Source organism: Vulpes vulpes, chromosome 2 (genome assembly GCF_048418805.1).
Source record: "Vulpes vulpes isolate BD-2025 chromosome 2, VulVul3, whole genome shotgun sequence".
Taxonomy (NCBI): domain Eukaryota; kingdom Metazoa; phylum Chordata; class Mammalia; order Carnivora; family Canidae; genus Vulpes; species Vulpes vulpes.
In genome coordinates, this window is record NC_132781.1 from 5,541,203 (window position 1) to 5,789,289 (window position 248,087).

The 248,087-nt window shown below is 52.7% G+C and overlaps 8 protein-coding genes and 1 pseudogene across 64 annotated transcripts; 3 read left to right on the top strand and 6 right to left on the bottom strand.

Moving 5' to 3' along the window:
• Window positions 1-9,173: 9,173 nt before the first annotated feature.
• Window positions 9,174-44,147, bottom strand: SAP30BP (SAP30 binding protein). 2 transcript variants are annotated; one of them, XM_025999749.2, is made up of 11 exons: window positions 43,884-44,147; window positions 42,104-42,213; window positions 39,846-39,893; window positions 22,013-22,055; window positions 17,579-17,667; window positions 14,955-15,046; window positions 14,163-14,223; window positions 13,635-13,686; window positions 12,689-12,747; window positions 11,191-11,275; window positions 9,174-10,914 (listed from the first exon to the last, which is right to left on the bottom strand). In XM_025999749.2, the coding sequence occupies exons 1-11, from the start codon at window positions 43,987-43,989 to the stop codon at window positions 10,733-10,735; spliced, it is 927 nt and encodes a 308-aa protein (XP_025855534.1). In that variant the 5' UTR covers window positions 43,990-44,147; the 3' UTR covers window positions 9,174-10,732. The 2 variants fall into 2 exon arrangements, with proteins under 2 accessions (XP_025855534.1, XP_025855535.1); XM_025999750.2 differs by lacking the exon at window positions 39,846-39,893 and having other exon boundaries at window positions 43,884-44,108.
• RECQL5 (RecQ like helicase 5) lies at window positions 44,146-81,809 on the top strand. 3 transcript variants are annotated; one of them, XM_025999747.2, is made up of 20 exons: window positions 44,146-44,338; window positions 44,862-44,989; window positions 46,377-46,498; window positions 47,626-48,144; window positions 48,759-48,864; window positions 49,356-49,467; window positions 50,689-50,851; window positions 59,617-59,696; window positions 77,317-77,535; window positions 77,792-77,891; window positions 78,029-78,065; window positions 78,162-78,220; window positions 78,299-78,372; window positions 78,728-78,821; window positions 79,110-79,244; window positions 79,569-80,113; window positions 80,270-80,360; window positions 80,586-80,810; window positions 80,994-81,063; window positions 81,156-81,809. In XM_025999747.2, exons 2-20 carry the CDS (start codon window positions 44,872-44,874, stop codon window positions 81,254-81,256), a joined length of 2,970 nt encoding a protein of 989 aa, XP_025855532.2. In that variant the 5' UTR covers window positions 44,146-44,338; window positions 44,862-44,871; the 3' UTR covers window positions 81,257-81,809. The 3 variants fall into 3 exon arrangements, 1 of the variants encoding a protein (XP_025855532.2); XR_011999507.1 differs by having other exon boundaries at window positions 44,155-44,338; window positions 79,569-79,686; XR_003235138.2 differs by lacking the exon at window positions 80,270-80,360 and having other exon boundaries at window positions 44,155-44,338; window positions 79,569-79,686.
• On the top strand, window positions 55,726-56,548 carry LOC112920628 (myosin regulatory light chain 2, smooth muscle minor isoform pseudogene; annotated as a pseudogene).
• SMIM5 (small integral membrane protein 5) lies at window positions 62,057-75,830 on the bottom strand. 14 transcript variants are annotated; one of them, XR_011999511.1, is made up of 8 exons: window positions 75,505-75,698; window positions 74,896-75,334; window positions 68,942-69,139; window positions 67,783-68,298; window positions 66,539-66,667; window positions 63,136-64,085; window positions 62,901-63,003; window positions 62,057-62,526 (listed from the first exon to the last, which is right to left on the bottom strand). XR_011999511.1 is itself a non-coding variant. In XM_072746603.1 (4 exons), exons 3-4 carry the CDS (start codon window positions 69,066-69,068, stop codon window positions 68,201-68,203), a joined length of 225 nt encoding a protein of 74 aa, XP_072602704.1. In that variant the 5' UTR covers window positions 69,069-69,139; window positions 74,896-75,109; window positions 75,676-75,830; the 3' UTR covers window positions 64,665-68,200. The 14 variants fall into 14 exon arrangements, 6 of the variants coding, with proteins under 6 accessions (XP_072602704.1, XP_072602703.1, XP_072602701.1 ...); XR_011999509.1 differs by lacking the exon at window positions 75,505-75,698 and having other exon boundaries at window positions 74,896-75,381; XR_011999513.1 differs by lacking the exon at window positions 75,505-75,698 and having other exon boundaries at window positions 68,942-69,093; window positions 74,896-75,377.
• Window positions 81,810-81,831: 22 nt separating the features above from the next.
• On the bottom strand, window positions 81,832-110,821 carry MYO15B (myosin XVB). Its single transcript, XM_072740978.1, is given in 65 exon segments — window positions 81,832-82,261; window positions 82,430-82,570; window positions 82,685-82,818; window positions 83,001-83,134; window positions 83,460-83,572; window positions 83,815-83,957; window positions 84,118-84,214; window positions 84,319-84,396; window positions 84,516-84,610; window positions 84,701-84,816; window positions 84,908-84,981; window positions 85,672-85,748; window positions 86,153-86,225; window positions 86,315-86,378; window positions 86,537-86,664; window positions 87,060-87,226; window positions 87,334-87,445; window positions 87,686-87,827; window positions 87,908-88,026; window positions 88,244-88,362; window positions 88,494-88,569; window positions 89,121-89,180; window positions 89,361-89,473; window positions 89,923-90,130; window positions 90,253-90,343; window positions 90,422-90,647; window positions 90,724-90,831; window positions 91,001-91,079; window positions 91,294-91,491; window positions 91,590-91,723; window positions 91,842-91,940; window positions 92,128-92,212; window positions 92,337-92,413; window positions 92,516-92,610; window positions 92,852-93,013; window positions 93,348-93,420; window positions 93,657-93,835; window positions 93,918-94,153; window positions 94,271-94,366; window positions 95,307-95,437; window positions 95,631-95,688; window positions 95,967-96,023; window positions 96,671-96,764; window positions 99,218-99,387; window positions 99,655-99,772; window positions 100,152-100,276; window positions 100,411-100,456; window positions 100,549-100,664; window positions 100,857-100,934; window positions 103,051-103,176; window positions 103,563-103,694; window positions 103,924-104,019; window positions 105,049-105,181; window positions 105,256-105,314; window positions 105,431-105,544; window positions 106,136-106,291; window positions 106,414-106,527; window positions 106,695-106,758; window positions 106,928-107,031; window positions 107,278-107,400; window positions 107,721-107,799; window positions 107,956-108,065; window positions 108,314-108,377; window positions 108,753-109,375; window positions 109,553-110,821. Coding segments are annotated over 65 exon segments (8,940 nt in total). The 3' UTR covers window positions 81,832-82,201.
• A 5,156-nt stretch (window positions 110,822-115,977) lies between these two features.
• On the bottom strand, window positions 115,978-149,125 carry LLGL2 (LLGL scribble cell polarity complex component 2). 9 transcript variants are annotated; one of them, XM_072746647.1, is made up of 26 exons: window positions 149,021-149,125; window positions 137,032-137,126; window positions 128,878-128,975; window positions 127,579-127,660; window positions 127,170-127,285; window positions 126,665-126,823; window positions 124,830-124,992; window positions 124,553-124,685; window positions 124,016-124,070; window positions 123,101-123,255; window positions 121,652-121,869; window positions 121,512-121,579; window positions 121,212-121,365; window positions 121,018-121,122; window positions 120,341-120,633; window positions 120,086-120,236; window positions 119,606-119,756; window positions 118,871-118,987; window positions 118,584-118,750; window positions 117,910-118,174; window positions 117,558-117,711; window positions 117,262-117,290; window positions 116,973-117,020; window positions 116,735-116,777; window positions 116,548-116,609; window positions 115,978-116,341 (listed from the first exon to the last, which is right to left on the bottom strand). In XM_072746647.1, the coding sequence occupies exons 2-26, from the start codon at window positions 137,104-137,106 to the stop codon at window positions 116,334-116,336; spliced, it is 3,069 nt and encodes a 1,022-aa protein (XP_072602748.1). In that variant the 5' UTR covers window positions 137,107-137,126; window positions 149,021-149,125; the 3' UTR covers window positions 115,978-116,333. The 9 variants fall into 9 exon arrangements, with proteins under 9 accessions (XP_072602748.1, XP_025855528.2, XP_072602749.1 ...); XM_025999743.2 differs by lacking the exon at window positions 149,021-149,125 and adding an exon at window positions 148,643-148,816; XM_072746648.1 differs by lacking the exon at window positions 149,021-149,125 and adding an exon at window positions 148,643-148,767 and having other exon boundaries at window positions 116,571-116,609.
• Window positions 149,126-149,342: 217 nt separating this feature from the next.
• CASKIN2 (CASK interacting protein 2) lies at window positions 149,343-171,748 on the top strand. 3 transcript variants are annotated; one of them, XM_072746644.1, is made up of 21 exons: window positions 149,343-149,631; window positions 154,571-154,634; window positions 159,227-159,771; window positions 163,789-163,840; window positions 164,368-164,465; window positions 164,862-165,007; window positions 165,109-165,204; window positions 165,300-165,430; window positions 165,615-165,723; window positions 166,015-166,123; window positions 166,358-166,452; window positions 166,934-167,195; window positions 167,315-167,436; window positions 167,527-167,587; window positions 167,668-167,759; window positions 167,941-168,051; window positions 168,130-168,231; window positions 168,344-168,482; window positions 168,647-170,122; window positions 170,210-170,432; window positions 170,871-171,748. In XM_072746644.1, exons 3-21 carry the CDS (start codon window positions 159,678-159,680, stop codon window positions 170,959-170,961), a joined length of 3,609 nt encoding a protein of 1,202 aa, XP_072602745.1. In that variant the 5' UTR covers window positions 149,343-149,631; window positions 154,571-154,634; window positions 159,227-159,677; the 3' UTR covers window positions 170,962-171,748. The 3 variants fall into 3 exon arrangements, with proteins under 3 accessions (XP_072602745.1, XP_025855526.2, XP_025855527.2); XM_025999741.2 differs by lacking the exons at window positions 149,343-149,631; window positions 154,571-154,634 and adding an exon at window positions 157,866-158,082; XM_025999742.2 differs by lacking the exons at window positions 149,343-149,631; window positions 154,571-154,634 and adding an exon at window positions 157,940-158,082 and having other exon boundaries at window positions 159,658-159,771.
• Window positions 149,850-156,980, bottom strand: TSEN54 (tRNA splicing endonuclease subunit 54). Of its 2 annotated transcripts, none has more exons than XM_072746652.1 (11): window positions 156,783-156,980; window positions 156,503-156,667; window positions 156,339-156,402; window positions 156,172-156,255; window positions 155,768-155,866; window positions 154,718-154,770; window positions 152,881-152,982; window positions 152,020-152,762; window positions 151,338-151,398; window positions 150,864-150,980; window positions 149,850-150,359 (listed from the first exon to the last, which is right to left on the bottom strand). In XM_072746652.1, exons 1-11 carry the CDS (start codon window positions 156,836-156,838, stop codon window positions 150,209-150,211), a joined length of 1,695 nt encoding a protein of 564 aa, XP_072602753.1. In that variant the 5' UTR covers window positions 156,839-156,980; the 3' UTR covers window positions 149,850-150,208. The 2 variants fall into 2 exon arrangements, with proteins under 2 accessions (XP_072602753.1, XP_072602752.1); XM_072746651.1 differs by having other exon boundaries at window positions 152,020-152,663; window positions 156,783-156,956.
• On the bottom strand, window positions 171,560-207,872 carry TMEM94 (transmembrane protein 94). Of its 30 annotated transcripts, none has more exons than XM_072746640.1 (33): window positions 207,683-207,798; window positions 206,918-207,119; window positions 195,671-195,800; window positions 185,681-185,800; window positions 185,210-185,337; window positions 184,805-184,941; window positions 183,107-183,309; window positions 182,582-182,733; window positions 182,115-182,217; window positions 181,800-181,886; window positions 181,413-181,529; window positions 181,011-181,067; window positions 180,647-180,751; window positions 180,341-180,505; window positions 179,907-180,050; window positions 179,067-179,376; window positions 178,612-178,785; window positions 178,153-178,255; window positions 177,808-178,025; window positions 176,906-177,087; window positions 176,678-176,816; window positions 176,084-176,199; window positions 175,866-175,965; window positions 175,433-175,541; window positions 175,052-175,241; window positions 174,744-174,821; window positions 174,411-174,496; window positions 174,066-174,147; window positions 173,664-173,812; window positions 173,478-173,572; window positions 173,274-173,367; window positions 172,919-173,089; window positions 171,560-172,759 (listed from the first exon to the last, which is right to left on the bottom strand). In XM_072746640.1, the coding sequence occupies exons 3-33, from the start codon at window positions 195,692-195,694 to the stop codon at window positions 172,687-172,689; spliced, it is 4,011 nt and encodes a 1,336-aa protein (XP_072602741.1). In that variant the 5' UTR covers window positions 195,695-195,800; window positions 206,918-207,119; window positions 207,683-207,798; the 3' UTR covers window positions 171,560-172,686. The 30 variants fall into 30 exon arrangements, with proteins under 30 accessions (XP_072602741.1, XP_072602744.1, XP_072602734.1 ...); XM_072746643.1 differs by having other exon boundaries at window positions 176,906-177,084; window positions 180,353-180,505; window positions 207,683-207,793; XM_072746633.1 differs by having other exon boundaries at window positions 176,906-177,084; window positions 179,907-180,116; window positions 180,353-180,505; window positions 207,683-207,793.
• Window positions 207,873-248,087: the final 40,215 nt, after the last annotated feature.

The window sequence follows — 248,087 nt, forward strand, 5'->3', positions numbered from 1 at the left end:
TTGAGTCCAATCCATTGCATTTGATTGCTTTATATCTTGATCTCACTTTAGAAGTCTCCTCCTCTTCCCCCTACCGTTGACTTTTTTTTTTCTTTTTTTTTTTTACCCTTGACCTTTTAAAGAGACAGGGCAGTGGATCTGCAGAATGTCCCAAGATTGCTCCTTAATGCTGTCATTGGAATTGATTTTGTTTGTGTGTTTTTTAGCCTCCTGTAAACTGGAAGTTATGGCTAAAAGCCTGATTAGCTTTAGGCAAAAGATTTTTGGCAAGGATAGTTCTAGATGGGGCTGGGTGTGTTTTATTGGGTGGCACACAATATCAGCTGCCTCACTGTTAGAGATTATTAAGGAAGTGACTGCCGTGTCTCTCCATTGTAAAAGTATGTTATTTACTTTGTGATTAAGAAGTAAGGTAGAGGGGGTGATTATGCTTTGTCACACTGCCCACTTCCCAGCAAACTTTCACTGAACGGTTTTCATCAGCATGTCTTGTTGATCTTTGCCTGAATTTGGGGGTTGAAGAATGGTGATTTTCTGTTTCTACATTAATAGAAAGGATCCTTCTTTAAAAAAAGTTTTTAAAATTTATTTATTCATGAAAGACATACACAGAGAGCGGCAGAGACATAGGCAGAGAGAGAAGCAGGCTCCATGCGAAAAGCCTGATGTAGGACTTGATCTTGGGACTCCGGGATCACACCCTGAGCCAAAGGCAGACAATCAACTGCTGAGCCGCTGAGCCACCCAGGCGTCCCAGAAGGCATCTTCTGATCAAACAAACAAACAAACAAACAAACAAACACAAAAGCAGGGCACCTGCAAGGCTCAGTGGTTGAGCATCTGCCTTTAGCTCCCGTAGTGGTCCTGGGGTCCTGGGATCCAGTCCCACATTGGGTTCCTTGCAGGAAGCCTGCTTCTCCCTCTGCCTCTCTCTGGGTGTCTCTCAGAAATAAATGAACAAAATCCTAAAAAAAAAAAAAAGTTCCCTTCATCAACAGAGGATGAACGATGTGCTTCCAAAAATATAGGATATGGCTGACTCATTCAGTAGAGAATGTGACTCCTGATCTTGGGGTTGAGTTCACATTCAGTAGAGAATGTGACTCCTGATCTTGGGGTTGAGTTCAAGCCCTGCATTGGGTATGGATGCAGAACCTACTTTAAAAAAACTAATTAAAATAAATAAATAAATAAATAAATAAATAAATAAATAAATAAACTAATTAAAAGAAAAACCCCAGGCCCCCGAAATATAGGATAAATGCTTCTTTCTGGGTTCTAGAGACTTTTACTTTGTTTTTTAAATTTAATTTAATTGTTTAAAAATTTATTCATGAGAGACAGAGAGAGAGAGAGAGAGAGAGAGAGACAGAGAAAGAGGCACAGGCAGAGGGAGAAGCAGGCTCCATGCAGGGAGCCCGACATGGGACTCAATCCCAGGTCTCCAGGATCACACCCTGGGCCAAAGGCAGCACCAAACCGCTGAGCCACCCGGGCTGTCCTTTACTTTGTATTTTTATTTATTTTTTAAAAGATTTTATTTATTTATTTGAGGAGAGAGAGAGAGAGAAAGGAAGAGAGCCTGGGTGGCAAGAGCTGGAGTAGGGGGGAGGGGCAGAGGGAGAGGAGAAGCAGGCACACCACAGAGTAGGGAGCCTGATGCAGGGCTCCATCCTAGGACCCCAGGACCATGACCTGAGCTAAAGGCAGATGCTTAACCAACTGAGGCACCCAGTCACTCCAATTTTACTTTTTATTTATTTTTTATTATTTTGTATTTTATTGAACAAGTCTGAAATGTAAAGCTAAAATAAGACTTTTTTTTTTTTTTTAAGTAGGCTCCATGCCCAGCATTAGGCTTGAACTCACAATCCTGAGATCAAGACCTTCGTGGAAACCAGGTCAGACACTTAGCCAAATGAATCACCCAGGCACCCCTAAAATAGGACTTTAAGGCTCAGTCCAGAAGCCTCATGTTGAGGGTAGAGATGATTTAAAAATAAAATATTTTTTTAAACTTTTTTTAAAATTTTTATTTATTTATGATAGTCACACAGAGAGAGAGAGGCAGAGACACAGGCAGAGGGAGAAGCAGGCTCCATGCACCGGGAGCCCGACATGGGATTCGATCCCAGGTCTCCAGGATTGTGCCCTGGGCGCTAAACCGCTGCGCCACCCAGGGATCCCTAAAAATAAAATCTTAAAAAAACAATAATTCAGACTCTAAGAATGCTGAATAGTAAAAGGGGCTGAAGTCTTATTCACAATTTAGTAAGTAGTAAACTAGGAAAATATGTAAAACCTGGGAATTAGGAGTCAAAACCTGTTTGAGACTTAAGGGAGGTCTTGGGTTTCTTACTACCAAGATCTCCTTTCCACTAAAGCCTATACAAATAAGAGTGTCAGTTTATGAAAATCTCTGAATTGCACAAAACCCCTTTAGGGAGGAGAAACCACCAGTTTGCAGCAGGGATGACTGGGCTGGAAGGGGAGGAGGAGGGTGTTGGAGGGCGGGGACCCCCGCTGGAGGCTGCTGCTCAGGTTGGGGACCCATTGATAAGAGGGTGGTGGAGGTTAGTGCATTCACCAAAAGCCTTTGCTTTCTAGCCTAAGTTTCTAGGATGCTAATGCTTTCCTCAAACAAAGTAGAAACTTTTTTTTTTTAAGATTTTTTTTTTTAAGATTTTATTTATTTATTTATGAGAGACATAGCTAGAGAGACAAGCAGGCTCCATGCGGGGAGCCCAATGCAGGACTTGATCCTGGGACTCCAGGATCATGCCTTGAGCCAAAGGCAGATGCTCAACTGCTGATCCAGCCAGGCGTCCCTTTTTAAAAGATTTTATTTATTTATTTATTTATTTATTTATTTATTTATTTATTTATTTAAGAGAGAGAGAGAGAGAAGGAGCACGGGTGGGGAGGGGCAGCGCCGGGGAGAAGAGACTCCCTGCTGCACTGGGAGCTGGACTCTGGGCTTGATTCCAGGATCCTGAGATCATGACCCGAGCGGAAGGTGGACACTTAACCGACTGGGCCATCTAGGCGCCGTAAGGTAGAAACTTTTAAAAGTCACTATTTTTTTTTTTTTTTTTAAGGATTTTACTTATTTATTTGAAAGAGAGAGTAATGGAGAGAGAGAGCATGCATGGGAGGGTGGTGGCAGAAGGAGAGGGAGAAGCAGACTCCCCGCTGAGCAGGGAGCCAGACACGGGACTCCATCCCAGGACCCCAGGATCATGACCCGAGCCCAAGGCAGCCACTCAACTGACTGAGCCACCCAGATGCCCCCCAAAATTTATTACAAAATGACCCAAAAGATCTTAATTGTGGTGAAAACATAAAAATTACCATTTTAATAATTTGTAAATGTACAGTTCAACAGCTGGGCAATAGGTCTCCAGAGCTTTTCATTTTGAGAACTGAAACTCGGGGATCTCTGGGTGGCTCAGCGGTTTGGTGCCTGCCTTTGGCCCGGGGCGCGATCCTGGAGTCCCGGGATCAGGATCCTGGAGTCCTGGGATCGAGTCCTGCGATCGAGTCCCGCATCAGGCTCCCTGCGTGGGGCCTGCTTCTCCCTCTGCCTGTGTTGTGTCTCTGCCTCTCTCTCTCTATCATAAATAAATAAATTAATTAATTTTTTAAAAAAAGAACTGAAACTCTACACACATTAAACAGCTCCTTATTTCTTCCTCCTCCAGCCCCTAGTTAGCTACCATTCTATTTTTTGTCTCAATAAATTTGACTACTTTAGAGACCTCATATAAGTGGTGTCATGCAGTATTTGTCTTTTTCTGATTGGCTTATTTCACTTCCCATAATGTCCATCTGTGTTGCATGTGGCAAGATTTCCTGCCGTCTTAGGGTTGAATAATATTCCTAAATATCTAAGTACTACATTTGTTTATCCATTCATCTGTTTTTTTTTTTAATCCATTCATCTGTTAATGGGCATTGGGTTGTTCCCACCTCTTAGAAGTTGTGAATAATGCTGTTACATGAACACAGTGTGCTAATAGATCTTCTCCATTCTACTTTCAGTTATTTTGGGTATATAGCCTAAAGCGGGATTGATGGATCACATGGTAGTCCTGTGTTTAATTTTTTGAGGACCACCATACTATTTTTTAGAGCAGTTGCATTATTTTATGATTCTATCAGTAGTGCCCAAAGGGTGAATTCTTTTCACTGTCGATTTTGGAGTAAGGAGTTAATATATTCCACTCCAATGGTGACGAATACATTTTTTCTTCTCTTTTTTTTCAAATACTATGCATGAATAATTTTTTATTTATTCGATAATGTACAATGGTGATGTGATATAATAAGAGATCTATATTGGGTCATTGTCCACGGTTCCTGGAGCAGCTCTGGAGCGATAAAGGTAAAAGGAGAGTCTTTTGTTATTCATAACAGGCCCCTGTCGGATCACCACAGAGTTTATGCTAATGAGGTGACTTTTGGAAAGTCTTGAAGGATGGGGGCGCTGGTTGTCAGGGGAACCAACCACGTGATTAGAGTTGCCACTTTCAGCCTCAAACGTCCCCCAACCCCTACCTCTGCCCCTACCGACCTTTGGGGAGGAGGGATGGACTGGTGATTGCGTTTCATCACCAGTGGTAAATGATTTAATCCATTACGCCTAGTAATGAAGCCACCATAAAAACCCTAACCAAAGGGGGTTCAGAGAGTTTCCATGTTGTTGAACACCTGGCCCACTGGGAGGGTGGTGTGCCCAGAGAAGGCATGGAAGCTCCAAGCCACTTACTCCATAGTGAGCCCCTATGCATCTATTTGGCTCTTACTTAGTCGTATTCTTTTATAAACCAGTGATTCAATAAATAAACTGTTATCCTGAACTCTGTGAGCCACTCTAGCAAATTATTGAATTTGAGGAAGGGGTCATGGGAACCCCCAATTTATAGCCAGTTGGGCCGAAGTAGCAGCCTTAACAATTAGCATTTGGGTGGGAGGCGGCAGTCTTGGGTTAAGCTCTCACAAACTACAGGCAGTTGGTGTCAGAATTACATGATGTGGAAAACCCACACATTTGGTTTCAGAAGTGTTTTGTGGGTGTTAGGAGTAGTAGTGTACAGGGAACAAGGGTTTTTTTCCTTTTTTGGACAATAATTTCATTCTTTCTGAATGTTCAAATTTAATCACATTTGGCCAGTGGGAGATCCCTTCAAACCAGTTCAACTGACCTTTGAAACACTCCGGTTAGTCTTCCTTGCTTTCTGTAACAAACTGTCCCAATCCCACTTAGATTTCGGGATCTAAGATTCTTTCTCTAAGGAGCCCTGGTCCTTTTAGTGGGAAATCACATTAGAGGTGAAGATCCCAGTGCTTCATGTATGTACTCACTGCCCCTGGGGGCCATTGCTTGTGGGCCCTTTCAATGGACATGGCTGGGAAATTTTTTGGGGGGGTCATGAGTTCATATTGATGTTTCCAGTTCAAATTTAACAAGTGAGAATTTTCTTAATTTCTTGGATGTTATTCTTTTATCTCTTTCTTACTTTTGTTTTGTAAAAAGTAAGACAGCATTTCTTTTCTTCACAAAGAGCATATTCCATACTGTGTTCTGCACGTTGCCCTTTTCATTTTATCTCTCCTTAAGATCACTCCAAATCTGTCCATGGAGATCTTCCTCATTCTTTTTTCTGGCTCCACAGACCTTTTTTTCTTAATTAAAAAACAATAATAATAATATAAAAAAGTAGGCTCCATACCCAACTGTGGGGTTTGAATTCATGACCCTGAGATTAAGAGTCACATGCTCTACTGACTGAGCCGCACCACCCCCCTGCACCCTTTATTCATTTATTTTATTTTATTTTTTTTAAATTTTTATTTATTTATGATAGTCACAGAGAGAGAGAGAGGCAGAGACACAGGCAGAGGGAGAAGCAGGCTCCATGCAGGGAGCCCGATGTGGGATTCGATCCCGGGTCTCCAGGATCGCGCCCTGGGCCAAAGGCAGGCGCCAAACCGCTGCGCCACCCAGGGATCCCTATTCATTTATTTTAAAGAGTGAACTCGAGGGATCCCTGGGTGGCGCAGCGGTTTGGCGCCTGCCTTTGGCCCAGGGCGCGATCCTGGAGACCCGGGATCGAATCCCACGTCGGGCTCCTGGTGCATGGAGCCTGCTTCTCCCTCCGCCTGTGTCTCTGCCTCTCTCTCTCTCTCTCTCTCTCTGTGACTATCATAAATAAATAAAATTAAAAAAAAAAAAAAAAAAAAGAGTGAACTCGAGAGGTGGGGGGAGAAGCAGAGGGAGAGGGAGAATCGGAATCTGTGCTGATGGGGAGCCTGATTCAGGGTTTGATCTCATGACCCTGAGATCATGACAAGCTGAAACCAGGAGTCAGATGTTCAACCTACTGAGCCACCCAGGTGTCCTTATTATTATTTTACTTTATTTGAGAGTGAAAGAAAGAGAGTGAGGGACACCTGGTTGGTTCAGTAGTTAAGCATCTGCCTTCAGCTCAGGGTACGATCCTGGGGTCCCAGATTGAGTTCCACATCAGGCTCCCTGCATGGAGCCTACTTCTCTCTCTGCCTATGTCCTTTCCTCTCTCTGTGTGTCTCTCGTGAATAAACAAAATATATATTTTTAAGATTTTATTTACTGGATCCCTGGGTGGCGCAGCGGTTTGGCGCCTGCCTTTGGCCCAGGGCGCGATCCTGGAGACCCGGGATCAAATCCCACATCAGGCTCCCAGTGCATGGAGCCTGCTTCTCCCTCTGCCTGTCTCTCTGCCTCTCTCTCTCTCTCTCTCTCTGTGACTATCATAAATAAATAAAAATTAAAAAAAAATATTTTATTTACTCATGAGAGACACAGAAAGAGAGAGGCAACCTGGGCTGCCCAATAAATAAAATCTTAAAAAAGAGAGAGAGAGAGAGCAAGCAGGGGAGGAGCAGAGGGAGAGGGAGAAGCAGACTCCCCACTAAGCAGGGAGCCTGATGCAGGACTCAATCCCAGGACCCTGAGATCATGATCTGAGCTGAAGGCAGAGGTTTAACTGACTGAGCCACCCAGGCTCCCTCTAATTTTTTAAAAGAGATTTTATTATTTATTTATTTTTAATTTATTTTTAATTTTTATTTATTTATGATAGTCACACAGAGAGAGAGAGAGAGAGAGAGAGAGAGAGAGAGGCAGAGACATAGGCAGAGGGAGAAACAGGCTCCATGCACCGGGAGCCCGACGTGGGATTCGATCCTGGGTCTCCAGGATCGCGCCCTAGGCCAAAGGCAGGTGCCAAACCGCTGCGCCACCCAGGGATCCCTATTTATTTATTTTTAAAGATTTTATTTATTTATTCATGAGAGACACACACACAGAAGGCAGAGACACAGGCAGAGGGAGAAGCAGGCTCCATGCAGGGAGCCCGACGTGGGACTCGATCCTGGGTCTCCAGGATCAGGCCCTGAGCCAAAGGCAGACACTCAACTGCTGAGCCACCCAGCTTCCCAAGAGATTTTATTTTATTTTGAGATTTTAAACATATACAAAATTAGAGGGGATAATAAACGTCTCTGTGCCCATCACTGAACATCAATAATTGCCAACATGCAGACAACCTACAACAGGAGGCTGTGAGGGCAGGTCATTGGAAGTCCAATCACCTGGGCACTTGGGGCCCAGCATGGTTGACTGCTTTGCCTCCACTCACAAAATGAACCAGTAGACATGCGTGGTCTCAGCCTGGCAACCCGTGTGCAGAGGTTACAAGGCCCGGAGAAGGGGGCAGTTAACACCCAGGGGAGTCCGGGAGGAAAGTCTGAGCTGCTTCTGGAAGAACCACATGTACATAGGTGGGGATGGGGACAGGGACAGTGGAAAAAAGGAGCTGGAGGCGGAGGCGGAGAGTGGCAAGACCATTTGCGGCCTTGCATTGCCACACTGAAGGGGACCATGTGAGCTGGTGAAGGGTTGTAGAGTGAGGCCAGATGGAGCTTGGATGGGAGTGGGGAGGCTGAGATGACGTAGAAGAGGTGGGAGCAGCCTGTCACATGGGAGAAGAGGGCCAGAGCTAAGCAGGAATGATGGTGACGGGGAAGGGGTTTCCCAAGGGGCCCATCTGATGTGGGGACAGCACAGGATCCCAGTTATGGAGCCATTGGCCTGGGATGGATCCCGAGGTCATTACCCAGGGTTAGAACTATAGGAAGAGGGTAGGGATGCCTGGGTGGGTGGGATAGAGTTCATTTTGTCTAGATGGGAGTTGAGGAGTTGAGAGCAGGGGCCAACCAGGCAGAAATCAGTTGGGTCCCTAGTGCCTGCAACATCCAGTGTCCACAGAGACTCCATGCCAGCCTTAGTGGGACTAAGGTGTGGGCAGGCACTAAACTAATTTTGCAGGAGAATGAAGTCAAATTCAGAGGCATTAGAGGCCTTGACCCAACTCACAAGGCTTCTAAGGGGAACAGCACGGCCCCCTTGGGGCTGCCCAATTCACTGGCTGAGCGGTGATGACTGCCCAGGCGCAGGGCAGGGGCTGCCCAGAGGACAGCAAAGGGCCATGACCCTGGCCAGTCTTAGTGGCTGTGCAGTCTGCTTCTCTCCTTGGTCTAAATCAAGAAGGAACTGGATGGGTCAAACATTTGTACTTATTTTTTATTTTTATTTTTATTTTTATTTATTTATTTATTTATTTTTTGTACTTATTTTTTATTTTTTTATTTTTTTATTTTTTTAAATTATTTTATTTTATTTTATTTATGGTAGTCACAGAGAGAGAGAGAGAGAGGCAGAGACACAGGCAGAGGGAGCAGCAGGCTCCATGCACCGGGAGCCGGATGTGGGATTCGATCCCGGTTCTCCAGGATCGTGCCCTGGGTCAAAGGCAGGCGCCAAACCGCTGCGCCACCCAGGGATCCCTGTACTTATTTTTTAAAAAAGATTTTATTTCTTCATGAGAGAGAGAGAGAGAAAGAGAGAGAGAGAGCACTCGAGCACAGGTCAGCAGGGGGAGGAGGCAGAGGGAGAAGCAGATGCCCCACTGAGCAGGGAGCCTGATGCAGGACTCAATCCCAGGACCCTGGGGGTCGTGACCTGAGCCAAAGGCAGATGCTTCCCCGAGTGAACCCCCCAGGGGCCCCAACACCTTTAACTTTACAGTTTATACAGCTCTTGCACAAATCATCTCACGGACTTCTCACAATTGCCCTAACTGTAATTAGAAAGCTTTATTACAGGAATTGACAGAGAAGACTCACAGAGATAAGGGCCCAAGACACACAACTTGAAAACACAACTTGTTTAAACCAGGATCCAGAGCAGAGGGGCAGAGTCCACGTCTCCTGCCATGCCCACTGTGCTGCACCGCCTCCCACACAACCCCGGTGCCCCTGCACCACGGAGGGGCCTCCGCTGGAGGCTGCAGGGTAGGAAGCTTTCAGAGACCCTCTTGGGACTGAAGGGGCAGCAGCTCCTCTCCAGGGTTGCAAAGTCCCATCAAAGGAGGGGAGGATGACACTGACCTCTCTTAGCGTCCAAGTGTGTGGAGGGGGGCAAGGGTGGGGACAAATGTGAGTCAATTTTTATTTTGGGGATGGTGGGGCAGGATCATCGTACTCCTCTGGTTATGCGACAGTTACCAGGTGCAATTTTAGGAGTACTTTTCTAACCCTCTGCCCATGCCACAGAAGCAACACGGCTCTTCACAGCCCGGCTTCCCTCTCCGACACGTAGCCCTTCCGCTGGGCTGGACAGCTGCCAAGGGCCAAGAAAGGCAAGAGAATTCCCTCCAGACTTCTGGGCTGACAGCGGCTGGGAAATCTGTTTTGGCCTCAAGAGGAGCCCGGCGGCCACTGGCGCTGCCCAGGCGCTGCTGTGGGGCAGAGATAACAGGCACAGGAAAGGTGGGGTGGCAGGATCCTCCCAAGAGCCTGGCTTTCACGTAAACAATGAGCTGCCGCCGCCAGGGCAGGAGGTGATTCATGTCCCACGGCGTGGAGCCCGCTGGCTGTGCTCGGCGGGCACTGAGGGACCGGGGCAGCCTTGGCCAGGCACGGATGCCTCTCGGGCTCCCTGTGCAGCCTGGGGATCAAATCCAGGCCTTCTGGTAACAGGCCGGACTTCTAAAGCCTGGGTGTGTCTGAAGAGGCTGGGAGGGCTCAATCTCCCCCAAGGGAGCAGAGACCTCGGCTCTTGTCTGAGAACTGGCTGGCTTTCAGGATCAGGGCAGCGGCCAGCGGGACCATGGGGCCTCCCCCACTCTCTGGACGCCCACCTGCCCGTGCCAAGAGGCACATGCCGGGAATGACCACAGCCACTTCCTGGGCTGCCCCCACTGACTAGTGCCACAGGCTTCGGCCACTCCACTACCAACCCTGAGGTAGTAAACCCGACAAGAGGAGATGGAGAGGGCACTTGGAACTTCCGCATCTGCCTGAAAACAGACCACAGAAGAGGCCAGTGCAGCCAAGATGCCGACAGAAGAATACGGCACTTTTAATAGGGCACCGGACCTCAAGTGGTGTGTGGACACCGTCCACAGCACCCAACTCCTCTGTAGCTATGTCCTTTTCCTGGCTGGAACGCCACAAAGAGGCTCCTCTTGGGGTGGCATCTGGGGAGCAGATCCCAGTCCTGAAATAAACAAGGCGGCACCTCTGTGCCAATGTCGGTCTCCAGGCTGCACAGTCTCCCCAAGTCCTGAAGTGGCTCCTCCCCTCGATGGAAAGAAATGTCCGAGCCACCCCAAGCTGGTCCCTCAGGTCACTGCTTGGCCTTTTTCACGATGGTGCCCACGGCAGAGATCACAGTGGTCTTGGAGCCACTGGCACTGGTGGTCACCGTGACGACAGCTGGCAGGGTGGCTGTGGTGGTGAGGATGGTTGGCTGCGCTATCGTCGTCACCGGAATGGCGGAGTCCCACTTGCTCTTTCTCTTCTGGGCATCTGGAGTGAGGCAAGGGATGAGTGTCAGGACAATAAACTGAAAAGCAACATTCTCTTTTCTAGGTCAGGGTTTAGGGGCCCCTACAGAAGGGGTAGCCAGTGAAGTGGAGACCCCACCCCAAGTTCCCATGATGCCTTGCAAACTCTGGGGTCAGAAAAGAACACAGCAAGGTGGAGCCTATGCCCAGATCTCCATGGGTTCTGCTCCCCCAAACAAGGCAGGGAAACCCCGGCTCCATCTGTGGTGTGGCTAGAAGCAGACCAGCCTCCCTCTACCTGCAACTGCTGTGCTGGCTGTGGTGGTGGTGGTGGCTGTGGCGTTGGTTGTGGTACCTTTCTTGGTGCCTGTCACAAATTCGATCTGGAAAGAAAGGGAAGAGATAAGGGCTGTGCCAAGCAGTTTATCCGCATCCTCGGCCAGCGGAGCTGAGTTTGTGCTGTACAGAGGAGACAGTGAGAAGCAGCCCTGTTGTGCTAAGAGAGGGTGTCCAAGAGGTGCTTGGAGGAGACTTCTATTACATTTTTTTGTGTTCCGGAGAGGGGGGCAGAGGGAGAGAGAACTCAAGCAGGCTCCACACCCAGTGCAGAGCCCAAGGTGGGGCTCAATCTCATGACCCTGAAATCAGAACCTGAGCCAAAATCAAGAGTTGGATGCTTAATCCATGGGACCACCCAGGGGCCCCTTTGATTTTTTAATTATTTTTTTGGGGGGGAGGGGTAGAGGAAGAGGGAGAGAGAATTGAATTTTACTACTTTGAGGACAGCCTTCTAGACATTGGACTGCTCCCAGCATCACCACATTTCTGCACGTGCAGGGCAAACCAGCTTGCTGCCCTGCCTCACATTTTGGGTGGAGGTGTACCCACCCATGTGGGAGAAGCACAGCTCTGGTTCCCAGGTGCTGCAGACATGTCCCACACTAAGCCTGGGGTTTGGAATGGGGAAGGAAAGAGACAGAAGGGATACTCCATCAAGCACTAAGAATGAGAAAACCTGATCACCCCAGCACCAGCTCCTGGTGGGTGGCCACCCCTCTGCTGGGGGTTGGAGGCATCCTGAAGGCTAAGCTGCTGCAGGAGGGTCAGAGCAAAGCCAAGGTGGGCAGAGCTGGTGCCAACGCCCCTTTCTCTCAGAGACTGGTCATAAAGGGCATAGCGCCCTGAGGATGTTTAGTCTCATTGCCAAATTTCTGTTCTCCAAAGATCTAAACCACGCTGCTGGGCAGCCCAAGTGCCTCAGCAGTTTAGTGCCGCCTTCAGCCCAGGGCATGATCCTGGAGACCCAGGATTGAGTCCTACATCAGGCTCCCTGCATGGAGCCTGCTTCTCCTCTGCCTGTGCCTGTGCCTCTCTCTCTCTCTGTGTCTCTCATGATTAAATAAAATCTTTAAAAAAATAAAATGCAGAGCTTTTTTAAAAAAAGTAAATCACGCTGCTTGAGAAGAAGGGATATTCAGAGCCCTAAAATAAGGGGTCAGCTGGCCACCAGACATGGGACCTACAAGGAAGCATGGAGGCAGACTGTGCAGATCAGATCTCAGGAGGAAGACCCGCTACTCTATCAGGCCAGGGAGGACACTGATGACCATGCCCAGAGCCAGCAGGGCTCCGCAGCTGTAGCAGGCAGCAGAGGGAGGGGGGAGTGAAGCAAACCACAAGACCCCAGGAAACCAAATGGAAGCAACTGAGAGGCACCTTCAAGCTGAAAGTGGGGGGGCGAGGAACGACACTCCACATACCTGCCCCTCCCCCAAGGACATCAATCCATTACTTACTTTGGTTCGTTCCTTTTTGGCCTTTTCCAATTTGTCCATTTCAATCTTCTGGGCTTTAGCTAACAAAGACAGGAGAAGATGTTAAAAGCAGTCCCGGAACAGCTCCCACGTGAAAGGCCACCTGAGGCCGAGGGACCCCACACCAGCACTTGCTGCCTCCCCTGGGCTTTTGCTCAGTGTGTGCGCTAGCCTCTGGGCCACTGGGCTCACTGTCCTTTTGTGATGGACAAACGGAAGTGCCCGCCCCTGGCCAGCAGAGAGCAGAGGCCTCACACAGAAAGGCCCAGGCGCTGGGGCCTTGTCTGGAGGGGCCAGTTGCTCCCGAGCACTGGCTGACTGTCACCATGTGGGGATGCAGGCCCTGTGTGGATGACCTGCCCAGTGACCAAGAGAAGCCGAGATTACAGATTTGAGGTAAAATGTTGGCAACTGATTCAAGTTAGAGCAAGATAAAATGTGTGTGGGCCAAACAAAACATACCTACAGGCCAGATCTGGTCTGTGGGCTGCTGGGTTAAGGTCTGCCATCGGAGAGCTTGGACTCCTTGAAATTCCTCCCAGTTCTCCCTACGGGGACCCCTGAGAAAATGCTTTCTCGCTGGCTTCAGAATACGCAGTCCCCTTGCCTGGGACGCTATTTGCATCTGCCTGGCTGGCCTCTGGGCACCTTCGAACCTCAGCTCAAACGTGACTTCCTCAGCAAGACTGTCCCCCTCCTTCCGCAGGTTAGCTGGCCCAGCCTGCACCCCCCGCCGCAACACCCCTCACTACTAGGACTATTCCTTCTCTGCCTTCTGTGCCAGGTCATAAGCCTCCTAAGTCGCAGTGGGTCTATCTCATTCAAGACCGTATACCCACTCTCTTGGAAATGCCCTGACACAGAGGAGATCCTGATATACCTGTTGGCTGACAGCAGACAGGAGGAGAGACAGATAAGGGCCACCTACCTAAGGCCTCATAGTAGGAGTCCTCAGACCAACCGTGGGGATCAAACATATCCTGAAAAAGTAAGAGTTAATGTTGTAGCCAGCCAGGGTCGTTGAATGACAAATGGCTTAGAAACCCACATCCCTTCTCCCCAAGTCTTCCCATGGATTTTCCTGGCCTGGAGGCTCTTGCCTTAAGGGCATGAGGGCTCAGCTGTTATTCCTGGTCTCCAGCGAAGGGGGTGGCCGATTTGCTCTTGGGAGTCACAGAGGAAGTGATACCTGTCTGTGGGCTATGCTTTAGGAGCACAGTGAGTGCACACTCATGTCCTAACTAATCAGGGGCCTGGGGCCAGGTCTGTCGCTGCGATCTCTCTCCTGGACTATTTCAGAGCATTAGGGACTCAAATGAGAGAGCTGGGAACTGTGCTCTTCAGCCAGTGCTACTGTTACATGGGCCTTTCAGTGGCTCCAGGCTGAATCCAGCAGAATGAACACAGGGCCCTGGGCATCCTCCCTCAGCCCTCAGCCTCTGCATGCAGGACATACCTTTGGGTAGTTGGTGCCCAGCTCATCAATTGCACAGAACTGGATCAGCTTCTCGTAGATGCTGAAAGAACAATACCAGAAGGCACTGTGCAGGCTCTAGTCCCATGCCTTGTGTGGCAGCAGACTGAGAGAGATCAGAACCGTCTAGTTCCTAGGCTCAGAAGAACCATTTAAACCCAGCTAAACAGTTGCAAGTAAGCTTCCTAATAAAATGAGAAATGTCCACTGGCATTAAGTCATTCCAGGTCCTTGCCACTTCCAGCAAGAGGGATCGTTAGCCAGGAGCCAGGACTGGTATGGTGTTTTTTGGTCTTATCCAGACATCTGACATATGACCCACATTTGGCTGCGTGGCTGGGTCAGGGCCCTGATGCCACCAGACCAAACTGTTTACAGGTGTGGCACTTGGTCAGACCCTGGAGGGAGTAAGACCCAGACACAGCACTGTTCCTAAAACTTGTCACCTGCACGCAGAATCAGTGACAGTTTGGAGGGGAAAGAGGAACCCTCAGGGACTGCCTAGTCCAATTTCCTCACTCTAGAGATGAGATGGAGGCCTTGGGAGGGGCAGAGTGAGGAGGAGACCCCAGGAGGCCTCTTCTATCCTAGCTCTGGCCTCACGGCCTCTACTCTTCATCCCGGTTTCTGTGTCACTGTAGTTGGGGTGATGGCCCCTTTGGGCACAGGTTACATTGTAGCTGGGCCTCTCCCTGCCACCTCCATGGGGGGTATTCTAGTCCCTAGTCCAATACTGGTGACTCAACTGACCCTGCAGACTCATGGGAAACTCACCTGGGGTTCCGAAATTCTTTCTTTCTTTGAATAATATAGTTCATATCCATTCCTTCCTTTATCTTTCGTTCATAAAGCTTCTGGATCTTGTCCTGCGGAAGAGAAACGGAAGGGCACCTATGACACCACCCTACCCACTGGCAATCCCAGTCTGTGGGCACATATGCTGGGTGGATGCCTGGGCACAGGAGACCCACAGAGCCATGTGAAGCCCTACTCCAGCCATGCTGTCTTTCTCCACCCAGCCTCTGACCAGCGCCAAGCACAAATAAGATAAATGGAGACCAATCTGTTTTTTATTTTGCTTTCTCCTGACTCCCTCTGGATGGCTGGCAGCGGGGGCAGTAAAACGTCAAGGCAGAGAAACCATGGGGAAGACCATGGATGAAACTCCCCCTCAATTGGCGCCTGAATCATCCAAAGAGGATTTAGGCAAAGCTTTGAGGGGGAATGGAGGGGCTCAATACTGGTTTAAGTTTAACATGGGGTTAGGTCCTCAGTGGGAGACCTGGGAAGGGTAGGTCTTTTCAGAGAAAGGAAGAAGTAGAATTTTTTGGATTTGGCCTCACAAACTTCCTACAGGGTCCTTTGTAGGGAGGCTCATAGATGGCCAATCCCCATGACTTTATTAAGAGGCACTGTGGGGGGTCAAGAGCCCATCTCATTAAACCTCCCCCCACCCCAACCCCAGATCCCTACTCTGGCTTTTTTTTCTTTTAAAGACTTCAGGCTCCATGCCAGGAGCCAGACGCAGGACTTGATACTGGGATCCCAGGATTGCGCCCTGGGTCAAAGGCAGGCGCCAAACCGCTGAGCCACCCAGGGATCCCCTGGTCTGGCTTTTGATGGGCAAGAGGAGAATCACCTGGCAGGAGCCCAGCCAGTCCCACAGGTTTCTCAAGGCCCACAGAGATGAAACTGGCAGAAGATGGCATCCATATCACCCAGCACAGAAAGAGGCTGCAGAAACCTGAGTCTCGGGGCAGAGCCGCTTCTGAGGAGGAGCAGTCTTACCCAGCAAGGCTGGGGCTGGCCCAGGGCAAGGTTCTCTCTGCAGCCTCCTGCACTAGTGGCGGCTAAATGCACAAACTCTCCAGAAGGAAAACACTTGGGTCACTCTTCACCTGCAAGAGGAGGTGGGCAGGGCTGGAAATCCTGTGTAACGCCCTTTGAGGAACATCAGGAGGGGTGATCCACTCCCTTTGTCAGAAGGCCGAATCTTTCTGCAGAGACTGGCCAGAGGAAGCACTGAAGTACAGAGAGAGGTCTATAATACATTTACCAGGGGAGAGGCGACCAAGAGTGACAACCTTCAACATTCTCTCTTCAAGGGCAAAGCAAGGAAGCCTCACACAGAAGGCTTGGTGAAACGAGGCCGACCTATATCTTACAGATTACTTTGCTGGGTTCCCTGGGCCATCAGATGGGTTTTCCCATTTCAGGTCAACTAAAGTGTTCACTTAATGTCATGGTTTCTACCATTAGGAGGATCTAAAAATGAGAAAGACACTGAACTGAAAGGCTGAGCAAGCTGGGTATCTCTGGCAGATTGCTGGACTCCTTACAGGCTGTGGCTTGTTGCCTGGCAGGGAGGTGAGGTGCTACGCTGCCGGGTGGACAGCTCTGCCAAGGGAGGAGACTTTTGGGAAAGGAAGAGGACCTGCACTGTGCCCCCAGTCCTGCCCAGCCAGATGCATTCTGCTCCCCCAGGTTCCCTTAGTCATCCATCCGTTAGGATGATTCCCTGGGGCTGTGGTGTGGCCAGAGGTGCCAGCAGAACCTATGGGATCAAAGGCAGAGTTGGTGGACCGGGTAGTGGGCAACCTTGGGTGTCAGCCCCAGTGTCTGTCACAAGGTTCTACCCACAGGGGAACCTGCAGAAGGCTAAGGAGAAACAATGAGAGCTGCTGAAAAGGAGCCAGGACGCCTGGATGGCTCAGTGGTTGAGCATCTGCCTCTGGTTCACGTCATGATCCAGGGGTCCTGGGATGGAGCTCTGTATCGGGCTCCCCAGAGGGAGCCTGCTTCTCCCTCTGCCTATGTCTCTGCCTCTCTCTCGGTCTCTCATGAATGAATAAACAAATAAATAAATCTAAAAAAAAAAAAAAAAAAGATTAAAAAAAAAAGAGGAGGAGTTGCAAGCCCCAGGTGCCCCCTGAGGCCCTGCTCCCAAGGGAGTAACTGCATTAAATGCTCCAAATCCTTGGGATTTCAAAACCTCTGGCTAAGTCTACGCAGTTTTGTCAGGAGAGGAGGACAGGAATCTCAGGTGCATTAACACTTGTGTATTTACATTTCTATAATCTCTTTTCCATTCTAATGGTCCCTCTGTTTCTTAGAGGAGTTCCCCACTGGCTCACTGCAGAAAATTATGGTATTTTCTCTGCCTAGGCTCAGGACCCCACTGAGGATGAGCTAGGGGTCCTGTTAGAACAGCACACCAGGTAATGTGGCAGAGGCTGGCAGTGGGCTCAGAGCAACCTCCTGACAGGTAAGCCGGACATGTGAGCTCCTGCCCACCAGCCTGTTTCTTTGACAGAAGGCTTAAAGTCACACTAAATCGGACCTGACCAGGCCTTCTCCCCCACACAGGATGGGCTGTGGTGGCCAAGCTCTACACTTACTTGTAAGTGGTTCGAACACCTGCCAGGGGGTTCGGGCGGGATCTTGATTTCATCAGGTGACATGTTCCGGACTCTTTCAGAAAAGGAGGCTGTGAGAGAACAGAAGAACTCTGTTGATGTATGTTGGGTGGCACGGGCTAAACATGGATAGTTTAAAAAAGGCACATCAGATCTTTTCAGGGAGAGGGAAAGGCTATGAAACAGTAAAACGATGCTCAGAGTGGCTTCTCTGTCATCGGAGTTGAGGTCAAATGACCAGAAGGAGCCAGTGTGTGCCAAGTAGGTGGAAGAGTTGTTCAGGCAGAGGGGACAAGTGTCAAGAATGTGGTTTCCTGCATCCCAGCAGCAAACTTTTCAGGAAAGGGTCTGTTCGAGGTATGCTGGTAAATGTTTAACAACCTGCTGGAGGGGGTGGTGGTGGCAGGGAAAGAGCTATGATCTGCAGCATGTGTCAGTTTCTAGGGTACTAATGCTCTTGTTGCTGGACCCAGGCCCAGGAAAAGAAGAGCACCACCAGCTCAGAATGTGAACCAGCTCTAGCCCTCTAGCCCACCCCTCAACACCCGCCCCCCCCCCCCCCCCCCGCCCGCCTCCCGCCCCCCCACCGGCTACATTCCTATGACACCCTCCCAGGACTCTGCTGTCATCCTTCTCATCCTACCCAAGATAAGAGGAGAAAGAGTTCAGGGTTCCCCCTAGGCTCTGGGATTCAAAACATTAAAAACTGCCTTGTGCATAAATGGTATTAAAAAAATTACCTGTGTTATTAGCTATTGTCTTTCAAAAATAAACCAATTAACCATCCTTTTGGTCCACCTCATTCTTGGAAACAAAAGGTCTGATTCTGGGGTGAAGAATCACAACTCCCAAGGGGTAATCCCCTCGGAGATCTGCCACTGCCCACCCAAGATGCTGCATTCTCTGTTCTTTTTGCTGTAGCCTCTGGCCACCCTGGGCCTGTAGAGTATGCTCTGGATCACTCAGACAATGCATCGTTTGTTAAAAGGTTCTGTCCGTGCTCTTTAAAACATTCTCTCATGAAAAGGACCATACAGTGAGCAAACAGCAGGCGGAGAGGGGTGGGGCAGGATGAAGGCAAAGAATGAACAAAACAGCACCAGTAACACCCAGCAAGTATTTACTGGGTAGCCACTGTGTGCCAGGCTCCAGGCCACTATTTCTTAGCCCTGAGAGGCTACCTGGACTGTCTGGTGAGAACCTAGCACAGCCTTGCCTTCTTCTCTCCTTGTGCTGGGTTAATATTTTCTTAGCAGATAAGGTACTTTGATCTCTACTCGGAGTCTCACTACAATGATAAAGAACTCAGGGCTGAGGATATGGCTCCGGGGGCTTTGCCAATCTCTGTTGCTGCAAAACACACCTGCGTACACTGCAAAGCCCAAGGTGGGGGCAGAGTCTCCACACGCTGCCTGTGCCAACTCCCACGGTCGGCAGCAGGTTCTCACTGGGTATGCCACAACCGCAGAGCACTAGACCTGCCACTTTTGGTGAGGGCGAGGATCCTGTCCTGGACCAGTGCAGCTCAGAAGCAGTTTCCCCCAGGGGACCCCATGCTCCTCTTTGCCTGGTCCCTTCCATCTCCTGACTCCTGAAGCAATGATGGCACCCAAATCTGGCTGGAGTTCAAGTCTCATCTTGACTTCCCCAGTCTTCTCAGCCCTGGGAGAGACTGGGGTTCTCAGCCTGAGGTCCAAGCAGGCTGCAGAGGCCAGTTGAGAGTGGAACTGGCCGGGGCGAGCTGGTCCTTGTTATTTCTGGAGGGCAAAAGCAAGGAGAGCCTGGGTAGGTTCTGGGCACATGGAGGGTGAAGCTCTCCCTTGGGGTGGAGAGTAGATGTGTACATGACAGAGAGACAAAGAATGCCCTTTGGCATTTGCCAGGAAAGCCTTTTAGAAAAACAGGGTGTGATGCCGTTGCTCAGCAACCGAACCACACTAAAGCTCCAGTGGTATACAGCATGACAGCAAGGGAGAGCCCCTTTAGAGCTCCCGAGTTAGGAACAAAAGAATTCCTACAAAGTAACTGGCAAGTGAAGGGCCAGTCAGAAAATTAGGTAAAAATTTTCCCATAGCTTCCTGGAGCAATATTTCAGTGATTCTCTTTCCTAAGTCCCAGCATGATTTGAAGCAGAAGATACCAAACCCACATAAATGGTTATTTGAGCAGCCACAAAGCCTCAAACTGTTTTCCTAGGAAATTCGTGGAGAAATGTGTCCAGGTACTTGGCGCAGCTCCAGGTATCCAGGTACTTGGCGCAGCTCCAGGTACTGTAACTGCTCTTGGGTGTGCTGGGGGCATTCTAGAAGGGCAGCTGTACTCAGGATCTGAGAAGTCTATCTTGGTGATTCATCCTCTGTGCACACCCAAGCCAGGAAACAGTCATGGTATCCATAGCTGCCAGGTATGAATCTGAGCCGAGCAGCTAGTCAGCTGGGGTTACGTAATGGTGGGGAGTAAGGAGTGCCCGGGGCGGGGGGGATCGCGCAGTGAGTACTGTGGGGCTGGGAGCAGGAAGCAGTGGCATGCTTTCTGGTTCACCAGACCCATGGAGAATCCAACTGGCTTGCCACCCCAGGCCACTGTTCTAGACATGACCACGGGGCATCAGTGGGGCATCTGCAGGGCATGTGCATTCAGCTCTGTCAAGTGGCCACAGTGCTGGAGAGACCCAGGAGTCGGCTTCTCTGCTTTCATCTGCTCCATTAAACCTGCGGCTGTCTACACATATGAAAATCCTGCCCATATCTGGGGAGCAATCCAAGAGTCCTATCTCCAGAGTGATTAACAAAAGGAGCTGAGTTCAGACAGAGCTCAATCAATTATTACCTCGTCAGTGAGAAATACGTAGGAGGATACAAGAGCAGGAGGCTTTAAGACCTACTGTGGTGAATGGAGACAGAAATTATGGATGGGGGTAATCCTAGTGAAAGAATATACTGAGCAATAAAATGAAACTATGGATATGCCCAATAACATGGAAGGATCTCAAAAATATATGGTATGTGAAAGAAGCCAGACAAAAAAATAAGGTGATAATTTCAATTCTATCCATGGTTCTCAACGGGAAGGGGGGGCAATTAGGCTCCCTGGGGCCCCGAGGGGACGTTTGGCAATGTCTAGAAACATTTTTCCCCTGTTACATCTGGTAGAGGGAGGGGAGAGCTAGGAGCATCCTGAGACGGAGGATGCTAAAATTTCGTGTTAAACACAGGCCAGGCCTGCCACAAGGAATTATCCAGCTAAAAATGTCAAGGGTGCCATGGCTGAGAAATCCTGATTTTTATGAAATTCTAAAAAAAGGCAAAACGATAGTGAAGTAAGTCAAATGCTGCTTGCCTGAGGCCAAGGGAGGAATCGGTCTGCCCTGCTTGCAGGAGGCTTTGCTCTGCTTCCTCTGCAAAGCAGACCAGCGCATCCTCTGAGTGCCATTTTTCTAAGGAGTGAATGCTAAGGTCTAGGAAAATTCTGATTTTTATAGGATTTGAAAAACTCACACTTGGGGATAAAGGCAGAATCCTGCTGAGGGTCTGGGCTATTCATTGTGGTTTGTTCCTACCCAAGCCTTCCTCAGAAAACAAATGTAATGGAACAATTTTCCATTCTTTTAGTTAGGGAAACCAGAAAGGATCCTGTCCAAAAACAGGACAGGTCCAAGGGGCTGCAAGCCACAAAGCCTCCATCTGGAAGCACAGGTGTAGGTTTTGTCGTCTACCTCTGAAGCAAAGCCTGGATAAGCAGGATCCCTGCTCAGTCACTACAGGGAGGGAGGGTCATCCTCTCCGTGAGGTTGGGACAGGTGTTGGCAGAGCTGTTACAAAGTCCATGACCAAAAAAAGAGTTGAGGGACTTTCTAAAAAGGATGAGGAGGCTGGGGTTAGCACAGGACTGGTATGACATGTGTGCCATTTTTTCAAACATAACTGCCCTGCCCTCCCAAGTCACAAAAGGCCCTAGACTCTGGGGCTATGTACGAGGCATGTTCCCTCTTGGCGACAAAGTGAAGTGCCAGCAGAGGCCACATGTTTGCTCCTTGAGCATAGGAATATGCCAGCAAAACAGGGCGGGGGCGTACAAGGACAGAGGACAGGCCTAGGGCACAAGGGGAACGAGCTCCCAGCTGGAGGGGGCCCTCAATCCATCTTGACAACATTGGCAACTGACCAGAGCCCAATGAAATGCACCATGAATCCGATTTTCAAAGAAGAATTGTTCCCTGGGTGTCTTACTCAGACATCTTAGGAAATGCCAAAGGCCCTGAGAGAGCACATGAAGAGAAGGCTCTCAGCAGAACAGTGGCCTTGGCTGAAGCAGAGAGAAGCCCCAGGCAGTGGCAGGCCTGGGCATGGCTGGAAGCCAGTTCGCTCTGGGCAAGGCTCAGAGATCTGCCCCTGAGGCTCCCCCTGGGGTACTTACCGACTAATTCCTGAGGATCTCGCTTTTCTACTTCGGGATTATCCTGTAAACGAGAGACAAATACAAAGAGGTAAGCCTGGGACTCCTAACCCGCAGTTCCTCTCTTCACTGAAACCACTCAGGATTTTAAGGGAGGAGAAAAGGTGCAGGCAACACACGGAACCTAAGAGTGAGCTGGTGCTCTGGGGGCCTTCTGGGGCCCCTGAACCTCCTACGCCCCCTTCCTCATCAGAGCAGCCAAGATGGTCCAGATGCCCGCTTCAATCCCTCCTCCACAGCCCCCAACAAGGACTAGTACCTACCGATGCCAAGGAGAACAAATGCCAGCCATCTGTCACCTGTACACCTGGACCCTGCCCGCTGTCTCCATGGGGCCTGGTCAGCCACCCCTACCCAGTACTGAGGAAGCAAAATGTGGCGACTTTGTAACATAAGACTCGCAAGACTAAAGCACAAAAGACTATCTGCTCCCAAGAGATTTTTCTTACTTTCAGTTTAAGCAAAAAAAGGAGACTTTATATAAGGGGCTAGCTTCTGGAACCCTGGAGCAGGCGGGTACTGGGCCATTAATAAGGGACTGAACCAGGCCCCAGGACGGCCCTGGCACAGGGCAGCTTCTCTCCTGGCTCACCTCTTGGCGTTTTACATTGGCTTTATATCTCTCCAAAGAAAAAGCTTTCTCTGATCCTTAACGCAAACTTCCGCCCCGCAACACCCACTTCTACAGGTCCTTCAGCGACGCCGGGTGCAGAAACTTTTAAAAGCAAAGGTTTCTTATCAGACGTTTTTCTGGATTTGCTCTGTATTTCAAAGCTCAGAGTAAGTGCTTCACCTAACCAAATCCACCCGGAGAAGGCTCCGGTCCCAGCCCCTGTCGCAAGCCCAGGCAGTGGGGAGGCCTTCCCTTGCTTCCATCGTCCCAAATGTCCAAGAGCAACAACACACCTGTCTTCCCCATCTGGCGGGGGGGACATCCGGCCCCTCACACACAGTCAGATCAGGAGGTCTCAAGTGCCACGACATGCTAATGAGCAAAGTGGCAGAAGCTGTGCTCACAACAAGCTGCTGGATCTTATTTCTTTCTCCTTTGGTTGGTGGGGGAGGAGACAAGACAGTAACAATTCTGGAACAAAGTAAAATGGGCACATGGACACAGCTGCAGACCTCTGTGTACTCCACTTATATGAAGAGATGTTACATCGAGTTAACACTTCAGAAAGGAAGGTGCCAGGCAGCCACCAAAAGCCCTCCTGTGCGATGGCTCCATGCCAAGAGCAGAGTAGTAGTTCTTAGCCTGCTTCCCCAAAAAGTCCCTCCCAACTCCGGGACAGGCCCAAACCCCTCACTCTTCTGAACACTGCAGCTATTCATTCGACCTGGATGGGCCTATCCTCCAGGCCCGGCTGCTTAGCAACCTGTCTCCTCCAGTCCTCACTCCGCCCCCTGCCAGTCAGGTGGGCAGAGGGGAGGCAGGCCTGCGCTAGGGAACAGAGGGTTGGGAGCCATGCCTGGAGGAGTGCTGTGCCAAATTCAGGTTGATCATCAATCAGCTGGTCTACAGAGAGTGCCCGTCTCCAGGGGCCCCACAACAATCCCTCTGTAGCAGTGACTCCAAAGGAACCAGCGTTAAAAAGAGTGTGGCAGCAACAAAACGCGAAGACTGTAAGAGGTCCTTAAATATTCCCTCTAGGGGACAGCTTTCTGGGTGCTAATTGTAAGAAAACATCAGCACAAGATTGTGGGTACATCCTACCTCCCCTCCCCTTCCAGACCAGTTGGCTGGTATTCTGAGGACTGACCTTAACCATTCAAAGGCCCCCTAGGGGCTCCTTTCCAAAGCATGGCAGGGCACCAGCCCCTCAGCTGGCCCGAGGAAGGAGGCAAGATGGCCAAGTGGGAATCCTACCCAGCCTACCCCAGAGGGACAAGGAAACACAGTTACTAAACCTGTCTCTTCTCAAGGGAAAATACTTGTTCTCCTGAGGGTTCCTTGGGAAGGGTGAAAGAAAGGCTGTGAGCTATCCCAGGGGCCTCCAAGCAGCCTGTGCCCCCAGTGAGGCGGGGTGGGGATTCCCACATTTCACAAGGTCCTCGCCTGGCTCAGCTGAGGATGTTTAGTCACATCTCAGGGAGAAAGGCAATGTTGGGGCAAAACCACCAACAGGAAGGTGTTCTCTCTTCTTTCAGTCTTTCCTTTTTTGGCTTGGTTCCTCATTCTCTCAAAATAATCTTTCTACACAAACACAAAAAGTGATAAAGTTGATAGTTGGTTTCAATTTGCCAACTGCTCTGCTTTTTTTTTTTTATTCTTACCATGCACAGGCATGCGCACATGTACATACATGGGTGGGGCGTGTCCAGGGCGTACTCAGAGCCCCATGGAGCTATGGACTCTTACTCAACCCCAAACCCAACATCCCCAGAAACAACCCCCACTCCCCATCCCTGCAGAGGAATTCAGCTCTGTGATCCCTCCATGCAAAGCACCAACCTATGAACCATGGACCCAACTCGAAGTACAAGAAGATTCTTTTGCCTTAAGAGAATCCTAAAAACTGAATATATAAATGAGCCACCATGAACTGGAAGGACTGGAAACCACAGAGGTTTTCACAAAGGTCTCCTGGAAAAACTTTGGAATCTGTGGTTGTTCAGATCCTCCTCCTCCCTGTCACTGCCACCTACGGGACTCCTAGGTATGGACAATGAAACAATGGGAATCTGTGCCTCCTGGTGGCCACACCTTGTTAGATTTTAGAATGTAATTCTTCTGTCCTCCGACATGAATAAGCTGGGGTGTGAGCCTGTGGAACTCCTGGCCAAGATGCCCCCAAAGAAGCCAACAACTGACATTCTTTTGAATCCAAAAGCAGTTTAATCCCACCTCTTGCCCTGAGCATTACAAGTATGCTCAGTTATGCCCTACAGTGAAGGGCCTGGTGCCATACATTAGTGTTCTTCAAAGGGGAATGAGCCCAGGACTGCAAACGATGCTGAAGAAAGGTCAGCAATGAAGGAGAGTTGGTAGGTCTGCTAAGATCAGAGAGGATGACTGTCAAATACCCCAAAGATACCTTTTGGGACCATTTACCCTCAACTGTCCCTTGAGGTAAATTTCATCCAATGAAAGCAGCCTCAGTTGGGAAGACAGGCCTGGGGACAGGGGCGGTCCACACTCAATACAAAGACCTAGAGAGACACCCTTCTCCCAGTCATGCCTCAGATACCAGGAATTCAGTACAAAATGAACCAAGCACCCATGGTAGTTATTTTGGAAACCACCCATGAAAAACATCTGACAGAGCTAAGGAGAGAGATGAAAGATTCACATTATTAAACTGCCAGTGGTTCAGGACAACGGTTATACAAACCTGCCATAGATTCTCTCTATCCCCTTAAGGAGGCTGAAAGGAACAGTTAGGAGGATACAAGTAAAAAGCAACAAGAAGCCACTGTTCCTTTTCTTCCCCCGAGGTGGTGTTTTGGAACCCACAGGACCCAGGGGGTCCCTGTCTTGACTTGTAGGAATCCATCCCCCTGGCCTCCAGGTGGATATTCTCAGTTGGTCAAAGTCCTGAACCCAGCCAGGAGGCATGGAACCCAACCAGGAGGCATGTCCAGAAACCCGCACAGACCTGGAGGTGACAGTGCATGGCCTTCAGCTGTGGCAGGCTGAGGGGCTCCCCGGCAGTTCACCGGGAAGGTGAAAACAAAGCATCTCATCTAACAGGTCCTAGGAGAAAAGACCAGGTAAACCACCTCAGCTGTCTAGTTCAAGTCCAATGAAGACATAAAGAAAAAATAAAAATACACAACTCCTGAAGAAGCCAAGTGAGAACACGGGAAATGAGTGCTGAGCTGGTCAAAGACACCAATTCTGTGGCAAGGTCTCCCTGGCTGACTGTGCACTCCTCTAACCTCCCGAGGCTCCTCCTGAGCCTAAAGCCTCACCAACCAGGGCACCAGGACATGAAGTAGCCACAGCAGCCCAGAGGATGGCCATGAAGTCAAGAGATCTGAACCCGTCCAACTTTGGTTCCTTAATCAACTGTGTCTGAGACCCATAAGAAGGCATCAGCCATTACAGACACCCTGTTCTCAGGGACTGTAGAACCTGGAATGTGGTTCCCTCTGCAGAGAACACAAAAAAGTCCAGCCACTCAGAAACTGCTTCTGATCAGAGGAAGGAAGCAGACACAATATGGCTCCATGACGTGGGATAAGCGGCCATTTGAGCTGGGAGGATTTGCTCAGCAGAGAAGTACCAGATCCTGGTCGTGAGAATGGAGGTTTATTTACAGCCAACAATACTTCAATCCGTCCCAGAGGCAGCCCCACAAAGCACGCTCAAGGGCCCAGTGTCCAAATGGAGACAAAGCAATGCAGCCTCCAGCAGCTGGATTCTGTCCAACCTAAACGTGGCTTTTTCGGCCCAGCTTTGGGAGCTTAGGCTCAGAGAGAGCACTCTGAGAAGAGGGCAGAGGGCAGCCTCTCCCCACTGCTGGGGAAGAATGCTACAGACTGTACATTTTCTGATAAATGACGTAATCTTGCTTCTTAAAAGTAGGGTGGCAGCCGGGGACGCAGATTAGTAAAACAATGCCTTCCAAACCTTCAATTCTCTCAGATCTGGGACTGGCCAAGTAGTTATTAAGTCCTGGTGAAATCTCACTTAGCAATGATTCCTCTCTGGGGCGCGAGGCCCTGGGGGACTCCCTGCAGCCATGTCAGCCTCCTCCTCCCAGCACAGAGCTGCACCAGGGCCTGGGGAAAGCCCGTTCCCTGGAACACATCCTCCCTATTCTTGCTGCAAGTAAGCCTCACTGAGGCCTCAGTCCTCAGCTCCAGGAAGTCTTCTTCCGCCCCACTCCCACCCAGCTGATGAGGACATTTGCTCTATTCTGGGCTCTATCTTAGTTCCCAGCACCTGCAGGTTAGTGCCATGCCCACAACAGGTGCTTAAACATTGCTCAACATTGATGAAACACACACACATATGTAGAGACACTCTCCTTTCTAATGGGCCAGTGGTCCATTCCTCAGCCCAGTTCCCACCCCAGACTCTGGACCTATTTAAGTCCACAGTTAGTGTCAATGTGTGACTCAATGCCAGACAGGGAGGCAGCAGAGATGGACTAAGAAAGAGGCCAGCCTTGGCGATAAAAAGCTGATGAGAGACAGGCAGAAGGAAGAAGGTGGCGGGGCATCAATACTGAATTAAAAAAAAAAAATCTAGCTTGTCACTCCTAATCCCAAAACAAAAATAATTATTATATAGTTAACTCATTTACTTATCCATAGATCATTTATTGAGCATTTATTGTATACCAGGCAGTGGGCCAAACAACGGGCAACTCAATCTCAGGGAATTAATTGTAAGTGTTATGCTAAGCACTTCAAGGAGATCATCTGATTCTCAGACAGTGCCATGAAGTGTGGGCGGACAGCACTGCAGTTTCCGAAATGATGAGTATGCCTAGGAAGCCCCTTGAAGGCATCAAGATGAGATGAATGTGTGAGCCACTTCGGGTTGCCAAGAAGCAGCAATTCTGGAACTTCTGTCAAAATACCTCCAAGCTCCCGAAAAAAATTACTGTGGTTTAACGGGCAAGGATAAGGCATAGTGAGGACTATCAGGAACCCCAAGGCTCAGCAGAAGTCACTGATCCCCATGCTGCACAGGACAGCCCTCCATGTCATAGACGCCCAGTGTCTATGCCCTGTTTTATCCTAACACACACACAGGGGAGCCTTGGAGAAAGCCCGTCACCAGCACATTTCCTTCAGTTGTATCCTGTTGGCCAGGACTGGGTCACTGCCATGGCACACTGCCGGCCTGGGGATGGAAACAGTCAACTTATCAGAAAAATGGGCGGAAGTTGGTGGGGCCACTTTGGATCCAAAGGACTCACCTATACTCCCAGCTTACTGACGGGAAGGCTCAGTTCCCCAAGCAGAGGTTTCTATAGGGAAGGGTTAAACAGGCATCCGCTAAGACAAATTAAGCTAGGTCTCAACCTGGCCTTGCAGACTGAAGAGGAAAAGACTTTTTTTCCCCTATCTGAAAAATTTAGCTCAACAAAGCCAATATTGCTCAACATGGTGCTGATGTTCTGTCACATGGAACCAACCAGACTTCAACGTAAATGCAAGGCTCTGGCCAGGAGCCATTCCAAAGGAGAGACTTTGTTATCTGACTATTCCAAGTATAATCTCATATTTGATTCAAGACATCTGAAGACTTTGAGCTTCTTGAAAGTTGTACAAAATGTTTGAAGAGGGCCATTCCATTCCTCCCTCTTATACCTGGGGTGTGTGTTTGGGTATAGAGATCATCTTACATAAAAAATTTGAGTTAAGGGGTGCCTGGGTGGCTCAGTTGGTTAAGCATCTGTCTTCAGCTCAGGTTATGATCCAGGTGTTCTGAGATCAAGCCCCATATTGGGCTCCCTGCTCAGCAGGGAGTCTGCTTCTTCCTCTCTTTCTGCCCCCTGACCTCTCTCAATGAATAAATTAAAAAAATCTTAAAAAAAAAAAAAAAAGAATTTGAATTAAGCCTTCAGTAGTGGGTCAGGTTGTATTTTTTTCTTAAAGGTTTTCCAATAAAAAGTGTTTCTATACCTCAAGTTGTTATTTGGGGCAGGGTGGAAGGGCTTGGAGCCAGACAAAGACACAGGAAACAGCTTTGTGAGTCTGAGGGTAGAAAAGTGAAGTCTTTCTGACACAACTCAACATGGTCACCAAATTACAATAGCATTATCCCATCTGAGAGGTCAGCCACCAAACTGAGGTGTTAAGATTAACATGTAGGACAAAAGTAACGGATGCCAGAAAGCCAGGAGACTGGAAAGGTGAACTGGCTGCCATCTACATACTGGCAGGAAGAAGAATTAACAATTTACAGGTCCAGAAGCAAAGCCAGTACCTTTAAAGCACGGTTTAGAAAACATTTACCTAACTCCAAAGTTAGGAATGCAAATGAACAAAATCTTAGCACAGCATCATTTCAAGGGACAAGGATTAGAACACAGAATGAGGGTGGGAAGTGCTGGATCCCCAAGGACAGGCAGCTTGCTTTCTGCATCACAGAGTTTCAAAAAGATAAATCCTGACTAGGGAAGGAGGCACCCAGCCACACCTTGGTTAGTAATCTGTGGCATCTGGGCCTGAAGGGGAGAAATATGTTGGGGCTTGCACTGCTGAAGGCGGGCCGACTGGGCATGCAGGGGCTCCTTCTGGCTGAAGAACCACAAAGGAACAGGGTGAGGCTTCTGGGAGTCTGAGCTTCAGTTGACTTGGTGCAAGTGCAGTCAAGAAGGCCCTGCTGGCAGGTCAGTGGAGCCAAGGGGGGGGGGGGGGGGGTCAGAGGGAGAATAATGGTTGTTCTCCTCTGCACGAGATCACAACTTCCAGCAATTACATTTCTACCAGCAGTGTTCAGCTTAAGATGTAGCCAGGCCTTCTTTGGAAGGTGGCTAGACAAAGGACCTAGGTTGGAATTCAATCTGGACAACAAAAGAGCTACTTCCCTCTAAAAAAGAGCTACAGCCTACACCCTCCCCCTCTCCCAATCTCCGTCTTGTCTGTTACTCAGATCAGATCACCACTTAAAATGATCGGATCACCACTTAGAACTACAGATCCCAGCCTGGGGTGGGATGGATTCTCCCCAGCATGGAAATTCCATGACCATTTCATTTCCGTGAAATTCCATGGAAATTCCATGCCCATTTCTGCAAGGGCACCCCTTGCCTTGTTAAAGAATGAGGACTGAAGAACGCCATCCGGCTGTTCATTGTGGTGAGAGCAAGGAAACTCGAATGTTAAGTCGGCCTGGGCATTCTCAACAGTTCAAAGGCCACGTTACAACTTCCAACAAGAAGTTCAGAGTGGATGGCTCCCAATCCAGCAATGGTCAAGGGCCATTTCCTTCTCTGGTCCTAGGTGAGTCATGCTCTAAGTTTTTTTTTTTTTTTTCTTTTCCCTAATCAGCACTCAAAGGATCATGAGGTATAGGAGGCAGAACATGGAGGAAGGTAAAATGACAAAACCAAGATGGAGGGACCAAGTACATTCTCCCTCCCACGCTCTGAACAACACACTAGAAGCTGACACATACCATCCAACCTCCCAGTAACCCCGTTAGGCAGACAAAATTATTCCTATTTCATAGAGGACTAAACCGAGGCAAAATCCAATGAAGTGGCTTCTGGCCCAGAAGTAGCAATGCTGCAACCCGAGGCTATCTGACCCAAAGCCTAGTAACACTGCTTCCCAATATCCTCCCTCTAGACTATGAAGTGGCAGATAATAACGGTTTCTATGAAGCCTTTGGTTCAACCACTGGGGAAAGCCAGCATCAACGACTAATGAGGAAAAATACCTTTCCAGGAATGACTCCATAGTAGGTCACAGAATAAAGAAGTTAAGCTCTCAACTTAAGGAGAGGACAGCCAGAAGTGTTACCTTTTAACTATAACGATTAGGGGAAAGAGCTCAAGGGTCCCCAGTGCTCCAGCGAGTAATGTCTGAGTTGACCTGAGTGGAATGGCTGGTACTGAAGACTTAATCATATTAACAGCAGGTGCCGCCACCCTGGCCTTGAGTCTAGAGACTTCCTGGGAGCTTACAGAAGGAATGCTACCAAATTCTGACTGCTACTAAGCCCTCCTCCCTTAACGGGTGAACAATCATGAGGACTGTGAGGAGAACTCAAGTTTTAAAAAATGAGTCATAAAATAAATAAATAAATAAATAAATAAATAAATAAATAAATAACGAGTTATTTCTTCTGACCCACATAAAGAGTACAGTATGTGTTCTGTCCACCAGAGAGTCTAATCAAAAAGAAATTGCTTACATGCAATCTTACTCAGTAACAACTTTAAACATAAAATAGTTTTTGCTACTACAGTGTACTAATTCTGGTTTCTATTCTAGCTGGCTCATTTGAGAAGAGCTATAGGAACTGATGTGAAAAGTGTGCTAATGACTGGTCTCACCCCTAAAATAAAAGCTGGATCTCAACCTTTTATCATTCCCCTTTGATAGTATTTAAACAATGACAAAAATTTTTTTTCTTAGAGCGGTTTCATTGAGATATAACTCAAGTCCCATTCGATTCTTAAGTGTTTAGCTTTTAAATTTTCACTTGTGTCCCATTATTAGTTCTGAAAATGTTCATTACTCAGTTGGAAACAAAACTAGATGCAAACTATGTATGCTGTTATATAGGCAAACACAAAATACAGAAGAATGTAAATGAACGCACTGTCAGGACTGTGGAATATTTTAACTAAATATTAAATTCCTGCTACTGTAATAATTTGGCAATAAAATAAAAACAAAAACAAACCTTGATAGGATAAACACCAGAAAAACCGTACCATATAACCCCATCAGGTGTCAGACTTCTAAGAAAAAGTCTACATTATGCTCTAATAGATAACCTCTGCTGTACTATCCTGAAAAATAATTCTCAGAACATTCCACAAGCATGGGTTGTCCGGAAGCTCACAATGCAAAGGCACACAATAACCACTGTGAAGGCTGGAAAGAGACTCATGGTTCCTATGCCACACCATACAACCTGCCTTCCCACCTTAAAATTTATTTATTTGAGGTAGAGAGGGAGAGGAAGAGAAAATGAACGTGGGAGAGAGGGGCAGAGAGAGCGAATCTCAAGCAGCCTCGGCACTGAGCATGGAGTCCGATGTGGGGCTCGATCACAATCTGAGCCGAAACCAGGAGTCATACACTTAACCAACTGTGCCACCCAGGAGCCCCAGAGCCCGTCCCTCTTAAGTATCCTTTACAATTTACAGCCAGAACACATTCTGGAGTCTCTTTCCTTAAACGGTCGATGAAAAGAATGAAGGATTTCAACTGGAAGTGCTGCCCACGTACAATTGCTGGTAGGCTCCTGAAAGTTCTTCCTAAAAATCAGTAGTCAGTAACAAATTCCTCGGAAACAAGCTCCATAGGCAGTTTCCAGGCTCCAGATCAATGAAGCCTGAAAAGATCAATAATAATGCTGGGTCCAGGGAGAGGCTGGAGAGGACAGGAAAGGAAGTAGGAGATTACTGAGTCAGCTCTACCCATCGCAAATCCCTCCTCTAGACTTCAAGCCAATTCATAACACATGGTGACTGAGACACTTGACCTTCTTAAGGGAATTCAAGTGTGTGAGGTACAGTCACTGTACTGCTCACTACGCTGAGCCAGGCCTCCAGGGAGGTGAGAACCTTACCCAGTCCCAGTGTTCTGGAACTCAGAGACAATCTACCAACGCAGTTCCTAAACTGCCAGTTTGGGAACTGTTAGGAACTGTAGCAAACTCACAAAGGTACAAATGACATTTAAAAATTTCAAGGCAAAAAACAAAACAAAAAACAAAACAAAAAAAAAATTTTCAAGGCAGGGGTGCCTGGCTCAGTTGAGAGTCTGGCTCTTAATTTCGGCTCAGGTCATGATCTCAGGGTCCTGGGATCGAGTCCCATGATGGGCAGCTCTGCACTAGATGTGGAGCCTGTTTGGGACTCTCTTTCTCCTTCTGCCCCCACCCTCTTCCACTCTCTTCCTCTCAAAATAAATAAATAAAGTAATTAATTTTTTAAAAAGCCCTTATCATTTTCACTTTTTTTTTTTTTAAAGATTTTATTTATTCATGAGAGACACACACACGGAGAGAGAGAGGCAGAGACAAAGGCAGAGGGAGAAGCAGACTCCATGCAGGGAGCCTGATGTGGGACTCGATCCCGCGTCTCTAGGATCATACCCCAGGCTGAAGGAGGCGCCAAACCACTAGGCCATCAGGACTGCCCTAAAGTAATTAATTTCAAGGGAAAAACAGCATTACTCAACATCTATCAGATACCACACAAATTCACGTGTTACCTTTTCAAGTGGCTACCAAATTGTGAGAAGAGTAATGTTGATTGTTTGCAGCTAATTGTGAGGTATTTCTTTTGGCCTATGAGAGTTCTGTGAAAAATTCCTGAGACACCAAGGGTGCCATGAACCGAGAAAATGTGGTAACTTCTGACCTACAGGATGAGGGCATCCAACCAGACCCAGTTTTGTTAAAACTGGCTGCCAACAACTGCATTTTAGACCATGGGCTGGACGTCTACACACGTCACATCACCTGGTAAAGGAGGCATTACAGATGAACCGAGGCAGCTGTAGCCATGAGCCAGTAGTCCCACAGCTGGAGGGGAGCCAAGCCAGTGCTCAATCTAGGTCTCCTGACTCCAAGTCCACTAACCTGGATCAAAGGAATGACCCCACAATTCCTCACTATTTTTAGGGTCAAAGAGTCTCAAAAATGTTTTTTTGGGGGGGCACCTGGGTGGCTCAGGTGGTGAAGAGTCTACTTTCGACTCAGGTCCTGATCCCAGGGTCCTGGGATGGAGTCCCACGTTGGGCTCCCTGCTCTTCAGGGAGTCTGTTTCTCCCTCCATTTGCCTCCCAACCCTGACTCATGTTCTTTCTCTCTCAAATAAAATAAAATCTTAAAAAAAAAAAGAAATAATTTATGTAATTAGGGTTATACACACCTTTAAAAAAATGCCGGAACTGTGCTTTCTCCCACCCGATGCCACCTCCTCGACCCAGAGATGCTATTTTGTTTTGACAGATGTTTGCTTTTTGGGCCAAGAGGATTCTTTCCCTGGGTCAAAGCTGGGACTGCAGCACCTCAGGGAGGCCGGCAATCCCACCCCAAAAAGTGAAGCCAGCCCTCCCAGTTAGCTGGCAGCAGGCCGCTCCAGCTTTTCCATGCCAGGTCATCAATGCCCGTGTTTGTTTTCAACGGAAGGGTGGGTCAGAGACAGTAAGCCAGTGGAAATACCTCCATCCACAGGAACTGTGGGAGCAGGGGAAAAAAAACAAGGGAAAACGTTCCAGCGTAGCCGACACAGAACACGGACAAAGGAGAGTGGGAAAAGGAAACCCATATGCCAAGGGCAAACAGATGGAGGAAACACTTAAGCCATCTGGCACCCCTGTCCCCACACAGTAAAGAGCTGAGCAGAGGCCTGCCACTTCCGGTCTGTTTTTTTCTAGGACAGCAGTGCCACCTTCTGTTGAGTAATCAGATCTGAGTCAGGCCGCTGACTGCGGAGGTGAGACCAGAAAATTGGAAGTTAGAGGAAAAAAGATGCGATGGAACACAAGTGCTGAGGCATTCTGCTTCCCGTGGAATGCTCAGCCACCTCCTTTTCTCTAGTTAGGGGCAAACTCAGCACCCCAGAGCTCCATCCTAGCTCCCCAGGGTGATGGGTCAGGACCAAGGGCTCCCCCCAGAGGTGGATCTGGAGTTACCATTTCTTACTCCAACCCCCAAATGGGGAACTTTGTGCTCAGAGGTAACCCCAAACATCAGACTGATAAAAACTAGGGCAATTCCCAGTCTTTGTAGTCTACACTTTTACTTTCCAAAGTCAGCAGGTAATAAGTGAGGTTAGAGAAGGATACTCAACTTTGATTATCCATAATGCCCAAGCCCCTTCCCAGGACACCACTTGGGGGGTTAGTCCAAATCCATGTTTCTCTAGAACATTCTTGACAAATGCTTTCTTAAAACTTGTCTGAAAAAGGTCCAGAAGCAGGGAGCTCACTACCTTGTGAAGCAAATGTGTCCCCTGTAACTCTTGTGTGTTGCTTCAAGTTCTGCACGTGGCTCTCACTTCCCCTCCTGGACCAGACCTTCACACAGCAGACACAACTGCAGGCTCTTTCCCGGTTGCTTCTCTTAGCTCCCTAGCTTCTCATGGCATGTGGTTTCTAGGTTCTTCAACATTTAGGACTGCTCTCCTCTGAATGCTCTCCAGTTTCAACGTGTGGAATTCGCTATTCCCAGACAGGCCCAACGACAGAGTGACCAGCCTAGGAGGTGAGCCATGGGACGTACTGGTGGTGGCAACTAACGTCACTAAACACCGACATGCCAGACACCATTAAGCTAATTGTCTGTTCACGTTTACTCAGTTAATCTACATTAAGTAAATGAGGCATATTTTATTATGATGCTTGTTTCCTGGGTGACGAGCCCTGAGGTTAAGAGACTTCCCCAAGGAAGGTGGCATTCCAACACAGAGCTCTGGCTCCAGAGCCTTAACTTCCTACCCTGGGGCTGTCTCGTCTTACTCTGGATATTCTACCCCTCAATGCAGCTCAAGGCCCCCCTATGGCTGACAGCTCACTGGACACTTCCAGAGCAATGCAAACAGTCACCAAACACCTATTTAGTATTCCCAACCCAAGGGTCTAGTTTCTGAAAAATAGGGGTTCTCAAAGTTGATCTGTGGACCCCAGGGGGTCTGTAAGGTCAAAACTATTGCCCTAATATTAAGGTATCCCTTGTCTTTTCACTGTGCTTACATTGACAGGGGCAAGGGTGGACAAAGCTGGCCCTTTGGAGCAAATCAAGGCAGCTACAGTGAGTTTTAGCAGTAGGCATTCTCTCTCTCTCTCTCTCTCTCTTTTTTTTTTTTTAAGATTTTATTTATTTATTCATGAGAGACACACACAGAGAGAGAGGCAGAGACACAGGCAGAGGGAGAAGCAGGCTCCATGCAGGGAGACTGACATGGGACTTGATCCTGGGTCTCCAGGATCAGGCCCTGGTTAAAGGCGGCACTAAATCGCTGAGCCACTGGGCTGCCCACGTAGGCATACTCTCAGTCACAAAAAAATCCAATTTCATTTAAGAATATCCTTCTTAAAATGATTAATCTTACTGAGTCTTGACCCTTGGGTACACATTTTTTTTTTTTTTTTTTTGCATTTTGTTTGATATGAGATGTCACATCAACACCTCTGCACACCTCAAAGAAAAGCACTTAGGTGAGGGAATTACAGGTTGATCTAGGTGCTTTCTCCATAGAGCATCATTTTTACTTGAAAGAATGACCAACTAAGGTTGGTCAGATTTGGGTAGCTGGCACACATTTTCTAAAAAATGAAGCCTGTCACATCAAGGAAAACTCTATTTTATTTATTGGTAATGATAAAATTCAAGATCAGGTAAGAATAAGCATCTTGGAAAATGTGTATTCCCCACAGTGGGCAGTTTCCCAAAACTTAATGGCTTGTCTGATGAGATTAGTAAGGTCATTAACAAATGTAATTAACAAACACTAGATCTGCACAACTCAGTGAACCAACTTTGCCTGAGTTGGAATGGAATATCATGACTAGGTGAGAGAGCCATTCAGAGGGCCAGGCATACCGACGGGACTCGAATAAAGCAGAATATAAAGAGTTCACATTCCATGGTGAGAGTAACTTTTTAGGAAATCACCGCTTGGATCCACATCAATCACCTAGAGGGCTATTAAAATATTTCTCCTTGGGATGCCTGGGTGGCTCAGCTGCCTTCACCTCAGGGTGTGATCCCGGGATTCCCTGTGGGGAGCCTGCTTCTTCCTCTGCCTCTCTCTCTCTCATGAATAAATAAATAAAATCTTAAAAAAAAAAAAAAAAATTCTCCTCTTTCCAATGACCTGTGTCTAAAGCCAGATTGTTTTTCAACCACTTCAACCAAAATAAAACATCACAACACACTGAACGAAGAGGCAGTTGTGAGAACCTAGCTGTCCACCAAAGTGGACGTTAGACGTTAAAGAGACCCGTAAAATGGCAAAACAATGCCAGGTTTTGCACGACGTTTTTGGGTTTCAGAAATAGTTACTTTTTGCTAATATAGTTACTTATGTTAATATATAATTGGTTTATTCATTTTTTTAAAAAAAGATTTATTTATTTATTTATTTATGAGAGAGAGAGAGAGAGAGAGAGAGAGAGGCAGAGACACAGGAAGAGGGAGAAGCAGGCTCCATGCCGGGAGCCCGACGTGGGACTTGATCCCGGGACTCCAGGATTGCGTCCTGGGCCAATGGCGGTCGCTAAACCGCTGAGCCATCCAGGGATCCCATATATAATGGGTTTAATGGATATTTCAAAAATGCCAAATATTTCAAATTTTTGTTTTAACTTCTATGATAGTAAACAGTAATAGATAAAACCAAAATGAAGTGAAGCTCTTTGGGATCCTCGGTTTTTAACTGTGTTAAACACACCAAAATGTTTTGAGAACTGCTGTGGTAAAAAAATCAAAAGCAGATTTTAAAAAGCCAAGGAGGCTGCACCTGGGTGGCTTAGTCAATTGAGTGTATGACTTCAGCTCAAGATTAGTGATCTCAGGGTTGGGGTTGTGGGACTGTTTGGGGAGTTGCTTGTCTTTTTCCCTCTGCCTCTCCCCCGCTTGTGCTCTGTCTCTCTAATAAGGAAATAAAATCTTTTAAAATAATAATAATAATAATAATAATAATAATAATAATAATAATATAAAAACCCAAAGTAGGAAGGAATGCCATCTGGTGGAAAAGACAGTTTATGATACCAATCTCTTTGCTAATAAAGTAAATGACACCTCTGGTCCATTTGGTAACATATCCTATTTTAGAAACTTCACATACTTAAGGCAAAAATATTAAAAACTCAAGGTTTGGAACTCAAAAATATCATTAATAGTCGGGGCACCTGGGAGGCGCAATTGGTTAAGCGTCCAACTCTTGGTTTCAGCTCAGGTCGTGATCTTGGGGTCACGAGACAGGGCCTCAGGTTGAGTCTGTTGACTCTCTGTCTCCCTCCCTCTGTCTTCCCCGTGCATGCAGGAGGTTTCTCTCTCTCTCAAATAAATCTTTAAAAAAATGTAAAATATTAAAAATCAATTAAGTATTCCAGAAGAGTTCAGGAATAGAGGGAGAGTTGGGAGGGGTCTGAGGCTGCTGCCTGAAGACAGTCTGATGACAGCTCAGACAGGAGAGGAAGCCAGCACCAGGGTTAAGGCATGGGGAGCCCAGAAGACTGTTTACAGACCTTGGAGATACCTCGGACATTCATGATTTTTGGACCTAAGGACATCTGAGCCAGAGAGTTCTGGCTCGCCCCTTCCACATTCATCTGCCAAAAGAACTACAAGTCACCTTGAGGGCAGATTCTGTGTTCTGTCCCAAGAACAGAAACTTTCAGAACACTGCTCATTCCACAACCAGACCTGAAGTTCCAATGACTGAATGAAATACAGTAAAGCACACCACTCAAAGCCTAAGTATAAATGACCCGTCTTTGCCACATTCACGTGGTACTGAGAAAACCTGGGCACAAGACACATTAACAATCTTCCCAATTCTGCCCCCACGCCCCTAAACCCTGCTGTCCTTCCTTGTTCTCAGGGGATTTGTTGTTTAGCTTGCTGTATTCCAGAAGGGGTGACAGCGAAGTACCTCACTTCTCTAGCCAACTTCCCCAGGAGGCCTTCCAGCTTTAGGCAAAGGCCAGCTACTGTACACACAAAGGCTCTGGGGGCCCACACACCCTCCTCTCCCTCCACACTGAAGCTCCAGCACTTGGCAGCTCCTCAGGTTTATCTTGTGCATGGGCCCTAAGGCCCCCACACCCCAAATATGAAGACAGAAGACCACTACTGGCCATCTTCATTCCGCCAGCCCAAGCAGAGGTATGGTCACGCTTGACCTAAGCCACAGGTCTGCCCTTCAGCTTTGGATGCTTGGATGAGTGAAGCCTGGGCTCCTTACTTGACATAGAAGGGAGTGGCATTTGCAGTACCTAGGGCTCAAGCTTGTTCTCTCTTTTGCATGTTGGTGCCCAAACTTTCTTCCTTGGTAAATGTGTTATTTGTATCATCCCACAGCCTATCATGGGCTTATTTCAATGGTTGCACACAATTCGATCCAATTTCAGAATCAGCTCAAATTTGGAACAGCTCATGCTATATTTTTGGATATACTACTGTTTTGATTATAATTTGGTACAATTTTCCGAAGTTCTACTATGTTGCCTTGAAGGCTTCAGTTAGTTTCAAAGCAACTTTTAATTACAAAACTTGGCCTGTATTCCCCAGGCCTGGAGTGATGGAATTAGACTTTCTCTTTGAAAAAGAAATGTTTGTGGGGCACCTGAGTGGCCCAGCGGTTGAGCGTCTGCCTTTGGCTCAGGTCATGATTGTGGGATCCTGGGATTGAGTCCCACAGGGAGCCTGCTTCTCCCTCTGCCTATGTCCCTGCCCCTCTTTCTGTGTCTCTCATGAATTAAAAAAAAAAAAAAAGGTTGTTCCCTAAAGAATGTTTCCTCAACAGGCACAGTTGTACTGATGCTCAGTATACAGTATAGCAAACCTACCTCACACAAGGGGGTAGGTGTCTCAACCATCATCACAATAGGTCAAGGAGCAGACAGGAAATGCTAATCATTCCCGGTTGCTACCGGGAGGGAAATATCAGAAATGGTGATGTTGTTTCAGAAAGACCAACTGTTTACCTAAAAGTGGATGGGCACAAGCCTGGGGATACAAGGATTAGGAGGAGCTTCTCCAACAGTTGGGGAGAGGCCTCACTCTGTCAGACCCTCTCTCATAGCCCTTCCTCACTTCTAGAGGACTAAATAGTACAAAAGGCACTCCCTGATTCGAGAAACATTCCCACATCTAAGTCACCTGAGGTGCAGTGATCCCACCAAGCTCACCTCGCTGCAGAGCACAGGTAGGCTGCTATGCTCAGCCAAGGCTTCTCGCCTTTCTAGTCTGAAGATATGGCACTAGCTGCAAGGCTGGAAATCCAAGCTGCCTGAGGGCTGACTCCCTCCATGGTAACCTCCTTTCTTTAGCAACCTGCTTTCATCCCGGATAATGTACAGGTTTGTACAGTGCATTAGCTGGACCAACATAGGTCCAGACATAGGAACCGAGCCACAGTGTTACAACGCCTCATTTGCTTCCGGCCACCCCACCACAGCCAACACCAAATACCTTTGGGTCATCAGCCTCAGGTTTTTCAGTCTCTGAATCGTCATCTTCCTACAAGACAAAGAATTTAGAGGATTAAGCTTAAAGGAGCGGGCCTGAGAGTTCTCACATGCATAATTAGGGGCTGGAGCAATGTACCCAGCCTGGGCCATCCCACCAAGAACCCCTCCCCTCCCCTATGACCCAGAACTAGAGAAAGAGAAGGGGGAAAGGAGATGTTCTGGGAGGTGGGGGAGGGGGTGGGGGTGGAGAAAAGACCACCAGCAGCTCAAAGTCGTTACTCCAGCAGTGTCATAGTCTACAGCAATGGAAATGCCTGAGATTAAAAATCACACACACAAAAATGGAAAAAGGCTGCAATGTTTCAGAAAAGAGTAAGAGCAAGCCCCATAAGATAAAGCAGGCATAGGGTTTCCAACGAAATATCAATTATTTAAAACCTGGAACATGAACCTCTTTTTTTCCTCCTTTCCTTTGCCTTTCATACACACAAGTACATCAGACTCAGACCTACCATGACATTGTTCACGGTCAGACTAGCATGACCCCCATACAACCACACCCGGGAACTTCCGCCCAGGAGCATTCACAGCTATACCAACAACAGGTCACATGACCAGGGCAAGTGACCCAGGGAAGGACTACATAGCCACACCTGGCCTTTCCTGGGTCTCATAGAACTGTCACTGACCTGTTCTATCCAGTCTTGTTCCTGATTCAAATGGCCTGCCTGACACAAAGCACCATATGAGCAAGGCATTTTCCAAAGTGTGTGCTGGCCTCACACGAGCCAGCCTACCATTTCACTGAATGAAGGTCAAAAATCAGCTACCCTATTAGGTAGCTATATCCACATCTGTTCCCAGAACACCCCAATGCACAAGAGCCTTTAACTTAACACCCAGGAAAAAATTAAGTTTCATTTGAAATTGCTTTTTTTCAATCGAGCTACACTCTAACCCAAACCTTAAATAGCACCCCAGATGCTAATATAAACATTATCTGTGAGACCTGAACAAGGTATACTGATGGCTTTGAGATTTCACTGTCCCTCTAGGTGCCAGTGAGCCCAAAGGTTTAAATCCAATCTCCATGATTCCCTTAAAATGTAATCAATCATGCCAGAAAGTCAGTGATATAGCTTAGCCAAATACGATTACATTTTTAAAATGTCTATATTGGGATCTGATGAGAGGATTTTACTAGAATATGATACAAAACTTAAATAGAATGAAAATTCTAAGCAAAGCAACATGGAGCAACACTTTAGAAACACATCACGCAAACTTATCAAGAAAATACAGTGTTAGGCTAGCATGTGTGCACTTTAGAAAATTTGCAAAGCTTTTCTAAACAATTTTAGTCAATTCTAAATTCTTGGCATTAATGGTGGGGCTAATGATGTGAGAATATCTTCCAAAAGAGCATCAAATACAAAACGCTTTTTGGTTTAATCAGAAACTATTTTAACGCTAATATTTAAATATCAATGCATAAAAAAGTTTCAAACAAATAATAAAGTACATTGAGTGCTTCAGTTAAAAGTATTGCTGAATAGCCAGATTTCACTTTAGATGACTGTGCTAAGCACCTGCTTGAATCCTTGCTTTCTCTCCAAACTTAAATTCTGGCTCCTGAGGCTCACTCAGGTCATAGTGTATCCAAAGGCTTTCTGGTTAATTAAGACACAGTTCTCTTTTCTTTGTTGCCAGTACATACTGAATGTCAGGCCAGATTTGTGCTCAAGAACTGAGGGCACTCTGATAAAAAGTGCCAAGTAAAATGTCAAGAAAGAAGTTAAGAAGGATCAAATCACAAATAAGAAACTAAATAATTTTCCTCCCTAATCTTTTTAATGAGCTGAAAGATTTTAATAAACCCCAACTAAGATTAAAAATACCGAGTTGACTGCAGATATCAATGTTAGGACAAATGCATTGTCACAAACGGAATAAACTCCCTTAATGGGGAACGACACGAAACACTCATTGATATCGGAGTTAAATAAAATAGTCCACTATCTTTTCCCCCAAATTTCAATTCAAAAGTTAATTCAAAATGGTCCAGATGAAAACAAGTTTCGTTTTCAAACAGAACTACCGATAACCAACCCAGTTTCCTCAACTGATACCAAACAAAAAGTGGGGGAAGGGTGGGGAATGACGTTAGCCATGGAATGGAACATTGTTGGTACAGTTCGAAGGTTTCTGGCAAATGAAATGGCGCTTGGAGCAACTCTGGATTAGAACAGATTTACTTACCGACTGCTTGCTGTTCTCATCCTCCTCTTCTTCATAACCATCTTCATCACCTCCGAGGCGAGAAAAGTCATCCTCTCCATAGGCTTCAGATACTAATCCACCTTTCTCCTCTGAAACAGAGGGGGAAAAAAAAAAAAAAAGAAAAATGAATGAATGCGTACAAAAATGCAAGACGATATTTCCGTGATTTGAGCAGCCAGAACTACCTTTGAATGTCTTAAGTCTCATGTAAGCGACTATAGGTTCAGAATCTACCTTTGGAAAGACCAGAATTCAGTGGATAAAATCATCAAAAAGAACATGGGAAAAAAAAAAAAAAAAAAAAAAAAGAACATGGGAGAAAACCAAATGCTAAATTCTTTCTTTCATGCTTTCCATTCACCTAGTATGCTGAGGACCTCTACTATTTCTATTACTACTGTTGCATGTTTTTAGAAAACCTTTTTAAAAGATTTTCTTTATTTATTCATGAGAGACACAGAGAGAAGCAGAGATACAGGCAGAGGGAGAAGCAGGCTCCATTCAGGGAGGCCGATGCGGGACTTGATCCTGGGACTCCAGGATCACGCCCTGAGTCAAAGGCAGGCAGCCGCTTAACCGCTGAGCCACCCAGGCGTCCCAGAAAACCTCTTTTGATATGCGTATCTACCCTCTATCAGAGGCAGTAAAACTTGTCTTCTCATACAAGACCAGGCCTCTGTTGCCCTCATTTTTGTGTGTCCTCCCCTAGGAACAGGAGCTTTAGCTGGGGGCACTCGGAGGGGCTACCAATCATACCTACTTGAGAAGCAAAAATCTTTTCCGTTTAAACCAAAACAAACAACAAAAAATATGAAATGCTACAAATTACTGGGAAACACCAGAGAACCTCCTGACTGGAACACACCACACAAAACTGAGAGTAGCTAACCCCCGAATGAGGAAAGGAAGGCCCAGATATGTTAGTTAACTTGCTGCCCTCTGATCCCAACGAAATCTGTTCCCATTTTCTAACACTGTGATTCTCAACCTGAGTAGCGTTAACAGTATCACTGATGGGTCTTTAACAGTTCACAAAATAAGGGAATCACCGAGGAGCATTAAAAAGCTCACAAGGGGATCCTTGGATGGCTCAGCGGTTTGGCGCCTGCCTTTGACCCAGGGCGTGATTCTGGAGTGCTGGGATCGAGTCCCCACATCAGGCTCCCTGCATGGAGCCTGCTTCTCCCTCTGCCTGTGTCTCTGCCTCTCTCTCTCTCTCATGAATAAATAAATAAAATCTTAAAAAAAAAAAAAAAAAGCTCACAAAATGCCCAGATCCTACCACAAACCAATGAATTACTCCCTCGCCAGCGAGACCAGGTATACAGATTTTTAAAACCTCCTAGATGGCGTGTAGGGCACATTCCCAACGCGAAGTCATAAATGCAAAGACACAACCTTTATCACCCTCCACGTACGTTCTACTCATCGCTCTCCCCGTTATACAATGAACCCGGAGGGAATAGGTAGCTTTGGATCCTCTCCATCCTTCGTCCATCCCTATGCCCCACGAGGCCCGGCACGGAGAAGTCTTTCCATAGTGTCGGCAGAGCAATCTAATCAACGGAAGGAGATGATCCACTCTTACTCTAAAGCGTCTACTCTGTCCCAACCAGGGCCTCGATCGCGCTTCGCGGCTCCGGGACCCGGGACTGGGGGCACAATGACCGTCTCTTTCTTTCCCTTCCGCCCTGCTAGGGGACCAGCACTCCAAGCAGCCACCTGACCCTCCCCTTCCAGTTCCCTACTCGCGCCTCACCAGCCGCGCCGCCCGCCGTTTCGACTCCAGCCTCGCCATCGGACTCGGGCTCTGAATCTTCCGCGTAAACTGCCAGAGACGACAGAACATTCCTCTTCCCCGCCATCTTACTCCCGCAACCCCGGCGAGCTTCACTCCTATGACTTAAAAAAGCCGACTTCCGTGCGTGAAGGCGACTTTTCCTATCCCAGGAGAACTCGCGCCGGTTCCTGTCCGGCAGCCAATCAAAACGGCCGTTTCTGCGCCTGGCCCCGCCCCTCGCACCGGAGGTGCCGAAACGTCATCACTGCGCGACAGATGTAAAGTTGTGTGGGTTTTGCCTGACACTGATTTCCCAGCAATTTGGCTCCTCAGGATCTGGGTGGCTTATGGGGGTCTTCGAGTAGTTCCCGACCAGCGGGCAGCGGCGGCCCGGCAAGAGTCCTTCGCTCCTGGGTGGCCCACGCCCAGCTCTGATATCTTGGGGGTGAAGACAGGGAGGCTTCGGCTGGGAAAGGGAGAAGCGAGCGGATCTGGGGCTTAGAGGGAGGAGGGAAGAGCTCTCCTCCGGGAGGTGGGAAGAAGAGGTCGGGGCTCTTGGGGGGGGGGGCGGAGGGGGGAGAGCGGGCGTGATAGCGGCGCTTATAAAGGGAGCCGGAGGTGGATCTTAGAAAAAACAATTCCATCTTCTCCAGATTATTCTAATGACACAGTTGTATTTCTCGTCGTGATCTGATTTCTAGCTCTGTGCTGTATCATGGGATGGGATTGTTCAGTGTTTTTGATTTTCTTGAGCATAAAAGTGGAGATGTTAAATTGCCCAGGAATTTGTTGCTTGACGCTGTTCATCTGGAGCTATGTTCGTTGCAAATAATATGTTGCTTGAGAGTGGATAAAGGAGATTTTACCTAGAGAAAAAATAAGCGGTATTTAAAAAGCAGATCAGAGGGTTTTCATCGCAACCGTATGATCATCGCCTTTACCTTAACTTTTGGCCACTGTCGCTAAGATGAGCGCTCACCCTTTTGACCGTGAACGTCGAGTCCGGAGCACGCTGAAGAAGGTCTTTGGGTTTGACTCTTTTAAGACACCTTTACAGGAGAGTGCGACCATGGCTGTAGTGAGAGGTAACATTGCCAAATTTCCTGCATTTACATTTGTCCTGGCTATACTGTAGCATTGCCAGAGGGTGCCAACACCCTCCTTTTGACCCTACCTTGGTCCATAGTTGTTGGAAATCTTGTAGATGCGTCCCTTAAAACTTGCAGTTTTATTGGCAGAATCACCCAGCTGTTCTGGTTCTTACATTTCATAGCCAGAGCTGCAGATTGAAAACAACTCATAGGGGCACCTGGGTGGCTCAGTAATTGAGCATCTGTCTTTGGCCCAGGTCATGGTCCCAGGATCGAGTCCCACATCAGGTTCCCCACAGGGACCCTGCTTCTCCCTCTTTCTCGGTGTCTCTCATGAAGAAATAAATAAAATCTTAAGAAAGAAAAAAGCCAACTCATAATTTTCAATCCATGTTTATTTGTGGTCTAGGCAGTAGTGGGAGTGACAGGAATAGCCTAATCCAGTCACTGACCTGCTAAACTCCTTGTTGAAGGTTGAGTAACCTGAGTCTGAAATAGAGAAGGAAGGAGTAATATTTTCCTTAAAAGATTTTATTTATTTATTCATGAGAGACAGAGAGAGAGAGAGGCAGAGACCCAGGCAGAGGGAGAAGCAGGCTCCATACAGGGAGCCTGACGTGGGACTCAATCCCGGGACTCCAGGATCACGCCCTGGGCCAAAGACAGGCGCTAAACTGCTGAGCCACCCAGGGATTCCCCGGAAGGAATAATGTTATAAACTGAGATGTATTGGCAAATGGAGGTTGTCCAGAGAGAAGCAGCAATGTAACATTAATTACATCATAACACTTACAAACAGAAGACCTCTAAATGATACCACTTCCATGTCTTCACAGGTATCCCCACTCATCTAGGAGTATTCAACTTTCATGGCTATTTAATTCAATTGTCCATATCCCAAAAGACTCAGACTTCTCACCCTTGTGGTTATTGCCATTACTGGAAATTGTGCCCATTTCCAAGTCTCTCTGGATCAATCCCCACCCTTTACACAGGAAGGATGGGAAGGAAATTAGCATCATATTGAGATCTTTCCATGTGCCAGACACTGCTAGGTGCTTTTCCTACACTCATTAAGTTTTCAATAGCCATGATGAAGGAAAAAGGTAAAAAGCAAGAAGCATGTATTTATTTTCTTTTAAAGACTTATCATTTGAGAGAGAGGGCACGAATGCTCATGCACGGGCATGGGGAGGGGCAGAGGGAGAGGGAGAGAATCTCAAGCAGACTCCTTGTTGAGCACAGAGCCTGAAGTGGGGCTCAACCTCACAACCCTGAAATCATGACCTGAGCCAAAATCAAGAGAGATACTTAACCACCTGAGCCACCCAGGTACCCCTAGGCAGAAAGCATTAAGTGTCATTGTCTTGTATTTTTGCAGGTGACAAGGATGTCTTTGTGTGCATGCCCACGGGGGCAGGAAAATCCCTCTGCTATCAGCTCCCTGCTCTGTTGGCCAAAGGCATCACCATCGTAGTCTCTCCACTCATTGCTTTGATTCAGGTGAGGCTTAGGGAAGTGAAGATGATAGCTTCAAAAGTTTAGGGGAAGGTTTTTAGTTTAGTTTGTTTTTTTTTTCATCTGGAAATGTCACCTCTCATTTGTTTGGTCTTTTGCCTTTTATTTTCTTTGATTTGCCTATTTCCGTTTCTATATTGGGTTTCTGAATTGCCCAAATGTGGGGTCTCCACTAGTGCATTCATAACTAGTGGTTATGAATGAATCTTCTGTGTCTTGATGGCCTGAGGCCTTTCATTGTCTTTTTTTTTTTTAAAGATTTATTTATTTATTTATGATAGACAGAGAGAGAGAGAGAGAGAGAGAGAGAGAGGCAGAGACACAGGAGGAGGGAGAAGCAGGCTCCATGCAGGGAGCCCAACGCAGGACTCGATCCCAGGACTCCAGGATCACGCCCTGGGCCAAAGGCAGGCACTAAACCGCTAAGCCACCCAGGGATCCCTTTTGTTGTCTTTTTGTTACTTTTTCACCCAGAGGAGTATGGAAATGTATCTGTATACACAGACACTCTCTGGTGTACACACATATGTACTCTTGGTAGGTTAGAGGATGCAGATGGATGGAAAGCTAAATTGATATAAACTGGTTGGAACATTGTCAGCATCTGCTCTGCACCTCTGGCTATATTTAAGGCCTGCAGGTGGGCTGACAGAATCAGAAATGAGGAAGTATGGCCATGCGGTTAAGAGCCATCCACTGTGAAGGAGAAACAGGAGGCAGTACCAGTGCATCGTGAATTTCACGAGATCTCAGGCTTTGTGCTAAATGCTTTATGTTCATTCACTTTACTTTTGCATCATAAAATTTCATATAATGCTAACAACCACCCTGTTAGGTAGTTACCGGTTTTGTAGGACGTAGAGAGGGACAGAATGAACTGAGTCTCAGAGGCAAAGAGCTAGCCAAAGAGCATGCAATGATGAAGTGAGCCAGGGCTGTCTCCCTCCAGAGTCTGTGCCCTCAAGACTGCTCCACCTCCTGTACTTCTTGTTTGTGCAGAGGAGACCTTGGAGGTTGGGAGGAGAACATTTATGACTGGGAAATGCCCAGTGAGCCAAGGTGATATTTATCATTGGGTCCTCCCTTGTGGCCTGTTTCCTTTCTTCCCTCAGGACCAGGTGGACCACTTGCTGGCCCTGAAGGTACGAGTGAGTTCCCTGAACTCCAAGCTCTCAGCACAGGAGAAAAAGGAGCTGCTTTCTGATCTAGAGCGAGAAAAGCCACAGACCAAACTTCTGTACATCACACCAGAGATGGCAGCCTCACCTTCCTTCCAGCCCACCCTGAACTCACTGGTGTCCCGCCACCTGCTCTCCTACCTGGTGGTGGATGAAGCTCATTGTGTTTCTCAGTGGGGGCACGACTTCCGTCCTGACTACTTGCGTCTAGGTACCCTCCGTTCCCGCCTAGCACATGCCCCATGTGTAGCTCTGACCGCCACAGCCACTCTCCAAGTCCAAGAGGATGTGTTTGCTGCCCTCCACCTGAAGCAACCAGTTGCCACCTTCAAGACTCCCTGCTTCCGGGCCAACCTCTTCTATGATGTGCAGTTCAAAGAACTGCTTTCTGATCCCTATGGGAACCTGAGGGACTTCTGCCTTAAGGCTCTTGGACAGAAGGCTGATAAAGGGGTGAGGGCCCTCAGGCTGGGAGGCATCTGCAACACAGAGATGGATATTGGTTTTCTAGAACCTTTGCTTTTTCTAGCTTCTTTAGAACTAGCTGAAGCTTCTTAAAACTTGTGCACAGAGAGTTGTTCCTTTGGTTTCTTGGCATTATTCCCCTTAGTGGAGTTCCCTGATGCTGGAATTCTGTGGGAGATGGGTGTCCAGCCCCTGAGTGAGGCCTTTGCAGACCTATCCAAGCAGAGGAGCTATATGGGTTAGGGTTTTGAACTGCTTTGTTACAAATGGCAGAGCCCTGCTGGTGTCCTGCCTTACAGGAACCCATGAGAAGGAGCAAGAGGTGCTTTTTTTTCTTTAAAGACTTATTTATTATTTATTTATTCAGTCAGAGAGAGCCAGAGAGGCAGAGACACAGGCAGAGGGAGAAGCAGGCTCCATGCAGGAAGCCCGATGTGGGACTCGATCCCGGGTCTCCAGGATCACACCCTGGGCTGCAGGCGGCGCTAAACCGCTGCACCACCAGGGCTGTCCGCGAGAGCTGCTTTTACAGCAGGATGAGGTATAATAGGCAGATTGTTCTGTTCTCAATGCTTACTTTCTTTCCATGTCTTCTCATTCAGTTGCTGTCTGGCTGTGGCATTGTTTACTGCAGGACCAGAGAGGCTTGTGAACAGCTGGCAACAGAGCTCAGTTACAGAGGTGTGAATGCCAAGGCTTACCACGCAGGTAAGGGGTGCCTGGGCCATCTGATCCCCTTCCATCTCAGAGACCTCTCATTGGGTCTCTTGTTCTTTAAAGATCCTGGATAATCAGCTGGTCTGTCATCTTTTTCCAGATACCCAGGCAGAGCTAAAGCAAAAAGGAGTCTAGACACAAATGAGATCTAAAATGAGAACTATGACTCCTGAATTCTTTTTCTCTCCCTATGCCCTCCCAGTAGCAGTGATGAGTTTTTAGAAGGCCAGGTATTGGTGTTGTGGAGAGAGCACAGGTTTTGGAGGCCAATAGACTTAGGTTGCAATCTGGGCTTTAACGCTTATTGGGTGCTATGTGCTCCACACAAGCTAGGGTGTTTATGAGGTTAAGTGTGTGGCCCAGGCCACACTGCTGGTAAGTGGTTAATCAGGGTATGTGTACAGCGCCCAGTACAGTGTCAAACCCAAGGTAGATTCCAAGGGAAATATGGGTTCCCTTCGTCACCGTCCCCTCCATCACAGGGCTGAAGGCTTCTGAAAGAACACTGGTGCAGAATGAGTGGATGGAGGAGAAGGTGCCTGTCATTGTTGCAACCATTAGTTTTGGGATGGGAGTGGACAAAGCCAATGTCAGGTGAGTGATGGTTCTTGCCTTACCATCCCAGGTGGGGCTTGCCTCAAGTGACTGCCTAGTGCTCTGCCTCAAGGCCCAAGTGCATATGCTCCTTCTAGGGCCAAAGGGGAAGGAGGCCCCAGGAGCGAGTCCCCAGTGCATAGCCCACATGGTGACAGGTGCTGTGCAGCCCCCTATCAGGGGACTGCACAGCAGGGTTCTATCATTCCCCAGTAGAGGGCAGCATGCAGCCGTCAGGCCCATCCATTAGCACAACCCAGTTCCCTGAGTCTAATGCATCGTCCCCGTGAGGGGGTGGAATGAACTATCTTAAACTGCTCCCTGGGGAAATCCTCAGCAATGCCTTATTCCCAGCATTCCTTGTTACTGCTTACTGATGTTCCAGAAGAGATGGGTGTGTCCCAGCTTCCTAGCCCCACCCTGGCAACCCTTGGGAAGGCTTTTCCCTCTAGCCCCACCTGACTTTCCAGAGACATTTTCAGCTACAGCCTGAAGCCCTTTGCTCTGATCAACACCAGCAGTAATGCCTTATATGATTTATAGGGCACTTTTGCATACATGATCTCCTTAAGACTCAAGTTGATCAGGAGTGGAATGAGTCTCTGTGCTTGCGTTTACGAGAACACAAGCTTTGGAATCAGTTTGGACCCTAGGTTGGCTGTGGATCTTTAGGGCCAGCTTTGAAGTCAGACACCACTAGGCCCAAATCCTAGTGCTACTGTCCCCTTGCTGTGTCACCTTGTACACATTTTTTTAATCATTTCATTGTCTATAAGATGGGGTTATCTCATCTGATAGTAACTGTAGAATTAAGTGAGACAAATAGATAACGTTATTTATTTATAGGAAGTATATAATAATGTTGTCCCTCTCTCTTCAGAGAGGTTAAAGGGACTTACTTGGATCATGCAGCTTATTAGTGGCCATATATTGTTTCTTTAAGTCCAGTGCTTTTTCTCCTGGGCCTGTGACACTGAGGGTTTTTGGTTTCTCATATGTGCTGAAATTGCTCCTCTTAACTCTGCTGTGGCCTCTGACTTGGCCACTCCGTGGCCAGGAGATCTATTGATGGGGTACAGGGGTCATGGCCACATTTCTTCTGTAACCTGCTAGCCTCCCTGCTCCTGGTGGCCACAGAAAGCCCTGCTTCCCTGGTCTGGTCGTTCCTCCCCTCAGCTCTTCTGCCACAGCTCATGCTGCTTGTCCCTTTGGATTCTACAGGTTTGTCGCCCACTGGAATATTGCCAAGTCTATGGCTGGGTACTATCAAGAGTCTGGCCGGGCAGGCAGAGACGGGAAGCCTTCCTGGTGCCGTCTCTATTACTCCAGGAATGACCGGGACCAAGTCAGTTTCCTGATCAGGAAGGAAGTAGCAAAACTCCAGGTAAGTCCTGGGCAGCAGGAGCCCTTTCTGTCCAAACTCCCTCCCACTCTCCAGTTTCCACTCTCCTGTCTTGTGTTTTAGGGTGGGGAGGGGCAGAGGGAGAGAGAGAATCTTAAATCTTAAATGGGCTCTACAGTCATGAGACCATGACCTGAGCTGAAATCAAGAGTCGGATGCTTAACCGATGGAGCCTTCCAGGCGCCCCAGTCCTGCCTTGTTTTAATTAGCATTGTTATATAAGAATTTTTCCACATTGTTGAAAGTTCTGTGTTTTGGTTTTCAGCTTGCTTGCTTGCTTGCTTTTTTCTTTCTCTCTTTCTTTCTTCTTTTAACCAAGTACCTAAGTGAACTTGATGTATGATAGGTGACATTATAAGTCAACAGAAAAGGATGCACTCTTGAATAATTGGTGCTGGAGAAAGATAAAATCAGATACCTACCTCCTCTACCATACACATATGAATTACAGGTGCAGTAAGGATCTCAAAAAGGGGTTAGGGACACCTGGGTGGCTCAGTGGTTGAGCATCTGCCTTCAGCTTGGGGCATGATCACAAGGTCCTGGGATTGGGTCCCGCACTGGGCTCCCTGCATGGAGCCTCCTTCTCCTCCCTCTGCCTATGTCTCTGTCTCTCATGAATAAATAAGTAAAATCTTTTAAAAAACCTGTAAAATTGGGGGAAAATATTTTATTTCCTTGACAAAGGGATGAGCATGTCAAGATTTTAAAAGTGGAATCCAAGGAAGACCTGGCTATTTGACTAAATCCAAACTAAAAATTTCTCTGTATTAAGAGACACCATAAACAAGGTGAAAAAATGAGCCATTGTTGGGGAAGGTATTTGCAATATGCATAATTGAGAGAATTCCTATTGGTGACTCTGTAAAAGGCAGATAACTGCAGAGCAGAAAGTATGAATTTCATAGAAGAGGGAACCAGAATATCTAATAAAGGTATGAAGAGTTGCTTAGCCTCCCTTAGAAATCAGAGACTTGTAAAAGAGATGATGAGCTGTCACTTTATACTCATCATACTGGCAAAAATGTCCAACATCTTTATAATCACTGTTGGTGAGGATGTGGGGAAAGGGGAACTCATGGTGTTGTCAGGAATATGGACTGGTATGACTGCTTTGAAGAGAGACGAGGCAGTATATGTAATGGGAGGATTATGGTGCTCTGTGATTCAGTAATTCCACTTCTAGATAAACAAGTTGTCATGACGCGTATAAGGAAGTACAGGGATGTTTGCTGCAACTCCGTCATAATGAACTCTTCCTCTATAGAGTATCGGGTAACCCACTGTTTACTGGGTTAGTCACTTGGCGGAATGATCTAAAGCAGTTAAAAATGACACCATAAATCTACATTAACCAACACGGATAAAGACCTCAGAGCATAATTTGTGAAGTTGCAAATGGAGATGTGTAGCCTTTTTTTTTTTTACCCCCACCGACATTTTAATAAGTCTTTTTTTTTTAAGATTTTATTTATTTATTTATTTATTTATTTATTTATTTATTTATTTATTTATTTATTTATGAAAGACACACAGAGAGAGAGGCAGAGACACAGTTAGAGGGAGAAGCAGGCTCCATGCAGGGAGCCTTCTGAGGTTAAAAGGACAAAAGTTTTATAAACCCACAGGGACAAGAAGAATAGAAAACAAGGTAGAAATGTCAATAAATGTCTGCCTAGAAAACCCCTGACTCTACTGGAAACCTATTAGAGTTCATAAGAAAACCTGGCAAGATGTCTATATGTAAAGGATATATTTTTTAAAGCCTAGCTTTTCTCCACATTACCATGAATGCCTAGGAACGGAAATGAAAAAATATTAAATTTGCAAGAATAAAACTTATAAAATACCTAAAAGTAGGGGTGCCTGGGTAGTTCAGTCAGTTAAGCGTCTGCCTTTGGCTCAGTTCATGATCTTAGGGTCCTGGGATCAAGCCCCACATTGGGCTCCCTGCTCCTTCCTCCCTTTCCCTCAGTCTCTCCCTCTCTCTCTGCCCCCTCCTTTGCTCATGAGTGTTCTCTCTCTCTCCAATAAAGAAAAAAAATCTTAAAAAAAACCCCAAAACTCACCATTTTGTATTTTTTGTTTTAAGCATTTTATTTATCTATTCATGAGAGACACAGAAAGAGAGGCAGAGACATAAGCAGAGGGAGAAGCAGGCTCCCTGCGAGGAGCCCAATGCAGGACTCCATCCTAGGACCCTGGGATCACGACCTGAGATGAAGGTAGATGCTCAACTACTGAGCCAGCCACCCAGGTGCCCTCCCCACTTGGGTTTAACATGCAGCCAGGGATGGAAACTGCTGATTGAGATAAAGAAAACTAATAGCTCATTGAAAGAAAACAGGCTTTGAGTAGGCATAAAAACTGAGTGGGAAGATGTAAAGCTACATACAGTTCTCCTCAAAGTTAATATAAATGAAGTTCCAGTAGAAATCCTAAAAGATTCCTTTTTTTTTTTTAACATTTTATTTTATTTTATTTTATTTTTAATTTTTATTTATTTTTGATAGTCACAGAGAGAGAGAGAGAGAGAGGCAGAGACACAGGCGGAGGGAGAAGCAGGCTCCATGCACCGGGAGCCTGATATGGGATTCGATCCCGGGTCTCCAGGATCGCGCCCTGGGCCAAAGGCAGGCTCCAAACCGCTGCGCCACCCAGGGATCCCCTAAAAGATTCCTATTGGGAAGTGGAATCTTAGAACTTATGTGAAAGAAGAGCCCAAGAACAGCCAGGAAAAGTCAGGACAGGAAGAATGGTGAAGGGGATGAATTTAACTCAGTGTCAGAATGTGCTGGGGTGTTGCTGTAACCAAATGCATTTAATACAGCAGCAAGCTGTGGTACAAAGAAATTAGAATTCAGTCCCAGAACATGTGAGAGTTTAATATGTGATGAAGCTGATAGTTCAATTTAATGGAAAATGAAAGGATTGTCTAGTAGGTGGTTTGGGCATCCCTCTGGAAAAAATAAAAGTGCCTCGTTTAACACCTTATATAAAAGACAGATTTAAGGACCTGCATGTAAAAAATAAACAATGTTTTGTAAGACACTTTATTGTATGTATAACCTAGGGCTTGAAATAGTTTTGTAATGGAAATTGGAAATTCAGAAAACTATATTTTATTTTTAAGATTTTATTTATTCATGAGAGAGAGAGAGAGAGAGAGGCAGAGACACAGGCAGAGGGAGAAGCAGGCTCCATTCAGGGAGCCCGACATGGGACTTGATTCAGGGAGCCCGACATGGGACTTGATCCCGGGTCTCCAGGATCACACCCCAGGCCAAAGGTGGCACTAAACCACTGGGCCACCGGGGCTGCCTGAAAACTATCTTTTAAAGAAAGTATTTGAATTAAAGTTCTTGAACTGGGCCGCCCCGGTGGCGTGGCGGTTTAGCGCCACCTGCGGCCCAGGGCGTGCATGGAGCCTGCATGGAGCCTGCTTCTCCCTCTGCCTATGTCTCTGTCTCTCTCTCTCTCTCTGTCTCTCATGAATAAATAAATAAAAATATTTTTTAAAAAAAAGATAAATAAATAAAGTTCTTGAACTTTTATAAATCCTTAACCTTTGGGGGGGTGGGGGACATATTCAGCAAAAGATACCATAAACAAAGCCAGCACATAAACTGGAAAACTAGTTATGTAGAGGGCAAACCAGAGGTTGATGTTGAGGATAAATGGAGAGATTTCACCAACTGACAGGAAAAAGCAAAGTGTGTAGAAGTGGGTTCCCAGAAAAGCTCATCCAAACGGTACATCCAAAGACATTCAAATTCAATAGTAATCAGATAAATGCAAATTAAAAATAAATGACACATGTGAAAGGGCTCTAACACTCATTGCTAGTGGGCATGTGCAGGAGAGGGCCTGCACTTTGCCTGGAGAAAAAAGAAGTGCTGCAGTCTTTTTAGGGGGAAGCATTCTAGCAATATCTATTACATTTTATTTTCTTATTTTTAAAAAATATTTATTTGAGAGAGAGAGAGCGTGAGCTGGGGGAGGGGCGGAGGGAGAGGGACAAGCATACTCTGTGCTGAATGTGAAGCCTGATGATTCCATGACCCCCAGATCATGATCTGAGCCAAAATCAAGAGTAGATGCTCAAATGACTGAACCACCCAGGCACCGCCTATTGCACTTTAATATGCAGTTATCCTTTGCCCCAGATACCATATTTCTGGCACCAAATTGCCTGAAATAAAAGCAGCAGTGCACAAGCTTGTGCCTGAGGGCTTGTGTGGTAGAATTGGTCATGAGGACTGAAACTGAAGAACAAACTAAATACTTGGCCACAAGCAGTGATGGAATTATAGTACATGCTCACCATGGGGCCATAGGCACAACTGAGCACCCAGGAGCGTTCTTCTCTTGGTTTTTGAAAAAGAAATCATGTTGATTACTGTGTGACATTATAGATTTGCTTATTCTCTATCTGCTCTGTCAAAGTTAAGTTCCTTGAGAGCAGGGACCTTTTGTGTCCTGTATATCTGTAATGGCCAGACCAGTGCTGGGAACATAGTAAGTGCTTAATACATTTTTTTTTTTGAATAGAGAAATGAATGAATGAATGAATGAATGAATGAATGAATGAATAGGGAGAGGAGGTGAATACAAGTTGGGATTGGGAAGGAAGGGGCCTTTTGTGTACCTGGTACTCTGCCAGGAATGAAGGGGGCATGATTAACTTGTCCCTTTTATCTAAAATTCAAATTAGACAAAGAAAAGATATTGGTAAGATGATAAGGTATAAGATATTTATTTAAAACTTACAGTGAGATATAAGAACTCATGCTAAGCTTATCAATAAGACATGTAAGACAGAGACAAGATCCGGAAAGCTTCCAGAGAGGTGATACATGGAGGACTGGTAGCCAGAACAGCACCAGTTTTCTCCATCATAATATCAGAAACAAACAATGAAACAGTGCCTTCCAATTCTAGATAAACTGTTTCCAACCTAGAATTTCCCACCCAGTCAGCCAATTAAGTATAAAGGCAAGTTAAAAAGACATTTACAGCTTCCAGTTTGATAAGCGGAGTTTGGAAGTGTTGGTCTTTACAGGCTCTGGGGATAGAAGGGTGTTGATAGCCTCAGCAAAGTGCTCACATTCTCCTGGCTGTGCAGGGATTTAACCACCACGTCAAGCAAAAAGGCAAAGACCAAGACCACCAAGAAGCACCCCCCCAATGCTCAACATCCAATGCATTCACCCTTTCTGACCAGTCACAGATTCAGAAATTCAAAGAGGCCTTCAACATGACTGATCAGAACAGAGATGGTTTCATTGACAAGATTTACCCTGATATGCTTGCCTCCCTGGGGAAAAAAATCCAACTGATGAGAATCTGGATGCCATGATAAATGGGGCTCCAGGGCCCATAAATTTCACCATGTTTGGTGAAAAGTGAAATGGCACAGATCTGGAAGATGTCCTCAGAAATACTTTTGCTTGCTTTGATGAAGCAACTGGCACCATCCGGGGAGAGCACCTGGGAGAGCTGCAGACAGCAGTGGGAGGCCACGTTACAGGCAAGGAAGTGGATGAGCTCACAGAGAAGCACCTGGACCAAAAGGGAAATCTCAATTCATGTGCATCCTTAATCAGGGGGAGCAAAAGACAAAGATGACTGAAAAGAACTGGGGTTCCAGCCAAACGTTCCTTGTGGCCACTTGGGGTATTTCTGAGACTTTGCATTCTCTTAGCTTTGCAGCTTTTGCCTTTCTTGTATTTGTTTTCAGCCATTTTGGGCACAAGCATCTCTATAATCAGACCGGAAGTGGGGGGACTTTTATGATTTTTCAGAATTGAAAATGGGGCAGTTTAATTTGCTAGCTCCCCCCCCCCCCCAAATAACTGCAGTCTACACAGTGTGGTTTTTTTTTTTTTTAGAGAAAGTTATCTCCTTAATTTTTTCTGAACCATAATTAGACTTTATGATTAAAAAAAAGAGACATTTTTGGACACAGGGTTTCAAGAAACTTCCTCCTGTGGAAAAGCTACTGAAGGATGACCCCCACCCCCCAGCCCCCAAGAGGCAGTAATTGGAGAGGGGAAGATAGAGATCTGACCCAAGCCAGGCAGAAGGAATGTCCTGGGGGTGCCACTGAAGGACCATCTCAGCTGTGCACACCAGGCCAAGGGAGAGGCAGTTCACATTGAACCTAGAAGGACAGAAGGCTCCGGTAGGGGGGGATGTTTCTAAAAATAAAAGTGAAACCTGCCATCTTTGGCCGCTGTTGACATGAATTTTTCATTATATCACAGCATTTGGGGGGTGAAAGAGTAATATACACTAAAATCTAAGTAAGTGAAAAAGTGTAACAGGTTTTTTTTTTTTTTTTTTTTTTTATGATAGTCACACACAGAGAGAGAGAGAGAGAGAGAGAGGCAGGCAGAAACATAGGCAGAGGGAGAAGCAGGCTCCATGCACCGGGAGCCTGACGTGGGATTCGATCCCAGGTCTCCAGGATCACGCCCTGGCCAAAGGCAGGCGCTAAACCGCTGCGCCACCCAGGGATCCCCAAGTGTAACAGTTATTAATTTTGGGAGGACAAAGTTGTTCAAGAAAGGGATATGTGATCATGAAAAATATAAAAATATAGTCACATGGTTTTTGCTCTGGTCTGATGTTGCTGTAGTTTTCCTCCCCATAAGGAAAATTATGATTTCAGAAGAAATTGCGATACAAACAGATTGGCAGAATGAGGGGAGAGGTAGTAGGTTTATTTATATGCGCTTGGGAAGTGGGGATGATTCATTCACCTTCCAGAAGTAGAAAGTCAATATTTAAGATTTCAGATATCAGTGTCTTATATTTTCAAAGTTCCTTTTCTGTATCTTTTTATTTTTGAAATTTTCACAATTTTTTGAAAGGAAATTTTGACAAATAGACATGTACAAAAAGGCAAATAATGCATAATCTCAGCACTCAGAAGAAATCACTGCTCACATTATAGTATATACCCTTCTCTACACACAGAGGTATATGTGCTCTTTCAAATCTAAATACATTTGTGTGTATATTTACTATTAAATTGGACATATGGGGCAGGCCAGGTGGCTCAGCAGTTTAGCGCTGCCTTTGGCCAGGGCATGATCCTGGGGTCCCGGGATCAAGTCCCGTGTCGGGCTCCCTGCATGGAGCTTGCTTCTCCCTCTGCCTGTGTCTCTCATGAATAAATAAAATCTTAAAAAAATAAATTGGACATATTTTATTGGAGAACCTGGCTGGCTTATTCAGTGGAGCATGTGACTCTTGATCTTGGGGTTATGAGTTTGAGTCCCATGTTGGGTGTAGAGATTACTTAAAATCTTAAAAAAAAAATCTGGATCTTATTATGTAGGATTCCCAAATGCCAGTTCCTGGGACCTCTGCATAAGAACCACCTGAGCAGCTTTTTCAAAATAAACTCCAAAAGTTCTGGCTCCAAAAAGTTCAATTCAGTAGTCTGGGTGTGGGCCCCAGGTCACTTTTTAAAAGTTATAGGTGGGGGACACCTGGGTGGCTCAGCGGTTGAGGGTCTGCCTTTGGCTCAGGATGTGATCCTGGAGCTCTGGGATCGAGTCCCGCATCAAGCTCCTGCATGGAGCCTGCTTTTCCTCTCTGCCTGTGTCTCTCATGAATAAATAAATATTTTTTAAAAATATAAAAAAAATTGGGATCCCTGGGTGGCGCAGCGGTTTGGCGCCTGCCTTTGGCCCAGGGCGCGATCCTGGAGACCCGGGATCAAATCCCACGTCGGGCTCCCGGTGCATGGAGCCTGCTTCTCCCTCTGCCTGTGTCTCTGCCTCTCTCTCTCTCTGTGTGTGACTATCATAAATAAATTAAAAAAAATTAAAAAATTAAAAAATATATATAAAAAATTAAAAAATAAAAATATAAAAAAATTAAAAGTTACAGATGAAGGATGCGTGGCTGGCTCAGTCAATAGAGTACGTGACTCTTGAGCTCAGGGTTGTGAGTTTGAGCCCCTAGTTGGGTGTGGACGTTGCTTGAAAATAAAATCCTTTTTTTGGGACACCTGGGTGGCTCAGTGGTTGAGCGCCTGCCTTTGGCCCAGGGTGTGATCCTGGAGTTCCAGGATTGAGTCCCACGTTGGGCTCCTGCATAGAGCCTGCTTCTCTCTGCCTATGTCTCTGCCACTCTTTCTCTCCTTGTCTCTCATAAATAAATAAAAATTAAAAGAAAAATCCTTTTTTTTTTTAAAGATTTTATTTATTTAATCATGAGAGATACACAGAGAGAGAGGCAGAGGCATAGGCAGAGAGAGAAGCAGGCTCCATGCAGGGAGCCCGATGTGGGACTCAATCCCGGGTCCCCAGGATCACGCCCTGGGCTTCAGGTGGTGCTAAACCGCTGAGCCACCCCAAAAATCCTTTTTTTTTTTTAAGATTATCTATTTATTTATTCATGAGAGACACAGGGAGAGAGAGAGAGAGAGGCAGAGGGAGAAGCAGGCTCCCTGCAGGGAGCCTGATGTGGGACTCTATTCCAGGACCCCAGGATTACGACCTGGGCCAAAGACAGATGCTCAACCACTGAACGACCCAGGTGTCCTGTTAAAATCTTAAAAAAAAAAAAAAAAAGTTATCCAGGTGATTCTGAGGTATGGTTGGATTTGGGGACACCCATTTTGCAAATGGCTTTCTTACTATCATTTGATGCTTCTTCCCTCATCATCCTTTAGGCTGCAAGGTAGTTCAGCTATGTAAGGCTTTTGCTAAGTGGTCTTTTCTTGCCTGCAGGAAAAGAGAGGGAACAAAGCATCTGATAAAGCTGCTATCTTGGCCTTTGATGCCCTGGTCACCTTCTGTGAAGAATTGGGGTGAGTGACTTATTTCATATGTGGAGTGACATTTTAGATCTTTCTTCCCCCAATGCCTACTAGTTAACCAACTAATGTAGGGCAGCTCTTAGGCGACCAATGCACTGTCGCCTGCCGAAGGCTATTGTGTGGGGTGTTTCCTGTCAGGCAGCCTGCAAGTCAGTATCCTTGCCAGGAAGGCTCCAGAAACTGGCAATGTGAAGACTCATTCAGTATTTCGGGTGGTTTTCCAGCCACCCAACTCCACTCACTTCTGGAGTGGCTGGTCCCATGAGTGAGTCATGAATCATGTGACTGGTTCTTGAGCCATTAGCATTGTGGTTGTCACTTGACACTGAACTGGACCACTGGCTTCACTTGAGTAAGAGTCATTCTTATCCTGGATTTGAGAGGAGCTACGTGACCTACCTTATCTCTTGGAGGTGGGGTGGATAATAAGCTTGGAGAAAATTCAGCTTTTTTTTTTTTGCTTTTTTTTTTTTAATTCAGCTTTTTCTATCGTAACACCATATAGCCCACTTGGAGTTCACTTCTCTATTTCATCTATGTGCTGGTGGTAGAAGTTTGAAGGAGCCTGATGGCTGCTCCATGACAGGCAGGTTGTGGCAGGACAGGTTCGAGACATGAGGGACACTCAGGATGATTCTGGAATATCTGGAAGCACTTTTTTTTTTTTTTTAATATTTCATTTATTTATTCATGAGAGACACAGAGAGAAGGCAGAGACATAGGGAGAGGGAAGCAGGTGCCTCACAGAGAACCTGGTGTGGGACCTGATCCCGGAACTCTGGGATCATGCCCTGAGCCAAAAGATGCTCAGCCACTGAGCCACCCAGGAGTCCCTAGCTAGGAGCACTTTGTATGTATGCAACCCTTTGGTCTAAGAAACTCACATGGGTCAGACCTCGTTGGACAACTCTGTAAGGTAGATGAGGCAGGAGTGATTGCTTCAGACTTAGAGATGAACAGACCGATGCCCAGAGAGGTCATGGTTACAAAGCTCCCAGGAGACAGACACCACTAAACCTGGGTCTCCTGATTTTTAGTGACATGTGCATCTCACATACATGTCCCAGCTTGGTTTTTGCAAGACTAGATTTTTGAGGCACAGAGCTGAGTAAGTACATAGACCTGGTGTCCAACAGATGTTTGAGGCTCTCCTCTGGAAACCAGAGAGGTGCTTATTTATAGGGCCACGTGTTTTGCTTCCCACCCCTTCCTACTCACTGATGATTTGGTGGCTCCTTTGAGACTGAGTCTCCCACTTGACATCCCTGGCACGGCCACGCCCAGCAGAGGTGGTTGGCACCCTTGCCCACATCCACTGCAACTAGAGCCCTTTTCAGGCTCTCATAGAGGGAGTTGTTAAACTAGGCCCTCAGGCTCCTTGAGCAAAATGCTCATAATGAAAGGGCCCAGGGTCCTTGCTAATTAACAAAGTCCCTTCTGCTGGAAATAACCCTTCTGGGTTCTTTTCTGGGATGAGTCTGAGGCTCTGTAGGGCTGAGGGGTTAGCTCTGCTGTATCTCTCTGGGCTGCAGCAGTCCACCTGGCAACAGGACGGGTCCTTCTAGGGACCTGTGTCATACTGGGGAGCTGGGGCCTCTTAGTGCGTTGAGGGTCTAGGCATTGGTGCGCCTCCTGCTGCGCCACGTGCAGCCTCATCTCCCACCTGTGTGCTACCTGCGAGGGTTCCAGGTTCCAGGACTTCCTGGGATGGAATGAACACTGCTGGTGTGGCTGGATGTGACATTGCTCTTTGAGTAAAAAGGAATGTTTCTTTATTGCATAAATGGCATATCGCCCGTTCCCCACCAGATATTTGCTCTTTTTCTAAGAATAGTCCTGGTTTGTGGGTTAAGTGAAAGCAACTGTTTGCTAAGGGAGGGCACCTGGCAGCAAGGGGCAGGCCGGCATGGTGGCTTTGGCAGAGGCAAGTATGTGCCTACAAAGGTGGTGCTGTAGGGTCTGGAATGCATGGGGACTGTGGCACCCTGTGTAGGATAACTGGGCATTTCCGGGACCAGTGGCAGAGACACTCAGGTCAGTATGAATGAGGTCGGGGGCGGCCATCCAGTGATGTTCCTGTCCTCTCTGCACACAGCTGTTTTGTCTGAGCTGTGGCCATAGAAAGCATTTGTTCACTCAGGACAGTGCTCTTCATCTTTTAGTGTGCAAAGGACCAGTCATTAGGTTGAAGCAGCTCCCAGCTTAGAGGCCTCTGGACCTTGTCTGAGATAGAAGAACAGGCTTGTGTTTGGGCCTTAACTGAAGTGGGCCCTGTCATCCGGGGACTATGGTCCAGAGGAGCCCGAGAGCCCAGCCCATTAGCCCGACAGCCCAGACCTTCTGTTTATCCATTTGTTTGGTCATTCATTCATTCATTTATTCAACCACCAAATATTGACTGAAACTGTGTCAGACACATTGGGTATGGGAGATACAGTGGTGAACAGAAAGAGACCCATCCCCTGCCTTTTTGGTGTTTGGCCCAGTGGGGAAGACAGGTACTTATCAGATAAGCACATTAGTTATGCGAACGTGGATGTGTAATTGCAGATTCTTAAAAGGTCTCTGAAGAAAAGGTACATGGTGTTTTGAGAGTTAACAGTGGGTCCCTTCCTGAGCCCCAAAAGGCCAGTCACAGCTCTTCACGCTGGTTGGTGTTCTCAGCCGGACTTAAGAAACCAAATACGATGGCAAACATAACAAGAGACAGGATCGTGACGATGAATAAGCCGATCACTGCTAGGCCTCCCTGGTCCCAGGGGTTCTCCCAGAACTCATCATTCCACATGTGCTTCTGCTTTATCAGCTTGTCTACGTAGACCTGGAAAAGCGGGGATGGAGCCCTTGAGTGCTGGGACCTCCCCAGGTGCTGTCCACCCCCGACTTCACCCTCTGGACCGGTCTCAGCACAGCTGGTGCTCCTCCACAGGGGTGGCGGGCTGAGATCTAGACTTTAAAGCACCCCGCCACAGGTCCCTGTTGTTTTCCCTGCCTCAACTGCCAAACATTTGGGAAGCATTTTGAGAGATGAGCATGGGAGTCGAAAAGCGGACCGACTCTAGCCAAGGCCTCGGTAAGCTCCCTCGGAGGCAGCTGCAAGCAGAACTAGCTAATCTTGAACAGCTAAGGTCGGCAGGCTGCGGGCCTGTAGTCCATTGAAGGGAGTAACGGCAGTGAGAAGGAAGGAATCCCTACCTGATTCTGCTGTTTCGGCTCCTGTGTCCTTAGAATGGGCCGGTAGGGTAATCCTGCAGGCCCCACGCTTTGGGTGCCCGAGCCGCACCCGGATTTGAAGCAGCTGTTGGGAGGAAAAGGTGTTGGTATTGCCAAGTGGCCCTACCAGACCCCATGTGCTGACACTGGAGCCAACAAAGGTGGGCTAGGGCCCGTTGCCTAGCAACTGCATTCCCCTGCTGCCTTTCATACTTACCCTGTCAGCTGCGTTCTGTCCTTTTTGTGATGTCTTATTGGGGGCTGCTCAGGGTACAGATGTTCAGGCGTCTTCACTGAGAGAAGTCAGGCTTGGGGTAGGATGGGGAAAGAGATTGGATCCAGGACCCTTGCCTCAAGCCCCCTATCTGCCTCACCTGTGGCTGGGTCCTGCGTCTCCTCTCTGGCTGTTAGCCTGTCAACTGGGAGGCCCTCGCCAGAGTACTGGAAGCCCAGGACTTGAGGAAGCCCTGGGTTGGAGCTGCACAGGGGCTGTTCTCTTCCTGTGGCGCTGGAGTGCTGGTGAATGTTTAACTAGCTCCAGCTGGTACCTCCTGGAAGGTGTTTCTTTGTGGGGGTGTACTATCATTGTTGAGGCTCCAGGGTCCTGCCTTTGCCGGCCTCTTGAGGTACAGCTGCAGCTGCTTCATGTGATTGGTTCCTACCAACCATACAGTTGTGATAGGGCAGCTAGGAAGCAGAAATGGAAACCTAGTGGCCACCATTTATTCCTTAGAAGTTAGGATTCAAGTGCCTGGTGTGGCCAGGAACTGCGGTAGGTACCTCGTGTCCACCGTGAACCAAAGGAGGCTGGCCCTGCCCACCCAGGTTTCCATTCTAGCTTGCTTGGTCCTCAGCCCTGCTCATTAGACTCATCTGGGCCCTGCCTGGTACCACTTAGCTCAGTCTCTGGGCAGTCAGAGCCCCGTGCTCTGCAAAGCTGGCCAGGTGATGTTAACCTGCAGCCAGGGTTGGAGGAGACAGATGATGAACGAGTTCAGTAAAGTCCTTAGCTGTCATAGGCTTACCTGATACTTTGAGTTTCCCTCCGGAAAACGTTGTGATGTGTGCCCCTGGCTGCTCAATGTTCCCAGCCCGCCGGCAGGTCTCTAGCATACCTACCTCCATCCTGTTGGATGCTTATCAGGAGTCAGCTGTTTGTTCCCAAACCTGTTTGTGGCATTTGTCCTTATTATTGTAATGATGTGATTGCACTTAATGTTACATAAAAACATGGAGCAACAGTAATAGCTGAAACCCCAGTTTTATAGCTGAGGAGCAAGCACGGAGGTTAAGCAACTTTTACCCAAAGTCCTACAACTAAGAAGTAACTGGGCAAGGGTGGGGATTGTGTGTGTGTGTGTGTGTGTGTGTGTGTGTGTGTGTGTGTTTAAACCCACCTGTTGAGCTCCACTGCAGAGACTGAGCTCTGAAGCTCCCTGTTGCACCTCAAGGGAGTGGGGGTTAGTGGGAGCTGTTGCTATAAAGCATCTATTGGACCACTTTGGAATGACTTTGGAATCACTCAGTATTTCTGTCAAGACAGATGTGGCAAGCCAACTGGAGATGTTTTGCAAAAATCCAGGATTTCACATGCCGATTTCTTTGTGGATGTCTTCTTGTTCTGCTTTACAGTAACCACAGTTAGTAAAGAGCCAACATAGGAACTCTCTGGCCTGCACATGCCACACTCAGAGGAAAGACCTTGGCCCCCCAGCAAAAAGACTGGCCAAGGAATGTGCATGTATATGTTTCTTTTTTTTTTTAATTTTTAAAAAATTTATTTATTTATGATAGTCACAGAGAGAGAGAGAGAGAGAGAGAGAGGCAGACACAGGCAGAGGGAGAAGCAGGCTCCATGCACTGGGAGCCTGATGTGGGATTCGATCCCAGGTCTCCAGGATCGCGCCCTGGGCCAAAGGCAGGCGCCAAACCGCTGCGCCACCCAGGGATCCCACCTATATGTTTCCATTTAAAATGAGGTGTGTAGGGAATGGTATGTGTCATGCACACAGAAGTGGCTTTGACCAACTCTTCCAATTAATTGCTGGCTATGATCAGAAAATTCTGCCGAAATGATCACCATGAAGGGAACGTTATAGGAAGAGGTGGAGAATCCTGTTGGTGTGTGTGGCATAGCCTGGCCTGGGGGCTGAAGGGATCCCCTGTAAGGAATGAGGTTAGGTTGAGGCAGGAAGACTATGTACAAGGTGGGGCTAGGGGACAGTGTTTCATGGCAGGCATCAGGTCCCTAGGAGGGTGAGAAACTGTTTTTGAGAACAAAATTACCTTGTCCTCAGCTTTTTGGTCTGGAAGTTGTGTTAACCACAAGCAACTCTGTCATGAAGATTTTTACTATAGGTTGCTCTCAAATGTGAATGGTTGAGAAAACAGATTTAGAAGAAAAGTGTTTTATGTGCTCTCTACCAGGTTTTGCTTGTGCAATTCTTGCACGGGTGGCTCTTCTGTGGTTTCTAATAAGGCATGAGAGCCGGTGAAATGCACAGATCTCAAATGTAGATCTTTGGAGGAAGCGAGAGGCTCCTGTAGAGTAGAGGCTAGAGTCAGAGGAGGCCTGACAAGGCTGGGAAATCTGTGCAGCAGTGCGGGTAGGCAAACCTTGGGGGTGGCTTGTTCCAGGGGGGCTGGTGGCAGGAATGGAGACCTGTGATAACCAGATGCCCTTCGGGGCTCAGACAGCCTGCTGGCCTCCCCTTCCATGGCCACCATTGCTGCTTCCCACAATGGGGGGATTGCTTTTCCTGAGAAGACCCATGGTGGGAGTGTGCCAGGCCTCTGCCCTGCTGGAGCCGATCTGGTTTGTTGAGCTGAGTGGGATTGAGTGACTGCCGTGGGGAGCCGTTAGTGGTGGGGCTCAGCGTGGGCCAGTCTGCTGCCAAGTGGGAAAGGAGTAAGCCTTCTCAGAAACGTAGGGATAGCATCTTACTTGGGCTTAGTATTTAGGAGGAGGAGAACGCCAAAGACCAGGCCTATGGTCCCTATCTCTTGGCAGCCAGACCACAGAGCCAGAATCTCCTAGCAGAGGCACAGCCTCAGCCACCCTCAACCACCCTCAGGCTTGCTTATGGGAGAGTCACATGAGAATTGGGCTGTCCCAATGTCAGAGCATCTCCTGAACTGAGGGCTGAATAGGGCAGGGTTTCCCATCGTTCCCTCCCACCTCCCCTGTTTTCCTTCAGGGAGGGAGACCTAGTTGGGCCCCACCCTAGCTCTTACTTGGGCTCCACCCAGTCACAGGGAGGTGATTTTTAGACAGCTTGGGGTGTGGGATGTAGGATTGGTTGATGGAGGATAATGGGATGCGAGCCTTATCTGCACTGCAGCTGGTAGGCCTCAGGGCCTTGGGTGTGGTCATCAGGGGCTCTGCAAGCCCCTTGGGCTGGGCCCAGAGGCTGGCTCTGCCACTTTTCAGCTGGTTGAACCTAGGAAAGTCACCTAGTGTTGCTAGGGCTCAATTTCCTCAACTCCAATGTGGGGATGGTCATGGTACCTATGGCCTTTGAGGCTGTTGTGATCAAACAAATTCACTTGCATCAGAATGCTTTAGGAGTGGCTGAGCACCCATAAACCCCTCAGGGAATTTCTGCCAACTTGATCATCACCTGCTATTTTCACTATTCTCATCCTTTCTATTGTTATTCTGAATCCTATTCTTGTGGGGTAGAGGGCACAGGCTGGTTCTTGAGTTTCTTTTCTTTTGTGTGGAAGGACTTCCTCTCTGGGTCTTCAACCTAAATCAAACCCGTCAGACAAGTCAATGGACAGCAGGAAGTGAAACTCACCAGTTTCTCCCACCTGCCTGCCAGCCCGAGATGCGGGGGGGGGGGGGGGGGGGCAGAGCCTGGCATCCCCTCTCCAGTTTTCCGGGTAGACAGGGCTCCACATCTAGGCAGCCAGAGCACGCAGACTTCTCTGTGGCTCTGGGGGGCCAGTGGGGCAAGAGGGGGAAGATACCATGGAGAGCTTTTGGACTCCCCTACCCTCATTCCTGGGTTGGTAGTTCTACCTGGAAAGTTCTCTGGAAGAGAAAGTAAACTGAAGGGAGGGAGGCAGGGTGGTGGTGTTGCATCGCAGCAGGGCCAGTCCTTAAAATGGGTCCACAATGCTCTTGTTTTAGACGGGCAGATAATGACAGTGGTTCATATCTGCAGCGCTCTCAGGATATGCCCAGCACTGTGCCAAGTGCTGTACATCATCTTAGTTTCTCCTCACCCCAGGAGGTAGCTACCAGGGTTAACTGCGTCTCAGAGGGGAGGAAATGTGGGTCAGGGAGGTTGAATCATTAACCTGCATTCACACAGCCAGTGAGTGATGCGGTGAAGATTTGCACCCAGACAGGCTGGCACACAATAGGGAAAGGACAGGGGCTGGGATGCGGCTTCTGGACGATAGTAGGGGCCTGACCTCTCTTCTCAGACTAGAAGTTTGGGAAGACCTGGTGGCCTGAGCCTGCTGGTGTGGGGCGTGCAGGCTTAAGTAAATGGCCACGGAAGCTGTGGAGTGGCATTTCTGAGCCCAGCATCCGGCAGACACCACCTGGGCACTGCGGAGGGGGCATCTGGAAACCGGAGCTCGTTAGCAGCTGGTGCTGACGGGACTTTCACCCTCACCCTTCCCCCCGGCTCCCTCTTGCATGGCATTCCTGCCTGTGTGTTTTTCCAGCTTTCGTGGGCACAGCGAGAGCAGAGGCCTGGCAAGGACAGTCACTGGCCACACCCTTGGAATTCTGGCACATTGCCCTTCAGAAGCACAGAGCCCAGGCCTGGGAGTCTGGTGCCACAGAAACACATAACAGGAAAGCTTTTACTGGGAAAGAAATGGGAAAATACTGGAGTAGAATACTGACATGCTCCCCTCCAGGGGGAAGCTTAGGCTCCAGTAGCTATTGCACAAAGCTCCTCTTTGGCATGGGAGCCCCACGGGCCAGCTCCCCACAGGTGCAGGCTGTTCTCCATCCAAGTACGGGGACTCTGCTTCTGTGTTTTGTTAAAAGGTACAGGTTGGGGAAAATCCCCAGTTTTTGTTTACTCAGTGTTTTAAACCGTTAACTCCTCCTTGGCACCCAGGATTCACCGGCAGGTCAGAGTTTGGTGGCTGTACCAGCCCTTGTTTCCTTGGTAAGGGCTGCAGGTGTCAGGTTCCTAGGCAGGGCCAGAGCTGGGGCCACGGATCGCAGTCTTGTGAGCTGAGGGCCACAAGGCCAGGTGTCACTTGGGGTCATGGCTTTGGCAGCCTCCTTTCCAATGTCTCCTCCTCTCTGTCCTTCACGGTGGGGTCATGGGCCGCACTTGGACTTTCCTGCCTCTGCGCTCAGGGCAGCAGCAACAGCTGCAAGCTATCAACAGCAACAGCAGCACAGTGGCTGGGGGCACAGGGGAGAGAAGCAGAGAGCACAGGAAGCTCAGGCAGGGGGACACAGGGAACACACACCCAACTTCTAAAGAAACCCCTCTGGGGGCACCTGGATGGCTCAGTGGTTGAGCCTCTGCCTTTGGCTCAGGTCATTAACCCCGGGGTCCTGGGATCGAGTCCTGTACTGGGCTACTGGGCTTCCCCTCGGGGAGCCTGCTTCTCTCTCTGCCTGTGTCCTGCCTCTCTCTGTGTCTCTCATGAATGAATAAATAAAGTCTTTTAAAAGAAAGAAAGAAAGAAACAAACAAACAAACCCCTCTGGGGTGTGTAGGATCTTTGCCCTGAGGTGTTGGCTGTCCCCATGCTGGCCACCAGGCCCTAATCTCCCTGCCATGCCTCCTCCACTGCCCACAGCTTTGCTCCCTTCATCGCTGGTTGGGATACAGGGCTGCCTCTGGGCCCAGCACCATCCTGTCACTTGAGCAGCTTGTTGAGGATTAGGGAAGTCCCTTGGCTTTCCCCCAGGGACATCCGCTCTCCTCCTCTATCTAGCGGACACCTAGCCAGCCCTCTGGTCAGCACCATGGTCCCACCTTTCCTCGATGCCAAGAAGAGCCAGGGGCTCTGGGGAGAATGTGAGAACCCCAGCTTACCTGTGAAAAGGAGGATGACGGAGAAGGCCACGATCTCCACAGGCTCTGCCTGGGGTAGTTTCTGTAGCTTGAGCAGCAGCTTCTCACCCATGGAGCGCATCTCCTGCACAAAGTTGGCAGCTGCCATGGTGCATCAGACTCCTGCCAGGCTCCTGCTGGGCGTGTCAAGCAGAGACAGGGCCGGGAGTCGCCACCCACCTGCAGCCCGCAGAACGAGTTCGTCAGGTCTCACCCCTGTACCTCTGGTGGCTCATGAGGGGGGAGGGAGCCATTGGGGCCCTCCACCCAGCAGTGGCCCTCAGCCCCCACCACCCATGTTGAGGGAATCTGATGACCGCAGGGAGCCTGAGGCCCTGCCGTGGGGGGTACCCAGAGCAGCCAGACACAGGGGAGATCTGCCAGCTGGCCACGGTTGGCCAAGGTTCCTGACTTTGAGGTGGGGTGACTTCACTGTTACATTCCTTTGTCTCAGGCACCACTCCTGGTTTTGCTGGGGTGCCTCGGGCTCCCCTAGTGACCTCTGGGTCCTTCAGGACTTAGGTGCCTCCCCTGGATTCCCGGTGGGGAAACTGGGCTTTAAGATTCCAGCCTGGTACTCTTGCCCCTCATCATATGTGGGCCAGAAGGATCAGGTTCTTCCTCAAGCAGGCATCTGGGGGCTTCTAGCTGGGGTCAGCTGGAGGTGAGAGCTAATGCGAAGGTAGTCTGAGCCCTGTCAGGGCCCCCACTTCCCTAACCAGTCCAATTTCTTTACTCATATGGTGTTCTTTGAGGAGGAAGAGGTGACACTGTGTCCCTGCAGTTTCTCCCATGGGGATCCTCTCAGGATGGGATTAGGTGTCCCACGGCTGGTTTACCAGCTTCTCTGCTGGCTCAAACCGAGAGTCCCCTCTGCCCCTACCCCTGTCCCAGGTACATAGCAACTCAGCCCTCCAGGCCCCATGACTGAGAACCTCTTCTGGTCTAAGAGTGCCCGACGGGCTAAAGGTGAAGATCCAGGCTGCGTCTGTGAGTTGGGGCATGCTCTACGTCACTTTTCTTTCCCCTTCAGCCTCAGCTGTGGGCACAGGGAACCAGTGCCTCTTCAGAGATGGACCTGGGACAGCCGTGTGCCAACCCAGCCTGACTTGTTCACCAAGACAGCTCTAATCCAAGGGAGGGTAACAGGTGGCCAAGGGCTGGTGCCAGACCTTAGGATCTAATTACTGCCGCCTCGTCCTGGATCTCAGCCAGGCGGGTTCTCCCGAGATGGCTGTAGTCTTGGAAGCTGGTCATTGCTGGTACTACCACCACAGTAGAGCTGTCTCCAAACTGCCTTGAAGGCTGTCTGCTTGAAGCCTCTACCTTGTATCTGGCTCTCTGCATTCCTTCTGGTGTGCAGCCTTGGCTTGAGCCCCTCTAGGTGAGGTAGGGAGTCCCAGCTGCTCTGGCAGCCTTCCTTCTTCCTTCTTGGAGCTCATCATTGGAAATTGGGACTTCCTCCTGACCTCTTTGGTCCCACCTAGGGTCACATAGGACACTTCTACTCCTCTTCGGCCTCATGGTCCTTCAGGACCTAGACGGCAACTGGCACATGCCCCCTGTGTCTCCTCTTCCACAAGGTAACTGTTCTCGTTTGGTCAGCTGCCCTCTAAAGAACATTCATTTGATGCTGCCTGCCCCTTTTGCAGTTTTGTGACATGGACGTGTCACTCTGTCTCTCTGAGTCTCTTTTCCTCATTTTACGTAAGAGGAGATGCCCATCCTTTGCAGCCATTGGGAGGGTTGACACTTGGAAGCACAGTGGCAGCCAGCACAGATCCTGGCACACATTGGTGCCCAGCACATGTGATTCCCCTCTGCCTGGGGTCTGGCCATTGTAGGAGCATCCAGAAAGCCTTTGAGGGCAGTCGTACCCCCTTGTACACTGTCAGAGATCCTCCTCAGACACCGTTGGGGAGTTTCATCTGTGTCCTTCGATCCCTGGATGTTTGTGGTGTGTGAGGTGAAGGCAGGTGGTGGGGCAGGCTGGAGATGGAGGTGTGTTTTAAGTGATATTGAGGGTAGTAGGCAGATGGTGGGTCCATCAGGATTAGAAGGTTTCCTGTCAGAAGTGGGAGGCTCCTGGAGTTAGATCCTCCTGTCTTCTCTCACGCCCCACCCCAGTGTTAGCATGTTTCTGCAAAGGAGATCAAGATCCCAGTTTCCAAGTATACTAAGAGGCACGAGATCCTAGAATGCCACGAGTCATCCATTCCTGTCTCCCTTTACATATGGAAACAGAGCCGTGAGAGTGGTTCCTCTGGAGTCACACAGCAGGACAAGGGCCTGGCCAGGCTCCCCCTGCTACCGCATGCTGTCTCTCGTGGAGGCCTGTCTTAGGCAGCCTGCTCTCTGGCTGCCAAGGTAAGTCAGCCCACAGAGCAGCCTACTGAGGGCACTGTCCATGCATTGGGCCCAGTGCAGGGACCACGGCTCCAGAGCCTTTTGGAAGCTGTTGTGCTCTGCACGATCAGCCCCATTCCACATTCATGAGTCTGGAAATGAACACTGCTTTTATTCAGGCACATCCCCCCAGGCCAGGGCCATACCTGTTCTTTGAGAACCACATGTGACTTGTCACTGAGGGAACAGATCTTGCATGTCTGTCTCAGGTTCACCAAGAGGCCCTCTCATTCTGGGGCCTCTCTGGGCATCCCCAATCCCCATGTTTCCAGTAGTACAGTAGCCTGCCTGCTGGTCTCATTCCTGCGGGAACAGAGGTGCCAGCCAAAGCCCCAGCAGAGAGTTTGCACAGGGCTCAGGAGTTGGGCACCTTTTCTCTCTGCCCCCTTCATCTACGTTTGTCTGGCTTCTTCAGCCTGGTTGGCTCTGTGCCTGCATTGCCTAATGTAGCCATCAGAGACTCCTTGAAAGAGGAAGCAGGTGGAGGCCAGCTGGGCAAAGGCAGTTTTTTCACTTGTTTCCATGTCCAAAGACCCAGGGAGGGATTGTGGAGGGGAGGCCTTTGCCTGTGAGCAAGACATGGTGTGGAGACACGGTCAGCCTGAGGCGTGTGATCTCCAGAGTGGAGGACAAAGGTTGGGCCAAGGCTGCTCTGTTGTGCCGGAAAGGTGGGCTTTGTTGGTCAGAAGCTTTGGCTCTGAAGTGGGCCATCCTCTGGGCATTGTGAAATCAAGATGCTGCAGAGTCACACCCAGATGACCTGGGCCCCACTCTGAGAGGAATGTCAGTCCACACCAGTGGCAGGCCATGGGCCCATGGATGGCATTGTGCCTTTGAGCCCAGGGCCTCTCTGGTGACCTGAATTAACAAGGTGTCCCAGCCCTGGGGTCTCACCCAGGGCTGCTCACTGATTTTGTCTGTGCTGTGATCTGCAGTGGGGCCATTGGACAACCACGGTTCTGCCCCGAAGCCTGAAGGGGAACTCCCTTTTTTTTCCTCATTAGGTGGATGACATTTTGCCATTTCCAGCTTGGGCCTGAACAGAATAAACCTTAGTGGGGACTGTGGGAGCTGGAGGGGCCTTGTTCTCCTAAGAGGGAGGAGGCACATTCCAGCAGGTCCCAGGCACTCTTCCCAGTGGGCTATTTAAAGCGAGGCCTTGGGGTGGGGGGTGCCTGACGCCTGGTGCTCAATATAACCAGCAGTCGTCAGGTGACTGTGCAGTATGTTCCTCAGCCGTTGCTCTGTAGGGAATCCCAATCTGTCAGTGTTCCCAGCTGTAGCCCAGGGAAAGTGGGTGCTCTGAGGCTGGCTGCTGCTCATCCTTTTTACTTTCCCAGGGTTGGAGGGAGGAAGACAGGGAAGCCCAGAGCAGATACTAATGATCGCATATATCTTTCTGGTCTATCCCAAGGAGATAGGAGGGTCATCCATTCTCCTTCCAAAACTGTACTTCTGCCTGTGAACCAGGGAAATCAGAGTCCCTCCCGGCCCTGTGCTCCAGAGTGCATCGGTTGGAGGCAGCCAAAGCAAGTTGCTTCCCACGGCCCAGGAAGGCAGAGCAGTCTTGACTGTCCGCCTGGCCTTTCTTGGAGCCTTTGGACGGTACACGGTGGCTGAAATGGCAGCCAGTGGAGGGGGAAAGTGAGCTGGGCAGAGATGAAGGCTGGCGGAGCTGCAGGGACCAGAAAACATTCCTTTGTGTGGCATCTCCTGGCACAGAGAACCCTGTGACAGAACATGCGGGCATCCTGCAGGCTAGGCAGCTGCTGCTTGGTACTGAAGCTACCCTGTTTCCTCCTTGCAAAACTGATACTCCAACTCCAGAGGCCCTTTGTGGAAGAGACCAGGCAGCAGGCGGGCCTGCCTATGACTGATAAGTGCCGTGCTGATGGCTCGGGGCCCCAAGGGCTTCTTGCTCTGCCTCTCATTTTGTCATGGTGGGTTGCAGCCACTCTTGCCCCATAGGGCATCGTCTTGTTTAAGAAACAGCTCTAATAAGGCAAACTGATGGTCGTGACAGGTTTACAGGGTCTGGAGGCCTGACCGGTAAGGCAGAGATTTCCACTGAGTGCTGCATCAGGCCTTCAGACTTTGCCCTTTGCTACTTGGCTCTAAGTTGCTGTGGGAAGTAGATGCTTGAACCCAGAGCTATCGTGCTTCCCTAGCCCCGTGACTTTGCAGGACTGGAGAGGGCACTTCTTGCTGCTAGTGATGGTTCCCATTCTATTCCAGCTCTGTGCCTGTCCTGGCTCAGCATCTGTGCTCACTGGGACCCCATCCTCCTATGTCCTGTGGTGCAAGCACTCTGTTGTCGCCGTCCTAGTGTCCCCCACCACCCCTGCCTAGGCTGTGTTACAGATCAGAGCCAGCAGGGGTAGCCCTGGGCTCGCCATTGTGCCCTTCCCTGCCTTCACCCAGCCCTCCCCCTGCTTCCCAACACACACCAGTGCCTGTCCCCTCTCTGCCATGCATGGCCCATTGCTGTGGGGCTTTTAGTCTCTCCAGCCACCAACCCAGGCCAAACCCCACAGCCTCTGCTGAGCCAAGAACACTTGGACTGATCCTTGGTTTCCACTTTTCCTTGGATTGTTGTTTTTCTTTCTAAGTAGATACCAGCCTGTTTGCTTTGGGGGAAACCTCTGGGGGACAGGGGAGGAAGATTTTAACCCTAGTGTGGGGATGAGGAGGCAGGAGGCATAGGCAGCCTCGGTTCATGGGGGCCTGCCCAAGGGGGCCGCTCCCAGTGCTGCCTGAAGAGACATCTTGGGCTCAGCATTCCAGGGGCAGCAGAGGGCCAAATACCAGCCTCAGCTTCACCATCATTGCCTTCTCCCCACCCCACCCTGGGTTCAGAGTCAGGCGCTCATGCTTCTGGCGCAACATTCGGGGTGGATAGGGAGTGCACAGGATTCCAAGTGGGCCCAGGGAGGAGCACCTGGGCTTAGCTCTGAGCTGAGGACACCTGGCAGTGAGTGGGCCAAGCCCCTCACCAGAGGCTGTAGCTGCTGCGCTGATGAAGGACACCGATGGGCAGAGCTGCCACGGGTCCTGCCACGTTCCTGGGGGGCATGAACTGGCGGGGCAGACCCTGCCCTCAAATGCCTCTACAGGGAGAAAGCAGGCACACAGAGGGCTCTGCGTTGATCCCAGGAAAAAGGGAGGCTCAGCGGGCAGGCAAATGCTCTCTCCCAAGCCAGGACAGCCAAATCCCTTGTTTAAGCCTCCTGAATAGAAAAAGCTTAAACTAACTTGCAGAGTAAGCAGGCACTTGGGGCCCCTCTGCCCGCTCAGCAAGCCGAAAGCACTCTGAGCACAGAGCTGCAGCCCCAGCCGGTGTCCCCCAGGGCTGGGTCCCAGTAAGAGAAGGGAGAGCCCCGGGTTAAACGAGGCTGTCTGGAGACTGTGCCCAAGTGCAGCCCCGTGAACCTCTGTGTTGGAGGTAGTTGGTGGCTCTCCACCCTTGAGGCAGGGGACCCTGGCTGCCTTCCCCTAACCCTGTCCTATCCCCTGTGGCCGGCACCACTCACCTAGGAACTCAGGTGTTGGGCTGGGGGCAAGCGCAGATGCTGGGGAGCCCAGCAGCCTCCCGTGCCTCTCCTCGGCCAGGGCACCACCTCTTCCTTCCTTCTCGGATGCCTCTTTCCTGACCCGCTTCTGGGCGCCTTCCTCAGAGCGTGTGGAGCTCCTGGCTGCTGACAGCCAGCTGCTGTCTCGGCCTCAGCTTTTTTGTTGTTGGTCGTCCTGGAGATCCAAGTGTCAAATTACACGGGGGCCGGCCACTGAAGCTGGGGAGCCTGTGCCACCGCTGCCCCTGCCCGGCAAGGGAATCCCTGCTGGGACCTTGGCGGGTGGCTTCAGACTCCTGGGAGTCTGCCCCTGGGAGGTCTCTTCGGTTCCTCCTCTTCCTCTCCTCTCCCTCCTGGCGGGTGTGTGCTAAGCCATCGTGGGCTGGGCCTGGGCTGGGAGCTGATAAAAGAGGAGGTCGGCTCTCTTGTTCCCTGGCAAAGATGCCCTCTGGGAGGCTCCACCTGAGCAGTAGAGCGGGGAGGGAGGGAGGCCAAGCAGCACTCCCAGCTCTTTGGCTCCCTCCCTACCCTCAGGAAGGCTTTGGGCCCATCCCCCCTGACCTAGCGAACCTGCCTCTCTGGAGACTGCCTCTCTGGAGACTCCCTGGATGGTCCCGCCCTTTGGTCCCTCCTAGGAAAGAAAGGGACTGGTGGGGGAGCTGCCGGACCACCCACAAGGCCAGCCTCCTAGGGAGGCATGCTGGGGGTGACTTGAGAGTACCCTGCACTTGGCTTGCTTGCCTGCGGAGTGCCTGGTGTTCCTCAGCCCCAGGAGGAGGGGGGACACTACTGATCTCATTCTTCCCAAAGGGTGTTTGCTGGGGCCGGCTCTGCACGCCTGACCCTGGCCATCAGGGACGGGCTCCAGAGCTCAGGGGCTGGCAGGGCCCTTTGACATTTGGTTGGTCGTGCCACCCCAGCAGACCAGGCTGTGCCCGGAGCAGGACAGGAGCCGACCCTAGCCCGCATCTGTGAGCTCTCAATGGAGCCCTTTGAGTGTGAGCACAAAACCCCAGTGAGTCCGGGCTTGAGGGAGGGTGGGGGAAGGAAGCCAGCCGTGTAGCCACACCACTTGGATGCCAGAGCCTCCCAGAGGCTGGACAGGCCGCCGCTCTGTGGACTCAGACTGGCAACGGAAGCAGCCACACGTTCATTTTCCGAGTGGTGGGAGCAGTGCCCTCTGCTGGCCGCCTGGGCCCCCTTGCCACCTCCTGCCCCTCAGAGCTGCATTCTCTAAACAAGGCACCCAGACCTCACTTCTTAGGGCCTGTGTAACAAGCCCTCAGGGTCTCAGCTCCTCAAAGAGTTTCTTGCAGTTCCAGGTGGTGTTCTGGTTAGAGAGTGATGCCACCTATTCTTGTCCTCGGGATGTGGCACCTGGACAGCCCTGCCTCTGCTGCCCAATCTCTTGGGCTCCCCTATCCCGTGCCACATTTCCATAGCAAGACTGGCCCTCTGCAAGGACCCTGATCTGTGGCCCCTCCAGGGGCCTCTGCAGCTGCCCCGATGACCAACTGTGTCCCCATCCTGAGAGTCTTAGGAGAGACAGCTGGAGTCTGGCACAGCAAGGGGCTGTGGCAGGGCTGAGGCACCGGGAGATGTGATGAGACTTCTGTCAGGGCTGATCTCACTGCCCTCACCAGGGACCAGCATACAATGCCAGTCCTCAGAGCTGCTGATTTCTGCTCTTGGGCGGTCCCCCAGCCCCGGGCTGTGTGTGCAGGCGGTCTTCTTGGGGACAGAGAAGGTCACCAAGAGGTAGAAGCGGGACAGGGTTCCGAGTCTGGGGTAGGGCCACCTTGTGCTGGTTCTTCCCTCCTCCGCCTCTGGGAAAGGGTGAAGAGTAATCATGAGAGCTCACTGTGTGCCAGACGCTGTGCGCGGTGCCTCAGAGCGCCGTCTCCCCCAGCCCTGCACGGCCAGAGGAGCCAGTGCTCTTCTCGCATCGTTTCACAGGCAAGAATGTATAGGCTTTGAGCCATCAAATGCTTTCCCCAAGGATGCAGCCTCAGCAGCAGAGTCAGCATCTGTACCCAGAGCCGAAGCTATTCCCAGGACACCCCACCGCCAGAGGACAGAGTAGAGAGCAGGAGGCCAGGACCTAGAACAGCAACCTGTAGCGAAACAGGACAGAATGGGGCTCATAGCCTGGCTCCTCTGGTTGTGGTGTATGACCTTGGGAAAGCTCCTTCACCTCACTGTTGTCGTCTGTAAAATGGGTGACCACGTGATGCCTTGATAGGCTCATACAGCATGAGGTGTGTGATACTGAGTGTGGTGCCCACATGTAATGCTCCTCAGCCAGAGTTTAGGGAGTGGGCAAATGAACACTAGCCTGCCCAGGTTCCTCACCTTTTGCCTCTGCTGTGCTGCCTCCGCCAGGTGCCGCCATGCTGCCATTGCCAAGTACTTTGGGGATGCGCCCCCTGCCTGCACCAAGGGCTGTGACCACTGCCGGGACCCTGCAGCCCTGCGGAAGCGACTGGATGCCTTGGAGCACAGCAGCAGCTGGAATAAGACTTGCATCGGGCCTTCCCAGGGGAATGGCTTTGACCCTGAGCTGTATGAGGGAGGCCGTCGGGGCTATGGGGGCTTCAGCAGGTGAGGGACTGTGAAGTCAGGGGTCCCCAAGCCACTGCAGATAGGCTGGTATTCTCCTCCTGGTGCCAGGGCCAGACCAGTGGCGCCCCAGGGTCATCGTTCACTCCCTGTCCCCGTGGGCTATGTCAGAGCCAGCCAGGACCTTGGTGTTGCTCCTAGCTGCCAGCCTATTGGAAACATCAGTACCCCACCAGAGAAGCATGACAGGAGGGCAGAGCCCAGGTCCGGGGCTGCTTACACCTCACCTGTCCCCTAGGTATGATGAAGGTTCTGGAGGCAGTGGGGACGAGGGCAGAGACGAGGCCCACAAGCGGGAATGGAATCTCTTCTACCAGAAACAGATGAGCCTACGCAAGGTGAAGGGGGTTGGGGGCCTGATGGGGTCCCAAGTGGCGCTCCATTCATACTCCCTCAGCCCCTGCCCTGGCACTGGACTGGGGGCTGTTCTACAGCCAAGCAGGGTGCTTCATAGGCGCTTCATGTCATCCTCCAGGGCAAAGACCCCAAGATAGAAGAATTTGTACCCCCAGGTCAGTACAGAAATGTCCCCAGGGGCCTTGGGGGGAGGGCTGGGGACTCCAGAAAGCAGAAGGTAGAGTGAAAGGACCTATCCCTCTTCCCCCCAGATGAGGACTGTCCCCTGAAAGAGGCTTCTAGCAGGAAGATCCCTAGACTCACTGTGAAGGTAAGCTACCCACACCTGCCCCCCTGACTCCTTCCCCAACCCTGAGGCCTAAGTGACCAACTTCCCTCCCCTGTGTAGGCCCGTGAGCACTGCCTGGGGCTTCTGGAGGAGGCTCTGAGCAGTAACTGCCAGGCCACAAGTACCACCCATGGGTGAGTGTCCCAGGTCACAGGGGCCAAAGAGGCCCCTGTTCCTTGTAGACCACAAGAACGAACCCCCATCCCTCCTGGCTTATTTGGTCACCCTCTCCCCGGATCATGTCTCATCCCTTCCCAGTGGCTGCAGGTCTCACAGCCCCACCAGGGGGAGGCTTTGCCAAGACTGAGGGGCTGCCAGTGCCTGCTGGACAGAAAGCCACAGGGTGCCTGGAGTCCGAGTTGGAATCCCTATGCCCAAGGCCATTCCCACCAGGCCCTGAAGCCATCTCCAGGGTCCCCAGGGAGAATCCCATAGGAGCTCAACAGAAAGGGCTCAGGCCCGCCTGATGCCTTGTGTTCATTCCCTCAGCCCTGATCTCCAGGCCAAGGCTGTGGAGCTGGAACATGAGATGTTCCGAAATGCCAAGATGGCCAACCTGTACAAGGCCAGCGTGCTGAAGAAGGTGGGCCCTGGGCAGAGTGTACTTTTGGGTTGGGGTGGAAGAGCCAGCCCCCATACCCTTCCGGGCTGTGTGGTTGCCCTGCTGGGAGGCCACTCACACAGAGGGGGCCTGACCGCCCTTCTTTGCTGGCTGGAGATGTTTCTAGCCAACTGTGTCAGGACTAGAACTTGTCCAGTGTCCACTTACTTGCAGCAGCCATGAGTCCCAGAAGCTCACTTGTGGAAAGCCTGGGTTGGGGCTCTCAGAAGCTCGTGGAGGTTATGACATCTCTGCCTTTCCCTGACTCAGGTGGCTGAGATCCACAGAGCCTCCAAGGATGGGCAGCTCTACAATGTGGAAAGCAATACCAGGAGTTGCAGTATGCATGCCCAGCCCCCAGAGCCCACTGAGTATGACATCCGGCCAGCCTCCCAGGTGTACTCGGTGAGCAGCATCCTGACATCCCCCCAAAACCTGGCTCTGGGACAGGCATTGCTTCCTTTGTCCTTACCCAGGGTGTAAGCACTTGCCCTCTCCTGGTGGTCCTGGCCCTGGGTGCCCTGCAGCAGGCCCTCCAGCTTTCCTGCCCGCGTCCCCTCCACCTCTGCAGCCCCCACAGCTCTTCTCTCCTCAATCTGACCCCCAGCAGTGTCCTGCCCAGTGTCTCCCTCCTCCATTCCCCAGAGCCCACCAACTCAGCCATTCATGGATCACAGAGAATGCCTTTGAGGGGGGGTTGGGAGTCAGAACCTTCTCTTCTCTTCACAGCTCAAACCTAAGCGGGTGGGAGCTGGTTTCCCCAGGGGCTCCTGCCCATTTCAGACAGCCACTGAGCTGATGGAGAAGACTCAGGCCGAGGAGCGAGCCCCCCAGCCTGTGCAGGGAGGTGAGCGAGAGCCCCCCAGCCAGCCTTGTGGCCTCCAGGATGAGGACTGCAGCAAGGCCCTCCCTGGGCCCAGAGCAGAGGCTCCTGGAAGCAGTGTTCATTGTGGAGGATCCTCCCCTGAGAGGATGGGGAAAAGCCCCTCCAAGGGTGGTCCCCTTGCCAAGGCCCGGGCCAGTAAGAAGCAGCAGCTCCTAGCCGCAGCGGCCCTCAAGGATTCTCAGAACATCACCCGCTTCTGCCTAAGGGCCAATAGCCCATCCCCCCTCACCTCAGCCCCAGGGGCGGAAGATGCCGGCCCTGGCCCTTCGTGTGAGGGAATGCGGGGACCCCCAGCAGCCCCAGAGAAGTGCGCAGGGGAGGAGGATGGAGCCCTGGGGTGTTTGGCTACGGACCCCCAGACCAAGGAGTGTACCAGGGAGAGGCCAAGGTAAGGGCCCTGCTAGTTCTGAAATTCTAAGGAATCCTCTTTGCTAACTGGGCCTCTGAAGCTCTGTCCCTTTCTGGGCTGCGTTGTGCTGGGCGGACAGAGTTGAGGGTGTGGCCGGTGGCTGGAGCTCTCACACCTACTCTCCCCTCTGGCCAGAGCCTGCACACTTGGAGACCAGGGGTCCCCTGAAGGCCAGCCCATCCCCACAGAGGAGACCCCCAGGGGCAAGCGGCCCAGACCCCAGCAGGTACTGACAGGGACAAGGCCACAGGGGAGGAGGCCTGCAGACCAGGCTGCTATCTGTTCTTCTCTGGACTAGGGGTTTGGGGGAAGATCATCTCTTTTTATATCCCAGGGATAGATGGCACAGGTTGGAGGTAGCCAGCGGATGCTGAGGCCCAGTCTTCTAGAATGACGGGTGGGGCCACTGACAGGGAGTCCAGGAGTGACTCTCCACTCTCGTCCGACACAGGAGAACCTAGAGAACCAGACTCAGAAGAGGCCTCGCCCCTCAGCCAATGCCTCCGTCTTAGCTGAGGCCAAGGACAGCGTCCCGGCCTGGAATCAGGACACCTTGAACCCCATGGCCCAAGGCTCCTGCCTTCTCCCAGCCCCTGGCATCTCTCTTAAGGAGGCTGCAAACGTTGTGGTCAAATGCCTGACCCCTTTCTACAAGGAGGGCAAGTTTGCATCCAAGGTAGGGTAGGTGGGTGGGTTCTGCTCTGGCCTGGGCCCTTGGGTGCAGTGGGGTCAGGGGGTGGAGCCGAGGGCGAGGCAGGGCAGAAGCAGGCTAACCTTGCCTTGGTTCATGGCCGAGGGCCATTGGCAGGGGGCAGCGCAGGGGTCCATGCCCTTGGCTCCTGTCACCTTCTGCCTCCAGGAATTGTTTAAAGCCTTCGCCCGCCACCTCTCACACTCGCTGACTCAGAAGGCCTCTCCTGGAAGGAGTGGTGAGTGCCAACCTCACCAGGCCAGGGGGTGCTCTCGGGGCTTGGTGGTGGGGAGGGTACTGGCCCTCATTTCTGCCTTCCTGAATCTGTAGTGAAGGAAGAGGCCCAGACTTTCATCAAGCAGTTTTTTCACGGTCGGGCCCGGTGCGAGAGTGAAGCTGACTGGCATGGCCTGTGTGACCCACAGAGATGACCAGCTACTGCCCACCAGGGCCAGAGTGCTCCCCGAGCCTCAGCTGTAGGAAAGCCTGCAGCTGTCGGGGCGTCATTTTCCTCAGGATCCATACCTTGCTTTGGAGATGGCGCTAGACTCTTTCCAGATCGAGGCGAGAGGCCAGCCACTCTGCCTGCAAGGTCTCGGGTCATCTTCTCCTTGCTTCCCTACCGCTCTGGGCTGGGTTTTCTGAACCAGATCACCAGTTTAGAAGGGGGTGGGGTGGGGTGGCCGCTGCCAGGGGAACAGGAGGAAGGAGTGGTTTGTGTACCGCTTGTACTTGACAAATTGTAGACCAAGCCGAGGCCCCCTGTCCAAGGCTTTGGGCTGTCTCAGGAAGAGCCCTGCTGGCCTCGGGTCCTTGACCCACGACCCCTTTCCCTGGTGATGCCAGCTTCCAGCCTGGCTCCAGGTGCAGAGCTCGGGAGGAGGGCAGCAGCCAGGCCTTGCTCTCTGCTCAGTTCCTGGGTCAGGAAAGCTGAGCCGGCCGAGGTTTAGCAGAGAAATAAAATCCTGTTGGTTTTGACACACACACCACCTTCCAAAACACAGCCTTTTTCTCTTAGGAGTTTTATTTCTGCAGAGTTTGCTTCTCTGAGGCCTGGATTCATGCTTACATTGAGCATGGGGCCAGGTGGGCATCCCTCCAGCCTGGGCAGCACTGGATGCCCAAGTGAGTTCCCTGCAGTGCCCACCTGGGCCCCCCCAGGGGGGATCCTGCTGCTCTTTCTCAGTAGACGTCATTGTAGCAGCTCCTGCCTTGTGGCCTCCACATGGGCCAGAAGCTGTGGCAGGTTCCAGAACAGCCAAGTGGGGAGTCCAAACCAACGGCTTGACAGCACCCAAGAGAGACCTTCCCAGTCAGACTTGGACCTGGGAGGGGCCCCTTCCTTGTTCCATCCCTTCCCCCACTCCTCTCGGCCTCTACTTGGAAGGAAGGCCTCTGTCCGTCAGGAAGACGATGGTGTGCATCAGTTCGTGGGCCTGCCCGGGGAACAGGCACACATGTGAGGACAGGGCTCCCCGGTGTGCCCCCACCTCTGCCCTGGCCCACACCACACCCGAGCCACAGGCCTGGGCCCAGGCTCCGGGAACACCTGGGTCAGGCACGCCTGCCTCGCCAGGGTGTTATCAGAGGCCCTGGCCACTCACCTTCAGCAGCTCAAACCAGATGGTCTGGGGGTTGTCGGCAGAGCCATAGTTGAGTTCCAGGCCAGGGGGTCCCTCACTCTCCAGGGGGCTCAGCAGGTGGAGCCGGTGCAGGTCCTTCAGGGTGATGGAGCAGCACTGTTTCTGGGGCCGTGGAGACAGCAGAGCTTGGTCTCTCTCCTCTCACCCATGGTGACCCCTCCCCTGAATATGGCGCAGGGGTGCACCGGCCAGCACTGGGGCAGGAGCCTGGCCCACCTGGCTGCAGGGGTCCATGACGATGAGATGCTGGTGGTTCAGTCCCAGGAGGCTGGGTCCAGGCAGGGCCATTTGACTCACCCGCAGCACCACATAGACAGTGTAGCCAAAGAGGGGCAGCTGGCTCACAGCCTCTGGGAAGGGAGGGGCCAGGATAGGTGTTCCAGCCATCCGGGCCTTGGGACCTGCTCAACTTGGCCCCCACGGTGGATGTGAGGGGCAGGGCAGGTAGAGAAGCTTCCTCACCCCTCCACCTTCACCCGTGCCTTCCTGGGCCTCCTGCCTCAGCCCCTGTAACTCCCAGGCCCAGACCCACCAATGAAGCTGATCTGTGCCTCCTGGGAGTTGTAGACTTGCAGCTGCCTCAGCTCCTGGTCTATCAGTTTCTTTATGATAGGTATGTTCACGTGCCCTCGCAGCGGCTTTGGCAAGTAGTTCAGCATGTCTTGCCTAAGACAGACTGGTCAGTCAAGGCTGGGTGTACAGCAGGTGCTAAATAAATGAGCAGGGGCTACTGGGGGTGAGACTGGGGATCCAAATTTATGAGTGAGGTGTGGGCCCTGCCCATGAGGAACATGGGGTGGGGAGGTCAGCCTCCTCTGCTCCAGGACTATCAGGTTAAGGCTGTGGAAGGTATAAGTTGAGTGGCCTTGACCTTGGGGGACTGGGTGGGGGGTGGGGGTGCTGAAGGAGAGGCCCTTGGGGTATGTGCTGAGGTAGACCTCCGCACCCCCAGGGACAGGGTGGATGGAGGTGGGGAGCCATGCTCACTCACTCTGAGTAGTCCTCTTGGTCCTGGCTGCGGTGCTGCAGGGCAGCCAGCCTGGCGAGTTGGGTGTCTGCCTGGGGGTTGACCAACAGCTTCCCCTGTAGGTAATCCCGCAGCACCTGAGAGGGGGCAGCAGTGAGCAGAGGCCCCCCCCCCCCCCCCCCCCCCCCCCCCCCGTTGTGCCCAAAGCTCCCACATGGTGGTGGCTCCTGGGGCCCAAGTCTGGTCCTGTCACCATCTCTCCTTGCGAGGGGGGAGACTTGGAGGTCCCCCATCCAGGCAGGGGCTCGTTTGCAAGCTGCAGCCCTGGGTCAAGCGACCTGTAGGCTGCGTGCAGCCCGGGGTGGGGGTGGCAGCTGACCTGCTTGTAGTGCGTGGTGATGTAGATGGGATTGTCGAAATGCAGTGGGGTCTCCCAGATGAGCCGCCGGCTGTGCAGGCTTGTGTCCTGCTCCACCACGCTGTTGAGGTACTCGTGGGGCAGCAGGGGCCGCACCAGCTCGCCTGTGTGGGGAGCCCAGTTCCACAGCCCACCCTGACCTCCAGGGCCAGCCCTGCCCACCCCAGCACAGGAGTTTGTCTCATTCATGGCCACACAACCAGCAGATGAGCCACCTCTTGGAATCCAGCCTGGCCCCACTCCCTCCCCAGGCAAGAGACTCACCTTCCTTTTTGATGAGGAAGAGGGCAAATTCTTGCATTTCCTGGGGGTCCGTGATGCCCATTTGCCGACACAGCTCCTCCAGCACTTCTGCCGCCACCTGGGCATATAGGTGGGGGCTGTGATGGGTGGGGGGACGGGAGGCTGGTGGGTCCCCAGAACTGGTGCCGCAGCTTTCCTGTGTCTCACTGACCCCATGCTCACCGTGAAAGTCTGGATAGTAGTTCTGTAGTCCACACCCCCTGGCAGGTGAATTAGGAGGGAGCGCATTCCTTGCCCTTTCTGTGGAAGCAGGTTAGGGGTCAGTCCATCAGTGGCCAGAGGCCCCAACTCCCTGACCACACCCAGGAGTCCTATCATGCCCAGCCTCGTGTACCCCCCGCCACCCCTGCCCCCAGTACCAGGAAGGCCTGAATTTCGCCCGGGGAGGGCAGCCGCTGGCGCCCCCCATACTTGACTGTGCGCTGCAGGTGCTCCTGGCTGTTCCGGGCCAGCTCTGCAGAGGGGAAGCAGGCTGGGGTGGGCCTCTCCACACCCCTCCCCAAAGCTGCTGAACCTCAACCTGGAAGTCCCTCCCATAAGGCACCTTGGCTTGAGCCCGAATTTTGCAGAAACTTGGTCACATAGGGCATCAGTGTGGCTGACGGGGAGAAGCAGCCCGTGAGGAGGCTGAGGAGGCTCCAGCCACGAGTACAGTGTTCCCTACAGGGTGGAAAGCTGGGCTTCAGGCTGGCCAGACCACGCCGTGGCCCCAGGCTGCCCTCCGCCATTCACCCTGGCCCTGCATACTCACGGCTGAGGGTGACAGGTGACTTGCTTGATGACTTGGCAGTAAATCTCATCCCTGAGGTTCTCCTCCCGGCATAGCTGTGGGGACAGAAGAGCAGGGGACAGGGTGGCACGGGAGCTGAAGTCAAGGAGAGATCCTGCTGCTGGCTTCGGATGGGGGCCCATCTCTGGGTCTTTGACACAGCTTGTGCCCGACTGGCCACTCTCTACGTCACTATCTTCATCTGCTTATGGGCTACGCTCACCTGCCTTCCCTGCTGGCTCCCTTTATCCTTGACCTCAGGGGGTGCAGCGCCCTTGGGATCCGTGCCTCCACGCCCCGCCCCGGTGAGCTCAGCCGCTCCCACTTGCTGAGGACTACCAGTGCCAGCAGACTTCTCGCTTGAACCCAGGCACCCCCCTTGGAAGTCCCGACTTCACATTTCATGATTCCAAAACAGATTCCTGCATCAACCCAGACCTGTTCCTCCCTTACACCTCCATATGGAAGACGATCATTGCTCTGGCCAAGGCCTCAGCGACATCCCTGGCTCCTCTCTGTCACACACCACATATAATTCACAGCAAATCCTGTTGCTCCGCATCTTCCCTCTGCTGCTACCGCTGGGCCTGGCCAGCACCATCCCTCACCTGTGATCATTGCAGTAACCTCCTCTGGCGCTTACATTCCCGGGAAGGGGTGGCAAACAGGCCCAGGTGGGAGGACAGGAACAGATCCTCAGGGCACACGGTCTCCCTGCAGCTTTCAGCACGCAAGCTCTTGCTTACCTTCAGCAGCTCATAAAGGAGCTCCAAGTCATTCTTGCCCCGGGGCTTAGGCTGGTCCCCCATAAATTGCATCAGAACTGTAGGCAGGATGAGAAGCATGGTGAGCTGGGTTGGGGGCCTGGCTGTGGCGCATGCCCTTGCTAGACAGGGCTTTCCCTGTCATCTCATGCCTGGCTTGCAAAAACGCATGTGAGCAGGTAAAGCAGTCTCCGCTTTACCAGTGAGGACACGGCTCAGAGAGGTTCCGGGGGCACCTGTGGCTGCATATCGCACATAGCCAGCTGGACGTAGCACTGCCTTCCTGCCCAGGCTCCATGCGACCCACCACCCTTGGGTGTGAGTAGAAGTAGGTGAGGGCTGTGGGGGTTTGGTAGCCACCAGTGAGCTTCCCTCAGTTGACAAACCCAAGGCAAGAAGGTGACCTGGTGCCTAGGTCCGAGGCAGCACAGACACGGGGACCCAGGATGCTGTGGTCACTCACCCCGGAAGCTTTCCACAGCCTGCTTGTTTGTGTCCTCATCACTGAGGCTGATGAGTGATTCTTGAATGGGAGCCTGTGGCCAAAGAGACTGGATTGTGGGTCCAAGGGCCCCCAGGGACCCCCAGAGGGCAGGCTCGACCCTTCCCCACCTGTCCCCCTCACCTTGGTGTACTGTACCAGGCTGGCCATGGCCATGTTCTTAGCAAGTCCATCTGTCTGGTCCAGCCTGAGGCAGGAGAAGGAAGGACAGCCCCGCTTGCTCGGCCCTCCAGCCCCCATCCCAGGTTGTGGGTTGTGCAGGGAGGGTGCAAGAGCACTGGCCCGGTGGCTGAGCTCAGGGAGACTGAGGACAGGCAGGCAGAAGGGTGGGTCCCGGGCACTCACAAGGCCTGGGGCTTCCGGAAGTGGCACAGGGCGAATTCCTGCATGGTGTAGCTGTGGGAGTCGATGGACAGGGAGGCGTAGGCGATGGAGTCCTCACTGTGTGCCTGGCTCCGGGGGCGGACATGGCGCTGGGGGCACAGGAGACCTCATGCCACCCGCGTGCCCACTGGCCTGTCCAGGGGCACTGCCCAGCCCCCAGCCCAGCCCAAGAGGCGCAGCCAGGGCAGCAGCAGTGAGCACACCACCAGAAGCCAGGGAGGTCAAGAGGCGTTTATTGAGCATCTCCTAGGACAGCAGCTCGCTCGGCGCTGCGAGCGAACACGGCGCGCGGGGCCAGCCCCTGCCCGCAAGGAGCTCACACTCTTGCTGGGGAGACAAGGCAGGAAGTCGGGAGACGCAGGGGCAGCGTCAGGCCAAGCGCTCCCGCCCGGCAGCAGGTGGTCCTGGCCGCTCAGGGGCAACTGAGCCCTTTCCTCCTCGACGCCTAGTCGAGCCGCGCTTCGGCCTCTCCCGTCTTCCTCACCTCCACGGCCCCGTCCCAGGGAGCCAGCCCCGGCTCCCTGGGCTGCAGCTGACTCTGGTGCCGGCCGCTCCTCTCAGGCGAGAAGGAAAAGTCTGGAGCCGCCGCTGGCTGAACTAGGTCGGCAGGGAAGAGTCCAGAGCGGCTGCCAGTGGAGCCAAACTGCCAGCCTGGAAGGCACCCAGGGACAGCGCCTCAGCCCCCCGGCCCCTGCCCCTGGGCGGCTCCGCCGTGCGCTGCCCTCCCCGAGCGCGGCCCCGCCTGCCCGCAGCGATACCGGGCTCCAGGGTGGCCACCGGCAGCAGCTTGATGAGGTCCCCACGGTGGAAGCTCAGGAGGCTGTGGTCGTCGGTGATGTAGCTGCGTAGGGCGACGACATAGCCGGAGTCCTGCAGGCGGGACGGTGAGCAGGCAGGGAGCCAGGGAGCCCACCTGCCCCTCCTGCTCTCCCTGGTGGCCTCATGCCCCCCACACTCCAGAGTTCCCATGGCCTGAACCCCAGCCCCCCAACTGGTGGCTTGAGGGAGCTTGGCTGACAGCCCTGAATGCAGCCAGCAGGACGCAGGGCCAAGACCCCCGACCGGGCCCCAGGCCCCCCAGCGCAGCGCCCCCTGCCCGCCCGCACTTGCCTTCCTGAGCTCACGCAGGAACAGCTCAACCATGGCCTTGATGGCGCTCGCCCGCGCCGAGTGCAGCACCAGCTGCTCGCTCTTCAGCGACAGCTCCAGGGTGGAGCTGCCCCGGCACTCGATGCCCAGCAGCTCAGCATAGCTGTGCACAGGGGGCGGTATGAGCCCCGGCTCCCCCCACCCCCCACCCTCTGACCCTGCCCCGCCACCGCCCAGGTTCACCTGTATGAGCAGAGGGTCTTCAGCTGGTTGAGGTGGAAGCTGGGGACTTTGGTCACCTTGAGCAGTCTCAGCCCCCGGTGGGACACGCCCAGCAGCTGCACATCACTGCTGCTCTCACCCTGCCCGGAAGGTGGGGGGTCACTGACAGGCTCCGGGTCCCCACCACCAACCAAGACACCCCGGGGCCGCCCAGGGTGAGCGCTGTTCTTCGTCCCCGGTGGGGCCCGCCCACCCCAGCCCCAGTTCTCATCTCTGCCTCAGGGGCCCATGTTGAGCGTGCTGGGATCCAGACTGGGGTGCTGACACTCCCACAGCCCTACGTCCAGGCCTACTGACCGAGACAGGGAAAATTCGGGAGAAGTAATTGGCCCAGTTGTCCCTAGCAGCCACCACGATGCGCTTCTTGACATTGTCCTCGGTGGTATCCAGCGAGTCCAGGCCCACCTCCAGGTCTTCTGTGGGCAGGAACAGCCCCGGACTGGCCTCAGGCTCCCTCACAGGGGGCACCCCAGAGTTTGCTCCCTCCAGACAGGCAGACCCAGTCCCAGCACTTCAGCTCCCTGATCCCAGGGTCCCTGGACCCTACCCAGCAGGTCTTTCATTTTGCTCCGCTCATCCTCGGTGATCCGGATGCAGGACTTGGCAAAGGTGTCCTTCAGGATCTGGGGGCAGAGCCAAGTGGTCACCACCAGATCCCTATGCTAGAGCTCACCATTGACGCAGCCACACCGGGAGGAAAAGCTGGAGAGCCCGGGGGCAAGGGTGGAGCACGACCGATGTGGGGCCTCTGAATCCAGGGCCACCCCGGCCCAGAGCTCCCACTCGCCTCCCTCAACCACGTGCACTAGTGGGCTGCTGTTCCTCCGTCAGCAGAGAGAGAGTCCCTGAAGGAACCTGGGGGAGGAGGGGAGATGGCTACAAAATTTGGGGGAAGAGACAGGGTCCCAGGAGCATCCAGGGGTGGCATAGGGACAAGCATCAGGGAGCATCTGCTGTGTGCCAGGGCCTGTGTTGGGGACCGTATACACTTCGTTTTGAATCCTCATTGCCCGCCAGCAGTGGTCCTTGCTCTCGGGGATGCGGTGAGGGTTAAGGAAGGAGGGCTTGACACACAGCACCTGCCCTCTGAGCGCCGGCTGCCAGCCTGGCCCTCACACGGCCCAGGTGCTGCTGCAGTCCCTCCGGCCACGCGGCAGGTGGGCGGGGCTCTCACCTGCTCACAGAGGAGCCTGAGGCAGTAGGGGTGGCTGAAGTTCTCCCGGGGGTAGAACACCTGGAGGGGCGGCGGGGGAGAGCAGATGGGAATGGTGCCCTGCCCGCCTGCCACCCAGACCCAGGAGGAAAACCGGCCCGAGGAGGTGGGTGGTGGGGAGGTGCGGGGGTGCCACCCACAGCGTGCCGCGCACCCCCCCAGCCCAGAGAGGCCCGGCTGCGGCCCTGCCCCCGTGCCCACCTCCTTGCGCAGGAACAGCTTCCAGGACGTGCTGACATAGGAGAAGCACACGCTGCCAGAGGGCGGGAGCAGCTGGGTGGACACTCCCTGGTCCTCCATGGGCCCCATCAAGCCTGGCAGACGAGGGGGCCGAAGGGTTTCAGGCGAGGAGCTGCCAGAGCCAGAAGGACAGGGACACGGGGACAGAAGACGCTCCCCTCCCTAGGGCCCAGCTCCACCTTTGCTGCCTCACTTGCCCACCTCCCATCTCCAGCCTCCATTTCCAGCTCTCAAACTCTCCCTGCCGTCCCTGACCACGTCAGCAGGGCCACTAGGTTCCCGATGGAGCCACCAGGTTGCGTTGAGGACAACACCCCGGGACAGTGCTCCGAAGCCACTCAGGCCCCAGAGGTGCCCGGAGCCCTGCCCTAGCCAAGAATGCGGAAGCTGGGGCTCATGGCTCCAAAGTCCGGAAGCCCGAGAGAGACCCGGGTGGCTGACCTCAGCCTTGAGGCCTGAGAGGCCGCTGGGACCCTACCCCGCCCCGCGCAGCCCCCTCGGCAGAGGACAGGTGGGTCCTTACCACGGGGCCCAGGGGAAAGTGTGTCCGGGGCCTCAGGCGGCGGCAGCGGGGGCGCTGGCGGAGGCGGGGGTGCCTGGGCAGAGGGTGGGGTCTGGCCAAAGGGATCCAGCTTCTCCTTGATGGAAGTGGAAGGCCCCAGCTGTGGTGGGACCTTGGGCCGAGGAGCCACAGCTGGAGGGGGGCCCTTTCCTGGGCTGGGGGACGGCATCTGGGGAAGGTCAGAGAGAGTACACCGCTGGGTCTGGGGGGAAGGCCAGCTTTACCCCAGAGACCCCAGACTCCCGAGGTGGGAAGCCACACCCTGCCGCCCTGCACGGGATGGGGCCTCACCGACGTGGGGACATGGGTGTTGCTGATCCCCAGCTTAGCCAGAGCCTCATCTTTAGGGTTGTTTTTCTTCAGGAACATTTTTGAGGGCTTCCTGAGAGAAGGAAGAGGTCCTAAGTCCACAGGATGACTCCCAGGGGTGTAGGTGGTCCTGGGCACCCCCGAGGCCCACCTGGATGGCTGCACTGGCACAGGGACAGGGCCTGGGCGGCTCTGGTACATGCGGATGATGTTCCGGATCTCCCTGCTCGGCTCTGCCCGCTGTCGGGACTCTGGCTTAGGAGCGACAGCAGGCTCCGCCTCCCAGGCCGCCGGCTTAGCCTCAGCCTCTTGTGCAGCTTTGGCCTTACTTTGCGTCACTGGCTTCTTTACTATGGGGGGAGGCGGCGGGGATGGCTCTGACCAGGAGAAGAAGAAACACATGAGACCCTGTGCAGACCCCCAGGGCCAGGCCCTCCCCCCAGGCCCCACCACCTGCTCTTGCTTCCTCCTCGTCCTGTTCCTCCTCATCCTGCTCCTCCACTTGGGGAATCTGTATCTTGGGTGGAGGCTTCACTGTCTTCACCTTGATCTGCTGCTGCCCTGTAAGTGTCCCCAGGTGGCCCGGTCACTCTCCCCTGGCCTGCCCATCGGGCTCCTAGACAGGCTGCATTAACCCAGGGGAGGAGAGTGCGCCCCCTGTGCCCCAGCCAGGCTGGGGTGGGCTGGTGGCCGGGTTTCTGCACAGGCCTGCCATCCCAAGCACCCTCACCCATCTTCTGGAAAAAGTCCTGTTTCTGCCGGAAGCTCTTGGACTGCCAGGGCTTCTCTTGGGCCTCCTGTGAGATCTCCTGTGGGCAGGAAGGGAAAGTGGAGGAGCAGCCCTGCCAGCCAAGTTACCACCCTCCCAGCACCCCTCACCCCACCCATCCCTGGAGCTGGGGCCCTGGGCATCTTTTCCTCATCTTCCTGCTCCTGTGGAAGCCCTGGAGCCTGTGGTCTCCATCCCAGATGGTGCGTGCCACCTGCTTGGCCTCCACTCCTCACCCTCAGGCAAGCACCCACCGATTCTGGTTCATGCTCTGGCTCCTCCTGCGGGGCCATGGGCTTCTTGGGCTTGGGGGCGACGGCTGGGGGTGAGTTCGGGGAAGCAGTTCCAGGGGCCTGGGCCTTGGCCTGGGCCCGGGTCTGAGCCTGGTGCCGGCGCTGCTGTGTCTGCTGCTCCAGCGACAGGGTCATGGCCTGGGTGGTCATCTGCTGGGCCTGAAGGGGGAGGGGCAGTGGGCTCAGTAAGAGCTGGTCTGGCTCTGCCCCACAGACCTGCCCCCACAAGGTGATCTGAGAGCCCTGCCCACCCTCACCAGGATGAGCGCCTGCTGGTTGATGAAGTTCTGCTGCTGGATGGCGAGCTGCCTCTGGTCCACACTGGGAAGCAGGGGCTGCGGCTGCGGCTGCGGCTGCGGCTGCGGCTGTGGCTGTGGTGGCACCACCATAGCTGCAAGTGGCACACAAGTGTCAAGCTTGCACATGGTCCTCTGCCCACTGTACCCTCTGGGCCCCTGATAGGACCTTCCTTCCTCTCCAGTTCCTTGGGACTTGCTCCCCAGCCTTACCTGGCATGGCAGGGACCGCGCCCATCGCTGGCATCATAGGCATGGGTGCAGGCATCATGGCTGGCTGGTATCCAGGCATCTGCACCATCCCTGGGTAAACTGAGGGAACAGGGCCCTGCCAGGTTGATCCTTATCTGGGCCCATAGCCCCCTCTCCCCCGCCCTCCTCCAGCCCCAGGCAACAAGAGGATGGGTCACCAGGTGCTGGCTGGAGCTCTGACCCCCACATCCCCACCTGTGCCACTGGACTAGGAAGACCCTGGACAGATGCTCAGCCCTGTACTCACCCATGGGGTAGCTGCCTTGCTGCATGGGCCCAATGGCCCCCCCTCCCTTCATGCGGCTGCTCAGAGCCCAGCCTTGCTCCAGATCCTGAAGGGACAAAGGCCATAGGCCACAGGGTCAGAACTGGAGCCCTGGGAGAGATGGGAGAGGCAGCGGAGGCCCCAGGGGGTAAGGCCATGGATGGGGTTGGCTGTGTGTACAGAACACTCACGCTGTGGCTTGGGGAGAGAACTGGCTGGAAGAGGTGGTCCAGGAAGCCATCCAGGTTCCCTGAGCCCCGAGATTCACCTGCGGGGCCAGAGGAGGGTTAGTGTCACCCTGGGGTGTGGGGCTCCCTGTACCCCTATTCCCATTGCACTGCCAACCTCATTGTGCCCATTCTGGCCTTACCTGAGTAGCTCCTGCTGGGTAGTGTGGGGGCTGGAGGTGGACCTGGAGGCAGTGAGGGGGCCTGGATGCCAGGGGCGGGGGGGATGTCCTCAGCTCTGTGGGAGACAGTGCGCTCAACTAAGGGGATGCCTTGAATGGGGGAGGCGTCCAGGCTGACGCCAGGTCTAGAATCTGCCATGGCGGATCATCCCCATGCGATAGGAGAACACTGGGGGAGGGTGCTGGGCTTGTAGCAAGTCCCGTGAACCCTAGCGTGTGATAGGCTGGCTCTGGGGGTCACCTATGACAGAACAGAGACAGGAACAGGTTGGGACAGGGGGCTGGGGTGGCACCTACAAGCCATGAGGGGCAATGGGGTAGCTGTGGGGACTGATTGGGTCCCCTGGGTCCTCGGTCTGGCCGATGAGATCCAGCACGAAGTCACAGCCAGCCAAATCCTGCCAGGAGTCCCCGGAGTGCAGTGACACGGACCAGCCACGGGGGGGCAGCTCCAGGCCTCTGGGAGGGACAAGGGCCTGATCAGCCAGGAAGGGGGGGCAGGCAGAAAGACACCTGAGTGCTCTTTTATTTCTTGACCGAGTTCATTAGAATCTGGACCACAGATCTCACCTCTACTCCCGCTCCCTACCTTGAATCTATTCTCTGGCCCCTGCCCACTTACCCCTCTACACAACCCCCACCCCACCCTCGCACACCTCCCTGGGGGAGTGGGGTGCAGGCCTCATTTGGAGGAGGCACCCAGCGGGAGAGTGGGTGGGGAGGATGAGGAGCATGCAGGAGGAGGACGGGACAGTGGTCAGTGTTGGCCACACCCCACCCCAGGCCCCCGCACCTGCTCTGCAGAATCCACCCGGCAAACTGCTCTCCTGTGGTCCAGGACTCCACCTCGGCGGAGTAGCACTCCTCTATAGGGACAAGGGGTGGGGGCCGGAGTGAGGGGCAGCAGGCCCTGACAGAGAGGGGCTATTGTCCCCAGGGGGGTTCCAGGAGAGGGACAGAGGACAGCAGGACAGGACCCTGTGATCAGGGTTACTGGGGTGCAGCCGGAGGGCTGAGGCAGGAAGGGGGTCCAGGGAGGGTGAGGAGGCGGGGCTGGCTCCCCTGTAGGCGTGGGGAGACCGGAGCAGAAGGTGAGCATCACCATTGAAGGTAAAGATGTCCAGCGCCATGCGGCCCCGCCGCCAGCCAGCCGTCCACTCGAGTTGGGTGGGTGGGTAGGCTCGTGCCATCCTGGGGGCCAGATGCGTCTGTTCCATGGCCCCCAGCAGCTTGTGCTGGCACAGTGCTGCCATGCCTCTGGGGGCCTGGTCAGACACAAATCTGCGGGGACAGCACAGGGCTGCAGCGGGGGTGGGCGCTCCACCGATCCCACTCCCTGGGCCCCACGTGGCAGGCCCCTTACTTCAGTAGTGGCTTCTGTAGGGTGGGCATGGGGGGAAAGGCGCTCAGCAGGATGGCCATGAGGGCCCAGCTGCGCTGGCTCTGCTGCTCGTCCGGGTTGTGCCAGATCTGGGCCACAAGCTGGCTGAAGATCTCGTCCCGCAGCCCTGGCCAGCGCTGCCCCTGTCGCACCAGGTATTCACCCATGGTCTGCTCCTGCCATGGGGCCAGGGACCCATCCCCCAGGAGCCGCAGCATCTGTAGACGCAGAGCAAGGTGAGGGCAGGACTTGCAGGGCTCCCCTACACTCAGCCAGCACAGCACCCAGGAGCCAGCGCCCAGCCCGCCCCGTCCCCTCCCCGACGTGTCACTCACCACCTTGTTGATGTCCAGGGCATGCTGAGGGTTCTCACCATCCAGCCGGGTCAGGGGCTTGGCCAGCGGCTGTCCAGGGCTGGGCAGCACTGGGTCCTGCAAGGAAGGAGGGAGACAGTGCCTGAGCAGGTGCTGGTCTGTGCTGACCTGGAGACGGCCTGAGTGGGGCCGCTGGGAGCACACGCCCTGGGAGAAGGTGACGGGCTGGCCAGGAAACTACCTTAAAAATGCATTTTGGTGGCTTTTTCTTTCTTTCTTTCTTTCTTTCTTTCTTTCTTTCTTTCTTTCTTTCTTTGGCTCTTTCTTTCTTTCTTTTTCTTCTTTTTCTTTTTAAGATTTTATTTATTTATTCATGAGAGAGAGAGAGGCAGAGACATAGGCAGAGGGAAAAGCAGGCTCCATGCAGGGAGCCTGACATAGTACTCGATCCTGGGTCTCCAGGATCACACCCTGGGCTGAAGGCGGCACTAAACCACTGAGCCACCCAGGCTGCCCTCTTTCTTTTTAAAGATTTTATTTATTTATTCATAAGAGACACACGGAGAGGCAGAGACACAGGTAGAGGGAGAAGCAGGCTCCCCGCGGGGAGCCCAATGCAGGACTCGATCCCAGGACCTCGGGATCATGCCCTGAGCCAAAGGCAGACACGCAGCCACTGAGCCACCCAGGCATCCCTCTATTGCTGTTTCTAACCAACTTGGGATCCTACTCAATGTGCAGTTTGGAATCCTGCTTTTGTATCCAACGCTGTAGCCTGGATGTTTACCTTACTGCACACCCTGAAATGACAGGACTTCAGTGACAGGGCAATGCCACGGGTGTTAACAAAGGTGTGGCATCACAGATCTAAGTTATTCTAGAGAGTTCAGGTTTGATGGATGTTCTCCAAGCAGGGTGGCTGCACCTATCACCCCCATGACAGGAAAGGATGGGTGGAGGGGGAAGTAGGAAAACTGGGCACAGCTGCTGCCTGGCAGGGCTAATACTTGGGGAGCCATGGAAGTCAGCCAGAAAGAGCTGAGGTCTGGCGACCTACCAGAAAGTTCGTGGAGATGAAGCTGGAGAACAGGAACTGGTTGATGTCAGGCGGGAGGGTCAGGTGGGGCCGGGCAGGAACTTCGGGGGGCATGGACTCGGTGATGCTCTCAGCCAAGGCTTGCTGCCGGCCTAGGGATAGCAGCGAGAGGCAGCCCAGGAAGGCCCAGGTAAGGAACCGGCTGTGACCCCACCTCTGGGGCAGAGGGAGCTCAGGGGAGCCCAGAGCATCCTAGGGAGGGACTGTAGGGACAGATCCACTGCACCACAGACAGACCGGAGGAGGGAGGGGTCATGCCAAGAATGACACTTAATCAAAACTCACCTTCTGCTGTCTTCAGCATGACGGCCAGCTCAGCCGGGATCTCCAAGCACCCCAGCTCCTGGCAGGGAGGAGAAATTGGCCAGCTAGTAAAGGAGGGGGCATGGGGACCCAGTGGCTCTCCTCACCCCCAGGACCATAAACTTCTCCAAAGACCATGGATTTGATCCTGGACACAAATAGGACCCCAAGAGCCTTTAGAGGGAGACCATGGGCCCAGGCCTCTTCTTGGGAGGCATAAAGGATGTTCCCCTTGGAACCCCACACTGATCCTCAAGCCGTGCCAGTTTCCAGAGGTTCACACCCCAGTGGACACCCTCCAGCTTCCAGGCCACCTACCATGCTTGGGACTTTCTTGTAGGCTTTGCGGCTACACCAGCCACGCCAATGGCCAAGCTGCGGGGGGGAGATGCAGGAGGAGCCGGTGCCCGGTGAGGAGTCTCCGCGAACCTCCTGGCAGCTCCTCCCCACCTCAGCAGTTCAGCTGCCCCCTCCCGCCCCCCAGCAGAGAAACAAGCGCAGACCCAGAGGGCCAGCTGCCTGCTGCCAGCCCTTCAGAGCCCTGCTGGCCTTTGCTGCCCGTCTGCCAGGGTGCTGGGAAGAAGACAGGAAGAGATGGTCCCGGGGACAAAGTCCAGCCAGGGAGGAGCCCCGGGGCGGGGGGGGGGGGGCACTATGTGGGCCCCGACCTTTGAGCCGCTTTATGGCCTGCACAGTGGAGTCAGCAGGCAAAAGAGGGAAGCAGACAGGCCCTGAGGAAGGTCTGGAGGGGACCGGCAGGCACCCCAGGTGGGCAGGGGAGCATCAGCCTCTGGAGGGTGGGCAGGGGTGAAGGAAGTGACCTTCCGGAGGCCCCAGCCTCCCCTGACCAGGCAGCGGGAAATGGGAAGAGTAGACCAGCAATGACTCTGAGACCTTGGTCCTGGTGCGTGGGGGCCAGGGGTGGACCAGGCTGGGGTCTGGCCAACTTGGCCAGCGAGGCGGCCTGACGTCCCTACCGTGAGCTGCTGAGGGCAGCGGCCCTGCCCGGACGTCTACCTGACCTGCAATCTCTGGCGCCTCTGGAGCAGGGGCCGGGCCACCAGCAGGACGGTGTTCAGTTGTCCCAGAGCCGCCCGTCGCCGGAGGTACCGCTTCCTGGAGGCCGGGAAGGGGGTTGGGGAGGGGTCCAAGCGTAGGCCTGGTACCCAAACCCTCTGAGCCGAGACATGAACATCAGCGTGGACCCCAGGCCGACGACCCCTGGGTGCTTAACTGAAGTCACGGGGAAAGGACAGGACACCTTGAAAGAGCAAGTAAATTAAGGTGTCCGACACAGGCGATTATAGTCTTAGGCGGCAGAGCCCACCAGCAGGTGCACCTCCCTCCTGCTCGCTCAGTGTGGTCGTGGATAAGTCACCATGCCTCTCGGCTTCATCGTCATCATCCACAAAATGAGGATTCGTGTAATCCTTGCCCCATCACAAGATTAAATGAATCAACTGACACGTTGAGAAGAGTCTGACACATTTTTAAGCAGCCGAACTTCTAAAAATAAAAAAACTGCTATTGCTAGGAGTCTAATAAGAGATCGAAGAAGAGATCAAGTCTTTGATCTTCCAGGTATAAGAAAGAGTGAAGGAGTCCAGAGCAGGATGAAAATAAGAAAATAAATGTACAGCTTTGAGGCGGCCAACTGCCTCGGTAGAGCATCTGGGGGGTCATGAGCTTAAGCCCCGTGTTGGGGGTAGAGTTTACTTAAAAAAATGATAAAAAGTGTACAGGTTTTGTACATCAAAGGACACCATCAAGAGGGTCAAAAGACAACCCACAGAATGGGAGAACATTTGCAAATCACGTATTTGATAAGAGTTTGAGGACATCTAGGATTTATAAAGAACATCCACAACTTAATAAGACAAACTAAACACACAAAAGGCAGACAGAGGACTTGACTAGACATTTCTCCAAGAGGATACACAACTGGCCAAGAAACACACGAGAAGATGCTCAACCTCGTCAGTCATTAGAGAAATGCAAATCAAAACCCCAATGAGGCACTGCTTCATGCCCACTAGGATGGCTATCATTTAAAAAGTAGAAAATAGGGTGCCTGGGTGGCTCATTGGTTGAGTGTCTGCCTTTGGCTCAGATCGTGATCCTGGGGTCCCGGAATCGAGTCCCCCATCTGGCTCTCCGCAGTGAGTCTGCTTCTCCCTCTGCCTGTGTCTCTGCCCATATCTCTGTGTCTCATGAATAAATAAGGTATTTTAAAAAAATTTTTTTAAGGTAGTAAATAAGTGTCAGCAAAGCTGTAGAGAAATTGGAACCCTGACCCAAGCTGGTGGGAGCTAACTCCTCAAAAAACAAAACACAGAATGACCATATGACCCAGCAATTCCACTCCTAGGGAAAGACCCCAAAGAACTGAAAGTAGAGATTCAAACAGACACGGGCACGCTCGTGTTTCCAGCAGCCTTATTCACAATCACCGAGAGGGGGAAAGAGTCCAAGTGACCACTGGTGGATGAGAGGAGACACTGTGTGGTCTGTGCACACAGCGCCACGTTCGTCAGCTCTAGAAGAGAAGCCAAGTCCTGCTACCTGTTACGTGGCTGAACCTCACAAATGTTCCACTTAGCGCAGTGAGCCAGATGTAGAAGGAAATACCGCATGAGTCAACTTACATGGAATATCTGGAATAGGCAAATTCATAGGGATAGAAAGTGGACTGGAGTTTACTGGGAGCTGGACGAAAGGCGAACAGGGAATTATTGCTGAGGGATGCAGAGCCTCTGTTGGTGATGACATTTTGGAAGTAGATCGTGGTGATGGGTGTCCTGTCTCGGAAGGCTCCCCTGGGCTCCACGGCACTGCCCTTATTTTGTTCTCAGCACTTTACCGCCACCTTTTGAGTGACTGGTGGCTGGTTTACTGCCTGCACCTGATCCTGCCACCACCACCAGCCCCCACCCTCCCTACCCCCCTGGGTAGGTGTCACCTCTGCCTCCATCCTGGGGTCACCAGCTCTGGGCCCAGGGTCATGAAGAAGGGCAAGCAACAGCTGTTGGATGAGTGAGCACAGACATTCACACCAAACTGTGAAGGTGAGTAGGAGCTAATTATGTGAAAAGGGGGAGGGAAGTGTTACAAGAACGAGAAGTCCAAAGAGCCTGGAGTATAAAAATCTGACCTAGCGTCTGGAGAGGTAGGCAGAGCCCCACACAACCTGATTCATGCTTTTAAAAGATCATTCTTGGGATGCCTGGGTGGTTCAGTGGTTGAGTGTCTGCCTTTGGCTCAGGTCATGATCCCGGACTCCTGGGATCAAGTCCCATATCAGGCTCCCCACAGGGAGCCTGCTTCTCCCTCTGCCTGTGTCTCTGTCTCGCTCTGTGTGTCTCTTATGAATAAATAAATAAATATTTTTAAAAAATTGAAAGACTGGAGGTTCAGATGCCCTCAGCAGATAGTGAGCTTCTTGTGAGTCAGGGTATTAGAACAGAAGTTGTATGGACACGGACCCGGGGTGCTGACCAGATGGCCCCCGGGGCAGGTAGACTTTCCTTGAGGCCCCACCACCTGGAGAAGGGTCATCCACCCCTGCAGACCTGGCCTGGAGCCCTCGCACGCGAGCCTGCATCCGTGGCAGGAGGAGGCGGCTGAGGCGCTGGCGGGAGATGCAGGTGCGGAGGCTGCGGTGCAAGGTGAGCAGGGCCTGGGAGCGTCGGCGGGTCCAGTGCTGCTCCAGCTGCTGCCAGCCGGGCTCCCGCAGCAGGACCTGGGGGCAGAGAGGAGGGGCCCCACCCTGCTCTTCTCCTGAAGCCTCCGCCTCCCCCCTTCCAGCGGGACAACCGAGTCTTGTGGGGAGCCCAGGACCCCTGCCACCCAGGCCCACTCCGTCTCCTCACCACCCAGAAGGACCACCAATTCCTGAGTTTGTCCTGGGACACTCCTCTGCCTTTCCAGCCTTTCCAGCTGTGCCTCCCTCTCTGTGTGCGTGCACGCACACACGCATACACACACACACACACACACACACACACACCTGGGTGGCTCCAAGGTGCCAGAGGGGCGACTCGGCCCCCAGCACCTGGCTCAGGATGGCGCCACACCTCTGGCGGTCAGAGGACTCTCCCTGCCCCTCTGTCTCCAGGACCCGGAACCTGCCCCGAGGATGGAGAGCTGAGGTCAGAACAAGCACAGCGAGGCACCCCCCACTTGTATGACCCCCACCTCCAGCACATATTCAGTCTCTAAGTCATTCAACATTCAACAGCGATTTGGAAGGCACCTACTATGTGCCAGGCACCCAGCAGAGCTTTGCTGAACAGAGGGGCTAGTGGAGGCACGGAGGGAAGGGGCTGATGACTAAGGAAGGGAGGAGGGACAGACGGAGTGGAGAGAGAGCAGTGAAAGGAGGGAGGCTGGAGCCAGGCCGATGTCCCTAGGAAAGGACACCCTGAAGGGGTGCTAGCCCCCCCCCTTGCGGGTTCTGGCCCTGAGGTGCGGGGGCCCTTGGCCCCCTCCACCCCGGGGTCCTACCTGGCCAGGAAGGCCTGAAAGGCCACACGGACAGGAAAGTTGGCACTTCGGGCGTACACGGCCTCCAGGACACCCGCCTGGTGCAGCTGCTCTGCCACGTGTCCCACGTCAAAAAGGCCTGGAAGCTGTGGCCATGGAACAGAGCCAACGAGAGCTGGAGTCAAGGGGCTTAGAGCTGCGGGGGAGGCCGGGGGCTTCTGAACAGGGCAGGCAGGTGGATGCGGCCAGGTGCCCTGTGGGGGGCGTGGTTGAGGCTCACCTTTCCCGGGTTGGGGTTGAGGCACTGAATGAGATAGACGTAGCTCCTGATGGGAGGAAGGGGAGTCACTTGGGCACAGACCAGCTCCCCCCCGCCATTCAAGTCCCTGGGGTCTCATGTGGGGGCCACTATTCTCACCTGCCCAGCTGGGCTATGAGGTCCTCTAGGGAATGCTGGAAGCGGGAGGCCAGTGTGGGTTTGCGTGTCCCACCCCAGGATGGGGACTCTGCTTCCTGGAACAGGCTGCCCACCAGCTGCGGGGCGAGGGGAGGCTGAGCTGGCTCGCTTCCCAGGCCTGTCCAGAGCCCAGCCTGTGCCCGCGTCCCCGGGAGCCAGGGTGGGCCAGTCCCCGGCATCCAGACCCTGGGAAGCTCAGCCCATGGTCCAAGGTGGGGGCGGGGGGCAAGTGTGGAGGGGTGGGGGCTCAGAGGGGGCTGGCAGGGCACCTGCAGCTGGCTCTGCGCAAGCATTTCTGCCACAGCAGGGTCAAGATGATCCCGGTTTCTGTTTACAAACCTGTGAACCTGCAGGAGACAGTGTGGGGTGTGGAGGAGAAGCCCAAGGGAGAGGCTGGGGTGGAGGCCTGTCCCTTTGTCACAGTCCAGCCTCTCCCACTGAGCTAAATAAAGGGCCACCTTTGTTTTTTTCAATGAATGGCTCTGAGAAAACTGGAAATCCCCGTGCACATGAATGAAGTTGGGCTCTTATCTCATACCAGATATAAAAATTAACCCAAAATGAATGGATCAAAGACCTAAATTTAAGGCCTGGAACTCTAAAACTCTTAGAAGAAAACATAGGAAGAAAGCTTTGTGACGTTGGACTTGGCAACGATTTCCTGAATAGGACACCAACAGCATAGGCAGCAAAAGAAAAAATAAATGGGATATCATCAAAATTAAAACTTTTGTGGGGTGCCCGGCTGGTGCAGTAAGTGGAAATTTGTGACTCTTGATCTCGGGGTTGTGAGTTCAAGTCCCACACTGGGTGTAGAGAGGACTTAAATACATTTTTTTTAAAAGATCTTATTTATTTATTCATGAGAGACAGAGAGAGGCAGAGACACAGGCAGAGGGAGAAGCAGGCTCCTTGCAGGGAGCCTGATGAGGGACCCGATCCCTGGACCTGGGATCATGACCTGAGCTGAAGGCAGACGCTCAACCACTGAGCCACCCAGGTGTTCCAATAAATAAAATTTTTTTCAAATTAAAACCTAAGTGCATCAAAAGACTTTAAAATTATTTTAAAAAATATTTTTAATAGATTTTATTTATTTATTCATGAGAGACACAGAGAGAGAGAGAGGCAAAGACACAGGCCGAGGGAGAAGCAGACCCCATGCAGGGAGCCCGATGTAGGACTCGATCCCAGAACTCCAGGATCACACCCTGGGCCAAAGGCAGGCACTAAATCACCGAGCCACCCATGGATCCTCCCCCCGCCCTTTTTTTTAAAGAAAATGTGAGTTCAAAAAAAAAAAAGAAAAGAAAATGTGAGTTCAAGCCACACTTTGGGTGTAGATATTACTTTAAAAAGTTTTTTAAAAAGTTTTTTTGGGGCGCCTGGGTGACTCAGTCGGCTAAGCATCTGCCTTTGGCTCAAGTCATGATCTCAGGGTCCTGGGATAGAGTCCTGCATCGGGCTTCCTGCTCAGCGGGGAGCCTGCTTCTCTCCCTCTCCCTTGCCCTCCACTTCATGCACTCTCATTCTTTCTCTCTCAAATAAATAAATAAAATCTTTTTAAAAAAGTTTTCTTTTGTGGTTTTCTTTATTCAATCTCCTTGTGTGTGTATTTAGATGTGATTGGTTTTTGGTGAGGGGGGCAGAGGTATGATTAACATATATATATATCCCCTGGGTTTCTTGGTTGGGTAATTCCTGAGAGGTTTGTGTTTTCTTCTATAACCAAAGCATGTCACCTCTTCCAGGAAGCCCTACGGGACTTGCCCTACCTCAAACTAGCCACATGATCTCACCCTTTATATGAGGCCTCCTCCCCTCAGCAGTTCTCCTCCTGGGTGGGTGTGCAGTCACTGTGAAATTTCGAAGGGGGAAGGGCAAGTCCCTTCAGGGAGCACCTAGTGTGTGCTAGGCATTTGCCTGACCACTTCCCCATTACTGCATTTAATCTTCCCAACAGTGTTATAGGACAGACTGTATTCCCATTTTAAAAATAGGAAAACGAAAGTTCAAGAGAAGCAGGCAGGCCAGAGGCCAGTCTCGTCTCCCTTTACCCCGTGGTGCTCATCCAGAACTCATTAAATTATGCTTGGAACTGTGTAGGGCCTGGGGATCCCTGGGTGGCTCAGCGGTTTGGCGCCTGTTTTGGCCCGGGGTGTGGTCCTGAGGACCTGGGATCGAGTCCCACTTCGGGCTCCCTGCATGGAGCCTGCTTCTCCCTCTGCCTGTGTCTCCGCCTCTGTGTGTGTGTGTGTGTGTGTCTCATAAATAAATAAATAAAATCTTAAAAAAAAAAAAGGAACTGTGGGCATAGGTAGAAATAACAGTCAAACCCTGGGAAGGGCCGCCCCTCACTTACTCCTCTTTCTCATCAGATGACTCAGCTCTGGGGAGGGGACACCAGGGCCACATCGCCCTCACTGATTCACCCAAGAGTCTGTCCCTGATTTACTCCGATACCTGGTAGGTGACGGTCCCCGCGTAATGCCTCACGGTGAAGATAGGAAGGGGCAGCTGGGGTTTGGCATAGCAGGTGTGATTGCCATGGTGATAGTGGCACTTCTGGAGGAAGGTGTGGTCTGTGGCCTGATAAGAGGGATGAGCTTCCCTCAGGCCTTTGCACATGATGTTCCCCTGCCCACACTGTGTGTCTCTCCAGGGTCAGCCAGTAAGTACTTGTGGAATGGGTGCACCGCGGCCCTGAGGCTTGCTTCCTACCAGCTGGAGGCCTGAGGGACCCCCCACAAGCCCTGCATGAGCCCCGTGCAGTCCCTACCACCCTGCCTGTTCAGGACTTGAGGAACCCCAGAGAGGTCAGGTATCTTGATCAAGATCACCCAGAGACAGGATTTGAACCCAAACTGTGCTGAGAGGCTATGGGCAGAGTTTCTGGACCCCATCACCTGTTGCTCCTCTCGGAGGCCCTGCTGGCCCTGACCTGGCCACCAGGGCCCCCACCGCTTGGGGCTCACCTGTGACAGCCATGTCTGGGCATCCAGGATACTCAGGAGGCTGTGAGGCTGGTCTATGAGGAGGTCCAGGCAGGTCTCCCGCACGGGCTGGGGAATGGGCACCCAGGACAGCAGCTCTCGCCGACACACCTCCTGGGAACAGCCAGCATGGGGCCAATTGTTAGAGCTCATTGGAGCCAGAGCAGGGATGGCCCTCCCATTGTCCAGATGAGTAAAATGAGGCCCAGAAGGGCTGAGATGGTTCATAGTGGGGTGGGGGCGGGGATGGGGGTTTGGGGGCAGAGTTCTTAGTTTCTCAGGGATGGCCCCTGTTCTGGAAGGCCTGGTGTTCCCAGCCACCACCAGGCCCAGGGCCTCTTACCTCCTCCTGGGCCAGAAGCATCTGGCTGGAGAAGAGCTGCAGGCGCTCGCTGGCAAGGTTATTACACAGCTGCTCCAGGCCATTCACCCTCAGGGCCTGGAGGAACAGGGGCAGTGACGTGGGCACCCACACAGGGCGGAGGCACAGGGGAGGCCTGCACGCTGACCCGCTGACCTGGTGTCCCTCATTCCCCTCCCAGAACTCAGGGAGGAGTGGTGCCCTGGGGCTGCTGCTACAGCCCACGGGGTCAAGCCCAAAGGCCCAGGCCTCAGCCCACACCCCTCCCTTTGCCTCTGTAGGACCGTGAGCCTTCAGGCCTCTGGTCACAGCCATCCTGTGGTCTTGAAGGCACCTTTTCCTATGACCTAGTGGCTCGCTGGCTATCAGAATCCTACATCCTCATAAGCAGGGCTCCAGGCCACTGCTTCCAAGAAGCCTTCCAGAAATCCTCCTGTAGAGATCACAAGTCCCTCCCTCTGTGTCCACCAGCACTTTACTCACAAGCCCAGCAGAGCCCCTCCCTCCATGTGGCTTTTTACAGAGAGCTCTGACACACACAGTGACACACACTCTGACACACTCTAACACACACACAAGAGCACGTATGTGCACATACACGCACACTTGCCACTGTCATCCCTCCCCCCAGAGAGGGCATAGTCACCAAGGGCATGCTGGAGAAAAGACAGCAGGGGCAGGTGACCAGTGCCCACCCAGGGAACAAGAGTGGAGGCCACCTTCTCTTGCTCAAGCCCCCTCCTCCCTGCCCGGAGGATGTAGGATCTTCTAGAAAGGGGTGAAGAGCTTATGAAAACTCAGGACCAATCAGGGGACTGTCCCTTTTCCTGCTTCTCTTGGTGTATGGGAAGTGAGGCTGTGGGCTGCTTCATTCTAGGGCTTCCGTCTTCTGCTGCCTTAGAGGCTCCTATGAGACTCTGCAAGGCCAAGCAGGATGGAACTCTCCAGAGGTGATGTCAGGACTGGACAGGCTACACCTGTGGAGTGTGTGCTGTCTCATGGCCAGGCAGGCAAGAGCTCACAAGTGCCCCCCTCAGGGAGCGCTGACCCCAGAAATGCTCAGGATGAGGTGGGCACCCCATAGTGGGGCCTGCCCCAAGGGGTGACCTCAAAGCCGTAGACATCCACGACAGTGATGGTGTCCATGCTCTCTCCCTCTCTGGGCGGTGCCAGCTGCGCATTGGTCCTCCTCAGAAGCCAGGTGAAAAGCCGTGAGTACAGGGCCTTGGCCAGGGCGTCCCTGTGGGCACACTGAGTGAGCCTGTGCGGTAGAGTGGCCGCCTGGCGATGGCTCCCTCCCGTCCCCAGGGCCACCTGGCATCAATGGCGCTTTCCATCGGCAGAGATCTGCAGACCCAGCCATAGGGTGTCTCCTGGAGGACAGAGGAGGTAGGGCACGTGGAACAACAGGCCAAGTCTGCGGGGGTGGGGGGGGTGGGGGTGGTTGGGGTTGGGGCTGCCTCCCGACCCCAAGGAGCCCAGGGCTCACCACGACCCTCCTGGTGACAGCCCCCTCCAGGCGCTCAGGCGGCACCAGCAGTAGCCGGGCTGCTGTGTGGATCTCGGCCCAGCTGGACACAGCAGCCACCTCCTGGGACCCCCGCTGGACAGAGAAGGGAGGAAGCAGGGAGAGCTGTGCTGGGGAATGGGCCCTCCCGCGGGGCAGGCAGGGCCTGGCTTCCTCTTCCTGGGAGCTGCCCTGCTGCCCAAAGTCAGACTGCGTGGGGAGCTGACTCTGGAGTGGAGGGGGGCCCTGAGATTGAGTCCTAATTTATCTTCTTCACTAGCTGGCCAGCTCTGGAAGTTGCCTCCCTCTCTGAACCTCCACTGTCTCACTGGGGTTTTTTTTTTTGTTTTAGATTTTATTTATTTATTCATGAGAGACACAGAGAAAGAGAGAGAGGCAGAGACACAAGCAGGCTCCACACAGGGAGCCCGATGTGGGACTCGATCCCGGGTCTCCAGGATCATGCCGTGGGCCGAAGGCAGCGCTAAACCGCTGAGCCACCCAGGGATCCCCTTTTTTGAAAAAAAAATTATTTATTTTTTTATTTAAGTAAGCTCCATGCCCAGCATGAAGCCAGGCCTTTGGAATCTACCTACAAGTGCTTGGTATCATTGCGGCCCTGATGATGCAAACATGCCACAGCTGACCCGGCGTCCACACTGGCCGCTGGCCGTGGCAGGAGCCCACCTCTGAGGAAGAGAAGCAAATGTTGCCCAGGTGCAGGATGGCGGCCAGCACGGCCCAGGTGGCAGTCACCTCCTCGGGGCATATGACCTGCAGGGCTTTGTGCAGTCCTTCAAAGTCCTGGGCGTCGTCCTTACCCTGGAGACTGCAGGCCTGGCCCTGCGGAGCACAGCAGGGGTCAGGGGACAGGGCCCAGCCGCCAAGAGCTCCACTCCACCAGGGCCACTCCTTAGACCCCTGCGCAAGCCCTGTCACCCAGCGCCAGCTGGGTCTTCCCTGACCTGGTTGAGGTAGTAGTAGGTCTCTGGCCCCTGGAGGGAGAGCTGCTCCCGTTCCACAGGGTCTAGCCCCGCCAGCATCTCATAGAATACATGGAAGCTCCGCTCAGCCTGGGCCTTTGGGGAGAAGGACTGGCTTAGGGGGAGTAGTGGTCCGGTCCTGGGCCTTAGGGGAGCAAGGACAAGTCCTGAGAAAGGCAGGGAGGGGGGCTTAGCGACTGCAGGGCCCCCCCACAGTGGGCCCTCCCTCTTTCCCATTCTGGGAGCAGCAGGGTGGCTCTTACCTGAAACACCACCCTTGAGGTCTCAAGCAGATAGTGTGACACAGAAGCTCCCACGATGACCCCACTGTGGGCACAGGACAGTGGCTGGAGGTGCCCGGGGTGCATGCAACCTAGGGGTGCTGCTCAGAATGGGACACACTAGGGGCTGGACCCAAGGGCAGCAGCCTCAGGTTCCCAGTGAAGGGAAGCGATCATGAGTGCTCCCTGCGCCCACCAGGACTCCCGGCACTCACCGCTGCAGGCAGAAGCAGAAGACCTGGCCAAAGCGGCTGGCGTTGGCATTGAGGACTGTCTTGGCGTGGCCAAAGCTGCTGAGCAGGAGCAGCACGCCATCCAGCTGTGTGGGGGAGGAGCATTCAAGCGTCCCGGGGCGTGGCAGTGGTAGCCACGGATCAGCTGAGGATACTTTGCGCCCAGGGGCTGTGCTCACCCCTGAGAGGCTCAGACCCCCCTACCCGCCCCATGGTAGGCAATGCCTGGGGCTGCCCCCAAGGAGAAGCCTGAGGCTGGAGACCATTCTCCTGGCCCAAAGGAGAAGGAAGGTCCCTCCTGGATCCCTGGGAAAAGGCCATCTGCCCCTCACCTGACATCTTCTGTCCCTTGTCTGCTCCTGTGCCAGGCTGCTGAGGAACTGCACGATCTTGCTGGCAGCCTCTGTCTTCCCGGAGCCACTGTGCCCACTGCAGGAGGGAGGGGCCAACAGGGTCTCCGGGAAGGGGCACAGAGGACACCCCACTGAGCCCAGGAAGTGGGGTATGCCCACCTGGAAGTGAACAACCCCCCCCCCCCCACACACACACCTGTAGAAATGTGGAAAGACAGACGCAGGGCATGGAGACCAAAGAGAAAGAAGTCTCCAAGATGCCACATTCAAGGGCACAGAGATGACTTAAGCCAGGAGCACAGCCCTTACCAACTCCATCGCTGCTGCCCAGCAGTGGACTAGACCAGCAGCTTCAAATGCAGACCCCACATCCCCTGCGTCCCAGCCCTGAGTGGCCTGTGGGTTTAGCGGGGCACCACCACTCACCTGAGGAGAATGCATGTGCCCTGCCCGGTGCTCTGCGACAGGCTATAGGCTGATACCACGATGGCCAAAATGTGTCTGAGGGAGGAGGATAGGGAGCCAATGAGAAGGCTACCAGAGTTGGGCCCTCCTAGGTGCAGACAGGACCCTCAGTCCCCAGGGTCTCAGGGGACATGCTGGGGCTTGGGCGCCCAGGGAGGTGAGCAGAGGGTTGGTGGGGGCAAAGTCACGTACGGGGTGGTGTTAGGGGCCTTCTTGGGGTGGTAGCTGGCCAGGACCTCAGCTGAAAAGAGAGGCAGGGGCCGACGGGGGTTCACAGAGAGCAGAAGAGGCCCCCCAAAGGTCTGGGGAGAGAAGTAGATGCTCTCATCAGAACATGGAGAAAGCACCCCTACTTCCTCTGCTACAGATGGAGTGGGACTCGGGTGCTCAGTCCCCAGCCCCCGGCTCCCACTCTGCAGGTCCCCAGTGAGGGTTCAGCACCCAGCCCTGGGAGGAAAAGGAAGGAGAAATTCTAGAAGTGCCAGAGGGCCCTCTGATCCCAGGAAACAGGGAATCCCACCCCACCCACCCTCCCCAGGTGCCCCCATACGTAGATTCGGCCCAGATGAAATCTCTTCTTGAGGCACAGCAGCACAGAGCTGCTACACACTGGTCTGTGGCGACAGCGGGATAGAGAAGCGGGGAATTGGGGGCAGAAGGAGGTCCTGGGTTAGTGCTGCCACCGGCTGCAGAGGTCCTTTGGGCAAGTCGTGCACCCTCTCTGAGCCCTGACCAGAACACAGGGGCCCGCTGCCAAGTGAGGTACCCACTTCATGGGGGCTAGGAGCACGACCAGGTCGCTGACCCCGAGGCAGGCTGTGAGCCAGAGAAGGAAGTCCCAGGCAGGGGCTCCTGATTTTCACCCCTCTCCTGCCCCTTCCAGCCAGAGGACCTCTGGTAAGGTACAATCCCTTCTACGGACACAATTTCTAAAACCGGAGGTAGGGTGGGATAGGAGGAGCTGTGGGGCCCGGGCGCGTCCCGCTCACCGCAGCAGAGCCAGGTCCTCCGTGTCTTCCAGACCTTCCCCAGGGCTCCTGCCCTCAGCGTCCAGGGCGGGCGGCAGCTCCAGGCCGGGCCCCAGGCTCAGCTCCAGGTCCCTCTCCAGCGCTTCCTCGGTCTCGTCCTCGGGCTCCCACCGCTCCCTCGGGGACCCGCAGGGCCCGGGGCTCCTCTCCCACCGCACGCGGGTCTCCAAGGTGAGTCTGGGCAGCAGCGCGTCGGCGCCAAGCCCAGGGTCCTGGCGGGGTTCTGAGCTCTGGGCCCAGTGGACCCGGGCCTCGGCCCCCAAGGTCTCGGGCTCCGCCCCGCTGCTGGAGCCGCTCTCGTCGAGTGGGGGCTCGTCGTGGGCAGGAGGGCCGAGGAGAGACCCTCGGGGGGACCCGGCCCCACTTTGTCCACTCGCCCCGCGCCCCTCACTGTCTCCCGAGGCTCCTGCACGAGGCCGGACGTGCCCCTCCGCGGGTGGGGCGTCCGCGGACGCGTCCTCTGAGCTCCGGCTGCTCGACGCCCTCCCAGTCCTGTGGATCCTGGGGAACACGACGGCGAACTTGGGATCCGGAGTCCGGTCCTCGTCCTCCGAGGCGTCCCCGGGAGCCGGGCTCTTCGCAAGCTGCGGGGAGCTCGAGCCGCCGCTAGGGGGAGCCCTGGGCCGTCCCCCCAGGCCCGCTACGCCCGCCAGGCGCAGCACGAGACGGCGCCGCGGCCCCGCCCCCCGGCCCTCGCCCGCCCGCGGCCCCGCCCCCCGGCCCCCGCCCGCCCGCGGCCCCGCCCCCCGGCCCCCGCCCGCCTGCAGCCGCCGCCGCAGCCACCGCAGGAGACCCAGGGCGCGCACGACGCGCAGGAGCCGCTCCTTGAGGCCGGTGCAGCCGGGAGCCGCGGCCGCGGCCTGGGGAGCCGGGGCCGGCGGCGCTTTTGCGCGGAGCCTGCGGAGCGCCACGAGGGCGGCCAGCGGCGCTGGGCCCCGGGGCCCGTCTTCTCCTCCAGCCGCAGATTCGCCGTCGCCGGTCGCCTCTTGCACCTTCGCCACCACCTTTCCGACCTGGCGGCGCCGAGTCGCGGCGGCCGAGGCCTCGGCCCTTCCAGCCTCGGCGCCCTGCGGCTCAGCGTCGGGCGGCGCCTCGTTGTCTGTCGCGTCCCGGGGCAGCCTGCGGCCCCGAGAAGCCCGCGAGCTCCGGGGGACGCGCGCGGGGCTGCCCTCGGGGGAGCTGGAGGCCGCGGCGTTTCCGCCCGGCTCAGTCTCTTCGGCTCCAGCGGCCCAGCTCGCCCACCTCGGGGCTGCCCGTGGGCCCCCTCCAGGCCCGGCCGCCTCCAGGCTCGACTCCGTGTCTGCCCCGGAATCCTCGCTCCGCTTCCTCCGTCCCACTCCCGACGACCCCTCCCGGCTCCGGGGCTCAGCGCTGTCCCCGTCGTCGCTGAGGAGCCCGTCGCTGCTGGCGCGCTCGCGGGGTCCCGGCGCCGGCTCCGACCCGGGTTGCGCGTCTCCCGAGCCCGAGTCCGAGTCCGCTTGCGCCGGCCCCGGCCGCAGCCCCGAGGCCCCGCTGCTCCGCCGGTCGCCGTCCCGGGCCTCGCGGGCTTCGCTGTCCGGGCAAGAGCTGCCCGCGTCTGCGCCCGACGCGCCCCCCCCGGGGCCCCGGGGCTCTCGGCCGCCCTGCCCAGCCGGGGGTCCCCGCCCTTTCCCCCTATTCCTGCGGCGGCCGAGTGCGCGGGTCCTGACTTCTCCGGGGAGACGCTCCTCCTCCCGGCGCCCGCCATGGCCGTCCGGGTGCCGGCGGCTGCCCTTGGACCCGGGCCCCCGACGCCGCGCGCTGCCGGGTCTCCGCTGGGCCTCCTGGGCCTCCGCTGGCGCCGCAGCCCCGGGCGGGCCGCCGCCGCCTCCCTCCGCGGTGGGCTCCCGGCGGCCACCGGGGGCCCCGCGGCTCCCCGGGACCGACCTGGCCCTGCGGCGTTCCCGGCTGGGCGCGCCGTCTGCGCTGGCGGACCCCGAGCCCTGCTCCCCGGAGGATGGCGCCCCGGGTCCCTCCCGGCGCTGGGGCGCTTTGCCCTTGCTGCCCCCCATGGCGGGCTTCCCGGGTCTCCGTCCTCTCGCCCAAGATCCCGCAGCCCGGGCGCCTGAGCGGAGCCTGAGCGAGCGCTGCCCACTCCGGTTCTGCTCCGGGTGGACGCGCGCAGTCCACCCCCCGGGGGCTGCAGCCTTACCCGCGAGCATTAATAATGCAGGTGGCTGCGGGTCCTGACCCCCGGGCCGACAAAGGAAGGGAGGCGGCCCAGGAAAGAGGAGCCGCTGCAGCCGCAGACAAAGGCCAAGGACAGGGCAACCGTGCAGCCCGGTGTCGCTGCCGGCCAGGTCAGCCTGGCACCCCGCCCGCTGGGGACCCACACGCTCTGCTCTTGTCTTACTGCTTGCCCAGTGGGGGGGCGGGGTGGTGAGCCCTACTTCAAAGTTCCTGTCCGGAGCCTCATCCTGGGGGCTCAACAGATACCCACTCCTTCCTTAGTCCTCTTGGACCCGATACATAGCTAGTATTTCAGGGCTTAGTGTGTGCCAGGCACTGTTCTAAACACTTCACCATGGAGTCATTTAGTTCTTGAAAGCACGCTAAGAGGTGGGTACCCTGAGAATTCCCATTTATGGCTCATATGATGAGGCTTACAGCTGAGCGTCCCAGTAGGGTGATACGGGATGCCAACCCAAGCAGTGTGGCTCCCAGAGCCCTCTGGAGCAGAGGTGTGGGGGCCTACCACCAGCAGCAAACTTGACTTTCTTTGGCCCATTGCAATGGGGCCCACAAGCCCCTGGAGTGGCCAGAGAGCTCAGTGCCCCTCTCCAATCTCTTGCCTTCTTGGGATGCTCCAATCCTCCTGGTTGATCCAGGCCAGGGCTTGTAGCTCACTCAGCTCTGTGAGTGTGGCCAGCCCCGGTCCCTTCCCCAGCAGCCTTTCTTTCTTTCTTTCTTTCTTTCTTTCTTTCTTTCTTTCTTTCTTTCTTTCTTTCTTTCTTTCTTTTTCTTTCTTTCTTTCTTTCTTTCTTTCTTTCTTTCTTTCTTTCTTTCTTTTCTTTCTTTCTTTCTTTTCTTTTCTTTCTTTCTTTCTTTCTTTCTTTCTTTCTTCTTTTTCTTCTTTCTTTTTTTTTTTTAAAGATTATTTATTTATTCATAGAGACACACAGAGAGAGGCAGAGACACAGACAGAGGGAGAAGCAGGCACCATGCAGAGAGCCTGACATGGGACTTGATACAGGGTCTCCAGGATCATGCCCTGGGCTGCAGGTGGTGCTAAACCACTGTGCCACCAGGGCTGCCCACCCTGGCAGCCTTTCATTCAGATCTCCCCAAACCCTAGGAAAGGGATAAGATCTCAGTTGTACAGATCAGGACAGCTCAGGATAAGTGGCTGAAGGCCATACAGCCGGTAACTAGGAATTGGACACCAAACCCAGCTCCTTGACCATGACTACCTGCTATTCTGCTCCTCGGAGCTTCTGCTGGGAACTGGCTTTGGAACCAGGCAGCCTTGGTCCCTCAAGCCTGCCTCCTGGCTGTGTGATCTCAGGCAGCCTCCAGGGACCTCCCCCCTACTTCTCCACCAAGCCCAGCTCTGGACTCTGGCTCCTATGTTCCCTACTCATTCCTCCACCTGCTTTTTTTTTTTTTTTTTCTTTTTAAAAGATTTTATTTATTTATTTATTCATGAGAGACACACGGAGAGAGGTAGAGACACAGACAGAGGCTCCCTGCGAGGAGCTAGATGTGGGACTCAATTCCAAGACCCTGGGATCAGGATCTGAGCCAAAGGCAGATGCTTAACCACTGAGCTACCCAGGTGCCCCTCCTTCACCTGCTTTGCTCCTCCTCTCACCATGCTCCCTCCCTCCCTCTCTCCCAGCCCTACCACTAGCCAGGGTCCCTTGCCTGGGTTAAGGTGCTGTGCGATTTTACAGACTCTTTTTTTATTTTTAAATTTTATTTATTTATGATAGTCACACACACACACACAGAGAGAGAGAGAGGCAGAGACACAGGCAGAGGGAGAAGCAGGCTCCATGCACTGGGAGCCCAACGTGGGATTCGATCCCAGGTCTCCAGGATCGCGCCCTGGGCCAAAGGCAGGCACTAAACCGCTGCGCCACTCAGGGATCCCTACAGACTCTTTTAATCCTTATTATCTGTAGGGGAGGCTCTATGATTATGCTCTGTTTTATAGATGAGTAAAACCATAGCACAAGAGTGACGTCATCTACCCAAGGTCACACTGTGGGTCACAGGCAAAATGACACAGTGTTTGGGGACTGGGTCTACCTGCCTGACTTCCAAGTCTAAGTAAGCACTAAGTGTCCCACTTGTCAGTGCCGAAGACCCTCAGATCCCAGTCTCTAGACCACGTGTCCAGCTGCCCTTGGAACACCAGCAAGGCCTTGGAGTCAGCAGTGATCTCTGTCACTCACTCACCTTCTCCATCTGGCAGAGGTCCTTGTCACCTCTACTCTTGGTACCCCCACCTGCTGCTACCATCACCCCTCCCTGGACAGAAGCTGCAAGGACCCCCAGCTTCGCTCTGTGCCAGCCCAGTTTCCATTAATCCACTTTCTAGACAGTGCCAAACCCTTCCATTTGTGCATACTCATACTGTTGATCTCATACTCCTGATAGGGGAAGGTTTTTCTAGAACTGAAATAGGTGAGCCACCGACAGTAGCTGATACTTCACAGCACAAAGTACTTAAGGCAAAGCTCAGCCTCAGTGAGCATGGATGTAAATCCATGTTCAGAGTGGATATTTTCAGGTGTGTGTGTGTGTGTGTGTGTGTGTGTGTGGCGCTGGGTGGCTTCTGTTCAGTGGAGCTGGATCATTGCTGTGGCTCTGAGGCTCTCTGTGCCATGGAAGTGTTTGGGTCTGTTGTTTTCTGACATGTTGGTGCTTGTGTTATTACCATGGTCTTCAATTCTTGGTTTCTTTGGGAGGAAACTTTGTGTCACTTGTCCACTTGTGTGAGTTAATTTAGCTAACTGGACAAAAACAAGCAGGAAGCCCTTCTAAACCAGTAGTCAGAAAAGCACATGAGTCCCCATAGACTGTGTGTGTGTGTCTGTGTGGCTGTCCAGCTCTCTGGGGTGTCATGTTCTCACTCCCTTCTTGGCACCCACTTTAGGAGCATAACCCTCTGACCTCCAGACTGAGGACCCAGTGCCAACTCTATAAGGTGTAAACAGCAGAGTTTAATTTCTTTTATGATAAAAATAAAGATCCTGTGCAGGGAAGCGGTAACATGCTCTCTCTGAGCCTGACAGAGGGTCATGAACCCGTGAACCTCGTGGACTCCCTTGAACCTCACAACAGGTCCTGAGCAGGTACTATCATCATTCCATTCCCCAGAAGAAGCTGGGACGCACAGCAGGTAGGCAATTTGCCTGAGGTCACACGAGTGGAACTCGCTGGGATTTATGCCACGGTGGTCTTGGAAGCATAAGTTTCACAAGGGAAATTCCCTGCTTAAGGGAAGCATCTGAGATGCTTCCAGAGTCTCAGAATCAAGTCCAGACTGTCTGGCTGGGTGTGTAGCAGTCCCCTCCTGTCTGTAGCTCTGTCTCTGTATCTACCCAGAATCCCTTCTCCACTACTTCTGGGACCATGGTCTGGGCCCCTCTTCCTTTTGAGGGACTGTTCCTCCTCATTCCTTGTGGCTTTTGGGACTCAGTAAGCGCCACCCCCACTTGCAAGGAGAACAGGGGGCACTGGAGTGGCCCAAGTTAAACAGCTCAGAGACTTTTGAGCTGTACATGCTTGGCTGGAGGGTGCTGGGGAGGACGTTCCTACAGCACATCTATCCTGGGACCTGGTCCTTGGCTCCTCCTCTGCCCTGTTCACCAATCCACGTCCTTTCTAACAGCCCCAGAGGTGGGCTCCTGTGCCACACAGCAGCGCCCCTGCCCTCGCCAGGCTCCAGGGTGGGGGGTCCCAATCTGGCCCCAGTCATGTGGTAGTCTTGTTTTCAGAACACTTCATGCCCACCCCCTTCAGTTTTTTTTTTTTTTTTAAGATTTTATTTATTCATGAGAGACACAGAGAGGCACAGACATAAGCAGAGGGAGAAGCAGGCTCCCTGTAAGGAGCCTGATGTAGGACTTGATCCGAGACCAGGAATCACGCCCTGAGCTTTGGGGCTCAACTGCTGAGCCACCCAGGCGTTCCCACCCCCTATCCCTGCCAGCTCTTGACCGACCAGCTCCCAAGGCAAGCTGCTGGCTCCTCTGTCTTCTGTGGAGCACCCTCTCTGGTCATGTTCCTGCCCCAGCTTACTGTCACCCCCGGACTGCCTGCATCTTAAGACTTCCTGCCCTTGTTAGGATGGTGAGCCCCACAAGGCAGGGACCCCATGTGCCTGGCATATAGTAGATGCTTACCAAAGACAGGTAAATGAAGTAGAATCAAGTAGACCAACCCCCGGGGCAGCCTGGATGGCTCAGTGGTTTAGTGCCACCTTCAGCCCAGGGTGTGATCCTGGAGATCCAGGATCGAGTCCCACATCGGGCTCCCTGCATGGAGCCTGCTTCTCCCTCTGCCTGTGTCTCTGCCTCTCTCTCTCTCTCTGTGTCTCTCATGAATAAATAAAATATATATATATATATAAAAGTAGACCAACCCCCCTGGTTTATAAGGACCAGAACAGCTATCTGATCCAGCTGTTCATCTGAGGGTAAGACCTTTCATCTCTGGGCACAGTCTCTGACCTCAGCAGCAGCTCCCAGCCCTTCCCTGAAGTCTGGAAGAAAGCAACAGGTCTGAAAATACGGTGCGTGTCTTCCCCTTCTAACAGCAAGGAAAGGCCAGTCAAACCCTTCTGCCTCGACCCAGGGATGCACAGTCATGCAGACTCGCAATGGTTAACTCTTGCCATTCATTCCCAAACACAGAAGTGTAGTGTCCAGATGTCCAGATGTAGTGTCAAGCTGTCCTGTGCCCTCAGGTGTTCACGCTGCCAGTCAAACCCTTCTGCCTCGACCAGGGATGCACAGTCATGCAGACTCGCAATGGTTAACTCTTGCCATTCATTCACCAAGCTCAGTTTGCTCTGACTCAAATGTCTTAAAAAAGAGATTCTCCGGAGTACTGGTCTGGTCCAGTAACTGTACCCCAGGGGCAGAGGCAAGGGACTGGCTAACCGTTGTTTCCGTAGAAAATTTCTGCATAATTAAAAGAATTAGTCATTGGACCAGTCTGGTGAAGAGGTAATGTGTTTATTAAAAATTATTTTTCCACCCAGAGGCAGTTAAAATTTATAATTTAAAACCCAGCCCACTACAAAAAGGGGAGGGAGTAAAAACTGTGCAACATTGACAAAAGAATCAACAGAGACAAGGCCCAGGAGGGGCAGCCCTGTGGCCCCGGGCCCCCGCCTCTCCCGAGGCCAAGAGCAGCAGCAGGAGGGTGGACATGGGGCTCCGTTCCAGCCCTGGGCATGGCCCGGTGTCCAGTCCTCCCTGGGGTGGGGGGGTGGGGTTTAGGGGAGGGCAGGGCCCCAGGGAGAGCCCTCAGTAGTGTGTGTTCACGGTGTAGCTTGGACTCACAACCTGTTCACTCCGCTGTGGAAGGAGATAGAACAATGACAACTCAGGAGTCTCTTGGGTGGGCCCAGAGGCCTCGGTCACCCACCCTGAGCCTAGACACACAGCTTTTCAGGACCCCCGGGGGCATGTGTGGGCTCTTCCTCCTCCCCCCTCTCACCCCAGTCCAGCAGGCACGCCCTCCCAGTTGCCCCCAGCCCTGTAGCAGTGCCCAGAGCCCCTACCTCCCCCATTGCTGAGGCTGTACCCCACGGTCACTCGCTGAGAACGCCAATCGCCATAGCTCCTGAAGGGCAAAGACAGGGCAGTCACCATCCATGGGGACCACTGGGAGGCCAGACGAGGCCCATCATTTCCTGAGATCTCTTGGAGCCCCCGGACCCAGCCCTGCAGGCCCCAGCAGTAACTCACCCTCGGTCTCCCTCCAGCGTGCTCTGGATTTCCTTCAGGACCCCTGCAGGGTTGGGGAACAGAGGCGCTGTGAAGCCCACAGACGCTGAGCCGGACACGAATGCTTCGCCCCCGTTTGCTGGCAGGGTGTTGGCAGGTCTGCCTCCCACAGGGTAATGGCCCTCAGTTCCACCCTGGCCTTCCAAGCCTCCCTTGGAACATCCCTCAAGCCAGCCCACCAACTCCTGCCCCAACTCACTCTCGTCATTGAGCAGGGCGTGCTCCATCACTGGACCAGGCCTTTTCTCTGAAAGGCAGAGGCTGAGTCAAGCGAGCCTTGGGGCCCCCTCGGCCCCAGCTCCCTGTTTACTGAAGTGGGAGTGCTGGAGCCCAGAGCTCAGGACTGGAGGGGATGCCGTTTCTACGCTTAGCCCGAACACATCTGCGGGCCTGGGGTTCCTTTCCTTCCCCTTCGGTCTGGGTCTGGGCCCAAGTCTCACACTGCCTCTGTCCCCCCGCACCCCTGGCCACAGGGAAGCCTGTCTTACCCTCTCCATCACTCTGGCTCCCTGAGTTCCTGTGGGGAGAGAGATGGTGAGGACTGGAGTGAGGGGGGCAGCTAGGCTCCCCCCCACCCCATTCCAGCTCAGAAAGCTCTGATCCCATGAAGAATGAGGTCAACTGACCGGGCCCACCCTGAGCCAGAACCAAGCCCTGCCGGGGGATGGCAGCTTGCATGGGAGGGGCCTATGAAGGGGGGTAGTGAGCCAGAGCCAGGAGGGTGGGGAGCTCACAGGAGAGGGGGGTCTCAGCGAGGCACCCTCAGGCCACCCTTTTTACCAACCTGGCTCGGCCCAAGGCCTTCTCTGGGCCTGATCCGTTGCGGGGGCGGCTGTGGCTCTTGGCTTCTGCTGACTCCACCAGGCAGCGGGGCTCAACCAGCCACTTGGTAGAGAGAGAGAAGCGCTCAAACTCTGAGGGTGAGATCAAGTAGAAACCTGGGGGGAGGAGAGGCCCGGCAGGTGAGGCCAGCCTGCGGCTCCTGGGCCCGGCTGCCGACAGGACTTCCCTCCCAGGAGGAATGGGGGGCCGGGGCCTCCCTCCAAGTTCTCGGCTGAGGTCAGTCCAGCCTGGCCCTGGCTGCGACAGCCCTGGCCATCATCGCTGCGGCCCCGCCACACCTGCCCGGTGCCCACCTTGGCCGTATTTGGTGAAGACGCAGGAGGCGATGCCACTGACGTCTTCCCGGCGGATGCAGCTGTACCGCACCTGGGGCTTGAGCAGGGGCAGCGAGACCACCTGCACGTCGCCCAGGTTGGTGAGGACGGCCAGGTGGTGCTCCCCGTAGTCCTCGGCTCGACAGCTGCTGAAGTGGGCCACGCTGACCCGCCGCACCCGCGAGCCCTCCAGAGCGGTCAGCTTCAGCTTCAGCTTGGCACTCACCTTGGGCAGCGTGAACACCTGAGGGCACAGGACAGCTTGAACCCTGGCCAGACCACAGCGCCCTGCTCCCAGCAGATGCCCCTGCCCTGCCCTGATTCCCAGCAAAGTCTGCTCAAGCTCTTTGCCTCTCTCTGCCCAGTGCTTGGCCACGCAGCCACTGCACCTGGACTGCGAGGAGGCCTGGGCTACTTCTTTCCATGTCTGTGTTTCTGTCCCTCCTACGAACATGGGTCCTGCTTCAGTGTCCTCCGTGCTGACCCCGGGGCCCCAGACTCTACCCCTCTCCCTTTCTGTGCCTTGGTGACATCTCACATCAACTGCAGATCCAACTTCAAGTGGACCCCAGCCACTGTCATTGTGCCCAGGATCTGAGTTCCCCAGATGTCCCCTGGACTCCCCGAGGTTCCTGCCTCTACCCAAGCAACACCTTGAATTGCTCCTCTGACACCACAAGCAGCTGGTGGCTTCCCTGCATGTCGGGGCTCTTTGACAGGTCATGCGCCACCTCCAGGGGCTCAGGAAGGGGCACGCTATGTCCGTCCAGCACCAGGATGCCCACCACGGGTGCTCGGTGCATCAGCTGGATCTCCTTGGCTACAGGGCAAGAGGCAGATGGTGGGTGATAGTCAGGCGGGGGGCAAGGCCAGAGATACGACCCCAGCCTGAGCCTCAGCAGATGAGCATCCTCTGCTCTCCCCACTGCCCAGCACTCACCCTGCTCTGCCCGCACGGGCTCATCCATTCTCCGCTCGGCGGGGGGCACGCGCAGGGCAAAGGCGTAGACAGCACCTCCATTGGTGCCAGCCCACAGAGAGGGGCAGTGGCGGGAGCCTGCCAGGAGGCAAAAGTTTATATCTAAACCAAGGCTCTGGGGGTCAGGTGGAGCCAGGTGACCTGAGCTTGCATCCTGGCCTCGCCACTCACTACCTGGGTGACTCCGAGGTCAAGCCTCTGTTTCCTCCTCTGTAAGACAGAATGGCTGTGGATCCTGCCTAACCCCCTGGGGTATAGACAGAAGCCAGGAGGGCTGACAACCAAGGGCCCCAGGCACAGATGATCTCAAACCCAGGACAGCTCAACCCTCAAGACACAGCAGTGGATATCCCCACACCACCCTTGCCCTGGTGGGAGGCCAGCAGGGGAGCTTCTGCAGGGCCCACTGGATGCCAGCAGGCATTTTGCAGGGGCAGAAGCTGAGACCCAGGATAAGGGACGTGTCTAAGGTCGCACTTCCAGAGAGTGGGGCAGCCTGAGTATGTAACTGGGGCAAGCTCCCTTAGAGACCCAGGCAGGGGAAAGAAAGAGGCAGGCGGAGGATCTGGTCTCCCCATGCTCCCAAGCGGAAACCTCTCTTATGGTCCTTTTAGCCAGGCCAGGTGGCAGCCCCCAATATGACCTCAGGCCAAGGAGTGCTCCCCTGGGGCCCCCCACCTCAGGCTGGCCACTCACTGTCCCTCAGATAAGTGTCGGCGAAGTAGAGGGTCCGGACAAAGCCCGTGAAGGAGTCCTCTGCTGAGCGAGCTTCAATTTTCCGCTGCACGGGCGCCAGCTCCATATTCTGCACACCCACCCGCTCGGCCCTGGCGCTCCCCTCCTGCACCTGCAGTGGGTCGGGTGGGGCCTGAGTGGGAGGGGTACTCTGGCCTCCCCTTCCTGGGGATATCAAATTGCCCCACACCAATCCTTCCAGGAGATGATGACAGGCCACTGCCCATGCCACCACCTGTCCGATGACATTTACTGAAAACTTAACCCTTTACATTTGGGGAAGATGAGGCACAGGTCACTTGGCTGGTGGGCAGTGAGGCAGGACACAAAGCTACTTGGTGGGGCCCAGAGCCTGTCCTGGCAGCCAAAGCAGGTGGGGGATGGAGGCCTAGTCTGGAGCCGCTGCTGGCTGCTCTGAGCTCTCCCCAGGCTCAGCCTCACCTCTCCAGGGGGACCAGCTGGTCGCCGCTTCCGGCTGGACACTCGGCTCCGACGAATCCGGCGGAAGGACTGGCGCAGGGATTTCTTTAGGGACTTCACTCGGGACAGCGGGCCCTCCAAAGCTAGCTGGTCACTAGGGTGCAGCGTGCATCTGGGGGGGCGCGCATCAGGGCATCAGTGCTGCCAGGGCCCAGGGGTCATCGCCCACTGGCAACCCTAGGTTCAGGCCTTGGCCACCCCAGGCGCGCTGCTTACTTGACAAAGACTTGCCGCCGCTGCTGGTGGTCAAAGAGGCCAAAACCATGGCTTGTGCCGAAGGCCACAAGCCGCCACTCAGAGTGCAAGGCCAAGGAGGTGACCACAGCCGGGGGCTGGCACTGCACCAACACAAAGGGCTGGAAGCCAGGCTCGAAATGCACGGGCCCTGGGCGGGCACACAGGCGCTCGTGCCCCTTCCAGCGGTAGCCCTCCTGGTCCTGCAGCAGGTCGGCCTCCACCTGCTCCACAGCATGCTCTGCTTCCTCGTCATTCAGCTCCAGCACCAGCACCTGGGGGAGACGGCAGGTGGGCTGAGCAACCCCAGCACCAAGGGACAGCACAGGGACCCTGTGCGTGGACAGTAAAGGACCTGGGACCCATGCCAAGTCCCAGGGCCCAAGGAGAGCCAGAAGGCCTCTGCCCCACCCCTGGCCCTTGATCTTGGTTTTTCGAGGAGAAACAATCACCCCACAGGTCTGTCTCAGGGGACCAGGCAACCTCTATCCATTGGGAAAAGCCCAGAGCCCACAGGAGCAGGTGATGGTCTGGTGACACCATCAGTGGGTGCTCAGGAGATGGGCCCCTGTCCTTTCTGCTCTACAACCCCGGGCCGCTACCCAGTCACCTGACTATTCCTCCTAGCAGCCCCCCCCCAGCCCAGCCCAGCCTGCTACCTGCCCCGCCGTGCCTGCCACAGCCAGGTAGCCACTGTATTTGCAGAGGAAAATCTTCTGGATGCCCAGCCTGGGATCATCACTGTAGGGGTCGAAGGAGCCCACCTGCCAACAGAGAGGAGGTCCATGGGGGGCTGTAAGTGCCAGACCCAGCCTGTCCTTGCTCACCCTAGTTTCCAGGCTCTTGGCCTTACCTTGCGGAGTGGGGGCCACTCATCCTCACCCTGGGCATTGAGGTTATCATTGGGGTCTGTGTCGGTGAGGAACACCCGGACCGTGCTCAGTTTGTACAGCAGTCGTAAGCAGACACCGGAGGCGTCCCAGAACCGCACTGTGCCATCCTCGTGCCTGTGGGCAGAGTCCACCTGCCAGTCATGAGAGATGCCAGGCCAGGGGTGCCCGAGAGGCCCCGGGCTGGCATGCACCCCTCTGGGCTCTGCTCCCACCCCGTGTATTCTACTCAGCGGAAGGAGAGTGCTGTGAGAGTCGCCTACCCTGTGAGCAGCAGGTCCCTCTGGGGAGGGTCTGGGGCCAGACTGGTGCCACCATCAATGGGCCACTCCTAAAGAATGAGACCAAGAAGTCCATGGGAGAGCTTGGCCCGAGGTGGGGCCAGGGCTGGTGCCGGACCTACCATGGTGGAGAAGTGTGTCTGCTGCTGGTTGCCCGCAGCAACGATCCGCTCCCACAGCTTCAGGGGGATGTTGGAGACGTGGTGGGAGCAGGTGATGGCGGAGCAGTGCAGGGAGGCCAGGTAGGGAGGCTGGACTGGCGGCCAACCAGTCGTCTGCAGGTCGATCACCACCAGCTCCTCCTCGGCCAGCACCACCAGGGCATAGGGGTTGTCAAAGGCTATCAAAGGGAGACAGACAGGCAGAGGGTCAGGGGCTGCAGGAGCCACAGTCTGCCCCAGCCCAGCCCTGCGGAATCTGAAGCCCTGAGGCTGCAGTCAGGGAACGTGCATCTTAAAAACAAACTCCAAATTCAGCAATAAAGAGAGAAAATTATACACCACGACCAAGCGGGATTTATCCCAGGCAGGTAAGGCTGCCTCAGCATGTGAAAAATCAGTTCATGGAAACCAGCACATCAATAGGCTAAAGAAAAGTACGTGATCATATCGATATAGGCAAAGTATTTAACAAAATCTAACACCGTTTATGATAAAGGAAAAAACCCCTCAATAAACTAGGAAGAGGAGAACTTTCTCAACTTGGTAAAGACCATGAAGAAGCCACAGCTTGTGTAACTTAACAGTGAGAAATGCGAAGCTTTCCCACTAAGATCAAGAATAAGGCAGGTGCCCCCTCTCTCTGCTTCCTTTAACAAGTCCTGGCTGATGCAGTAAGACAAGGAAATAAAAGGTTTAGATCAGGAAAGAAGAAAGAACACTGTCTTTGTTCACAGATGATGTGATCTGCTCTGCAGAAAACCTGAAAGTCGATCCTACTCCCAGCATCCTGCATCAGGTGTGAGGAGGGAAGGGGCTGAGACAGGAGGCAAAGCGGGTTTGGAGTCTCCCTCCAAGAGGCCTGTGGTGGTGAGGCTGGGAGAACATGGCCCAGCGTGTCCTGAGCAGGCCCAGCTCGTGTGGAGGGGAGGCCCGCCCTTCTGGAAATCTGCCAGGCCTCCTCTCCAGGTTTCGACATCAGCCCTTTCTGGTCTCGCCTGTCACCAATTTACGAGGCTGACTCAGGGCTTTGCTGTCCTGGCCGGGCTCCAGGAGGCTGGCTCAGAGCCACCCGCGTTGCACCCCCTGCCCCACCCCACAGATGGGAGGGCTTTCCGTGTCCAAGCCAAGACCTCCTTGCCTCAGCTGGGTGGCTGTGAAACCCAGATCAGCCCAGGTCTGCCCTCTTTGGGCGATGGCCTATCAGAGCTGGGCAAGGAAGAGAGAGCTCAGGGCTGGCGGGAGGTGTGGCCAGCAAAGAAGAAGCCACAGGCCGGCAGGGGGAGGACAAGGCACCAAGAGGGGTGCTGTGGGGCGGAGGGACTCAGGCAGTGGCAGGGCTGGGAACAGACTGGAGCATCCCCACAACTCCCCGAAGCCAGCCGTCCACACCCACTCCGGAAGCCCGCCTACCTGCCGCAGGGTCCGCCTCAGTGAGGACCGTGAAGTCGATGATGCGGGAGGTGAAGTCAAAGGCCGTTTGCTGGCCGTCGTGGACCACCGAGATGCAGTGGCGGTCCCCATAGCTGGCCCGTGGCATGCCCCCCTGGAAGATGGTGAAGGGCAACCTGGCAGGCACAGGAGAGCCGGGGGGTGGGCTGGGGCTCCCATCAGAGAACCCCGGGGCTGAGCCAGCAGCTGGGACTTTCCTGTGACCAATGTGGCAGGACCGGGGAGGGAGGCCAGGCTCAGGGTGAGCACCAACTCAAGGCCCCTGGGGGGATGGAGTGGACTGCTCTCACTTCCTAACTGCGGTAACCCAGGAGAACCTGGGGGTGAGGTAGGGGCTCGCAGGCTGCGGTTCCTCGGCCTTGGCAGCTATTCCCCTGTGGTGCCCCCACCCGCTCCCACTGCTGCTTGTGAGTTGGGTCTCCCCATATGCTTCTGTTTGAAGAAACAGGTCTCCTGCTGCAACAAAGTTTGAAACCTGCTGACCACGGGGCACCTGGGTGGCTCAGTAGGTTAAGAGTCTGCCTTGGGCTTAGGTCATGATCCCAGGGTCCTGGGATCGAGCCCCGCATCGGGCTTTTTGCTCAGCGGGGACTCTGCTTCTCCCTCTCCCTCGGCCCCTCCCTACCCCTCGTTCTTGCTCTCTCTCAAATAAATAAAATATTAAAAAAGAGAAAGTACTCTGCTAATCTGAATCATCTCTCTGGGATGGTGGAGGGAAAGATCAAGAATGGTCACTTAGGAATTAGCCGTGACAGGTATGAATAGCCCGCTCGCCCTTCACTGGTGTCTAAGACACTGATGGACGGAAAGGCACTCACTCCCCAGACACCCCGGGAAGGCTGTAGCGTGGGGATAGGACAGAGCATGGATACCTACCCCTGCCTGGTGGTCAGCCAGAAGATTTTGGTAATAGCTTTGCAAGGAAAAGGACCTACAAGAAAAGGAACCAGGTTGCAGAAGCTTTTTATAAAGAATCTGAGATTGAACTTTTTTTTTTTTTTTTTAAGTAGGCCCCAGGATGCCTGGGTGGCTCAGTGGTTGAGCATCTGCCTTCAGTTCAGGGCGTGGTCCCAGAGTCCCGGCATCGAGTCCCGTATCGGGCTCCTTGCATGAAGCCCTGCTTCTCCTGTCTCTGCCTCTCTGTGTCTCTCATGAATAAATAAATATTTTTTAAAAATAAATCAAGTAGGTCCCATACTGAAGCCCAACATGGGGCTTGAACTCACGACCCTGAGATCAAGACCTGAGCTAAGTTGTATGCATAACTGAGCCACCCAGGTGTCTCCCCAAAAAGGAAGCAGCTTGAAGGGGGCCTCCATTCCTGTGTCCACAGGGACCTTGCTTTGCAAGCGAAAAGGTGGTTCCAAGCCACAGGGCAGGGCCAGGCCCCCACAAGGCAGGTGGAGAACTGACCGTAAGGCACACAGTTGCGCAGGGGCTCCGGTTGCTGGGCGTCGCTGGACACAGGCCACTGGCAGTAACTGCCGTCGGAATGGCAGCTGACAATCAGGCGGCCGTCCCGCTGCCAGCAGACATTCTCCAGTTGCTTCAGAGGAGGAGAGGCAGAGTGTGCAGGCTGGGATCAGGGTGCTGGTCCTATCAACCGCACCCCATGTCCCAGCACAGGGCTGTATGACATGGGAGCCTGGGAGAGCCCTGTGGCACCTGCCACACTCCCGGCATGGCCTACCTGGTTGCTGAGGAAATGGCAGAGTGCGCGGCTGCCCCGCAGGTCCCAGATGACGATGAGGCCCCGGCTGTAGCCGATGAGGATCTGGTTGGGGTCACGGGGGTGCTCCTGCAGAGCTTCCACCATCTCAAACACCCGCCGGTGGCGGGCCTCCTCGGGCAACCTGGCCAAAGGAAGCACTGTGAGGCCAGGCTGCCGCCGCCACCAGAGCAGGACAGAGCACTGGGCACAGGCATGCCCGTGGGTGGGGATGTGCCAGGGTGGGAAGATCGCGGGGACACACCGCCAATGGGGGAGAGAAGCCGTGCGCAGAACAGCATAGTGATATATAGGAACCTAAGGATGCAAACACAGCTGGTGCCACTACAAGGGAAGGCAAGGAAGTGACTTCCAGAAGTTGACGTGGTGATTATCTCCGGGGAGGGAGAGGGTCGTGACTGGGGAGGGCACGTGGAGGCTCACTTTACAAGAATCCACTAAACTGTACATTTGTATTTAGTGCATTTCTGTATAGAGGTGATATTTCTTAATAAAAACGTTTTTAAAACCCACTAAACAAAGCTCTCTATGTGAGTTGGCCTGGCCCTGAGCTTTGACCCCCTCCCCCTTCTCTGGGCCTGGAATGCTGATGTGAAGTCTGGAGGTGCTGCAGCTAACAGAGAATGAGGTGGCAGGCGCAGGACCCACAGCCAGCGCCACAGGAGAGTAGGTTATGCAAACAGCCTAGACCTCAGGACACTTCTAGGCACCCAACCAAGTCAAACCTCTCTTTATTTAGAGAGAGGATTTACATAGGTAGGAGGGGGCTCCCAGGACACTCAGGCTGGGGGAGGCCCCCCAACTGGACTCCCATCGGCAGAGTGAGGTGGCACTGGCATGGCCACATGTGAGGAGCAGGTCCTCCCACTGCCCTGCCCACAGACTGGGCGCCCAGGCTGAGAAGCGGCCGAGCCTGCTGACCTACAAACAGCAAACAGTCCTGCTCTGACCATGGCCGCGCTGCCCTGACTCTATCCTGCCGAGCGGGAAAGAGGGAGGCGGTTGTGCTCAGAGGGACCCAGCCCCAAGCAGGAATCCTCTCGACCCAGCTCTGGACAGCGGGCCTGACGGAGTGAGTGCATTGGAAGGTTGGTCCTTTCAAGAACAGTGTCCCACCGGCTCGAGAAGCAGCTCCCGTCCAAGGACCCTGGCCTCCTCTCCATCCCGTGAAACCCTGGAATACCCCACCACAGCTAATTCTTCAGCGACCCCTCCCTGGGACCCTAGTACCCTCTCTCCACATCCAGACCTGACCTGACCTATTCTCTGTCACAGACTATCATGGGGCAAAGCCTCCAGAATGATCTGAAGAAGCCTAGAGGGTCGTGGCTGTCCAGGAGTTTGGGCCATGGGGCATGCATGCAAATGAAAACTCAGCAGACTCCAAAGCATAAACCTCCCCAGAAGTTTGGGGAGAGGATTGGGCCCCATGTGCCCCACTGCAGAGCCCGGGGGCTGGGAAATTTGTGGTGACAGTGCAAAGGACAGTAGACTAAGAACTGATGACAGTGCAAAATCATTTTGAGTCTCATTTTTCTCACCTTTAAATGAAATGACAAGTTACCCCCAAGACCATTTGAGTGCTATGATGTTAAGCACATCATGGGGTCAGAGTCTCTGCTTAGGGGACAGGTGCGGAGCTGAGAATCTCTCCTCCCTATAGATAGATATATAGTCCCTATAGACTCCCCAGGAGAGAAATTAGAAGCTCCTGAGGTATTACTGGGACAGACGGGAGGAGGCCAGGCCCAGCTGGAGGGGGTGGCTCCCCGACCGCCAGGGGTCTGCAGGCTCACCACTGCAGCACGGCGTCCGAGGTGATGGTCTGGTCCTCCAGCATGTGGAAGCCCGGCAGCTGCACCACGAAAACGTTGCCGCTCTCAGTGCCCAGGTAGAGGAGCTCGTGGGAGGAATGTGGCAGGACCACGGTGATCTGTGTGGCGCTGGGGGCAGCCCTGAGGATGGGAGTGGCTGCCTGTGAGCTGGCTGCCACGGGGCAGGGAGGCCCCTGGGCTAGGGGCCCCTCGCCAGCCCCAGGAAAGGCCTCGTCCAGGGAAAGCAGACCCATGAGGTCCTTTAATGGGGTCTAATGGGGTAAATACAGGGATTACTTTCTGCCAAGACAGAAGCTTGGACGGGGCAGCAAAACCCCTGCCCCCTTTCAGAGCCTCCTATGTAGACGCTGCGTGGGGATGGAAGGAGGCAGGGCCACCAAGGGTTCCACAGGACCTTCCTGATCAACACCCGGAGCTGGGTGTGCATGTCAGGCTGGCTGGGAGACGACGGGCACCAAGTCCTTACCCTGGGGGGCCACGCAGTGTGAAACTCTCATCTTCCTGCAGCTCCGACACACCGCCTTTGACTGTCAGTCTCCACAGGTGCAGGCTGTTGTCATCTAACAGGGTGACCAGCTGGCACTAGGAGGGGAATGGCACCAAAAGCAGGCGGGTGCCGTCTTATTCACTAGGGAGGGCCGGCATTCACTGTGGCCTCTCCCACTGGGGTGGCCCACCCCATGTCGTTTGATTTGGGGAGGCCCAGAAGCAAATCCTTGGCTACACTCGGGGTGGCCCATGAACCCAAAGCTGAGGGAAAGGGAGTCCCAGGCCCTCCTATCAGAACCAAACCCAGGGCCGCCAGATGCCCACCTCACCGTACGTACACCCCTTCTGGGTGGCATGAGAGCAAGAGGGTGTGGAGGGCCCCTCACCTGGCCAGGTAGGAAATGGATCTGTACCACAGCATTGTTCTCTCGGTGGAGCCCCATGAACTCCACCCCTGGCGCACCATAGCTACGGGCAGCAGGCTCAGGAAAAGCTGCAGAAGGCAGGACACTGCCTCCCGCTAAAGGGCCAGGACCTCTAGGCCCACGTGGCAAGAATATAAGTACCTCAGCGACAGGCTCACCCTCCTCCCAGATGGGGCCTGGGGTTGGGAGGAGGCAGCAGTGGCCCTGGCCCGACAGCACTTGGCCAGGGGTGATGTGACCCTGAGGGGGAGCCCACTCCAACCAGGGATAGCTTTTCCCAGCCAGGCAGGTGGGGTGATACCCTAGGAGGGTGGAGCCTTATCCTGGCAACTGTGGACTGCTTGCTGCACCCTCACCATGACCCTAGCACCTAAGCTGCAACAGACCCATGAGCTACCACAAGGTGGCACCTGAGAAGAGATAAGGGCACCGCCCCCAGCAGCTATGGCCAGGAGTCTTGGCACCATTGGTAACCAGGATATGGCCGTGGCCTGACAATGATTAACCAGCTGAGGGGGTGCTATATACCACCTCCTGCGTAGCCCAGCTTGCTGGAGGCACCCCCACCTCCCCTGCCCATGCTGCAGCAGAGGATTGGGAGGGAGTCACAGCTTCACCGGGGTGTGTGTGTGTGTGTGTCCCAGCTGGGCTCTCCATGGGTGATCTCCATTGGAACTGAGGGACCACCTTCCAATCCTCCCAGGAGCCACCCTGGCTCACTCTAGGGGCTCAGGTGGGACTTGGGGTTGGGGGAGCTTCTAGACTTATAGTCCAGGCCAGCCAGAGGACCCAAGCAGTGATCCTCCATCCTGGAACCTGTGGGCTTGCCTCTGAAATAGCCCAGAACCAATGCTCTGGATAAAGCACTGGACCATGTCGAGCCTCTGGCCAGGGAAGGCTATCCATGCCAACCAGGAGCCCATTCTACTTCTGGTGTGCCTGTGTATACATGGGGGGTATGCGTGCTGGGACAGAATCTGGAAGCTTAGCACTGCTCCTCTGACCCAAGGCCACCCTGCTTTGGATAGCAGCCTGGGACCAGTCTACTAACTGGGAGAAAGGAATTAAAAAAACAACCGCAACCTGCCTCTTCTTCCTACATTCAAGGCCAATTCCCAAGAGGATATATAGAACATCCCAGGAACAGGAGGGGTCATCTACAACTTGCCTCAGTTTGGATCCCAACCATGCCAGGGCTCCCACCCATTCCAGTCCCCCAACCCCCCACCCGGGTGGAAGCTGGGGTAATGGAAAGGATACAGCTTGACGGCTCCAGAGCGGGTGCCAATGGCCAGGATGCGCAGAGATAGGCTGTAGCCAAGGGCGCTGGGCTGGTGTGGGAAGCCATGCTCCACCGTCTGCAATGAGAACCATGTGGGCACAGACCTGCTGACATGTCCCCTCTGCCACACCACAGCTGGGGAGCAAGCGCCGGACGGAGGAGCTGCGGGACAGAGCCACCCCCAGCAGGAAGGAGCAAGTGAGTGACGTTCAGGTTCCTACCCAGATAGCTGAGTGTGGAGCCGATCCCAGACCCATTTCTGACCCAGTCCTTGGCCCTGTGGCCATCCCTGGGAGCATGTTCTCCCTTGACACTACATTGGCCACTTGACGCTCTCCTGGAACTCTACCACCCACACTATGGGTGACCGACCCAGTCCTCCTGCGAGGGTGCAGGGGCAAAGGAAGCTGTGGGGGGCTGGCACAGTGGAGGACCAGATGGCTCAGGAAGCCTGGATGTACCACAGCTCTGGGCCAGTCCCTTGAGGCTGGACAGAACCTGCAGCAGCCTCTCCTGGTTCCGAGCCGTCCAAGGTTCCTCCAGCTCTGAATATCTGTGCCTTTGTTACAGCTAGTTTTCCAGAGAAGCTTCTGGAGTTTGGTTCCAGACACACATTTCTGTTCATTTCTTTCTTATTTTATTTTTTCATTCATTCATTCATGAAAGACACACAGAGAGAGAGGTAGAGACACAGGCAGAGGGAGAAGCAGGCTCTTTGCTGGGAGCCTGATGTGGGACTCGATCCTGGATCCCGGGATCATGCCCTGAGCCGAAGGCAGATGCTCAACCGCTGAGCCACTCAGGCGAGCCTCTGCTCATTTCTTATTACAGAAGTAATACACGTTGTAGAAAACTTGGAACATATGAAAGAGTTTGAAAAACAAAAGTCACCTGGACTCCCACAACTAGCGTGATCCTTGCTAACATCTTGGTGCGTCAGTCTTTCTCGTGTTGTGATTGTGTACTTGTGTGCCTACACGTAACAGAGACCTGACTGAGGTCATGCCACACGGCTATGTGCATACACACATAGCTTTGTAGCCTGTTTGCCCACCTGCAGCCAGCCCAAGTTGTCCAAAGTACTAAAGTGACTTTAAAATGGCTAAGGAGGGGTTCCCCGGTGGCTCAGTTGGTTAAGCATAAATTGATAATTTCAGCTCAGGTCATGATCTCAGGATTGTGAGACTGAACCCCACGTCGGGCTCTGCACTCAGAGGGGAGTCAGCTTGGGATTCTCTCCCTATGCCTCTGCCCCCCAACCCCCCCATGTGTGTGAGGGTGCATGCGTGCTCTCTCTCACCCTCTCAAATCTATTTTTTTTTAAATAAATAAATCTTTTGGGGATCCCTGGGTGGCTCAGCGGTTTAGCGCTCCTGCCTTCGGCCCAGGGCATGATCCTGAAGTCCCAGGATCAAGTCCCGCATCAGGCTCCCTGTGTGGAGCCTGCTTCTCTCTCTGCCTGTGTCTCTGCTTTCTCTCTCTCTCTCTGTCTCTCATAAATAAATAAATAAAAAATCTTAAATGGATATTAAAAAATAAATAAATCTTAAAAAAAAATAAACAGCTAAGAAATGTTCTCTGTGTCAAGGCACCCAAACTTGCCAGGCTTCTGTTGGTGAACATTTTCTGTTTCTACAGGGTTTACAATTGCCAATTGCACTGATGACCTTCCTTGGACTCCTATCTTTGCCTACAACTAACTCAGTATTTCCTTAGGCAGATGTCCCAGTGGTGGAATTACAGGCTTAAAAGGTATGGAAGTAAACACTACAGACTGGAATTGATAAACCATCTCTGGGAAGGTTTTTGGTTGTTTCTTAATCAGTGCTCCCCGCCCCCTACCACCCACCCCAGGGGATACCGAACCTGTAGAGCTAGATCACAGCAGGGCAAAAGATGCCAGCCTGCTGGTTTACATTTTTTTTTTTTTTTAAAGCAATATAGACTCTCCCGGCAGAAAAAGATTGCACCAATGAAGCACCTCTCCTTAGGCTCAGGGCTCTCCTCTGGGCTTACCTTGGCTGTCCCTTTAACAAACCCAACTGCTGGCAGCTAGCCTGTCCTGTCCAGTCTAGTGGTTCACGGAAGGAGGTCCTGAGGTGGGTTCAGCCAGAGAGGAGAGCTCCAAAGAATGTTATTCTGGGGACACATAGGTATAAGCCCCCCCCCAACCCCCCAACCCAGCTCTTTGCCAGGAACTAGTCTGCCCTACAAATGGCTATACCTGGAAGGGACAGCCTGGAGAGCACAAGTGACCTGCAGGAGCCCCCCTGGCCAGACCAGGTCCCTGTTCAGCTATGTAAAAAATGCAGTGCCTGGAAAAGCCTTGGGGAGATAGCAGTGTCTGGAATGTAAACACTTCCCAGGAAAAGGAGGGCAGGACACGTGATGGTGTGTGCGGGGACCAGCTCCTCCAGGGCTCCTGGTAGGCCTCAGCCAGCCTCAGGTTGCTGGGGCCTCAGGAAGTCAGCAGCCAGGGCCGGAGAAAAGGTTCCTGGGACGGTAGCATTTTCCGATCATCCCGGTCAGCAGCAGCACAGGGCCAAAGCCTCTGGAATTTGGAGGCATCTGGGGAAAAGGTCCTGCGGGAAGGAGCCGCGTGCCCTGGGTTCCTCAGTGTGACAGCCATGAGCAGTGCAGAGATATCAAGCACTTGCAATGTAGCTGGTGCCACCAAGGAACAGAAATTTTCATTTAAATTTAAGAATGAGGGCTCTGTTCAGTCACTGGAAGACTTTCCAGGTATGCTCTTGGGTTCCAAAGGAACAGGGGGCTGGCAGGCCAGGCTATGAATATCGCTTTTCAGCTACACACCTTTCAAACTACAGATTACATAGCCCCAGAGAAAATTTTGTGTCTGAATTGAAATATGCTATAAGTGTAAAATACACTTGGGGGGGGGGGGGCGGCTCCTGGGTGGCTTAGTGTCTGCCTTTGGCTTGGGTCACGATCCCAGGGTCCTGAGATCGAGTCCCACATCAGGCTCCCTAAAGGGAGCCTGTTTCTCCCTCTGCCTGTATCTCTGCCTCTGTGTCTCTCATGAATAAACAAAATCTTAAAAAAAAAAAAATGACATGCAATGAAATGAAACGAAATGAAATAAAATAAAATGCTTTCGGACTTGGGTGAGCTCCTTTCATATCTGATCAATGGGATAATACCAAGGACGGCACTGAGCAGGGCCACCCTCAGCTTGAATGTGACCTTCCAGAAGACCACCAGACGGTGGCTGGAATGCTCAGCTCACCCCTCAGAGCACACAGGGGTGCTTGCCCTTGCAGCCTGCCTTCTCAAGTTCTCCATCATTCCCTTGGACTCCTCAGGGCATCTCTCCAGGGGACCATGGCTCCCTCAAGAATGAAATGAGGAGAGGAAATGTCATGGTGCCCTTACCCAGCCAGGGGCCCACAGAGTGGGTACAAATGTAATTAGTGTGAGAACAGGGGATCCCCCAAGTCTAGGGAAGGGTGGGAAGGGGAGGTGGACACGCAAATAACGCCCACAAATCCTCAAATGAGGTGATTATAATCCAATAGGAGGCCGCAAACCTCCCTGCAGGCTGAGGGAGGAGGTGTGGGGGCCCCAGGCCAGTTGTGAGAGGCCCGGGGGTCTGGCTGGGAACGGGAAGAAAGGGATTTGGATTTGGGAAGAGGACAGTGGTCAACAGGGCAGAGCTAGAAACCCAGAGCAGCCTGAGGAAGCGGGAAGGTTCTGCAAGGCACCTCTGTTCTGTGCTTCGGCTGTTCCCCCAACCTCAGACGCCCTCCCCATTCCTTGGCTGTCCCGTCCCACAGCTTCTAACAGCCTCTAAAGACTTGGCCTTCGACTGCAGTCCGAGGTCCATGTGGGGCACAAGAAGTGCCCCGGGGGCGCCTGCTGTGGAACTTCCCAGGCACACAGCAGCCCCGAATCATCGCTCCACCCAGGACAGGGGGTGGGACGGGGGCTCAGCCTAGGACAGCAGAGCCTCCAGCTCAGAGTCAAGCTAGGAGGTTGCCCAAGGCCTGACAACCAAGCACTGGGACCAACATCCCCTACCTCCAGAGCTCAGCATCCAGCATCCCTGTCCCTGCCCCCACCCTGTTACCTGGCCCAGGTGACCTCTGCCAAGGGAGGAGGGAACAATGAACGCTTTTGACAGGAACTGAGAAAGGAGAGATTTGTAGGAGCCGCCAAACTGCAACATTAGCCTGGTGCGGGAAAGAAAGCCCTGTCTGTCTCACGCTGGTTCCTGGACCCCATTTCAGGTTCTCGGAAGGGAGAGAGCAAAGGTTGTTTGGTCAGAGACAGTGGGGGCCCTTCATCCTGCTCTCAGGGAGGGAGGATGCCGGCCAAGATCCAGGGCTGAGGAGTCCCTAGCCTTCGTTGGGGGGCTAGAAGGCGGGCTGCCTGGGGCCAGAGGGGCCACGCCCAGCCGCTAGGGTGGCACTGCCCTATACTGGGTGTGGTCAGCTCAGATTCCTGGTGGTGGCAGCAACCTGGCCCTCACTGTGTGCCCGTCACCTGACACCAGGGGCCCAGCCACAAAAAAGCCAAGACAAAACAACCTGGTCCTGGATAGGGGTGGCCAGTCAGGAACACACTGTTTGCTCGGGGCTTGGGGGGGTGGGGAACGTGGGCAGGCCGGACAGGAAGGGCCAGGGACCTTATCAACAGGCTGGTTTCACCAGGGAGGGAGCAGCCGCAAGGGACTTCCAAGGAAGGAGCTTTACTGTGGCAGGAGTTTCTGTCCCCTTGAAATCACTCCCTCTCCACTGAGATGGCCAGTGGGTTCCACAGGCCTCTCATCTGGTTCTCACTGGCTCAAAACACTAGTTCACAGGCAAAGACACTGAGGCTCGGGGGTTGAGGTTACCACCCTCAGACGGGACCGGAAGACCCTGCTCCAGCCACCATATGCTCAGGCTGTGCAAGCCTCAGCGACCTCAGTTTTCCCACCTGCAGAATGGGAACGCCACCTGGGCGTGAGGCGCCATGGGGACAAGGTGAGGCACCAACTGTGTGTGCCAGGTGCCATTCAAATTTAATTTTGCCTAGCACACCCACCTGGACATCGATACTATTAGGATGCCCACTTCACAGATGAGGCAACTGAGGAGTGGAGAGGTTCAGTAACGTGTTTGTGGTTACTCAGTGAGAAAGCCACAGAGCTGGCATCTAGCTCCTGTGTCCCTATCCCTAACCACGGGACCATCTGGCCCCTTTGCTGTTTGGTGGGGGGTTCAGAGAATATGTCTACACACTCAGCTCCTTCCCAGGTACCACAGGTTCGGCCTGGACACCTCTTGTTCACCAACTGTGGGCACCTTTCAGAGGGCTGCCCTTCACCTCTGTGTGAATGACACCTACAGACGGGCCAGCAGAGGCTCAGAGCTCCAGCTCTGAATATCCCACAGTCTGCGAGGACCAAGGGTTCCAAGGTTCTCCAAACTCCTATTTGAGGCCCACAGAGCTGTGCTCTGAATCTGTGGCCACCAGCCATGCACTGCCTTTCAACTTAGACCTTAATTCACATGATCCTCTCACCAACTCTCTGGGGGAGCTCGTATCATCTTATGGAAATGTGTGACTTGCCCAAGGTCACCTCGCTGGTGAACCTTGGCAGTCCTGGGCTTGGCACCACTAACCAACTCCTGGGCCCAACTGCCTCTTGATAAATGATCATCACTGTTGCTGTTCTGTCCAAATCAAGTGCATCACTTTCCCTTTCACCTGCTCCTCACCTCTCCTTGGGCTTCCCTGCCTCCCAGGGCGTGGCACCATTACCTGCTCCAGATGGAGCCCCCCGCCCCCCCTCAGTCGTGCTGGACAACTATCTCCCTTCCCTGCCCCCTTACTCCTACATCCCCATCTAGCACAAGGCCATATGCCCTAAATAGTTCTTTAATCCAGTGTGGTCCTCAGCCAGGGGCCAGTGGGCAGCATTTGGAAATATTTCTAGTTGGACATGTTGGGGAGGCAGGGTCAGGGATGCTGCTAAACATTCTCACCACAGGGCCAGCTCCAAATGTCAACAGTGAAAAGATTGAGAAGCCCTGTTCTATTCAAGCCCTGCACCCCACCCTACTGCCCCGGGACAGGCCTTGTTCAATGGTTGCAATCCTCCCCTTAAAAAAAAAAAAAAAAAAAGTTCTTTTCCAAACTAAATGGGATGGCTTACTCCCCTGCTCAAAAGCCACCACAGCTATAGTGTGTCAGGCCCCAGACTCCCAGGTTCCAGGGAAGCCTGGGGTGGGGGAGGAGTTGGCAAGGGTGGGACCACCCAGGTTTCGGGCCTCATCTTTCAATCCCAACCCTGCAGGCTGCACATTCACTCAGTGTCTAGATGAGACCAAACAGGCCCACCTCCCTTCCCCTGTCCCCTTCCTCCTTTCTATTCCTAGGAAGTGGCATTTCAGACCATCAGTCCCTTCCCTCCTTCCAGGCTATAAAATGCCTGGAAGGCAAAGATCTTATCGAGATCCCACAGCCCCAGGCCCCGGTTGTCTTTGCAATAGATGCTTAATGCAGGTTTCTAGCAAGTGAAAGGAAAGAGGAAGGAATTTCAGGAGCCTCCCCTCCTCCTTTCCCCAGCCAGCCCTAGGGGTGGGGCAGCCAAGTTTGGGGGCCTCCCGTTGTGAGGCATGGTTAGGGGGGAGATAGGATTCCTCTGCCCCACCCCGCCCCACCCCACTGCACAGCTGGAACTTGGGGCAGGGGTTCCTCCCTCTGCTGAGCCTGTCTATCCGGTTTCTACTAGAATTGGTGATCTTTTTGGGGTGTGAGATATCTCGGTGTCATCAGGTGCAACGGAGGCACACGGGGTTCACCTAATTCCCCAGGTGGGTGCTGAGGCTCTGAGACTGGCACCCATGGGTCACTTCCCTTGGAACCAAGGTTGTCAGACACTCAGGGGCCTCGAGATCTCCCATTCCCAACACCTGTACCCCATTTCCTGAGGCCCAAAACCGCCCACAGCTTCCTTCTGCCAGTAGAAAGAGTTGCTCATTCAGGGAAGCCCTTGTCCCACAGGTGAGTGGCCTCAGCAAAGCTCCATCACCACACCTGCCACAGGTCAAGAAGATGGCAGGGCACCCCCACCCACCTCAGACAAGCCCCTGGAACTGTCTCTCCCTGGGAGGCAGCTCCTGAGAACAGCAGCTAGAGCTCCTGGACTACAAATCAGCTAACTCCATACAACCCTCAGAACAAGCTTATGTTGGGGGTGACGGGCACAGGGTCACCCAACTTCTAAGTGGCCAAGCTGGATTTGAAGCCTTGTCCATCAGCATGTCCCGGAGGGGGCCCCAGGCCCGAGGAGCAGAGCATCATGATGCTCCATTTCCTGCAGTCCACCTTCTGGGGCAGGAGGAAGCTAGGGCATGCAGGCCATGGGCCTAGATCAAAGCAAATGTGAGAGGCTAATTACCCCCGAAACGGCAGCAGATTGCTAGGTGGCTGCAGACCTAATAAACCACATTGTGCTTCTGTTTACAGGCCAGCTCTGGCCTTCTCGGGCACCACTGTGAGGAAGTTCTGTGGTGCTTCTGGGACCCTCTCTGTGATCTTGGGTGACAGGTTGCTCTGGCTTCAGGAGCCCGAGGAACAGGTTTGGGGCTAGGGTAGCCAAATGCCACCCTTGGCACACTGACCCACTCAGCCGGGCCTAGAGCCTGCCGCAAGGATGCCACAGGAATCAGTGCGTTCTGACTGGAGGGAAAACTGCGTTCTCCTGTAGGGGCAATGTGGGGAGCAAGGGAACAGTGGCCACTGCCCCAGGGACCTGGCATCACTGGAACGTTGCTACCCCTGGCAGGGGTCGGCCCCCTTTCACCTCTCCTGCCCCTGAGCCTCCTCCATGGCCCTGTGAGGAGGTAGGCTGTGCCAGCCTTATTTTACAAGCGGGGAAACTGAGGCTGGAAGAGGGAGTGTTGTTTGCAGGGGTCACACAGCCAGGGAGACTCGAGAGAGGGAGTCCTGACGCCTGGAGCTCCCGCTGCCCTTTCCCGAGAAAGCTCGCAGAGACCCAAATTCCAAAGTCAAGGGCCGGGAGGCAGGGCCGGCAGCGCCAAGTCGGTAGTTTAACCCAGGTGACGGCCACCGGAGAGCCCCGGCCCGCGGGGGGGTGGACGACACAGTGCGGCCCCTCTTACCTTGTTAAACTGGAAGAGGTCCCGCTTGAGCCTCTCCCGCGCAGGGTCGTGCCCTGGCCTCAGGAACCGCCGCATGGTGCTGAGTGTGGAGCCCCCTGGAGAAAGAGGAGAAGTCGCGGGCCGCCAGCGCCAGGCGGCCGTGCAGCCCCCCAGCACCCACGCTGGCTCCCAGGCACCTGTCCAGCCGCTCTCCCCGGGTCCAGCGGTGGCTGGTCCTGGCCCAGGCCCTCGGCGGCGTCCCCGCCCACCCTCCTGCGCACCCTTGCTCCATGTGCCAAGTACAGGTGAGGAACCCAGGGACTTCTGTACCTGCAGGCCCGGGGCTGGCGGAAGCTCTAAGCCTTGTTCCAGGCCCCCGTGGCCTTATAAAGCCAGCGGGAGAAGCTGGGGGAGGAAGCCATTTCACCTGGCTTTATAGGAACAGAGGCCCCGAGGTTAATGAGCTTAATTGTTAACCTGTTTTCTGAAAAACCATAAAACCCCGGCTAAACAGAAAGGGAAACTTCACAAGCCTCTTCCCCCAGAGCCGGTTGGGAGGTAGAGATACAAAGCCTCCACCCGGGAGTCCACCGGGGCTCCCAGACCAGAACCCAGACGGGGGAAGGGAGAGGCCTGGTCTCTGGGGTCAGCACACCCAGGCCCATTCTTCCTGCTGACTGCGGGGAGGGCGCTCCCACCACGGCTGTCAGGAGCCTGAGCGGGCGAGGAGCAGGGTGCAGGGCCAGGGGGTGCTGGCCCATGCCACCCCACGCCCAGGGCCTATGCTGGCACTGGGTCCACCCCATGAGGCTGCTGGGCTTTCTGGAGCTGCAGCTCTGGCCCTGGGCGGCCCCTGCCCTTCTCTGTCTATTCTGGTCCCCGCTCCCCCGGGCTCTGATGGGGTGCGCTGGAGACTCCCTTTCCCATGGGCCCAAGTGGAGCCTTATCGAGAGAAGAAATCTGCTCCCAATAAAGAAATCAGCTCAAGGCCCAAAACCTATCCTTCCAAACCATCTGAATGTAGAAAGCTTTCCCAATCCAAGGGGAACTATTTCTGGATCATCCTTGGGGGAAGGGAGGAGGATCATCTTCACTTCAGTTTCCGGCTTCCAGCAGCACAGCCTCCCACTGACCACAGGACACCAAGGCCTGCCCTCAGGAACACAGGCGCTCAGGCCTAGCCAGACACTATAAAGAGACTAAAGAGACCTGGTCCCTGCCCCGGAGGAGCTTCCTGTGGGCAAGGGCAGAGCGCCCTGCCAGGGAGGCACCAGGCCAGAGTGCGGATTTGGGGAAGCACCTGGTCCAGACGTGCTGGATGTCCGATGGGAGAAGAAGGTATCTGAGACCTGAAAGATGCCCTTCAGTTTCTGGCTTCTAGTGAAGTGACAAAAATTAACCATCAGGCCAGTGCTCTGCATATGAAAGGACTCTGTGTGGTCTAAGACTTGGGGGCTCCCTCTAAGGCATGTGGATGGTAGAAGGGGGGCCATGGTGGTGATGGTCTCTGGCAGAGCGACCAAGGGCTGGCCATGCTGGGAGGGGTGACCCCACTTGGCAGAGACACATATCCTGGGGCAATCCAGATACCATCTCTGCTAGAACAGGTGGAGACTGGCCCTCAGAGTGCCATCACCTTCTGGGGGCACTGAAAAGAACCCCCACTTGCAGGAGGGGGGGATGCAAGAGATTTGTGCCTTCACATTTTGGGGGAGCCAGAGCAGATCGGGGGGGGGGCCCACTTCCCTAAAAGGAATGGCAGGTAGTCGGGAAACTCCTGACCCGAGGTCCTGAAGCGGGTCAGGGAAGGAAACCCAGGGAAGTCCTGGAGGCTCTGGCGGACTGTGAGTGAAAACACCCCCTGGGCCTGCCGCAGTGACCTGGGGCTCCCAGACAAACAGCTGAGCCATGGCTCACATTCCAGCTGTGGGGGAGGGCAGCACAGGCCCAAGCTCATAAATCGGCAGCTCCGCTCCGGGCTCCCGGGGGCGTCCACTCTCCCTTCCTGGGCCTAGGTCACTGGGTCAGAAGTCAGAGGAAGCTGGGAGTGGTGCCCTGGAGGAGCAGAGGGGCCTGCAGACTCCCAGGAGAGGGTGATCTGGGCTCTCCCCTGTAGGACCCCCCCATAGGCCGTGGGGTGGGGACAAGCGGGCACAGGGCCATCCTTGCCAAGGACCCACACGGGCTCGAGGGTGACATGGCACAGCCCCCGGGGGAGGAGCTGCAGGCAGGCGGGAGGCAGACCGGACGTGGAGATGGGTGGGAGAAGGGAGGCACTCCATCCACCCACATGCCCCTCAGAGCATCTGCTGCATCCCAGGCACTATACCAGTCCCCTACGTGTTATGTTTACTACTTTTAAAACATTTTGCTGGAGTAATCTCTGCTCACTGTAAAAACAAAACAAAACAAAGAAAGAAAGAAAACTATCCTGAGGAGAAAATCCTCCCTAAATCCCACCACTCAGGAGTAGGCACAGCGGCATGTGGGGACACATCCTGACCCCTCCTCCTTCCCACTCCTGTACAAGGTACACCTAAACCCCGTCCCGGATGTTTGTTCACCCTCCACGAGCCTCCCTGGAAGTTGAGTGGAATATCTCCACTTGGCAGACAAGGAAATGAAGACCACAGAGGCTGGGTAACTCGTCCAAGGTCACTGAGGAGAAACCATCAGAACTTGGATTCGCCCCCGGATCTGGTGAACTCCAGATCTAAGGACTCTGGGCGGCGGGGAAGGATGGCCAGGACAGGACCGAGGGTGCCTAATCACACCCCTGCAAATAAAAGGCGCGGGCTGGGGCGCACAGGCTCCCACAGGCCTTCAGCGCAGGGTCGACCCAGCAGCTCGGGGCCTGGGGTCCGGCCTCTGTCGGCGCGGTGCTGGCAAAGTGCCACTTCCTCCACAGGAGGTGGGGACCTCACGGCCACGGGGTGAGGAAACCACAGCATTGGTTCCTCACCCCCACCAACCCCTCGGTGTTGCTCCCAACGCCAAATAACTGCCCAGGTCGAGGTGCAAAAAGTGCCACCCCTTATTGAAGGGGAACAGGTCTGGGAGTGGCTACACTCACCTCTAGGCAAACCCTTAGCTCCACTGACCCCAGGTAAGGGGGTCCTACAGAGAAGCTTCAGGAAGCCAGACGTGGAGCTTCCTGGTATGGAATAGATCCTACCTACTCAACCCACCCCTGAAGGTAGGAAATGAGGTGCGGGGGTCATAAGGGAAAGAGCCTGGGCTCAGCCACCACAGTTCAGCTCCTCCAAGCTGGGGGGCCTCCCAAGGTAGCTCCCAGAGGCCCAGCGAGCTCGTCTGTAAAGGGCGATGCCCCGGTCCGCTGGCAGGAGTGGGAGCGACGCCAGGCACCCGGCGTGGAGTAGGCGCTGTCCTAGGACCGGGGACACAACGGTGGAGAAAGACAAGATCCTTTCTTTCACCAAGCTGGCATCTTTGCAGGGGGGTGTGTGATGACTCACGAGGACACAGATCAGTCAGCGGGATGGTTTCAGAGAGACAGCAGGGCCAGCAAGGAAATGAAAGAGGGGGCCAGGGTGTGGATGGTCTTGGCGAACATTCCCGCGTCTGGGTCCGCGGGCTTGCTGGTCCTTTGCCTGGGATGCTTTTCCTCCAGGTCCCCACCTGCACTCTCTCACCCACCTCTACTCAAATGTCCCTTCTCGGACCTTCTCTTTCGGAACTACTTCCCAGCTTTGCTTCGCTCCTTAGCACTTGGTCATGTTACCCGTGCAACCCTTCCCAAGGAAGAGCCTTCTCAGTCTTACTCGGGACTGCGGCCGTCTTTCTCACTGAGGCACCCCTGCAGAATGAATGAACACGGGCAGAAATGTCTCCACCCAGACCTGAATGATAGGAAGTGGTCAGGCGCTAAGATTCAGGGGCAGGGCGTGGCAGGGGAAACGGAACAAGCTTGCGTCTTCCAGCAGGACGAAGACAAGCACAGGGGCCCAGTGCAGGCAACAGGAGAGACGGAATGGGCCAGAAAGGGAGGCCTGTCGGGCCACAGCAGACAGCTTCAGCCCGGGTCCACTGGGAGCAGCCCCCTCATACCCCCCAACAGTCCTGGGCAGGGCCTGCCTTAGTCTGCCCTCCCCACCCCCACCCCATGTCCCCTGTCTGCTTGGCCAGGTGTTGGCCGGCCCGTCTGCTTAGTCCCCACCCCAGGCCCCTTCTACTCCGGTCTCTGCACTTTTATCTGAAATAACCTTCTTGCCCTTCATGCAATACCATCAAAAATCGTCTTCTAGAAAGCAATCTCTTTCTGAACCTAGCCTGACCACTCTCCCCCTCTTCCCTCAGGGCTTGACCACACCTTATACTGAAACCACTGCAGACAACAGCACCCATCTAGCTCCTGGAATGTTCTCCCCCGCCTTGTTGTGCAGGTCACCAGGCTATCAGGGAAAATCAGAAGCAACCCAAGTGGCCAACAACAGGCAGCAGGGGAAGGGAGCTCAGTGTTGTGATCGAAGGCGTACAGTCATTAGAAAGGCAGAAGACGATGGATCCTGAAGTCAGTGACGCTCTATTAAAAATATTTACATAAGTAGACACCACACTGGCAGGGTTATGGGATTAGTAGAGATTTTTTTTCTTCTTTTGGTTTATCTGCCTCCCAGGCGGGTAGATAAGAGGATCGCATGGGAGAGGGGGTGAAGGCATAGGCAGCAGCCAGGTATGACAGTGGCCCCATGCTCAGGGGAGGCAGTCCTGGCCGTGGCATCCCTTCTCCTCTCCTGGGGACTGGGTTCCTCTCCAGCCATGTTAACCTGAACAGGAGAAAAGCCTGCCCCCTGGACACCAAAAGGGCGCAGAGGGAGGAAAGACACAGGTGGGGAGACCGGCTGCATGACCTCGGGCATCAGGGTCCCAGGACCTGGGCGTAAAGGACACTACTACTTTACAGGCCATGCCTGGGGGGATGCCAAGGAGAGTCTGAGGCAAAGTCACTGGAGAGGTCTAAGAAGCTCTGGGGGGTTCTGGCTTCCTGCACTGGGCAGGCCACCTGGCCAGAGCAAGTCACCTGGCCAGAGCATGACCCCCAAGAGGGGGCTTCCTTGGAAGAAACAGCTTCATCCCCTGAACTCCTAAAGATGGCCCGACGTCAGTCTCAAGCTCCTGCCCACCACACCCTCCATCCTTGACAGTACCAAACTCCGAGCAGCCCTCCCTCCTCTGCTCTCTCTTCCCTTGGGTGTGGGCACATGAGACTTGCTGACCAACGGCTGATCTGTGTGGATGTGTGTGGGCAGGGGCGGAGGTAGGAGCTGATTCTTACTGATCTTCCACACAGGTCTGTGCCTTGAGTGTGAAACTAGCCCGTGCGTTCCCTGGAGGCATCTGACCACCCCCACCCCTTGCTGCACCCATCACCCAACACTGCCACCAGCCACCACCCAACACTCTCATGCCACGGGCTAAGACTGGTCTCCTCACACCCTGATGCCCACCCTGGAAAAGAACAGGAGAGCTGCCTGGTTGACAAATTCATGCCCTGGCTTCCCTTCCCATCCCTCTGTGCAGATCCCACCTCGAGAGATGTGCGTAGGCCCTGCCTCCCTGCACCTTAGGACCTCAGTAAAGAGACCAGTAGAGGTGGACACCTGACTTGGCTCTCTTTCTTCTCTGAGAAGCAGATCTGATGGTGCTGTGGGGAGGACAAAGGAGGGTCCCAGCCCGGGCTGCTCATCCCACACAGATACTGTTTGTCCCTGACACAGAGGCTCGGCCATGCTGAGCCCGTCTGTCCTGGAGGTGTGTGATGGGCCAGCCACCGAGAATGCTGCTCAATAACCCAGTCAGCCCTGTTGATCTGCCCAGAGAGGCTATGCTTAGTGGCAGGGCTCTAGGCATCTTGGGCCCCACCACACAGCACCTGGCTGGAGTCCCGATCTCCAGGAGCATAAACAGTGTGAACCAGAGTCCCAAGCTGTCCTCTCCTCTCCCGTTTGTGCTCCCCACAGCCCCCTGCTGCTGCAGAGGCTGCCCTCCCTTCCCAACATCCTGTGTGAGGCCTGTGTGTGGCTGTGTCCTTCCGTCTGAGGGGTTTGAGTTCACCCCTGAACCTCCAGAGGAGGGGAGCAGTGGGGCTGGGCTCTCATGGGTAGGGGCAGCCGTGGACCCCTCTGGTATCTGTCTGTGCCAACTCATGATGCTTGAGGTTGCTTTGCAAGCGCCTGTGTGATCCCGGTGAACCCAATCTCCCAGAGGCAGGGGACAGGGCCCTGGCCAGCTGCTTAGCAACCAAACTGTGGCTAAGAGGGCGTGGAGTGGGTGGGAGGTGGGACCACAAGAAACACCCAGAGAGGGGGCAGGAACCAGAGGGTTGTCCCTGCTGTCGTTAGGTAATAAAAAGGATTGAGACCAAACTGTGACCAGATGCCACCTGAAGCACTTTCCCCACAGCATCTCATGTAGTTTTATTACTTATGAAATAACCAATTCAGAGAGCTACCAAACCCAAGCTGTTCAGAGTCTGAGCCCCAATCTGAACTCCAAGCTGATTGCAGAGCCCTCTGTCTGCCCAGTGCAGGCCTCTCCCCCAGGGCAAAGGGGCTGGCCAGCAGCGGCCTGGATGGGACAACCTGGGTCAGCAGCCAGAGGCTGACTTTACCCTCCCCGGCTGGGCCCAGACCAGAGGCCCCCATCCTAAGGAGCCACAAGCCAGCCCCACAACCCTGGGAGGACCCTACTGCAGGGTTTCCTCCCAAGGCCCCAGAGGATGGAGGGGAGGGGCAGGGAAGGGAGGAGACATGCATGCATTCCCTGAACACATCTCCATTCTGGGGGCCTCAGTCCCCTTTCTGCAGCCCAACTTCAGACTCTCTAGGCAAGTGACACACTGGATATGGCCAAGTCCAAAGAGCAAAGCCATCCTGGGGAGGAGGTTGGACAACTTGCCTGGGGTGGGAATGGTGGGTGGCCTGGCCTATCCTATCAGGCCCATTCCACAGCCTCTTACTTGGCTCAACACCTGAAAACCTGACCCAAGGAACTTCCAAAAGATGTCAGTTTGGGGGGGGGGGGGGCAGGGGAAAGGGGGAGTACCTGTCCTGTCCATGGTTGTACCCACAGCAGTTAATACCCTGACACATGAGACACACTCAAGTCCGTTGAGGAACCCCGTCACTTCCTGCATGTCTGTACTCAGATGCAGCCTTCTCCTTGAGGCCACCCTTCTCAAGCTGCAAACTCCTCCCCACCCCAGGGTCCCCAGCCCCTACTTTGTTTTTATTCTGTGCACCTCGAATCACCTTTTAACACTTTGATTTTATTACTTCCGCTTCTTTCCTGTTACTCACGCTCCCCACTCTTTAGAATGTGAGTCCTGGGGTGACAGAGCTCTGCTTCGTGTAAGGATTTTGCCTAAACCTCACTGGGCATATGGAGGCACCAGTAGATACTTATCGCACGAATGAGTGAACAGCAAGGACTGAATAGAGATCAAGGAGGTAAAGGTCTTCTCTAGTTGGGAACCACTGACCCCGAGGAGCCCCGGGTTGGGGCCACTCAGGGAACTTCCTCACCCCCCATCCTCAAGTCTCCGGCCAAGGCCAGGTCATGGAGACATCATGCCTGGCATCCTGCTGGGGATACCTTTGTGGGCCCTGCCTCAGACCAAGGCTCCTGGACACCCTGCTCCTCAGCAAGAAGGATCCAAGAATAATATTATTGACTAGAGTCAAATAAATAGTCCTGTGCCCAGGTGTCCCTCTCAACAAACCCTGGGAACACTGAGTCAGGTGTCTTGAGAGAAGACTCTAGTCCTGCTGAATTCCTTAGGGGTAGAGTCAGGTACCTAGCAGCTTCCCTGTCCCCACGCCCTGAGGAGCCTCTCCTAGCTCAAGAATTCACTGTGGTTCCTGGGAAGGGGAAGGAGCAGGGTGACTCTTTAAAGTACCAGTTTCCTCTGAGAGGCAGGGCGAGGAGGGAAGGTCACCTCAAAAGGAGCTGGGCAAGGCCCCGTGGTGCCACGGCACTGGGAGGGGAGGGTGTCCCGGGGAACCGGGAGCCAAGGCTGAAGAAGAGCCAGCAGTACCCAGGGCCCCACTGGGGGACGCCCCTCTCCTGCCCCATACCCAGCTTCTCCCTGAAAACTGCTCCTAGGTAGGGGAAAACAGCTGCCAAACAGACCTGGCATGCCTCAACCCAGGAGGAGCCCTGAGAGTGATAGCGCCTGAGTGAGATAAGAAGCCTTCTCTGAGCTGAGTACTCAGGATAAGGGAGTCCAGGCGGCCAGCGCTGCTCAAAGCAGCCAGCCCAGCAGTGGGGGCAATGGGCCCCTTGGGCCTCCACTCAGGTGTCTTGATAGCTGCCCCTGACGCTTCCAGAAAGTTGAGGAATCCTTCAGGAAACCCCACAGTGCTCCTGGAGACTCTTGCCCGGGATGTTCAATGTCTCCAGTGGATAGACAAGGGGTCACAGACTGATGGTAGAGGCTCCGGAATTTCCAGCTCCTTGTACCACTTCCCTGGGGTGGGGGGGTGGGGAGGGGACACAGGTGCCTGGGGCCAGGAAGTCCTGGCAGGGGAGGACACCTCTTCCCTAAATAAGGTTGAAAGAAAGCACTATGGAGTTCCCAGAAAAGCTCCTTAATGGTAGCAGAGCAGCACAAGAATGTGATCCCCTCCACCCCCAACAGGGTACAGAATGTATACAGCCAAGCCCTCTGCTGAGCAAAAAGCTGAGCGGATTAGATTGTACATCCCCTTCTTCCCAGAAAAGGCCCCCAGCTGGGGTCTGGCCATCAGGACCCACTCCTGGCTCCGCCAAGAACAAGGCAAGTACCAAGGGCCAAGGGAACAAAAGTGAGGCTGCAAGAGGCCACTGTCCTCTACCTCTGCCTCCCTAGTTTCAAGGAACAATATTCACATTTTAAAAGGTCTGACCTCCAGAGGCTTTCAAAAATCAGGACCTCTAGGCTAACTTCTGGACAAAGAAGCCAAATTCCCTCATGACCCAGCAAGCATGTCCAAAAGACTCAGGTGTCTGCCCACGGGCCCACAAATGACACTTTTTATGCTTTATGGAGCACGTTAGGCAGCTCACCCACCCCAATGCCTGCTCTATGCCAGGCCACGCGTGTTCATGACATTTTTTCATTCTCCTATCAACAAGGCTCGCTGAGGCTTCGGATGATTAGGTGACTGAGCCAAGGTTATGCAGCAAGAAATCAGCAAGGCATGATTGAAAACTACACCTGATATCTGGAAAGACACTAAAAAACTGAAGAACACCATGTTTGAGGAAAAAGTCTGAGGGGCAAGAGGGAGTCCTGCCTCTATACTTTCTAAAACATTTCACTTTCCCCACTATGGGCGCTTATCACTTTTAATTTTTTTTTACATTTTTATTTATTTATGATAGAGAGAGAGAGAGGCAGAGACACAGGCAGAGGGAGAAGCAGGCTCCATGCACCGGAAGCCCGACGTGGGACTCCAGGATCGCGCCCTGGGCCAAAGGCAGGCGCCAAACCGCTGCGCCACCCAGGGATCCCACCTTTTTAATTTTTTAAACCAACAAGTCAGTTGGAATTATGGGCCTTTTTCTTCTGTTTTTTTTAAGATTTTATTTATTTATTCATGAGAGACACAGAGAGAGAAGCAGAGACATAGAGGGAGAAGCAGGCTCCTCACAGGGAACCCGATGTGGACACTCAATCCCCAGACCCAGGATCAGGCCCTGAGCCAAAGGCAGAGAGATGTCCAACCGCTGAGCTACCTAGGTGTCCCCCCTCTTCTTCTTTTAACGAAACTATTTTAAAAGTTGCTAAGTGCTAAATTCTTAAGTAATTAAAATTATATTATTCAGCCACCAAAGAAGCACTCCATTGACTTAAGGAACAGTAGGGAGAGCAGACTGGCCTCAGACCCTGGAAACACTGTCCAGTGGGCCCCACAGAGATTGACCTCTAACTTTGGAGAAGAGGAGTAGTAGTGGTCAGAGCCCCCAGAGCTAGGTTTGCCTCTTGACTGCCACCAGTGAACACTGTGGGCAGACCACTTAAGAAAACCAAATCTGGGGATACCTGGGTGGATCATGGGATGCCTGGATGGCTCAGTGGTTGAGCATCTGCCTTTGGCTCAGGTCGTGATCCCGGGGTCCTGGCATCGAGTCCCACATCGGGCTCCTCGTGAGGCACCTGCTTCTCTGCCTTTCTCTGTGTGTCTCTCATGAATAAATAAATAACATTTAAAAAAAAGAAGAAGAAAACCAAATCTGGGGTGTCTGAGTGACTCAGTCGGTTGAGCGTCAGACACTTGATTTTGGCTCAGGTCATGATCTCAGGGTCCTAGGATGGAGCTCAGGGTCAGGCTCTGCACCCGGCAGTGAGTCTGCTTGAGGATTTCTCTTCCTCTGCCCCTCCCACTCCTGCTCATGCCCTCTCTCTCTCTCTCTCTCTCTCTCTCAAATCCATAAATAACCTCACCATAAAAGAAAATAAAAGAAAACCAAATCTGAGTGCTCGGTGCATAAGATAAGTAGGACCATCTCTCCCGGGACCCTTCCCATGCTTCAGACACAGACTGTCTTCCTCAAAAGCCCTTCTGACCCTGGCTTTCCCCGGGCTAGGCCACAGCTATTCCCACCGCTGCTCTGTTCTTCCCACCTGGGGCTTTTGTCTCCCTAACAGTATCATCCCTCCCAGCTCAGCTCCCAGCTGGCAATCCCCTCTGCAGCCTGACAGAGGACTTTGAGTTGTAAACTCCGCAGAGGATCCCCAGAGCCCACATTAAGACGCCCCGCATCTGGCACATGGATCCCCAGGGGAAGGGGCACGGAGTCTAAGCCCTGCCCCCTCACCCAGAGTTCACCTTGTCTCAGGTGAGAGCCCGAGGCCGCCACACCGCGGTTCTCCTGGTTACAGTCAGGTCCCCCCACAGCTAAAGCTCAGCGCACCTACAAACTGCCCGGCGAGGGCAAAGCAGGGGCAAGCGTTGCACACTTAGTTCAGCAAGACGGTATTTTCCCCTTCTCACCGAGTCCCATCGTATCACAGCGCAACCCCACCCCCGTCGTCGTGGAAAACATACCGGATCTCCTGCCTTCCCTTAAAGGTGTCCAAGGCCGCCACAGGCGGAGAAAGGCCCAGAGACCGAAGTCCCTCCCGCGGGCTTCCTGCGTCCGGGGATTAGGAGGCACAAAGGGCCGGCAGGGAGCGGGCCCAGATGGCAGGGGCAGGGTCTAAGCCGGCGAGGTAACGCGCTGCGGCCGCCGCTCGCGGAGGGCCGGCTACCTGGGCCAGGCGCCCTGCACGTGGGCCCAAGGTCCCGGGATCCCACCCCCGCCCGCGGTGACCTCCTGCCCTCGGCCAGGCCGGGCACTTGTTTCCCCGTTTCCCCGAACCAACAGTACTAGGCAAACCTGGAGCTCGAATTCCGTAAACGCGGACGGATCAGGCAGGGAAGGTTCCCAGCCGCACTTCCTACAGGTGTCTTTCGCCGGGACGAACGGAGCCCCGGGATCCAGGGCGACGCGCGCGCCGACCCGGGCACAGCCCGCCCCGCCCCGTCCGGGCAAAGCTGGGGTCCCGGCGCTCTCCCGCCTTCCCGCCCCGAGCGGAGGGCGCTCCGAGGGGGCGGACCGGCTCGGTGTTTCCGGGCCCGCGCCTCACCTGGAGCCCCAGGCCGGCCCCCGCCCGAGGCCTCGGCGTTCCACGGCCCCGCCGCTGGCTCCGCTCACTCCGCAGCCGGGCCACGGGCTGCTGGGCGGCAGCCTCCTTCCTGCTCACCTCCGGCGCGGCGAGCAGGGGGCGGAGCCGCCGCTATTTACATAAAGGGCGAGCCCCGAGCGCCGGGCCCCAGCGGCCCCGCCCCCGGGCCGGGCCCCGCCTCCCGCAGCTCGGAGCCGACGGGGCGGGCGCGCAGCGAGGGCGCCCTCGGGGGGCGGGCGGCGGCCGCTCTCGGGCCAATCCGCGGTCCCGGGGAGCGCGGGGGCGGGGCCGCGGCCGCCGGAATATGCACGAGGCGCTGAGGGCCCGCCCCTGTCTCACCTGAGCACACCTGGACTCAGGACGGCGCGCCGCGCCCAGTGTCCTGCCGCGCCCGGGAGGAAATAGTCCCTGGGACGCGCGGCAGCCTGGCCCGCCTCCCAGGCCGGACCGCGGAGGGGAGCCGTCCCTCCCCCCGCCGGCCCCGAGCGGCCGAGGGAGGGACGTAGCCGGGCTTGCTCTTCCCGAAGACGCACCACCCAATCAGAGCGGGTGACCGGCGGCCACGGGGCCCGGTTTCGGGACCCCACGGCGAGGTGGCTTGGGGACGGGGGCGTTGCCGCCAGGCGCCTCCCCTCGGGGCGGGCCCCGAGCCCGGACCTCAGTCCGCCGAGTTGCTGCGGAGTCAAGAAGGCGCCCGAGGCCCCAAAGGACAACAGTGACCAGTTTTTAGCACAACTGCGGAGCGAGGTGGAGCGACGAGAGGCGGGAGCGGAAGAGGCGCGGAGGCCAGGGGTGCGAATGGCGCGCTCCGAAGCCGCTAGCGTTCAAGCCACGCCGACACGGCGCCTCTCCGCCGCCCTTCTACCCCGAAGCGGGGGAGTTCAGGGAAGGCCCGATGGAGCGCCAGCCTCCTCCCCGTGGACGACCATTGAGAAAGCCAAGCTGATTAGGTCTGTGATTTCCTGTCCCCTGGGCGCAGGGCCTGAGGAAAGTGCGGGGTCGCGTTCTTGCCCTCGCGGGGACCTGGCTCCCGCACCAGAGAAAGTAGGGTCTGCGGGTTGGCAAAGGAGGGGTGAGGGCCTGGAGCCTGCTCCACGGACATCGGGACTTGAGGGGTGGTGGCCTGAGGCTCGGGTCGGGGAATTTTTCACCATCTCCAGTCACAGCATTAGAGCGATCTATTTTTTAATGGCTTTGGCTTTATCGCACGAAGCAGGCACCCTCTTGATTAAAGGCACAGAGTCCTCTCTTCTGCCCCACCCCGCTGGGTCTCTGAAATCTAGTCCTGAGTTCCAAAGTTATCACTGCAAGACAGCAATCTCTGGCCTGGGACTATGGAAGCCAGGTGGGGGGAGGGGAGGGGCATGGCTTCGTTCTCCTGCAAGCATCAGACACTCAGGGCCAAGGCCCAGACTAGCCCCTGAAGCTACAGGTGAGTCTGGGTATAGGAGGCAGCTGAGATGGTCCCTGAGAATAGACAGTCCAGGTCCCCCAGAGCAGGTCCCTTGCCCTGCCAGAGCGGTTTCATTAGTGTTCCAGATCTCTGGGCAGCTTGAAGTCCCTGAAGCTGTAGAAGGAGATGTCTCCATGATCCACCAGGGCAAAGATCAGAGGAACATCCCCACTCTGGTAGGACAGCCGCTTGAGGGTACAGAGGTCTGGAACTGGCTCATCAAATCTGCAGGGATAAAGTTAGACCGAGATGTAGGCACAGGCCGCCCATAAGCCTGAGACCCCAGCCCTCTCAGGCTACCAGGGAGGGGGGAATTAGACAAGAGTTGGGGGTGCAAGAACCCAAATGGCCTCTGGATTCTCCTGTCTGCAAACTGCATGGTTCTAGTAAGTTCTCCAAGAGTGACCAGAGCCTTGGTTGAGTACCAGGGCTAGGAAGAGTGAGGTTCTTACCACTCATAGCCTGTGAATCCCTCTGATTCCCAACCCTTCTGCTGGGTGAGCCCTGCAGTAAATTGGCACAGGAGAGAGACGCCAGAAATGAGGGCTTAGGACTTGGTATGCTCTGGTTCCTATAGTACTGACTGGCTGCGTGGCCTGCATCAATGACAGCTCTCTGGACCTCTGGTTCCTCTCAGATTGGCAAACTGGCTAGGGGTGGGGAGGAGAGGTCCACTTGGTTTACAAGATAACTGGCAGCAGCCTGGGGGTAGGGTCACTGGTCTCGTACCCACTAATGCACATCCGGGCGTAGGGTTTGCCGGGGTTATTCTTTCGGAATGTGGCCACGGCATCGGCCTGATAAATGTCAAAGCTGATCTCCAAGCCCCCAGACTTCTCCAGCAGCCTGTAGACAGAGGAAGAAACTTTAAGAAACAGGGATCTTTCTCCTCCTCTCCCTTTTCTTTCATGCCCTGCTCTTTCCCTCCCACAGTTCCAGGAAGCAGCCTCATCCACAGGGATGGAGGTCCTGCTGTGAGGTGCCACTAGGGCAGGGGGAGCTTTGGCTGCCTACCTCAGAATCCTCAGGCTTAGTCCACCTCTTGCCTCTCATCCCTCCCTCTCCCCTAGACACATGAGTATCAGCCAGGCTGAGGGCCCTGGAATGATCCCCCAGCTCATACCCAACTTCAGGAGTCAAGTCCCAGCTGCCAACTGCTGGCAGCCAAGGTACTATGGAGACAGGCACTACCTGGAAACTCACCGGGCACCTCCATCAGCAAGGTGTGTGGTCTGCAGCACAGAGATATGCTGAAGGGCTATGGCTGCAAGGACAGTGAAAATAAGGTGTTGGGGAGGGAAGTCAACCATCTGCAGACTCCTCTGATGTTTCTGAACCTGCCATCTAGTTTAGGGTTGCCAGACTTAGCAGATTAAAAAAAAAGTTATAGGTATGTCCCATGCAATATTTGGAATATACTTATAGTGACATCTCCCTTGTTCTCATAAGGATTATAAAGAATCCTGAATCTGTTAATACCAATCTTGCCCTATTAGTTCCATTCTTAAACACACAGGGCATACAGTAAGCCTTCCTTTGATTTGGCCAGGATGACCTCTTGCTCCCCTCTCACAGAGCTGCGAGAACAGGGGACCACAACTAGTCGGTGGCAGAGCTATCCACATGTATCTTGTTTATTATTTTAAGGATGTAGTTGTAGTTTCGTTCCCCCTCGCCTCTCCCTGGACACTGACTTGCCATTTCCACGCCTTCCCACATGGGTCCTTTTGCTGCTTTCCAGGAGAACAGACTGTCCTTATGGGTTCCACTCCCCTGGATAGCTCTCTCTGCCCCATCTTTCTTAAGCCTCAATTGATTATGGCCAATCCATGCCCCTTTCAAAGTCTTGTGATTCCTCAGCTGCCAGGAGCCTATGGGGCTTTACCTGGGGAGTCTGCCTGGCCAGGACTCAGCAAGGGTCTGACAGGTTGTTCCCACAGGTGCGGGGGGCGGCTCTGGCTCTTCTGCAGACACCTCCTCTGCAGCAGCTGCTTGTACTCCTGCCAGTTGGAGCAGCACTGCACCTCGGGATCTGAATTTACATCCTCCCGGAAGCGCTGGGCCTCTGCTTGTTGCTCCCGTTCCCGCCTCGAGAGCTTCTCCTTCCTTTGGTTCAGCTTCTGGCACCAGGATTCAGCATCTGTCTCCCGCCCAGCGACATTGGCTGGGAGCAGCTCTGGGGCTGGGGCAAGCAGAAGGGTGTGGCGGCTATCTGAAGCCATGTTGGGGAAGGAGATCTGTTCAAAGTTCCAGCGTGGCTTACAAAACCCCTTGACCCTGTTCTCTACTTTGCCACTCTCCGGGCTGCACCCCACCCCCTCGTTAGCCAGGCCAGGCCAGGGCTCCAGGGCTCCCAGAAGCTGAGATGGGCCCATTGGGCCCTTTACAGGGCTTGACTCCTGAGGTTTCTCCTCTGGGCATCGGCTGTTCTGGTTGCAGGGAGGTGGGCTGGAGGCTGTCAGGCTCTCAGGTGTCTCATCCACCCCCTGTGGGGGATTCTCCAGGGCCTTGGCCTTCTTATTAATAGACCTGAGGGACGTGAGGAGGAAATGCAGCACGTCTGCTCTTGATTGCTGAGGTGCACATGTCCCACACATATTATACTGCCTCCAGGATCCTACAAGGGAGCTGCCCAAGCCCAGCTCTTAAGCCAATGAATTCTCCAAGGTCCCCAAACCAGCACTCCCTCAACAGCTCTGCTCCCCAGAACTCCCAGGGGAGGGGGTGGCCATGTGGGGAGCATTACCGAAAGCTGGAGCTCCTTCTCTTCCTTTTGCCATTCTGATCCTCTAGGCACTGGGCACTGCCATCCAAGTTCAGCTGTCTCTCATAAGGGGACAGGATGGAGCTGTGGAGTGAGAATTGGGTGGGCAACAGACCATCTCCTCAGCCTGGAGTTCCCAGGGGGAATTTGTGAGGGACTGGCCCAGAGGATAAGTTAGGGGGCCAGAGTCAAAGCCAAACCCAAGGGCTAAGTCCCTGGGCAGACCTGCAAGCAGGGTAAATGGGGGCAACCACAGGGACCTGCCTGCTCATATGTCTCTGCCCAGGCCTCTGGGATTCACCAGTGGTCCCTTTGAACAGAGATTTACTGGAACCGGGGCTCCCACACAGCCAGCAGTAAATGATTAATCATGGGTGAGAAAAATCAAGAGAAACGGACACTTGGAAAATAAGAAAAATAAAAATACTCACTATAACACTTTTGGTTCTTATAAACACATCCTGTCTCCGTATTTTTTTTTTTTTCTATCAAAAATGGCATTGTACTGGGGCACCTGGGTGGCTCATTCGGTTAAGCATCTGCCTTCAGCTCAGGTCATGATCCCAGGGTCCTGGGATCAAACCCCACATAAGGCTCCCTGCTCAGCAGGGAGTCTGCTTCTCCTTCTCCCTCTATACCCCCTTCCAAATTCCTGTACTCCCCCCCACAAATAAATAAAATCTAAAAAAAGAAAAGACATTGTCCTAATATACTACAGTTTAATCTTTTCTTACTCTAATATATTATGGACATAGCCCCTTCTCACTATAGCATTCTTCCCTACTATGATTTTTTTATGATGCTAAGGCTGCACTGTCCAAATGGTATCCACTAAACAGAAGGGGTTATATTTAAACCCATTAAGATTAAACAAAAATTCAGTCTCACAGTTGCACAAGCCACATATATTGGGCAGCAGAGGCCTGGAACGTTTTTATCACTGCAGAAAGTTCTACAGGACAGTGCTGCTCTAAGGGATAAACTCTAATTTGTGTGACCATCCCTTCCCCATTGAACTCACAGGATGTTTTCGAGTTTGCCAATTTTGCAAAGTGATGTTTTGTGTAAGCTCCCCACTAAATACAAGTTCTATAGGGGCAGTGGTTTTGCTCTTTGCTATTCCTCAGCAATGAGCACAGTGCCTGGCACCCAGTAAGGGATCAACAAATATTACTGAATGAATGAATGAACATTCTCACAGGTGAACTTACGCACACTTCTGTGACTATTTCCTGAGTATATATCCCACTTTTAGGAACTAAAAGACATACCTGTTCTAGAGCTTTCGTGACATGCTGGGAAACAGTAAAGAGTATACCAGTTTCCACTCTTTAGCTGATGGTCTCTGTGGCTCTTAGCAATGCTGGGCTACTAAGGTGATCATCTTTAGAGGCCCCAGAAGGAAAGAACATCTAACTTAGCAAAAGGAATGTGAGACCCTACTCAACTATTAATTCCTCACTTGGCCCTTCATTCATGCATGCACTTACGAATCTGCTTACACACCTACTAAGGCATCGTTCTGGCACTACAGCTATGTGCCAGTGCACTGTCCTGAGCTGTAAGTGCTCAACTGTTATCTGCGGAGGAAATGGGCTGAAGATGGGGCTCAATTTGATAACCCAGGATGAGCTGAAATGACTGAGACTTGTCCCAATGTGTCTCTCAATAGGGCACTTCCAACAAAGGCCCCCAGCCCATGCCCAGGAAGCTGCAGCTCCAGCGAAGCATTCCAGGTAATGAGAGGCCATTTTCCAATTTGGGGCTAGTCTACCAGGTCCCAGGACTGGAATGGGAGGAAAATGGGATCGGGATTTACCTTGGTTGGAATCGTCGAACCACATAGCCCAGTCTCTTCAGGTGGCTGAAGACCTCAAAGAGAAAAAGTAAAGATCAGAGGTCTACCTTTGAAAATACCAAATAATCCCTCCAAACAGGAGCCCCTCCCCACATACGCCCCCCCAACCCCCCCGCACACCCCAATTCCACGCCCTGGGACTGGCTGGACTATATTCTGTTATAAACACCCTCTCCAAACTAAGGCCTGTTTCTGAATTCCTGTCCCTTGCCCACCTTACTATGGGCACAAATGACACTGAGCAGTTTCTTGATTTAAATGCAGTATCTCAAAAAAGCTGATACATGACAAATCAGGAAAAGAACTAGGTGCTAGATGTTATGATACCAAAGCTGTCGAGAGTGAAGCTCCTGACCACAACACGAACAAGAAAGTGGCAAAAGGTGATAGCACACCCCCTGCCCGTGCTACTCCACCCTACACCTCCAGACACAGGCAGGGTAGGAGTGGTCTTTGGTAAAGAACCTGTCCATCCTTGTGTTCTGATACCCACATCAGAGAGATGTAAGCAGGAATGCCCCCATCCTGTTTGATCTCTCAGCAGCCTTCAACACAGCTGACAACTTCCTTCTCTTGGCTCTGTGATACCACCTCTCCTGGTTTTTGTCCAGTGTTGTCAGACACTCCTTGGTCCCTGTTTCTGGCTCCTTATCTTCTCCCGTACCTCCTCACAACTGAAATGCTCCAGGTCTCAAACACAACCCTCTACTCTGCCCTGTGGTTTTAAACACCATCCATGTGCTCATGATGTCCACATTTTTATCTCTAGCCTTATGCTCCTCCCCGGCTTTGTTTTCTTCCCAGCCCTCAGTTCTGTGAAGTCAACCATTCAGTTGGTGCTCACTTATTCCCAATTGCCACCACTAGGATGCAAGCACCATGACAGCAGAGCCCTTGGCTGTCTTGTCCTGGCACATAGCTCTGCGTCCGGCACCTCACCGGTACTCACTGGTGTCTAGCACCTGATTCAATGGATGGGTGGCTCCTCTCCTGGGAGAGGGTGGCAGATACCTGGTACTGCAGAAAAGTCACAGCGTCCTCAGTCAGCAGTAGCTGGTAGGCCTCCTGAATAGACAGTGGCAGGTCTTGGTGGAAAAGTTGGATGGAGCCCTGGAAGTGAGGCCAACCACTCAGCTTGTGTTCCCTCCTGCAATGGCTCAACTAAAGGAGCAACTTCCAGGCTGGTGATATAGGGGCGCCCCCCCCCCATCTCCAGCGTCACAACAAGAATGTGGCCAACCACAAAAGGAGGGCACCACCCCCTCATTTGAAGGGAATCCCAGCTCTCTGCGCGGTATTCTTGTCTCCGGTTGTAGAATTCGGGTTACAAGCTTCTTGAATTTTTCTCCAACTAAAACACGTCCTTTCAGGTCCTTGCTCCCAACCCTTCCTCACGCTCCAGGGGCCCCACTCACACACTCCAGCAGGTACAAGGCCTCTTCGGGGTGAAGCCGCTGGCGGCCCTGTTCCGAGAAGCCCATGGTCTGCCAGAATTTACCCTGTGCAGGACCCACAGCAAATGTCACCGAGGAGCCTGCAAGGCGGAGAGGGCGGGCCCCCCTCCCTGCGCCCCGCCGCTTACCGCTGGAGACTTCAATTCCACGAAGCCGTCTTCCGGCCTCCACTCGGCAGCCACCAAACTGCCCCTGGCCAAGAGCGGGGAGAGGGTCGGTCTGGGTGTCCCCCCGCCCAGGGGCCGCGGTCCGGCCGCCCCCGCCCCCGCCCGCCCCGGCCCGGCCCGCTCACAGGCGCTCCACGCGCTCCTCCGCCAGCAGCTGCCAGAGCTCCTCGCGGCACACGCGCAGCCGCTCGGCCTGGGAGGCCGAACCGTCGGGGAGGAAGTCCTTGGGCCCATGCGAGCGCTGAGGCAGCTTCTGGGACCGCGAGCGGGCGGCGAGAAGCTCCCGGGCGCTGCGGAAGGAAGGGACGCGGGGTCAGCGCGGCGCCCTGGGGCGCGTCCGGGGTCCCCGCGCCCTCCCCCCGCGCCCTCTCCGCGGGCCCCGCGCCTCCGCGGGCCGGACCGCACCTGAGCACGCGCCCGGCGGGAACCTCCACCGCGCCGGGCTCGAGCTCGGGCTCCATCGGGCCGCCGTCTGCGGCTGCGCGCGCACCGCCCCCGGCCCGCCCACCGCCGGAACTCCGCGCGGCCCTAGCGCCCGCGGATCCTCCCGCCGCGCCACGGGCCCCCGGCTCCACCGGGGAGCTTTCCACGACTCCCCGGCCGTCCTAAGCGCCTGCCAACAAGTTTGCGCCGCGATTCCGGGGGCAGAGAGACTGCAGGTGTCTGGATTCGTAGGAGCTCGCCTCTCCTCCCAAGCCCTCCTCCGGAATCCTCTCTAGTAAAAATCGAGGAGCCCGGCGTCTCAGAGCGTAGTGTGGACACTCAAATGCGTGACCGTCCCCTCCGCAGCCCTGGGCCGCTTAGTCCTCACCACTCAGGCCGGACAAGGAGGAAAGAGGGAGGGTTTAGAGGAGGGAGAGTCATGGGTTCCCGCATTCCAGCTTCGCAGACTGGCCCCCGGGGAGTGTCAGATGCGGTCTGGGTGGATTCAGACGTCCTGTGGGGCTTCCGCTGGGTCCCTTCCTAGGGGCTCGGAAGCCAGGTTCCGCGGGCCGGGGGCGGGAGGAGCTGTCCGGCCCACGATGGTGCTGAAGCGCCACTCCAGCCAGTCACCAGCACCTCCTCGAGGCTGGGGTCCCCGCCGCCGCCACCGTGGGCCGCTCCCACCGGGTCCGCTAGGTGGCACCATTGCTCCAACCAGCGGCTGGTGTCCGCGCCTGTGGCCGCGAGCGGAGGTCAATGTGGGCGTCCCAGGAGGGGCGAAGAGGAAAGGGGGCTTCCCGAGTGGGGTCCCCAGGTCTCGGCTTCCAGACCCCTTCACATCACGTCTTCTCTCCCACTCCGTCATCAACAGGGCATCCCGCCCTTGGGTCTGAACTCCAGGGCCTCACGTCCCGGCCGCTCCGCCACTGGGATGCTGGGCGCGCACTCCCGTCCCTACCGCGCCGTTTCACCTGGGCGCATGCGCTGACCCGGCCAGCGTGCCCGGTCCGGACGGACGCAGCGGGGGCGGGGTCTGGTACGGGCAGGGGCGGGGCCGCGGGCGCTGACTGACAGCCCGACTGCGAGGCCGGGACGGTCCCTCCGCTCGCGATCCGGCGGGAGGGAGGGGGGAGGGGCGGGATTTCCTGCGGGAGGCGCCGAGCCGGCCTTGGAAAAGGAGGAGAGGGAGGAGAAAGGGGCAAGGGGGGCAGTGGGAGCCACCGTCCGGAGTGCCAGGGACCGGGCAGGGCCAGCCAGACCCCCGGCGGGGCGGCTGGGGAAGGTGAGACCGCGGGGCCTGCGCGGGGGGTCAGCACCTTTGAGGGCGGCCGCAAACTAACTTTTCTTTCGGGATCGGCGGGCGCCCTCGTCTCTCTGCTCCTTCCGTCCTTCTCGCGCCCCCGGTCCGTCCTCCCGCATCAGTCCCGCCCGCGCTGGGCTCTCCCGGTCGCTCCCGCCGCTTTGTTCCCTGGGTCGGCCTGGGTTGGGCTGGGTTGGGGGATTGCGCGGCGCTGGACGGGCATTCCGGGGGGCGGGGGAGCCAGCCCGACCCCAAGCACTGCCGGGGGCGTCCTCCTCCTGTGTTGGCTGCGGGCGAGAGCAGGAGTCCCATCGTGTCGGGCTTGGGACGTTCTGGGAGTAAGGAGACCCCAGCCAGGGCCCCAGGCCTGCATGGGTCTCATGCCACGGGGCTCGGGCAACAAATTCCTGGCCACTGAGAACTGACGTAAGCTTTTCTGCAGCGAAGTCGGGGCTCCAGGCCTCAGGTTCAGGCTTGGGGGGCCACGCAGCCCAGTCTCTCAGCAGTGCCCCCAGCTCCTGTCTCTTCTCTGCCCAGCTGCTTTCCTCTCCCGCGCAAGGGGTGAGGATGGGTCAGCAACAGGTGCTATAAAGCCTCCCTGTCCAGCAGTCAGACACCCGCCAGAAATGGGGAGCTGTAAGCTCCCCACTCCACCCTCTGAATTCGTAAAGAGCCTGGGGCTAGGGCATCCAGCTATTACAGTAAAGCTTAGATTGGGAGGAGTGTGGGGGCAGGTACTTTCCACAGGGAGTGACCGCTGTGTGTCTGCCTGTGCCTGACCCTTCCAGGCCTCACCTCCTGGCCCACCAGTTGTGTGTGGGTGTCAGAGCCCCGGGCTGTGGAGAACAGGCTGCTGGGCCCAGCCTGCCCCAGTGTGTCGTGTTGCCAGCTGCCCCTCCTGCCTCAGGTTGAGGTGCTGCCAGGTGCCCTGGGGCCTCCATGACTCAGCCTCCCTCTCCCAGAAAGTCACCGCCTCCCCCCAAATACTCCTCTCATGCCTGGCAGCTGTCTCCCTGCTTTGAGTGGCTTGGCCCTTCCTTGACTCAGAAGGGCAGCTAGGGTGGTTTGGGGGCTCCCTGGAAGCCCTGTCCTACTCTTCTGAGCCCTGCTTCTGGGACCCTTTCAGGCCTGGCCCAGCCTTCAGCAGAGGCACTGCACCTTTTCCAGACCCCTGAGACTTGTCCACTGCTGCTTCCCGAGGCCCGAGGGAATGCTGACTGCTCTCTGGGTGGGCATTGGTGCTCCTGAGCCACACTGGGAAGATTGGCGTGCCCAGTCCCAGCCCATCCCTGGGCCGTCAGACGCGGCAAGCAGCTATCTGTCCGGGTTGCCACACGGCCTCCACCCCCTCAGAGATCGGTTTTCCTGCTTGTGGTGGCTGCTCGTGAAACATTTTGAGGGAGTACCCGTCAGTGCGTAACAAGAAGCCCCCTGCTGGGACACCAGACACGCTCCCCCAGGAGACACCTGGCCCTCCAAAGGTCCAAGGCATGGCACCCTGACGCCTTGGCTTAGACCTAAAGTTTTCCTGCCTCTGCCCTGGACTCCTGATCCCAGAGCCCAGCCCCGGGACCGGAATGGGTCGTGAACAGGACCTGATCCTCGCCGTCAAGAACGGAGATGTGACTGGTGTGCAGAAACTTGTGGCTAAGGTCAAGGCCGCAAAGACAAGTGAGTGCTTGGTGGGGTGACTGTCTAGCAGAGATCCTGCCCTGAGTGCTCAGGCTGCGGAGAGAGGCTTGTGGGTCTTTGATTTGGGGTCTTGGGGTGGGAGGACTGTCCTGTTCTCTAAGGAGTGACTGTGGGAGAGCCATAGAGGGAGCTGGGTCACCCCTTGCTGTGTATCATTAGGCAAATCATGTAACCTCTGTGGACCTCAGTTTCCTCACCTATAGAGTGAATGGGTTGAAATGCATTCATTCAAGTTTGTTTGAGTGCCTACTGTGTGCCAGTTTGTTCTAGGCACTGGGCCATTATGTGGCAACAGACCAAAATTCTCGGCCTCATTGGAGTTGCCTTTAGCAGGTGGTTTTTCTGATGTCTTCTTTGGAGGCACGAGTTTTCTGGCAGTGGGCTGGGAAAGACTGACTAGCTGGAGTTCCAACCCCATCCCCCGATTCAGAAAGAGCATTTCTGCATTTATGTTGCCTTAATGGGGATGCCTGTAAGATCACTTCAGAAAAGAGGGCTCTACTGCTTAAAGCAAAGCTCATTGCTTTCTCAGCACTTGCTAAAGCCCCTTCCCCTTGACTTTGCTGCCTGTGTGCCCTGGGAGGGCTGTGGCCAAAGCTAACTTTCTAGAGGTCTCTCCAAAGCCTGGGTCTCTAGTCTTGACAGACTTGTGGGGGCTCTATGCATGGGTGGCCATACCTGAACCCCATCTCTTGGGTACCTCTGTGGTGAGACTCCTCCCCCCACCAAGGAGAGTGGATCTCTGGGCTTCAGGGCAAGCTCTCTCAGCTCTATCCCAGGAGACCCTGGACCTGTCCCCAGAGTTTCTAGACCAGCAGGGGCAGGAGGTAGCTCCTGCCACCAGACTGGGGCTAGGGAGGGAGGATTCCCTCAGAGTGCTGGGGCTCTAGCCCCAAGACATACCTTAGTCCTATGCACAGCCAGCGCCCCCCTCCCCCCGCCCCAGACAACATGAAGGCATCTAATTATCCTCACCCACACCTGGGAGTTTGGGGGTGCCAGAAGGTTGAATTTGAAGGGCCTGGGAGTTGTGCAAGTGGGTGTGCACCCACTTGCACACTAGGGCAGGAGACCCAGGGTAGGGGGAGATGGAACTGGGCCAGGGGGGCTGGGGAGCACAGGTAGTGTGATCTCTGTGCCCTGGGGAAGTGGATACCAGGTGAGCACAGTGGGAGGAAGGTGCCAAGGAGGTCCCGGAGTGCCCTGGAGGCCCAAGAGTGGGGAGCCCCTCCCCCTCCTCCCCCTCACCTCTGTGTTGTTTTTGGCGACCTGCCCAGTAGGGCTTTGGTTGAGCTGCTGTTGGCCTTACGGCCTGGGGCCTCAAAGTTAGGCCCTCAGGAGGGCAAGTGGGTGGGGTCGAGAGGCCAGTGGTGGGAACCTCACAGCCAGGCTCCTAGGCTCTGGGCACAGAGTGACAGAGTCCTGGGACTCCTTGTGAGGCCCTGGCACTGAGCCTCCCCTCCCAATCCTCTGAGAAGCTGGGAAAGCTGGTGCAAGAAGGAGACTCACAAGGCGACATTTGAGGAACCTGTAGGTTATGAAATATTCTAAGCGCTCAATTCCCTGTGAGATGGGTATTTCTATATCTTCTTTACAGATAAGAAAACTGACCCTCAGAGAGGATTAGTGATTTGCCCAAGGTCACACAGCCATTTTGTGGCAGATCAGTCAAGTCCCTGTCCTCTCCCCTCGGCTCCTGCCCCTCAGAATTACCTAGTGATTGTTCTGAGAGTGCAGGCTCCCTGTTCTCCCTCAGAATGAGAAGCATCACAGAGATCTGGAGACTGCAAATCAGAATGTTGTCCAGGTGCCTCTAAAGCAGTCTCAGAAGGGAGGCTGGGAACTCCTGCCCCATATCCCAGAAGGGTGAAGGAAACTGACAGAAAGGGAGGTGTCAGGGCTCCCCCTTTTCCTTCTGGTGGGTGGCTAGAGCCTTCTGGTTGGCCACTGGGAGATGCTGTCTCTTTGGCTTCTATTTGCTGTCTGGTCACTGGGGGGTTGGCATTCCCTGCCCACCCAGGTCCTCTTGATGGAGCAGGTGGCTGGGAGAAGAAGGTGCCCCTGCCCTGCCCTCCCTGGCTCCCCTACTCCCTTTTCTGAGCTGTCTCCTTCTCTGGCGGGAGGAAATGGAGTGGGCTGAGGGTGGCCCAATGAGCTCACATCCTCTGCCTGAGCCTAAATCAGGAGCGACCCTTCCACCTTCAGAGCCAGGCCGGGAAGAAGGTTGCACTGCAGGGGAAGTGCCTGGAGCCACTGCCAGGAACCAGGACCCTCCGCCCTCCAGCCAAGGTCCCTAGCCCAGTCACTCTGAGCCTCCCCCCACAGCCTTTCCGGCCATTGTTCTGGAAAGAACAGAGCCACCCAGCCTGGCCCTGCCCCTGTTCCTGTCTATCCCTCCTGTCACATTGTCCTGCCACTCCCCGGAGGGACTGTATCTCACTACTGGACTGCCCCATCCTGGGCTGTCCAGGCCAGCAGCAGGTGGAGGGACTTTTCTGTGTCTCCTCCCCGCCAACCTCGTCATCTTCAGTGACTGGCTGGCCAAGGTCGTGCGGCCAGTAAGGGGGAGCATTTGAACCACACACTTCCTGCTCCTAAAGCCCCTCTCCTTCGCAGTGCCCTGAGTGGCTCTCTCTGACAAGGACTTTCCAAGGAGACCAGAGGAAGGCTGGGAGGCCTCTGGTTTTTTTCCAGCGGCCTCCACCCCCTCACCCCTCCTGTCACTGCCCAGCTTTGTATTTACCTTTTCTGCATAGCGTATAGTGTGATGTGGCTTAGCCCTAAACGTGGCCGTCCCCTCTCTCCCCATCCCGTGCTCCTCACTACCATGTTGATCCCTCCCTGTTGGAATGAGGCCCTGTCTTGCTGGGGTATTCAGGGGCCCACCAGGGCCCGGAGGGCAGGCCTGGACCAGCATGCTTGGCACCCTGCCCAGCCTGGGTTGAGCCAGGCCTCCTTCCCAGCAGGGGTGGGTTCCAGCAGGAGGCAGGGGCCTGCCTGTGACAGACATTCCCCTTCCTCTCCCAACACTCATCAAAGACTGTCCCCTCCTGTGCCCTGGCCGGTGCATGGAGCACACCTGCCTGAATCCTATTGCCCTCCCCAATGGGGACCAACCAGTGTCCTGCCCATGCCCCTGGCTCCTTTGGCCACCACCCAGCAGAGAGCCCTCTGCTGGGGCGTGGACATCTCTGCTGGGAGCCTGTGGGTGCAGAATCAGCAGTTACTCCCCTGACAGGAGCCAGTGGGGGACTGTACCAGTTTTGCCAAAGGACAGCATGTGGACAGTAACAGCTAAGGCATAAGGAGCTCTGAAGGGTGACGGCCCCCCTCTGTGGTGTGCCGACAAGGGTCAGGCATAATCCTTACAACTCTGGTGAGCAGGATCTATGATTGGCCCATTTTACAGATGAGGACTCTAAGCCTGACAGGTTAAGTGACTTGCTCAGGATCACACAAGCCGGTACATGGCAGAGCCAGGCCCAGTGCAGGTCTGTCTGATGCCACCTTCTTCATTCCGCTCCACTCAGGGATGTCCCCAAGCTTGAGTCCAGCCCCAGCATCTGCCTTGCTACCTCCAGCGTCCAGTGGCCCTCTCCTTTCTCCCCCAGCCCTCTTGGCCCAGTGGGACAATGAGACTCTCCTTGGCCTGCTCAGGCAGGAATGCTAACCATGCGCTCGTGGGCCTGTCTGTTGAGGGCATGGCATGCCAGTCCCCCCCTTTCCCGCCCCCTCTGGCTCTATAAACAAGCTGGGGACCCAGGGAAGCCAGGCCCCTGGTGCGGCTACTCCCTGCACTGGGCACTCTCAAGTTGATGAGCCTGTGGGCCAGTGGGGAGCCATAGGGACAGGACAGCCGAAGGGCCATGGGGCAGGTGCTTTCTTGCACACCAAGAGGTCAGCCGGATTCAGCAGCGGAAGGGAAAAGTGGTTGGGATGCAGGTAAGGACAGATCATTCTAGGGTATCCTGATGCCTTCTGCTCTGATCCCCCCAGAGCTCCTCGGCTCCACGAAGAGACTCAACGTCAACTATCAGGATGCTGATGGGTGAGTGTGAGCCCGCATCCCTCTCCAGAGCTGTGGGGTGGGGGAGGGGTAAGGGGAAAGACCTGGGCCCTAGAGTCCCTTCCCCTGTCAAATTTGGCCCTTGAATTATGTTTGCTGAGAGCTCTGGTTCCTGCCCACCCTCCTGCCTGTGGCGCTATCCTCAAGTGAGGGGAGGGAGCCCTAATGCCTCTCTGAGGGGCCTCCTGGGTCAGATTCCTTCTAGGCCCCCTTTTCTCCCCAGAGGGTAGGAGCCCTCAGGCTCCTGCTCCCACGGCCCCCTCCCCTGGGCTGGCTGGGGGGGGAGGCCAGACAAACAGGCCTCTCAGCCCAGACACTGAGCCCTTTCATACCGTAGCCCGGCTGCTCTGCGCTCCCACGGCAGGGCTGGCAGGGTGGGGGGGGCGAGGGCACAGTGGGCAAGTCACTCAGCCCTGCCAGCCTCCAGGATGAGTCTGGTGTGGACGACCAGGATTTGGGGGGTGGGGGACTGCTCACTCAACACCCCTACTTTGTGTCCCCCACACCAGATTCTCTGCTCTCCATCATGCCGCCTTGGGGGGCAGCCTGGAGCTCATAGCCTTGCTGCTGGAGGCTCAGGCCACTGTTGACATCAAGGACAGCAATGGTGAGACCCCAGTGTGTCCCCTGGCCACACCCTGTGGTCACAGTTTGCTCCTGTGACATCCCAGCAATGCTAATATGGGTTGGTGTAGTTTCTCTGGATTGCAGATCCTTTACCTCTTTAATCTTCACAGCCTTCTGGGGTGGTGAGTGGTTCTAATACCCCGTTACCCAGATGAGGAAGCTCAGGTTACCTTCCTGTCGTGAGATCCCCCCACATGGTGGGCCAGATGGGATTCTGACTTCAGCCTCGTGAACCAGACATTTCTCTGACCAAACCAGCATTACTCCCCTTGGGTCTGTCTCCCCCTCCAGCTGGGGTGGCTCTGGACTCTGCTGAGCTCCCTCCCCTGACCCCATAGCAGCCCAGGACCTCCTCAGATCTGCTTCCCTCCTGCAGGCATGCGCCCACTGCACTACGCAGCCTGGCAGGGCCGGCTGGAGCCAGTGAGGCTGCTGCTGCGTGCCTCTGCAGCCGTCAACGCCGCCTCGCTGGATGGGCAGATCCCACTGCATCTGGCTGCCCAGTATGGACACTATGAAGTGGTACGTGAACCTGCCTACCTGCCCGCAAGGGGCTCTGGAGCAGTGGAGGGGGCGGGGAGGCTGGCCAGGCCAGACTCCTCACTCAGCTGCCTCCACCCCAGTCAGAAATGCTCCTCCAGCATCAGTCCAACCCATGCCTGGTCAACAAGGCAAAGAAGACACCCCTGGATCTGGCCTGTGAGTTTGGGCGGCTCAAGGTGAGGCCTGCAGCCCTTGGGTACTAGGTCCTGGGCACCTGTGGGGTGAGGGGGGCGTCTCAGGAGGAAGCCCTACTGGGTGCCGCTTGCTACAGGTGGCCCAGCTGCTACTGAACAGTCACTTGTGTGTGGCGCTGCTGGAGGGTGAGGCCAAGGACCCGTGTGACCCCAACTACACCACACCCCTGCACTTGGCTGCCAAGAATGGCCACAGAGAGGTCATCAGGTACCCACTGGGTGCCCCCCCGCCACTTCCTCATCCCCTTCCTGCGGAATGAGTGCTGTCCCCCTCGGCTCCCTGCCCTGCTGCCCTCTTCACCCTTGCTCTGGATCATTCTCCCAGCCCCCAGCAATCTGCTTCCTTTCCTGCCCCCACCCCCATGCCTGTGACTTGCCCCCCATGCCCACAGACAGCTACTTAGAGCGGGGATTGAGATCAACCGGCAGACCAAGACCGGCACGGCGCTCCACGAAGCCGCACTGTACGGCAAGACGGAGGTGGTACGGCTGCTCCTGGAGGTGGGTGTGGAGCCCCCCTGGGTGCCGTGGCCTAGAGCCGCTGTGGAAGCATGCCACCACATGGTGTTTGGGTGGGCGGAGAGCAGACCCACCTGGTTCAGGCCCCCAGCTCTGCCTCTCACCGGCTGAATGACCTTGAGCACCTCCACGATCCTATCTCTGAGCTTCCATTCCTTCATCTATAAAACGTAAAAAATAGTAGGAACCATTCGCCTCCTGGGCAGCCGTGAGGATTGGGGGAAGTGGCAAGCACAGTGTTTCGTGCACGCTTACACTGCACTGTGCACCCAGGGCGGGGTGGACGTGAACATTCGGAACACGTATAACCAGACAGCACTGGACATCGTGAATCAGTTCACCACCTCCCAGGCCAGCCGAGAAATCAAGCAGTTACTGCGGGGTGAGTGCATGTGAGAGAAGACCCAGCCCAGGGTGGGATCCAGAGCTTCTCTGGTGCGTACTAGGAAGGGGAGCAGGAGCAAGGTCCCAGGAGCAAGATGTCACCTTCTTGAACCCAGCGCTAGTCAGGGGACCGCTGCAACAGGATCCCGGGGGAGGGTTGTGGACGGGACAGGACAGGTGGGAAGACACCGTAAGGACCCTCAGTGGACGCCTACACTGCATCTTCTCTCAGAGGCCTCAGGGATCCTGAAGGTGCGAGCGCTCAAGGATTTCTGGAACCTCCACGATCCCACTGCTCTCAATGTCCGGGCAGGGGATGTCATCACGGTGAGGACCTGGTGCAGGCATCCCTTTGCTAGCACCAGTGATTGCTGTCACTTAACGTGGGCACCTGCTGTGGTTCAGGCTCTGTGTAAGGTCTTTAGGTGTACTGTCTCGTTGAGTTCCTCCCCATCCAGGTAAGGAAGGTGCTATTTCTATTTCCTTCCCAGAACGACAAAATTGAGTCTTAGAGAAATTAAAATGGCTTGCCTGAGATCATACGGCAAGCAGTAGCATTGGGATTTGAATCCAGGCTGATTCGGGGACCCTTGTTTGTATGCCCTGGAGGCACACAGAGAGGGTTGGGCCTGAGCCGGAAGCCGGCAAGTAAGGGCAGCGCTCTGGGTGCTCTTGGGCATCAACTTCTTGTGGGAAGAGGAGGAGCTGGACTGTGGCTGGGGGGCTGGCTGGCTGCTCTTGTTTGGTGCGGGAAGTGATTGTTCTCATTGTCACTCCCCCCCCCCCCCCACCGCCCCATCTGCCACAGGTGCTTGAGCAGCATCCCGATGGCCGCTGGAAGGGCCACATCCATGAGAGCCAGAGGGGCACGGACCGTGTGGGCTACTTCCCCCCAGGCATTGTGGAGGTGGTCAGCAAGCGGGTGGGCGTCCTCGCACCTCGCCTCCCATCTGCTCCCACCCCCCTGCGCCCAGGCTTCTCTCGGACACCACAGCCCCCTGCCGATGACCCCTTACACCCTTTAACCTATGGCCAGCTTCCTCGGGTGGGCCTCAGCCCAGACAGCCCAGGTACATCCTCCCAGAGGGCAGTGCCAGGCACCAGGGTGGGCATCTGGCCTTGGCAAGCTGCCAGTCAGCTGTTGGCAGGGCCAACTGGGGTTCTAACTTCTTTGCTTGTGCCCCTGTAGCAGGTGACAGGAATAGTGTAGGCAGTGAGGGCAGCGTGGGCAGCATCCGCAGTGCCGGCAGCGGGCAGAGTTCCGAGGGCACCAACGGCCATGGCACTGGCCTTCTTATTGAGAACGCCCAGGTAGGAGAGAGGGGGAGTTGGGACCAGGACAGAGCCCTACACCCTGCAGTCAGCCCCCCACCTGCTGAGTAGACCCTTCCCTGTCTCTAGCCTCTGCCTTCCACGGGAGAGGACCAAGTGCTGCCGGGATTGCACCCACTACCCCTGGCAGGTAGGAAGGGGGGTAAATGGTACCTGGGTGGGCATCCCTCCACCGTGCTGCTCCTGATTCCAGTTCTTTCCCTCCCAAAGACAACCTGAACCACCGCCCTCTGGTTCACTACCGCTCTGGGGAACAGCTCTTCACCCAGGACGTGAGGCCAGAGCAGCTGCTGGAGGGGAAGGTGTGACCTCCACTGGGAAGTAGGCTGTGGGTCTCGGGGAGCACAGTGGTGTGGGATGGGTGCCAGTATGGACTCAGGCCAGGCCCCTAGGGGAGGCTGGAGCAGGTGGCTGGGCCACGGCCTCAGCTCTTCCTCAGTAGACTCGGCTCTGTTAACTTCAGCCTCTACCCCTATGCCACAGGACGCTCAGGCCATTCATAACTGGCTGAGTGAGTTCCAGCTGGAAGGCTACACCGCCCACTTTTTGCAGGCTGGCTATGATGTGCCAACCATCAGCCGTATGACTCCTGAGGTAGGTGCCACAGCAGGAGGGCAGTGGAGGGCCCAGTGGGCGCCGGAGGGAGCCTGATGGCACGAGTCTGTGTGGCAGGACCTGACGGCCATCGGGGTGACCAAGCCTGGGCACAGGAAGAAAATCGCCTCAGAGATTGCTCAGCTCAGCATCGCCGAGTGGCTGCCCAACTACATCCCGGTAAGCAGGTGGCTGGCACCGGCTCCCACCCGCAGCCATGGCTGTGTGGGCCCGTCCTGGCTTGGGGGCTGCAGCGGGCCAGGGAGCCAGCTCCCATGGGGTCCTTTTCCAGGCGGACCTGCGGGAGTGGCTGTGTGCACTAGGGCTGCCGCAGTACCACAAGCAGTTAGTGAGCAGTGGCTACGACTCCATGGGGCTGGTGGCCGACCTCACCTGGGAGGAGCTGCAGGAGATCGGAGTCAACAAGCTCGGTGAGGACTGCCCTGGGGCCTCCTGGCCGGGCCCCCACGTGCCTCCAAGGGTCTCCAAAACGTCCCAGGGTTCAAGCCCAGCAGGGAGAACGGGGTCCAGGAGGGGCTAGGGTGGCCCTTTGCAGCCCCGGCTAACCCTGTGGCCTCTACCCGTCCCCTCTCAGGTCATCAGAAGAAGCTGATGCTGGGAGTGAAGCGGCTGGCCGAGCTGCGGCGGGGCCTCCTGCAGGGGGAGGTCCCGGTTGAAGGCGGCGGCCGCCGGCTAGCCAGAGGCCCGGAGCTCATGGCCATCGAGGGGCTGGAGAATGGGGATGGTCCGGCTGCCACCGGCCCACGCCTCCTCACCTTTCAGGGCAGCGAGCTAAGCCCAGAACTACAGGCAGCCATGGCTGGGGGTGGCCCCGAGCCGCTCCCCTTGCCCCCCGCCCGCTCCCCCAGCCAGGAGAGCATTGGAGCACGCTCACGAGGGTCCGGGCACTCACAGGAACAGCCTGCCCCCCAGCCCAGTGGTGGAGACTCCAGTACCCCACAGGAGAGAAACCTTCCAGAGGGCACGGAGCGACCCTCTAAGCTTTGTTCCCCACTTCCTGGCCAAGGGCCTCCCCCTTATGTTTTTATGCATCCCCAGGCCTCACCCTCTAGCCCAGCTCCGGGGCCACCTCCCGGGGCACCCCGTGCCTTCTCCTACTTGGCTGGCCCTCCTGCCACTCCTCCGGACCCACCCCGGCCCAAGCGCCGGTCACACAGCCTGAGCCGTCCGGGCCCTGCGGAGGGGGAAGCAGAGGGGGAGGCCGAGGGGCCAGCGGACAGTGCCTTGGGCAGCTATGCCACCCTCACCCGGCGACCAGGACGCAGTGCCCTAGCGCGGACCAGCCCTAGCCCGACCCCAGCTCGAGGGGCTCCCCGCAGCCAGTCCTTTGCCCTTCGTGCCCGACGCAAAGGCCCGCCACCCCCACCCCCTAAACGTCTCAGCTCAGTCTCTGGCCCCACCACAGAGGCGCCTCCACTAGATGGAAGCCCGGGGCCTAAGGAGGGGGCCTCTGGGCCCCGAAGGCGAACACTGAGTGAGCCAACCGGACCCTCGGAGCCCCCCAGCCCGCCTGTGCCAGCAGGGCCCGTGTCGGACACAGAGGAAGAGGAGCCGGGGCCTGAGGGGACGCCCCCATCTCGGGGCAGCTCAGGGGAGGGGCTCCCATTTGCAGAGGAGGGGAACCTGACCATCAAACAGCGGCCGAAGCCAGGGGGCCCCCCTCCCCGGGAGGCGCCTGTGCCCACTGGCCTGGATTTCAACCTCACAGAGTCAGACACTGTCAAGCGGAGACCCAAATGCCGGGAGAGAGAGCCGCTGCAGACGGCCCTGCTGGCCTTCGGGGTGGCCAGTGCCACGCCCAGCCCCTCTGCCCCCCTGCCCTCCCAGACCCCCAGCGAGCCCTCCTCAGCTGCTCCCAGCCCTCCCCGGCCGGACCCTAGCAGCCTTCCAACTCAGGGAGCTCCAGCACCCCTTTCTCCCAGCCCCCAAACCCAGCCCTCTGCACCCCCCTGCCCCGGGCCAGCTCTGGAAAGCTCAACAGGTGATTGGCGGCATGGGGAGACAGAGCCCCCAGCTTCCCCCGCTGCCCTCATCAAGGTGCCAGGTGCAGGTATGAGGCAGGGCCTGTGGGAGGGGGCACTGTTGCAAAGGTTGTGGCCGGCCCATCAAGTCACAGCCAACCGTTTTGTCTCTGCAGGAACGGCCCCCAAGCCTGTGTCTGTGGCCTGCACCCAGCTGGCATTTTCAGGCCCGAAGCTGGCTCCCCGGCTTGGCCCCCGCCCCGTGCCTCCTCCAAGGCCAGAGAGCACTGGGGCTGTGGGCTCTGGCCGGGCCCAGCAGAGGCTGGAACAGACCAGCTCCTCCCTGGCAGCTGCATTACGGGCCGCAGAGAAGAGCATTGGCGCTGAGGAGCGAGAGGGGTGAGGGGCGCTGGGTGCTGGGTGCAGGGAGGGAAGGGGCTACAGTGGAGGAACAGCTCTTCCTTGATCCTCTTCCCCGGGGTCCTGGGGATGTTGGCAGGGGACGGGGGCAGCGGGGAGGGTGCCCAGACAGATCCTTAGGCTGGGGTGACCCTTACTGGAATGGCCAGAGCCCAGGTTCTGAAACCATCCAGATCTGACCTGTGGGGAATCCTGGTGGCTGGCCCATAGAGGCATGTGAGCTGGAGCACATCCCTTCCTCCTGAGCCCTGTACACTCGTGAGGGCCCGCAGCTCCTGCTGCCTCGGGAGGCTGAGAAGTAAGATGCACGCAGAGTGCTTGGCATCAGCCAGGAGTTTGGGAACAGCCCCCGGCCTACCCATAGCCCATGGGTTGCAGGCCAGTTTCTGATCAGACCTGGTCCTTCCCCTGCTGCAGCCCTCCCAGCACCTCCACCAAGCACATTCTGGATGACATCAGCACCATGTTTGATGCCCTGGCTGACCAGCTGGATGCCATGCTAGATTGAGCGCTTCTGGTGGCCTTCGGCAGTGCCCATCGTGACCTGCAGTGTCTGTCGCCTTTGCCCCAGCACAGAAGCTCTTGCTGCCTGAGCGTGGGCCCTCCTGCTACTCCAAGCCTGTGGCTGTCCACGCAGCAGCTCTGGAGGGCAGTCTCCGTGGGAGGCTGAGGGGACTTGTCAGAAGCTGCTATCTCAGCAGAGCCCCCTCCCAGCGTGTAATCTGACCAGACAGCCCCTCCTCCATGGACAGGGACCCTGGTAAGAGCTTCCTTCCCAGGAAGAAAGGTGGGGGCAGGGCTCCTGCAGTGTTTCCTCTGCCCTCTCCCACCCCAAGGGCCTGTGGACACCTGCTGTGCTGTCCTGGCACATGAAGGGGCTGGTGAAGGCTGGGTGTCTCACCAGGTCTGCACAGTGTACACAGGACATGTAAATAAGTGGCCAGGGGCCTGCTCTCTGTGGTGGTGGCAGTACCCAGGCCTGCCCCCCCCCCCCCCCCCCCAGTGAGACAGAGCTGGCAGGAGTGGAGACAGTGGGATTAACAGATTCCCCAAAGTCCAAACTTTTTCAACTTGTAAATGTTATTTTTTAAGCAGAGAGAAATGCATATATTTTAAATGGAATTTATTCTATCTATAACCGCCTGAGAGGACACAGGGGAGGGGGCTTCGGACCACAGCAAGAGTGCACTGCTCGCCTGGGGCCTGGAGCCCAATCTGGTTGGCCCAGGCCCCGGCTCTGTAACCATTAACCTCTTCTCCCAACTAACCCCAATGAAAAGTGTCATTCCCCGTGACTGGGCTGTGTGTTTGGATCTGTGCCACGGACCTCTGAGCCCAGGGTTCTCACCCGAGCTGGACCCGAGGGCTCCCGCCAGTGTGGAGGGAGCAAGGCTTGGGCTCTTCCCTCTCCTCCCCCTTGGGGCTCCCTCACCAGCCGAAGCCTTGGGTGGGCCCCTCAGTGGCTGCCTCATGGACCAGCCACAGATTTTTCTTAAGCAATTTACAAGTTTTAATACAAACCAGTCTACATTCATTCCTAAAAGGCTCATTTCCAGTAAAAAATATACACCAGTAAAAACATTCTCACAGGAGAAATAGGGTGAGGGGCCAAAAGGAGCCCTGGGCCATAGCCCCAAGACTGACGCTCAAGGCCAGCGTGGAGGCAGGCACAGGACGAGGTTCCAGGGCAAGGCAGGGGGCTTCTTCATCTTCAGATTTGAGCGTGAGGCTCCCCCACAGAGGGAGGGAGGGAAGTACTTGACCACCTCCAGGCCCCTCTCCCAGGAGGACAGGTGGGGCGCAGGGAGGGTGCACTACCACTGCTGTCGTCAACAGTGGTCTGTCTGAACCCACCACGGTGGCTGCCACTGAGGCCCGGGCCCTATGGTACTTGGCTCTCCTTGGAGACCCCACAACAGAGGGCCCTGGGTTAAGAGACCCTAAAGGAGGACAGCCTGCAGGTGGAGGAGGCTAAGGTCCCCTATACTAAGTGCACTGGGTCATACATTCAAGACCAGACTGTCCTGATGCTGAGGCCATGGCTCACCAACTCCTCCATGGGAAAGCCCTCGCGGTAAGGAAAACAGCTGGGTCTGACGTGGAGCCCGGCCTCCAATGCCATGGGGCACAAGAGGACACCCAGAAACATTCATGATACCAACTCCCCAGACTCAGAAACTGGTCTGCCTGTGGCCCTGGGGCCAGGGCAAATATGACCACAGTGGCCAGTGGCTCAGAAGGGGGAGTTCATGCCCAGCTTAGTTTCAAACTGCAGTTTCTGCCGCTTCTGGTAGCGAACCCGGACCCTGGTGGGGCAGGAAATGAAAAGCACAGGTTAGAGCACAGGGCAGGACCCCGGGGATGGAGGGAAGTACAGGCCACGGCCAAGTGGGAGAACAATGCCCAGGACACTACAGGCCTCAAGAATGCACCCGACCCCAGAGGGAGGCCCGGCCGTGGCTCACCGAATCTCATGCAGCTTCACGATCTCATTGGTGACCACCACAAGGACCAAGGAGAGGCAGCCCAGGAGCCACGTCAGCAGAGGCACGTCCTCCAGGCCAAAGTGGACTTGGCTGTCCCTGTGCGTCCACAGCTGCAAGTCCACTGCTGTCTGGACCACCTGCCCCAGGAGGCTGCAGGGAGAGGCGGCGGCCCGCATGAGCCTGGGTCTTCTTGCTTCCTTCCTTGCTTTTCTCAGTTCGAGCAGCTAAAGGAAGGCAGCACTCCACCTCTGGCTTAACTCCTGGAAGCAGGACTTTGAAGCACAGTCCTGCCAAAGCCCCCACCCCTGCCCCCGCCCCATCCACAGATACTCACACCACAGGCACCGTCACGGCCCACCAGAGGTTTGTCAAGGGGCTCTTTCTCCACAGGGGCTTGGTGCGATGCACATGGGTGATAGAAATGAAGACTGGAGAAAACAGGGTCAGTGGGGGGCATCAGATGTCCTGCCACCACCGGAGGCCCTGCCCACAGGGCACCCCACCAGCCACCACTGCCCCCTCCCTGGGAGCCCCTCACCTGTGTGCAGGACGATCAGGGCGGCCGTGAGCTTCTGAGCCGTCAGCAGCCCATTGGCAAAATCATCAAACCAGGCCGGAGCTGTGTCAGCATGGCTGCCAAAGCAAGGGGTGGACTCAGCGCCCCCTGGGCCCCAGGAAAGTGGGCAGGCAGAGGTGTAGGCGGAGGGGTAGGGTCAGGACCCACCTGGGCAGCATGATGGAAGAGCAGTTGGTGAGGTTGCGGGCTCGGGAGCTGTCACAGAAGCTCTGCAGCGTGAAGCCAAAGCAGATGAGGCACGAGCTGATGGTGAGGCTGAATTTGAGCAAGAAGCAGAGGAGGAAGTAGTGCTGGGTCTGCAGAAAGAAGGGAGGCCTGTCACTCCCACGGCGGCAGCCTCTCTGGCACCGGGCTCAGCAGCCTCTTCAGGAAACGGGCAGACCCAGGGCAAGAGGATCCTTCTCAGCTCTGTACCACCACCTCCCTTTTGGTTCAGGGGAGAACTCAGGGGAGTTCTGATGGAAGCCTCTCTCTCCCCGAAGGCTCGGCCCCCTCCACACCCACAGTCCTCAGGAAAAGCCCAGGCTCACAGGACTCCCCGTTGCTTACCTTCTTAGGAATGGACTGAAGGTTCTTTCCTGTGGCCATAGACATGATGGAACTGTGGGGCGGCTTCCCCAACAGAGAGATGCTGAAAAGGAGGGACTTGGTGAAGGGTGGTGGCTGTGACCCTCTGTCCCCCGATTCCCACTTGGGAAGAAGCCTTTGGGGAATTTTAGGAATGAGGACAGGTCTGAGGGGAGATGTGACAAGACAAAGGAGAGCACCCCCACCCCGCCCCAGGGCCTCCTGTGCCAGGGGACATGAGCACTGAGCAGAACCTGGGCTCCTGAGGCTGCTCGGTGACATCCCAGCCCTGCCTGCCTGGATATGGATGGGCAGCATGACCCTCACCTGAGCAGAGGGTAGCAAAAGCAGGACAGCCACAGGATGTCGGTGGTGCTCAGCAGCGGTGGCAGCTGAACCAGGCAAGAGAGGAACTAGACCAGGAAAGCCCAGGAAGCAGGATTAGATTCTGGCAAACTTGCCCTGTGCCCAGATGGCCAGAGGAGCTAGGGCCGCAGGGGCCACTTCTGCCAATGGGGTCATCTCAAGTCCAGGGGTTCCAGAGGCTAGGGGCCCTCTAGGCTGTGCTGCATCTCCCAGCCTGCCACCTCAGACTTTCAGCCAGCCCTTGAGTGGAGAAGCAGGGAGGGATGGGCAATGCCCGTGCAGACCCCACCTCACCTGGATGACCACGAGAGTCAGCTGGCACTGCAGCAGGAAGAGGAAGCACTTGCGAATGCCGTAGGTGGCGTGCCGAGCCTAGGGACCAGGAGGGACAGATTGTGGCCGGGCCTACAGCCGACAAATCTTAGCCCAGAGCCAGATGCCCCAGATGCTCCTGCTAGGAAAGGGTGGGGGCAAATAAAACTGCCTGGAAAAGCCTCTCTTGGAGGGCAGTCAGCCCTTGGGGGCCCAGATGGATCCCGTGTCACCATTCCCCACTCTGCAGGCTCCCCATCCCTGCCCCCTCCACCTGCTTGAGCCCCTACCTGCTCAATGAGCCGGATGATGCTTATGGTCTCCTCTTGGCGAAAGGTCAGGGAGCAGGGCAGGCTGTTGAGCTGCCCTGAGAGCTGGAGGGGAGAAAGGCCATCCGAGGCCTGGGCCATGCTGGTGCTGGTGGCGTAGCCAAAGGTCTCCCAGGAGCAGCGGGATGGGTACAGAGGATCCAGGGCAATGCTGCTCAGTGCAAGGGGAAAGCACACCCATGAGCTACACTCTGTGAAGACCCCACCTCCCATGGGACTAGGCAAGCACCTGTCGCCTCTCCTCTCATCGTGCCCAGGCCCCTCATTCCCAGCCATAGCATGATCAGCCATGAAATATGCCCCAGCCTCATGCAAGCCCCCAATCTGGGGCATCACCCTGACCTGATATCACTCTGGAGGAAAAGGCAACTGTTCCTCAGGTTGGCAGAGCTGCCCAGGCAGCAGGTCACCTCCCCATATTCCTGCATGATCTTGATCATCTCACACATGGCTGAGGGGGCAGAGTCGGGGGGCACAAGAGTCAGGCAGGTGGAGCCCTGTGTGAGGCTCCGAGCAGAGACCCACAGGGCAACAGAACAGGAGACAGGGGAAGGGAGCCCCTCTTTGGGACAGTCCTCCCCTCATCCCAGAATATGAATGTCAAGTGACTGACAGTCACTTCTGAGCCCTAGAATGGGTCACCCACAGTTCCCGCCCCCTATGTTCCCTGGCTCATCCCAGCTCAGGTTTGTTCTGCTCCCAGCATGGTACATCATCTCCTGCGGAGCCCGCCAGGTGCCCGGGTCTCCTCGGTCGCCATGGCCACAGTACTCACTCTCAGGGGTACAGTCGGTGAACAGGGGTACTAGCAGGGGCACGTTGTCAATGTTCTGCAGGTGGGGGCGCACCTGGTGGATGCCGCGCGGCAGCTTGGCCTGGAGGAAGCACAGATGTCAGTAGCCTCAGGCTGGGGAGGTGGTCCCTGCCCCCCTTCTCTGGACCAGTCATTGGACTACTTCGGGAGACAAAGGGGTGCAGACCGTGCCATCATACCCGGTTGCAGTCCTCCAGGAAGCTGGGGAGGTCGCTGTCCGTAGGCTGGAAGCTAATGAGGTCTGAGTGACCCTCCTCCTCCATTAAGAGGAGTCCTTCCGCATCATCTCGGGACACTGTGGGGATGAAACCCTGTCCTTCACCTTGGAGTCAGCCTTCTTTTTTTTTGTTTTGTTTGTTTGTTTGTTTGTTTGTTTAATATTTTATTTATTCATGAGAGACACAGAGAAAGAGGCAGAGACACAGGCAGAGGGAGAAGCGGGCTCCCTATGGGGAGCCCGATGTGGGACTCAATCCCAGGACCCTGGGATCATGCCCTGAGCTGAAGTCAGATGCTCAATCACTGAGCCACCCAGGTGTCCCTGGAGTCAGCCTTCTAAGGGCTGTTCCTTGCCCGGAAGAAAGCAAAGAACCTTCTGCTTCCAGGTCTCCTCTCCTCCACTGTCAACTGTTGTTACCACAGGGAGACCAGAGCCATTTTTCAAGGGAATGTACTTATTAGGAGGGATCAATGGAGGCTCTTTCTAGCTATACCTCTAAGGAAGGGGAGCCATCCACAACCCCCTTGACCCCACCGCAAACCTGTGCCATTACCCTGATTCAGGTCATCATGCAGGGAGCCGGCATGGCTAGGGCTGGAAGGCGGGATCTCAGAGCCAGGCATGTCACCATTAGGCGTGAGGGAGATGTGACAGTTCCAGCCTGTCTCCAGGCCCATCTTTTCTGCAAACACCTGCAAAAGGCAGATGGCAATGAACAGATGGTCCCATGCACCCATGGGCGAAAGGGTCCGTGGAGGCAGAGGGGGATGTCTCTCCCCACCTTGCTTTTGAGCTCGTCCTCCAAAGAGAAGTAGACAAAGCGGATGCAGGCATTGACCAGCCCGTCGATGAGGCGCACAATGTCCAGCCGGGCCTGGTACTGAGAGGACACCATGCCCATGAAGATCTGGCCACTCAGGGCCTGCATGCAGTCTTCCTTCTCCAGCACCTCCCCGATCCCTTCTTCAGGTAGGCATGAGGCACAAAGCCCGGCCGGGACACCCAGGAACCAGCAGATTCCAGGAGGCAGCCCAGGCCACACACACAGATGCCACACCCAAGTCAATGAGCATGTGGGCCCCGGGGGACCACACACAGCCACGCGCGCACAAACACACAGCCAAGACGCACAAAGGAACCAACAGACACAGGAGAAAAGACAATGAAAGGTACTCATCAGTCAGGTGATGATGCTAAGAAGTAACAATAGAGCCCAGCCCTGGTCCAGGGCTAGCGGGCTGCCCTCACTCTCAGCAACGGCCTCAATTCATGGTCTTTTGGGCCATAAGACCCTGTGAGTCTGTCTGTTGGGTGGAATGGGGAGGGGTGGAATGGGGAGGGGTGGGGTGGTTCTGAGTCCCTCTGTCCCAGCAGGTTTGTAACCAGGCCTTTTATCTGATCAAATAAGGCTAATGTTCTATAAATACAGCTGCTTTATAACTTTCAGAGATAGCTCTTTGCTATCCCACCGGAGGGTCACGAGAAACCTGTGAGAAGGGCAGAGCAGGCACCTAGTTACCCATGAGAAGGCTAAGGGACTTGTCCACATTGCCAGACAACAGGTGCCATCTTGACGCTCCAGGGCCAGTGCTATGCCCACCGTTCCTTCTACTATGACGGATTCTGTGGCCCTCCAGAAGCCCTCCCCTGTAGGGCCCCCAACGGGACAGGCGTGCACAATACCGTCAGAGCTCCAGCTGTTGCGGCGCGTGCTCAGCTTGAGGGGGATGGTGCTGGGCAGCTCACACATGGTGAAGATGCTGCTCTGGCCAGGCGCCTGCACCAGCTCGATGCACTTGCCATTGAGCTGAGAGGACAGGGCACAGCTCATGGGCTTATAGGCGAAGGCAGAGCAGTAACCAGACAGGCAGGCTCGCTGGTAAAAATCCAGTACTTTCTTTCTACCAGAGAAGCAGGGAAGAAGTGAGGCGAGTGGTCCTGAGATGCCCCCAGGCCTGTGAGCCAGGCAGGCAGACGGCCAGGGCTGTGTGCCACCAGCACGAGGGGTGTGCTTGCTTCCTCACCCACCTGTCAGAACCGGAAAGCGGATAGATATCCGCCCCATCCCAGAAGTCTGTACAGGCCTCTAAGACCACGTCGGCTGTGCCATGAGACAGCATCTGTTCTGTGCCTGGGGTGGGGAGGGGGAGGACGAGGCCGAATGTTAGTGCCTGCCACTGCTGCCTCTCACTCCTGCCTCAGCTACCACCCTGCTGTCCTCGAGAAGGGTGCCAGGGAGCCCCTGGGGAATAGAATACCCCAGGTCTATGTGGGCTTGCCACCCTTTAGACGGTCCCCAACCCCTGCGGCCACCACCATCCCAGCACCAGTCCCCAAATCCAATCCCTGCCACATCTGAGGAAGACTAGGAAGCAGTCTAGGGCTCATCTGCCCAGGCCCCCCTAAAAAGGGACACCTAAAAGCAGCCCCGCCCTGCCAAGCTCCAGGAAAATCTGGCCTAATGCCGGCCAAGTGCGGAAGGCTCACTCGTGGTGGTGTCCTTGATGAAGAGACTAATCATATGGCTGAGGGGGGGACGCCGCTTGGTGACACAGGAGAGCCTCCCCAGTGAGGTCTCCTTCACCATCTCAGCACTGGGGAGGCGGTAGAGTGCAAGGTGGTTCTCCTGCTTGAAGAGCTCCTTGGCCCCGGGGGTGAAGCCTGCAGGGGGAGGGATGCCAACTTGGAGTGTCTGGGGGGAAGCGCACAGCACCTGGACCTCCCTCTCTTGCAGGGACAGACAACCCCAGTCAGGCTGGGCTGGTTCCCTCCCCCTATTCATCCCACCATTGGCTATGTCCCCAGACTAGGAAGCACTGTGGAACAGCGCCCAGTTAAAGGGGGTGGTCAGAAGCTGAAAGGGCTGACAGTGCGCTTCACGGGCACCAGCCTGCTTGGGGTCAGTGGCGGGCACAGCATGGCCACCCACCCTGCCAGCGTACCTATGAGTCGGGCGAGCTCGCAGAGGCCCCAGGGCACATGCACGGGCAGGACGGCGCTGTGGCTCTCCTGTAGGGCGATGTTGCACAGATGGTCCGAGAACCGGCACAGACGCTCAGTGACGCTGGCGTTACACAGGTTCAGCAGCACGTTGAGACCCAGGGGCTTCAGGGAGGTGAGGTGGAGCTGCCAGTTGGAGTCATCGAACTGGATGCAGGAGGGGTTCTGCTGGTCCTGTGACAGGCTCAGCATCTCCAAGTGGTAGTCACACACAAAGTCTTCTGCTTCATAGGGCTCGCCCTCCAGCCCGGGCTGGGTGTCAGGGAAATGTGGCAGGTGGGGAGGGGAGCCTCAGACTGGGAGGGTTCCGGGGTGGCCCCGGAAGAAGGCACCCCCTTCCCAGTGAGCAGCATGCTCATGCCCACGCTCTCCTCATCCCTCCCCAAAATCCTCTCCCTGTCCTTGCTGGACTTTGGCTTCTCCTAGGATCGATGCCCAGCAATGGTGGTACCTAAGAAAAGGATGCCCAGAGCAAGGAGGCAACAACAAAAGATCTCTTTCAGACGGGGTTGGGAGTGTATTTTAGAGGGAGCCACCAGCTTTCTGTATTTAGGTTATGATGAGAAGGAAGGGCCTTGCCCCAACCAGTTACCACCTGTAAGACCCAGAAATGGAGAAAGGGCCTACTTCTGGAAAGGCCCCAGGCCCTGGATGAGGTCTCAGGAGGCCAAGCCTGGAGGCCTGAGCATGGAGGCCACGACATCTCAGGATGGGCTGCACCCCTTGACCCCTGTGGCAGGGAGGCCAGGACACCCTGTGGCTGCTCTCCCCTTTCCTCTCACCTTGCCAGGCTCTTCTTCACCGCCCTCCGTGTCCCTGCTGAAGCTCACGTTGGAGCCAGATGGGTGTTTGTTGCGGCCGTGTGCTTTGTGGTGAGAGTAGAATTCAGGGGGCTTGGGACCGTCACCAGGCCAGTCGCCACGTTCCTGCTCATTGGAAAGGTGCAGGGTAGTGTTCAGGGAACCGGCCAGGAGGGCATCTCGCTCGTGGGGCTGAGAAGAACAAGGAACACAGGCCTCGGACCAGGGTCCCGCTGGCTGCCATGGACCGGGGAGACGGGGCAGGTATGTCCTCTCCCTGCCTGCTGTGGTGGCTCTGCCTGAACTGCCCAGAAGCAGATCCTAACGGTGCCTGAGCCTTCCTTCTCCCTCCCAGCCTTGCCCTCCCTGAGGCCACTGGCCGGGCCCAGAGCTGGGTCCCCGGGAGCCGGCCGTACCTCCTCCTCTACCTCGGGATGGCAGAAGGAGCGGGTGGACAGGTCATCTGTTAGGTCCTCATGGCTGCTGTGTGGGGGCTCCACTTTCCCACTAAAGAACAGCACAGTCTCTGGGCTGGGGTTGGGCCATGACAGGATCCCCTGTTTGTCCACACAGCACAGGACCTGGAGGGAGAGATGGGGATCAGAAAGAGGGCTTGGCATCCTCCAACCCATCAGGGTCCACTCCAGCGGCAGACAGGCACCCGGACACAGCCAGGCAGCAGGCCAGCTGAGGCGGGGGTCCTCCCTCAGGGCCCCCCTCACCGTGACGGAGCCCAAGCTGTGCAGCAGGCTGGAGCTATGGCTCAGAGTCGGTGATGTCCCTTGGATCACCCGCAGGAAGTGGCCCCAAATGCATCGTAGCATTTCCTGGTGGGAGAGACAAAGTCCATGTTATTTCCCTAGAGATAGCCTCTGGGGCCGCCAGAGGAAACTGTCCGGGGATACCAGGAAGTTGGGGTGGAGAGGCATTTGTCTAGGCAGAGCACATTGCCCACATGAGACAGGAGGCTCCAAGGCCATGGGGTAGGGGAGGAGCCCCAGGGTTCCAGAAGGGGCAGCCAGCTTGAGGGAGCTCAGGCTGGTGGCTCTGGAGGCCTGGGGCAGACGGTGTCCCAGGTGAGTGTACCTGAGAGGAGACGGCTTCTGTATAGCTGCTGAGAGTATCCTCTGAGAACTTGGCCAGCTGTGCAGAGAAGAGGGCGCCAGCTCAGGGAGGCACCCTCACATAGGCCTCCAAGATGCAAGGGTGGGTGCCCCACCCCCGCAAGGCTCCTGACGCCTTTGGTTTAAGGACACCTGGGCAGTCCCCGAACCCCCGCATCTGAATGCCAGGATGGATGCTTGCCTGCCTCCCAGGGCCTAGCCTGGGGGCCCTTCCGCATGCAGAGTTGCCCAGGGCTTGCTCGTGTACTGGGCCCAGAGTGGGGCTGGACCTCTGTACCTGTTCACTGGGGCACAGCCAACACCTTTTTGCTCCTGATTTTTGTTTTTTTTTGTACTGTCCCCAAGATGCCTTGGAAGAACCTACCAGGGAGCTGGGAGAGGCCTTGCTCATCTGGGCCAGGACTCGAGCTTCTCCACAGGCGGTTGCCAGAACCCAGAGGACTGGAAAGAGCAGGGGAAGGATGGGCAGGACGCCATTCACCTGAGAAAGCACGAACCACACTGAAGGCACCCAAAGAGCTGCTGGCCTGGGAAGAGGGAGGGACAGAAGGGCTTCCCCAGCCCTAAAGCCATCCCCTTAATAGAATGGGACAACTTTCCAGAATGGGAAGAAAAGGGAAGCAGGCATTCCTAAGCTGGAGCTGGAGGGACCCCTGGGCTACAGACAGGGAGGGACAGCCAGGGCATCATGAGGGGACCCAGCCTCTAAGGAAAGAGCAAAGCACAGCAGAGGGGGAAGGGCAGAGGTTACCTGTAGCTGGAGGAGGGTGTACTGCCAGGATGTGACGCCAGGAGCGTTCAGCATGAAGCGCAGGGCATTGGTGATAAGGAAGCCAGCCTTTTGGGAACAGCAGAAGTGCAGCCCTATTAGCTCCCCACCCAGAGAAGGACCTAGGCTCTAAGGCTCCCTTTCCTCTGCCCACTCACACCCACCCCCACAACCCCAGCACTGGCCATCTCACTCTGGACCACCCCCATCTTCCCTCACACGCTCACCTGAATCTGGCCCTGAGGCTCCCCCATTTCCTGGCCCTCTCCCCTGCCCCGCGAGGCCCGCCTCACGCACCAGGACCACAGGCACGGCGTAGTGCAACATCACCGACTGCACCGTGAACCTCTCGTTGTCCAGGGCAGTGACTGGGCGGGACAGGGCCATGTCCAGGCACCATCTGCAGAAAGGGGTGACCCTTTAGTTGGGCAAGCTCTTAGCGGGGGAGGCCAGAAACACGCACGTGCACTGGGCATCCCTGAGTCAGGCAATCTCTCCTATTCCCGGGCCCCAGCAAGTGGCCCCTGAGAGAGGGGTCTGGAGCAGCCTCCTGAGCTGTCCCCTCAGAGTTCCCACAGGGAGAGGAACAATCACCCAGTCTAGTAATTTTCATGAGATGCTAAAATGAAGAACCCACAGAGGTGCCTACCCTAAAGGGGCCTCAGTAGAAACCAGGCTATCTCCTTGTCACCCTGCCCTCGGCTCATGGAGGCACTCGGGAAGAGCACCCAGGGGCCAGAAGGAAGGCAGGGCAGCGACCCTACCTGATATTGTCAATCACTGGGGTCTCGAGGACGCGGAACAACCGGTGCTGCTGGGGATTCTGTGGCCCTTTCTTTACTTCTCCCCGGGGGGAAGGGGGTGGAGAAAAAGGAGGAAACAGGTCTCCCGGCTCTAAGACAATGTGTTCATCATCCTACCAGAGAGTAAGGGGAGGAGGGTGAGGGCAATGAACAGGTTCAATCGGAAGCCACTCTCTCTTGACAATTCCAGCCAAGTGGGGACATCTCATTGGGTTTGAGACCATCAGTTAGCACAGAGTCAGCTGGTGGGGCGTGGGGTGGGAGGCGGTTGCTGTGGAACTAGATTCCTAGCAGCTTAAAGGTCAGAGAAAAGAAAGAACAGGACAAGGAGAAGGACATTCCAGATCTTCTCCATTCTTCCAGAGCTCTTGCCAAGGAGCCTGTGTGCTGGCCAGGAAGCTTCAGGATTTAGCCCTGGGACCCTCCCCCCATTGCCTGTAGATGCTCCCACAGCATTTTCAGGGAAGGAGAAAAGCCTCGAGCTACCTTGATCCCCCTCAGAGAGGCAAATGATTCCTGGCCAGGCCTCAGGGCTATGATGTCTCCTTCTACTAACAGGCTAACTGGCAGGTTGACCAGATGTCCATCTCTGTAGGCCCAGTGTAGAGACCAGGATGGCGCAAAGGGCATGTGGAGGTCTGGGTACATAGTGTCGGGCCACTTGATCTCCTTGCCATCCCTGAGTGCATCTGAGAAGGGAAAAAAGGAAACCATCTCACCCACAGCTCCACACATCAGCCATGCAGCACACACCATGAAGCTCTGTGTGCTTTCCTTCCTTCCCCAGAAGGCTTGCAGCAACCCGCACCATTCATCCCAACACCACCCCTCTCTCAAGGTCACCTCCCCGTGAAGCCTTCCCCACCGGGCCAGCCCAGGCACCGCTACCTCCTCTGAACACCTGAAGCTCATATTCTTTGTACCCTAATTCCATTCAAACACATTTCACAAGCGCTGCTGAGGGCTTTGAGAGGGTGCAAAGGTCAAAGGTAAAGATAATACAACCCCTGCCCTCGAGGAGCCGCAACCGAAAAGAGAGATGTATGTGGGCAGATAATACACATCAAGGCAAACACATGCTCAGAGCGTTAGGAAAGAGCCCGGAGCTGCAGGAGATAGCTGATGGGATCAGAGGCGGCTTCGAGGGGAAAGGGAGCACTTAGGATGGGTCGTGAAGGATGGGCAGGATCCGTCAGCTGGAGCTGAGGGAGGGAGAAGCACGCCAGATGGGGACAGCAGGGCAAAGGCCTGACAGAAGCAGGGAAGTCTGTGCAGTGACTTTAGCACCAGGGAGGAGTTTTGGGGTGAGGATGATGGCAAGAGAACAAGCTGGAGAGGGAGGCTGGAGGCTGACTCAGAGGTTCTGGGCTGCTTTGATGAGCAAGAGGGAGCCATTGATGGTTACTGAGCAAGAGACTAGGCTCTCGGAAAGCAGGGCCCATCTTTCTTGGTCACTGTTATACTTTCCCGTGCCTGGCACGTGGCTACAACTAACTGATCGTTTCAGAATGAAGCAACCCCTTCTCACCCTAGCTGCCTGGTCGGGTTAGAGAAAGGTCTCAGACACTGAGTGTTTCTCTTATGAGACCACAGGCCCTTGGAAAGCAGGAGCCACCATCTCTCAGAAGAGCCTATTTTTCCCAATCCATAGCTGGGGCTTAATAACCACCACCTGAACCAAAGGACAAGCAGAAATCTGACTGAGCAACTCCCTTCTTCAGGAACACAGCTGCTCCGTTGGGGCTCCCGGTTCCGGGCACCCAACCCTGACTCTTGTGGGTTTTAGACTTCTCTGGCCCATCTTCCTACCTGCTAGCCCCACACCACCAGACAGGACAGCCTTGGAAGAGAAAATCTCAACTGTCCTCCTGCCAAGAGAGGGTCTTCTCTGCTAGCCTCCCATCATTAGTGAGCCTGCAAGCTGACCAGGCCTCCGTCAGCCACCCTGCATGCCACACTCGGGCCACTGGCTGCATTGGCCTAGCTGTCCCTGCTCTCACTGTCCTTGCTCAAAAGAGGGCAGGGCAGCCTCCTAATGCTCTTGGTGCCAAGAGCCCCCAGAACACTGACCATTGGCAACGCCGTTGTGCTGGGCTCCAGGCTGGGACTCAGGAGGAGAGCTTGTAGGGCTGACACATCATAGGGTACCTTTTCCCACCCACCATGCTTGGCCCTTGGCCTCACCTTGGATTTGGTCAATGATCCCTCGGAGCCTCCGCTCTACCTCCTTACGCTTCAGCCGATCTTGCCGCCCAATGAGGAGGAGGTTGAGAAGCAGCAAGAGGAACAGCGCTGAGGCATTCACCAGCTCCACCCCACGGCTGGTGGAAAGAGGTAAGGGGCTAGTAGCAGGGAGAGGGGCTCCCTGACCCAGCTGACCCAAGGCACCCCACCCCAGTCCCTTTTGAAAAGAGTGTCTTGCTTGGGTGCTGATGGCAGCCAGCAGGGAACTGAGAACCCCTCACCACTCAGTAACCCACTGTGACTGTGGGGGGGCGGGGCCAGTCCCCGTGGGGCATTCCCAGGCAGGAGGCTGAGGCAGGAGGGGTGGACCAGCACCCCCAGGATGAGAGGCGGGAGGAAGGTTACCTGCCCGCTGGCTGGCTCCCATGACAGCCGAGCAGCAGCAGCACAGCCAGCAGCATGAGTGAGGCTCCAGGCCAGTGGAAGCAGGAGCAGCGGTTACTGTGGTGCAGGAAGCTGCTTCTCCACAGCTCCTGCGGAGGGGCAGTGGGGAGTGAGGGGCCCGTGGAAGGAGCTAGGAGGCAGCATCCTGCTGGAATCTGGCCGCCTTCCTCCCACACCCGCCTGGCCTGGCCCAGGGCTGCCTCTGTCTTCTCGCTTTGCTCTCGGCTGGGGTCCAGCCGCTTGGGCTCCTGCAGCAAGTGGGGCCAGGAAATCACTCCCCAGGCAGCCCCAGCTTCCTTCTGATTTTTATAGGGAAGCTTCAGTGGGGTCACACCACACAGCATGAGCACAGCTTCCGGGCCCGCGCTTGGGCCTCCCACGTCTGTCTGCCCATCCCACCCTGGCTCTGGCTTCCCAGGGAAGAAGCTTCACCTTCCATGTGAGACATTTCTTCCGCTCCTTCAGGTGTCCCTCCAGCACCGCCTCCAGCTGCTCCTTCAGGATGCTGAGGGCCTTCCGGGTAGACAGGCCCAGGGCCAAGGGTGGCTCGCCCTGGGGGGAAGCAGGGGGCACTCAGCATCGCCCTGGAGGCCCCAGGTCACTGCACAGAGAGGCCCTCTGTTGCAGGCCAGGTCATGGCCTTGTCATCCCACCCCATGAAACCTCCCCTCCTCTTCCTCCACCAGCTCCAACCTCGACCCTCGGGGCATTTGCTTAAATCTCCACCGTGTTAAAAGTCCCCTACTCCTCAAGGCCAAGCTTAAAACAGAAACAGACACACAACCTTCTCTACTCAGTGTTTCCGAACACCTTCCAAGGCCACAGCATCTCCTGGTCCCATGCACTACTCTTGCCCCCTCACCTCTCCATCTACCTCTGCTGCCATCAGTGCATTTCACGGGCCAAAAAATAGTGGGGCTTTTTTTTTTTTTTTTAAGTGAGGAAAGGAGAACTAACAAGGAGAAAATAGTTCTTCATTATTGCTATGTAAAAACATTAAGGAAAAAACCACCAGAGGCACCTGGATGGCTCAGTGGTTTAAGTGTCTGCCTTTGGCTCAGGGCATGATCCTGGAGTCCTGGGATTAAATCCTGCACTGGGCTCCCCGCAGGAAGCCTGCTTCTCCCTCTGCCTATATCTCTGCCTCTCTGTGTCTCTCATAAATAAATAAATAAAATCTTAAAAAAAAAAAAAAAAAAACCACCAAATACTGTTTCCACCATTTCACAGAAGGGAGCACATTGTGATACTCCAGCATCAGGAAGGACACAATATCTCAGACAAGGGATAGGTGCTCCCAGGAAAGCACCTGTGACACCGTACTCTCTGGTCACCAGGGGTGGTGGAACAGGGCATGGATTGGGTGGTCCTGGGCGGCGCTGGGGACCACCCACACTGTCCTGTGCGAGCCCACCCTGGCCTCTCCTTACTGGCAGCCCCACTCCTGGGCTTTACCTCTGTCTTCTTCTGACTGGCTCTTCTTTTCCCTCTACCCTACAGACTATCCCTCAGACATCTTCCAGGACAACCTCAGCCACCACCGTGGAGTCACCCACTGCCACCAAGCTTACAACTCCTGAAGTTTACCTCCAGGCCTGACCACTGCCCTGAATTCTGACCTGTTTACTCAATGGCTGCCTTGTGGTTTCATAGGCCCCCAGGAGTGGATTCATCCAAAACCCTGGAATGTGGCCCTCCAGGCTGGACATCGTGGCTCCTGCGGTGATCACCTCCCCCTCCCACTCCTCAGTCTCTACCTCTTCCAAACCAACTGCAACATCCAGCCAGAGCAGCGTGCATGTCACATCAACTGACCCCTGCTTATCTTTCCAATCGAGCCCAGACTCCAGAGCAGGACCTGTGATCCGCCAGCTTCTCCAGCCTCCTCGCCTGCATTTCCTCCATTCCTGCTGCAAGCCGTGCTCTTCTAGCTCATGTGCAAGGACCTCTATGTGTTTTCCTGCCCAGGAACATGCTCCCGGCCCCAGACACCTCTTACTTATTACCCTTCAAGCCTCAGCTCAAACGTCATCCGCTCTGGGAAATTTTCCCAAAACCAAGGGCTGCACTTACAGGGAGAGGTTTGTATTTCAAGAGCACCCTGGGCAACCTGGCTCCCGGTCTGCATTGTGGAGAACCGTCATTATAGATTTACTTGTCTGGCTCTCCCACCAGACTGCCAGTTCCTTGAAAACAGGTACTGAATTCTTCTATCTCCACATCCCTCCGACCAGCTGCTGAGACAGTGCCTGGCACACAGCAGTGGCTCCACAACCACCGGCTGAAGGAATGAAAGAATGAGCACGCACATATCTTCCGTGGTCCCAGTGACATGTTAATCAGGAGCTGTCAACCTGGGATCTATAACAGAAACACCTGGAGTTCCCAAAGGTCCAGGTCTCACCCCAAACTGACCGAATCCAGACTTCTGTAGGTGAGGCCGATGCACACACTGAATCTGATACATAGATCCCTAGGTTGGGGGTCCTGGCAAAAAGAACATCCCCCATGCCCACCCCCCACCACCGCCCCCTGGGAAAAGAGTGCTGGCAAGCTGGGCCATCCCAAGATCTCTGAGGCGAGCTCCCACCAGAAAAGGTTCCTGAGCAAGAGGAGCAAAGCCCTAGACTTGGGGCCCCAAGAAAGGGGCTAGGGTATCTACTGAGTCCTGACTAAGGGTGGCTGAGCTGGTGGCGCCCTGGCTACTCCAGCTCATTGCCCTCCCCTACTCTCCCAGTGCTTTCCCTGGGGCCTGCCCTGGCTTTGCCTACTGACATTCCAGATTTCCTCCTCCATGCCTGTCTGCATATCCACCGCCCTCCTTGGCAACCTTGCCCCTCACAGGACACACATCTCTACAACTAGAAGGGACAGGGACAGTATCCCCTGACTGCAGATCTCCCCCGCCCCTCCGCAGTAGGATGCACCTGAGTGGAGCCCCCACCCTGGCTCATTGCCAGCTATCTCGGCCTGAAGGATGAGGATGGGCTCCAGGGTGAGCCTGGCCCCAAGACTTCCCAGATCCCATGCCTAAATCTCCCCTAATCCCTGCTCTCCATGCTGGCTTTGGGGGATTATGAAGATAAGAGCTGCTTCTTCCCAGAGGGGATAACTGGTTATTTCAGCTCAAGAAGATATGGCCCTCTGGGCAAATGGCCTATACCCCAGCATGGTTAAATACTCTACTCCAGAGCATCTACCTCCCTCTGGCAGAGACCCTGGGGCCTTCCTGAGAAGCCATGGCCCAGGACAGATGAATGTCAGGGAAGGCTAAGATCTGCACATCTGCCTCCCTGATTCCTCACATGGAAGGAAAGAAAGTCTCCTGCATGAGGGGAGGAAGAAAGGAGAAGAGGCCTTCTCACGTCTCAGGGGCTGGCCTGGGGGGTGACACCTGTTCCACCCAACCTAGGGAAGAAAAGGATTTGCAAGACACAGCCACTGCACATGGGGCCTCCCACACTGTGCCTCCCCACCGCCCCCTTCTCTCTTAGGCTCCACTTTGGGAACCCTCTTTCCACCGGGGGAGATGTGAAGGTTCCAGAGTTGGATTTGCCTGGGCCAGGCCTCCAGAAATGCTCCAGTGAGAAAACGTCCTGGAGGGAGGGAAAGGCTGGCCCGCATTGGTGGAAAGGTTGCCGGCCAAACAGACAAGAGACAGAGATTGGGCAGGAGAGAGGGAGGGCCGGATAAACCTCAGGGGCTGCAGGTCACGAGGGAAGCTGCAGCATCTGGGATGCTGACCATGTTCGAAAGACAGGCAAAGGCTGAAAGGAGCAGCCAGGGAACCAGGGTGATGCCCCCCTTCTAGTGAGGCCTTTAGACTTTGGACATTAGTGACTCCCCTCTGTGCGTCTCGTGGCCGTCCTGACATCCGCTGCCTCATTCCAGGTGCCCCCCTCTCCACAACCCAGAAATGGATTTACTCTTCCTCTCTGAACCCAGGTTCCTAGAACCTGCACACGACTGCTCTCCAGGTGTGGGAGGTATGGGCCAGAGGGTAGCAGATGCTCCTGGGGCCGGGCCAGCAGAGGCCTGCAGAGCTGACTGTGTGCGTCTGCCCACGCATGTTGTGTCTGGCCAGGAACACCAACCCCAGACCGGCGATTAAAGACAGCGAAGCAGAGGGAAAATAGCCACTCTGTAATCACACGCCTCCTGGAGAAAAATGCCTGCCCATACAGGCAGGCCCTGGGGCAAGGACACAGCCTTCTGGGCCAGCCGGCTCTCCGTGGCCCCAGGCACACTTCTTCAGCTGCCTCCGCCCCTCACGCACACCTCACCCTGTCTCTGGCAGGTAGGCAGGCAGGAGGGTACCAGTTACCGGTAAAATCACGGTTTCTCCTGTTATGCTCCCCCCCCCACACACACACCCGGTCCCCTGCAACGTGAGAGCCAAAGATGAGGAACTTGGTGGAACTTCAGCATTTTCAAAGGAAATGAAGAAAGCACCATGGGCGAGAGGGCTCTGCTGGCCTTTCTCAAAACACAAGTTAGGCTGAGCACCAATGGAGAGACCGTGCAAGGATGCGTGTGGTTGGTTTGGGAGGGACCCAACTCTTACACATGCCATCTGAAGGTCTGCTTTTCCTGTCTACAGGGCCAAGAAGGGTGAGAAAAAACTGCCCCAGCCTTAAGTACCCAGAGGGAGTGAGAGATTCTTCATGCTTCCCAGATGGTCCAAATCTCCCACCCATCCCACTGCCAGACACCTCCCAAGATGTTCCTGGGGTGAGGAGTGAGAGCTAAGTGCAAGCTCTACAGCAGAGGGGAGGCAGGAGCCTGCATCTCCACTTACACCAATGCTTTGCAGGTATAACAATGCTCAGGCTCAACTGAACCCAGCAAAGTAACTTGAGGTGCTAGGAAGCCCAGGCCCAGGAGATGCTGGCCACAAATGCCCATCATGAGCTGGGCTTCTCCTCCATCAAAGAGGGACACTGAGTGGGGGGGGCAGCGGTGCCTGGGTGGCTCGGTCAATTAAGACTCCAACTCTTGATTTCGGCTCAGGTCATGATCAGAGGGTCATGGGACTGAGCCCTGAGACAGGCTCCATGCTCAGCACGGAGTCTGCTTGTCCCTCTTTCTCTGCTTTCCCACCCCCAGCTCTTTCTCTTTCTCTCTCTCTCTCTCAAATAAATTAATTAGGGGCACCTAAGTGGCTCAGTCAGTTAAACATCTACCTTCAGATCAGGTTGTGATCCTGGGGTCCTGGGATCGAGCCCAATGTCAGGCTCCCTGCTCAGTGGGGAGCCTGCTTCTCCCTCTCCCTCTGCCTGCTGCTCCCCATGCTTGTGCTCTCTCGCTCTCTCTCTCTGTCAAATAAATAAATAAAAATCTTTAAAACAAATCTTTTTTTTTTTTTTTAAAGGGGACACTGGGAGGGCATGGGGATTGAGAGCAGCAGAAGGGTAGGGAAAGAACTCGGTCAAATCAGAACTACAAAAAATCCACTACTGAACAGGACCAGCTCTGTGGGGGCTGATGCTGTGCATCTGGGTCAGTCTAATGTGCTTTCCAGAGCCAACACCCCTAAGCTGCACCACTTTGGTCAGGTTTCCCAGGTAGCCCAGATCCAAAAGCACCTGGCCCCCCAGCCCCGGTCCTTTCAGGACCCCTCATAGGTTCTATCCCCACAGCAGTTGTTTACCTTCCCACTCCACCTGCTTGGGGAGCAACAATCAGTTCCCATAGGCTCAGGTAGATAGGTTACGAACTTAGCCCATGACCCCTAGCCCTGATAATAGCCAATAGTTAATCGGAGCTGGCTGGCCCCGGAACCAGGTCCCCACCATCCCAGCTTTCTTGGTCAGTGCAGGTGGGGAGGGGACCCAAAGCTGGACTCCACGTCATGCCTAAGTCACTGAAGCTGGGTCTTTTTTAGTAGCCATGATAAATCTCTTCTTAGCTTGGCTAGACACAAATTGAGTCTTTTTTCAGCGAGGCAAATCAAAGCCTCAAGCTTCTTCCTCTTCCGGCCTCCTGCTGACCTTGGCACTTCCACCCATCTTCTTCTTCTTGCAGCCTCCCAGACTGAGGAACAAATCAGCCGGGCCCTGGTTCCTCCCAACTCAACAACGCATGTGGTCCAGCAAAAAACAAAAACCCTTCCTAGCCCCAAGGAGGGTTGACATCCAGGCCCAGGGCTTCCTGTTACCCCCAGGTCCCAGCATAACTCAACAGGATGCCCCACTGGGACGCTCAGCTCCAGTCTTGCTCTGGGTGACTTGGGAGCCTGGATGGCAGCTCCCTAGACACACGGGCATTGGGATTCCCATTCTTAGCCTTCTTCAATCCTAGCTACCTCATAATCTGAGCTGCCTCCGGTGCAGCACCCATTTTCAAGACTTGTGGCAATTACTATGCCACAAAAGCCTTGCACACAAAGCAGAGAACAAGGCGTTTGCAACAGAAATATAAAACCAAGTTAGCATACTCACTTTGGTGCATTTGCCCTGAAGGGGCATCCATAGCTCTGTCTGCTTAAAGAGCATGTGGTAGAGCCTGAGCCACAAGGAGTCAACTACAGAACTTCCAACACCACCCTCAAGGAGAGAGGAGTAGAGGCAGGAACAGAGAGAGAGAGAAAGGGTGAGAGGAGAGAAAAAGAGGGGAGTGGGCTGGGGAGCGTGGGAGCGAGGAGCCGGAGCCTGTGCCGCAGAGGATCCGTGCAGAGTGAAGCTTCAGTCTGCTGATTAATTCAGCCTATTTCCAGTCACGCTGCAGATTTAGGGAGGGAGGAGGAGGCAGTGCAGCAATGGAGCTGTGGGAGGGAGGGAGAGGCAGAGGGAGGGAGGAGCCCGGTTGAGAGGAGAAAGTTTGTAGATGCTTTGCCAGATGCCCAGGAGCTTGGCCCAGTGATCAGAGGCCACCGAGGGGTGAGCAGGGGGGCGGCTGCAGCCAACAAGGTGTGCTTACGTACTGGTGGAGAGGCTGTGCTGAGCCGGCTGCTGGAGCCCGAGGGCTCTCTCCCCAGACCACCCCTCCTTGGCCCCAAGTCACTGGGCAAGGTGGGGGCCTGCCATCCACAAGAGCTTCCCCCAAATCACTCAGAGACTCCCAGTATGGAGCCATGCCAACAATAGCTCTTCCCACAGTTGTAGCTGCAGGAAGGAGGGGAGGGGGGACTTGCCAGTTATTAATAGCAGCACATCCAGCGTGGAAGGGGGAAAGACTGGCAACTGAGAAGCCTGGAGCAGTGACTTCTAGGAGGCAGAGCAGGGGACTGGAAGCCAGCAGAAGAATCCAGTGGAAGAGTCCAGAGAAAGAGGGAAGAGCCAGCAAACAGGAAGGGCTTCTGAGGATTCCAATACCTTCGACCTAACACCTTCCCACTAGATAGCAGGGGTTTGGGGGTACTCCCAACAGCAGAGCTCAGCCAGCAGCTGATAAACACGCAGTCACATTTAGACATACCTGCCAAAGAGCTTCTGGGACAGGAGCCCCCTGCAGACACAGGGCCTTAACTCCCACCCAGGGACCTATGATTCCAGGAGCAGCAAGCAGAGCCTGAGCATTGATCGCTCCGGGACTCTGAATTTGACACACAGGCAGCTCCCTGCACAGACCCCCAAAAGGCCCTGGGAGTAAACCGGAAACATCTCAGCCTATGTCCAGGCCACTCTTAGGAAGGGGCTGCAAAACCCCAAGGGAGAGGAAGCAGCCAACAGGTCCAATAACTAGAGAGTGCAGGCTAGACCCTGAGCACTCCTCTCCAGGGCCCTGTTTCCCAGACAACACCGACAACACCATCTCTACCATCTCCACCATTGCCAGCTGCAAGGAGGGGGAGAGAGAGAGCCTCAGCTGAGTTCAAGCCAGCCTCTCCTCTCCCCCTTCTGAAGCACAGCTCCTTGTCCTCCCACCCCACCCCTGCCAAATCCAGATCTGAACGGGAGCAGAAAAGGAGGGGCCATGACGTCCAGAAGTTAAGGGTAGGAGGTCTCCCTGAGGAGGAGTCAGCTACACATTGGGCTGCAGCCTTAGCAGACCAAGGAGAGACCAAGTGTCCCCCTGTCCCCTGCTCCCAGGACACACTTCCCTCTCACTCCCAACCAAGGCCCTGCTCTGTGAGGGCCATAGCTAAGCAAACATTCTCCCTCCTGTGTGACAGGCCCTAGAAAGAGCAGCTCACGGGGCCTAACCCAGGGCTCCGCAGGACTTCCATCCTGTCCCCTTCTTACACATGAAAAGTGGAGCACTGCACCTAAGAAACAAGTCCAGACATTCACCACTACAGCCTGTCCACCACAGGGGACTGGCGACCGAGGAAAGGAGGTTCGGATGGGACACGGAGGACTGGTAGGTCATGAAGGGGTGGGGGAGCAGAAAAGCAGCCAGCAATAGCCAAGCTGATCCTGGGCTACCGCCAGGGAATGCCAGGCCCCTCTTGATCAACTTCCGCCACCCAGCTCTCTGCATTCCCACGCCCTCCACCCTCTCAGAAGCCCTGAACGTTGGAGGTCACTGGGGTAATCTTTAGAAACCACGTATACAACTCACAAGCCACTTCCAGTAGAACCTCTGTCCAGTTCTATTTCTTCAGTGCTTATACTATTATTTCCTCAGCTGGATCACAAGCCTCTCCAAACTGGAGGGGGGTGACCCCGCCAGAGCCTAGAGCTCCACCAACCCCAAGTAGGTATTCCATGAATACGGCTGACAATGTTTCTAGTTCAGAACTCATCTCTCCAGAAAGACAAAGAGGATAAAGAAAAATCCTGTAGGCAGAACGGCCCCTGAGAGTGATCCCTCCCAAGCCCTGGAGTGTTCTTGCTCAGGCTTGAGAGAGAAGCCAGCCCGCTGGCTCACAGAACTTTGTTTCCCCGGCTTGCTAGGAAGCAGTGTTTCAGCAACAGGTTGGAACCAGAGGACAATGCTGTCAGCCTCACCCCGGCTGGCCACCACATCACACAACCGCAAAGCTTCTGGGGGCTGCCCCCCGTCACTGAACAATGCACGGCTCTTGTAATTGGATGTGGTGGCCTTGCATTCAGGCTAGGGACAAAGTAAACGTAGCTTTCCCTCTGTGCAATCGTGCATAGGATGGGACACCTACAGAGCAGCCAGGGGCATCTGTAACCAGGAGGCTGCACACAGCTGCTCCAGGTTCAGGCCCATAAGCCTGATCCACAGCTGGCCCAGAGGCATGTGAAGCCTGGAGCTGAATGAGCCAGCGGGCAGGCAGGCACCACCAGGGACCCAGCGTGTGGACCCACTGCTCCTTCTCCAAACCTTCCAAGATCTCTTTGACAGGAAAATTGCCGTCCTTAAGTTCAAACTGATAAATATTCACCAAGCCCTTGCTGCGCGCCAGGCTCTCCACTAGGAAGGAGCCAGGGACACTGGGATAGAGTGGGATGGGCAGATTGTTTCAATTCAGCGTGGTGGGCACAGTGGTGGAGGTACTACTATGAATCCTGGAAGGAGGGACTTCTGGAGGGGGAAGGAGGACTTATCAGGAGAAGGTGATGGGGCTTGAAATAAAGAAGAGTAGGAGTTTGTCAGGAAAAAAAAAGAGCCTAAATGTGGACAGCGTACCCAAACCCTAAAGCATGCAGAATGACAAGTGGTAAAGGCAAAGTAGGGGAGGCTAGGGAACCAGGGACAACGGGCAGCAGTGGGATGACGGTGAACTTTGCCCGTCACATTCAGTGTTTCAGCAGGTGGCGTGGAGCTACTGCAGACTCTTAAGCAGAGGTGACAAAAGCCAGCTCTGCATTTTGGACACCTTTCTCTTACAGCAAGTGGGGAAAGGAGATGAGAGAAAGGGGACCTATAGGATGCTGTGCCAGAAGTCCAGGCAAGAGACAGAAGGACCTCCCCTGGGGCAGTCTTCGTCACAGGGGAAGGATACTCCGATTGCCAACAAATCCACTGCCTATCGAAGGCAGTATACAGAGGCTGGGAGGTGTACCTGCATCAGGCTGGGAGGAGGGGGCCGACCTTGCCGGTGCCTGGGCCTCCTGGCTCCTTGCCTCCAGCTGGTTATGCAGCTGTGTTTGGAGTCTGACTGAGGAGCTCTTCCCTAACCACAGAGAGGGTGCCCAACAGTACTCAACATGGCTCAGCAGGTTGGGGCAGAGCCCTAGCAAAGAGCAAACAAATGAAATTACACACCCCTGGGCAAGAGGTGGAAGACTGGCTCAGAGCCAACCCAAATCAGAAACCTGCTCCCAGGCCGGCATGCTAACTGGTCCCCACCCTCTGGTCTGTGCTCCCAGCTCCCTGAGTGCTTCCCAGCCCAGTAATAGCACTGTCTCAGGGGGGACCGCCATCCCACACCCAAATCCTGAGAGCCAAAGCCCCCTCTCTCACTTTTGGTTTAAAGCCCCCAAAAGAGGAACTCCCAGGCCAATGCAAGTAGGGAGAGTCCAACAGAGACACATAGATAATACCCATCAGGTCACAAACGTGGCCTACCGTGCGCTTCTCCTTCACATCCATGGGCCCAGAGTACTGCAGGCATGCCCAGATGAATGCGGTCACCCCCAAAAGGAAGGCTCCTCCCCGGCATGTACAAGGACCAGTGACTCTGTCACTGTCACAGCATCTGGCAAGAAGGAAGGGAGAGACCCCATCAGTCCAGGGTGCTGCATGGGCAGCTAGTGAGAAACAGGATGGTATATACACAACAGAGAGGCTCGTGGAAAAGACTGGAACCCTGGACGCCCGGGCCCAGCCAGCCCTGTCCTGGCAGCACAGTTTCCCCAGGTATCTAGCTGTGGGTGGATTGCACCCTGAGGCTGGGAAGGAGAAGGCAGCACAGGGCTCGCTGGAAGTCCGAAGCTTCCCCTCTATGAACCCTCATTTTCGGACGCACGCTATATGTTGCTCCATGTGCACTCTGGCTCACTGACTTGCAGCAAGCAGGAGAAACCTTGGCTTCTCAGCTTTTTTAAAAAATAAAGACTAGGGGCACCTGGGTAACTCTGGTTGGACGTCTGTCTTTGGCTCAGGGCATAATCCCAGATCAATCGATTATTTGATTCGATCATCGAATCCCGTGTCAGGCTCCCCGCAGGGAGCCTGCTTCTCCCTCTGCCTATGTCTCTGCCTCTCTCTGTGTGTCTCTCATGAATAAATGAATAAAATATAAAGACTAGGGGTGCCCATCTGGCTCAGGTGTATATTCGAGCCCCACATTGGGTGTGGAGATGACTTAAATAAATAAAAACTTAAAAAAAAAAGTAGAGATTAGGAAAAACAATGAATTGATTAATTTTAAAAATAAAGAAAGGTTAGCATTAAGGTAAACTGGAACCCACCCACATGTACCCACAAACATGCCCACATGCACATGCCCACACACATGTGCCCGCACATGCACACCCAGACACATATGCCCACACACACACATGCCCACATGCCATACAGCTGAGCTTCTTATGTGCTTTGCTGACAGGGCAGTGCTCCACAGGCACCTGGGCAGATACCTACCGGGATGGGTGATCCAATCTGACAACCATCTGGAAAATGAAGACTAGTCCTATCTCCCCACACAACCCCTGATCCTCACCCACCCATCCTGGCAACCAACACACTTTAATAATTTCACACTGGGGAGTGTTTGGGTAGAGTGCCACTGAGTAATCTGGTTCGGTGCCCGGTGACTACTTGTGGAGAAAGCATTAACCTGCTGACTAGGGCAGTTCTTTCTGGGGCCTATAGCAAAGCCTCATGGAGTAGAGCTTGTCAGAAGCCCAGAAGAATTGATCCAGAAAAGAGCTGTCTAGAAACAATAAAAAAAGCTGCACCCAGAGAGCCCACCCAGGAGGCCTCAGCTCTGCAGCCACCAACTCCACTCCAAAACCCCGTGTGATTCCTTGCAAGGTGGCACTAGTGCTGACCTGACAGGCCTGTGCTTCCACGTCTCTCCCTACCCCTGCCCTTTGCAACCAAGGCTTTCAGAGCTGAGTGAGCTAGCCCCAGAGGGTCAGAGACAGATGGTGACACTGGAAGCAGCCTCTCAATGCAGTGACATTTGGTCTTTGGCAGCCAACTGAAATGGGATCCTGAGAGGTTGAATCCATGTCTCCCCAAGGCTGCTCTGACTCACACAGCCCAGTCCCTGTTTACAAGTACAGCTCAAGGTCCCCATGCACCCCATCCCAGCAGGGCCTGGATGAGGTAGTTGCCACACAGGGCAAGGCACCAGAAGCCAGATGGGGATTGTGCTTGGCTCCTTCTGCCAACACAACAGGAGTGAAATAACTCTGCGGCCAGCTGGAACCACAGCATTCAGAGAGGGCAGCCAGGAGCAGGACATTTTTCTAAGAGTCTCTGTTTTCCCATCACTCTATATGTGGGATTCTGGGAAAGAACAGTCCTCACTGTCTAATCTGAAACCAGCAGCTAGATCCTTAAAGGGCCAGTTCTACCTCTGGTCCGTTGTGAAAAAACGCACAGGCTTCGAAGCCACATACCCCTGGTTCAAATCCTGGCTCTAACATGTAACAAGCGCCAAGTGCCCTCGGCAAATTACTTGTCTCTCTGAGCTTCAGTATCCTCGTTCATAGAAAGATGCCTATTCTGGGATCCCTGGGTGGCGCAGCAGTTTAGCGCCTGCCTTTGGCCCGGGGCGCGATCCTGGAGACCCGGGATCGAATCCCACATCAGGCTCCCAGTGCATGGAGCCTGCTTCTCCCTCTGCCTGTGTCTCTGCCTCTCTCTGTGTGTGACTATCATAAATAAATAAAAATTAATAATAAAATAAAATTTTTAAAAAGATGCCTATTTCACAAAGAAGCAACAAGAATTACATAAAATATTATATGCAGAGGGTCTAGTACTGTATTTAGCATATAGTAAGTCTTAATAAACACTTGGACCAGGAAACAAGAAATATGAACAAAGTGCCACCTAAGTGAAGAATAAACTCAAGGGATCCCTGGGTGGCGCAGCGGTTTGGCGCCTGCCTTTGGCCCAGGGCGCGATCCTGGAGACCCGGGATCGAATCCCACATCAGGCTCCCGGTGCATGGAGCCTGCTTCTCCCTCTGCCTGTGTCTCTGCCTCTCTCTCTCTCTCTGTGACTATCATAAATAAAAAAAAAAAAAAAAAAAAGAAAAAAGAATAAACTCAAAAGTAAGAAGAGGGTAACTGGCTGGCTCAGTAGGTAGAATATGGAACTTTTTTTAAAAGATTTTATTTATTTATTCATGAGAGACACAGAAAGAGAGGCAGAGACACAAGCAGAGGGAGAAGCAGGCTCCATGCAGGTAGCCCGATGTGGAACTCGATCCTGGGTTTCCGGGATCATGCCCTGAGCTGAAGGCACACGCAAAACCACTGAGCCATCCAGGTGTCCCAGAACATGGTACTCTTGATCTCAGGGTCATGAGTTCGGCCCCGCACTGGGCCTAGAGCTTACTTTAAAAAGGGGGGGGGGGGGCAGCCCCGGTGGCCCAGTGATTTAGCGCCGCCGCCTTCAGCCCCAGGTGTGATCCTTCGAGACCAGGATGGAGTCCCACATTGGGCTCCCTGCATGGAGCCTGCTTCTCCCTCTGCCTCTCTCTCTCTCTCTCTCTCTGTGTCTCTCTTGAATAAATAAATAAAATATTTTTTTAAAAAGTAAGGGGAAGAAAAAAACGAAAGGTATAAATACTATAAAATATGTAAAACTCTTTATTTGCAAAAGACTCGATCATATAGGAAAAATTCTAAGGGATAGAACAAGTAAGTGTGTAAGTTTACAAGATACAAGGTCAAAATACAAAATGCAAATATAGATTAAATTCCTATATGTTATAAGGAAATATAGTGAATACTTAGGGATGACTTTTAAAAATATATACGTAAGGCTGCTATGCTATTGAGAGAAATTCAAGACCTAAATAAATGGAGAGATATGCCATGTTCATGAGTTAGAAGATTCAATATTAACATGTAATGTTTAAATAATTAAATTAAATGCTAACATTTATATTAATATATTCATCCCATAACCCTGAGATCATGACCTGAGCCAAAATCAAGAACCAGATGCTTAACTTACTGAGCCACCTAGGTGCCCCCAATATTAATACATACCCACTTGAATGGCTATAATGAAAAAGACTGACAATATTTAGTGTTGATGAGGATACAAGCTCATAAACTGCTGGTGGGAATGTCACGTGGTACAACCACTCTGGAAGACATTTTGGCAGTTTCTGATAAAGTTGAGTATCCAGGGCCACCTGGATACTTCTGATAAAGTTGAGTATCCAGGGCCACCAGCAGTTGAGCATCTGCCTTCACCACAAGGGCTTGATCCCAGATCCAGGGATCAAATGGGCATCAGGCTCCCTGTGGGGAGCCTGCTTCTCCCTCTGTGTCTCCATCTCTCCTCCTCTCTGTATCTCTCATGAATAAGTAAAATCTTAAAAGAAAAAAAAAAGGAAAAAAAGTTGAGTATCCACTCACCATACTTCCCAGTGATGAAAACATACTTCCTCAAAAAGAACTGTCTACAAATGTTCATAGCATCTTTATTTAAAATGGCCAAAAGCTGGAAACAATCCAAACGTCCATTCACACGTGAATGAACTGTGGTATATCCATACAATGGAATTCTGTGCAGCAACCAAAGGGAGTGAGCTACGGATACAATGCAACAATGTGGCTGAATCTCAAAAACATTTGCTGAGCGAAAGGAGCACAAGAGAGGGCATAGCATATGATCTCATTTCCATAAAATTTAGAACAGGCAAAATTAATCTATAGTGACAATTGGGCAGCCCAGGTGGCTCAGCGGTTTAGCACCACCTTCAGCCCAGGGCCTGATCCTGGAGACCCAGGATCAAGTCCCATGTCAGGCTCCCTGCATGGAGCCTGCTTCTCCCTCTGCCTGTGTCTCTGCCTCTTTGTCTGTCTGTCTCTCATGAATAAATAAATAAAATCCTTTTAAAAAATTTAAAATTTATAGTGACAATAAGCAGGTGAGGGGTTACCTGGGGTTACAGGGAGGGAAAAACTGTAAAGAGCACAGGAGCCTTTAGTTCAATATCTTGACTGTGGGTGGTGGTTACAAGGGTGTATATATTTGTCAAAACTCTTTGAACTCTATACTTAAACAGGTGCATTTTATCATATGGAAAAAATGCCTCAGTAGATACGGCTGATTTCTAAAAAGTAAGGTGGGGGGATCCCTGGGTGGCGCAGCGGTTTGGCGCCTGCCTTTGGCCCAGGGCGCGATCCTGGAGACCCGGGATCAAATCCCACGTCAGGCTCCCGGTGCATGGAGCCTGCTTCTCCCTCTGCCTGTGTCTCTGCCTCTCTCTCTCTCTCTCTCTCTCTCTCTCTCTGTGACTATCATAAATAAAAATTTAAAAAAATAAAAAATAAAAAGTAAGGTGGGATCTAAGTTCCAACTAAATTAGCTCTACCAACCTCTAAAATGTCTAGCACATGCAAGGTTTGGTGGATATGAAGGAGAAGGGTTGGGTGCCTGGGTGGCTCATTAGGTTAAGCATCTGCCTTTGGCTCAGGTCATGATCCCAGGGTCCTGAAATTGAGTCCCACATCCCCAACTGGACTATCTGCTCAGTGGGGAGCCTGCTTCTCCTTCTCCCTCTGGCATTCCCCCTGCTTGTGCTCTCTGGCTCTCTCTAGCTCTCTGTCAAATAAATAGAATCTTTAAAAATAAATAAATAAGTAAATAAATAAATAAATAAATAAATAAGTAAATAAATAAATAAGAAGGGTTGATGAAGGAAACATTTATCCAGTGCCTACTGTGTGTAATAACTGTATGTATTTACTCAATGTAAGGAATAGTCTTATTTTCACAAAAGTATAAGATATGATCCCTTCACAACAGGGATTTATAATACAGCCAGGCTTTGAATATTCTGAGAAAATATAACTGATATTTAAGTTGGCATTGAAATACCAAATGAGAATTGAAACAGGGGTGTGGGGGCCAGGAATCCCTTGCTGAAAGAAGCCAAGGCCCAGGGCACCTGCATGGCTCAGTTGGTTGAGCAGCTAGCTGACTCTTGATTTTGGTTCAGGTCATGATCTCAGGATTGTGGGATCGAGCCCAGCTTCAGGCTCCATGTTCAGCATGGAATCTGCTTTAGATTTTTTCTCCCTCTCCTTCTGCTTCCCCCCAGCTCACATTCTAAATAAATAAATAAACTCTTTAAAAAATAATAAAAAGAAGCCAAGGCTCAAGCAGTGCACTTAGGAAAGCTTAAGAATGAGAAGAGTGGGCAGCCCTGAGTGGCTCAGCAGTTTAGTGCTGCCGCCTTCAGCCCAGGGGGTGATCCTGGAGACCCGGGATCAAGTCCTGGAGACCTGGGATCAAGTCCCACATCAGGCTCCCTGCATGGAGCCTGCTTCTCCCTCTGCCTGTGTCTCTGCCTCTCTCTCTCTCTCTTTCTCTCTCTATCTCTGTGTCTCTCATGAATAAATAAATAAAATCTTAAAAAAAAAAAAAAAAAAAGAATGAGAAGAGTGAGAACAATCCAAGCAAGAACTAGAAGTCTCAACAAAGGCATCAAGGAAGAAAAGCATGGAGCCCTTTAGAAATATGGTGATCTGGGGTGCTGGGTGGCTCAGTAGTAGGTTAAGTGTCCCACTCTTGATCTCAGCTCAGATTTTGATCTCAGGGTCGTGAGTACAAGCCCTGTTGGGCTCCATGCTGGGTGTGGGACATACTAAAAAAACAGGGGAGGGGGAGAGAAAAATGGTGATCCGATCTGTTCAATTAGAGCAGAAGATCTAAGAAAGAGAGAAGAAATAAAGGACCATATTGAGCAGGGAATCAGGGGCCAAAATGCACAGGTGCATAAACGCCAAACCAAAATAACCCTGGGGAGTCACTGAAGGTTCTGAGCGGGTTCCAGTATTTTGAGAAGGTAGAGAATGGTTCAGAAAGGGAAGGAAGGCGATCCCTGGGTGGCTCAACGGTTGGGTGTCTGTCTTCGGCTCAGGACGTGATCCCAGGATCCGAGATTGAGTCCCACATCAGGCTCTCTGAGAGGAGCCTGCTTCTCCCTCTGCCTATGTCTCTGCCTCTCTCTGTGTGTATTCTCTCATGAATAAATAAATAAATCTTTAAAAAAAGGGAGGGAAGGGAAAGAAATTACAGGCAGAAGAAGTAGATGAAAATTATAATAATCTTGGTTTGCCAGGATGAGTATCTAGACAAAGGCAGCATAGTAGCCATGGAAACAAAGGGATGGATGCTTCCTGCTGCCAAGTTCAGAACCAGGTCACAAAGAGCTAAGTAGGTGCCCAAGATTCAGGTTGAGGGCAAGCTGAGGAATTGACTGTCCTTCTAATTCCTTCCAACACAACCTTCGTTAGCTGCACTTATATTCTAACCATAACCAAAACACCGAAAACACAATGGGGTGGACTGGTATTCAGTTGAGTAGCTGTGCCCAAAGGGTACTAACTGATGGACTGATGTTCAGTTGTGGGTAGTTTTTTAATAACAAGCCTCAGGGTTCTATCCTTGGTAGTGTCCTAATCAATATTTTTATCAATGACCTACTCTGAGGGGGTGTTGGGGGGGGGACTCAACATGAGTGGTATCTTTTATATAATTAGAACTGCATAAAAAATGGAACAAATAAAAAAAGAAGAAAACAAAACAAAAAATGGAACAGGAATGGCTCAGTGGTTGAGCGTCTGCCTTCAGCTCAGGTCGTGATTCCGGAGTCCTGGGAACGAGTCCCACATCGGGCTCCCTGCACAGAGCCCCTGCTTCTCCCTCTGTCTATGTCTCTGCCTCTCTCTGTGTGTCTCTCATGAATAAATAAATAAAATCTTTTTTTAAAAAAAAAAGGAACAGGCTTCCCTGAGAGACAATGAATTCCCCAGCATCAGAGGGATCCAAGCAGAGGCTGGAAAATTATGAAGATAATAATACATCAGGTAGCAAATAAAAGATAACCTTTTATGATGTCTTCTAACCCTGAGAGACAAAAGAGATCAAGAAATCCAGTAGCTTCTGCACATGAAAAGATGCTCAGTTCCACTTGTAACAAGAGACGTTCACGTTAGACCCCAAGAGAACAAAGTTTGGAAGGCTTTCACCACCAGACTTCAAGGTTTTTAAAGCCACAGTAATTAAGGCAATGTGGTATTGACCTGGTAATAGAATATCCAAAAATAGATCCAGATATATATGGTCAATTGATTTTTTGAGAAGTCTGCAAAAGTGAAGAAAGGTAGTCTTTTCAACACACTGCACTGGAAAAATTGGAACATTCAGATTAAGAGAAAAGAAGAACTTGGAAATATAGCTTGCACTATACACAAAAATGGATCTAATACCTAAATGTAAAATTATAAGATAGGAGAAAATCTTTGTGACTTTGGCTTAGATTTCGTAAGTACCAAAAGCACAGCTCACAAAAGAAAAAATTAAGTTGGAACGGAGTGGCTGTGGACAAGAGTCGGAGGGGAGGAATCTGACTGTACATATATTTATACCTTTTGATTTTCAAACCATGTGAAAATTTAGAAAATTAGCAATAATTCTGGATATATGCCCCCAAAGAAGTGAAAACAGAGACTCCAACAAGTATTTGTATACTCAAGTACCTAGCAGCATTATTCACGGTAGCCAAAAGGTAGGTGCAAGCCAAGTGTCCATCAACAGATGAATGGGTAAGTCAAATGTGATCTACACATACAATGGAATATTACTGAGCCTTAAAAAAGTAAGAATAGTCTATCATATGCTACAACATGGATAAACTCTAGTGACTTTACACTAAGGACAAATGCTATATGATGATTCCTCTTATTTGACATTCCTGGTGTAAGCAAACTCCTACAGACAGCAAGGAGAATGGTGATCGCCGGACACTGGGGGCAGGAGGGGACATGAAGAGTTAGTGCTAAGGAGGACAGAATTTTAATTTGGGCAGATGAAGAAGTTCTGGAGATGGATGGTGGGGATGTTTGCACAACAGTGTCAATGGACTTCATGCTACTGAATCGGTTCAAATGGTCAATTTTATGTTATGTATATTTTACCATGATAACCAAAAAATCACTAACTTCTGACTCTGATTTTGCAGTTAGCTCTGGCTTATGTTACAAAGCAATACTCTTCCCTTTAAGGATATATATGCTCTTTTAAACACACCTTTGATATTCTCTCTAGTGTATATCCTTTCCAAGTATTTCCCAGTATTTTTCTGTTCGCCTTTCTATGAAGGAATATTCCTATCACAAATCTCTTTCTCAAAAGGATCCTGAAATTAAGAAAACTAGGTTCATATAACTATACTGAGGTTTCTGGTTTCCCAAAGGCCACTGTAAGCCCTTGAAAGGGTCTCCATCCCTTGAGCACCCCTGGTTCCCCCACCACTTGGGTCTCTGGAACTAGGGAAGCCCAAAGCAATCAGTGTGAGATGTGCCCAGCTTGAGGCAGGCATCTTGGCGGGTCTAAATCTGGCCCTTACCCTACTTGCCATACCATGTGACCAATACTGTTTACTACCGTCTCAGCAGCCACAAGCAAAGCTTATTATTACACAAACCCCTGATCACAAAACCACACATTCTGGTTGGCGGGTCAGTTCCGGCAGAAGAACATTCCCGCTACAGCTTTGGCCTACCCTTGAGTTCACCTGTGCTACTGGACACAAATCCAGGCTTAGAAACCAGGGTTCAAACAACATTTTTTTTTCAAACAATATTTTTAAAGGAGGCTATCTTTTAGGTAAAGAAAGACACTCTCAAGGAAACAACACTGACACAATAACAAGATAAATATTGACACACATGTAGGAGTGGAGAAGTGCCAACCATGACCTAGAAACTTCTCACTTGAACATCAGGAATGGATTTAGAGTCTTTGTGTCTTTCCAACTGGGGAGGTTTATAAGAGTTCATCCTGGACTCACCAGGTAAGGTTCAATAAAGCCTCAAGTGTAGGTAGTATTTACATTAGCACTCCTCCCCCTCTCTACAGAAATTGTTTCCCAAGCTCAACATTAGGGAAAGAGCATTGAGGAAGAACCAAAGGATCGTGACCTTCACTTCTCATTAGTTGGGCAGGAGTTAAGCTTTCCAAAAGGCTGATTCTCAACACTTGGAGCTGGCACTCCCTAGCAACTTCTCAAAATAGAAATGTGAAGGGCTTTCTGTTTTCCTCCATTTCACCGCCCAACCCTGGCTCTCTCCATCTAATCTTCTGATGTCGGGTCACCACAAACAAGGGACAGGGTAAGGCTGTTGGGGGGGAGTTCAAGGGCAGTTAACTCTCAATTATTTGACGGCTGATTATCAAGGGGATGGTTTGTACTTCACCTCCCTGGCCAAGGAACTGTTCCACGGTACCCACCAGTTTCTCTATTTGAAGTTCTAACACAAAGAACCAGTGAACAAGGAAGTTAGAGCTAACACAGCAGCTAAAATAAGACTTCAGAGAATTTGTGGATTTTATTTGAACATGCTGCCCCTGTTCCAGGGTTAATAATAGGCTATGTTCTGATGTGTTCTGATCTTTAGAGTGATTTTCAAACTTTTTTACTCCATGGAACATTTTTATTTTATTCTAGATGATGAACCTTACTTGTGCCATTGCTTTTAAAAAAAAAAAAAATTAAAACTACCTGTTAGAATACTAAGATCGGCCGTTCTTTTGCCAAGATTACCATGAAGACATACCATAGTGATACTTCTTTTTTCCGTGGTTCTCAAGTGTTTTCTGCCTCTACACTGTTCTTACACAAAACACATCCCCATTAATAACACTACAATTGTTCTCCCAAAAAACAGACAGCCTACCTTGCTCTGACTCCATCCTTTCCTGCCCTCTCAGCTGAGAATCACTGAAATCATTTCACCTCAAAATATTTATAAAGAAAAAAAAATTTATAAAGACTACAATAAATATTAATACAAGAAATCAGCCAGGGAACTACCTGTTGGTTACTTACAAATAATGAATGCAAAAATGTATTATGAACTTAGTAAGTGGGTGGCCTAGTAAGTGGGTGGCTCAGCGGTTGAGCGTCTGCCTTTGGCTCAGGGCATGATCCCGGGGTCCAGGGATCGAGTCCTGCATCAGGCTCCCCACGGGAAATCTGCTTCTCTCTCTGCCTAAGTCTCTGCCTTTCTCTTTGTGTCTCTCCTGAATAAATAAATAAAATCCTTAAAAAAAAAAAAAAAAAAGAATCTAGTGCTGGTGCTCATGCCATATATACCTATAGATAGAGATCCTCCACATACTATCTCTAACGCAAGCAATTACTCTGCAAGAAGCAAGGAAAAGTTAAGGAACTTTATTTCTCAATCGCACCTAGCAGACAACTGGTCTGGTGGATAAAGAACTTCAGACTCTTACACTTCAGAGTGCCAGTCCTGGCTCCAGGTGACCCTGCCCCTGCCCCTTTGCCTCTCCCAAAAGTTACTCTCCACATTTGTAAAGTTAAAGCGTTAAAACTCTTCCCTCCCCACTTCCACCGTCCTAAAGTGTCTAAGAGTACCCAGGGAATAGCTGAAGTACGTCGCTAAAGCGGAGTGTGTTGGACAAAGCAGGAGAAAACCATCAGCTCCTCTGATGCAAAAATCACAGGCTTGCAGGAAAACAGGCTCGGTGCAAACCTCCCTCCTTTTTTTCCCCTGGAGCCACACAAAAACTCGGAAGAGAGGGTGGGATGTGGCAGCACGTGACCAAATCAAGGAACACGCCAAAGTGCAGCCCGTGGTTCCACACCAATGAAAGAAGGGCAGGGTTTCCCTGGCACTTGGCACCGGGCACCCGGCAGGGGCTCCCACCGCGCACGCGAGGGACTGCGAGCTGGACTTCAGGGCTGTGCGGCAGGGGAAGGAGGGCGCGGCGGCAAGCACAGCAGTCGGTTTGCAGGATGGCAAGTATTACGTTCCTATGGTTGCTTCTAAGGAGTCTTTAAACGCTTCTGTAAAGACGGAAAGAAAAAAGAAGAAGAAAAAAAAAAAAAAAAAGGCAGGGCACGCTCCAACTGCACGGTCACCGGGCCGCTCGGGGTCAAGGCCCTCGGGCTCCATCCACCTGGACGCGGACGTGGTCAGCACGAGGGCCCAGGTGGCAGCTGAGAGCGCGCGCAGCAGGGACAACGGTCTGAACCGGGGGCTGGGGGCGCGGGTCCCCCAGGGGCCCGTCAATACACCGCAGCCCCCTGAGCCGGGGCCCAGACACCCCCACCCTGGGGCCGGGATTCATTGTTGGCAGGAGGCTCCCATCGGACGCGGGACCCCCAAGGGGCCGAGCCAGGGCCGAGGGCAAGTGTGAGCACCCGGGGAAAGGAAGCGGCCGGGAGCTGGAGGCAAGAGCCGGTCCCCGGACTCCGCCTCCGAAGAGATCCCCCGAGGCCATTTCTTGGGTGCAGACCCCAGACTCCTCTCTCCCTGGCCAAGAATCCAGAGGGCGTGGAAGGCCGAGCCCCACGCCCCCTTGCTTCCCTGCTCCCCTTGCTCGGGCCACCGGCCTCCTGGTACTTACCGGGGCCCGGGGGGCTGTCCTCCTCGCCCGCGTCCTCTTCCCTCCCTGCCCCCTCCTCACTCCGCGTCCCCTCCTCCAGGGGCCGCGGCCATGTCCGGTGCTGGCAACTCTAAGGGGGCTTGCCTCCCTTCTCAGACAACCGGGGCGCCGCTAGCAGGCCAAAGTGCTGGACGCCGATTGGTGAAAACCCGAGACGGGCGGGGAGTCCTGGTTTCTTATTGGCTGCGGAGCGCGCTAGACTGTAGCTGAAACAGTCCCTCTGGGAGCCTGGCGGAATTAAAGGCCGAGCGCTGCCGGCGGGAGAGTAGGGACCCGCTGTCCACCTGTGGGTGTGTGGCTCTGGCGCTTTCAGGTCCAGAGGTCCTGACCAGAGGCGAGGGCACAGCTTCCACCTCAATTACTTTTCCTATGTATATATCCAAAAAAGATAGAGCCCCACCCAAGCCGCCTTTTTTTCTTTTTTAAAATCAGCCCTTTTGTAGAACGCCAGGATCTGCTATTTCTTCTAAGCTCCCCTCTTGTTGCTGTGAGCAAGTGCCTAGAGACACCTGGCTTAGAGACCTCGGAGAGAGTCCCTCGGAGACTAATACTGCAACCGAACCAAAGCTGGAGAACCTAAGGCAAGACTTCAGTTTTCCCTTCAGCTCAGCTGTACCCTAAAGGGAAAAAACAAGCTTAAAAAAAAAAATTTTTTTTTTTTTTCTGAGATAATTAGAGAAATCGCCTGGGAGAGCTCTCTTGGGAAAACAAAGCAAGCCTGTGTCAGTATTTACTTCAGTTTTCCCAGAGATGGAAGTCTGGAGACTTGTTTTTTTGTGTTTTGCTTCTCTGTCTGTTTATAAAATTAAAAGAGGGTCATGGCTGGCCTTGGGAAGTAAGAGCCCCCTTCCCCCATTAATGAATTTAATTATATAATTAAAATCTCTCTTCTCAGCTGAACAAGAAGATATTTTGGTATCTACTCTTATATGTTTCAACTGTTCTAGCCCTGGCTTAAAACATCATGTTACCTTTCTGCACACAACAATCTTCTGCAGTTTATCTTTTGCAAATAGACACCTCTCTATACAGGGAGATCTCTGTATCTCTCTTCCTGACATTCAAGGCCCCTTATAAATCAACTCAGACATATGTTTCCAGGCTAATTCCCCACAGGCCAAACTATTCCTGCAGCTGCATAGATTCGCCATCCTCTAAATGCATCTGGGACCCTCCCACCTCTGCTCTTTTTCCCAAGAGGTTCCCTACCCTTTGAAGATTCCTTCCGACCAATAAAGCCAACCTTCAAATACACGCCCATCCTGAAAATTCACCTCTAATGCTCCCTGCCCCAAAGCCGTCCCTGACTTTGAGTCATTGAAATTCTCACTCTCTAGTGCTGTTTCTGTTGCCGCCTTTACGGAAGTAATGCTTTGTAAAATATTATTTTTGTAAGAACTGGAGCTCCCAAAAGGCAGCTGGCTTATCCTGGCAGCCCCCACAGCACCTTACTCAGAACCTGCACCCAGTAAATGTTTGTTGAACCGATCTAGCCAATCGCCTGTGCCTTATGTCGTTCTATTTCATCTCAGAAGGTTTATGTGGCCAACAAATGTATCATAGTCATCCTGCCCTGCTCCACCTTGTACCTCAAGTCACCTCTGGCTGCACTTGTTTCTCTGCTCCACTGGGTTTTATGAATATCACTCAATAAACTTAAACTGTGTGTCTACCAGTTTAAGGAGCTGTGCTACAATCCTTCATCCCCCCCCCCCACCACGACCATCCCCAAAGTCATAAAACTTTGCTGAAGAAGTAAATTGAATAAAGCTAAAACGCGAGGGGGGTGGTCCTGGGTCGCTCAGTTGGCTAAGTGTCTGCCTTTGGCTTAGGTCATGATCCTGGGATGGTCCTGGGATGGAGTCCTGCATCAGGCTCCCTGCTCAACAGGGAGTCTGCTTCTCCCTCTCCCTCTGGCCCTCCCCCTGCTTGTGTGCTCTCTCTCTCTCTCTCTCTCTCTCTCTCTCTGTCACATAAAATTTTTTAAGTGATTAAAAAAAATCAAGCCAAAACATGCCAGCGTACCCAGTCTAAGTTCACCCTGGCAAGACTTTTTGCATCTCTGAGATCCCTGTGGCCATGTCTTGATGTCTATCTAGCAATACCAGGCACCTGTACCAATCCTTCATTTTTCTGAGCCTCATCTGTCTCCATATCAAAATAACCGTGATGTGAGGGGTGGCTCAGTTGGTTAAAGAGCCAACTCTTGATTTAGACTCAGGTCATGATCTCAGCATTGTGGAATCGAGCCCAAATCAGGCTCTGCTTTCAAGGGGGAGTCTGCTTGAGGTTCTCTCTCTCTCTCTCTCTCTCTCTCTCTCTCTCTCAAATCTTAAGGAAGAAAAAAAAAACCTTTATGTGGAAACCAAAGCCTTCCAGTGGATATTCCTCATCTACTATTTCTTTTTTTCAACATTCCTCCAAAAAAGAGAAATCTGGGATCCCTGGATGGCTCAGTGGTTTAGCGCCTGCCTTTGGCCCAGGGCGTGATCCTGGAGTCCCGGGATCGAGTCCCATGTCGGGCTCCCGGCATGGAGCCTGCTTCTCCCTCCTCATGTGTCTCTGCCTCTCTCTCTCTCTCTCTATCATAAATAAATAAATAAATCTTAAAAAAAAAAAAGAGAGAGAGAGAAATCCCTCTTCCTTTCCCCATCTGTATTCTTAGTCCCTTCCCAGCCTCACATGCTATATCCCATCCCTAGGACTCAGCTTATCCTGTTCCCTGGGACTGAAATGCCTCTCAACTCCTGTCTTCCTGGATAACTCTCTCTCATCCTCTCTGTTTGCCTAAGATAACTATCACTTCACTTAACACATTGTTTTCTGTCTTTGACAGGAAGATAATAATGCATTACCGTCAACTATATATTCTTCAATTTAAGGGACACCTAAGTGGTTCAGTTGATTGAGCATCCAGACTCCTGATTTCAGCTCAGGTCATGATCTCGGAGTCGTGGACTCAAGCTCCATGTCAGGCTCTGGGCTCCACACAGATTCTGCTTGAGATTTCCCTCTCTCTCTCTCTCCCTCTGCTCCTCCCTGCCTTCTCAAATAAATTAATTACTTTTTAATCTTTACAATTTTTTAGAAGATTTTATTTATTCCATGAGAGACACAGAGAAAGGCAGAGACATAGGCAGAGGGAGAAGCAGGCTTCCTGTGGGGATCTTGATGTGGGACTTGATCCCAGGACCCTGGGAAACCTGAGCCAAAAGCAGACGCTAAACCACTGAGCCATGCAGGTGTCCCAAATTATTTTTTAAAAATAAAAAGGGTGCCTGGGTGGCTCAGTCAGTTGAGCATCTGCCTTCTGCTCGGGTCATGATCTTGGGATCCTGGGATCAAGCCCTGAATCAGGCTCCCCCCTCAACAGAGAGTCTGCTTGTCTCTCTCCCTCTGCTGCTTATGCACACACTCTCTCTCAAAATCTTTTTATAAATAAATAAATAAATAAATAAATAAATAAATAAATAAATAAAATTACAATAAAATTGTAACACCTAGACACCTGGCTGGCTAAGTCGGTAGAGCATGTGACTTTTTTTTTTAAAGATTTTATTTATTCATGAAAGACATAGAGAGGCAGAGACATAGGCAGAGGGAGAAGCAGGCCTCATGCAAGGAGCCCGATGTGGAATTCAATCCCGGATTCTGGGATCATGCCCTGAGCCGAAGGCTGATGCCCAAACATTAAGCCACCCAGGCATCCTAAGCATGTGACTCTTGATCTCAGGGCTATGAGTTCGAGCCCCACACTGGGTGTAAGGATTACTTAAATACGATATATTTTTTAATTACAATAAAGAAGACCTATCATATCATAAATAATAGGAATAGTAATAATAAAAAAGGAATAGTAATAATCTGTGAATATCTAGTCTTCTCTCCTCTTACTTGTTAAGGAAGATTCTGTGCCTGTTAGGTTCCCAGATCATTGGAATAATAGGGGGAAAGTAGGCCTGACAAGGGCAGAGTCTTGAGTGATTTAGTTTACTTTGGGTAGGATGAGGAATTACCAGCTGGTGAGAACAGATGGGTTTTAAAAGAGCACAGGAGTGGGGCACCTGGGTGGGTTAGTTAAGTTCTGCCTTAAGCTAGGGTCATGATCTCAGGGTCCTGGGATGGAGCCCAGCATCGCTGCATCTGCTGCATCGGGATCCTTGCTCAGCTGGGAGTCTGCTTCTCCCTCTCCTTCTGTCCTTCCCCCCACTAATGCTTATTCATGATCTCGTTCTCAAATAAAAGAGCACAGAAGGAAGCAAGGAGAAGAGTCAAGATAGTATGGATTCAAGAAGAGGTGGAGGAAGTTTGGAGCAACAGGAGAGAGAAGCTTTAGGGCAGGGGGAGAAATTCCTTGGGTGAATAGGTGAAATACCTTTTCCCTATTATTCTGATATTGTATGATGATCAGTGATCAGGGAACCTAGCAGGTAGAGATAGAATCCTCAACAGATAGGAGAAGGGAAAGAGAAATGAACAATGGGATTTTAAGAAGGTTTCTTATAAATCATTCATGTAATTCACCCCCTTCGGCATTTTTCTTGAGACTACAAAAAGATTTGAAGTTGCTTTGGGATTATTTTTGGATGCCAACTTACATTTCCTTTTTTTTTTTTTTCTTAAGATTGTATTTATTCATGAGAGACACAAAGAGAAAGGCAGAGACATAAAGGGAGAAGCAGGCTCCCTGCGAGGATCCTGATGCGGGACTCGATCCCACGATCCCAGGATCATGACCTGAGCCAAAGGCAGGCACTCAACCACTGAGCCACCCAGGTGCCTCCCTTGTATAGGATTCTGTATAGACACTGGACATATCTATCTATAGGCGCTATATAGTTAATAGCATTACCTGTTTATGTGTCATTTCTCTTTCTGTGAGTCCCTCAGAGTCCAAGGACTGTGTCTTATTGATCTTTGTGTCACTATTGAGTAACAAAGTGCCTAGCACACCATAGATGTCTAATGTTTATTGAATAAATGAACTAGGGTCCAGTTATCCCCTTTCTGTAGCACCTTCAGTTACTTCTTTTCCATCAGTTCTTTTCCCCCAGCTTCTCATAGGTCTCTCATAGGTCTCTCATAAACACTCATAGGTCTCTCCTGAAAACAAAAGGAGAGGGATAGTAGAGGGAAAAGAGAAGAAGAAGGGGAGGCCCTCTCACACTAAATGTGATGTTCCTCTGCCAGATGACTCATGGATCTGCCATAAAGAAGCTCCCTCTCCTTCCTCAGTGTAATGTCTCTGTTATACTAGCCAGTGTATAACACCTACTGACTTCACCTTAGCTCCAGCCAACAGACAACCACTGCTTCATTTGTTTTGGGGCCCCGTGGAGTATTTGAGAGATAGAACTGAATCTGTCCATGTAGAATGACTTTAAGAAACATGTTTCAAATGTTGTAAAATCAGCCTGGAATAAATACCTCTGGAACTGACCAACAACGTCATACTATGTTGGCCTACCTGCCAATTGGTCAGCACATGTTTACTGAGCCCCTTGTATGCCCCAGGCCCAGGACTGGATGCTGGGCATACAGTGGTGAACAAAACTGACAGGATCCCCATCCTCACGCCACTAATATTCTAATGGAGGAGACAAGGCATTAAACAAATACATAATTACATCAGAAGTGTGCAAGGGGTACCTGGGTGGCCCAGTGGCTGAGCATCTGCCTTTGGCTCAGGTCGTGATCCCGAGGTTCTGGGATCAAGTCCCACACTGGGCTCCCCTCAGGGATGCTGCTACTGCCATTGCCTATATCTCTGCCTCTTTTTGTGTCTTTCATGAATAAATAAAATCTTTTTAAAAAGAAGAAGTGTGCAAACAAGCATCTTTAGTGGAATCCTGGAGTTCTTGGGTGGCTGGGGTAGGCTTTCCTGAAGAAGTAACATTTAAGCTGAAATCTGAAGAATGATTACAAGGTGGCCAGACAGGGGCATCTGGGTGGCTCAGACAGTTAAGCATATGCCTTCGGCTCAGGTCATGACCCCAGGGTCTTGGGCTCGAGTCCCACATCAGGCTCCCAGCTCACTGGGGAGTCTGCTTTTCCCTCTGCTATTCCCCCTGCTTGTGATTCCTTTGTCTCTCCCTCAAATGAATAAATAAAATCTTAAAAAAAAAAAAGTTAGCCAGACAAAGGGAATGAAAATAAGCCCTGCAAGGAGAGAGGGCATGTGTAAAGGCCCTGAGGAAGGAAGATATGAGACCAAGGAACTGAAGGAGATTCCCACATGAGTGGATCAGAGATGGGGAGAGCAGAGTGGTGGAGACAAAGCCAGAAGCAGGGTGTAGGGGGTTGGGGGTGGGACAGCTCATGAGGGGTCCTCTGCAACACCTTGCAAGTATTGAGGCTCTATTCTGAGGGCACTAAAAAGCTCTTAGAAGGTTTTTTTTTGTTTTTGTTTTTGTAAGTAACCTCTATACTCAACATGGGGCTCAAACTTATGACCCTGAGATCAAGAATCACCAGCTCTACCCACTGAGCCAGCCAGGCACCTCTCTTGGAGGGTTTTAAACAACAGAATACCAGGGTCTGTTTGGCACTTATAGAAATACTCATTTTGACTTCTGAGTTGGAAATGGATTGTAGAGAAGCAAGAGCAGCTTGCAGAAGCCCAGAGAAAAGGCTTGGCCATAATCTGCTCAACATAGCCCCTGTACTGAGATGACAGCAGCCCAAGTGGCAAGAAGTAGATGTATTCAAGGGATATTTAGCAGGTGGACTAGGCAAAAGGTAGTGATGGATGGGACGTAAGGTCCGGGGAGAAAGAGGGAGGGATGACTCCAGGTTTCTATATGCTGGACCTCATATAGGGTCAGTTCTAATGGCAAGGTACTTCTGCTCAGCAACAGTACCTCTATATGGTCAATTTAGAGCAAAACACGAACATAGCATTATCCAGAAAACTCGACTGTTATGAGATTTCATTTCTTCTGGATGCAGATCTGAGACATGAATCAGAGACCCTGAGTAACTCCACAGGACTGATGCATGTTTTGAACAAGCTCTGGCCCCTGCACTAGAGCATCCCCCTCCTAGCCCTAGCCTCTATACCTAATCATCTGTTTAAAGTCCGAAGGATGAGGAGCTCCTGGGTGGCTCAGTTGGTTGAGCATCTGATTCTTGATTTCAGCTCAGGTCTTGATCTCAGAGCCCTGAGATCGAGCCCTGCATCAGCCTACCTGCTCATTGTGGAGTCTGCTTGTCTCTCTCCCTCTGTTCCTCCCCCTTTTCCTCACCCTCTCTCAAAATCTTTTTTTTTTTTTTTAATTTTTTTTTATTTATTTATGATAGTCACAGAGAGAGAGAGAGAGGCAGAGACACAGGCGGAGGGAGAAGCAGGCTCCATGCACCGGGAGCCTGACGTGGGATTCGATCCCGGGTCTCCAGGATCGCGCCCTGGGCCAAAGGCAGGCGCCAAACCGCTGTGCCACCCAGGGATCCCAAAATCTTTTTTTTTAAAAAGATTTTATTTATTTATTTGAGAGAAAGAAAAAGAGCACAGGCAGGGGGAGGGGCAGAGAGAGAGGGAGAGGAAGAAGCAGGCTCCTTGCTGAGTAGGGAGCCCAACATAGGCCTCAATACTAGGACCTTGGGATCACCACTCAAGCCAAGCCCAAGGCAGACGCTTAACCAACTGAGCCACCCAGGTGTGCCTCAAATAAAATCTTGAAAAAGGAAAAATAGGGCAGCCCCAGTGGCCCAGCGGTTTAGCGCCACCTTCAGCCCAGGGCGTGATCCTGGAGACCTGGGATCAACTCCCATGACAGGCTCCCTGCATGGAGCCTGCTTCTCCCTCTGCCTGTGTCTCTGCCTCTCTCTGTGTGTCTGTCATGAATGAATAAATAAAATATTTAAAAAATAATAAAAAGGAAAAATAAAGGTGGCAGGATGAAATGGTGATCGTTGAAGATCCCTGAGCTGAAATTCTTTCAATTCAACTGAGCACTACAATCAGAATTAGAGTCCCTTGCCAAAAATCGGTGTTGGGATCCATATCCTGCCAATGGCTGAGTATCTCTATTGTGCCAAAGTTCCAGCACTTCCAGGCTCTTTTGAAGGATAACCAAAGAATCAAGGGACATAAGCAGACAGTTCACACACGAAGAAATTAAATATTAGGAATAAGTTTTTTGGGGGAGGGGTGCCTGGAAAGCTCAGTTGATTAAGCGTCTGCCTTTGGCTCAGGTCATGATCCCGGGGTCCTGGGATCGAGCCCCACGTGGGGCTCCCTATTCATCAGGGAGCCTGCTTCTCCCTCTGCCTGCTACTCCCCCTGCTTGTGCTCTCTTTCTGTCAAATAAATAAAACATTTTTTTAAAAAAGGTTTTTTTTTAATGGAAAGGGTTCAATCTCACTATTAAAGAATATTAAATTAAAACTTACACAGAGGGATGCCTGGGTGGCTCAGTGGTTGAGCATCTGCCTTTGGCCCAGGGTGTAATCCTGGAATTCCGGGATCAAGTCCCACATCAGGCTCCTGCAAGGAGTCTGCTTCTCCCTGTGTCTCCCATGAATAAAAAATAAAACATTTTAAAAAATAAAAAATAAAATAAAACTGACACAAAGGTGCATTTTTCACCTATTCATTAGATAAGAAAATTTAATAATGCTGAGGCTGTGGTGAAACTTGTATGTTTATACAGTATATTTTCTTATTGCAATGTGTATTGTTACAATATCTTTGCTAGTCAACCTGACCATGAAATGATCAACTCTCTGTTTTGATTCTCTCTTTCTCTGGTAATACAATTTCAGGAAATATTTCCAAAGTGGTGTGTGAGTGGGCACACCTTAAACTTACCCAATGTTATATGCCAATTATATCTCAATTTTTTTTAAGGGGAAAAAGAAAAAGAAAGGCTAGGGTGCCTGGGTGGCTCAGTGGTTGAGCATCTGCCTTCAACTTAGGTTGTGATCCCGGGCTCCTGGGTTCGAGTCCCGCATAGGGAGCCTGCTTCTCCCTCTGCCTGTGTCTCTGCCTCTCTGTGTCTCTCATGAATAAATAAAATCTTAAAAAAAAAAAAACAAAAAACAAAAGAAAGAATAGGCTAAACTATTGGGTGGGGTATCTATAGAGGGTCATGGTAGAACTTCAAACAAACTATAAGATGTGTGGTCACAGATTATGGCCAGATGGCATGCACCCCAAAAGGGAATTTTCAGGAGGAAGAAAGGGAAATGGTCTGGAAGCAGGCACAAAAGCAGGGAAAACCATGCTGCTGCTTCTCAATCCCAAGGTACTTGGGTTTGAGAGAAATACTCCCTCCGCTCAAAGGCTACAGGAGAAGTGGTCTCTTTATGGGAAAGTCACTCCTCAGGGCAAGGGAAGGGATAGTAAGAGAATCAATTTGAAGATCTTGAGGCTGTTGGAGATTTTCCTCACAAAGAAACCAGGGCTTCCAAACCAGGGTTGGAGGGAGACAGCAGGGGAAGAAGCCATGAGGAAATGGCCCAAAGGAGGGAGGGAGATAGATAAGCATTTAGGATACTAGGAACTGGAAATTGAAGATCCGTGAAATCACTTGAGCTGTTGATTCTTTCTATTTTATTTATTTTATTTATTTTTAAGATTTTTATTTATTTATTTGAGAGAGATAGAAATAGCCACAGAGATAGCAAGAGAGAGCATGAGCCAGGGAGGAAAGGGAGATGCAGGCTGTCTGCTAAGCAAGGAGCCCAACGAGGGGCTCGATCCCAGGACCCTGGGATCATGACCTGACTCAAAGGCAGACACTTAACTGACTGAGCCACCCAGGCACCCCGATTCTGTTTTTTTTTTCCGATTCTGGGTTTTTAAAATATTTTTTCTATGTTTTTTTTTTTAAAGTAGGTTCCATGCTACAACATGAGGCTTAAATTCACCACCCTGAGATCAAGGGTCTCATTCTCTACTGACAGAGCCAGCCAGGTGCCTCTAAAGTTTTATTTTTAACTTCTCTCTACACGCGATGTGAGTCTTGAAACCACAGTGTCGAGATCAAGAGTCTTGTGCTCCACTGACTGAGCCAGAGTCAGCCAGGCACCCCAGAGCTGTCCATTCTTTCCTGGGTAGTTCCTACTGCCCTCAGCCTCCTTGGTTCTCAAGAACCTTTTGCCTTTAAGTTGTGAGTGACATTTTTAGAAGAAGGTGCTCCTTTAATATCTGCAACAACTCAGAGTTATGTCTCACTGATGAGGAGGGCCTTTTCTTGAGCCCTTTGAGTCACTCAAATGGTCCAAGGGAGAACTATGTTAAAAATATGGAGAACAGGGGATCCCTGGGTGGCACAGCGGTTTGGCGCCTGCCTTTGGCCCAGGGCACGACCCTGGAGACCCGGGATCAAATCCCACGTCGGGCTCCCGGTGCATGGAGCCTGCTTCTCCCTCTGCCTGTGTCTCTGCCTCTCCCTCTCTCTCTCTCTCTCTATGTCTATCAAAAATAAATAAATCTTTTTTAAAAAATGGAGAAAAAGCAATTCTGAAACTTGTTTGTCCTGCTAAAAGATGGTCCTGAAACAAGGCGCACAACTTCACAACACAGCATGAGCATCTGGTTGCATTCCCTTTGAAATACACAAATCTTGGGGTGATAATAGCCCAACCATCAGCAGGAGAATGGGTGGACAAATGGTGGCATATCCATACAAGGGAACACCACACAACACCCCAAAAAATGAACCACTGAATACCCATCACAATATGAATGAATCCCAAAACAGTATGCTGAAGGGAAGAAGTCAGACATAAGAGATCACACACAGACTCCACTTACATGAACTTCTAGGACAGGGATGAGGGGGACGGGGGACGTGAGGACTGATTTCAAAGAGGCATGAGGAATATTTAAGGGGATGAAGGAAAGGTTCTATATCTTGATCAGAGTAAGTGATTTAATGGATTTAGAATTTATCAAAACCCATCAAACTACAGGGGCACCTGGCTGGCTCAATCAGTAGAGCATACAACTCTTGATCTTGCGGCCATTGAGTTCCAGCCCCACATTAGGTGTAGGGATTACTAAGTAAATAAATAAACTCTTTTAAAAAACCTCATCAAATTATACAGTTAAAATCTGTATGTTTTACAGTGACTTTACAGGTAACACAGTGGCACTAAATTCCTATCTTTCAATAGTTACTCTGTATGTAAAATGGGCTAAATGCCCCAATCAAAAGACACAGGGTATCAGATTGGATAAAAAACCAAGACTCATTGATATACTGTCTGCAAGAGACTCATTTTAGGCCCAAAGACAGCTCCAGATTGAAAGTGAGGAGGTGGAAAACCATTTACCATGCTAATTGACATCAAAAGAAAGCTAGGGAATAATCCTTATACCAGACATATTAGATTTTAAACTGTAATAAGGCAGCCCCGGTGGCTCAGCGGTTTAGTGCTGCTTTCAGCCCAGGGCGTGATCCTGGAGACCCAGGATAGAGTCCCACGTCAGGCTCCCTGCATGGAACCTGCTTCTCCCTCTGCCTGTGTCTCTGCCTTTCTCTCTCTCTCTCTCTCTCTCTCTCTCTGTCTCTCATGAATAAATAAATAAAGTCTTTAAAATATAAATAAATAAATAAATAAATAAATAAATAAATAAATAAATAAACAAACCGTAATAAGCCCTCTTATCTTAGTCACCTGGGTGACTCAGTGGTTGAGTGTCTGCCTTCGGCTCAGGGCATGATCCTGGGGTCCTGGGATCGCATTCACATCGGGCTCCCTTCAAGGAGCCTGCTTCTCCCTCTGCCCATGTCTCTGCCTCTCTCTGTGTGTCTCTCGTGAATAAATAAATAAAATCTTTAAAAAAATAAAGACTGGAATAAGAGATGAAAAAGGTCACTGTGTTATAATTAAAGAGTATCCAACAGGAAGACCTAACAATTGTAAATATTTAGCCCCTAACACGGGAGCAGCCAATTAATAAAAAAATTAAAGAAACACATCGATAATAATATAATAATAGTAGGGGACTTTAACACCCCACTCACTGCAATGGACAGATCATCTAAGCAGGAGATCAACAAGGAAACAAGGGCTTTGACTGACACACTGGACTAGATGGACTTCACAGATATATTCAGAGCGTTCCATCCTAAAGCAAAAGAATACACATTCTTCTTGAGTGCACATGGAACATTCTCCAGAAGAGATCACATACTGGGTCAGAAATCAGATCTCAGCCAGTACCAAAAGATTGGGATCATTCTCTGCATATTTTCAGACCACAATGCTTTGAAACTGGAACTCAATCACGAGAGGAAATTTGGAAAGAACTCAAATACATGGAGGTTAAAGAGCAACCTACTAAAGAATGAAACTAAAGAAGGAAACTAAAGAAGAATTTTTAAATGTCATGGAAACAAATGAAAATACAACTGTTTAAAACCTTTGGGAAAAATAAAAAATAAAAAAAATAAAACCTTTGGGATGCAGCAAAGGCAGTCCTAAGAGGGAAGTTTATAGCAATATAAACCTTTCTCAAGAAACAAGAAAGGTCTCAAATATACAACCTAACCTTACATTTAAAGGAACTAGAGAAAGAACAGCAAATACAGCCTAAACCCAGCAAGAGAAGAGAATTAATGAAGATTAGAGCAGAAACCAATGAAATAGAAACCAAAAGAATGGTAGAACAGATCAATGAAACTAGCAGTGTTCTTTGAAAGAATTAATAAGATCAATAAACCCCTGGGTAGACTTATCAAAAAGAAAAAAGAAAGGACCCAAATAAATAAAATCATGAATGAAAGAAGAGCGATCACAATCAACACCAAAGAAACACAAACAATTATAAAAACATATTATGAGCAGCTATATGCCAACAATCTGGAAGAAATGGATACATTCCTGGAAATGTATAAGCTACCAAAACTGAGACAGGAAGAAATAGAAAACCTGAACAGACCCATAACCAGCAAGGAAATTGAAACAGTAATTAGAAATCTCCCAACAAACAAGAATCCAGAGCCAGATGGCTTCTCAGCAGAATTCTACCAAACATTTAAAGAAGAATTAATACCTATTCTTCTGAAGCTATTTCAAAAATTAGAAATGGAAGGAAAACTTCCAAACTCTTTCTATGGGGCCAGCATTACCTTGATCCCAAAACCAGACAAAGACCCCACCAAAATGGAGAATTACAGACCAATATCTTTGATAAACATGAACGCAAAAATTCTCACCAAGATACTAGCCAATAAGATCCAACAGTACATTAAAAGGATTATTTACCACGACCAAGTGGGATTTATTCCTGGGCTGCCAGGGTTGTTCAACATCTGCAAATCAATGTGATACACTACATTAGTAAAAGAAAGGACAAGAACCATATGATCTTCTCGATAGATGCAGAAAAAACATCTGACAAAGTAGAACAAACTTTCCTGAATAAAACTCTTCCCAGTGTAGGAAAAGAGGGAACATACCTCAATATCATAAAAGCCATATACAAAAAGCCCACAACAAATATCATTCTCAATGGGGGAAAAACTGAGAGCTTTTCTTCTAAGGTCAGGAACATGGTAGGGATGTCCACTCTCACTACTGTTGTTCAACATAGTACTAGAAGTCCTAGCCTCAGCAATCAGACAACAGAGAGAAATAAAAGGCATCCGAACTGACAAAGAAGTCAAACTCTCACTCTTCACAGATGACATGATACTGTATGTGAAAAATCCAAAAGACTCCACCCCAAAATTGCTAGAACTCATACAGGAATTTGGCAAAGTGGCAGGATATAAAATCAATGCAAAGAAATCAATTGCATTTCTATACACTAACAATGAGACAGAAGAAAGAGAGTTGATCTCATTTACAATTGCACCAAAACCCATAAGATACCTAGGAATAAAATTAACCAAAGAGGCAAAGGATCTGTATTCTGAAAACTATAGAACACTCATGAAAGAAATTGAAGAAGGGGCACCTGGGGCGGTTCAATGGTTGAGTGTCTGCCTTCGGCTCAGGTGGTAATCCCGGGGTCCTGGGATCGAGTCCTGCATCAGGCTCCCTGCAAGGAGCCTGCTTCTCCCTCTGCCTATGTTTCTGCCTCTCTCTCTCTCTCTCTCTCTCTCTCTCTCTCATAAATAAATAAAATCTTTTAAAAAACAAAAAGAAAGAAAAATTGAAGAAGACACAAATAAATGGAAAAATATTCTATCCTCACGGATTGGAAGAACAAATATCATTAAAATGTCTACCCTACCTAGAGCAATCTATATATTCAATGCAATCTCTATCTAAATACCATCAACTGATTTCACGGAGCTGGAAAAAATAATCCTAAAATTTGTATGGAACCAGAAAAGACCCTGAATAGCCAAAGGAATGTTGAAAAAGAAAACCAAAGCTGATGGCATCCCAATTCTAGACTTCAAGCTATATTACAAAGCTATAATCATCAAGATAGTATGGTACTGGCACAAAAACAGACACGCATATCAACGAAACATAATAGAGAACCCAAAAATGAACCCTCAACTGTATGGTCAACTAATCTTTGACAAAATAGGAAAGAAAATGTAATGGGAAAAAAAGACAATCCCTTCAACAAATGGTGTTGGGAAAATCGGACAGCCACATGTAGATTTTATTTATTTATTTGACAGAGAGAGAGCACAAGCAGGGGGAGCAGCAAAAGGAGAAGGAGAAGCAGGTTCTCCCTACTGAGCAGGGAGCCTGATGCAGGGCTCGATCCCAGAACCCCAGGCTCATGACCTGAGCCAAAAGGCAGACACTTAACCAACTGAGCCAACCAAGCAACCCCTCTTTTTTTTTTTTTTATGATTTTATTTATTTATTTATTTGAGAGAGAGCACAAGTGAGGGTGGAGGGGGCCGGGCACGGGGAGATGGGGAGGGAGAGGGCTTCATCCCAGGACCTGGAGATCATGCCCTGAGCTGAAGGCAGCCACTAAAGCATCTGAGCCACCCAGGCGCTCAGAGCATGACTCTTGATCTGAGGGTCATGGGTTTGAGCCTCATGTCAGGTGTAGAGCTTACTTAAAATAATAAAATAAATAAAATAAATAAAACTTTTTTAAAAAGACAGTCAGGTTTGGGGAGAAGAAAGCTAAATTAATGGAAAATAAACTAGAAAGGGAGCCCATGGAGACAGGAAGCCAGCAGAGACGGGTCCAGGTGCCAGCTGGCGAGGCAGCCAGCCATCCTCACCTCCCACTCCAACCTCAGGAACCCTTCTCCAGCACTTTATTCCCCAAACACCAACTCCAGACTTCTCTGTCTGGCATCCCGTACTCATTTTCACACTTTGGGTGTAAATACCATTTCATTAACTACATTGACGCTCTCTGGGAGCAGAGACAACGCCCTCCTGCCTTTAGTTCCTCCCAGATCATCAGAGCGGTTGTTTACACACACATTTGTGTCCTAACAGTGGCACAGAAAATGACAGGAAGGACACTGTTTAGGAAAAGACTCGGTAAGTCTTTTGAAGAAAGACGAGGCCCCAAACCCCTAGGTCTGCAAGCACGAAAGCGGTAAAAGATCGCACCCAAATGCTCTACACTGGAAACTGAACCAAAAATTTGGAGCTGGGGGGCACCTGGGTGGCTCACTCAGTTGACCATCTGACTCTTGGTTTTGGATCAGGTCATCTCCGGGTCCAGGTCCCTGGGTCCTGGGATCCAGCCCCTGCATCAGGCTCCCTGCTCACGGGGGGGGGGGGGGGGGGGGGGGGAGGGGGGTTGGGGGGTTCTGCTTCTCCCTCTGCCCCTCACCTCACTTGTGCTCTCTCCCCCTCTCTCTCTCCTTCTCAAATAAATAAATAAAATCTTGAAAATAAATAAATAAATAAATTTCTTCCCAGGGAAATTTTTTTTTCCCTGAAAGTCCCCTGGTGTTTCCACGGTTCAGTCTCCATGTGCCTCACATCATTTAGCCTTCCTCTCTGCTTTTTCTTCTCTTTCTTGTCCAGCTCCAAATGATTGATTGATTGATTGATTGATTGATTGATTGATTTGCGATAAGGAGAGAGGCAGCGAGAGAGCACAAGCAGGGGGGAGGGAGAAGCAGGCTCCCCGCTGAACAGGGAGCCCAATGCCGGGCTCGAACCCTGGACTCTGAGATCCTGACCACACTGGAAGGCAGATCCTTAACTGACTGAGGCCCCCAGGCGTCCCACCCCGGTAGGAATCTGAAGTTCTTTCTACGGTGTAAATGCCTGCACCTCCCCAGCTCCTCAGTGGCGCCATCTGCAGGCATAGATGCTTGTGTGAGTGGTTGGTTTAATGAGGATTCAAGGGCAAGAGTCAGTGCGGTCCCATGAGGCACCACCCCAGTGGGACTGTGGGAGAATCCCTAACACAAACCAGTCCACCCAGAGACCAGAAGGGACCAAGAGGGGGCTACGTGGGTTGAACAGAATGGGAAGCATTGAAGAAAGCCACAAACCCCCTGCAGAGGAGTGCTCTTTGTCAGTGCGCAGTCGGGGGCCTGCGGGGTGACAGACACACTTGCTGGAACATAAACAGTACTCCTGGCCCACTCCTCACCCTCCTAGAAAGACTTGCCCTCTGTGGGCCTCTGGGTCGCCACTCTGTTCTGGTTCCTGTCCCACTCACTGCTTACCCCTTCCCTGTACCCTCCACCCCATGCTGGCTCCTCCTCTGATCAGCCCCTGGGTATCAGAGGGAGGAGGGTCTCCTCTCTTCTCCACTGCAGACTTTCTCTAGGCCCCTGGTCCTAAATACCTGATTCATTCTGACGACTCTCACATTTATATCTGTCTAAGTCTCTCCCCTAAACTCCGGAGGCCCTGAGCCAATTGCTTACTTGACACCTCCACCTGGATTGTCTAATGAGCATCTTGAACTTAAAACACCCAAAACAAACTCATGGCCTCTCCCCTGCAACAACATCCTTCTCTCACTCCTCCCCTCTGCAGTAAATGGCACTAGCAAACCCCCAGCTCCTCCAGCACAACCCATTGGGTGTGATTCCTTTCTGTTCCTCACTATCCAAATTCAACTATCCACAAGTCCTATGGGCTCTAACTCCAAATTACTGCCCTAATCTGTCCACTTCTCTCACTTCCTACTCTACCACCCCAGTGGAGACCACTACCAAACACCTGCGTCCGGCGGCCGTGGCTTACAGTCAAACCAGGCCCCTGCTTCTTCTCCAGCTCACCTCCACACAGTATCTGCATGGTAGCCACGGGGACCTTCTCATGACGTATGTGAGATCGAGTCACTCTCCTGCTAGAACTGAAATGGCCTTGTGAACAGGAAGTTGTATCTACTTTTTAAAAATATTTTATTTATTTATTCACGAGCGACACAGAGAGAGACAGAGACAGAGGGAGAAGCAGGCTCCCTGTGGGGAGCCCCATGCAGGACCCAATTCTGGGACTCCAAGACCACACCCTGGGCCGAAGGCAAGGGCCAAACCGCTGAGCCACCCAGGCTGCCCGGAAATTGTATCTATTTTGATCGTTGCTATCTTCTCAGCACCCAGCCCGCATTCATAGGACTTTGACAAATGAGTGAATGAGGGCTTTCCAAAGTCTGATGAATATCCCACAAGAATATCCACCTGCTTCTGAGTTCATGCTTTCTAAGCATCCTTCTGATTCAGCTCCTTAGTACCTCAAAACCAGCTAGGGGGTGTCCTGGGAGACATGATGTGATTAATAATAATGTCAGTAATCGTTAACTTTTATTTGGGGTTTACTATGTACTCTGCACTGTTCTAAATGCTTTGCATATAAATAAATAAATAAATAAATAAATAAATAAATAAATGCTTTGCATAACTCATAATAACCCTATGAGGATAGAAATTCTATCATTCCCACGTCAGAGATGAGAAAAATGAGGACCCTAGGGTCCAAGTAACTTGCCACGAGGTGCACAGCTAGTAAGTGGTAGAGCAAGATTCAAGCCAGGCAGTCTGGCTCCAGAGGCTGAGTTCGTTGTTTTATTTCTTTCCTTCTTTCTTTCTTTCCTTTTTTTTTTTTTTTAATTTATTCATGAGAGACTCAGAGAGAGAGAGAGAGAGGCACAGAGACACAGGCAGAGGGAGAAACAGGCTCCATGCAGGGAGCCCGATGTGGGACTCGATGTGGGACTCGATCCCGGGTCTCCAGGATCACGCCCTGGGCTGAAGGCGGCACTGAACCACTGAGCCACCCGGGCTGCCCCCTTCCTTTCTTTCTTTAAACAGCTTTATTGAGATGTAATTCACATGCCATACATTCACCCATTTATTTTTTTTAAACATTTAAAAAATTTATTCGTGAGAGACACACAGAGAGAGGCAGAGATGCAGGTAGAGGAAGAAACAGGCTCCCTGTGGGGAGTCTGATGCAGAACTTGATCCCAGACCCTGGGATCATGACCTGAGCCAAAGGCAGACAGACGCTCAACCACTGAGCCACCCAGGTGCCCACCCATTTAAAATATATCATTCAGGGGCGCCTGGGTGGCTCAGTCAGTAAACGTCTGCCTTCAGCTCAGGTCATGATCCCAGGATCCTGGGATAGAGCCCCACGTCGGGCTCCCCACTCAGTGGGGAGCCTGCTTCTCCCTCTCCCTCTGCCTGCCTGCCGCTCCCCCTGCTCCCCCTACTTGTGTTCTCTCTCTGTGTCAGAGGAATAAAAAATAAAAAATTAAAAAAAATAAAATATATCATTCAATGGCCTTTAGTATATTCACAGAGTTGTGCAACCATCACAACAACCAATTACAGAACATTTTTGGGATCCAGAAAAGAAACCCTATCCTCCCTAGCAGTCATGTGCATTTTCCCCCTACCTCTGCCCCAAGCCTCAGGCAACCACTAATCTACTTTCTATTTTATAGACTGTATATTCTGAACATTTCATATAAAAGGAATCATATAATATAGGATCTTTTGTGACTGGCTTAGTTCATTTAGCACAATGTTTTCAAGGTCATCCACATCATAACATGTATCAGTACATCATTCCTTTTCTTTTTTATTTTATTTTATTTTATTTTATTTTATTTATTTTACTTCATTTTAGGTAAACTACACACCCAGCATGGAGCCCAACACAGAGTCTCAACTCATAATCCTGAGATCAAGATCTGACCTGAGGGATCCCTGGGTGGCTCAGCGGTTTAGGGCCTGCCTTCAGCCCAGGGCATGGTCCTGGAGTCCCGGGATCAAGTCCCACATTGGGCTCCCTACATGGAGCCTGCTCCTCCCTCTGCCTGTGTCTTTGCCTCTCTCTCTCTCTCTCTCTCTCTGTCTCTCATGAATAAATAAATAAAATCTAAAAAAAAGAAAAAGATCCGAGCTGATATCAAAAGTCACAGGCTCAACCAACTGAGCCACCCACGTGCCCCTTCATTCCTTTTAATTACTATTAATATTCTATTATTTGGATAGACTGCATTTTTTAATCCATTCATCCACTGATGGGCATTTGAGTTGTTTCCACTTTCTGTGGCTGTCATAAATAATACTGCTATGATCATTTGTGCATAAGTTTCTGCATGGATGTGTGTTTTCATTTTTCTTGGGTATTACCTAGGAATGAAACTGCTGGGTCATGTGAGATACAGAGACAAGTTTCTTTTCTTTTTAAGATTTTATTTATTTATTTATTTATTTATTTATTTATTTATTTATTTATTTTCATTTATTTATTTGAGAGAGACAGAGAGCACACATGATGGGGGAAGGGCAGAGGGAGAGGGACAAGCAGACTCCCCACTGAGCAGGGAGCCTGATGCAGGGCTCTAGCCAGGACCCTGAGATCATGACTTGAGCAGAAATCAAGAGTTGGACACTTAACCAACTGAGCCACCAAGGCTCCCTAGACTTCTTAACATTTTTATTTAAATTCAATTTAGTTAACAGAGACAAGTTTATTAAATGCCTCCCTATGTAACCTCCTGTAATGAAGGCTGCTATGAACCAAATGACGGGTTTGGTGTTTATATCAGTATTGAGATTCCTAGTTAGTACAGTTGACACCTGCCTGGCCTCCTGGGAGACCTAAAACCCAAGAGGTGAGGAGTCGCCTCTGAGAATAGCAAAAAAACGTCCCCAGAGGAAAAACTTGCCAGCTGCAGATTCCTTATGTCAGGTCATTCCCTGACAAGATTGATGTTACTTCCTTTTCTGAAGGGAGTAATGGGTTTGTATCAGTTTACCCGCACTTTTCATCCATGGTCCTTTCTGATCAAGGGCATAATTTGTTTTTTTTTTTTTTTTTTTTTTTACGATTTTATTTGTTTATTCATGAGAGACACATAGAGATAGAGGCAGGTTCCCCCACTGAGCAGGGAGCCTGATGTAGGACTTGATCCCAAAACCCCGGACCACAACCTGAGCCAAAGGCAGATGCTCAACCACTGAGCCACCCAGATGCCCCCAAGGGCAGAAATTTGCAAAGGCCCTGGTTAGTGTCTGTGTGTGCTGTCAATAGAATAGGAAAATAATAGAATATTCCTATTTTTAAAAATTGGTCATTATAGGGACCAAGGGTAACAGAAACCTCCTCAGTACATTTCCAGCCCTTTAGCCCATGTTCACACCCTCTTCCCAGCCCCTCAGGAGCGAGGCTGCGTCCACTCAGAGTGATGGGTCTTTCTCCCTCAGGGAGCTTGTCTCAGCTTCCAGGATCAGGATGTGCAGATGAGTGGAAGGTACCTATGGCATCTGCATGACCAGCAAGCCTCCAACAAGGAGCAGAAACACTGGAGGGGGGATTGCTTTGGGTCTTGCCCGAGGACAGCACTTGAGACTTCTTCTTCACATGTCTCTGCTCAGCTCTGGACAGTCCCTTGCCTGGGTGGTGATATTGGATGCCTCAGTGTCACCTCTCCTTCATTGCCATCTTCCCCACCTCAGGGGGCCAGCCTCGGGGGCCTGTTGGTGCAGTAATAGCTGTGTGATCCATGTCAGCTAATAAACACAGGAGCCTCCCTGGGAAAACATTGTGCCGGGGCTCAGAAGACAGCCCTGCGGCTGAGCAGTTCCTCCTGGGTGTAAAGGCCAACCAACACAGGTTGTTGCCTTGGTTTTGTTTTGATTTTATCATGGGTGCGGTTAGTGTATTGTTCAGCGCCAAACGAACTTTTGTAGTCTCTCAATGTCTTTACTGGACTGAAGTTCAGAGCTGTTTGCACTTCTCATAATAAAGCCTTGGATGAACTCACTGCCTTTTCTTTGGGGTCCTCGCAGAGCTTTTTACTGATGACCTCCTTTCTGCCTAGGACATCTCAGTGAGATGGGTTGCAGTCAGTAAGATCATATCCATATTCTCGAAGGCAGAAAAGTAGGACAACCAGGCTAAGAGGTTTTGCTCAGGATCACACAATAAATGGGCTGTGGGTTGAAGCTGAAAATAAGCCCTAAGCTTGTCATTCATCGCACCCTTCTCTCAGTGGGGAACCTTAAGCTGCCTCTGCTGCAGGCTGAGTTTTTGAGGGAGGGATCACGTCATGTAGGGAGCAGATGCCTGATGCACATACCCCCAGGGATCCCAACCGATTGGAACGTGCCCTTCCAGCTTCTAGACTAGAAGGGAAAATCCGGGCTTAACTTGAAGGGTACAGTATGTAGCTTTGTTTTCTTTATCCTTGATAAACCACCAGGCTATTCCAGGCTATTTCAGGGTTGCAGAGTGGCAATTTGGCCAAAGCTGTTGATCTGTAAGCTGCAGATTTGAGAACTGAAAAAGTGATTAAGTTCAAATTTACCTAATGGGGAGAAAGAAAGAAAGAAAGAAAGAAAGAAAGAAAGAAAGAAAGAAGAAAGAAAATTCAGACAAAAAATATACAAACAGAATTTATTTTCTATTCAGCATTGTAATACTAGTTGCTTGGTATAGCTCATAATTTTCGGTTAAGAGTAATGCATAAGTGGCCATCTAGGGAAAAAAATATGTTCCTAAAAGATAAACTTTGAATTTCCTCTTTGCGAGAATTTCCTCATTCTCGATGTGGATAATATTGCCCCTAAAGGGGAAAAGAAGAAATTGGTTCTTGGAAGATGAAATAAATCTCATGTATTAAAACTGTTTGTGGACTTCTAAAGCTCAGCTCTGCCCAACGAAGTCTTGTTTCTTAGTTTTTAATTTCCAACACCAAGAAGAATTTGAATTCAATTTACTTTTTCCTCTTTTGGGGGGAAATAATGAAATTTTGGAAAGGTTTAAAATACCACTTAATGGAAAGGTTGGCTTTCTCCTGCAAAATCTCCATCAGCCATGGCCTACCGTTAGCTCTTATCTTCTCTAGAAGTCATAACTATTAATTGAGAGTCAAACTCCCAGGGTCATGTCAGTGGAATTACGACAGTCAGCCTTGCATAATCTGGAAGTCAGCATCCTGTTGGGATCTGCTGGGCAGAGATGCTGAGCACTGGGAAAGGACATGTCTTGGTGGCTCAGGCTGTGTCTATCTGTGCTTCTCAGTCACATGGCTTACTCAGGTGGTGGCTTATACTTGCCAGTGATTAATTTCAAGAATGTCATAAATGCAAACTTTGAAAAGGAAGGTGGGTGAAACCTCATAAGTTTTTTTTTTTTTTTTTTAAGATTTTATTCATTTATTCATGAGAGACACAGAGAGAGAGAGGCAGAGACACAGGCAGAGGGAGAAGCAGGCTCCATGCAGGGAGATCCCGGGTCTCCAGGATCATGCCCTGGGCTGAAGGTGGCGCTAAACCGCTGAGCCACCAGGGCTGCCCAGTTTTTTTTTTGTTTTGTTTTGTTTTTTGTTTTTTGTTTTTTTTAAGATTTTATTAATTCCTTTGAGAGAGAGCACATGAGCTGCGGGGGGGGGCGGGGTGAGAGAGAAGGAGGCTCCCCGCTGAGCAGAGAGCCCAACATGGAGCTGGATCCCAGGATCCTCAGATCATAACCTGAACCCAAGCAGATAGTTAACCCACTGAGCCACCCAGAGCCTCCTCTCTAAAGTTCCGGTTGTAAACACTCAATCACCACCGTGAGCCTCATTGTTGAAAAGCAAATTTGTAGGGCAGCCCTGGTGGCCCAGCGGTCTAGCGCCGCCTTCCACCTGGGGCCTGATCCTGGAGACCCGGGATCGAGTCTCACATTGGGCTCCCTGCGTGGAGCCTGCTTCTCCCTCTGCTTGTGTCTGCCTCTGTGTGTGTGTGTGTCTCTCATGAATAAATAAAATCTTAAAAAAAGGAAAAATAAGTTTGTGTCTTCAAATACTGGACCATATTCAGAACCTGCAGACTTTGAACCTTGCTTGCTGCTGCTTCCTGGGGTCTGCTATTCTAAGGCAGCATATCCCATGTGCCTCGGGTGGTTGCTTGGTGGGGGTAGGTATAGAGACAGAGGTTGGTGGACTCCAGGACAAGGAGGATGAGGACTTTTGCCTGATCACATGAGATAATGTATGTGAAGATGTTTTTTTTTTGTTGTTGTTGTTGTTTAAATTTTTATTTATTTATGATAGTCACACAGAGAGAGAGAGAGGCAGAGACATAGGCAGAGGGAGAAGCAGGCTCCATGCACCGGGAGCCTGACGTGGGATTCGATCCCGGGTCTCCAGGATTGCGCCCTGAGCCAAAGGCAGGCGCCAAACCACTGCACCACCCAGGGATTCCCATGTGAAGATGTTTTTTAAGATTTTATTCATCATGCGGGACTTTACCCCAGGACCCCAGGATCACGACCTGAGCCAAAGGCAGATGCTCAACCACTGGGCCACCCAGATGCCCCCATAAGCCCTCCTTCTAACTGTGTCAGTAAGCTACACGAGGGAAGGCAGGTTTATTTAAGGACGACGACCAGATCCCTGCCTTGATTTTTACCACAGAAAGTTGAAATAATTGATGGCTGTTTATAAAACCCTTTTTCTATCTTTGGGCGACTGTGCCTTCAAGAGAGCGTGTGATATATTATCAGCTGTCATTCCACCTAGCCTTCTGCAGCCTTGTCTCGAATTGCTGGCTGCTTACTTATTTTTCATTGCAATCCTGTCCTTTCTTCTTGTGTCCATAGAAACTGCCAGTAATGCAGGGGCTTGTCCTTTCATGGGGCCTCTAAGATTCTCTCAGCTTAGCTCTGAGCCCCAAAGCCTTCCCCCTTAAGCCAGAAATAGAGCTGGTGTATGCATTGGTAGTGTCTTTAACTCAAACCAAAAGTGTCCCTTTTTCCATCTGAATACCACTTACCACAGGTCCTGCTGAGAGGGACCTCACTGAGGGTTTGGTTCTGGGGGATCAGAGGCCTGACGCTTTTTAATAAGCTGGCTAGTCAGTCATTGTGGCACAGAATGATCTATGCTCCAATGTGAAAAGGCACATGTACTGAAAAACCCAGCTTTGCTATCAGGCTAAGAATGCGCATGAAATGGTGTGTGTGTGTGTGTGTGTGTGTGTGTGTGTGTGTTTAAGATTTTATTTACTTATTTATTCATGAAAGACACACAGAGAGAGAGGCAGAGACATAGGCAGATAAAAAAGCAGGCTCCCTGTGAGGAGCCTGATACAGAACTTGATCTCAGGACCCCGGGATCATGACCTGAGCTGAAGGCAGAAGCTCAAGCACTGAGTCACCTAGGTGCCGCCCCCGCCAAATGTTTTTCAACACGTCCATGCCTTTTAAGGTTTCGGCTGACAAAGGAATTTGTGAGAAAGTTCTTAATATATTTGATGCACTTAACAGTTCCGTGTTCTAACTGTTCCTGAGGAAGAAGGTTTGGGGTTAGGTGGGGCCCAGCCAGATAAAACCAAGTTTGCGTCGCAGATCTGATTCTTGCTGGTTATGGGACCTGTCTAAGCCCTGGTTTCTTCATCCATAGAAGTTGGAAAACCATGGAAGCTTGTCACTGGCTTGAGACCATGAGGTAATGGACAGGAGATCCTGAGCACAGCCCCTATCACATAGTTAGTAGGTGGTAGGAGGTTGCGGTTGTGACTCTCAGTGAAATGGGAAGCTGAATAAGAAAGGGAAAAAGCCTACTTTGGAAGACAAGGAGCCAAGTTAATTCCACATGGAATTTTACAAACCTGGGGAGAGGGGTGGGGGGATGGGGTAACTGGATGACAGGCATCAAGGAGGGCATGTGATGGAATGAGCACTGGGTGATAATATGCAACTGATGAATCACTAAACTCTACCTCTGAAACTTACAATTCACTGTATGTTAATTAATTGAATATAAATTTAAAAAAAGAATTTTACAAACCTTACGTTGAAAAAAATGATTGCATTTATTTTTGAAAAGGTAATACATACACATAAATAATCCCAAGGAAACAAAAGGGTATACAAGGAGAAATAGGTCCCTTCCCAGTCCAGTCCCCTACCTACCAGGTTCCCTCGGGAGGAAACTAATATGTAAATTTCCTAAGTATCCTCCCAGAAATTTTTGTTATTGAAAAAGCTACTTGTTGGGGTGCCTGGGTAGCTCAGTTGGTTATGTATCTGCTCTTGGCTCTGGTCATGATCCCAGGGTCCTGGGATCAAGTCCTGAGATCCAGCCCCGCGTCAGGCTCCCTGCTCAGCGAGGAGTTGGCTTCTCCCTCTCCAGCTATGTGCTCTCTCTCTCTCTCACTCTCAAGTAAATTAAATAAATAAATCTTTTTAAAAAATAAATAAAAAGCTACTTGTGAAAGCTACTTATTTTATTTAAAAATAAATAAAAACCTACTTCAGGGTTTTTTTGTTTGCTTTCAATAACTTTTTTAAAAACTAGCTTCCATGTTGTAGAACCCAAGGTTGGGCTTGAACTCAGAACACTGAGATCAAGACCTGAGCTGAGACCAAGAGTCAGACGCTTAACCCATGAGCCAGCCACCCAGGCACCCCCTCAGATTTTGATTTTTTTCAAGTAACTTCTACACCTAACACGGGGCTCAATCTCACAACCCCGAGATCAAGAGTCGCACGCTCCACCAACTGAGCCAGCCAGGTGCCCCATGTGAGGGAAATTCATTTTGATGAGTACTGTGATGGGGTGACTTGCTAAACATCAGATAGAACTATTTGATAATCAAGACAGCTGTTGGATCTTGAGTTTAAGGAGTATTTTGACAGCAGAGCTAGTCCTCTGCAGCCTGAGCTAGACAGGATAAAGTCTTTCCTGCTAGAATAAGACACATGGGCTCAGAAAAGCAATATGATTCAGAAGCAGGATTCATAGCTCCCAAAGCAGAGAGCCCCTCATCTGTGATGGAGGATGTCAGGGCAGGGCAAAGCCACACTGTGAGATCTGAACTCTGGACTGTGGGCTCATTCTCAACATTCCCCATTTGCCAAGCCCACATTGCCGACATTCCCGCCGGGCTTAGGTTCTCAGCTTTCCTCCTAGGCACAGATCCTTGAGGTCGCATAGCTTCGGCCTCAGCTGCTAGAGGGTCCGAAGGACAGGTCAGAGAAGACAATGAGCAGAGGCCGTGTGAGATGAGCCAGGGAATCCCTTCCTACATTCTCTCCCTGGGCTGCTGGAGTTCAGTGTCTATTCCATAAAATCCACAGATTTTATATTTATCCATGATTGACTTGGGAAATTTAAAGCTGCCCAAGTCCTCAGATGCACCTGTTTATTGGATAAACAGGGCTATTTGTTGTCACACTGTTAGCAGGGTAACTATGTGTATATATAGAGCTAAGAGAGCTCACTCACTTGCCTTCAATCTTATGTCAAACAAATGGGTATTTAATCACCCCAATTGAAAGAGATTCTGTGACCTCAGTAACACATTCCAGTACTCAACTCTATGTCAGAAAGTGGGAAGTTGGATCCAACCTTAATTCACGGAGCTAGAATTTGTCTGGTATCCACTAATTAAGGAAAATGGTGGTGATCATCTTCCTGGTACCTGAAGATAGGAGCCTTTGTCCCTTTAACACTAAATGAAAGCCCATCCAAGTTCTTTCATCTTCCATTTACATTGAGTTTCTTTCTTTCTTTCTTTTTTTCTTTTAAGATTTTATTTATTTATTCATGAGAGACCAGAGAGAGGCAGAGACATAGGCAGAGACAGAAGCAGGCTCCATGCAGGGAGCCCGATGTGGGACTCAACCCAGGGATTCCAGGATCACGCACTGGGTCGAAGGCAGATGTCCAACTGCTGAGCCACCCAGGTGTCCTTACATTGAGTTTCTAATCCTTCAGTTACTCCTGTGGTTCGGGTCTGCTTGCTCTTCTTTTCATGACCTCTGAAACAGGCCAGAGGCTCATGAAGAGTTTTCCCTGCACAGAACATCGACATCTTTTACTCTATTTTTCATTTCTCACATGCATTCTACAAGCCTTGGAGCCGCCTGCCTGATTCATCTTCAGCCTGTGTGTATATGAGCACAGTTTCACAAAAGCAAAAGATTTTCCCCATCTGACATTTCTAAATATCAGAGTGAGTGAATAAAGATGCTGCCTTCTGGTCTCTAGGCAATTCTGATATTTATATTGATCTGAGCTCATGATGATGCTTGCAGAGATTTCATTTTCCGAAAGTCCAAATGCTCATGCTAACTTGGGAATGGATTCTTGAACAGAGCCAAAGACTCAGGAGCTCAGGAGCTGATTCCTAACCCCAGAAAGTCTGCCAGCAAGACTTTGAAGCGAGTCGCTTGATTTCTTTGGCGCTCAGAGCAGGAGAACAGAGATGGCATTAATAAACTTCCCCGCGTTTTATGACAGGTTGAAGTCTCATAAAACACTCAGCTAGACAAAGAAGAAAGAGGAGGAGGTGGCGGAGGGGAGAGGGGAGGGAAGAAGGGGTTGGAGGCGAAACTGGAAAAACAAAAAGCATTAGAATTAATTTACAAGCAAGCCTATCTAATTTTTCAGACAAAATGAGCCTAAAGAAAGCAAGAAAATGTACATGACCCACCAGTCCTCACAACACCCTATCGTTATTTCAATGGGCTCTGAAACTTCGTAGGATGAGATAAATTGTGCCAGGTGCCTAGCACAGGATCCTAAAACATAGGCGGCACTCACTTCAAATCGGTTATTTTCCTGATTACGCTGCTCATAACAAGAAGTGTTAGAGGAGCAATGGAGTTGACATTTTAGTTGCCAATGAAAACCCTTAGCTGTATCGTCATATAAAACACAGCCAGTAAAAGGCAACTGTGGTCAGACTGCCCAGGGAGAGTTGCTCTTGGTGACAGTCTGGTTCAGGTTGTCTGGCCACCTTGGGAGCAGCTTTGGGGGACAATGAATCCCTGCAACCAGTCTTGTTCCCCTCGGTCCTGACCCACAATTACCTTAATGCCATGGTCCAGATGCCATAATAACAGTAATAATAATAACATCAAACATTTCTTAAGAGCTTACTGAGGGCCAGGCTCTGACTTAAACACACTACATGCATTATTACATTTAGACTCCTAAAGACAAAATGTTCAGACGTTGAGGATCCTTGCCAGAAGGGAGGACGCCACAAACCTTGCAGCTGAAACATCTAAATCTGAAAAGGTTTGAGAAGAGAGAGTAAGTTCCATAACGTTCTACCCTCAGGCCATAAAACCAGAAGAATAATCTAGCAGAGACGGAAGAAGTGTTTCACACAAGAAGGCAGGGAAAGTGCAGCTTTGGGGTTTATTAAATAAATGGGAAAATATTACTTCTGGGCTTCGGTAACCACAAAGGGTTGAAACTTGTGGTTAAAGATTTGGGGGTTAGGAAGAGTGAGAGGGGAGGGGGGTCTTGCTCATTCCTGATTCCTCTTTTGGTTCCAGGGATATAGGGCTTCTATTGCATGGGGTGCAACTGGATATTTCCTCCACTCTCCATCGCTGGGACCTGGCAAGCGACATTTCCTGGCACTCAAGAGCAGCCAGTCCCGGCAGCAGCGAGGTCAAATCCATTTTTGGAGCCAAACACCAGCATTCCTTTACAGTTAGTTAGTGCTGCAACCTCAGGGGAAGCTCTTGCCTGTCTAGATGGACCTCTACTGGCAACCAGAGGGAGTTGCCCAATTTTCTAGCCTACGGAAGAAATCATTGGACCGGTTGGGACTCCTTGTTTCAACAGAAGCCTCTCGCTTCTTTTGCTAATTGCCCTGTGGTTGATGATGACAGGTCAGGTTGACAACATGAGCAAGCTGAAGTTATTCTACTTGCTAATTAAAGCTGTGAAGTACGCTTTCACATAAAACATGAAACCGCTGGATATTTGGATGTGCCCAACCTCCTGGCCTTGGCAGCGATGGTCTTGAATTGGAACGAGACACTTTTCTATCTAGGGGGATAACCTGCCCAGCTATGGGGGGCAGTGGGATGTTTCCTCTCTAGAGGAGCCTTAAGGCTTTGTGGGAGAAACTGTACACTGGTGCTCACTTATAAAAGGATGTCCTGGGGGCACTTGGGTGGCTCAGTCGGTTAAGCATCTGCCTTCAGCTCAGGTCGTGATCTCAGGGTCCTGGAATCGAGTCCCACATTGGGCTCTCTGCTCAGCAGGGAGTCTGCTTCTCCCTCTCCCTCTGTCCCTCCCCCTAATCATGCTCTCTCTCTCTTTCTAATAAATACAAAATCTTTAAAAAGAAAAATATTTTGCAGCACTTTTACGATGCATTACCTAATGTTGGTTCGTTTTCATATCAGCTCTGTTTTGAGTTGGATCATTTTCCTCATTTTTCCAGATAAGAAAAGTAAGTCACACGCAGATCATATCACTTGTCAGAGATCACACAGTCGGTTAGCAGAAAGGCTAGCGTTGGAAACACTTCTTCTGCCCCAAATCCTGTGTTTGCTTCACTGTGTCTCCTGGGTCGGTCCTCCTGTCCTCAAGCTGGAAGCCCGGGAGTCATCTTTTACTTCTCACTGTCACTCACTGCTCCCTTCCGACACAGCAACATGCAACCACACGTCTCCACGCTCCATCACAGCAACCTGCGGTTTCTGTCGGCGGTAAAGATCTCAAGCCTGCCCATCCCACAGCCCCTCTGGCCATCTCTGACTCACCAACCTAGTCCAGACTCACTTAAACGGTTGCAACAAGCTTCTGAAATTGTGGTTAAATATTTGTTTACCGATTTGTCCTCCACCATCCCCCCCAACCCAACCCCACCACAGGATTGTAGGCTGCACCAGAGCAGGAACCTTGTCCTTTGAAAGTCACCTTTTATTTATTTTTAAAAAAATATTTTAGTTAGGGATCCCTGGGTGGCACAGCGGTTTAGCGCCTGCCTTTGGCCCAGGGTGTGATCCTGGAGACCGGGGATCGAATCCCACATCGGGCTCCTGGTGCATGGAGCCTGCTTCTCCCTCTGCCTGTGTCTCTGCCTCTCTCTCTCTCTCTCAATGTGTGACTATCATAAATAAATAAAAATAAAATAAAAAAATATTTTATTTATCCATTTGAGAGAGAGAAAGCACAGAAAGAGAGGGGGAAGCCGACTCCCCCCCTGATTGAGCCACCCAGGCGCCCCTAAATTCACCTTTTAAATTCACTGGTGCCAGGACATCTGGGTGGCTCAGCAGTTGAGTGCCTGCCTTCGGCCCGGGGCGTGATCCTGGAGTCCCGGGATCCAGTCCTGCGTCGGGCTCCCTGTGTGGGGCCTGCTTCTCCCTCTGCCTGTGTCTCTGCCTCTCTCTCTGTGTCTCTCATGAATGAATAAATAAAATCTTTAAAAACAAACAAACAAACAAACAAACAAATAAATAAAAATTCACTGGTGCCTAGCTCATAATACACGTCGATATGTGTTTGTAGAACGAATGAGGGAAAGCATGCTAATTCAGGATTCCAGTCTAGTAAAATCCTCATGTCTAGGCCCCAACTCCAGGGATTCTACTTTATAGCCCCAGCTCCAGGGATTCTACTTTATCTGGGATAGTGCCAGGTATCAATAATTTTTTTTAAATATTTTATTTATTTATTCACAATGGATACAGAAAAAGAGAGGCAGAGACACAGACAGAGGGAAAAGCAAGCTTCCAGCAAGGAACCTTATGTGGGACTCCATCCCAGGATCCCGGGATCACGCCCTGAGCCAAAGGCAGAGGCTCAACCACTGAGCCACCCAGGCGTCCCTCAATACTTTAAAAAAATATTCAATATATTTTAAAAACTTATTGTGGTAGCATATATATAATCCTTACCATTTTAACCATTGAAGGTGTACAGGTCAGGGACACCTGGGTGGCTCAATGGGTTAAGCATCTGCCTTCAGGGCAGCCTGGGTAGCTCAGTGGTTTGGCGCCACCTTCAGCCCAGGGCCTGATCCTGGGGACCAGGGATCGAGTCCCACATCAGGCTCCCTGCAGGGAGCCTGCTTCTTCCTCTGCCTGTGTCTCTGCCTCTCTCTCTGTGTCTCTCATGAATAAATAAAATAAAATAAAATAAAATAAAATCTTAAAGAAAAAAAAAGCATCTGCCTTGGCTCAGGTCATGATCCCAGGGTCCTGGAATTGAGCCCTGCTTTGGGCTCCCTGCTCAGCAGGGACTCTGCTTCTCCCTGAGGCCCTCACCCTGCACATGCTCTCTCTTGCTCTCACTCTCTCAAATAAATAAATAAAATCTTTTTTTTTTTTTTTAAATAAAATCTTTTTAAAAAAAGTGTACAGTTCAGGGATGCCTAGGTGGCTCAGCAGTTGAGCCCTTTGGCCCCAGGGCATGATCCTGGAGACCTGGGATCGAGTCCCACGTTGGGCTTCCTGCATGGGGCCTGCTTCTCCCTCTGCCTGTGTCTCTGCCTCTCTCTCTATCTGTCATGAATAAATAAATAAAATCTTTTTTAAAAAGTGTACGGTTCAGTGACATTAAGCACATTCACACTGTTGTGCAATCATCACTAACCACCCATCTGCAAAACTTTTTCATCTTTCCAAACAGAAACTCTGCCCCTATCACACACTGCCCCTCCCACCCCCACCTTTCTCTTCTGCCTGCTTAGATTCCATGCCCCATAGGGCTCCTTGACTTACACACATACTCTACACTCCAGCCTTTCTCCTTTGGTGGTATCAGCCTGACAATATCCCAACCTGGCTAAACCAGACCCTTTACAGGGGTGCCTGGGTGGCTCAGTGGTTGAGCATCTGCCTTCAGCTCAGGGAGTGATCAATGATCCTGGAGTCCTGGGATCGTGTCCCACATCAGGCTCCTTGCATAGAACCTACTTCTCATCCCTCTGCCTATGTCTCTGCCTCTCTTTCTGCCCCTTTCTGTCTCTCATGAATAAATAAATAAAATCTTAAAAAACAAAACAAAAAACAAAATAGGATCCCTGGGTGGCGCAGCGGTTTAGCGCCTGCCTTTGGCCCAGGGCACGATCCTGGAGACCCGGGATCGAATCCCACGTCGGGCTCCCGGTGCATGGAGCCTGCTTCTCCCTCTGCCTGTGTCTCTGCCTCTCTCTCTCTCTCTCTGTGTGACTATCATTAAAAAAATAAATAAATAAATAAATAAATAAATAAATAAATAAACACACAGCCAGCCAGGCTGAGTGGCCTTTTCTGAATTTTCAGTCACAAAACCCAGTGGGACCACAGCAGCACCTGCAATGTTTCCTGAATCGATTTCATTCCCCATAGTCCAAAAGTTCAGTTTCATGCCTTCCGACCAAAACAAACTTCCTGCCCCCTTCTGCCCTCCCCCACCTCCCCTCCTTTAACTGAGAGACTGGAAGTCGCCAGGGTAGAGAGGTTGCATCTTCCCACAACCACTGCCACACACCGACCTATACCTGTTCTCACCTGTGCTTCTCATTGTCCGTGAAAATGCCTGACCCGCAGGGACTTTGCTCCCCAATTCCCTCTTCTCTCCTGCAACCAGTTTCCCTCTCTACTAGATAATTCCCTTGAGCATACAAAGCATGCCCTAACAGGTCCCATACTTAAAATCCCTTCCTTGGTCCCCTAAGTCCCAATCTTTGTTCAGCTTTATAAAAAAGCTTTTTTTAAAAAAAGATTTTATTTTTTAAGTAATCTCTACAACAAGCATGGGGCTCAAACCCACAACCCTGAGATCAAGAGCCTCATGTTCCACCAACTGAGCCAGCCAGATGCCCCTATAGCAAAACTCTTCTATAAGAACTGCCCTTACCTGCTGTCTCTACCTCCTTACTTACATTGTCTCTCTTTATCCCCTCCAATAAGACTCTTACCCCATGATGCTGCTGAGGCTCTTGTTCTTTTCATCAACAATCTCCAAATTCAATGACTGCCTCTGTCTTCATCTTACCCGTCCCCTTTGGTAACATTGGACACGGCTGACTACCTCCTCCTTATGGAAACACTTAATTTTCCCCATCGATAGAAGAGGCATAGTCATAATATCCAGTGCATGTGGTTCTTGTGGAGACTATATGAGATAAAGTGCAAAAAACCCTTATAGACTTTCCCAGGCCTCAAATTGGTGCTCAATACCTGCCTGCTCATCTTTGATGTTTTCATCTTTCATGAAATCATGGGTTCATGTAATATTTGTCTAACGAAAACTCAGTGTGTAAAAAATAAATAAAAATAAAAAGCAAAAGGGCATCAGAAGCTCAAATAAATTTTTAAAAATGAAAAATGTTAAGGGAGAAGAAAAGGGAGATTCTTCTATGTGGAATGTTTTATTATTTAAAAGAATATAATAAACCAATATTGGAGAAACTTCTTGGTCTTAAAATTGCTAATGCTTCTTTCTCGGAGGCGTAGGAACAGTGGGGAAATTTCCACCCTTTGGATGCATCGATTCCATTTTAGCTCACAGCCAAAATGGAACTGACTTCATCTCCTTAATGAACAGAATGTGTTCTAATGAAAAAGTGATGTGAAAACTGAAACAGAAGGAATAGAAGAGTGCCAGCCTTCTCTGAACTTGACTCTGGCATCGCTACAGAGAGCAGTCAAGACCAGAGTCCATTTGCTTATCTGTGCTTTAATTTTTTTATTTATTTATACTGTGGCGCTAAGTGCCACCCGCCCAGATAATGACCACACCAATAGCCTTTACTGGCATTTCTCAGCATCAGACAGCATAAGATCCCAAGGGAGTGCACAAAGGAGTGAGTCCTCAATTTCTCTGGCCCATAGCAATTCACATTTTGATTCCTATAATCTAGGACATATTGGGAAGGTCCCAGAATTCCCATGACTCAGTTTTTTAATAAGCATTGTTTCTCAAAGTCTGGTTCAAAGAAGAACAGCCTAAGAATTACCTGCAGCTGCTTACTGAAAATGCATATTTCTGGGGGCCCAGCTAGCTCAGTTGGTAGAGCTTGAGACTCCTTAAATGCATATTTCTGAGCCCTTCTTAGACCTAATGGATTGAATATTTCTGGGATATTGGAATTTGCATTTTAAACAGATCTCCAGGTGCTTCTCTTGTGTATTAAAATGTGAAAACATTAGAAAAGAACTTGGGGCCCTTTACTCCATCTTAAAAACTTGCTCTTCAGTCTAGTGGGGTCTCCATTGGTTCTACCTAATGGAATGCAAACTGTTCTTCAAGATAACTCAATTACCTCCTCCTCCATGTAAGGCTTCTTGGACTCTCTATTCCCAATTTATCTCTCTCTCCTGGACTTCCTTAACACTGAGTCCCCGTGCTGCGAGAGCACTTGTCATGCTGGATCATATTATTTAGAATCAGGGTTTATTTGGGGAGCCAAGAAAAACAAGATATGGCACCTGTTCTTGAGGAACTCAAAGTCTAAAGGGGAGAAGGAAAAGTAAGTTGATGGCTAACATATGGTCTTAAGAATATGGTGATGGGGCTGCCTGGGTGGCTCAGTTGGTTAAGAGTCTGCCTTCCACTTGGGTCATGAACCCAGGGTCCTAGGATTGAGCCTGCTCGGTGGGGAGTCTGTTTCTCTCTCTGCCCCTCACCCTGCTTATGCTCTCTCTCTCTCAAATAAATAAAAAAATTTTTAAATATTTTATTTATTTATTTATTTATTTATTTATTTATTTATTCCTGAGAGAGAGAGAGAGAGAGAGAGAGAGAGAGGCATAAGCACAGGCAGAGGGGGAAGCAGGCTCCATGCAGGGAGTCTGACATGGGACTCGATCCCGGGTCTCCAGGATCAGGCCCTGGGCTGAAGGCTGTGCTAAACCGCTGAGCCACCCAGGCTGCCCTCAAATAAATAAAATCCTAAAAAAAAAATACGGTGATGATGCGGTATGCTGAAGGTGCTATTCTTGGGACCAGAGCATCATGGGACGTGGCACCTTAGTTGAGTATTAAAGGACAGACAGGAGCCAGGTTATGATGAGGAAGGCAGGGAAAAGAGGCATTCTGGCCCAAAGGAGCAGTATGTACAAAAATGTGGAGGCAAGAGAACTGTAGAATTATTTAGGAAACTGCAGGTCATTCAGAAGGGTAGAGACAAAAGGCCAGCCACAGAGGGCCACATGGGGCATGCTAAGGACTTCCATCATTATCTATGATCATGATTCAATCTGTAATTTAGAAAGCCCACCCTAGGGGATCCCTGGGTGGCTCAGATGTTTGGCACTTGCCTTCAGCCCAGGGCATGATCCTGGAGTCCTGGAATCAGGTCCCACATTGGGGACCTGACGACCTAACGACTCCTCTTGGCTGGCAAAAAGCAGCATGGAGTCTGCTTTTCATTCTGCCTGTCTCTGCTTCTCCCTTGCCTGTGTCTCTGCCTCTCTCTCGTTCTGTGTCTCATGAATAAATAAATAAATAAATAAATAAATAAATAAATAAATAAAATATTTAAGAAGAAGAAGAAGAAGAAGAAGAAGAAGAAGAAGAAGAAGAAGAAAGCCCATCCTGGTTGCAATGTAGATAATGATTTGGAACGTGGGGCAGAATGATCAGTAAGCAGGTTGGGGGAGCATCCCAAAAACAATGATGTGGATCAGGTTAGGTAATAGAAATGGAGTCAGGGGGTAGAGGAAGGGAAGTCACAGGACTAGGTGTCCCACTGGTAGGCTTGGCATGAGAGGTCACCCTCTAAGCTTGAGAAGCAGACTTGGCTCACAACTTGACCAAATGAAATTCTAAGATGAGAACTTCAAAGATCAATTGAGCAGGTGAGAGTAGAATTTGAATGACCAAGTTTAGGTTGTCACTGGTTGTCTGATTCTTTCTCGCTACAGAAATGCTCAGAAATGTGGGCTCAGAGGACTAGCCTGAGATTGGCTGGAGGCAGCTTCCAGGGGAAGAGGTCGTCTGCAGGCCCAGTTTGGGGGGTGGGGGGGCGGGATCAGAAGGTTCAGTAAATGCCAGGGTAATTTCCAGTTCTTACCGGCAGGCGGCAGCACGACAATTCACAGAAAACAAAACGAGAAACCCTTTCCGACGACTAAAAATAACTGCAAACCCCCACCACCACCCGCAAGGAAATACTTTTGGGTGATTAATTTGTGCATTCTGGGATGCCTGGGTGGCTCAGCGGTTGGGCATCTGTCTTCAACTCAGGGCATGATCCTGGAGACCTTGGATCAAGTCCTGTGTCGGGCTCCCTGCATGGAGCCTGCTTCTCCCTCTATGTCTCTGCCTCTCTCTCTCTCTCTCTGTGTCTTTCATGAATAAAATGAGAGAAAAATATAAATTTTATTTATATCTAAATAAAATCTGGGGATCCCTGGGTGGCTCAGCGGTTCAGTGCCTGCCTTTGGCCCAGGGCGTGATCCTGAAGTCCTGGGATTGAATCCCACGTCAGGCTCTCCGCATGGAGCCTGCTTCCCCCTCTGCCTGTGTCTCTGCCTCTCTCTCTCTCTCCCTATGTCTATCATGAATAAATAAATAAAATCTTTAAAAATAAATACATAAATACACAAATAAATACATAAATAAAATCTTAAAAAAATAATTTGTCAATCTGAAGTGCCTGGTGTGGCCAGTTTGTTATCAGCAAGTTTTGCTACAGTTACACAGGTTTCCATGCCAGGGTGTGACTTTGACTTTGCAATTGCCTCTCACTCACTCCTGTACCTTTTTGCTATTTAACAGTAGCCACACATTCAAAATATTATTGTCTCTAGTGTGTCTTTTTTCTCTACATGGAATGATCTTGGGCAATGCTCTCTTAAGTTTCTGAGTCTTTGTAGGCAAGACAACGTAACAAATGTTGAAGATTTTGGTGTTTTGTTGCATTTTTTAAAGGATTTTATTTATTTACTCATGAGACAGAGAGAGAGAGAGAGAGGCAGAGACACAGGCAGAGGGAGAAGCAGGCTCCATGCAGGGAGCCCGATGTGGGACTCAATCCCAGGTTTCTAGGATCATGTCCTGGGCCAAAGGCAGACGCTAAACCGCTGAGCCACCCGGGCTGCCCTGGATTTTTTTTAAATACGTCACCCACCATCACTTCATTTCAAGACAATTGTTTTTACTTTTAAATGTTCCCTTCCAAATCTGGTCCATATGCATATATTTTTGCAAAGACATACTCACAGTCTGTTTTATCAATGCTGCATTTTAAAAGGAAGTGCATATTTTTTTTCCTGTTCTCTTAGGCATCTATACTCTTCTGAGATCTCACCCACTTCCTTAGCTTCAAATATCACATTGCACAGAAAAGCAACCACATCTTTATCTCGAGTCAGCTTCTGTTATTTATTCTCCACACATCCATTTAGTCACTCCATGCACTGTGCTGGGGGCTGGGAATACAAATGTGAAAAGGTACGGTCCTGTTTCTCTGAGAACTTGTAAAGCATTATAAGGAAGGTGGTGGGAGGCAGGTTTTGAATAAATAATGCTGCAATGAGATTGGAGGTATAGTGGGAATTTTGAAGAAAAAACCCTAAAACTGGCTTGGGTGCCTAAAACAGAGGTGGGGCAGGAGGCCAACAGAGCAGAGGAAACTGCATGTACCACGATATGGACGTTCAAAAGATTATAGTACCTTCTGGAAACCACAGTGGTTTAGTTTTGGTGAAGTGTGTGTGTGTTGGCTACAGAAAGAGAGTAGGGCTGGCAGGCTGGGGCCAGATCCATAAAGATCTTGCAAAGGATTTGAGATATTGTCTCGTGGATGATAAATATCTTAGTTCCAAAAAAATATATCTTAGTTCCCCTCGATTTCCATTCTGCAATCAGTGATAAAGTATTTTGAAGATGAAAATCTGACTGTGGCTCACTCCTGCTTCAGGACCCTATAGGGTCAAGTGCCTAGTTTTTAGCAGCAGTGAAAGGACCCTGCATGAGCCTCTCCAAATCCTTTATCATGTGCCACATTCTTCTTCATCCCAATTATAAATGGCTTCCTTGAGTTCTTTCTTACTCTCTGGCCTTTATACATGCTATGCCCTCTTCTAGAACACTCTTTTCCTCTTGGGCTAACTAGATTCTCAAACCTTGCCCCTCAGTCTTCACTGATCGTAGGCTAGGTCAGGACCCCTGCCATAGGCTTTCAAAGCTGCCAATACTGCAAATGTCATACTCTCAATGGTATGTTCCCTTTTAGGCTGCAAGCTCTGTGACAGATCATCCTATTCTCTACAAAGTAGATGCTCTGTTGATGTTGTGTGGAGAATGAATGAATGCATTGAGCTTTTCAACAGCATACTGGATATTTCCACCTGCATGTCTTCTAGAATGATGAACTCTACATGTCTGAAACTGGACATCATCGTCTCCTCCCCTCCCTCCTCCCTATACCACCCCATCCCTGCCCAGTTAACGACTCCTCTTGGCTGGCAAACTTCTCTGTTGTTCTCTTCACTCAAAACAAAGAAATCCAACTCTTCCCTCACTTCTTCCTCCTCTCTGCTCAAAAGCTAAGTCTTTCCCTTTCATTTCTTTATTTTTTTTTTCTGGCCACCATTCTAGAATTACAAAGAAATGATAAAGTATCATAGTGGGGAATATATGCATTTTAGAACAAGATAGGCCTAGGTTCAAGTCTTGAGTCTACTGTGTGTAGGTTTCCTTGGGTCATTTCAGTGAGCTCTCTAAGCCTCGGTTTCTGAGTCTGTAAATGAGGATATTTATTATCCGCCCTGTAGAAACACTATGCACTTCAGGTGGCAAATAGTCCTCTTATCATTTTTCAGTACATATCAGACATGTCCTGCCCTAAAATCCCCAGAGATTGCTAATTACTTGACAATGAACCCTAAGCCATACATTTTGGCCTTGTCTCTCATTACTCCCCCACCCCACCCCAAATCCTAAAATCTGGGCAATCTGAAATATTGGCTAATTTCCTCACTTTTTCCTCCCTGCTTCCAGGTTGCAGTTCAAACACCAAGTCCTCCCTGATTACTTGAGCACTAAGTAAGCCTCCCTCCTCTGCAGTCCTGTACGCAGTTCAATGGGATTTAAGTGCAGCTGTTTTGTCTTGCACGCTCCGAGACTCTCTGGATTAGAAACTGCTGAAAGCAGAGGTTTGGTGGGTTCATCTATAACCTTGCATAGTGCCTCGCATGCAGTTGATGCTCAATAAATGCTTGGTGAAAGAACAACTCATTTTCCTAATTTCAATGGCTTCTTTTCTCTATAGAATCAGATGTTCGGTTATTCTCATCTCAGCACTATTTTGTTGGCTTCCAGGGAGCACATTACCATTAGATACGTTCTGTTCTCTTTAATTGGAAAGAGCTTTTGGAACTGAAAAATAGGAGTTACTTCTTCAAGCCTCATCTGCTGCTCCCCCGTTCTCACCCGCCTCACACAGGAATCGAACAACTTAGCCTCGCACAGAACACGACTCTCTCTCACGCCTCCGTTCCTTTGTACAGGCATGCGGTTCCCTTCGCCCGGAGCGCCCTTCCCCGACAGCTCCGTCTAGTGAACTCCTACTCGTCCTCCAAGACTCAGCTCAGACATCATCATCACCTTCTCTGGGAGGCTATTCTGAGACGGGCAGAGTAGCAGTTCTCCCTCCCATCTTTTTAGCTTCCTCAGCATTCTCCCAAATAATTCTAACGTTGCATATGGCATTTTTTTTTGTTTTCTTCCGCTCCTCTAATTTTTTTTTAAGATTTTATTTATTCAAGATTTCACTTATTCAATTCATTTTTTAAAGATTTTATCTATTCAAGATTTTATTTATTCATTTTTTAAGATGTTATTTATTCACTTACTCATTTATTATTCATAAGATTTTATTTATTCATTTATTTATTCAATAAGATTTCATTTATTCATTATTATTCACACACAGAGGCAGAAACATAGGCAGAGAGAGAAGCAGGCTCCATGCAGGGAGCCCAATGTGGGATTCGATTCAGGGACTCCAGGAGGACGACCTGAGCCAAAGAAAGATGCTCAACCGCTGAGCCAGCCAGGCTCCCTCTCCCGCTCCTGTAGACCTCGATTTCCTTGAGGGCCAAGATACCTGTTCATCATTGTACCTCTTTACCCAACACCTGTATACCTATACCTATGCCTAGGATTAGCACATATCAGGCACTTGATTAGACCCATGAGCGAAGAATATGTTCATTCGTCTAACTGCAGTTTGGACGGAATTCTCAAGCATTTCAAAAGCTGGTCCTCTATTTGGAGCGCTTCAGGGTAGAGGGAGATTCCGACATCCCCCGG

Coding starts and splice junctions, on each gene's coding strand:
- SAP30BP (XM_025999749.2), bottom strand. CDS start 43,989: ATGGCGGGGAAGAGGAATGTTCTGTCGTCTCTGGCAGTTTACGCGGAA. Junction 39,894..42,103: donor ATGAGAACAGCAAGCAGTCG/GTAAGTAAATCT, acceptor TTTGTCTTGTAG/GAAGATGACGATTCAGAGAC. Junction 10,915..11,190: donor AGCCAGCACAGCAGTTGCAG/GTAGAGGGAGGC, acceptor GCCTCACTCCAG/ATGCCCAGAAGAGAAAGAGC.
- RECQL5 (XM_025999747.2), top strand. CDS start 44,872: ATGAGCGCTCACCCTTTTGACCGTGAACGTCGAGTCCGGAGCACGCTG. Junction 48,865..49,355: donor TGCCAAGGCTTACCACGCAG/GTAAGGGGTGCC, acceptor CCTCCATCACAG/GGCTGAAGGCTTCTGAAAGA. Junction 81,064..81,155: donor GGCCTCTCCTGGAAGGAGTG/GTGAGTGCCAAC, acceptor CTGAATCTGTAG/TGAAGGAAGAGGCCCAGACT.
- SMIM5 (XM_072746603.1), bottom strand. CDS start 69,068: ATGGCAGCTGCCAACTTTGTGCAGGAGATGCGCTCCATGGGTGAGAAG. Junction 68,299..68,941: donor CGTCATCCTCCTTTTCACAG/GTAAGCTGGGGT, acceptor CTGTGCCCCCAG/CCACTGTGCTGCTGTTGCTG.
- LLGL2 (XM_072746645.1), bottom strand. Junction 121,870..123,100: donor TGAGGCGGACCCTGCGGCAG/GTAGGCGGGCTT, acceptor TCCCTTTGATAG/CCTTTGACAACCCCTATGCC. Junction 116,610..116,734: donor ACGCTGGAGGGAGACCGAGG/GTGAGTTACTGC, acceptor TTTGCCCTTCAG/GAGCTATGGCGATTGGCGTT.
- TSEN54 (XM_072746652.1), bottom strand. CDS start 156,838: ATGGAGCCCGAGCTCGAGCCCGGCGCGGTGGAGGTTCCCGCCGGGCGC. Junction 156,668..156,782: donor CCCGCCGGGCGCGTGCTCAG/GTGCGGTCCGGC, acceptor TTCCTTCCGCAG/CGCCCGGGAGCTTCTCGCCG. Junction 154,771..155,767: donor TGACTTTTCTGCAGTACCAG/GTATCTGCCACC, acceptor TTTCTCTTTGAG/GTCTTCAGCCACCTGAAGAG.
- CASKIN2 (XM_072746644.1), top strand. CDS start 159,678: ATGGGTCGTGAACAGGACCTGATCCTCGCCGTCAAGAACGGAGATGTG. Junction 166,124..166,357: donor AATCAAGCAGTTACTGCGGG/GTGAGTGCATGT, acceptor ATCTTCTCTCAG/AGGCCTCAGGGATCCTGAAG. Junction 168,483..168,646: donor GATCGGAGTCAACAAGCTCG/GTGAGGACTGCC, acceptor GTCCCCTCTCAG/GTCATCAGAAGAAGCTGATG.
- TMEM94 (XM_072746619.1), bottom strand. CDS start 191,742: ATGCTCTTTAAGCAGACAGAGCTATGGATGCCCCTTCAGGGCAAATGC. Junction 178,026..178,152: donor CCGCTTTCCGGTTCTGACAG/GTGGGTGAGGAA, acceptor CTTCTCTGGTAG/AAAGAAAGTACTGGATTTTT. Junction 173,813..174,065: donor TTCAGTCCATTCCTAAGAAG/GTAAGCAACGGG, acceptor TTCTTTCTGCAG/ACCCAGCACTACTTCCTCCT.